This window comes from Girardinichthys multiradiatus, chromosome 5 (genome assembly GCF_021462225.1).
Source record: "Girardinichthys multiradiatus isolate DD_20200921_A chromosome 5, DD_fGirMul_XY1, whole genome shotgun sequence".
Classification (NCBI taxonomy): domain Eukaryota; kingdom Metazoa; phylum Chordata; class Actinopteri; order Cyprinodontiformes; family Goodeidae; genus Girardinichthys; species Girardinichthys multiradiatus.
Window position 1 is genome coordinate 27765489 of NC_061798.1, and position 288358 is coordinate 28053846.

The 288358-nt window shown below is 40.6% G+C and overlaps 6 protein-coding genes across 10 annotated transcripts; 2 read left to right on the forward strand and 4 right to left on the reverse strand.

Moving 5' to 3' along the window:
- Positions 1-56276: 56276 nt before the first annotated feature.
- On the reverse strand, positions 56277-81579 carry nomo (nodal modulator). The gene is made up of 31 exons (XM_047365219.1): positions 81353-81579; positions 80740-80829; positions 80607-80652; positions 80405-80505; positions 78240-78346; positions 78054-78126; positions 76272-76424; positions 75638-75775; positions 74486-74575; positions 74070-74175; positions 72831-72981; positions 72559-72736; positions 72043-72184; positions 71788-71919; positions 70554-70690; positions 70388-70475; positions 70128-70191; positions 69950-70045; positions 69652-69873; positions 68874-68956; positions 68563-68722; positions 66574-66700; positions 65886-65999; positions 65682-65809; positions 64097-64238; positions 63784-63867; positions 60881-60991; positions 59534-59635; positions 59300-59419; positions 59089-59181; positions 56277-57432 (listed from the first exon to the last, which is right to left on the reverse strand). Exons 1-31 carry the CDS (start codon positions 81506-81508, stop codon positions 57301-57303), a joined length of 3666 nt encoding a protein of 1221 aa, XP_047221175.1. The 5' UTR covers positions 81509-81579; the 3' UTR covers positions 56277-57300.
- Positions 81580-83791: 2212 nt separating this feature from the next.
- LOC124868240 (transmembrane channel-like protein 7) lies at positions 83792-99320 on the reverse strand. Its single transcript, XM_047365220.1, has 16 exons — positions 99150-99320; positions 94604-94856; positions 93966-94114; positions 93717-93872; positions 93546-93631; positions 93183-93328; positions 92962-93109; positions 90093-90275; positions 89077-89222; positions 88870-88984; positions 88347-88444; positions 85708-85891; positions 85444-85574; positions 85081-85236; positions 84911-84989; positions 83792-84446 (listed from the first exon to the last, which is right to left on the reverse strand). Exons 1-16 carry the CDS (start codon positions 99163-99165, stop codon positions 84249-84251), a joined length of 2244 nt encoding a protein of 747 aa, XP_047221176.1. The 5' UTR covers positions 99166-99320; the 3' UTR covers positions 83792-84248.
- Positions 99321-100384: 1064 nt separating this feature from the next.
- Positions 100385-117973, forward strand: tmc5 (transmembrane channel like 5). Of its 2 annotated transcripts, none has more exons than XM_047364424.1 (21): positions 100385-100510; positions 100881-101011; positions 101668-101852; positions 104307-104384; positions 105771-105890; positions 106017-106119; positions 107460-107541; positions 107629-107889; positions 108587-108729; positions 108830-108974; positions 110619-110771; positions 111028-111194; positions 112962-113037; positions 113117-113214; positions 113320-113415; positions 113498-113573; positions 114672-114805; positions 114910-115083; positions 116267-116345; positions 116488-116577; positions 116664-117973. In XM_047364424.1, the coding sequence occupies exons 2-21, from the start codon at positions 100938-100940 to the stop codon at positions 117246-117248; spliced, it is 2919 nt and encodes a 972-aa protein (XP_047220380.1). In that variant the 5' UTR covers positions 100385-100510; positions 100881-100937; the 3' UTR covers positions 117249-117973. The 2 variants fall into 2 exon arrangements, with proteins under 2 accessions (XP_047220380.1, XP_047220381.1); XM_047364425.1 differs by having other exon boundaries at positions 105774-105890.
- A 654-nt stretch (positions 117974-118627) lies between these two features.
- LOC124867805 (germ cell-specific gene 1-like protein) lies at positions 118628-130529 on the reverse strand. Its single transcript, XM_047364426.1, has 5 exons — positions 129782-130529; positions 128478-128525; positions 126436-126588; positions 126167-126278; positions 118628-119164 (listed from the first exon to the last, which is right to left on the reverse strand). Exons 1-5 carry the CDS (start codon positions 130056-130058, stop codon positions 118870-118872), a joined length of 885 nt encoding a protein of 294 aa, XP_047220382.1. The 5' UTR covers positions 130059-130529; the 3' UTR covers positions 118628-118869.
- A 13796-nt stretch (positions 130530-144325) lies between these two features.
- Positions 144326-154250, reverse strand: sec23b (SEC23 homolog B, coat complex II component). Its single transcript, XM_047364311.1, has 19 exons — positions 154090-154250; positions 151975-152202; positions 151382-151439; positions 151136-151222; positions 150672-150908; positions 150366-150448; positions 150109-150253; positions 149094-149252; positions 148875-148990; positions 148441-148564; positions 148269-148349; positions 148063-148152; positions 147788-147894; positions 147313-147466; positions 147040-147117; positions 146378-146539; positions 146182-146268; positions 145820-146041; positions 144326-144928 (listed from the first exon to the last, which is right to left on the reverse strand). Exons 2-19 carry the CDS (start codon positions 152193-152195, stop codon positions 144839-144841), a joined length of 2301 nt encoding a protein of 766 aa, XP_047220267.1. The 5' UTR covers positions 152196-152202; positions 154090-154250; the 3' UTR covers positions 144326-144838.
- A 2842-nt stretch (positions 154251-157092) lies between these two features.
- On the forward strand, positions 157093-232585 carry ccdc85al (coiled-coil domain containing 85A, like). 4 transcript variants are annotated; one of them, XM_047364252.1, is made up of 4 exons: positions 157093-157738; positions 162224-163320; positions 223981-224038; positions 231490-232585. In XM_047364252.1, the coding sequence occupies exons 1-4, from the start codon at positions 157475-157477 to the stop codon at positions 231493-231495; spliced, it is 1425 nt and encodes a 474-aa protein (XP_047220208.1). In that variant the 5' UTR covers positions 157093-157474; the 3' UTR covers positions 231496-232585. The 4 variants fall into 4 exon arrangements, with proteins under 4 accessions (XP_047220208.1, XP_047220210.1, XP_047220209.1 ...); XM_047364251.1 differs by having other exon boundaries at positions 157095-157738; positions 162224-163316; XM_047364254.1 differs by lacking the exon at positions 223981-224038.
- Positions 232586-288358: the final 55773 nt, after the last annotated feature.

Consider the following 288358-nt stretch of genomic DNA (forward strand, 5'->3'; position numbering starts at 1 on the left):
ACTACAAAAATCTTTTGAGATAAAAAAAATACTGTTTCAAAAGTCTACATAGTAAATAAACGATCTGTGAAGATTTGGTGCCTAAAGTCACCAAACTATTTTATGGGTATTTAATTTAAATTCAATAAGTAGCATATGGCAGTGAAACTGCATTTTCTCAAAGTTATGGAACTTGCATATTAGCCATTGATCAAAATTAAACCAGCAAAACTGGGGAAACTCAATTTTAATTTGAATCCCTTAACCAATTGGTCGGTTTATCAGACAGTAAGATAAATTATACAATTCTCTGAATAATGTATCCATTGCTTTGGATTTTTATATTATATATAAATAGTATTGTATGTATACCTTTGTCAGTATTTCAGGGCTTCCTTTTTTAAGTTTTTTGAAAGTGAAAACACTTCAACACAGTTAGATGTCATTTTGCAAACTGAGACAGAATGCAGATTCAATTTATTCCCTGGATGGCTTCAGTTTTCAAAACCAATTGTAAAAATATACACTGTAGATATATGTTGTCTCCTTCATGTCGCCCATTGGTTTGTATTTTTCTGTTCTAAACCATCCAATGTGATATTATGGTATTATCTACAGTTTATTTACAGTTTTTAGCATTGTTGCCCTGCTGCAAGAAGGTCCTAGCCTCAAATCCTGGCCTATAGTCCTTCTGCACTGTAAAAAGAGAAGAGTTGATCCAACTTAAATGAATTGTTTCAATTGATAACAAGTAATTGAATTACGTCTATCCAAGTTAATTAATTAAGTTTGTTCAAGTTAAAGATTTATGTTAGACTTAAGATTTCATTGTTTCTTTCAAACAAAGAATTTAAACCTCTTTGACTTAATTTTATGGAAACTCAACTCAAAATTTTAGATTGTTCCAAAATAAAAAACTGAATTGTCCAAAAGTATGTTATTACTCATGCTATATTAAAATACAGCTTGAATGTAAATCATCTTAAATGTGTGTTTTAACATGTTATTTTAATGTTTCTAATTGGCATAAAATAGTTTTAAGATAATCAGAAATTCAAGTTGGCTTAAAAAAGAAATCTCCATTGCTCAAAAATTCATTTGAAATGTTATTGTGAAAACATCAGAAATTCATGAAAAGTTTTGCACAAATGATTTTGCATACTAGATATTTCTTTTGAAACTTCCGTCTATCCATTTTCTATACACACTTCTTCTGAACAAGGTCCTGAGGGAATTGGTCTCAACGGTCTATGGGCGAGAGGCGGGGTACACCCTGGACAAGTCCACAGTCTGCCAGGCAACCATGCTACCAACTGCACCACTGTGCAGCCCTTCTGTTGAAACTTCACAAGGGATATTGCTATTCTCCATAAATGTGTTGTGAGTATTTATGAAAATGTATTGTTTTTGTCAGCGTCGTTCTAGATTGTGGATGAGTTGTTCATACTTATGTCATCAGATGAAACAGTTCAAACCTCATAATGAAACTTGAGGTGGTTTAAAAGACATATTACTATGTGACATTTTTTTTATCCACAAAGAATGCAAAACCTTGTTGAAGCCCATGTTTTTCTGCAGACTAGTTGTTACCAGTGAGGTTTTGCAATTATAAATTATGATTAATTAATGATCATTGTGGCCAAATTTGGTTTACATTATGAAAAATTGCATTTTGTCATAGCTGCCCTCTGAGTAGCCTATACATTAGGTTGGATCCCTGTCAGAAATTCAATTTCGAAGAGGGTCAGATTTTGTAAAGGTTTTGCTTGAGGCACTAGTGGCCTTTCTTTTAAAGTAGGGAAGCAGGAAATAGGGGAGCAGAGAAAGGAATGCAGCAAACATCAATGGGCCAGGATTTGATCCCACAACAGCCTGCATTGAGGACTAAGGCCTCTGTACATTGGTCACCGCTGCAGCAAAATGCCAGTTTAACGTAAACTGTCAGGATATTATGTGTTTTTATGTCATATCATATTTAAGCAGCACCTGAGAGTGTGTCTGCAGCAGCAGCAGCTCACACTGATAGGCCAATGGAGTTGCATCAGATTAAATTAGCTTTGTGCCACTCACTATAAAGATCGCCCACACAACACCGTCACCTCCGCAACGTTCAGGAAAGCTGACCTTTAAAACAGCATCGCCGTGTCTGCATTGTAGCATGTCCTTATATAAAGTCTGGTGACCACTGCAACACATGAGCCACTACCAGGCATTGATGCAGTCTAGCGCCTTCCTACCGTAACACAAAGGCAGTCCTCTGAATAAGCTAGTCGCATCAGAAATTAACTGTCACCTGCACTTGATCATAACGTCTAAATACCGACAACAAATACAACATTTGTCGCTACATACACATGCGGTCGGCGTCGGAATTGTGGGGTATGTCTCGGCCTTATGTCATGACGTCAGAGGTACGACTCTAAAGCTGCATTAAACTTAAACTGGATCACTTGGACTAAAAGTAAAAAGTTAGTTTCAGATGAAAATGTGTGACTTTTAGTTAACTGAACCCATGAAAGTAAGCTGTCATCACTAAATCAAAAGAATTAAGTGAGATTAGTGTAAATAGGTCCTGAACATGAACTAAGACTCAATGAAATTCTGGGAAGTTCTTTCAAGACTCTTTGGTAAATCATTTCAGGTGACCACCTCATGAAGCTCATGGAGAGAATATCAAGAGAGCAAAGCTGTCATCAAAGCTAAGGGTGGCTATTTTGAAGAATCTAAAAAATAAACATGTTTAGAGTTATTTCACACTTATTGTCTACTATATAATTCCATGTGTGTTCATTCACAGTTTTGTTGCCTTTGGTTAGAATCTACAATGTAAATAGTCATGAAAATAAACAGACCCATTAGTGAGAACGTGTGTCTTGCTTCATCAACAATGTCTGTTGGGGACCAAATTCCAATGACTTCAATGAAGCTAAGACAGAACTTTGCACAAAGATTACGATTTAGCACGGCGGTCTGAAACATCACAGGGTCAGGTTAGTAAGACAACAGTAAGAAGTTGGATTGTGGATAGACATAATGTCTTAACACACCAATGAACTTATTATTTGCTTGTGTTGTGAAACAATCAAAGCAACATTGCCAATAGATCACTTCTCAAATGCAACCTGTGTAATTGACAACACAGAGACAGTTTTGCAGAAAGCTAAAAACTTGGATTCAAGAAATGAATCATGCAGTCACTACTTTGCCAACAACACTGTGAAATATTTAGTGGCTGTTTCTCCCTCTGGGCTTTTAATGTTTATTTCAGATGCTTATGGTGGCAAATGGAGTGACAGGTATATAACACAGAATTCAGGGTTTCTGGACTATTTACGTGCTGAAGGTGAGGTAAATGTGACCATAGTTTCACAGTTAGGATATGCTGGAGGAGGTTTGTTAGAATGTAATCATTCCAGCATCCAAAGGATGCCAGCTGACCAGATCACTCACGCACACTGCATTCACAAGGACTGGACAATAAGGCATCTGAAGGTGTACAAGATCCTTTCTCGAACAGTGCCAATTAACTTGGTGCCTAAAATTGTCAAAATTTTAGTTTAGTGAATTCAAGAGCTGAGACGACATTTAATATTGATTGCTTTTACACATCCTTACATATTCTTAAATGAGGTACAGCTGCACTTACTATAACTTTAACACATAACTCTCCACAGCTAATGTGGTGTACAGTTTTTATAGACACAACATTTAATTTTTGAACTTCCTGTTGTCCCCGTAACACCTTCTCCTGAGTTGCTTTGTCACGTTTGGTCTTATATTTTTCTAGTCACTCCTGTATTTGTCAAGCTCTGTTTAGTTATTGATGTCCTTTATACCAATGTTTCCCTGTATTTGTTTCTGTTTAAAAAGTTTTTCCCTTCATCAGCCCTATATTCCTGCTTCTTGACAGTGCGTCAATTAACCACCAGCTCCTTGTCACTTGTGTCCGTTCTTCACGCTATACTCCTGGATTCCATTATTGTTCCTTAAGCTGTGTCTCTTTTATTCACACTTCAATCTCCCTGCCTGCCTGAATAAATTTGGCTCCTTGGGAACATTAAATTAGGACAATTTTATGTACACTAAAATTGTATATTGAAATAAAATCATGTTTCTCTCCTTTGGAGTATTTTAACGATGAAGTATATTTCCTTCAGATATAACATAAAGTAACACCTGTTGCTTCATTTGATGCTGAAACCACTAAAAGACAAGCTCAAGATATCAGTGTGAATCCTTGGTAAGTAATATCTGTCTACCAGTCCAGAGATTCTATAGTAACCAGTTATTTTACTGGGTGATCCGTGGTGATATTCCCAACAGTGCTTTGCAGGAGACCCTCCGCTTCCTCACTTGCATTAAAGAATTTCTTACAAAACTTAACAGAAAGAGTAAGGAAATTTGTGCTTCATTGATTATTTGATTAAGAATGCGTCTTGCCAATAATAATAGTTGGAAAACCTGTTTTTTTACCCCATAAATGGAGACATATTTGAGGAAAAGATACAATCATAGGTTGAGCGGCAGAATTGAGAATGCATGTTGCGCCAATAAAGCTTCTCTCTGCCAGTGCAGAACAGCTTTTGGTAGAGGCAGTGTGATGGTGTGGGACAGCATGTCCCTCACTAGAAAAACAAGGCACAAAACACATTCACTGGTTTGCTACGCATGCTGGTGGAAGAATGGGATTTCATCTCACAGCATGACCAGCATGACCAGCATGAGGAGGAGTTGCAAGGCTGTTGTGGTTGTGTATTTCTTTTTAACACACAATCAAGGTTCTTTTTTTTTTATTCATAAATTGTTAAATTGCCAATATATCTTGTTCCTTCCACTTTCAGTTATCCAACCCAATGAAAGCACAAAACAAGAGTCAACAGCAAAATAAGCAGGGAGGATTTGCCAAATTTTCCATTGGAGCAGCTCACGTGCTCAACTCTGCATCTCAAGCTACAAATTCATTTTTCTAACAAATGAGGCACTCAGAAAAAGGGAAATAAACAGGTTTTCTATAGGTAACAGATTTGTTGTCAAGAAACAATGCTACAACAGAAAAAAAAATCAACCAAACACAAATATCCTCACATTTTCTACCACGTTTTGAGTCAAAGATGTTGTTATAAAGGCAGTCAAAAATAAAAACACAGCAAACTCTAACTTGCCCCAAACATGTGCAGCCTTCCTGGAAGCATGGACTCACTTTTTGCAGGTGTGCTGGTTTGACATCATGAAAAATATTTATTGTTTTCCTGGAATTAGCAAATCACACTGGAAAATAAAACTATTTCATTGATATTCAAACTTCATTTGTCTGCTTGCCATTTAATAAATTGGGACCCAACAAGGTCTTTTTTTAGCAAACAACTGACTGACAAGTAGAAAAAAAAGATTCAATGTCATCAAAGCAAAACACAACTGCAGTAAATTGATTGGAAAAAACAGTAGGGTGTGTGTCTCTGCAGGATAAATCAGTTTGTGGCACAAAAGAGTAAAGTTAGGATCAAGCCAGATCACCAAAAAAAGACAATCCATGCCTCTTTTATTTATACTTTATTTCATTTAACTTAAAACTTGAGAATCAGCACAACAAACATGAGATATTACAGAGAAGATTTCAGTTTAGTTTCCTTAGAGCTAGTTGAGAATAAAAAATGTAACAGCTCTTGAATAGGTCAGACAGGTCAGGCTTATCTGGGGCAACTTGAGGAGTTTTTGAAAGCACTGAAGAACAGAACTTTTTCTATATTCAGTTTAAGTGCTCTTTGCAGAGAGCAGAATTTTTCTCCTTAAACCTCTGGTGCTGATGGTGTAGGGGTTAAGCACGCGACCATGTACAGAGGCTACAGTCCTTGAAGCAGCTGTCCTGGGTTCAAATCCCAGACCTGGTTACATTTACTGAATGTCTCCCCCTTTCCTGTCTATGTACTGTCAAAAATAAAGGCCACTAGTGCCAAAAAAATATATTTTAACAAAAAACCTCTGGAGAACATTTCTTGACCCACAGACCAGAGTGAGGGGGTCTTGGCAACTGGGTTATACTCTCAACTATTCAAGATGTCCTTGTCTGGAAAGGACTAATCAAAATCTGTCCATTTCTTCCATGTGGGAAGAAATTGGATTGAGATACCAGTGGCTTCACTGATCAGATCAGTTTAATTGCTTACATGGATGTCAATAGGACAAAACATTTGCACTACTGTGCACTAAAAATGGAGAAGAGATGAATCCTACTTTATCCTCTTTCACGCTAAATAAATGGCGTAGGTATGATTAAAGCTAGTTCATCCTTCCAGCAGGGTGTAGGGCAGAAGCTTGTGCCAGTTTTGTATACCTTACACAGTCCCAAACACCAACCTTCAAATTCACAATGATTTATTACCCAAGTGTTAGCCTATCTCCATATCCATGACACAGCTTCAGCCTGCAGTAAACAACATTGTGTCCCCACATTAGCAGGACAGCCGTGTTCCCCTTTGTCTAGCTTGCACACACCCAGACAAAAATACGTAGCAGCATCTGAGACCAGACCTCAACAACATAAATCCACTGACACACAGAATGCCAGCGAGGGAGGGGCAGCTAATTATTTTTATGGTGAATAGGTTAGCATGGAGGTGATACAGACACTTAGAGGTAGGAACCCAGAGATGCCATTGACACAGGCTGGAGTAGGTTCATATACAGGGGCCTCCACCCCTGAGGAGATGTCCCATTACCCTTATTGCTAAATATTAGTCAATAGTAGTTATGAAACCTAATTTTTCTGCATGCCAAAGACTCTCTGATTGTTAAAACATCGTCCACTGCTAGTTGTGGTAATTGCAGTTTAGCAAGTGAAAATCATCTTAAATTAAATGCTGCCAGTTAGAGCCAGTTCTTAATGAGTTCTGTAAAATATTTTTTTGGATTCCACAACCATAGAGTCATTAATCATCTCACCAGTTAATGTTTGATCCTCTCTATATATCATTTGGAGCTTTTGTGGAGGATCTTGGTGCATGGAGACAGTATAGGAAAATAAACCATAGTATTTATCCCAGTAACCCTGAAAACGCAAGCTAATATAACCACCCTTCTTTATTCATGCTGTTTTAACCAACAAGCAGTGCTTGTGAACACTTCACAATCCCACATAAGCTGTAGAGAGATGAGCGACAGCAGCATTGGAAAACCAGAGTTATACACACCATTTATAGCAGAATTTATTAACACCACCTGGAGATATTAAAATAGCAACTGTCTTGGTACAAGAAGTGAGTCAGAAATGGCATTTATTTAGCAGTTGTGAGCTCACCTCAAACTATATGGCGCATCTGTGACCACGGCTGATATCAGAGATGTTCAGTATGTGTGATTCTGAGGATGACTCTTTACTGGTGATGAAGTATTTTTACTTTTATTCCCGTAAAATTAGACACTTTTGACTCTCTTTCAACAAAGACCAAATCAGCTGTTTGTAGCTTTTATACTTGAGTACTCTACTGGTCCTTCTCAAAATATTAGCATATTGTGATAAAGTTCATTATTTTCCATAATGTCATGATGAAAATTTAACATTCATATATTTTAGATTCATTGCACACTAACTGAAATATTTCAGGTCTTTTATTGTCTTAATACGGATGATTTTGGCATACAGCTCATGAAAACCCAAAATTCCTATCTCACAATATTAGCATATCATTAAAAGGGTCTCTAAACGAGCTATGAACCTAATCATCTGAATCAACAAGTTAACTCTAAACACCTGCAAAAGATTCCTGGGGCCTTTAAAACTCCCAGCCTGGTTCATCACTCAAAACCCCAATCATGGGTAAGACTGCCGACCTGACTGCTGTCCAGAAGACCACTATTGACACCCTCAAGCAAGAGGGTAAGACACAGAAAGAAATTTCTGAACGAATAGGCTGTTCCCAGAGCGCTGTATCAAGGCACCTCAGTGGGAAGTCTGTGGGAATGAAAAAGTGTGGCAGAAAACGCTGCACAATGAGAAGAGGTGACCGGACCCTGAGGAAGATTGTGGAGAAGGGCCGATTCCAGACCTTGGGGGACCTGCGGAAGCAGTGGACTGAGTGTGGAGTAGAAACATCCAGAGCCACCGTGCACAGGCGTGTGCAGGAAATGGGCTACAGGTGCCGCATTCCCCAGACCTGGGCTACAGAGAAGCAACACTGGACTGTTGCTCAGTGGTCCAAAGTACTTTTTTCGGATGAAAGCAAATTCTGCATGTCATTCAGAAATCAAGGTGCCAGAGTCTGGAGGAAGACTGGGGAGAAGGAAATGCCAAAATGCCATAAGTCCAGTGTCAAGTACCCACAGTCAGTGATGGTCCGGGGTGCCGTGTCAGCTGCTGGTGTTGGTCCACTGTGTTTTATCAAGGGCAGGGTCAATGCAGCTAGCTATCAGGAGATTTTGGAGCACTTAATGCTTCCATCTGCTGAAAAGCTTTATGGAGATGAAGATTTCATTTTTCAGCACGACCTGGCACCTGCTCACAGTGCCAAAACCACTGGTAAATGGTTTACTGACCATGGTATCACTGTGCTCAATTGGCCTGCCAACTCTCCTGACCTGAACCCCATAGAGAATCTGTGGGATATTGTGAAGAGAACGTTGAGAGACTCAAGACCCAACACTCTGGATGAGCTAAAGGCCGCTATCGAAGCATCCTGGGCCTCCATAAGACCTCAGCAGTGCCACAGGCTGATTGCCTCCATGCCACGCCGCATTGAAGCAGTCATTTCTGCCAAAGGATTCCCAACCAAGTATTGAGTGCATAACTGTACATGATTATTTGAAGGTTGACGTTTTTTGTATTAAAAACACTTTTCTTTTATTGGTCGGATGAAATATGCTAATTTTGTGAGATAGGAATTTGGGGTTTTCATGAGCTGTATGCCAAAATCATCCGTATTAAGACAATAAAGGACCTGAAATATTTCAGTTAGTGTGCAATGAATCTAAAATATATGAATGTTAAATTTTCATCATGACATTATGGAAAATAATGAACTTTATCACAATATGCTAATATTTTGAGAAGGACCTGTATAATGACAACATTTACCCAATAGACCACTGAACCTCTAAAGAAATAATACATTTAAAAGTTAAACCTTATTTAGCTTGTATATATTCTATAATTTTGATCAATAAATGTTAATTAAAAGCAGTAATTTAAAGCAGGTTAATTATTAAATAAAGGCAAATGAGAAATTAGACTGTAGCACAATTCCAGATGCTCAAGTGTTGTTAATTAGCAATTTCACATAAATATGGGCTTGTAAAAACCAACAGTAGGGACCACACTAAAGGATTGGTTTTACTGGAAACCCATCACTGCTTGACCCAACCATGGTGATGCTTTCACAATTCTGCATTTTTATTGGCCCCACATTTGTAACTCAAGCCTGAAAACTGCAATATGTCAACATATCAATGCTGGACTGAATTATTTGATGTGTCTTTCAAATACAGTTTGTTCTTTGTTAACCTTTAATCTAGCTGTAAACAGAAAAATCCCAGTATTCCCAAAAAATATTCATAAAGTCTTGTCTCATTTTTGTGTGTTTAGTATCATGTATTGTCTTGTTCTCATGTGTTGCCTAACAATTGGGTTGATAATCAAATGGGACAGAGTACATTTTCCTACACATTGTTTTTCTACAGGAATATATTTTTTGTTTTCAAGCTATTTGCCTATTTGCAAACAGATTTTTTTCTAGTTTTGTTTTTTGTCACATTTACATGTTGCAGACAGTCACACTAACCTGAATAAGTACACAAAGATTGCTTGAGTAAGTACAAAAACTAATTAAGACATAACAAAGAAAATATATAATATTTCCCCTGTTGTTAAATGATGAATTAACTGTGCTTCACCACTTTTATTTGCTTCAGCTTCACTAGCCACTCCTAGACCTGATTTCTGCCCGGCCCGTAGAACCTGGCTGATGACATGGCTGAAAGACATCAAAAAACAACATATCATGCCCCGTTCTAAAAAAACATCTCCCGACATCCATCAGTCGTGAGATGTTTACAAGTAATTTCTAATGCTTATAGACATAGATAAAATTATATATAATAATTAACTGACATAGACAACTCATCCAGGAGTTTACAAAAAACTCGGAATAACATTTAAAGTACTTCTGACCTCATTTGTCCCAGTTAAAGTCAGTTCATGATTCAACAACAGAAAAGAGACAGGGCAAAAATGGCATCAATGGACGAGTTCCAAGATGAAAATCAATGCTAACCAAAATGAAAACAAAGACCTGTCTCATATTTGCCACAAAACATCTTGATGATCCTCCAGACCTTTGAGAAAATTATGCTGACTTTCTAGACAAAAGTAGAAATTTTGAGAAGGTATGCTTTCTCTTACATCTGGTGTAAAACGTGTAGCACATCAATTCAGAAAACGAACAGGCTGTTTATACTCAGATACCATCCAATCAATTCTGCAACAGTGGGCGAAAGTTCCTCCAGTAAAACACACATAGGCAGTTATAACAAGCAATAAATGGTAGTTGTGGCCCCCAAAGGTGGCACAACCAGTCATTACAGTTAGGGACCAATTAGTCATTCACAGAGTCAACCAGTGTTAGAAAGCTTTTTTCCTCTAATAAATTAAATAATAATAATAAGTACTTTTTGTATTGGCTGAGATTATCCAGCTCTGATTATAAATTTTGTTTGATCATCTGAATTATTAAAGTGTGACAATATAAGAGGAAATTTGTTAGGGGGCAAAAACTTACTTTGCACTTTACACATTACACTATTTGTAATAACTTTATTGTCACCTTTATTGTTTTGCCTTGTCATACCATACTTCAACCCTGTAGGATCATAGAGGCATTTTCTGGCTTTAGAATAGCTATGAATAGGACTCTATACCCAATCTAATCTATATTTTGCCAAACTAATTAAACGTGATTTCTGCCATAAATACAAGCAAAACAGAATTTCGGATGGGTCCAAAGCATTAAACAAACTGTGGTCTTGTCCTGTTTTGGCTGGGATCATGACTAAAGCATTAACAAAATGTGCTGCATTTTTTCCTATCACCCTCTGTGTGTAATACTTGCTCATTATTCAACGTTTCTACATCAATAATGCATCAACACGATGCACATGGGTCCTCTTGCAGATCTGCACCATGTTTTATGTTGTTTTAAACTTTTCTTTGCTATTTTTGCTAAATTCTGTTTTGTCTCCTCACAATTTGCAGAGGGAGCAGGTTTTAGTTAAAATGTCTCCTTGTTCAATCACAAGCCAGATAAATTAGCAACTAGCAATCAAAGTGAAGTGGTAAGCAGCTAAAAAAGCAATTATTTCCCCTAAGATCTACTGGAGAGCTTGGAGGAAAACATTGAAGATTTTTAAGATGATTAAAACAAAAAATATGAGTCAAAAGCAAAAGGGTCCTGCTGCCTGATGGAAATGGAAATTATATGTTTTATATAAGTTTTCTATATAAACTTTAAATTGTTCTAAATTGTTAAAGTCAGAGTTCATTTTCAGATGCACATTTTCTTTTGTTCCAATCCTCCAATTTATCTTTCCTGCCTTATGAGTATCTAAATCACTTAGCATAAAACATGCCCAATTTCAATCACCCATCCATCATCCCTGAATATAGGCAACAGTATTTTCTTTTCATGTTCCGTGCGATATTATAGACTGTTATTAAACATTTGTGCTTTATTATACAGTGGATTGGGCTAAAATACAGACTCTAATCAATGTGATGGATGGACAGCTCAAACAACTTTGAGGAAAAAAATGATATTCCTCGGTTCTACCTATCAAACACATAAAAGGGTCTTGTTACAAGTAATATTATAAAAACAAATGACCTGCTTTACATTGTTCCTGAGTTTTATGATGAAACACTAGAAAATGTCCTCAAATACTCAACAACACTGTCACAATTTAATCACATTATAAAGCTTGATCAAATCAGGTAAATTCATAAGAGGAGACCTTGCTGATGAAAAGTTCTGACTTTGTTGGTCAAATTCACAAAGCTATTTTCAGGTGCTTGATGTATGCAAATCTGAGGTTGCACACTGACACAACATCTGGGTATGCAGTCCAAACTTGTCTCTTAACAATCCTTCTACATAACATGGAATAGAAACCAAAGTATGGAAGTTTAAAGTCTTGCTTTTCATCCAGTATTTTCTCCCTCACAGACTATGAATCCGCCTCACCAATCATTCGGATATAACTGACGGAGTGAGGTGTCCAAATATCAAGTGTTTAAAATATCACTAATGGCATCTCAGGAAATCCTCCATTCCTCCCTGGGCATAAGTTGAAGCTCTGACGGACTTTTCAGGCAAGCCCCTGTGAAAAGTTTTGATTTACCCAAATAATAGTCTATCTACAGCAGCAGCAGAATTGATGAATTGAAAGGCTGGTTAGTTTCTGTTTAACTTTTTTTTAACAAACAGTGGCCTTGAATGTGATGGATGCCTGGAGTGGGAGCACCTGTGTGAAGTTAGGGATTAAGTTGTGGAGATGTTTAAAGCAGAGTTAGGTTATAAAACAATATTGCAAGCTTTGAACACAGAGCACTGTTCAATCCATCATCTGAACATGGAAAGATCATGGCACCACTCCAAAACTACCCAGACAAGGCCATCCGACTAATTTGACAGGCAGGACAAGAAGAGCATTAATTAGAGAAGCAGCTAAGACGCCCATGATAAAATTTACAAATCTGACCTTCAAGGAAGTATGGTCTAAAGAAAACCATTGTTAAATGAAGACCATGAGAAGTTTTATTTGTTGTTTTTATGTAGGAAGACACTGCGTAAAGGTGGGATAAGGTGCTCTTGTCAGATGAGACCAAGATTAATTTCTGGTTTACATTCTAAACACAATCTAACAGAAAACTTGGATGTACATCCCCCCTGAATATACTATTCCAATACACAGGGGGGGGGGGCTGAATATAAATGTAAGCAACACCTTTCAGATTGTTATTAATAAAACTTTTTTAAGACAACATTTTTTGGTGGTCATAAAATCCCCATAAAATACACCGGTGCTTGCAGTTGTAACATGAAAAAATTCAAAAATTTTCAGTTGACATAGGTGATTTTGCAAGGGACTGTATCTAACTCCAGTCTCTCAGAGAAATCCGCATCATTTTGCCTTGACACACTTTTCAGCACCCCCGTTACACATTTAGAGGAACATCTGTCAAAATGAGAGCAAAAATGCAAAACAGATCCACTTGTAGCAACGTATAAGACAGAAATCCCTAAATATAAATTTAGCAGTGAGTCAAATCTCTTCTTTTCAGTGCTGGCATCGTGTGGCTGTCTCCCACCAGGTGTAGTCACGCACCAGTGGGTCGGCTCAGTCGGGGGCCATGAGAGCTTGCAGACTCAACCCAGATGCTGATGGAGTAATACCACTGCCGCTCTAATTACGTTCACGGCGGAGGCAATGACAGACAAGTGGAGGCAACCTGCTGCGCTGCACGGTGCCAGAACGGAGAGGTGCACTGCTGTTTATGTCTGTGTGTAATGGTCTTGATGAGCAGAGTGTGAGTGGGCTGTGTGAAGTACCAGAGAGGGTGGAGGTGGCCCAGTGTCTGACTATTAGATTTGTCGCATGATATGACTTGAATATTAGTGGCAGAGAGGGAGAGATTTTGCCCAACATGCATAGCAGCAAGATTGCACCTTATATGACCAAGCAGAGTATAAAAAGAGGTGTTTCCAACATTTTTCATACTATCCACTCTTAAAGGCTTAGCTTTTGATCAACACACATTAAATAAAAACATTTTGGACCCTAGATGTAGAGTGGATCTCAAACATGTACACCACTCCTGTTAAAATGCCAGGTTTCTGTGACACAAAATGAGACCATGATAAAAAATAATTACATGTTTAAAATGACATACAGTGAGTAAAGTATCATTCAACTGAAAAACAAATAAAAGAGCTAGATGGAAAAAATATAACAAACAACCAGGTTAATTGAATGTGCAAACCCTAAAAGTAATACTTTGTTAAAGCAGCTCTTGATACTATTCAAGCATTCAGTCTCTCAGCTTGACTGTGCCATATTGTAGATTTTCAAGACTTGCAAATGTTCTCCAAATGCCTTAGATTATGAGGAAATCTGTTGTCCACAGCCCTCTTCCATTGACCTGTGAGATATTCTGTTGAATGTAGCTCTGGGCTCTGGCTAGGTCATTGAAAAACGTTAATTTTCTTCTGGTGAAATAAATTTTTTTGCTCATCTTCGCTCTTCATTTTCAGCCTTCTGACAGACATTTGAATGTTTTGGGTAAAATCTGACTGGTATTCATAAGTTCATCCACCCTGACCAAAGGTCTAATAGCATCTGAGGAGAAGTAACCCCATGGCATTATGTGGCCACCTCTATCTTTAGCTGTTGGTATGATCTTCCTCTGGTAATTCTGTGTTAAAAATGTGCCAAACATCCCGGTTTGGTCTCATTAGACCGTAGCCAATCCTACCTGTATCTTAAAAATCCTCAAATACTTTATTTTCCTGTATGTGAAAAATACAGAAGACTGTTGTCACACATAGAATACAATATGTATTATGAGGTCCACTATGACTGCTCAAGTGTAAACTTAAAATCACTGAATGCTTGAATTGATTCAAAAACTACTTCATTGAAGTATACGTTCAGGAGTGTGCATACTTATGCAACCAAGTTATTGATGCTTTTTTTATTTGTTCCTCTAACAGATTTATTTTCTTTTTAGTAACATTGTACAGGACATTTGTCACCAAAGGGAATAGCAACCTTGTATTTTAACTGTGATGTGTAGATTTTTTCTATCTGCTGCACTTTAATATATTTCCGGTATAGGTCAAGCCTTGTTATCATAGATGGTTTGGACAGCTTGATTAAAATGGCACAACAGGATCTAGAATTAATAAAGTTTTGAAAAAATTCAAACTGAAAGACTCACCTTCATCGCCTGCACCCTCCAATGACTCTTCTGTGTGTCTCCCTGCCTTCCAATCAGCATCCTGTCCGCCTGACTCTCCATCCAATCACCCTCCGACGCCTCGCTTTTAAAGGACCTTCAGCTGTGTTCATCCTCGCTTGTCAGCTGAGCTTCGACCCTCCTCCACCCCATCTCCACCATCAGGCTTCAAGCTCCTTCCAACTCCTTTATCTCCTCAGTCCTCCACTCCACCCCCAGTATCAGGATCCCGGGAGGAAGACTTATCTAATTCTAACCCTAAGATGTTTATTCAAGTTCATGTCATTCTGTCTGTCATGTCTTCCTCCCAGGTCCGAGCGCCAAAGAAATAACCATGTAATCTCACATCATTAAAACTTTTCTAATTGCCATCCTTTTTCCTTGTGAGTCTTTTCCAATTGAACCATCATTCCCTGCACTCATTTTTAAGAGTAAATACGTGTCCTCTTACCATGCAGACACTTCCCTGCCTTCTACTTCTCTACGTTGAGCAAAAGGCAGAGGTGTCTTATATAGTTGAAGGAACCAAGATTGGTGACCTGTTAAAGATATATCACGTAATTTGCTTTTTTTTTTTTACTTTTTCTTCACGTTGGCCATGGCATTTATTTGCCTAACCCTAATTTTAACTTCATCTAAGTCATTTAAAACACATTAGAGAGAGAACATTTCAACCTGGAAAGACTCACAAATGAGAGAAACACAGAGATGACAATTAAAGGAGTTTATTAGCTGATGTTTGATTTCTTTTGGCGCTCGGACCCCGGTGGAAGACATGGATGCTAAAAATGACATGAGCTTGAATAAACATCTTAGGGTTAGAATTAGCTCTTCCCCCCGGGATCCTGATACTGGTGGTGGAGTGGAGGCTTGAGGAGATAAGGGAGTCAGAAGGAGCTTGAAGCCTGATGGTGGAAATGGGGTGGAGGAGGGTCGAAGCTCACCTGAAGAGCAGTAGATTCTTTGTATGAAGGTCTTTTAAAGCAAAGCCTGGAGGGATGATTGGCTGAAGAAGAATGAGGATCAGGAGCTCACTGATTGAGAACGTGGTGGAGTAATTAAACAGAGCTGGAAGTGGAGGTGAGTCTTCCAAGTTGAATTCTGTCAACCTGGAAAGACTCACAAATAAGATAAACACAGGGATAGCAATAAGAGGAGTTTATCAGCTGATGTTTGATTTCTTTTGGCGCTAATGACATAAGCTTGAATAAACATCTGTCAGGGTTTGGACATTTTGGACTTTGTTTGTGTTTTTGTGTTTTGTTTACTTTTAGCTAGATGTTTCTTGTTTGTGGTTTTGTATTCATGTTGTTTATTGCTTTCTGTTTTCTGACAGTTCTGGTTTTCTTCTGCCTCCCAGTGTGTTCTCCTCTCACCCTTAGTTCCCTTGGTGTTGCTTTCCTATTTATTTACTTAGAATGGTTTCCTCATTATTATTATTATTATTATTATGTTATTGTTATTATTATATTATTAAAGTTCTCTGGTTTCCTAGCTTTGCTCCCGTTTAGTGTCTCATTGTGTGTTCATGTTTTAGCATTGGTTCCCTTGTATTTATTAGTTTATTTTCTGTTACTTCTCTCGTCATTAGTTTTCCTCTTCATTTACTAATTACTCGGTTTTAGTTCCCTTTACATTCATTGTCCCTCTTAGCTTAGTTCCTCTAGTTTATTTTTATTTTCCAGTCCCTCTTTTATAGGTTAGCTTTAGTTATTGTTTACTTTTATTCTAGTCTTCGTTTCCTCTGCTTCATTCTCAGTTTAATGGCGTAATGAATAAAAAGGCTCGGAGTGGGCTCAGAAAGATGATCTTTTGAGAAAGATTTATGCCTGCTAATAGGCTGCGGATGTAGGGGAGCTTGAACGACGGTCCAAAACAATGAGTAATGAAAGCTAGGACTGTTTGAATGCGAACCGGGTACGATGGTGTATTAGCAAGGCAAATTTTGCAAAGGGTTGCCAGCGAAGGAATAGGGTTGAAAGTGGAAGGAGCTCGACCTGAGATACAGCAATGTTGCGACGTGGAGAGGAGCGAGAGGAATAATCGGAGTACGGTGAAAGTAGGCTGATGAACAGAGACGGTAGAATACCTGAAAATTTTTAAAGAGACAGGGCATCTGAAGTAGAATAAAACCTGGAACATGACAGGCCGAAATGATGAATTTATGAGTTATGGCCTGCCAGGATTCGACAAAGGTAAGAGCTACATCTGTGAAATGACCTTAGTAATATTGTCTGTTAATAAATTGTTTTGTAAGTGTTTGTTATTCTGCTGTGGCAGTAATGCAGTTAATGCTTACATAAAAAAAAAAAAAAATACTTAGTCCGGGAAGGTACTGTAAAGAAAGTGTGCTCCATGATTAAGACGGGAAAAGACATAGTTAAGATGTATCGAAACAGTAAATGGTTCCTTAGCGCCTAGTTGATAAGGGAACAAGGTTGGTATGCGTAAATGAATAATGAATATAGATGTTCTACAGAGCAAGTATGTTGCTGTTAAATGTAGGTTTTTTTTTTTCAGTAGTGGGTGCTAATATTCTTTGGTAAGTTAGTCACGCTTGAGCGCAATAAGAAGGTTTACTAGTTTCAATAATATAAGCTAAGTAAAGTCACAGACAATTGAAATATTTTGCATTGCATTTATTTTGTTTAATGGCACAGAGAAAATATAGAGGTCATTGATTACATTTTTATAGATATATGTGGTAAAACAGGGAAAAGCACTCAAAGGAAAGATTGTCAACAATAAAAGGGGGTTGTACTAATTTAAGGTCAATAATCCATTTATGGTAAATAAATAAGGCGAAACGGGTTAAAAGCAACATTGTTAGAGTTACAAAAGGTATAATGTTTGGTATATTTTTTAGCTTTAATGAGATACCATCTTTTAAACCGGAACCAGATACCGTAAAAACTGAAAGGAGTCAGCCGAGAGAACAACATCGCCGTAAAAGAAAGAGATACCATTCCAGTTCATAAGGAGACTGAAGCGGGAAGCCAGCAGCTTGAGTTTGGACGGGCAGAATTGCTGGAAGAAAGGAAGAGAACAACAAAGAGAGCTTTGATGGCCGACTGACACGCAGGAATCAGAGGTGCCTTGCGTCATGATAAACTTTTCAGTGGCGAGAAGAGACCAGTCTAGGCAAACTCCTGATTGAATGAGGGTGGATGCAGCTTTGGCAGAGAAGGATTTGTGATATTGATAGAAAAATCAGGGAGCCATGTTTGAGATGTAGGTCGATGAAGAGGGAGGGATGGGATCGAGCTTATTCTATGCTGGGATTAAGAGCATGAGATGTCTCTGAAATGCTTAAAGGCGGCAAAAGGGAGATAGCAGTAAAGCCATCAGGGGAAGCGACACAGTGGTCGACCTCAGGAGATGGTAAAATGAGAGAAACCAGATTAATGAGCTGCCCCTGCAGGATTTGGAGCGTAGCCTGAGTGAGATGTTAGAATGCATGGGAGTGTATGAGCTACCTGAATGTAAAAGAGGAGTGAGAAACACAGTGTGCTTGAAGAGCATATGAATGAGAAAACAGACAAGAGAGCATGAAGTGATACATCTAACCCTTAGAGACAAGCCAGGACGAGCATTGCAAGGGTGAATGTCAGTGGGAGGGGCCAAGGTGCGGGTTGAGTGTCGGTAGAGCGGAGAAGAGGAAGTGCTGACGTGGCAGAATTGGAGACAAACTACGGGAGAAGCTGAGTAAGAGATGATTTGGAGCGCTGGAGAGAGTCCATGGACAAGATGAATGAAGCAAGGAAGATGGTCGGAGTAGAAGAAGACGTTGAAGCCTGGGGTGTGAGAGAAACATCGGAGGAGAACCACTGCCGAAGCTGGTCCGGGTGACGCAGCGGCTGGAGCTGGGATGGAAGCAGGGCAACCTTGGCAAGGGTTAGCAGGATTGGAGGAGTTAAGGTGCTTTCCACTTGCCCAGAGCTGAGACGTGGAAAAATGGGCTATCAAGGCGGAAGGCCAGGCAAACACTCCTACAAGCGGAAGAGGAGGAAGGAGGGCAGGGATCCGTCACGAGGAACCAGCCAAGACGCCAGAGACGTGGTTGGGCATGACGCGGCTGATCATCGAAACTCAGCTGAAGAGATTCTGCATATGAAGGTCTTTTAAAGCAATGTACATGGGTTTGTCTCTTCTTTCAATTATTAACAGGATTAACTGATCAGAGGCCTGGAGAACAAGGTCTGATCAAAACGAAATCAAGACAAGGCAGCAACAACAGCCCCGGCCGGGTGCATACAGACCAGGGACACCGAATGATCTTCCAGTGCCCATCTAATTTAAGAAGTATATCTATCAGAAGAAACTAATGCAGGCAATAAGATGTTTAAGAATTATGCACCACACCTTTTCTTGTATTTAAAGCACTGAATGATTTGGAAAGCCTGTTTGAGGATGCACTCATGGGACAATGAACTTAATTCTTGGAGACATGCCCTGTAGTCTGAAAAAAATGAAATCGAACAGTTGGACCATGATGACCGTTGTTACATCTGGGTGAACATCATTCCTATTGTGTGTTTTGGTACAGGAGGGACTGGTGCACTTCACAAATGGTGAATGGCCTGCACATATAGCACTTTATCAAATCCAGGGACTCCAAAGTATGGAAGCAAATCGTTACCATATTTCAAATGAAAAAGCATTTCCAGAAATGCTTTTTCATTTTAAGAATGTGGCTGCATTATTTGACCCATAAATAAAATTAGTAATCAATCATCCTATTTGCATTTGCATTTTCTTCTTCACGACTGCACATTTTATGCCATAATCAAAAAGAAAACAAAACAGACATTGCTTTTTCGTTTTCGTGGTCTGCCCGCCAAGTACTGCCCAGAACTCGAAAACGAAAAAGCATTCCAAGCGGCGGGCGCAGCAGAGTGACGTCAGCAGCCGCTCTTCCTCAGCTCCCTGCTGACCGAGCTAATCATCTTGTTCGGTAGGGGGCGCTGTGCACGTCTGCATTGCATTACATTGCAAACGTGCCGAGAAATTGATTGAATTGCAGCAGGGCCGAGCTCAATTTGTGGCAGTGGCAGGCAGAACTGGTAGTTCCAGTGGCAGACTGTGGCAGCCGTATGGCCTGGGACATCCAGCGTGTTTTTAAGCATTTATTTATATTTTTCTGTGAGTGACAATTCAGAATAGCCGCTCGTGCTCTATAATAAACCGGCTGTTTGTGCAATAAATCTTCGTCATCCTTTCAACATGTCACACATACATATAGTGCTATTTATTTTCCATGTCAAGTAAATACAATCACCTTATGTTATGGGTCTAAAGCTGTTTATTAAATAATAATCAATAATGAAATCATTATTTAAAGGTAACAGGCTATAACAATAATGACAACCCATTTGCCGATAATCAGCATCAGCTTCCACAAAAACAGCGGCAACTGCATTGGCAAGTTTTACGGCCGGTCTGGCACCTTCTGGCATCCTCGCGGAATCCCCTGCCACCCTGCGGCAGGCTGTGGCAGTTCCGGTGGCAGCTTCGGTGGCAGGCTGTGGCTGAACTGCCACAGCCTGAACTACCAGAACTACCAGTTCTGCCTGCCACTGCCACAAATTGAGCTCGGCCCTGCTGCAATTCAATCAATTTCTCGGCACGTTTGCAATGTAATGCAATGCAGACGTGCACAGCACCTCCCACCGAACAAGCTGGGTAGCTCGGTCAGCAGGGAGCTGAGGAAGAGCGGCTGCTGACGTCACTCTGCTGCGCCCGCCACTTGGAATGCTTTTTCGTTTTCGAGTTCTGGGCAATACTTGGCGGGCAGACCACAAAAACGAAAAAGCAATGTCTGTTTTGTTTTCTTTTTGATTATGGCATAAAATGTGCAGTCGTGAAGAAGAAAATGCAAATGCAAATAGAATGATTGATTACTAATTTTATTTATGGGTCAAATAATGCAGCCACATTCTTAAAATGAAAAAGCATTTCTGGAAATGCTTTTTCATTTTCAAATTTTACATTTCAAATTGAATTTTGGTATCTATTTGCTGGGGTACATTTTGAAAAATAAATCTCACATGTCTTTTTCATTTTAATTAAGTGAAAGAATGAGCAGTCTTGAAGAAGAAAATTAAAATGCAAATAGGATTATTGATAACTAATTTCATTTATGAATCAAACAATGCAGCCACATTCTTAAAATGAAAAATCATTTCTGAAAATGCTTTTTCATTTTAAATATGGTAACGATTTGCTTCCATACCAAAGCGCCTTACACTACAATCAGTCATCCACCCATTCATACATACATTTACACACTAACAGTGGTAGGCTACATTGTACACAGAAGGCTACACACAAGTTGGGCTGTCAACCAATCAGTGCCATCGGGCCCTGTGACCACCAAAGACACACCGACAGAGACGGACGAAGCAAGGGTACGAAACCGGCAACCCACCGGTTACAAGATGACCCCCTACCACCTGACCTACCGTCGCCCCGAAGAAAGAACATTATGTAGGAAATATGGCAGCTACATCTCAATAAATGAGACAAGAAGCCCTCATACCGAGAGGTCTTCTAATGGACAATGACCACCAAATTAGTTTTAAAGTGGCAAAAGGACAGGCTTAAAAAAATCTAATTATTCCACCATCTAGCAAATATACATAATTTTGCTCATTTAAAATCTAAAATATGAAAAGTTTAGCCTCGTTTAATATTCAACAATGAAATATAAAAGGTTGTATGTTTTTTTATAACATGTATTAAAATATCAGGTCGTAACTCTGCATATATTTATTCCATCTATTCATCTCTTTATGGTTGTGCTTTCCAGTTAAGGATTTATCTCATTAATCATATATGTGTCACTTATTTAAAGATGAGATACACAGATGAACCTAAAGGCAGTCATAAAGCTTTAATCCCCAAAACAACTTTCTCTCTCATTAGCTGTGGTCAATTAGTGGGAGCTGGTTTCCAATGCAATGTGGTGTGTGTTTGCCACGCCGCACAGCAGCTGGCTGCTTTCTGACAAACAAATAGGGAACTACAAGGACATAGACACATTTAAAGTCAATAAACAACCACATTTTCATTGCTGATGTCTTTTTAATTTTGCCAGTTAAATAGCTGCGGCCTTTTTTTTTTATTTGTTCTGAACATGAACCCCTAGTTGAGCTTAAAATGCAATGTGCAGGTAGATCCCTCAGGGTTTCGGGAGTCTTTATGTCCTACAGAGATTTAAAGAAGGAGACCAAAAAGGCTCAAGTGCTGCAACATAGACCTCGCGTTGAAGAAAATAAAATTAATGTTTGACTTTTTGTCACACCAGCAGTCATCTGACAAATCCATTTTAGTGACATTACACTGTTCACTGCGGGTAGACGTGCCAAGAGCTAACCTCCCACCTCCAACACCAATCGGAATGGAGAACCAGCCTCATTATTCAGGACAATTAGCCAATGGGCTCGGTGTCCTCTGCCATTACTCACGGCTCGTTTGGTTCCAGTCAGATGACGGTGCCATGTCCACTCAGGCCGCACGTCACTCAGGAGAGGTGACACAGAAAGACGAAAGAGGCAGCCAGTTCAAGATCAGCTCAGCCTGGAATGCAGCTTTTGCTTTTGTCTGACGTGTAACAGGAAATATGTTTTCTCTGATGAGGAAATATTTCACTACCTTTATCAAACATGAAGGATCTGCATGAGGCAACCTTGCAGCACAGCAGGCTCTAGAATTAAGGTGACAGCTTGGGTTGCTTCTGGCAGAAGCCTGCATAAACAGATGCACACACACACACACACACACACACACACACACACACACACACACACACACATTAAATATTGTATGTATGAGTAATTTTTCTGTTAACCCTCTCCTGTAGCAGTTTGGCATTAGTGTGTAATCCAACAACCCCTCAAATTTGGGTGCTCTCGGCTAGTTTGGCCTCTTTAAATCCATGGTGTTTTATGTCAACAACATTGTACATCATTTTTTGAAGGATATCCCACATAGACAGCTGGGAGCCAGAGAGAATCAAGTCTGACAAAACGACACTGTGTGTGTACAGAGCATTCAGGAGTAACACAGAATAACCACACCACAAAAATCTCCCATTAAACCTCAGCTTAATGAAAAGCCACAATGCAATTCACAATCAGGCATACTCTTAAAACCTGATCCGATTTCGTCAAAAACTCAATTAGGCTCATCATGGACACAATATTACTAATTACAGGATTTCTTTAAATCAGTCCCCTTCCATGGCAGAATGGTCATACAGCACAAAGCTGCAATAGTTTTTTTGTAAAAAAAAGGAATTGCATAAACATGTGTTTGAGATTCAGGTTTACATATTGAGGAGAAATTCAAATTTTGGGGAAGATTTGACCAGAATATAAATAATGACACAAAAAATTTTTTGACTCATTGTTAGTGGTTGGGTGATCCCATTTATTATCAATATTAACAAACAATGGTGTTTTCTCTAAAAGTAACCTGATTAAACATTACTTAACTAGGAAGTTTATCCTGATAATACCTTTTGCTTAATTACTGTGTGTGTGTGTGTGTGTGTGTGTGTGTGTGTGTGAAAATTCAGAGTTTCAGGGCTCCTGACCGACCCCTCCAAGTTTCCTCCAGTACTGCTCTGACCTTGCTGGATATCAAGACATGGGGGGAAGCAGAATAATTATCAAAGGAGTTGTGGGAGAAGATGGCTGAATTGTGAAATACAGGAAAAAGATATCAAAAGACATCCAATGAATAGGGAATGCCAGTGAGCAGTGTTCAAACTCTAATTAAGAAGTAGATGCAAAAATAACCTCAGTTATCTTCAACAAACATACAGGACTCTCTGTTTCAAGATGCTCAATATGGATTCCAAAGCCACAAAGCAGACTGTTTATAGTTTGCCAAACTGCACAGACACAAGCTTCAAAATGTCTCCACTAGGTTATTTGGTGATGGAAACATAGTTGACCTGCGAATGGCTAGAGCAGACAAGGGTGAAGGTTCTGGAATGGCCATCTCAGTCTCCTGACCTTTTTATCATTGAACGACTTTGGGGTGAACTCAGATGTGCAGTTTAACCAAGAAAGACGACGAATATACAGGAACTGGAGACTTTTTGCCAAGACAAGTAGGAAGCTTTACCATCTGAAAATAACGTTTTTTATCCACATTGTTAGAATTATGATTATTGATCAATTAATATTCATCAAGAATTATAACAAAAAATCATAATTTGAGAAAATCAATTTCTTAATCAAAAATCCTCATTTATGTGTTGTAATTGTGGCTCAACGCCTTTGATAATTACAACTGTTAAATAATCAGTAATAATTAATAACTATTACTAGATGTCACTGTTTAATCAATCGTTTCTGCTGAAACGTAGGGAACTTTAACCTTATTTTGACTGACAAATCACTCTTGCACAAAATAAACACAAACGACTTCTCTTTATCTACGTGAATATTTATGAAATCAACAGCCTGATCCACCTCGCTATTCCGATTTAATAATCTTCACCTAATCAAACATGCAAAGTTCTACACAGAATGGTAAAAAAATATCTAACTAAACAAAATAAAACAAAACAGCAGTGGGTGTGTATGAGATCAAACCAGCAGTTATGGCAAAGGTGATAATATGACAAAGGAATATGGTGTTGAACAGAGTTTTGGGAAGCAGCCCGCCAGAAAGTGTAGCTTAGTTACAGTGAGCCATAAAACATCCCCCACCGCTGGGGATGTTTGAGGACACAAAGGGTTGTAAAGCTTTTGGCGGCAACTAATAAAACCCGAAGTTGAAGACAAAGAAAATGGTTTATTTTCACCATAAGGTTATTATACAGTTCAGTTTTAAATGTTCCCTGAGCTTGCTCTCAGGTGTTACAACAATACAGCAAAACACACACAGCTGGGTAGCACAGCGGCTTCCAGATATCCAACACTGCACATCAAAGTTTCAATAAAAGGTTGCATGCACATACAATTCAGAACACATTAGACTATAAGTGGCGATTCTACATCGCACTAAAACCTCCTCTACCCTGCCCAAGCTATTCCTAATAAAGAAATAAAAATAAAAGGTGGATTTTACGTGTCGTTGTCTCCTAAGATTAAGTTGCCTTTGTGATTTAAAAAGAGCAAACACAATTGTTTAAATATAAAAGGCTTTACTGAACCACTAATCATGAGTGAAAGAAAGGTTTTTGTGTCATCATTTATATAAATCAGAACTTCTGAAAAGATATGCAGACCTATGAACACAAAAAGAATCACAAATTCACCAACATTTCTTTATAATTGATGCTGAAGGCTCTTCTCCAGAGGTGCTAAAGTCTAGCCTTCGAGAGCTACAGTCCTGCAACTTTTAGATGCATCCCTGCTCCAGCACACTCAAATCAAATGGCTGAATTCCCTCATCAGCATTCAGGCATTCAGCTCTGCAGAGGCCTGGTAACGAGCCATTCATTAGATTCAGGTGTGCTGAAGATAGAAGGGAATCTAAATCATTGCTCTCTTGGTCTGGACCCAGGCATCCCTGATCTAAGATGTCCAACCTTGTCAGGATCATTAGTGATCATGATTTGCAGCAGACAGTAGTTTTTCTTTAGCATCATAAATAGTATTTGTTTAGAAGCCCTCATTGGATGTGAAAGTCTAACCTTCCGTGATGATCTAAAACAAATTGAAGGTTCATATAATGTATGTTAAAGCTCTTTCTAAAAAAACATCAGATTGCAAGACCATTAGATCTTTTGACCCTTGAACTACAGCCTACCTTAAACAAGAAGATGCTAGAACACCAGTGTCCCTATCCTGAGTGAAGTGAGTTTTACATCACCATGGACTGAGAAGGTGCTGCAACACCTTTTGTTACCAACACTGTCACAAATTTGTGCACAACTATTTTGCTGGATTTATAAAAAATACTGAAAATAAATCACAAAAATAAACATATTAATTTTTGCACCAGCCATGGCGCAAACATTTTGTAGATGATCAGCTCAATGATTATCTTGATGTAAATGGCTGAACTGACTCTTGATGTGCCACACAGTTTCTATTTGGCATAACAGTTTCATATACAGAGGCATGTCATTTCATGATTTAAGTTTTTAACTTTATGTAATAGTTAAAGTAGAACTCAATGCAGTTGGTACTGAACTCTACAAAAATACACTGATTCTGAAATTTTAAAAGACATTACCTTCAGAGGAAGACTTGTATGGAGGAATCTGTGGGATTTATAAGCATGAGAAAATATTAAATTACTCCGGTTGCCATTAGCCATGTTGCACCAAATTGTTTATCGACCCATATCTCAGCGCTGACACTTTCTGATGAATGATGTTATTAGGAAAAGGAGGAGCAGTGGGGGTTGGGCATGACAAGCCATTTTATGACTGCCCCAAAACATTGACCATTAATACGCCTGTGCATCTGTGCATAAAGCTTGTATCATGTTCATTCTTCCATGTTCGTTGGTACGCAGATTGAACATTTTAATGCAGACCTGACACGTGTCGTCATGTTAACCAGTGTATTCATGCCTGCAGTTTGTCCCTTGATGTATGTTGTTGCCTCTTGTGACAATAAGAGATAGAGTTCACATTGATGTACACTATGTACTGACAAGCTTATTAAAACAGCAGCCTGATGTAGTCTGGTGGTGAAGTGCCCCGGTGTTTTTTTGTGGTCGAGGGGTAATTTCTCTGATAAACACATACTCTAGTGAATTACTGCAGAAAATACACATTTTGAAAAACCCTTGTCTCTTCTGCGCTCCTTGCCAAATGGAAGGGCTTTTAATCAGGTTGACAACGGTCCTTTCAAACTGGTTAAGTGTTCAGTCTCCATTCTCAACAGTATGTTAATAATACTAACAATGGAAACAAGGGTTTGATTTTTTTCTGCAAGAGAGCCAAGTTCCAGATTTCTGCTTTTCTGATGTATGGCACAATGATGCCAGCACCATTTACTATTGGCACAATAACCCCACGGAAGACAAATGATGCTTCAGACAAACCCATTATTTTGACTTTACACTTTCAGCAGGATAATAGGAACGTTCTGATACTAAAGTGTGAAACAACCTTTGGATTTTTTGCTGGGACTTGCAAAGACTGTATGCTCTTCTGTCCTCTTCAGCTGGCCACATGGATTTTAAAGATAACATTAGAGAAAGATAAGTTCAGTTTCACTAGCCACACCCAGACTTTATTACTACCAAATCTGTAGAATCAAGAAATCACAGAGCCTGTCTGAAGACATGAGTCAATTAAGGAATACATCATGTCATTATCAAAAAGAAAATCTAAAAGCCATTGAGAAACAAAAGGTATATACATCTAAAAGACAGAAAAGAATTGCAAAGCCATAACACTTTCAGTTTCAGTTACTCTGAAAGTGGATAGAGCACTTATCCAGGAGGTTACAAAAGAAACCAGAACAACATCTAAAGCACTGCATGCCACCTTCAATGGTTGATTCACAAATCGGCATTAAAACTTTCTTGTTATCCTGCTGAAAGTGTAAATTCAAAATAATGGTTCTGTCCGAGGCGCCATTTGTCTTCCCTGGGGTTACCCTGTCAATAGTAAATATTGTTGGCATTATTGTAGTGACTTTGGAAAGTGTTCACAATTCAACAATAAAAAAGAGACTCTGCAAAAATGGCATCTATGGGTGTTCTACGGTGAAAACCCACTGCTGACCCAAAAAGAACAACAGACCAGTTTTACATCTCCCAAGAAACATCTGGAAGTTCCCCATGTCAGGAAGGTGGAGGCAGAATGAAGCAAGACCCAAAACAAAACTCAAACATTGTCAAATCATGACACCCCAAGGCTTCTGGGGAGACAGAAGTAAATTGTTTTAAAGTTGTGTATCCTGTTACATCCTGTGTAAAACTAACACAGCATTTCAGAAAAAAATCAGCAGTGTGTTGTTTTTTTCCATTGTGTGTGCAGATAAGAATGGACATTGTCTTGAAAATTGGTAGCGTTACCCCAAATTTGTTTGCATCGACGTATATGGTGACGAACGGATGCTACAGCTACGTCCTTTCATCCGCGGGAAACAGAGGAGGTTGGTAACCCATGGATACCTCAAAGGGTGAGAGACCAGTGGCTGATGAGATTTGGGAATTGATAGCGTATTCAACCCGGGGGAGATAAATACACCAGTCCAAAGGTTCTGTAGCGGTCATGCATCTGAGTATGGACTCCATCTGTTGGTTCATGCGTTCGGTTTGACCATTAGATTGGGGGTGGTAACCAGACGTCAGAGAGGTTTTGGCTCCAAAAGCCAAACAAAACTATTTCCAAACACGAGATATGAATTGGGGACCACGATCTGACAGAATGTCCTGAGGTATGCCATGGAGGCGAAAAACATGCTGAACTAACAGCTGGGCCGTTTGGAAGGCAGGTGGAAGTTTCTTTAATGGAACAAGGTAGCAGGACTTAGAAAAACAATCTACTATCGTGAGAATGACCATATTTCCCTTTTATATGGGTAACCCAGTTACAAAATCTAAAGCAATGTGAGATCAAGGGCGTTTGGGTGTGCTGAGAGGCTGGAGTAACCCATAAGAAGGCTGGTTGCTCGATTTTTGCCTGGCACAGATTGAGCAAGCCTGCACATACTCCTTTACATCTTTGTGAAGGGATGGCCACCAAAATCACCTGGAGATGAGTGAGATGGTTCTGCTAACCCCTGGGTGACCTGAGAATTTCGCTGTATGAAACAGGGAACATAAATCCTGTTGGTAGGGCCAGCCCCTGGGTCTGGTTTGTTACGTTGGGCTTGGTTTACCAGGTCCTCCACTTCCCAAAATATGGCTCCAAAAGTCCAGTGGGATGGTACGATGGGTTCTGCCTCTTTCTCGGTGGTGTCTGGTTTGAGGTTCTTGGAGCCAGGCCTGTAAGAGATGGTGAGATCAAAATGAGAGAAAAACAGTGACCAACGTGATTGGCGTGAGTTAAGTCTTTTGGCTGATTGCAAGTAAGCCAGATTCTTATGATCGTTCCATACTAAGATGGGGTGTTTTGCACCCTCTAGCCAATGTCTCCATTCTTCGAGAGCTAACTTGATTGCAAGTAGCTCTCTATCTCCCACATCGTAATTCTGCTCAGTGTTTGTTAAGCAACAAGAAAAGAATGCACATGGGTGGAGTTTTCCATCAGAGGAAGAGTGCTGAGAAAGTACGGCTCCAACCCCTGTATCTGAGGCGTCAACCTCCAAAATAAACTGTCTGGAGGAGTCGGGGTGAACCAATTTGGGAGCCTGAGAAAACCTCAATGCGGTGAGAGGGGCAACTATTAAGCTGAATTTCTTAACGAACCTTCTATAAAAATTCACAAATCCAAGAAACCATTGTAACTGTTTGCAGGAGTCCGGGACAGGCCACTCCAGAACTGCCTTGATCTTCTCGGGGTCCGAGCGAACCTGTCCACCCTCCAGGATGTAGCCTAAAAATGTGACTGATGTATAATGAAACTCACACTTTTCAGCTTTCACAAACAGTCTGTTTTACAAAAGTCTCTGGAGGACTAAATGGACGTGACGAGTGTGTTCTTTAATGTCCTTAGAATAAATCAGGATGTCATCAAGGTAGACAAAAACATTCATAAAGTCTCTAAGGACATCATTAATTAGTGACTGAAACACTGCTGGTGCGTTACACAGTCCAAAAGGCATAACCAAGTATTCAAAATTGCCCAACGGGGTCTTGAAGGCGGTCTTCCATTCGTCCCCCTGGCGGATCCTAACTCAGTGGTAGGCAATACGGAGATCTAACTTAGAAAAAATTGTTGAGCCGTGAACTGGTTCAAAGGCCAAGGAAAGGAGTGGGAGAGGGTACTTATTTTTTACAGTAATTTGATTTAATCCCCTATAGTCAATACAAGGGCGGAGTGAGCCATCCTTCTTTCCTACAAAGAAAAAACCTGCTCCGAGTGGAGATGAGGAGGGGCGAATTAACCCAGTTACCAGTGACTCATTAACTTTTCTCTCAGGTCCTGAGATATTATAAAGCCTACTGGAAGGCAAGGGGGCTCCGGGAAGCAAATCTATGGCACAATCATATGGTCTATGCGGAGGCAATGATAAAGCCTTAGATTTGCTAAACACTAACCTCAGATCATGGTACTCAGGAGGGACATTTGAAAGATCGGAAATCTCATTTACTGCAGGAGTTGAATCGGAGGGGAGTGAGGCGACTGCAGACTGTAGGCAAGAGGAATGACAGTTAGTGGACCAGGATTCAATTCAGTTTTCTGCCCAGTTAATGTGAGGATTGTGTTTTTTGAGCCAAGGAAAACCTAAAACAACGGAATTTAAGGCAATGGGAAACACAAAAAAAGAAATCTCCTCCCTATGATTTCCAGAAAGGATTAATGTCAAGGGTTTGGTACGATGAGTGATTCGTGGTAAATTTTGTCCGTCTAATGAGGCCACTAACTGGGGTGCAGGAAGTGGCTCAGTCTCTATCTGTGCTTCATTAACTAACCTCTGATCAATAAGGTTCTGATCACTATCAGAGTCAATAAGGGCGGAAAGGTTCTGAAAAGGGCGGTGTGAAATTATTGTGGCGGGTAAACAAAGTCTAGGTGTAAGTGGACGGTCCGTCAGTCTCCCCTTACTTACTGACGGACCTGGCCTTTTGGTCCCGTGGGACGAATAGAGCAGTCAGCCAGGAGATGCTCAGATGAGCCACATAGAAACACTGATTAGTCTGGCGGCATCTCAATCTTTCCTCTGGAGAAAGTCGAGTCCGCCCAATCTGCATGGGTTCTGTTTCTGTATTATGCAAAACTGAGGTGGGGCTAAACGTTTCAGTGATTTGGCTAGGAGGACGGATCCTAACGGTACTCTGTTCAAGTCGGGATCTTTTTCTCTCTCTCATTCGGTTATCGAGTCTGACGGCTAAATTGATTAGTCCATTCAAAGTTTTGGGCTCGTCGATTAATGCTAACTCATCCTTTAACGGATCGTTTAAAGACTGGAAGAAGGCTGCTCTGAGTGCGCAGAGGCTGCTGCGAGGGTGCAAAAATCAATGGAGAACTCTGCCCCTGACTGGTTTCTCTGTTTAATTGACCATAATCTTCGTGCAGTGGCAGTTAAATCAATCTCACAGGAAAAGACCTGTCGAAACTCCTCCTCAAAGTGAGAGAATGTACAACCAAAATCTAAACAGTTAGAAAAACGCGCCTTCGCCCATTTCAGGGCTTTACCGGTGAGTAACCCCAGAACATAGGAAATTTTCACTGAGTCAAATGAAAAAGACTCTGGGGAGCGATTAAAGACAAGAGTACATTGGAGGAGGAAACCCTTACAATCACCTTTCTCCCCGGAGAATTTTTCAGGATTTGGGGAAGTGACGTCACGTGAGTGCGGAAGTTGCTGAGAGACCGGAGAGGCCGCATCGCCCTCTAAGGCCAGGGCGGTGAGGTTGCTCAGGGTGTGCTGAAACAAGGAGGTTAGTTGTTTGATCTGCTGGTTAGTTTGTTTTTGCAGTTCAAAAAGAAAATGGAGGGGAGAGTCATGAGTTGTGATTTGATGATGTTGTTCTGAGAGAGTTCTCCTGAATGCTTCTGCTGGGTTGGGTTGGCCAGAGTGTTCTGTCATAGTGTTTTGAACAGATTTGACCCACATGCAGAAAGCAATTCAGGAGACAGAGCTTAACGGTAAGGAGTTTATTTACAGTATGTTGAAATGTGCAGGAAACTGGAACCGGGATACCAACTGTAAAATAAACAGAACGGTAAGCAAGGGGTAACTCTGGACCTATATTCTTAAATGATAATTCTGTCTTACTGATTTGAAGGAGAGATCCGCCAGAGGGGGTGGAGAGACCAGGAGGTTGTTTACCCGTGGGACTGGAGACTGTGAATACTGGTGTGCCAGGATGATAGGTGGTCCAAGAGTTTCTGTAGTTGGTGCAATGGAAGAAGGAGGGTGGACAGGATTCGCAGAAGGAGATCCACGGAACGAAGGAATCAGGAGACTGCCAGCTGGTTTGATCAAATGAGGTAACAGGAGGCTTGAGTCTTGGTTCATGGAGCTGGAGAGTTTCTTTCCAGAAGACGGTAATCCAGGCAGGGTTCGATGCTGAAGGCAAAGTCAGGTTCAGGTAACCTGCAAGGCAACAAATCCAAAATTACAAAGAGCAAAGCAAGGTCAAGGCAAAGGCAAAGGTAATGTGGCTTGAGCTGTACCACAAAGGGCAACACTCTGGCAGTGAGTTACTGGCAGCCTCCTCCTTAAATACTCCTCAGCAGATCATCAAGAAGATAGAGAACACCTGTCACCTCTCCTCCGGTTCCAACGCCATCTAAAAACAGTAACAGCACCAAACAGACAGACATAGCACAGATCCTGACATTTTCTCTCTTCAATATTGAGTAAACTGATTTTTCATGTTAAATCTATTGATAAATATTTCTCAAAGGAATAATAAAACAGCTCTACTATTTAAAGTGCAACTGTTAACTCAGTGGAAAGGTAGAATTTGTGATAATTTTCAAAAGATATTTCAAAAGATACAGACAAACGAGCCTCATTGGAATGAATATTCTAATTTATTCAATATGACTGAATACGTGGCAGCTATTGATGTATGCCATATGGGCAGATGCCCAGAGCAGCATTAGTAGGGGAGATGCACAAGGACCAGATAGAAAATATAACTTATCTTTCAGTTGCACCCTATATGGGTTTTTTATTACTTTTTTTTATTGTAGTCAGCGGGCTGCACCCTCTGCTTGCTGCTAGGTAGTGGAAGACTAGATTATGTGCTTTTTTGTGGAACTACAATGCATTTTGTCCTGCTCCCTAATCACAGATGATTCTCTGTGTTTTTTATTGAGATACGCTATAGCCCAATGCGTCATTCATGCAAGAACCGCCACTGGCTACAATGCTGTTTTACATCTGAATCTCGCATAAATTTTACCTAAATTTTGAATCCGTAAGGAGTCTCAACCATGAGCCTAAAGCCCCTCCAGTCAGAGCTGCAGTAAGTCTAGGTGATATTTGAGTTGCAGCGGGTTTCAAGTCATTTGACACCTGTCTCATTTACATCTGCTTCAGGGCCCATGGGCCGCTGGTTTTTAATGTATGTGTGCTCGGACTCATATGGACCGTGCGTAAGTGAGACAGAGTGGGAGCGAGGCCTTGCCTCACTACACCTACGAAGGATCAGCCGAGGTCGGAGGAGAAAAATGAACTAATAAGCCTTTCCAGTGGCGGAATCTCACCCAATTTATTTCTGAGCTAACAGGCGTTGGTTAATGAGCTGAAGCAAAGCGCTGGCTCTCTTCCTCCTCTCTTGCCTCTCCTCCTGTCCTCCACTGTTCCGCCGGTGATTCTGCAGACCAAACCAATTACTTCTGAGCGTATCCATTCACGTGCACGCACACTGACATTTATGAGGCCAATCCCACATGTTCACGGTTTCCAGCTTGAAAAGATGAACCCCTCACACTTGCATAAAAACAAGCAGACAACTGCACACATGTCAGTGTACTCTAAGCTCTTTGTTTGTCCCGCCAATTACTAAAAGCCACTGGAAGGTGGAAATGTCATGTATTTAGGTAAGTCGTCAGACTCACATAAAGTTATTATCTGAAGACTTCACCGGACATATCTATTGGAGTCAAACTGAAATAACACCTGGCTGACATTTTGTTAAGGCCAAGCAAGCAGAACAGACTGTTGTATTTAGATACAGGACAGAAACAATTTTATTATAAACTAAACCCTGTATAAAGCCTTGTGTTTATCACACTATTGCATATATTGAAGGACAGGTGCATAGGAAGACAATTCATTGGGTTGGGGCAAGGTGCAGTGTGCAAATGTAGCATGAAAATACCATATGAAGTATTAGAACTACCTTGGCTCAGCTTTTCAATATTCACGTTTTCAAGAATGTTGGACCCAGTGGTTCTTGGGCCATCCTCTCAAGATCTCTAGCAGTGGCGATTGCTCTAAGACTGCAAGAGAAGCTCAGCTTCCCCTAAAATGTCAAAAAATAAGTGATCAAATATATACTGCTGTGTGTATATGTCATTGACTAAATATGCGCTACAACGCACTCAACCTTTGTTCAGAATCAGCTTCTTATCACTGGTAACGACGCAGCTTTCCGTTCACTCATTCTCGCAGCTTCACAGTGCTTTAAACAGTGAGTTCAATAGCGAAGCAAAAATGCTGGGCTTTGTCCAGCCCATCGGACTCTCAGCGTCCATGGGGGTCTACGGGGCAGTGGGCTGGCCTCGGCTGGCCCAGACGCTCAGCTTCTGCATGATGATTGCATGATCTGTCTGAGGCTGAATCGCTTTTTGATTGACAGCGAAATGAGTGAATCAGCGAATCAGCAATCTTGAAATTGAGCTTGAAAGACCAGCATCCGCCACTGATCTCTAGAATTTCTTATGAGCAGCTAGTGACTTCAGGGTCACCCACCAGAAACTCTTGGGAGGTCTGGAAGTCGCTTTTGGGAAAGGTTGGGGTTCTATTATGATCCATTGGATTTTCATACTATGTTATCTCTGTTAGTTCTGTATTTTGAGCGGCTTCCTGTGTTTAAACGTGTTTAGTTATTTGTTCTGTTGCACTAGTTTTTCCTATATTCATTCATTAATTTCCCTCGGTTCCTTGAGTCATGTTCACCTACAGCTGCGGTGCATGAAGTTAATCACACTCACCTATCCCTCGCTCCAGTAAAATTTTAATCAATAGGATTCTGCCTGCCTCCTGTCAGCATTTGGGTCCTCAACAAAAACAAGATTTGACATTTGACCCGTAATACCTTTCCAGTTGTGCAGTTTCAAAATGTTTTTTATATACTTTATTAATTTGCTTTTTTTTTGTGTTTTGTTTTTTGCTTGTTTTATATGTTAATGTTGGCAACTAAACCATATGGTTACATTTTGGCATGAACAACTAAATGGGTGGGCCCAGATAATAGTCAAACTTTTCTTAAAACACCTCAGTGTTTTTACAAATATCCCTTCTTTTTTACTGTCTCAACTGCCAACTTTTATGTCTTTGCAATTAAATTAAATTAAATATCCACACTTCTAAATCCCCTCTGAAATTCATTACGTCCATCAGTGTGTTAAAGATCGTTTTTAGGCAAAGACACAAATTCCTAAACTTCAACTTTGACTGATTACAGATTATGACCATAATTTGTAAGACTGTTTTGGTTCATGAGCTTAAGGCCACTAATTTTATACAGAGACTAAGTCATTTATGTGTAATTAGTAACATGTTTGAGTCATCTAAGTATGGCAGCATGTCTTTGTGGAGTTGGACAGATATTTAGAGTATAATTTGTCAAGTCACTGCTAACCCACAGCCTGTAAAAAGATTAAAATTGTTAATAATGCAAATCTGGGTTTCTTTCTAATCTCATGTATTATCATGAGACCAAGCTGGTTTAATTTTTACAAATTAGATTGTTTCATTTCTGTTCTGTTAAACATTTACAAAGAAAATATGAGACATCAGTTGTTGTGGAGCAGCCATATAAGATATGGGTGAATGAGAATACTATCAGGTTATGTTTTTCTTCTTGATTTCTTTCTGTTTTATGCAAATATTGTAACCATTCTTGGTAAGTAAATCATGTTCCAACTCTGCATCTTTAAAATACCACAACCCATAGACTACCTCTGATCAATAGCTGTGATAATGTCGGGCTCAGATCACCTGTCAGACTCCAATAGTATTGAAGGTATAGGCTGTGATTAGAAAACAAAAATCATGCTCTGTAAGTTATACAGCAGAAGTGAACAGGAAACAGCTCGGATGACCTTTTGAGAAAATGCCCGGGGAATCTTCCAGCAAAATCCCACATTCCTGGAACAACAGTCCCTGACATTATGGACGGGGATTTGCAATAAAGTGCCAGTGATGCTAAGGTTCCAGAAAAGGAGTTTAACTCCAGGACACAAACAACAACAACAACAACAAAAATCAGGAAACCTCTGTATACTGTAAAAATTATAAAGTTAGAACTTAAGTTAGAATAAACAGCAAAAGCACATGTTACTCCCCACTAAAAAGCAAAATACAAATTTCTCAATAACTGTTTCTCATCTGTTCTTGCATTTCTATAGATATGGGGTACGATGCTTTTCTTCTTAATATCTTGTATTCAGACCTGGGTTTGGTATGAGAAGCAGAACCCAAAACTTTCTTTAATTTGTGATTTGACAAGGGCAGGGCAATTAATTTTTCACTTACCAGCTTTGTTTGGATAGTTTTTTCCCCATAGTAAATCAAATAAAATCCCCTCATAAAACTGTTTTGTCTTTATTATTAAAATGTGTTTGATGAGCTGAAACAGTTTGACAAAAAGGCAAAAGGAGAATATATCTGTAAGGTTGCAAAAACATTGCAAAATCAATGTCAGTCATCACACATCTCAGACGTTTCCTCCAGGTGTTGAAGATGTTGAAGATTATTCCTGGACCACTACCGTAGTCCAGGAATAATCTTCTCACTGTACACATTTACCAATAAACTTCACAAACTATTTATTGTGTTCATGATCGTTGCCTGTACTAGAGTCTCTCTCCTAACAAACATGATTATATTAAGAAAACATTTTTGTAAATAATGTTCTGTGACCAGCTTGGTGTAAATATATAACTGCTGCTTAGCAGCCATCTGGGACATTTCAGTGACTTTAATTCTGAAATAAGGCCGATTTTGTTGCACGCTCTACCTTGATGTACTACCTAAAGATACTGTGGCTTTTTAGGAGCAATGAGGTGCTAATTTCTCTTCTTTTAATCTGGTCACGCTGGTCTGGGTGTGTCCTCACTGGGTCGCCCCAAAGCTCTAATGGCTACAACACTCTTGAGGACTAAATTACAACCTGAGTAGTGCTGCAGGATGCTCTCAGAACCCGTTAAAGCCACTTGCCTTTTAATTCTAGTAATTAGTCCCCTTCTAATTGTATAAGTCCTTTTCTGATTTTGGAAAACCAAATCTGTAAAGAAAATCTAACATTAGGACTAAGATATGGGGATACATTTTCATTTCAACTATTTCCTTACGTGTATTTCAGCCAAATACATATTCTGTCCTCCATTAAATAAATCAGGAATGATTTGGAATATAGGCTGTTTAGTATAATAGAGTAAATTCCTCTCCGACTTCATTAAGTTCCTCTAGAGATTGACACAAGAAATATTTAAATATAGCAAAATATTAGCTTATTCAGTCAGTCTTTAGGAGGTCTTTGCTCTTTCTGATTTTGCACCAAGAGGAACATCTAGTTTCTGCAGAACAAAAGAATGAAATACAAATAAGACAAGGATCACCAAGAGAATGTAGCCAGCACTCATGAAGGATCTAAAGTGTTCTTTATACACTGCTTTTGTGTTTGAGCAGAACAGGATTATCTAATATGTGCTTCGGTCAACTGGTATTTTGTTTACCTGTTATTTTCCTAATATTAAGATGAGAGAATGCTAAATGTTTTATGTTTATGTACCGTTTCAAAGCTAAAATAAGGTGTTCTTTCATTTTCAAGTCAAAGGAAAAAAGGGAACTCTAGAGGCTTCAGTTTTTGTTTGAAGTATTAAACTTTGTCTTCGTCTTTAGAAGGCTAACTAAATATGGCTGGCTTGGAACAGTTGCCAGTAGAAAAACTCTGAAAACACATGGCAGCACAATTAAAGTTTGCAAAGTTGTATCTGTAGCAGCAGAAAGCCACAGGGGTCGGGGCTGGGTAGGGTAGGGTGCCTGCATGTCGTCCCCGTCCGTTCAGATGTGGCTTGTGTTATGAACGCCACATTTTGCTGGTCCTATTTCACTCTCTTAATGTCAGTCATTATGTGGTCAACCCCAAGTTGACTCTGAGGTCAAAAAAAAGCAAAGGGGGACAGGATTGAGCATAAGATAAATGTGAAAAAAAGATTTAGCAAACTAGGTTCTAATACAGTGTGAAACATGACACAAGGGAGGAAAATAAAATAATAAAATAATTTAATTTGTACTAACTGTATAACAGCAATTCCAGCTCATCTCCTGAAATATGCAGCTGATTAAGGACAGTTTTATGAAAGGAAAAACAAGGTTGTTAGAGTAATGGCGCATTTTACAAAATTCAGTTTCAAATGTTTTATTCAGTCCTCAAAGATTACAAAATCTCTTTTTTTTTAAATAAACAAAGCATTGCTGTCTAAACATTTGGTTATTTCCTTTAGTTTTCAAGTGTTGATTGGAATGTATTGATATACGAGAAATGAGTTTTTTATTAATAGTAATACATTTCTTATCTATGTAGTTTTGGAAAATATGGTTCTTTTGGCAAAGGAATGAAGAAATTAACTATTTTATACCTATAATAAGGGCACGTTTCAGTCCAATTTTCAAAGTGACATAGTCTCAAACATTCCTACATTTCCTCTGCATCATGATTTGCTTTTACTGATGCAATTCCTTGGTTTTTCTATTTATGGCAATAAGGTTCAACCACTGTGTCACATTTAAATGTTTTAAATTTGCTGTTAAACGCTGGTCTGGGTACATAAGGGACTGAACCAGTGTAAGAAAGCATTTACATCAGCTGTTATAGGGAAAGAGGAGGGTCATTCCACTTGAAGGACAATTTAGGCAGCAACATTTTTGAAAAACTGACCATTTATTTCATAGTTTTTTATGTATTCCAAGAAAATTAGCAATAAACCATCACCTCATTTATTCATTTGGCTTCAATGGGACACTTTTATGAGGTATTTCATTTTTCATGTGCTGTGTTTGGCACAACCCTGTTATAGATACTCATGCACCTGAAAAACGTATATTTCAAACATATTTCTGAAATTGGGGAAGACACTTTTTTTGCGACACTAGAGGCCTTCATTTTCTTTTTTTTTGACAGTTGATAGACAGGAAAGAGGGCAAAGAGAGGGGGAGACATTCGGCAAAGTTCGCCAGGTCCAGGACTCGAACCCAGGACAGCCACATCGAGGACTATAGCCTCTGCACATGATCGCACGCTTAACCCCTACAACACCAGCACCGCGCCATGGTGCCAACACTTTTAACAGTCATTTAGATATATTTTTGTATCTGAAATCCCACCCATGATAAAACATTACATATACTATATTGCCAAACATATTTGTTTGTCTCCTTTTACATGTACATGAACTTTCATGACATCCTATTGTTAATCTATAAGGTCCAATTTGTTACAGGACCCACTGCACCCAGCAATACCAACTATTCTGTAAACATTTTCCGCAAGATTTATGGGTGTGTTCACAGTTAGAAGAGTAAATCAGGACCACAGCCTCCGCTATAATTCATACCAAAGGTGTTCAAGAAAGTTGAGGTCAGGACTCTGTGCGGGTCAGTGAAGTTTCTACACACCAAACTTGATACGCCTGCCCATGGAAGGGATGGGAACATCAGAATTCATTGATATGGTGGTGTGACCCAATACTTTCAGCAGTATAGTCAAGTCAAGACAAGTTTATTTATATAGCTCTTTTCAGCAACAAGGCACTCAAGGCTCTGTACAATAGAAAAAACATTACAATAATACAGAAAATCAAACAACAGAGGTAATTAAAATAAAATAAAATAAAGAGAACAGAATGATGGATAAGAAAATGAAAGGAAAATTGGACTGAAAATGTAACTAATAATGTTTAGATGGCACAGTCAAAGGCCACTCTGAAGAAATAAGTTTTTAATCTTGATTTAAAGCAACTTAGGGTTTCGGCGCTTTTACAGTTTTCTGGGAGTTTATTCCAGATTAGTGGAGCATAAGAACTAAAAACTGCTTCTCCATGGTTAGTTCTGGTTCTGGGTATGCAGAGTAGATTTGAGCCAGAAGACCTGAGAGGTCTGGGTGGTTGATACACTGACAACAAGTCTGTAATGTATTTTGGTGCTAAGCCATTCAGTGATTTATAGACTAACAGAAGTATTTTAAACTCTATTCTCTGAGCTACAGGGAGCCAGTGTAGGGACTTTAGAACCAGGGTGATGTGCTCCACTTTCTTAGTTCTAGTGAGGACACGAGCAGCAGCATTCTGGATCAACTGCAGCTGTCTGATCCACTTTTTAGGCAGACCTGTGAAGACACCGTTGCAGTAATCAATTCTACTAAAGATGAACACATGAATTAGTTTTTCAAGGTCCTGCTGAGACATTAGTCCTTTAATCCTGGAGATGTTCTTTAGGTGATAGAAGGACGACCTTGTTACTGTCTTTATGCGCCTCTGAAGGTTCAGGTCTGAGTCCATCACTACACCCAGGTTTCGAGCCTGACTGGTGGTTTCTAGCTGTATTAACTGAAGCTGTGTGCTAACTTTTAAATGCTCTTCCTTTGGTCCAAAGATTATTACTTCAGTTTTGTTTTGATTCAGCTGAAGAAAATGTTGGCCCATCAATGCATTGATTTCTTCTAAGCATTTACCCAGCGCTTGAATGGGTTCATGGTCCCCTGGTGACATCGTAAAGTATAGCTGTGTGTCGTCTGCATAGTTATGATAACTTACGTTGTTGTTTATTAAAATATGAGTTAGGGGGAGCATGTAGATATTGAATAGGAGGGGCCCTAAGATGGACCCTTGCGGAACGCCACATGTGATTTTTGTGCTCTCTGATGTAAAGTTACCTACTGACACAAAAAAGTCCCTGTCCTTCAAGTAGGATTTAAACCAGTTGAGTGCTGTACCAGAAAGGCTGACCCAGTTTTCCAGGCGCTCTAATAAAATGGAGTGATCAACAGTGTTGAATGCTGCACTAAAGTCCAATAATACCAGAACTGTGGTTCTTCCACAGTCTGCATTTATACGGATGTCATTGAACACCTTGACAAGAGCAGTCTCTATACTGTGGTGAGCAGGAAGCCTGACTGGAAGACATCGAAGCGGTTGGTCGTTGTTAGGAAGTTGTTTAACATAATAGTGTTAAACAACTTAATAGTGTATCTTTGTTTACTACAATAAAAGAAAGCCCAAAGTCACAGTACAGTGCCTTTTCCATTCTTATATTTCATATCTTAAGATGGTAAAATACTTGGTTGTGTTAAAATGGAAGAAACCACATTTGTAAGCAGTACATATCAACCCAGTTCTCATGTATAGAAAGTACAAGTATCTGGTTTCCATCGATATGTTTTTCTGACTGCCCACACAGTCTGCAAAACATTTGTTCTAATTGTTAATGGTTGTCTCCTGTGAATAAAGTAAAATACTTTAGAGGATTGTTTTAGGATTATCTAAATATCAATTTGTAATTCCCGTTTATTTATTAATTCATCTTCTATACCGCTTATTCAATAGTGGGTCACGGAGAGGCTGGTGCCTATCTCCAGCAGTCTACAGGCAAGAGGCAGGGTACACCCTGCACAGGTTGCCAATCCATCACAGGGCAACACAGACAGGACAAACAACCATGCACACACTCATTCACACCTAAGGACAATTTAGAGAGATCAATTAACCTAACAGTCATGTTTTTGGACTGTGGGAGGAAGCCAGAGTACCCGGAGAGAACCCACACATGCACAGGGAGAACATGCAAACTCCATGCAGAAAGACCCCAGGCTGGGAATTGAACCCAGGACCTTCTTGCTGCAAGGCAACAGTGCTACCAACTGCCCCACCATGCAGCCCATTTAATTAATGTTTAAATGCAGAATAAACATCTTGGTCATATTTATGAATTGAAACAAAAACAAAATACAATTAGAAAAGAAATAAGAAACACACAGACCTCTAGATGTGTAAATATGTTTTTCCACAGAGCAGAACATTAACAAGGCACTTATTTAAACTCCTTGAACGTCCCCACCCACACACACACGTACCCTCTCACAACCGTGGCATCACCTGTCACTGGGAGCCTCATTAAGCTGACAGGCCGTGGCCCATCAGGGCAGGGCGAGACGTCACAGCCCCGATCCTTCCTGTCATGGCATGATGGATCTCTCCACCACTGGCTGCCAAGCTGCCACTCAACTCCACCTTCACATGGCCTTCCATCAGTAAACACTCACAAAGCATCCCGTTGATCAGCTCATTTGGATATGTCCGCTTTCGCCTTTCCTGTTCAAGCCTGAGAGGGTGGTCAAGACTGGCTGTGTTTGCAGCTTCTCTTCTGACTCTTAATGTCAATATGGGCTGCAAAGCAAAGTGGTGTAGTAATGCTCAGCCTTGCTGGAACTTCACATTGTTCTGTGGCATGGGTCAGATCAGCAGTCTGTACATCTAGATGTGGTGTTATGAAGGTGATTAAATGAAATGGATGCAGATGCACAGGTGAAACAGACATACCTCAATGACTTACACTTAAAACTATGCAGCGAAAAACATAAATAAATGTGAAAAAGTAAAATATTCAGGTTGGGAAGATTTTACATATAAGCAATTATAGTCTTCAGGAAGACAAATATTATTGCAAAGAGTTAATTTTGTTTATTTATAAAATATTTAGAAAAATCAAATTTCAACTTCAGAGATTAATTTGAGAACAACTATAAGAATCCAAAATCAGAAATCTATCGTCAGGAAAAGTAATGGATCTCTGAAGGTAAAACTGTTTTTTATTCTTTATTATGGAGTTTATATGGTGCTTTGTGATGGTAATTACACTTTTCCACATGTTCTCACTTTATAATTGCAAAACGTAATGCATTTTATTTGGATTTTATGTGATACACCAAGTAGAGAATACTTTTGAAGTAAACAAAATCATGCATTTATTTTCGTCCCTCTGAGTCAATGGTTTGTAGGACCACCTTTTGCTGTAATTATTGCTCCATGTCTTTTGCTTTATGTTTCTACCAGCTTCACGCATGTAAAGACTGAAATTTGACAGAGTAGCGCTAGCTCAGTCATCTTTGATAGACAGCATTTGTGAACATTAATTTTCAACGTTTCCACATATTCTGAATTAGATTCAGATCTGTACTCTGACTGGGCCATTCCAAATTAATTTTATTGTAGCTCTTGGTTTATGCTTGGGTTCGTTGTCCTGCTGGAACGTGAACCACCGCCCAGGTCTGAAGTTTTTGTAGCCTGAGGTTTTTTTTGCCCTGTATTTAGCTCCATCCATCCAACCCTCAACTTTGCCGTGCTTCGCTATCCTAGCTGATACAAAGCATCCCCACATCATGATGCTGCCATCCCCATGTTTAAACGTGAGGATGGCGTGTTAGTTTTCTACAACAGTGTTCAACAAAGGCTAAAAAGTTCAATTTTGGTCTTATCTGACCAGAGCACCCTTTTCCACATCGACCATTTACTGTCATCTACAGGGCTTGTAGCAAAGTACAAAAACCTTTCTTTTAACAGTTGTTTTCTTCTTCCCACTCTTCCATTAATGTCAGGTTTGTGGATTATAAACTAATGGTTGTCCTCTTAAACATTTTCTAATTTTATCTTCATTTTATCTTCAGCATCTTCATGATGCTCATTGTTCTCTAATGTTCTCTAAGAAACCTCTGATGCCTTCACAGAGCAGCTGGATTTATACTGAGATGAAATTACACAGGTAAACTCTCTTTAATAATTAGGCAACTTCAGAATACACTTTTTGCACTGAATTTTATTTTAGGTGTAGCAAAGTAAAGCGGGTGAAATATAAATGACAGCACACTTTTCAGATTTTTGTTTGAAAAAATAAAATGAAAAAAAAAATTTAAATGTAAAAAACAGAAGAAAACCATGTAGTATTTTCTTTCCATTTCACAATGAGTCACTACTTTGTGTTGGTGTGTCACATAAAATCCCTAAAAAAGAATATTAAAGTTAGTGTACTGTGAAACAAATTTTAAAAGATAATTTTTTTAGGTCAGAAATTATCCAATCATTTTTACATTTCAGAGACACAGGACATAAAATCTCTTTTTGGAATTTTTGGTGCCTTTTTTTCACACTTCTTGTGAAGCCAGTCCAACAAAGAAAAGAAAAGAGAGACCGGCAGCTTTGGTGATAACAGTCTCAGACACCTGACACTTCCACTGCCAGATCTCTCCATCCAACATTCTGGTGAGTCTCTTCCTCTGTTCGTATCTTCTGAGAGCTCCTGGTGGCAGGCAGCGTCCTGATGGACATGTGTCCCTCTGCTGCAGTTCTTTGACAGAAGACAGCTACACACCAGATAGGCCAGGCCAGTTTGTAATTTAATGTGTGCTGCTCTCACACAGGTCCCAGATGTGACCCAATGACATTTATACTACAAAATAAGAGACTTTTAAAAGCCTGGTAGACACAGATAATTAGGTTATCAAATTGAAGGAGTCTTGCTTGCATTTGGGTCCGTTGGGATTCTGCTTTTGGGGATGAGAATTTAGGCAAAGATTTGTAATTGTCACTTCACTGCATGAGCAATTACCTGTATTTCATTATTGGCTGTTTATTATTGAAGATCGTTTGTCATTTTATTGAGAAGGTTGTTACTTCTCTAGAGTTTCCTGGCAAAACCTATTTCCAAAGTGCATGGAAAAATCAAAATTCGACATAGGTCAACATTCCAGCAACACTTGTTGTATTTGAAACTTTATTTTAATACAGCAAAATGAGGTTTTTAGAAACATTTTTACACACTACAGAACACAAAAACTTCCCCAAAGATGTTGTCTCTGGATATATTTAGTCACCTGTAACAGTGAGACGATATGTTTAAGTATTCACCTCAGCTGTCGACCAGACACACAAGCGTGAGGTCCCTGCAGGTGAGCAGAGAGAAGAAGCCTAGACCAAGGATCTTATCCTCTTTCCACATCCAAAGCCTCAGAGGCCATGTATTATTCACAGAGGAAGAGAAGGGGTGTAGCTCCACAGGAGGGTTGGTAAGAATAAAGAGACCTAAAGATGAAGGGATGGACAGCATGGGGGAGAGATGAAAGGATAACAGCACTTTTGGGAGTGACAGAAATGTGAAGAAAGAGATAAACTGTTCCGTGTGCAGATAGAAAGTTAGTCAGAAGATCAAACAATGTGATGAAGATGATATAAGGACGACTGCACGTTGTTGAGAGCCGCACATATAACACTTTGATCCCTGATTAGCACAGCATCACTAAGTAGGGGAATCTGCTGCAGTGAAAACAGGAATCCACTGACAACAGTTGACTCTGCTGATTCCAAAAAAACTCAAATTTTATGAAAAATTATACATTAAAAAACAAAAGTAATGAGTGGCAGCGTTTTCTTGGACAAAATGGCTCACCACTCAGGGTGGCACAGATTTGAGAGCAACCTGAGTATTCTAGACGAAAGGACAACGGGGGAATGGGCATCCACTTGTATCGTGCACAGTGTGAACACTAAGAAAATATGGTTGCGCACTGTGGGTGGCTAATGCAGTAAAGTTAGAATCTAATTTGAAGCTTAACTATATTGCAGGAGGGTCAAGGTGCCATTCAACCAAGAATCATCAAATAACAAAATTTGTTTATTTATCCCAAAGATTAGGTTTTATTATTTTTGTTTTTTGTAACAAAATCAGCTGGGGAAAAATACTGGATTCTGTATATTTCTTTCAGGGGTTGAACTAAAATTTGTTTGCTCATGTGCATTTTTCTAACTAAGAACTTGATTAATGTCCCATTCTTTATCTATTTGGTTTAACATAATCACGCTGGCATGTCGCAGGTCGAGCAGTAAAGGACAGTCAGGCACAGGTTAAGTGCCAAAAACAGGTGTTTTATTTAACCCGCAAAAACAAATTTGATAAATTATACAAAAATCAAGATATTTTTCCCATAAAAGAGGTCAAACTAACAAACTCTACTCAGAGGACTGTGAACAAACAACGCTGACTCTAACAAAACAGACCTCCTGGCTAAAACAGAAGGAGACCTTGAATAGTGACTCTTCATTCTACGCAGACAAAAAAAAGGGTCAAACACACAAAAACCCAATTAAAACTATCATAACCAAGTCCCATTTCTCCCCCATTGTCCTGGGTTGTGGTATAAACCAATTTGCAGGTCTCCTCATCGGCTTGCTCTACCCCTTTCCACCTCTTTGTTCATCCACAAGAAAGGAGCAGCTGCCTCTGAAGTAACTCAAAAAACAAAAAGGATTAAATCAAAAAGTACACACATGACAAGGTAAATTAACATGTGCACACCTTTTTAGAATACGGTACCATGTTGTGTGAATAAACTAATTCTGAAACAAAACCAATTCTTTATTAATCTGTAAATTAACTCCTATATTTAAAGAATGCAAAATATAAGTGTAGTGAAATGTGTAATTCTCTACTGTAGCAGTGTGATGTTGGGTAGAAATTACCTAATTTTTGTAACTGTAACTACAGTCATCACATGGACCATCATTTGAAGCTCTATAGGCTTCAACTCTTCTGTGAAGCATTTCCACAAGGTGTGTTTATGGGAATTTATGACCATTCCTCCAGAAACACATTTCTGAGGTCAGATACTGATATTGGAAGAGAATGACTGGCTCACAGCCTCTGCTTTAATACATCCAAAGTGGTTCTCTTGGGTTGAGGTCTGGATTCTACATGCCAGTCAAGTAATTCCACTACAAAATCCCTTTTCCAGGTCTTTTCCAGGTCTTTTTTTTGTGAACTGGTTTGCAGGCATGATGGAACAGAACGGGGCCATCCCCAAACTGTTCTCTCATAAGTATAAAATTTCCTAAAATGTCTTGGCGTCCTGAAGCATGAGGAATTATTTTCACCGGAAAGAAGGGGCTGCGCCCAACAAACTGACGCCATGATTGGAACACCTGTATTCAATGATCTGATCTGATCAGGTAAGTGAATACTTTTAGCAACATACTGTGGTGTACAAGAACAGCTAAACTAAAAAAAACTGAAATATTTCAACAAAGTTCATTCATTGATCTCTAAAGCTTATATAAGCATTCAGCTGTTGTAAATCTAAAATTAGACCATAGCATAAAACTAGAATTAAGTGAAACAGCTAGCCTTAAATAAAATGTTTTCTGATAAGCTTCTCCAAATACTGGAACAGATTTCTGGCTGACCGAAAATATAAAAGCAATATTTCTGAGTGAATATCCATGGCCTAATTTTAGCATACAAAGTATTCTGATCTTATCTCAGACAAAAAAAAAAACTTTAGTTTGCCAAAGTTTTGTTTGAAATTCATAATTTTTGGTATATTTACACACTGCTGATGGTTTGATTGCACCCTGGGATATCCTGCCGTATTCATGGGCCAATGTTTAATTAATGTGCTTCATATTCACAGAGGATGATTGCCAAAGTCTTTGCTGCCACCTCAATGTTTCCAACAGATCTATTCTTATTGAACTCATGTTGACAGGATTTTTTTCCTCCTATTCTATTTCACCATCTGTCTCTGTGCCTTTCCTCATACAGGAGGCAACTTCTACTTTGTCTGTGCAATCCATTTATTTTTAATGGATATTTGCACAGTTTTCCAATATTTTTCCTGAAATATTTTTCTACTGTGTTTCGACCTGTAAAATTTAAGTCTGTTTCATATACACATACACCTAATGCGGGAATGTTGTTTTTACTGTGAATGCTGCACAATTCAATGTATTTCAGTTTATTTATAGGCACTTTACTAAAAGTGTCTATTCAATCCAGTCATACAGATAAATTTCAAGTCAATTACATACAGTAGATTCCAGTTTGATCCGAGTTATCAAACAACACAGTCAAATTCAGTTTTTTTTTTTTATCTGGTTAAATGTTTTCCATCTAATGAAAACAAAAGTATCAGTAGTCACTCATAGCAGCTTAATTCAACATATGTCAAACAGTATCTACTAATTTAGGCAAACTAACAGAGCAGGTTAGTGAGGTTTTCCCTCCTGAACACAAACATTGTCTACCTTCTCTTCACTGTTCCGGTGTCTGACAGCTTCTCTGCTGAAAACCCACACAAGTTAATTGTTAATTGTACACTCCACAAACCTATCAAATTAAATTTGCACACAAAATCCTACTACGTTATTACTTGGCTCACTGTTCACCCGCCTAATTAAGTGAATTAGGCAGCAGACGTACGTCATCCTAATCAGAACGTATGTGTCTGGCAGCTTCATCTGTAACCACTGCTGCTCAGCAAAGTGTGAAGGGTAAGATGGGATAATGACATTTTAATTCTGGTTCTCTCGGCTTCTCAGTCATCTTAAAATGAAACATTTTCATCGCAGTCACATTAACGCTGCTGTAGATTTTATGACCAGATGATGATGCAGATGGATGCATGAAGTGCTGGTTTTGAGTCTAAAAATGAACTTCGTCTGCTTACTTATGTCATGAAGTCAAAAACTGCTTCACATTATATTAATGTTTATAAATCGAAGAGTCTCATGACTTGTTCAAAACAATCTAAAGAATTAATACTTTTCATTTCCATTACACTAAAAGAAAGCATGAGGAGATTTATTTATGTTCCTTAGTGTGAAGTTGCTGGAAAGCATCTCTCTCACACTGGTGAAGCACACACTTACATTAACTAACAGGAAGTTTGTTTTTGTAATGCTTTTATTTTGAAGACCACTAAACTCTCTCTCATTGAGGTCAACATACGGAAGGCAAGATTCATAGAGTGCACACACAACGACAGCCTAATTACTTCACCGGTAAGGAGTTCGCTGATCATCTACTTCACTGCGGCAAACCAGTGGGCTCAAGATGAGGGGAAAGTGGAATGAAATTTTAGATTGATTTGACTCTTGTTTGTTTTATATATCATTTAATCCTTATTAGTTGGTAGTTAAACGTATGTTGTGTGTGAAAGAACTTAGTGGCAAATGATGTAGTTTTGTGTGTAAATGTACTGTAAAACCCGCTAAAGTAGATCAGTGGTAGTGTCTGTGGCTATTTAAGCAGAATTATATTGTAATTAGGAGGATTTTTTTGATGTGGGGTTGTTGGAAAAAAAATTCTGCATTCTTGCCCGACCTGCTGATGCTGTGACCCTGGTGCCACAAACTGCAACTGGTGAGATTTAAAAGGAAAACATTCAGAGGTCTGAAAGACTGCTGAAGCCTTTTTTCATCTTATGGTCCTCTTTCATGACTGCTGGTTTTCATCCTATTTGAGGGTTCTAACAACAACCAACCTCTACACTTAGGGTCAAGAGTTCATTTTAAATCCACACAAAATTTGACCCAAAATCAGAAAAACACCAACTTCAACCTAAACATTACTGATTTAAAAAGAATTATTACTAGACACAAACACTCAACCATTATTAATATTGATAAAGAAACCCAATTCCCGCTAAGAGGATTTACCACAGCTTTGAGAAAAAAGACAATCAACTCCTATCCTAAGTTCAGGTAGAAAGCTATCTGGCAAGTGTTGTGTTGAGCTCATCGACTTGAGCTTAGTGAGGGAGATCACTTCCAGAGTGAACTCGTCAAGACTCTAGGATTTACAAATGTATCAAAAATATCCCTTTAATAACTAGACCATGAAGAATGTTTCCACATACAGTTCTCACCCTGTAATCACGAGCATGTAATCATTGTGTGGAACAAGACCCAGCTTTCACATTCAAAGTTTAAACAATAAACTGTTAATATATACAGTACATATTCAATTATGGATTATTACAAAGCTTTCTCTATTTCCAATTTAAACCAAATAGGAAGTTTAACCTTCATAGAATGCTGCTTAGTCTCATCCAGGGGAAACGTTCACATGTTGTTAGAGTAAAAAATCTGATAATTACAGACAAGTGTATGAATAAGGCACAGATGAACCAAGTAAGTTTGACTTGCAAGGGAGAGACAGTCCTCTGCAAAACAGAGACTTCCTTCTCACAAAGGAAGAAGTCCTTGCACCAGCCTTTTATTTACAACTCACTTTCTTACAAGTAAAAAGCGGGAATCGGTTAAGCCAATTCTTACAGAGATTTAAACTTAGAAAAGTGGTCAATCCCATATATGGTAGAAGCATGTCATGTCCAGAGAGTGATCCACTCCAGACCACATTCCTTAACTCTCCACTACCTTTTACACACTAAAAACCAATCACAGGAATCATCTTCACTAGAGTAAAACTTAAAACATAACCCTTGTTTAGACTAAACAATGATAATTTTTTATACATTTTTCCAACACGTGCAATCAGGCAATCAGATAAACCAATGGATATTAACAACCCCGAAGAAGAACAACCTTACAAAGCCATTTGAAGTAACCTGCAAAAAGGCCCTGCCAGATTAGAATTTAGATCCAATGCTTGTGCACTTCACTACACTTCACATGAGTGGTTGTGTTAAAGATATTTAAGGAATAATGGTTTCATATTCACCTGATAATCAGCACCCAAACTGGATTTGATACAGTCAACTTTCTTTACACAACAGCTTTACTTGTGGAGGGCCACAGAGTTTAGTGCTTGGGCCAGTTCTCTTCACTGTTTTGAATGCTTCCAGTCCACTGCTGAAGAAAACATATGTTGAATTGGTTTTAAAGTTTGATTTTAAAGTTGAATAACTTGTTACTTAATAAGCTTGTACCAACAACAATACACTTTCCTTGACAGTTACTACTAACACTTGCCATCCTCCTTGCTGTCCATCTCCCTTCATCCTACAGAAGCAATGCCTCAGTGCAGATCAAATGAATGTTCAAGCACACTCACCATTCAGCATGGACTTGCCCAGCTGCTGCCCCATTCACTTTCAGAGATATTTGTTGTCTACAATGGTGATAAAAGCACAGACATCATGGTAATAAAACAGGAACACTGGCTCTGAGAACGACTGACTGCCTATTTCTCCTCCCTTTGTCTGATGATGGCTCCTGGCTCTAAAAGACGGCTGCTGTTGTCTATACTGGTATGTTTCTTCTCTTTGGAGCTTGATGAAAAGGGATGAAACAGAGGGGATAGAACAAGAGATAATGTGAAAGATGTCACACTGAAGGACAAAAAAAAAAACACACACACAGAGGAAGCTCTGACCAAAATATTTCCAAATTAAGATTTGATTTAGTACATCAGAAACATGATCACTGAATGTTAAAGGCACTACCATCAGCTTGCAGCTTTAGGAGTATTGATTATTGTCTAAGTAAGCCTATTTTCACCTACTTGTACATGCATGTACAAGTAGATTGTGTTACACATCATCCACAGTATTTTAGTCATGTATAACATCAAATGTTTGATCCAGTTTGGGTGAAACCTGAGTGAAAACCCTTCAAAAAGGTCATTGTTGTGTAAATGCTCACACAATTGATTAGTAACTATGTTTTTCAAGACGTTTAGCTAAGAAAGGACGATTAGATTTACCTCTATAGCTTACTAATTTGTCTTGATGGAGAGCATGCTTAATTAAAGGTTTAATTACAGCAACCTTAAAGGCCTGTGGTATGTATCTTTTTATTAAGGATATATTATTCATATTTAAAATTGTGGGCAGTATTCAAAGAGAAAGCTTACATAAATAATTTGGTTTGGTTGAGCTTAGCATTTAAAATAACTCAAAAAGCTCAACTGGATAAAATCAGACCAAACACACATCAGGTTCTACAGTTATTTCTTATGCTATCTCATATACTGAAGATCTAGTTACCATGTTCGAAAGGCTCATTTACATCCTAATATTTGTATTAATGGTATTTTAAGCACATGTGTAACTAAAAGGGTTGGTAAATAACTCCTCAAGAGAAACCTCGGTTCTTAAACATAAATAGCCACATTGAACTGTCATGTCATTGCATCAATTTTATTGGTTCCCTTGTTCCTTTAATTGTACATAGTCTATTAGTTCTTAATTCCTTCATTTTGCTTGGTAGTTTTAATGAATTGTTCGAGGCTAGTAAAGAGTTTGTTAACTGAAAAATGTTTTACTTCAAGTAAAATTATTTTTGTTAATAAATTCGTTCTGAATTTATTCCATATGTGTGCAGAGTTTGCTGTACAATAATATCATTGCTTTCGTCACTCTTTTATCTATTGTTCTAATATCACCTCCATATTGGGCTGGTATTTACAAGACAATACCTAACAGGCTGAAAGTTATTTAATTAAACATTAAACAACTTGAGTATATTATTGCACAACAAAACTAATTAACTAAAAAACATGGATTGCCTCGAGGCTTTAGCAGTATTTGTCAATCTGGTTATATTGGAGATAAGGCTGTCTCCTCCACTGCATCTGCCGAGCAGTAAATAAGCATTATATTTCAGAAAAGGGGGACGTGACACCTCTTGTATAAAACTGGCACGTCAGAGTCGTTTCACACATACTGACCTCAGCTGCCGCAGAAAGCATCGAGTAGATACTATTACACATCACCCTCACCACTGTCTATATTGTAATCATCTCTTTTGAATATTTAATCTCTCCTCCCTCCTTCCTTTCGTTTCATCATGCATCTGAGATTAATGCGGGTTCCACCCCTTGCTGCCTCCTCTCTCCTCTGAGATGTTTTGTGGGTTTTTGCCTATGCATTATGAGGAATAGACTTGAATGGAATTATGTAGTGATATCAAACATCAGAAAAGGCCAGATGGGGGGATTTGTGTGAAATAGACATTTTCTTTGATGTAAAACTCATCTATAATTTTACATGTTTTTTTCTGTTAAGATCAGCATGAGAACATTTCATAGACATTTTGAGATAATAACGATTGATGTAATGAACTTGCACATAAAATCTGACTAGAAAACAGCCTGTTTAAATAGATTCCTGCTGACACAGATGCCTAAAATACAATTTTGCCCCAAAATATAAATCAAATAAGAAATATTTTTGGTCAAAAAGAAAATATTAAATTATTCTTCATATCTAGAAGATGCTGTCATGTTCTATGAATCCAGAGAGCAACAAGCTTATCTGATCATACTGCTGACGCCCGTGTGTGTTGATGTTGTTTGCAGCTTTCATTTCCAGACAGACACTGAGCTGCGTGGCTCACACTAATTGGCTGCATCTCAATCGCATCAAGTCAAAATGCCAGCAGAGGAGCTCGGTGTGGCGTCTCGGCGGCTGTCAAACAGGCTGCGTAGAGTATAAACAGAGTACAAGCAGGTAGAGCTTACTGTGCAGGATTCACAGAGGCACGGTGTCAAATGCGTCGGTGTAACAGGAGAAGGCAGACTAACAGCTCTTACAGGAGACGATAAAGAGGGACAAAAGTTTGTAACTTTGAACTTCAACTGTCTGAACCACTTAAATACTATAAATGGCTTAAAGTCAAAAATGGTTGTGGACACTTAATGAAGAACATTGTTTTCTTTCTTTTTAGAGGGTGTGTGAAGTATTATTCATATTGAGATTTAAATTTCAAATGTCAGTCAGTCCTTTTCTACCGCTTATTCCATAGTGGGCCGCGGGGAAGCTGGTGCCTATCTCCAGCAGTCTATGGGCGAGAGGCAGGGTACACCCTGGACAGGTCACCAGTCCATCGCAGGGCAACACACAAACAACCATGCACACACTCATTCATACACCTAAGAACAATTTAGAGTGACCAATTAACCTAACAGGCATGTCTTTGGACTGTGGGAGGAAGCCGGAGTACCCAGTGAGAACCCATGCATGCACGGGGAGAACATGCAAACTCCATGCAGAAAGATCCCTGGCTGGGAATTAAACCCAGGACCTTCTTGCTGCAAGGCAACAGTGCTACCAACTGCGCCACCGTGCAGCCCAATTTCAAATGTGTTCAAGTTAATTTAAGAAATGTATTTTTGAACTGTACACCACATTTTTGCATCCTTCTGATGGTATTTTCAAGATTTATCTTAATGATAAATGATGAGCTCCAAGTTGTTGAATTAGAAGGCCGACTTGCCATTACCCTAATCTTTAGCTCCCTCCACAGATTCGCAATTAGATTTACGGTGTATTCACACCAGGACAGTCCTTTGGTCCACTTGTTTGGTTCGTACCAAAAACGGCCTTAATTTGTTTCTTTTGTTAGTTTGACGCTGTTTCCACACACATGACAATTGTTGCTCCCATTGGACAGAAACCATGGTGGGACAAAGCACAGACTCATAAATGGAGAAACACTATCACTGAAGTAATACTTGCTGCATTTCTGTTCTGCATGTTTATACAGTTATTACAGTTGCAAAATCATTGAGTATCAAAAGCAGCTCATTCAACGCAGGTTTCACGACGTTCTGTTTCTGAATTTGGAATGACGTTGGCGAATGCGTGCTGCAAGCGAAAGGAGAACATGTGCTCTGTATGCCCTGACCCACACCATGCTGGCAGAAGCGTTGCTAAGGAAACAACGGCGGATCAGGTATGACTTCAATGCATTCACTGTTCTCAACATTTAGTACTGTGGCTTGTTAAGTCCAAAAAGGCGTGTTTCCTGTAGCTGGGCCAGATCGAGGCCGGTTGGTTCATATTCACACCAGAAGCGAACCGCATCGGAGTCCATTTCAAAGAGTATGTTTAGTCCGGATCAGGGTTTACATGAGTGTATTCAAACCTGCACAAAATGTCGGGACCAAGGCGGAAAACAAACTCTGGTCCATTTCAAACACCAAATGTGGCAGGTGTAAATACTCCCAGTGAGTCATAAGCAACTGGTTTTAATGTTGATGTGTAACCATCACCTAGACTTCAGAGCTGTTATTTTAGTTGGTTATACGACTCTTTTTCTAAGTTAGAAATGTACTCCATAGGTGTTAAATTACCAATCTGGCTACTGGCTACATGCAACACTAAAACTGAGGCAACTCAAATATCAAATCTTTTTTCAGTATTTGGAGGAAACTAGGTGTGATGTCTGCAGTTCCAGTCACATGTTAGGTAATTTCTATCCAACATCACACTGCTACAGTAGAGAATTAAACATTTCACTACATTTACTTTCTTTAAATATAGGACTTAATTTACAGATTAATAAAGAATTGGTTTATTTACACAACATGGCACCGTATTCTAAAAGGTGTGCACATGCTAGTTTACCCTGTTATGTGTATACTTTTTGATTTAATCCTTTTTGTTTTTGAGTAACTCTGCTGCTCCTTTCCTGTGGCTGAATAGACGTGGAAAGGGGCGGAGAAAGCCACTGTGGTGACCTGCAAATTGGTTCATACCTCAACTCAGGACCATGGGAGAGAAATGGGACTTGCTTATGATAGTTTTAGTTAAGTTTTTCTGTGTTTGACCATTTTATTGTCTGTGTAGACTGATGAGCCACTATTTACTCCTTCTGTTTTAGTCAGGAGGTCTATTTTGTTAGAGTTGGTGTTTTCCAGTTTTTTGAGTAGTTTGACCTCTTTTATGGGTCCAATATCTTGATTTTTGTATAATTTATCCAAATTAGTTTTTCTGACTTAAATAAAAAACCCTTTTATTTGCACTTTAAATCTGTGCCAGACTGTCCTTTACTGCTCGACCCGCCACACTAGGGCTAAAATAATTAATCGGATTGATCAGACTATTGAAATAAGCGGCAATTAATTTAGTAATCAAATAATCGTTAACTGGAGTATACAGACTCTAAAACATGCCATTTGCTGAAAAAACAACCCTCTCAGTAGCAGTTAGACCAAAACTGTAGAAAAGAATATGTAAATTTTGCATTTAAGATGAAAAACTTTGTAAATATGCTCCATCCAGAACTCAAGTAGCATAGCTTTAGCTTCTCCTTGAACAAATTTTGTAAAAATTCTCCTATTAAGCACCTTTGGCTATCCGATTATTGAGTAATTGTTAGTTGCAATCAGAGGAAATGGTTCAGACATTTAAAGGAAATCGAGACTATTCACACCTTAAAAAAAAAAAAAACTAGATAGGGTATCGCTGCATCACTTTTGTTCAGACTGTATCTGCAACAAAGTACTTTGAAGAAATTTTGCAGAAAATTACATAAAAATTAAACACTTAACTGAATTGATTTGAAAATTTTGTGGTATCTTAAGATGATGGGAAAAAAGACATCCCGAACCTCTTTTACTGCATAGTCAACTGCTTTGGTCCACTGGTCAAATCTCTGATTGATAGTTTATGCTGCTGGTTGTGCAAGTTAAAACATATGCTAGAAAGATGTTGACTGTCAGGTATTTCAGATCATCCCATTTGGTAGTGATGGGGACTAAACCACGTCACCTCTGCAGGATGGTGATACAGTATTTTAATCTCTCAGCAAACCACCACCCTGCCCAGAATTTACTTGGAAGAATTTCATATCGGGTAAAGAGAATGAGTAATAAGGAGGAAGGTTATAATAAAGTACACATTTTGTACTTCAGATACTTCAATGATGAGAAGAAGCTGTATTCTATGAGCTTTCAGTGCATTTTGGGTTAGAATAACACTGCCCTAAACAGGTAAAGCAGTAAAACTGTCCAGTTAATCTCCTTTCAGTCAAACTTTATTCATTTTGTCAAAACAAAAATAAATCCTGAACAGATGAAAGATGTAATCATTTCCCTCCTCTTCCTCTCCTCAATCAGCTCTCTAAGTATGGCTTACCAGGACTCATCCGGGAGTGAAAGTGAGAGAGCAAATAAATGCAAAACGGAAAAGTCAGTGAGCTTTGAAGCTCTTCACAGCTGAGGTGAGAACTGTGTCTTCAACCGTTTCCAGGTTTAACCCGTTGTTGTGACAGGCCATTAGCAGAGATTCATATTAATTTGCATTTTCTATAGATTACTCTTCCTCCAGTTCTTATTCAAAACTAGATTATCACACAAAAAGCCGCACTGAAGAAAACTAGTCATCATTCAGATCCGATTAAATTTGTTAATAAATTAATCAGCTATTAGACCCCCGCTACCCTGCTGTCTCAACCTGTTATTAAAAAAAAAACATCAACAAAAAAAAAAAACACATACAGAAAATTTCCAGCATTCTGTTTTTCACCACCTTCCTGAGCTGTGAAGCGAAGGTCGCCTCATCTTTACAGTGAACACCAAAGGTGGAGTGTGTTACAATGTACTGTCTGAAGTGACCTCAGCGCTGACAGACATGCGACATCCGAGAGTCCGAAACAGTGTAAGGACCAATAAAAGAGGCAGGTTAGAACTTTCAAAACACACACGTTGACCTTGACTAAATACAAACGTATAAAAATGGTTCTGTTGCAAATATGAACAGATATACTGGACAATTACTCTTGTAGGGAAAAGAAAAGCAACATTAAACCTCAGCTTTCAGTCCAGTGAATCTGATTGGCTGATGAGATGGTGGTAATGCATATTGATTATTTTTTTTTTTCTTATTTTATTTCTTTTAAATCACACCTTGGCAAGCTAAACAGTTCACTAGCACACCAACACATGGGCGTGAAGGCCGATGAAGTGAGTCCTGTTTGCTCTCCGAGGTCACCATCGATTGTCTTCAGTTTAGTGGATGAAGATATAAGGGCAGGGCCTGCCTCACGTGCGTCTGGCTTTTTGTCTCTTGGCTTGACGTTTAGCTTCCTCTAAAGCAGCGGAGTCGGTGCTGGTCTGAGCCATGCTCCTCACTCCCTGGACGCGACTCACAAGCTGCAGCAGGAGGGGAATCACCTGCAGAAAACAGTGTTTCATTGGATCTATGCAACGAATTTTAGGCTCAATAAGAAAATAAAGACTTATTAACAGCAATCTGACATCCAGACTGGAGTTCAATCTTGTTGATGAAGACTATTCCAACAAAAAAAACTTGTTGCATTACTGTCAAATTAATATTTTCTCTTTGGCTGAAAACGTTATATTAACAGCAAATCGTTGGATTAATGAGTTTATTATATTTAAAAAAAACATTATTTGTTACAACAACCCGCACCTGCATCGTAATTTAAAGCTCATTACTAAATCTTATTAACAGTAGAGAAGCACATCATCAATGTTTTTAAAATAGTTGCAAAAAAGGTCCCAAAGTATTCGATAACTTCCTCCACTCTAAAAGTTTAACTGATTTATTTTCCTTGTAAATATAAAGGCCTTATGGGTAAGATCCGCTTAGAGTAACTTGTCAAGGGGAATAAAATAATTTTTATTGAAAGCCTCTAAAAAGTAGACACAAAGCTGTACTCAAATGTAGTTTAGATCACCAGATGTTTAGAGTACAAGTCCCCTTAGAAACAATCAAGAGTTAATGTTATTCCAATGATATTAAGTCAACTTCCCAATTTCAAAATCATCTGTAGTTATTTTTTGTCAATATTCTATGTAGTGCTGTTCTTTTTCGAGGATTGCCATATATTTTTCAAGTAAATATTTTAAATTTAAAATCTCACAGTTCACTATAAATTCATGGCACATGTTTTTTTTTATAGTGGGCAGGCTTTAAATATGAAACCTGGATAATCCAAGGACAGGAAGAAAAGCAAGACATGAAGGAGGGAAAGCAGGACCCGAGGAAGGACAGAAACGTGGGAAGGAATGGAAAAAGGATGGAGGGAAGGAAGGGACAAAAGAAAGGGAGGAAGTAAAGGACGAAAGGAAGAACACAAGAAACGAAGGGATGTCAGACACAAGTGAGGAAAGAAGGAAAGACAGACAGACGAGGAGGGAATGAAAGGAAGACATGAGGAAGGATGGAGGGATACAATGGAAGAACAAGAAAGGAAAGAGGGAAAGAAAGAAAGTAGGACTTGAAAAAGGAAGAAAAAAAGGACACAAGGGAAAAGAAATAGTTAGGAGATGAGGAGGGAAGAAGGGTAAGGAACTAAGAAAGGAGGAAAGAAGACATTGTAAAAAGAAAGGAAGTAAAGTAGAAATGGTAAGGAGGGAGAACGGAAGAAACAAATTATCTGATGAAGGACAATGTTTAGACAATGGGAATAAAGTCTGTAAATACGACTATTTTTCCATCGTCTTAGTTTCTTTGTCTATAATAATTCAAACCTGGAAAACACTAAAATCATATTCCAGACTTTTCAAGACTTCACAGAAACCATGTTTTTCCACATAATTACTATTTCAGCTTAATTCTTTATTTATAGTTCATGTTATTTGTTGATTCCCCTTCTAACTTATTCTTTTTATGCTGGTACTGTGTTTTATAAATCAGAGACTCCTGGATTTCCTGTGTTTGTATCCTCTGTGATGAAGTACTAGTGCTGCTCTCTTCTGTGCCATCACCAAATAAACTGATTCCAATACAACATTAAGACATCTAAAGGTGGAGAAAATCCACTTGTATATATGATGCCTGGATGAGGTTAAGTTTGACGGTACCTTCTCATGGTTGTACGCCGCCAACAGCAGGAGTAACGTGAGAGGCAGAGCGATGTAGGAGCCTTGTGCAACATCCTGGTCGGGAACTTTACGCTGCAGAAAATAAGACGAGCGATAAGAGAAACCAAAGAGCAACGGGCAAATCAAAACTGTTTCCCTGTCAAACATTAAAAAGACTGGAAATTTAAAGTTTTGTTTTTCCGTTTCTTACAGCGGGGTTAAAGGTGAGGGAGACGTGCTTGTGGTATCCAGTGGAGGTGAAGGAGACCTGAGGCAGAGTGAAATCGTACTGGGAGCGGGACAGGGTGGAGTAGAGCATGAGCACATAGCTCTACAGAAAACAAAAAGACAGACAGGTTATCCAGATAATAAACAGCATGACGCATACATGTGAGCACTAGCTAAATCCAATGTGTTGCATTGATGCTTAGGGTTTAGTTGATACCTCGCCATCCCTATCCAGAGGGGGGAAGTGGAAAAAGAGGGACTGTCCAAGAGAGACGCTGTTGATCGGATTGTCCAGATTGTCGCTCTTGTATAGTTTTACCTAGAAATAAAGGAAATAATTATTTGTGGGCTTTTAATGATGCATTTGAACTGTTCTGTATTAAATGGTAAAACAGAAAATCTGAATTTGGTGCAAATGTTCTCCGTCTTCTCTGCAGAATTGGATGAGTTTTCTTAAACTGGTTGTTTTCCTGGCACTGACCCCATCTTTAAATTTAAAACACAGTTTCAATAAGGTCAGGTTAGTTGAAGCCAACCAATACCAGCTTTGATTTGTGTATTGGCATCAATGTCCAGTTGGAACAACCATCCGTGTCCATGTTACAGACCTGAACTGTTACCCTCAGATGAAAGGTCACTGGTCACTGGTGTTTTACCTCAACCAAGCCTGCCATGGACTGCAGCTGCTGGAACACCAGTTCACAGTGAAGCAATTTTTAACAACATAAACTGAGATGTTGCTGACTAAGAAAACAGTGTCGCTCAAAATTCAACACCTTCAAGCTTGACTGAAATTTGCAGCTACCCACAGACAAGAAAAACTAAAACCGTTAGTTGTCGCAATGACAGGTATAGGTTCGGGAGAGTCAGCGTGAGGCTTTCCAGCGTGTAGCTGTACTGCTGCCAGTGGTACTGGTGCAAAGTTGGTGGAACAATGAAGGACTATCACATTTAATAACATCACCTGAAACCAGTATTCCAACAGGACAATGATCCCAAACAGACTTCATGACAGGTTTTGTGATGAATAAACCAGGCTTACATTAAGCTTCTGGAAAGACACTTCCTAAAGCACCAACCTCAGCCCTATTGAACGTTTATGCAGTAGACTTAAAAGTCGAGTGAATTCCAGGAAATAAACAAAAGACAAATAAACCCTACTGATTCTGATGAGGAGGGTGGTCAAACATCCAGTCAGTATTATGTCAGAGGAATGTTAGCTGCAACAAAAGAATATGACATATCTCCAACTTCCTAAGAGACAGCTGACCAAATATTAGTGGGGTGGGGGTATGTATAAATTTGACTCTGCTTGTAGATTACTGTAGATTATCAGTCATCCAGAGGAGAGAAAAAGCCTAGCTGCCGTCTGTTAAGCTCTGACACGGTGTGAATTTGTGAAAATACAAAACAAATTCAACCTCATCGATTTTGTTTTAAATTGCTGAATATTATGTTTTCACTCAATCCATCCCAAAAAAGTTAAAAAAGGCAACATTAAAAATCCAAAATATTACATTCATGTCCATGATGAGACCAAAACATCAGGGATTACAGGTCATACCGAGAGTGTTGGGAGATGTTCAGGAGACGTGATGATGTTTCCGCTGAGGTCGAACTGATTGATCTGCCTGAAGGCGATGATGTTGACCCCTTCAATGTCACTGCTGCCGACCTGATAGGAAACTCACAGCTTAATGTAATAATACAACCTCTGCCTGCCTTAACAAAAAGAAACAAAAAGTGAACTGAGGAGAACCTTTTGTTAAAGTCACATGGTGCCTTAATAACAGAATTAAAGAGGAATTAAAGCATTTCCTGCCTCGCGAGAGAGATTAGTCCGGCTGCTGCATCTCAGACGAGATGAAATTATCAAATGAGAGGTTAGAATTTGGTTGGGGAGCGGATTAGCCCTGCTTTTGTTCGCCGTATAGAAAAGGGCCCATGTGATGAGGCTCATATCAGTCACAATCACAAGGTTCTCACAGTTATTCCAACAATTCAATTACCAAAGTTTTACATACCATTCTCTAACTTTCTTTGTACAACTGTGATTTAACAAAGAAATTAATAAGTAAAAAATATTACATAATAAGCTCAACTCAACTCTGGAAACTTTTAGAACCTAAGGGTGGAAGCAGAGTGCAATAAAAACTCAGCGCTACCTTCTAAAATGCAGTCTGGGATGAAAACATTTGAAAATAAAAGAAACTTAAAGACCCTGGAACAGCCAAGTTATCCTGGCTGCTGCTAAAGTCTCAAACAGCTGAATTCAACTTTTTATGAGCCTAAAGCGTCCACTAGGATTAGGTGCTACAGAACTTTCTACATTGTACCTTGTAAAAACAGATAAACTCTACCTAAATTAGGAGTAAGATACTAGAACTTAGCAGTATTTACCTTATGTTACAACTAACTGCTTATATTGGACAATTATCAGGTCCACTATACCAAAGTGGGTGTATTTCTCAAGCAGAAATCTGCAAAGTAAGTTGCACCCACTGCGCTGTCAAGAATGACAACTTAAAACCATCGTCTTAATTAATGCTAATAAAAATCCTCTATTTCACTAGTCCTAACGAAGCAGAAGTTTTCGGCAAAAACCAAACAGGTACTTTTTAAACAGAGTATGTGGCAGCTGAAGGTATGGAGCATTTGTACTGAGGGTTGGCGTGAACTTCAGCCAATCAGGTGAAGCCAATCTTGTTACATGCACAACAGGACCCACTTTAATTTACTAAAATCACATAAAAAATATCAATGTTCATTCTGTTTTGGGACATTGAGACAAAGCTTGTTTTTGGTTGACAGAGATCACGTCACGGCACCAATAAGAATATGAACTGTCACCTTTATAAGAGCACAAAATAGAATGTAAACAATCTGAAGTTTATATTGAGAATTATATATATAGTTTATATTAAGTGCCACCTAAAGCATGAAAAAATAAATAAAGCCTTCATTATTTAGATATTTACATGAACAGATCCTGACTATTTAGAAATCAGATCTGATTAGAAACAGGAAACAAGCAAAAATAGGTTCAATTATGACTGAATCTCCAAAAGAAAAACTTTCAATTTCACACATTTTATTTAACTGTAATTAGTGGAGACTAGGATTTCCATGTACCACATAAATGGCATATTTCTTAATGTCGATACGTACTACTGATGAGTTTATCTGCTTTAAAATATATTCATGTCAATATTAACGTTATCTACACAAACATAAGAGCTCGCAGCACTTCGATACATGCGGGCGCAGCGTGAAGCAATCAAATGTGGGTCTAAATGGCTCCATTTAAACCTATTCACTGGAAGATGTGCTTTGAGCCGCCTAAAAAAGATTTCGGTGGGCTTTGTTTACACTTTGCTCATGAACCCTTGGGTGTTGTCTCTTCAGCTGCTCATCATGCATGCCGCTATGTGGTTTACAACTAAACCTTACATCGTTCGTTTATTGTTGCCTGACTTAAAACACCGCCACACTTTAGACCTAGGGTGTCCAACACAAAGGACCAACAATCACTATTAGTTTTAATAAATAAGCTTTTGGTTTTCTGTTTAATTTCACAGTGAATAAGACCGTATCGATCCAGCGACTTTTAAACAAAAGAAGACTCTGCTGCACCCAAATCTGCTTTTAATTAATTTGTTAAACTTAGCTACATAAAGCTAAATAAAGAGTGACCCCAGTTCCCTTTTAATTGCTGAGAAAAGGCTAAATTGATTTCTGTTTTTTTTTTTTTTTTTTAAAGAGCCCAAAACTAGCAAAAAAAAAAAAAAAACCTGCAAACTGGATGCCTTTTAAAGCTTTGGATATCAAATGATTTACACACCTATTCTAAAAAATATGGCAACTTTATTTGTTTGATTAAAATATTGCATGCTTAGTGTTGATCAGGTAAAAAACTAAATAAGATAGATCAAAAAAATGATCTTTTGACTAAATATTAGTTGATGGAGTATAGTCGACATCATCAACTACCTCAACCTGTTGCAGCAGACCTGTTATGTATGAATTACCAAATAACTTTTCCAGAAGTCATTAAACCATAGAAATACAAACAATTAAAGTGAAAATCGTTCTTGATAAGTGTTAGTCTGTTATCGGGCAGCACCTGGTGGTGATATCGCACCAAGATTTTGCCAACCACTTTGTTTGGCCCAATGCAGAATAAGGGTTGCATGACATCAAGAAATAATGTTTGCAATACTTTTTAAAGCTGAAATGACAATACTAGCTGTCAATGCTAATGCATATTTTGCACAAGTAACAGGTTTTGTTTTTTACTGTCCCCATAGCAACACATCTGAATACAGCTCCATGTGCTAGTAGGGCTGCAAACATCCTTGGGTTGGGGTTAGTGTACAGTTTCATGGTTGCTTCTTTACGATGCATATATCCACCAATCATTCTCCGTTGTTAAAAAGCTGATGATTTGTTCTGGATGTTGGGACCTACCTCTATAGCTCTGTGTTGAGGCAATGCCCTCTCTATGTGGTCGTTGCCCTCAGCTCGAAGCTGTATCAGATATTTGCATCCCGGCTGAAAAAAAAAACAACACAAACATTTAGTCATGCTAGGTGTTAAACAAAAACAGCCTAAAAGCTAAGGCGCAGATAAAACACAGCAAGAGAGTGTTTCAAGCCAGTCCTTTACGCCTGGCTCAAATACCACCTACACATTATATTTAGCAAGGTCAATTCTCAGCGTGTTTGCACCTGGAGGATGTGATAATTCAATTTCCCCCCTTAGGTCTAAAACCTTCTCTCACCAGCAGACCCCTGAGTCTGAATCGACCCTCCTCATCGGTTACGGTATCCTCACTGTACAGGCTGCAGTCTCCCTGACCCACTGCCTCCACAGCCACATCTCTCTCCGCGTCGCCGCTCAGGGACTGCACCGCTCCGTAGCAGCTGTGGACAACAGCACAACAACACACATGAAGAACAGGTAGTTTGACAACTTTCTGAAGAGGCAGTGAAGTACCGTGACGTGTAAAGGTATTCACACCCCTTGAACCTGTGCATTTGGACATGTCACAGCCACAAGATTTGATCTGATAAACCAGCACAACCAGGAGAGCATATTGGAAATTGGAAGGAAAACAACACATGGGTTTAAAATATTTTTACAAATAAAAATCTGAAAAGTGTGGAGAGCATTTGGAGTTAATACTTTTAGGACCACCTTCCATTGCAATCACAGCTTCAGGTCTATTCTGGTATGTTTTCACTAGCTTTTAATATGTACAATTTTTTTTCCAAACAGCTCAGTCTCAATCAGATTGAATGGAGAGCATGTTTTAACATCAATTTATACATGAAGTTTTGACAAAGACTCTAAATTGGATTTCAATCTGGACTTCGATTGGGCCAGTCTAGGTGATGAATATGCTTGGATCTAAACTATTTATTTCTAGCTCCGTCTGTGTCTTTAGGTTCGCTGTCCCGCTGGAAGGTGAACCTCCAAACCAACCTCTTAATGGTTTTCTTCCAGGATTGCCCTGTATTTAGCTCAATCAGTCTTCCTATCCACTGCTGCCAACGTCCTTACCCCTGCTGAATAAAAGCATCCCCACAGCATGATGCTGCTACCACCGTGTTTCACTGTGGGACTGGTATATTCAGGGTGTTGTGCAGTGTTAGTTTTCCACCACAGATAGGGGTTTGAATTTAGGTCTTGTCTGACCAGAGCACCTCTTTCATGGGCTTGCTGTGTCCTCTAAATGTTTGTTGGAGACACAGCAAGGTGGCGTCTGGTGGTTTTCTTTCAACAGTGACCTGCTTCTTGTCAATCTTTTACAAACAGCAGATGCATGATTGAGATTCTCTCAACTAAGCTGTGCATCTCTGCAGCTCCTCCAGATTTACCATGGGCCTTTTGACTGCTTCTCTAATTGATGTTCTACTCCCTCAGCCTGTCAGCTCAGTAGGTTTTGCAGTTGGGCCATAGTCTTTCCAATGTCAGATGATTGATTGAACATTGCTCGGTTAGATCCTAAAAGCCAGGGGGTTGTGTTTCATAACCTAACTCTGCTTTAAACTTCTCCACAACTTCATCCCTGACCTGCTGGCTGTGTTTATTGGTCTTCATGATGCTGTTTGTTCACTAACAAACCTCTGAGGCCGTCTCAGAACAGCTGCATTTATACTGAAGTTGAATTAAACACAGGAAGACTCCATTTACTTATTAGGTGACTTGTGAAGAGTTATGTTGACTGTACTTTAGAAGGGATCGCATCACACTTCACACTGAACTGCATTCTGTTGGTCACATAAGATCCTAATAAAATACTGAATTAACATGACAAAAACATGAATGTTTCAGCAACGCTCTGTATAATTAGGCGTGTGTACCTGTAAGCAGTCTTGGTGCCAGTTATATTGATGCTCAGGTTTTGACCCTCCTCCACTGTGATCATCTGAGACGTCGGCTCAAAGCGGAACTCCTTCATCATCGGCTTGAAGTAGTATTGGCCTGGACTCTGGAGAGAAAAGCAAGGTTATTGCAAACTGAGAAAAAAAAGAGACTTGACGTTACTTTCCGAGCTGCTTTCTCACCAAGTTATTAAAGGTGAGAAGACCTGTGTCCTGGGTCAGAAGGTTGGAACGGAAATGTCCTCCACTCAGAGACAGAAGCACGCCAGACAGCGGCTGTCCATCCTCTGATAATATCTGCAGGAAAGAATATTTTTTTAAAATACTCAAATTCTTCAATCTTTTACAGAGAAAAAATGTTCCCTGAAGCATAAAGAAATTGTGGACAGTGTGTGTGTAATCAGGCTGGCGATTGAATTTTGTGTCACAGATGTTGTATATAAGAGAGGATGTTCAAGTGAAGGATAAACAAGGGCACAGAACTATGTGAAAATGGTGTGGAACTGACGTAAAAGCAATTTATCATTTAATCAGAAAGGGAGACTAATGCTAATTTGTGCAAGATTCTAACGGACACAGCAGATAATTATGGATCCTTTTTAACAAAGGCAGGATAAAGGCCGAGAGCCCAGAGTGAAAAACAAAACGGTCCGAACAGTCTGTGAGTGATCTTTTCTCTCAATTACTCTTTCAGAAGCAACAACGCAGGAGTTTCTCATTCTGACATTTTCATTTTCACCTAAAACTAGCAGCATCAGTCCAGGGTTGTTTAGATGAAAACACAGGCTGAGTGGTGGGAGCGTGAAAGGGGCTTGTGATCCCTTAGATGCAACACTGTTTCAACACGTGTGCAGACGATTGTCACAGGTACCTTAAAGGTGACACCAGCCAGCGCAAACGCCTTGAAGTCTCCCGGGGTTCCCTCGACCGGACTCAGGACGAACCCTTCCTTACTGGCGCTGATGTCGTACAGCCGGTCGCTGTGGAGAGGGCCCACGCTGGCAGAAACAGGAAGAGAAATAAGTGGATAGAGAAGCAAGACTGAATCTCTACATTTAACACCTAGACTCATGAGCCTAGAATGCACAAGAGGTAAAGGTTCCTTTACCTCTAGAGATAAACACAGAAAATGGCAGCAAGTTTTACTGAAGAAACTCCCAGAAACAGCTGCTTTGTCATTTTCCCATAAGATGAGGTTAGGTACACACAACACAACTTCTACATCCGAGCTGCACTTTCAAGTGGATCATTTTCAATATTTGACTGTTGTTGTCGGCAGTAATGGTGGAAACAAAATAGTGAATGAGCTGAACATTTGTTTTTAGCCTGAAAGCTTTTAAATATCTGGCTTTTAGCAAGTTTTAGTGAGTTAAGTTTAAGGCTTCTAGTATAAAGGCCTTGAATAGACAATTATGTTATGATTAACCATTATTAATTTCATTGCTTAATAACTTAAGTTATTTAGTGCTTAAGGACATTTAACTTAAATAATAAATTAAGTAATTAAGCACTTAGGAACTTAATTTTAACTAAAGCCATAACTTTAGTGCCAACTAACTTATTTTATTAGTCAGTTACTAACTTAATTTTTTCATGTTATTTTATAATTAAAGTGCTTAATAGTGTCCAATAGCAGCTTGCTAAGTTTAACAATAAGTTAATGCTTAATAACATTAACGTTACTAATGCCTAGTAAGTTAATAGGTGCTCAATATTCTTAACTTCCTAACTTAAGTGCTTACAAACCTAGCAACTTACCAAGAGCCCAACTTATATTTAACTTACTTAATAACTTACGTGCTTTGTAACCTACATTAAATCTTACTTGATAACTTAAGCTCTTACTAACTAAAGTTAAGCAGTTAAGTTATAAAGAGCTCAAAAACAATAATTAAGCGCTTAACTGAGATGTAACCTTATTGAGCGTTACTAAGGGTATATTAAAAGTTATTAAATGCGCAATAAGTTTAACTTAAGCATTAGTATAGTTAAAAATTATAACTTGTATAGCCAGTTATTTTTTGCCTAGTAACATGTATTGAAGTTATTAATGTGTTAATAAGTGCTTGCTAACTTAAATGCAACTTTCTTATCTTGAGCTTTTAGTAAGTTAATAACTCCACTTCTATTAGGCTCTTAATAATAAGTAATTAAGCACTTCATAAGTGTATTTATTTTTAAGTGCTTATTAATACCTAATAAAAAGTAATTAAATACCTAATAATTTAATCAACTTGCTTAACAGCTTAAGCTCTTAGTCAAATAACTAATCTGGGGGGTTTCGCAACCTTATGAAAAATCTGGACATACTCAAGAAATGTCTGTAAATTAAATCCATGTTCTTTGTTTTGTTTTGTTAATACTTGGATTGCTTTTAGAATATTAGAAAGTCACTTTATCACTTTTAAAATTTTGAGTCCAAAATTTTACTTCAAACAGCTTTAGCTCAGACTTTCCAAACTCGCATTCCCACATCTTTTCCCGTTTATCATGTTTCTCTACTCTTAAAAACACCCAATTTGAATAAATAAGCCAGCATTTCAGTTCAATGGTTACATTAAACTCCTCAAACGTTACCATGGAATTTATATCCATAACTACATTATTTGATCTTTCACTATTAGCTGGATGTCTGGATTTGGGAGCATAATGTCTTGCTTTATGCGTGGTTGCAACATTGCACATATCCTCTGATGACAATAAACATCCAGAGGGCCCCATCAGAGCCGAACACAAGGCGTTACCATCAATGTGAGTCCATCAGTTTCCAAGCGAAACCCAAAGGCAGCATTGGAACAAAGTCCTGAACATCCTCACTGAAATTTTAATGCAGACCATTTATCTGTCTGGATTTTAATACCTGTAGGCTCCCATCTCATTAGTGGCCACAGTAATGAGCGCCACTGAAGCTCCTCTCTCTGTGATGGATATTTCCACACCTTGGAGCCCCGGAGACACTCTGCCCTCTAAGAAGAGGCCTGCACGCCCAACGATGTCCACCAGCCGACCGGGGCATGATTCTGTCGAGAGGGATGGAAATCAAGAGAGAGATTTTTCCTCATCCAGTCAAAGGTTTTGACAAAGCTACATGTTCATAATTAATGTGCCTCCTAATTTTAGACCTGTTCAGTAAATGTAGGAATTCATTTCAGTGTGTAAGAAATCTCCTACCTCCTGTTATAGTTGCCTCCACTTCAGGGGGGTAGAACAGCAGCTCCTTGGAGGAGGGTGTGACTGTGACCTTTTCACCAGCCCTGCACAGCCACATACAAAATATTAGCTCAGTGCATCACAGACTGGCTTATTTGTTTTCCACAAGAAGTCTGATCTAGAGGTTATTTTGAATGGATGTTAGGAATTTCAATTTTGTAAAATTATAGGCCGCCCACGATGCATGTGTGCAACGTGGAGACAATAAAACATTGAGAACAACAGCGTTAAATTATGTGTGCTCGTGTTGGTGATTGTGCATATTGTGGCCGAGACAGTTTCTTCATCACATGCCTCCATACATGCATCGCTGCACACTAAGGGAAGCTGAAAGTGAATTTGTCTTGACATCGTTGATGTCATTAAAAACCAAATCTACACAGAAACATGTCAGGAACCTGGCAGCAAGAACTAAAATCTCTACATTTCATCAGGGTTTGTTGTCAGATTTGTTAGGGTTTAGTCTTCAGTCTTGTCACGTTTGGATTTCAGATTAATATGAAGCTTCCACCTGCTGAGTCTGATTTTTCTCACAGAAGATATAGTTAACAAGTGTTTAGATAATTCTGTCAGAACTAGAAATTTGTCTCCAGTCACATATTAACAAAAAACACTAAACTTTGAGATTTCTCTTTCTGAGGTAACAGAAAAAAAAAAAAGAACAAAAGATACATTAAAAGTGAACCCAATCACTGAGAGAGCAGTTACGATCATCCCTAAATGTATTGTGTAAACAGACCTGGCCCAGTAGGAGAACTCATAGTGAAACGGGCCTGTCAGTTCATCTGCCTTTTCCTGGATGGGAGGTCTGTCGTCTCTGGCACCCCCCTGCTCCTCGGCTGCTCGTCGCTCTCGTTCCTGCCGGCGCAGCTGAATCTCCTGCAGCTGCTGCTCCTGCCTCTGCTCCTCCAGGCTGCGCAGGGGACCCAGCACCAGAGCCGGCTCGCTCTCAATGGAGGATCTGAGTGGGGACGGGACCATTATTGGATGATTAGACAGCTAGGAACGTGCAAAGCGAAAACAGAAGATGGATTTACTTGATGGTGACAGTGACGTCCAGCATCTTGTCCGTGGTGATGAGGCCCGTCATGTGATGACGCACTGCAGTGAGGGTCAGGATGCTGGGGGCTGAGCTGTTGGAACCATAATAAGAAACATCAGGGGACGTTTGCATACAAGCTATCAAATAAATAGGAACAGCATGTCGTTACTTACGTATCGTAGGTGTAGAAGTCCTGCTCAAACTGATGGCAGGAGCGGGGGGTGACTTTGTAAACACCTGGACAAGCCATTTTTATGTGATTAATCACTTTGTTCCAGTTTTATATTTAGCCAAGTCTGACACAAACCTTTTGGGTCAAAACTCTGCTCTGCAACTATGCACGAGGGAAAGCTTTGCGAGGCTGTGAAATTTTCCTCAATGTGCTAATTAACAATATGTTTATGTAAAGAGAGGTCCGGAGACTGAAACTCACCAGGTTTGGAGAGGCAGAAACGATTGACTCCTTTGGAGAGATTGTAGATGCCGACGTTCTCGGGTTTGCTGCCATCTTGGAAGAATTCCTGCACAGAGCACACGGTCGGTCAGAAAGCCGCCATCATAAAAACACCGGGAGAGGGCTCAGATTGCTGTATACCGACCAAAGTGATGGCGTGGGAGAGGGAGCAGCGCAGGATGTAGCCGATCTGTCTGAACTCGACGCCTAAGATATCAGAGTCCAGAACCTCCACTTCCAGGGATTTATGCTTCCAGCACCACTCTTCATGAGAAATACCCACTGGGAGCAGAAACAGTTGGAGAAAATAACTTAAATAACTATTAAAATAGGGGTTAAAAAAAGTCCTAAGAAGTATCTTGTCTGTGCTCCCTGAAGGGATCTTTAAGAAAAGCTTAAGAACATTAAGTACCACAGCAGTCAGGGCTGCCAACTCTAAACAGGGAACAGATACCTCAGAGATGCTGTGTGTGCAGACAGCTTGCAGGCAAATAACAGAATGTACACTGTATGCTGAACGGGATTATAGATGTATAGAGCAGCAGAAGGCACAGAGGCGCCGTCTGTGCGATAACATGTCTGGTATTTTAAGACAGTTATGATCTAGAGGTGTTAATTACAAATTGATTTCACAATAATTAGCCATAGAGTTATTTTTAAATAGTGCTATGCATGGGACTACGTTACAAACAATGCCAGGGTGACACTGAGTAAAAAAAAAGATCTATTTTTCTCTAAAGCAGTGTAAATACATGAGGGAAATCATTCCTTGATCCACAGCTTATTTTTGAAGTTTGTTTACATACAAGAAATGAACAGCCTATAATTTTATGTTAATTTTATTTTATTTTATGAAGAATATCACAATAAAACCTATATGTAAAAGTGATCTTTCAGTGACATAAGCACAGTGCTGTGGGGGAAAAAATAAAATCGCCTCCTACAGATTCCTTCCGTCTTTGCTTTTACTGTCAATCACACTCAGTATTTCAGATCAAATTCATTTTAATAGCCGACACTTAACTGGCCCAATGTGAAAAAGTAATTGCTCTTCCTGCCAAGGAAACAAAGGAGTGTCTAAAAAGAATAAGTTTTGGAGTTGAAAGTAACTCTTCAGACCTTAGGTTAAAGCTTTGTGTTGCTTAGCAGCAGCCAATAAACTTAAAGGATTTAAAGTTTCTCTACAGCAGAGTGAGCTAGCATCCCTCCTGAGATGTCAGCAAACCAGACAACTACAAGACACATCCTGGTAACGCCTTGTTCCCTACTAAAACTTTCTTTATAATGTACTCTTTAAGAGAGAGAGAAACCTACAAATTCAGCAGAAGATTGAATACTTTTCTCCTCAGTGTAAATAATGATTAATAATTGTATATAACCTTTGTATTTTCCAGGCAAAACGTCGTCAAAGTTGAAGCTAAGGATGTCAGTGCTGCCAGACAAAGCCACCGTCCTCCTCTCGCCCTGCCGACTCACAGGTTGCAGGGTCACGGACAGATCGTCGCAGGAAGCTGAAAGGAACCAATCAACAACAAAGGTAACTCAGATAGAAACATAAATAAACAGGGATAAACGTTTATCAGTGTAAGGCTGACAAAGAATCTGTATTGAGAGTTAACTAAGTGAGAGGTTACCTAGACAGTAAACTTTGCCTGAGACAGAAGCCATGAACTGGGTGAAAAGGAGGTCTGTGAGGGGGCGGTCTATGAGCGAGACCTCCAGGGCCTGAGGCTGAAGAGCGAGGCCTGCTTTGACCTCAGCTTCAGGGAGAGATACCTAAACACACACAGAAATAAATCATGGCAAGTTAACCAATTGTAAGCTAACTTTTACAACTGGGAAATATCTGAGTGTAATTTCCACAACAGAATGACACTAATGGTACAAGATAGTTTATTTCTCCCTATGATTTTCTACAAACACAAAAATAACTCAAGCGGCTCTGTTCTTCACTTGTAAAAGTTTATCTCTGTTTTAAAACCTAAAAATACAAGTTGGTAAAGTTTCTACATGTTTGTGCCAGACATCTACTCAGTTCTCTTCCCAGATTTTCGTTAATTGATTAATTACTATTTAAATGATTAAGCGCCAAAGCAGGGATGGTTTGGGATATTTCTGAGAAATCTAAAAGAAATCTACATGAGACTCACATGGACGCTGTAGTTCCCAGGTTTGGCCTGAAAGCAGAAGGTCCCCAGAGGGTCCGAATCGGTGGTCCAGCTGAGAGCCTTGTCTTGGCCCCGGTGGGTCAGACTGACCTTGTAGCGACTCTGATGCTTCATGCCCTCAGGCAGGCGGCTGATGGAGATCTGGCCACAAACACTGAACCTGTGTTCAAACGACATCAGCAATTTAAAAGGCTTCTCTGGGACATGAAGCACATCCAGCTTACCTCATTTAATTTAGAAAACTGTGCACGCACCCTGCTGTGATGATATCAGGAAGTTGAGGAGTGTTGGGGGCAATCTTCACTGTGATTGTCTCAAAGAACATGAGCTCCTTGTTGACACGGATGGTGTAGACACCGGCCGTCATGTTCTCCAAGCGGAAGGAGCCGTCCTCTTTACTGACAACTGCGGGAACAACCGGAAGAAGGATGATGCAGTGTAAGAATGTGTTTACAATATATTGTCTGGTACAACCATGGTCCCAGACACTACCATCGAGGTCTTTTTCTTTTTATGCTGATTCTTTAAGCTGTTTCAATGGATTCAAGCAGTCTTTAAAAGTGCAAATTAAGACTGTCCAAAGATATTTTTTGTGTGTCACCTGGGATGGTTTCTCATATGAGAAATAGGGTCACAACCTAGGTGACATGCCCTCGGGGGCGCCACAAAAGAAGAGTCATCTGTCAGATGTGCCTTGAATAAGGCTTCCTCTGCTTAATTTGCATGTCCAGTCAATGGAGAGTAAAATATTTTGCACAGTGTAGGTTTGAAAGAAATTATGGTCATACACTGCAGGTGGGAAATGATACTGAAGTTTGTGTACAATTCACAGGCTTCTAATTTGGCACTAAATTAAAAGGAATATGTCTGATTTCCGTGTGCATAACAGAAAACCAAAGCAAAGCACTGCCAAGCACTGCAACGTATGGACTGAGACCAGGTCCTGTAGAGCAGTCCCACAGCATAATCTTCTGTGTACCAAAGGTGACGAAACAAAGTCAGACAAGTACTGTTCTCCTGGAAACTGTTAAACTCAGAACAATCTACTGGAGAGGCAGGATTCGTCACCAGAGAAGATGTCTCCACTGCTACAGAGTCCATTAGTCCCATGTTTTACACCACAGCATCTGTCGCTTCACATTGCACTTGGTGGTTTAATGTTGGGATGCAGCTGCTCCGCCATGGAAACCCATTCCATGAAGCCCACTAAGCACTCTTCCTGAGCTAATCTTAAGGCCAAATGAAGTTTGGAGGTCTGTAGCTACTGACACTGCAGAGAGTTGGTGACCTCTGCGTATTATGTGACCCCAGTCAGTGATTTTACGTGGTCTCCCACTTCTTCGGAGAGTTCCTGTCATTCCCAGTTGCTTCCACTTTGTTATGATGCCACTAACAGTGACAAAACGTTTGGCAGTATAGTGTTTTTTATCACAAGGAAAAATGATAAAAAATGCAAATATTGTGACCTTTTCGACACCGATACTAATGCTTACCCTTGATCTGATTGTTGAGCGAGACGGTAGCATCAGGCACACCCTCCCCGTCTGCGCTGTTGAGGACTCGGCCCGTCACAGAAAAGCCCATCACACGGAAGATGGGCTGAACACAGAGCAGAAAAAACAGCATTACAGTGCTTGCTTTAGCACAATATTGACATTCGTAAATGTCAGTGCTGAATAAGCTCTGGTGAATTGCCTCTACTAAATACCAAAGAGGGATTGGAGATTGTTTTCAGCATTCAACGGTCACAAGTCAAGTCGTAGATTAATGACTCATGTTATTAATCTACAACTTGATGCTAAAGCACAAATTAACCAACATGGATGTTTCCTTTCGCTGCCTAACTCTTTCCTAATCAATTCACAAAGCAAAACAAAACCAAAAAGAAGAGTTTGCGGTTGTCTTTTACCTGGAGTTTTAAGCTGTTGTGTTCCACCTTGAAATTCATTCTAGAGGGAGCAACATCGAAAGTGATCCTTTCCCCTCTGTAGAAAGGCACCTGCCGAGGAAGGAGGAGGAAAGATGGAGGGAAACAAATCCAGTCATTTTAGAATTTTTTTGTTCTTTAGTAAAATCTTTTTTATTATTATCGTTTGTATTATTTGTTCATGCTGTGTTTTATTATAAAATCTTGCTGCAGAAACGAGCAGCTAGCTGAGTGTGAGAAGGGCTGGGTGGTTATACAACATAACAGAGTCTTAAGTCAGCCTCATTCTTTATTATAAAAATTGAGCATGTGGGATGTGGTGCCATCTAGTGTCTTCAATTGCAAACATCTGAAAATACATGGCCTTCCTTCCGGAAAATGACGCTGAAAAGAAAAGATCACACTACATGATACTTCAATGTGAGTGATTAAACATTACATTCTGTTCTCGTAGTGTGAACTTGATGAGAAACAGTCCAGATTTTAACCGTGAAGGTATACATAAACCTCATCTAGACACAAGTCAAGTCCATACGAAGACCTGATTAAAACCTTTTTATTACCTGTCAATTTAGACCAAACAAAACTGCCTGGTCCGAAGGTGCCGAAAGTTTAGACTTAGAGCTAAAATTGTATAAGATCCACAATAAAAGTTTCATTCAGGAAAAAATGTTAAAAGCATAAACTCAACCTTCAAGACAGCTTTATTTAATTCACTATGCCTACATTTCATCTTCCATAAAAAAGCTCACTGGAAAGTAACTTTTAAATGCATAGTTTTGCATTCAGCTGATAAAAAGCAAGGGTCTTTAGTAGAGAAAAAGAGGGGGGAAAGTGCATTAGTTGTTGCTAACTGTCTTTTCAGCAAAAATAAGCCTAAAAAAATGATTTCTTTGTTGAGGCCCCTGCACTCGTTTGGGCTCCTATCTTTATATCTGCCAGATGTGTGCCCCAAACGCCACCTAGAGGTACTGCTTTAAGCAAACTACACAATTAAAATCGACTTCTTTACAATGCTGAACAGACCGTTTCGTTTTAATCCTCCTTCATTGATGAGTTTATCAGCTTTGACTCGCCTCAGTAATAAGGCTCTGTGCCTGCTGTTTGCAAAGAGAAAAAAACTGAAGAACTTACAACAGTGTACTCGCCGCTGGCCAGCGAAGGAAAAGTAAAGGTGCCATCGTTCCTCGACTGGGTGCTGCACAGGTAGACGAGGGAGCTGTCCTCATGATCCGCTCCGTCTACCGGGGACGTGTTACAGCCACTGATGTCCTGGAAATTTCATTAAATTAGCAGTTTCATCCACTAAGTGCCACTTTATAATCACCGTAATCTTAAAGGTTACGATTATAAAACCAAACGTTCACGATGAATTTATGGCAGATGTTTCTACAGAGTTTAGGCTTTAAATATGGAGCCAGGAATACCACAGACAGGAGATGGATAAATCAATGGAAGGTGGAACAGATGGACAAAGGGAAGGACCGATGGACGGAAGGATGGAAAAATAAATTGCTAAATCAACAACTGTTAGAAGGATGAAAGGACAAACAAATGGACAGACATACCGATCCACTGTTGGATGGATGCGTTAACTGACAGACAAACAAGTGGATTGGTGGACAAATGGATGAATGGATGAAAAGGAATTTTTATAACATTAAAGGAAAGAAGCTACACATTTTAGATTAGTTTTGTAAGACAAGAACTTTATGATCCAGTATCGCTCCTCTGTTTGTTGGAAACATGCAAAATAGTTTTGGTTTACCTCTCTCGTGACCGTGGCCGAGTACAGCAGGAAGGTGACCTCCTTCATGGGCTCTCCATCACTGCGAACCTCCCCAGAGACATCGTAGCCTCCAACCACCAGATGCTCGGTGGCCAGAGCGTTGGCATTGGAGACGTGCACAGCGGTCTTACTCTACATGTGAACAGGAAAGGTTGCTGCGTTAGGCTGCATGAAGGAGTAGAACAACTGCCCTAAAAGGGACAGCGTGATTAGTCCTGGAGATCATTAGTAAAAACCATGCTGACCTGAGAAGGAACCTTATCAGCTCAGCAAGTACGTGAATAAGGAAGCATTTTCCCCCCAAGTGATGCAGAATTAAAAAGAACCTTTAGACACTGAAGGAGCATTAACTAAGCAGGGATATATATTCTAATGTGATATGCATAATGCTAATGTATATAGCTGATCTAATGTTGGATCACAGTGTTTTTCAGTTCAAAATTACACCGATTTACTCAAAATTTCAAGATATTTCCAGCACTTTTTAAAACATCTGGACAATTTAGGAAGAAAGCATTTACCTAGTTGACTTAATCCTGTGATCCAGTTGTACTTGGAAGTCCTCTGAATGGGAAATTTCAACTGGAACGCCGACAAAAGTCGGACTTACAAGTCGGAAAGTCAGAGAAACACAACCATACCGGACTTCCGATTTCAAGATGGCTGCCTCTCGCATCAAAAGTGAGTAAAACCTTTCTTACTTTGACTGTTTTTAGCAGTTCTTTATTATTTATGTAAGATTTAGTCAGTTCAGTACACATACTACTTATTAGTGTTTATAAGATGAGATGTTTCAAGGCTGTTTATTTGAAAGAAATGCTTTATAGTGACCATATAGAGCAATGAAGAATATGAGCGTCCATGTTTGTTCCGACTTTCAGACAAGCAGGTAACTGGAATACTATCGTCTCGGAGATGACGTTACTCTGACTTTCCAGCTGTTCTGGGCTAAATGGAACTCAGCATAATATCTGAATGTTTCACCAATCAAGAAACACAATGACGAAACAGGCTTCTGGTCTGGCTAATTACCTGCTGTTTTGGTAGTATGCACCGATTTAGATCAGCTCCACTAATTGTTTCTTTAACGAACAAATTACCGCTCCACCTGGATTTAAACAAAATGTATAAAAATATTATATTCTTATTCAGAAATGATAAAATTTAATTTTCTGAAGATAACATTTAGAGTGTAAACTGTACACAATGTGTTGTTGCACATTTTCGAGTAATTACTGCTCTGGAAAGAATTAACAAAAAGCTCAGTTTTTGGCCCACTTTTTAGCTTAAACCACATCGTGTTCTGGTCCAGATTTCCACAGGTTTGCTTAATTATGCAGTTGGTACACCACATCATCTTCAATTCAGTTGTCCAGATATCTGGTGTCTAAAGCTACGTAGTTTTTAATGTCAGGGCTCATGTTCAATGGAAAGAAAAAAAAAAATGGACAATTGTCTTTTCTACAGTGGCCGGATCTTTGATTTACTGTGACGATTTGAATCTAAGGTGGCAAACTTTGCAAAGTCAAAATGTCTTGGTGCTTATTCTTAATATTGACACAACAAAAATACCATCAGAGCCTACGCACAGTGCAAATCTAACACTGATTTTCTAACACATTTGCATCCAAAAAGCTGTCCTCACGAGATGCAGCCATTAATAAAAACCATAACTTTCTGCTTGATTAAATGACAGAACCAACAAACAGAAGGTCATACGTTTCCAATGAAGATGTGAGTCCCTGCATCAAATATACCAACCTTCTCCAGAGACCAAGAGGGATGGGAGGCTGTGATATCATAACTTCCAGGCAGCACTTTGAAGAAGGTGTACCTGCATTAACAAGAAAGAAAAAGATGAAGTCTTTCAGTTCATTTAGCCTGCAGGATTTCTGCAGAGGTATTTGTGTAACACCTTATTAAACAGAGCGAGTTGGGGGCACTTACTTTCCTCCAGGCTGTGTGAAAACACTCTGGAGTTTCTCTTCTGATCCCGCTTGGCTCAGTTTGACTTCAACTCCAGCGGGGCCCAGTAGGTGGCCCTTACTCAGAACCTAGGCAGTCGTATTACACGGGGGGGAACAAAATATTAAAACGTGAGCTAAACTAGCAGCAGTACTGAAGCCGCACCAAACAATCATGCCTGTGGAGCATTAGCTTCACAAAGACCAAAAACAGCCAGTAAATACAGATGTATTACCTAGGTGTGTGTCCTGCTGCTTGTCTTATTTCCTAAACCTTCGGAAATCACACTTTCTGAACACATTCTACTCCCTCACCAAGTCTCCAGAAGAAGGCCTCCATCATGGCTTTGAACTAAAATAGTTTTATTCCACAAACGGTGATTTGAAGTTGTTAAAACCATCCAGTGTTTATGACCTCAAAGCTGCTATAACTAAAAAGAATATTTGGATGCATGTCAATCATTGTTTAATGGTGCACTTGAATGGGAGTGATCTTATTCTGATAGTAAATTTTTATTGAATTACTTGTTGAGTTTTTCTGCTTAAAGCTTCATGTCTTAAAAACATCTGCTTGCAGATGGAAAGATATTATCTATTGTTACAAAACTATTCCTCTGAAAACTTAAAAAATGGACCTTAAAAAATACCCACTTCCATTTTGGACCCGATTGTCTAACAGGCCACAAACATACATTTTGGTGATCTGGGTCTGATGACATCACAATGGGTCCAGATTCTTGGAGCTGCCCTACACTGACTGACAAGAGACATGACAGACTGAGAAACTCTCAGAACTACGAAGAAGCCCAACGAAATTCATCAAGCCTGATCGAAACGTTTCCGTTTCAGAACTGTTGCTTTCACCAAACTTTTTATTGTTTGATACATTTTAGTTTTGTATAAATCAAGGAGGTTAGGAACTAGGGACCTATGCTTTGATGCATAAACGGACATGATGTTGCAACCCTGTTCAGTTGTTGTCACCTCTACCTGCAGCACATTGTTCTATTGGGAAAGTTTGGGTTTGAGGGTTAGAAGGGAGTAAGGGAAAACTATAGAAGTAGCCAGCATAGGAACTGGAAGGTCAGAGCCTAAGGAAAAACTGCAAATCTATATTAGACCAGAAAAAAACCTTATGAATATACCTAACACTGCTTCTGCTATTATAACAAAATGTGAAAGTTACAGGTTTAAACTCTTTATTTGCAGTTCTGGCAGATTGTATCTTAGTAAACCAGTTGCATTCACAGTGCTGCACAACGTGTATTTGTGAACATGCTCCTTTAGTGCTTGAACACAGAACATACAGAGAAAGACACCAGCTGGTACTGCTACTAATGATTAACACCACAGAAATTACCAGATCTCGCTGGTTTTCCATCTTACAACTACAACACGATTAAGTCGGGTGTGTTCTGACTTCCGCGGCAAATACAATGCAGCACAAGAAAGAAAATCTCAACGAGCTGAAATGGTGACATCCCAGGTATGTGAAAGGACCAATAATGAGATTAAGGTGGAGAATACCAAACCATTAACAGTTGCCATAAGAAAGAAAGGGTTGAGGATTTAGAACAGGGACTATAGCAGGCAGGAACCAGCCACCAGAATCAAGATCTCTTACAATCCAAAGTCTTTTTAGAGTGGTTTGTCTGTTTTGGCCCTAAGTACACCTCAGAGGTCACCTCTTATTAAAATTGTAATCATCAATATGTCTGCAGTGGTAAACACAATCATTACTTTTGTGTTTTAAATGAAATTAGATCATTTTGTACTTCTCTACTTACAACATGTGTTTTAATATCATGAAAGTACCATGTTGACACAAAGTTATAATGTCAGGATCTCATACTGGCACATGCAGAGAATACATTATCATTATTGTTACTATTATCACCATCGATTTCAAGATTCTGGCTGCAGAAGTGTTTCAGAGACCATCTGACTTTCAGTCTGTACATGCAGAGAAAATGAAGGTAGATCAGGAATTTAGCTTCTGTTGACAGATATTTACCTGTTCAGTGAAATAATGGTAATCTTATGGGATTTAATGGTTTATTCATACAGTTACATTCAAATTTTCTCTTTCAGTTATCATGACGTATCATTCCTTTTAATACACTGTTTTTAAAATACAAAAAGTCTTACCGTCCCTGAGACCGAGAATCCTGTAAAAACAAAATTGATGTCTTCTTCTTTGGTGCAGACGTCACTGACTCCATCCACATGCAGGTCCACACTGGTTGGCTCTGTTGACAGTAAACACCAAGAACCAACAGCAAGACTAACTGTCATATACATGCATAGAGCCTGCAGACCATCTGTAGTTATAAATCAGTGCACCTCTTACCAAAGCTCCAGCCGAGAGGAGGCTCAATCTTCAAAACAAAGTCTCCCTACGTTTCAGAAAGACAAGTGTCAGCTTTACAATGTCTGTTACAGAAATGTTCAATCAGAAACTGTGTCCTGAGGAGGTCTGTTACCTTGTCATAGAGGGGGATCATGAAGTACCCATTGATTGGAGCGCAGTCAGTCTGATACTTTAAGGAGCCTTGTTTGGTGTACAGTTTAATCTGGGAACCAAACAGGACACAGAAACAGAATTTAATATGTGTTAGACTTTATTTTGGGGTTGTAATGGCATTGAGATTTTTTTTAAACTTAGTTGGGTGTTTATAAACTCAAGGTTGATTTTTCAGGTTTGAATGACCGTGTGTTTAAATCCTCTGGAGGCTTGAATGAGGCAGGATTAGGAGTAGCGTTTAAAGTCTTCCTCATCTACTCTGACAGATATTAGGATTAGAAGTGGCTGCCACGTGGAGAACGTGGACAAGAATGTACTATTTATTTTACATAAAACATTTAAAACAAAACTCAAGGACAGAAAACAAAGCGAAACAGATCCCGTATGTAGCTAAATCATCATCAAACTACATTTATTATATAATAATATATTTCTGAAAAATAAACAGGCACTCTTCTCATGGAGAGAGTGTTGTTAATGTGTTTTTATTCACTCATTCAAGCAGAAAGTTCCTCCTAACATTTGGTTTACTACGATAAACCAGCTAACAGCTAGCGGGTAGCTTATCTCACCTCGATCAGGGAGTAGTTGATTTCAACGTCGGATTTCACAAAACCACCACAAGCCACCACGATGTCGTCTGATGAGCCGGCCAGGACCTGAGTATAGATGACGCAGAAGAAGAACCAAAAAGATCCTACATCTGCTCGGATCGTAATTCTCAACATTTTGACAGACCGATCAGAGCCTCCCAGCACGCTGCCTCCGGTTCCGCACCAGCTGAGCTAACGCTGTCAGTCAGAGGACAGACATTTCCTCAGCAGCGCCCCCTGGCGCGTCGGAGCAAACGTAATAAATCACGCCATTTGGAAAAAAAAGTAAAAATAGGTATTTTTCAAAAGAATGATTTCATGTAAAAACAACACATTTTTATGAATGCAAAATAATTTAGCAAAACCATTTTTTTAAACAAATGTATTCATACCTCTTAAACTTTTTTTACATTTTGACACACAGCAGCCGTAGACTTCCATGTGTCTCATTGAGATGGCATGTAATAGGAACACAAACTAAACAAATGTGGATAATTGTAAAATGAAAGGGAAATGATACGTTTTTAAAGTTTCTTACCAATAAAAATCATTTGTATTTAGCTCTGTTAACCCAAACCCCCTGAATAAAATCCGGCGAAACCAATTTCTTTTAGAAGTCTCCTAATTAATTAGCAAATTCCATCTGCGTGTAATTTGACATGAATATAAATACATCCATTCTGTGTAGCTTCAGAGGTTTTCTCAGAGAAAATTAATGGAAAAAACTGCATCATGTCATGGGAAAATATGTTTTTACCAAGTCAGAGACCGATGATTGTCACTCAGAACCAGCTTTATTATAATCTTGCAAGAGAGAAGGATTTTTTACAGCATTGGAGATGCGCTCAGTAGTGCTGCCAAATCGTTCTGACTAGACAAAGCAAAGGTTCTCCTTATAAGCTACAACAGTTTTCAAGGTAACTCTCATGAGACCCAGAGGGATGAGGTGAAACCTGTTGTCCTAGACATAATCTTAACAGTGTGGCATACATATAATCTCACACAGCTGCAAGCAGAAGGCTGAGAAACCATTACTCTAAGACTATATAAGAGAAGAATGAAACAACACTGAGGGGTTCTAATACTTTTAGTCAGTTCCTGTAGAGTATGAAGGAGCAAAGAAAGCAAGGCACTAAAATTTTCCATAACAATCATTAAGACCAAGGAAGAGCAGAAAGGTGAGGGGAAGAGTTGTAAAGGAGCAGGGTTGTGTTAAAAACAATATCGGAAGCTTTGAATATCTCATGGAATACTGTTGAATCTATAAATTAAAATGGAATGAGTTTGGTAAACATACCAAGACATGGCCAGCCACCAGCGAAGGAGAGCATTACTTAAAAGAAGCAAACAAGAGGTAGTGGAGGTGGTATCTCAGGGAGGGGCTGCAGGAGAGCAACAGCTGAGGTGATCTGATGAGAGGACAACTATTATTCACGCACTCCACAAATCTACCCTTTAGGGAAGAGTTCTACTGTTAAAGCAAAGTCACAAGTTTGTTTTTTTTGCAGGTTGCTACAAGCCATGTAGGGGAGACAGCAAATGTGTTGAAAAAAAGGTTGCCTGGTCAGATGAGACCAACATTAAACTTTTTGGCATGCAAAATGCATTGTAAAAACACTATCTCTATGATGTCCATGATGAAACACTGCAATGGCATCATCATGCTATAAAAATGCTTTTCTTCAACAGGAAAGGGGAAGCTGGTCAGTTGATTGGAAGATGGATGAAGCTAAATACAGATCAGTCCTGGAAGAAAACCTGCGTGGAACTAAAAAAACAAGACTGGGGTGGAGGTTCACCTTCCAATAGGACAATAACCCCAGAACCCATAAAGCCAGAAATCCAATGGAATGCTTTAGATAAAAGCATATATGTGTTAGAATGGCCTACTCAAAGCCAGACCTCAATCCAATTGACAGTATGTTGCAAATTTCAGAAAACTGACATTATCAGATAAGAAGAGCTTAAGTTATTTAGAAAAAAAAATGCAAAGAATTTCAATCTCTGAGTGAGCGAAGCCGATAAGAATATTCCTAAAAAAAAAGTGGTGGTTCCATAGAGTATTGACTCAGGAGGGCTGAAAACAAATGCATGTCGCACACTTCAGTTTTTGATTTGAAACAAAGCTTGTCAACTGTGTCGTATTTCTCATTCACTTAACAATTTTGCAACACTTTATAATAATAAAACATACTAAGATTTATGGTTTTAACAGGACAAAATGTGGAAACATTTAAGGGGTGTGGATACCTTTGCACTGCAATGCATTGTAAAAATCTTTTTCATGTACATATTTTCTTTAATATCTAAAGTTTTAAGCATGTGTTGGCTTTACTCTCACATGCACCAATTGGGATAGGTTTTTGAATGACAATAAAGTAGTCATTCTGTTCAAACTCTAAAATAACCCAGAAGTAATTTTATAGTTGCAGACAAAGTAACTTTATTAGTTTAATGCAGTTGTTACTATATAATGTTGGATATAAAAACATGCAACAGAAATTTGCACAGATGTAAACAGAGATTGTACTGGAGAAAAGACAACGAAAAAACTCTTAAAAGTGCATAAAATCTAAAGATGCTGTCTTTTAAACAAGTCCAGTATATTAAAGTGAAATGAAGTCCTTCTCAGAAGGAAAAGACAAAAGCAAACACAACAGCTGACCTAAAATAATTTTTTGGACTACGTGTAAAAATGTTTCATTTAAAAACACAAAAGTGACAGGATATGTTAGCAGATCCACAGAAACACACAAGCTTTGGTGTTTTTACAGTAAACTGAAAAAAAAGAAGAAACGTTAAAACAATGTATACATTCTATTTTTTGGTTCAGCTCCCATATGTCTGTCCAGCTGTAGAATATCTTCCCCATGCCTCACACATGTGTGAAGGAGTTTGGTGGAGAATGTGCCAGGAACACCGCCTCACTGAAGTTGCTGGAGAAGCTGGTGTGGTAACTCGGGCCACGTCCACTGGGACTGCGGGGCTGGGATTTGGACATCGGGGATTTGACTGCTCGGAACTTCTGAGCCTGGCACAGCTTCTGGATCAGGAAGCGCTTGTCCCGGCCCTCCTGTAAAACAAAAAGGCCCAAAGATGACAGATTGCAGTACAAACGATATTCAGTCAGTCAGTCAGTCAGTCATTTTCTACCGCTTATTCCATCGTGGGTCGCGGGGGAGCTGGTGCCTATCTCCAGCAGTCTATGGGCAAGAGGCATGGTACACCCTGGACAAGTCGCCAGTCCATCACAGGGCAACACACAAACAACCATGCACACACTCATTCATACACCTAAGGGCAATTTAGAGTGACCAATTAACCTAACAGGCATGTCTTTGGACTGTGGGAGGAAGCCAGAGTACCCAGTGAGAACCCACGCATGCACGGGGAGAACATGGAAACTCCATGCAGAAAGACCCCCGGTCGGGAATTGAACCCAGGACCTTCTTGCTGCAAGGCAACAGTGCTACCAACTGCACCACCGTGCAGCCCTACAAACTATATTAACTGGCAATAATTATCCAGAATACTTACTATGACTAGCTGCTCTCTTAGTTGATTGATGACTCTCTTGTGAGCTCCAGCAAGTGCAATCACATAAAACATGGCCATACTGTTAAAAAAAATAAATAAAAAACTGTAACTTCAGCCAGAAATAAACTTTAATGTCTATTAAAGTGTAAAATAGCAGGCTGACAACTCACCAAGTAACAACAAAGAAAGAGACAGCAAAGGCCTCTGATGAGAGAGCGAAGAGGAGTTTTTGGGCTCCTTCTGGCATTTGTGATATGGTAGCTGGAAGCACCTGCCAGGAGGTGTTGTAGTTAACAAATGGTCCGCATGCCTGCGAGCAGTTTATTCTGTATACAGTAAGAGTGAGGTAAAAACAAATATCAATACAGAACCAGAATCATGGTCAGAAATGTTCAATTGTAATGTACATTTAAAAAAATGTGAATGCACATATGCTGTGATTCCATCAACTTAGCATTTGATCCAAGTAAAGCTAAAATTCCATAATAAATCTGCAAAACTTCTGCAAATGGTTAGGGTTAGCTAACACTCACTGAGCTAGGCTAACAGCGATGGGCATGCAGGCGAGAGCAAGGCCAATCAGCAATACACCAAGGAAGAAGAAGTTGGAGCTGGACGGTCGAAATGGCCGGGTGGCTGGCCGGCAGTTTTTGATTAACGACACCTATGAGAGATTAACCCAAAAAAAGAAAAAGACAAAGAAGAGCACAGAAAGATTTTAAAACTATTCAAAGCCTTTTGCGGTTTCCAGACTTGCAAGTTTAATAAAAAAAATATATATAAAAAAAAGCCCCAACCTTTTTGATGTAGAAGATAAAGAAGTATTTTATGATGCAGATGGCAGGAAGCATGGGACAGTGGAAAGTGCCGATCCAGCAGATTGTCTGACCGTAGACAATTTCCAGCACATTTTGAGGAATAGAAAACTCCTGCCGGCCCCACCACTTAGCAAGGCCACACTGACAGTGCTCTACAATCAGCCTGAGCAGGAAGAGAAACGTCGCTGTTAAAAAGCCCACAGAAACACTTAACTGGAGCAAATCAAAAAATAAATAAAACACAACTTTGTTGAACTACCTAAAAATCCAGAAATATTCAGGTGGTTTTGGTTAAAACAATAAACATGAAAATTAATATCAAAACATGAGTTCTGTTGGTAAATATACACTCTCGCTCTAAGGATAAAACAGTCAAGAAAGGACCACAAACAAAGCACAAACACAAAAGGCTGGTTTTATTTCTCAGACCTACAGAAGATTTAGGCAGCCAGGTTATAAAGAGGCATGGGTTGGTCACTGGTTTCAAGGTCGTGGTTTTATAAAGTTACCGACACTGCAGTTAAAGTCCATTGAATGAGACGACACAAACTGCTTGAGTGAGTTTTCTATGGTTGAACAGGCAACAGTAGAGCAGTATAGCTCTCTCACATCATGTATGCCCTACCTATGCACGACCACTTTAGGATCAACGCAACTGCAACTCAAATATCGCAGCCATGGCTAAATAATCTCATTACTCTCCATTAATCTGAAGCTACGCTATCCAGACACCTCCCTCACCTTGGCATCCTGGATGCCATGAAGTAAAACATATGGCAAAATTGTTTCTGATTAATTTGGCTAATACATATCTGACCAGTTGGGGGAGCTCAAGAGCACTGAAATTTCTATCCATGGTGCTGCCTTGATCCTGTGATGCAGGGGTGTCCTGGATTCCATTGATGGCTGATTAACAGGCTTTGCTGAACTGGAATCTGTCCTGACCCGGTTGAACGCTGAACTCAGAACAATTGATTGTAATACACACACAGACACATATTTGCTGCACATACTGTGTGAATCAGAACAAGCGCATATTAAAAGGGACACACATACTTTATAGAAGGGGCAGCACTTAATGTTTCACAAAATCTCCTTCATTTCCTCATGTTTAGACCCACAACAGGTGGTTTATAATAAACCAGCCCACCTGGTAGGATAGTGTGACAGCAGCTTTAGCAGGAGAAGGTGCTGGCTTAACTGTTCAATGCAGGACAGCTTTAACTCCAGCGCTGTTACCAAGCTTGCTGTATTCTGTGAAATTCGGGGAGTTGGTGGCCTCCCCATCCGCTGACCATGCAACTCCTCCTCAAAGCTGATCTAATCTCTCCTACAAAACATCACAATCCGATAGCGAAGGCTGCGAACTGCAGCTATTCTCTAATTTAGCATCATTAGTATGACGCAAAACACAACATACGGATTTGGTGTAACATTATAATAATTTATGTAATGCATCTCTTTATGCCACCTAAGCAGCTCTGAATAGTCAAGTCTATTAGACTGGGTTCAGAAAGGGGTTCAGATCCAAAATGAACACCATGATGTCCTTGTTGTTGGGTTCCCTGAACCATTCATAGACATGTTTTACCGGGTATGCTTACATTCAGCTGAGAGGGCAGGGTGCACTTCTATAGGGAAGTACTGTTGATAGGTGGGAGGTGACCTAAAAACACACTTGGATGAGTGGCAAGTGTAACACACACACTTGTAACATACAGTATAGACCAAAAGTTTGGACAAACTTTCTCATTCAAAGAGTTGTCTTTATTTTCATGACTATGAATATTGTAGCTTCACACTGAAGGCATCAAAACTATTAATTAACACATGTGGAATTACATACTGAACAAAAAAGTGTGAAACAACTGAAAATATGTCTTATATTCTAGGTTCTTCAAAGTAGCCACCTTTTGCTTTGATTACTGCTCCACACACTCTTGGCATTCTGTTGATGAGCTTCAAGAGGTAGTCACCTGAAATGGTTTTCACTTCACAGGTGTGCCCTGTCAGGTTTAATAAGTGGGATTTCAAATCTTATAAATGAGGTTGGGACCATCAGTTGTGTTGTGCAGGAGGTGGATACAGTACACAGCTGATAATTCCTACTGAATAGACTGGCCATCATTACTTTAAGAAATGAAGGTCAGTCAGCCTGAACAATTGGGAGAACTTTGAAAGTGTCCCCAAGTGCAGTCGCAAAAACCATCAAGCGCTACAAAGAAACTGGCTCACATGAGGACCGCCCCAGGAAAGGAAGACCAAGAGTCACCTCTGCTGCTTAATTCATAGTTTTGATGCCTTCAATGTGAAGCTACAATATTCATAGTCATGATAATAAAGAAAACTCTTTGAATGAGAAGGTGTGTCCAAACCTTTGGTCTGTACTGTACATGTATAACATACACGGTAGGGGGCAAGTTGCCTCATAAGAAAATAACCTTTTTTCACATTACCTATCAGTGGTCAAAATATGACTAATAGTTAAAGTTAACATGATCAAACCTCCTTAAAAACCTTATAGTCAAAGTATTTTGTACTCTCATTCAGCCCAAACTAAATTACAAGCTGGATAAAGAAGTTTTTATTATTATTTTGGAAAAGGGAGATATTCTTACTTTCGGGGAAACTCCACAAAGATGGTGACTGAAACTATAATGATGAAGTCAAATATGGAGAGTTTATACATCTCCTGGCCCACACGGGTCTCCCAGCACTGCAGGCAAAAACAAACCCACAGAGATGGTTAAACAGAGAATAACAGAAAAAACACACCTTAACAAATCACACCAGTACTATTACCGATCCAGTGTAATAAAGTGTAATAAGGATCCAGTGTATTAAACAAAAAGCAATGCAGAGTTTGTGGGTGCAGAGACACCAGACGATCCTCCAGTGCTGTGGTTGCATGTTTATTGTGAAACAATGATCTGAAAAGTCTTTTTTCAGCTTCTAAAACATTTTAATAATTAAATATCCTGAATTTACCTCCATATTTATGGAGACCTGCTTGCACCTGGTATTATTTAATCGTATCAGCAAAGGGGTTAAGTTTAAATTTAAACCACAATTATTTTTTGAGATTAGTGGTAAAAAAAACAACTATTTTACTAATTATGAAAGCAGAAGAAAACAACATACAGAGTAAAGTTTGTGGTGGTAGCCACAGACACAGGGGTCCTCTTCACATTTCACGATCTGAGACCAGAGAGAGAAGAGCAAAACACCAATACTGGTCAGCCGCATGAAGACGCACCTGTGGAGAGAAGGTTAGAGAATGGTAGCAACTTGTTTTCAAACTAATGTTGGATGACTACAGGAGATTAATACATGAAGGTCCAACTGCACCTCATGAGAGTGAAGCGGATTTCAAAGGCAGGTGAGTAATCTTCATAGTTGATGATAACAGAGAAGAGGAGTGGAGTGATGAAGTTGGCCAAGGTGATGACAACAGAGGGCAGATACTCATAGATGAGATCCACAATGAAATGCACCTGGAGGGAGGAAATAGTTGATTGTTCTAACAGGAAACACAGGTTCTTTCCACGGGTTTCGATTAAAATTTGATGACACGGATTTATAGATTTTCTGTTCAACTTCCAGCTACTCTTTATGCATACATACAAAAGATAAATATAAATTAGCAAATTCACAGGTTTGAAATCAGTAAACTGCAAACTTCATGAAAAACCAGAGACAGTAAGTGGCAGAGATGCACCAATCAGGCTTTTCCTGGTCTATACTGATTTCTGCATCAGAGTACTTAATGTTGGCTGATGTGTATAGAACAAAAACGTGGGCGTAGAATAACAATTCAGATTTCTCAGTTTAACATTTTCATTATTTTCAGGGCTGAATGTAGGAAAATTAGCAGAAGAGAGCATGGAGAGACAATTCTCTGCTGGTTTCTAACAATTTGATGGTTTAAAAGTTGCAGGGACCATCTTTGTCATTTCCAGTTAAATGTATGTACATAAGATTTCCAAAATTGTTATGTCTAGAAAACTGACTTTGTGTGCTCGATAAAGAGACATCATTATGGTAACAATGTCCAAGGTGGAGACAAACTTCTGAGGCAATTGGCATAAAAAGATCTTGCTGAACTCATTTTTTTTTTGGAAATTCTGATTATTCTTAAAAGAGAGATAAGTATGGAAATGTATTTATTTGACTATACTCTATTTTCTGATCCCAGAACTACCAAGACCAGGAAAATCCTGAAAGGAAACTTAGACCGTGTCAGGAACCCGATATAATAAACAGTGAGGATGCTGAAGAGGAATGGGATGTCACATTAAGAAAAACAAAATTAAAAGTTAGATGGTATGCTTGATACAAAAATCATGTCAGTACTATGTTATTACCTTTATACTTTTCATTTGTGCTTCCTGGGAGAAGATGGTGGCAACGTAAATGCTGTAGAAGCAAGCGGCCAACACACCAACGACAAAAACATTGAGGATGATGCGGAGGAGATAAATCCGACACTTCTCCTTAGTGGTGCGACCCGCTATTTTCTGTTTGATCCTCTCCTCCTCCAGATCAGTCTGAGGATACATTAAACAGGACCTGATGTCAGAGCAGTATAAAGAAACCAGCAAAAACACGAACAGGACCTGAAGGATCAGATGACATGATTTTTCTGTGATTTTTGTTATTTTCAAAAGCAAGAGCTGGCACCACAGGTTTTCATTTATGGTGGATTTGTTTTACTCTAAACAGAGTCAAAATTGTGCAAAAAGGGACAAATAAATAGATACACCCACATAATGTTTGGTTGAAAGCCCCTTTTGCAAGTTGCACACACCACATATTTTTGTAGCCATTTACAAGCATCTGGGGTAATTCTGGACACAGACTCATAAATAGGATTAATATCAGGGCCATTCTAGGAGTGTTGGCTCGTTCTGTTTGTTTCAAACCCAGTTGTGATGCGTTCTGTTGGAACACACGCCGTTCAGGTTTCAACTGTTTGTTTGCTTGTGATAAAGTTGAAGGCCTCAACATGATGCTTCCACCTCCATAGTTGTCGGCACGCGGTCTGGAATTTGAAAGCCTTGTTTTCTACTCTCTAATCCTAGACTCGTATCGACCATAAAAACTTTCCTCACGTAGCCATGGGAGCAACTGCAAAGTTGGTTTTGGTTCTCAACCAAACAACCAGTTTAAATTAACTTCAGCATTTCTGCCAAAAGGAGCAATGTTATCAAGCGAGAAATATGCCAATACCTTGTTGAAGGCTTAAAAAACTGCTTGGTTTCTCCACAACTTACTCAGGGTGATAAATCCAAATATTAATAAGGCTCTATTTATGTATTTGAGCCTTTGCACGCATGTACAGGTCCTTCTCAAAATATTAGCATATTGTGATAAAGTTCATTATTTTCCATAATGTCATGATGAAAATTTAACATTCATATATTTTAGATTCATTGCACACTAACTGAAATATTTCAGGTCTTTTATTGTCTTAATACGGATGATTTTGGCATACAGCTCATGAAAACTCAAAATTCCTATCTCACAAAATTAGCATATCATTAAAAGGGTCTCTAAACGAGCTATGAACCTAATCATCTGAATCAACGAGTTAACTCTAAACACCCGCAAAAGATTCCTGAAGCCTTTAAAACTCCCAGCCTGGTTCATCACTCAAAATCCCAATCATGGGTAAGACTGCCGACCTGACTGCTGTCCAGAAGGCCACTATTGACACCCTCAAACAAGAGGGTAAGACACAGAAAGAAATTTCTGAATGAATAGGCTGTTCCCAGAGTGCTGTATCAAGGCACCTCAGTGGGAAGTCTGTGGGAAGGAAAAAGTGTGGCAGAAAACGCTGCACAACGAGAAGAGGTGACCGGACCCTGAGGAAGATTGTGGAGAAGGGCCGATTCCAGACCTTGGGGGACCTGCGGAAGCAGTGGACTGAGTCTGGAGTAGAAACATCCAGAGCCACCGTGCACAGGCGTGTGCAGGAAATGGGCTACAGGTGCCGCATTCCCCAGGTCAAGCCACTTTTGAACCAGAAACAGCGGCAGAAGCGCCTGACCTGGGCTACAGAGAAGCAGCACTGGACTGTTGCTCAGTGGTCCAAAGTACTTTTTTTCGGATGAAAGCAAATTCTGCATGTCATTCAGAAATCAAGGTGCCAGAGTCTGGAGGAAGACTGGGGAGAAGGAAATGCCAAAATGCCAGAAGTCCAGTGTCAAGTACCCACAGTCAGTGATGGTCTGGGGTGCCGTGTCAGCTGCTGGTGTTGGTCCACTGTGTTTTATCAAGGGCAGGGTCAATGCAGCTAGCTATCAGGAGATTTTGGAGCACTTCATGCTTCCATCTGCTGAAAAGCTTTATGGAGATGAAGATTTCATTGTTCAGCACGACCTGGCACCTGCTCACAGTGCCAAAACCACTGGTAAATGGTTTACTGACCATGGTATCACTGTGCTCAATTGGCCTGCCAACTCTCCTGACCTGAACCCCATAGAGAATCTGTGGGATATTGTGAAGAGAACGTTGAGAGATTCAAGACCCAACACTCTGGATGAGCTAAAGGCCGCTATCGAAGCATCCTGGGCCTCCATAAGACCTCAGCAGCGCCACAGGCTGATTGCCTCCATGCCACGCCGCATTGAAGCAGTCATTTCTGCCAAAGGATTCCCGACCAAGTATTGAGTGCATAACTGTACATGATTATTTGAAGGTTGACGTTATTTGTATTAAAAACACTTTTCTTTTATTGGTCGGATGAAATATGCTAATTTTGTGAGATAGGAATTTTGGGTTTTCATGAGCTGTATGCCAAAATCATCCGTATTAAGACAATAAAAGACCTGAAATATTTCAGTTAGTGTGCAACGAATCTAAAATATATGAATGTTAAATTTTCATCATTACATTATGGAAAATAATGAACTTTATCACAATATGCTAATATTTTTAGAAGGACCTGTATAATTCTGAGCCTGTGTGAAAGAGAAAGTCTACATTAAATTCAGACGTGTACACCAGATTCTTGTTTATGAAATTCATTCAAATTGTGTGCACTTCAATTTCACCACGGAAAAACAATGACTCAAATGCATCATTAAAAGCCAAAGATGAATATGAAAATCTTGCTAATGATGGGTGTACTGCATCCCTATCTGGAAAATAAACTTTAAATGATGCAAATGTTCCAGCTCTCAGCTCTGTTTAAACCTTACTGAAAAGCTTAAAACAGAATCCTGAGCTGACCTTGAGCTCGTAGAGCAAACTGCTTCTCTTCAGCATTGCTGCGTTCTCATTGGTGATGCAGAAATCCCAGCCTGTAAAGATCTTGTTGCAAAAGCTTTGAAAGCGATCCTCATCCTGGACCAAGTTGCGCTTGAATCCTGTCGCAGACCTAAAGAAAACACACATCTTAACCCCACTGTGCTGCACATGAACCTACTTTCTGAGGAGTTGGTCTACGATACCTTTTAACAATCCAGATCAGACTTAGGAAGAGGTATCCTATAGTTGCCAGGAGATATGCCAGAGCCAAATTGTATGTGCCTTTTGGAAAGTGGATTTTATCCACTTTGTAGAAGCCGTAGAAAAGGTAAGTCTGTTCCAGAAAGCCCTGGAGATAAAGCACAATGATGAAGTCCTGACCCTGAACTTGGCTTTAAACACTCGTCTTTTTTAAAGCTGACATTTAAATGTGTTAACAGACGGGTTCCATCCAGTGGTAGTTAAATCAAGCCAAAATCATTCAATCAAAACAGGATCATATTAGGGAAAGCTGTAAACAGAGACTGTAATTCAGCAAGCATTAGATGCAGTGTACAGAAACCTACTCCACCAGAAAGCAGATCTGTAATATGTTCGTGAAAGATGACGAGACCCCTTCGAGCGGTGTTTGGATAGATGCTGCAAACACTTCCTGCAGTAACACACAGCGGGACACAGGTTTTTCAGCACTTCATTCTTAGTTCAAGCTTTATGGTTGAAACAAAAACGTTCCGCACCGTCATACTGGTTGTAGGTGATATTTCCTGAAGTGTAGGGAACAATGATGATGGGCAACATGACAAAGCCAAACATCAGCAGGAAAATTATCATGTTGAGCGCCACCAGGAAGCGCAGAAAGGAGAAGTAGGACAGGATGCCTGTTCCGAACATCCCTATAAACAAATGAAAGAGAAACATAAGTAAAAGGGTATGACCAAAAACACAACAAACGTCTTGTTGTAAAGGACAAAGCTTGTTTGTCTCACCCTCTATTTGGTGGATGTCCCCCCTCCAGAGCTTCATGGAGCTTAGAAATGCTTGAGCATCGTCCCTCAGCCTCTTCAGATACCTGCGAGTGCTTTGCCTCCACTGTGTCCAGCTGCTTAAATCTTGATTCTTCTCCAAGCGCTGATCTCTGGTACAGTCATACATATAACATGATATTATAAGGCATGAGCAGGTCACTGGTATCAAGGTATGCAGGAGTTTTAAAAAACAATGATTTGAAAACACCTCAAAATTTCCATCATAGAGTTCATGCTGTTTAATTTCCTTTTATTGATCACCAGCGTGATTAGAGTTCTCTCCCCCTGCATGGAGCACAGAGCAACGCAAGGTCGCCCCTCCCCCGCCTGATGCTGCCCACTGCTGGTCCCCTGGCAGAGACGGTGCTTCTACATTGCCTTTGCTTTGATTTAAAAGTAAATAAATCATTCTTCCAATTTTGTTTCAAATTGTTGTGTTAATACCATAGTACTGCAGTAGTTTTCTTTGGAGTATCATACAATGAGAGTCCTATTGTGGTCCATGCCTAATTCTGCACCCAGCAAGGAAAATAAGAAGCAACAGAGACATTTTCTGATTACATTTGAAGATATCTGAAGGATATTGAAGAGTTTCCTACTTGCTTCTGCGTTTCTCAGCCATGGGTAAGGCAAATTCTCTGATGGGCCGCTGCTCCATCTGACTCTTCTGCCTCTCCTCCAGTCGGTTGACGGTGTTCACGCTGTATTTCAAGCTGCCAGAAGAACTCAGCCTCCCTTTTCGTTTGGTGCTAGTGAGTGATGATTTTCTGCGGTACAGCAGGGATTGGTAGCTGGGCAGCTGGTCCAGCAGTGGGTTACTGGTGATCCGTCCGCTACGGTCCGTGAAGAACACTTCAAATAAAGGAAAATATTGTTTTGTTTATAACAGCAAGACAAATGAATAGAATTTTAAGGAGGGAATGAAAACAACATAAATACAGCTAATCCCATTGTACGTAATAAAATAAACCAAACTAGGATATCCATGATACTAGCAAATTAAAAGGAGAGAAAGAGAAAAAAATGAATGACATAAAAACATTCAATTAATAAAAATATATGGGTCCCTGTAATGATGGATATGGCTTCCAGACTTTTAGTGGAAACAACTCCAATATGAAATAACTTCGCATCTTAACAGAAGAGCTATTGTCATTGACCGTAACAGTTTGCTTTACCTCGCAGCAAAACTGCAAATATATGATGTTTCTTTTGCTCACTGCAGTACAAATGGAAAATATAAAGTATAGTGCCTCGCAAAAGATGTATACCCCTTTTTTTTATTAATTAAAAAAACTGAAAAGTGTGCCGTGCATTGGTGTTCGACCTACATGAGTCAACGCTTTGTAGAGCTACCTTTCTCAGTCCGATCGGACGGAGAGTTTTAAGGAAGATAACCTTTCTGGACTTGCCACAGATTCTCAGTTAGGTCTAGGCCCTTTTTATCACATCAATATGATTTGATCTAACCCATTCGATTGTAGGTCTGGTTGTATGATTAAGGTTGTTGTCCTGCTGCAAGGTAAACTCCACCCCAGCATGATGCTGCCACCACCATGTTTAATGGTGGAGATGGAGTATTGAGGCCAACCCTTCTACAAAGGCCAGATTTATGGAGTGCACAACTAATAGCTGTCAGGTCAACAGATTCCCCCATCTGAGCTGTGGATCTCTGCAGCTCCTCCAAAGGTACCATAGGCCTCTTTAATGAGATGTCCTAAGCTTTGAATATTATTTTATAACATAACTCTGCTTTAAACTTCTCCACATCCATATCCCTGACCTGTCCGCTGTGCTCCTTGGTCTTCATGATGCCGTTTGCTTTAATGTACTCTAACAAACCTCAGGGGCCTTCATAGAGCACCTGGATTTACAGGTCCTTCTCAAAATATTAGCATATTGTGATAAAGTTCATTATTTTCCATAATGTCATGATGAAAATTTAACATTCATATATTTTAGATTCATTGCACACTAACTGAAATATTTCGGGTCTTTTATTGTCTTAATACGAATGATTTTGGCATACAGCTCATGAAAACCCAAAATTCCTATCTCACAAAATTAGCATATCATTAAAAGGGTCTCTAAACGAGCTATGAACCTAATCATCCGAATCAACGAGTTAACTCTAAACACCTGCAAAAGATTCCTGAGGCCTTTAAAACTCCCAGCCTGGTTCATCACTCAAAATCCCAATCATGGGTAAGACTGCAGACCTGACTGCTGTCCAGAAGGCCACTATTGACACCCTCAAGTAAGAGAGTAAGACACAGAAAGAAATTTCTGAATGAATAGGCTGTTCCCAGAGTGCTGTATCAAGGTACCTCAGTGGGAAGTCTGTGGGAATGAAAAAGTGCGGCAGAAAACGCTGCACAACGAGAAGAGGTGACCGGACCCTGAGGAAGATTGTGGAGAAGGGCCGATTCCAGACCTTGGGGGACCTGCGGAAGCAGTGGACTGAGTCTGGAGTAGAAACATCCAGAGCCACCGTGCACAGGCGTGTGCAGGAAATGGGCTACAGGTGCCACATTCCCCAGGTCAAGCCACTTTTGAACCAGAAACAGCGGCAGAAGCGCCTGACCTGGGCTACAGAGAAGCAGCACTGGACTGTTGCTCAGTGGTCCAAAGTACTTTTTTCGGATGAAAGCAAATTCTGCATGTCATTCGGAAACCAAGGTGCCAGAGTCTGGAGGAGGACTGGGGAGAAGGAAATGCCAAAATGCCAGAAGTCCAGTGTCAAGTACCCACAGTCAGTGATGGTCTGGGGTGCCGTGCCAGCTGCTGGTGTTGGTCCACTGTGTTTTATCAAGGGCAGGGTCAATGCAGCTAGCTATCAGGAGATTTTGGAGCACTTCATGCTTCCATCTGCTGAAAAGCTTTATGGAGATGAAGATTTCATTTTTCAGCACGACCTGGTACCTGCTCACAGTGCCAAAACCACTGGTAAATGGTTTACTGACCATGGTATCACTGTGCTCAATTGGCCTGCCAACTCTCCTGACCTGAACCCCATAGAGAATCTGTGGGATATTGTGAAGAAAACGTTGAGAGACTCAAGACCCAACACTCTGGATGAGCTAAAGGCCGCTATCGAAGCATCCTGGGCCTCCATAAGACCTCAGCAGTGCCACAGGCTGATTGCCTCCATGCCACGCCGCATTGAAGCAGTCATTTCTGCCAAGGGATTCCCGACCAAGTATTGAGTGCATAACTGTACATGATTATTTGAAGGTTGACGTTGTTTGTATTAAAAACACTTTTCTTTTATTGGTCAGATGAAATATGCTAATTTTGTGAGATAGGAATTTTGGGTTTTCATGAGCTGTATGCCAAAATCATCTGTATTAAGACAATAAAAGACCTGAAATATTTCAGTTAGTGTGCAATGAATCTAAAATATATGAATGTTAAATTTTCATCATGACATTATGGAAAATAATGAACTTTATCATAATATGCTAATATTTTGAGAAGGACCTGTATACGGACATTAAAATACACACAGGTGCACCCTATTTACTACATACACTTCTAAAGGCAATTGTACACCAGACCTTTCAGATTTTATTTGTAATAAAATAAATAAAACTATTTATTATTTTTCCTCTATGCTCTATGACAGAAATTCTCAAAAAGTGGTTTGATGTTTGTAGTTTTACATGATAAAATATGAAATAATTTAAAGGGGTACTTATATTTTTGCAAGGCACTAAAAGATGTTCATTCTGCACAAAAACTGGAAAACTGCCCAAACCAACACAACGCTTCATGATGTTTTTTTGTTTATATTTTGCCCTCAGACACGTCTAAATTTCATTCAATCATCACATTCATTCATTCAAGCCGTTTAATTTTGGCCTACCTTCATCACATTGAGCAATATAGTGGTTTAGGGAAAAGAAATATACTGATTATTTTCCTTTGTCATAAAACAAAATAAATTTTCAGAAACCTTTAATGTTTCTATTTATTTCACTTGGTTTAATCAAACTGAGGCAAAATAGCAAGTCAGTGCACAGAGAGATCTAACAATATTCTTACAACTACACAAGATTTTAAGATTATAATAAAATAATAAGAATCCAGTGTCCATATTCATGCACTGCACACAACTATTGGGACTGCAACAACTGAAAGCCAGTCAGTCATTTTCTACCGCTTATTCCATAGTGAGTCGCAGGGGAGCTGGTGCCTATCTCCAGCAGTCTATGGGCAAGATGCGGGGTACACCCTGGACAAGTCGCCAGTCCATCGCAGGGCAACACACAAACAACCATGCACACACTCATTCATACACCTAAGGACAATTTAGAGAGACCAATTAACCTAACAGGCATGTCTTTGGACTGTGGGAGGAAGCCGGAGTACCCGGTGAGAACCCACGCATGCACGGGGAGAACATGCAAACTCCATGCAGAAAGACCCCCGTCGGGAATTGAACCCAGGACCTTCTTGCTGCAAGGCAACAGTGCTACCAACTGCACCACCATGCAACTGAAAGCATTGTTGTCAAACTTCTTCACTTATAATCAATTTTATCATGGACTTTTAGACAAAAAAAACTTAAAGTGAACACAATGCCTGGAAACTGAATCACAAAAGCCATATTCCAGCACGTTTTACATGGAAATATTCCCCAATTGTCCAGACACAAATGTCCTATTTTTTCAGTCTTTTCAACTTATATTAAAAGAGTAAATACAGAAGTGTTTCTACAGTGGAAAGAAAGTAATTAAAAACTAAACAGAAAAAACAGGTTAGAAAAAGATGACTGGATGGATGATCCACTGTGGACAAACAGATAGGAATAAATATGTAGTTGGAAGGACAGACTAAGGGATCTAGAGGTACTGGAAAAATAGATGTAATACAAATATTTTTCCATACTTTTTTTTATTCTTTCATACTTAATAAAGTCATAAATCCCATACTTTTTCCCACTAGGTAATAATCCTGTTTTTCGGTGTGTCCTTTCAAAAATCTCATTTTAATGAAATCGTTAACAATCAAGTTAGATGTTAGCAATTATTTGATCTTAGTTCGGAGTTAGCAGTGTTAGCTGACAAGCTAAAACCGAGTAATGTTGATCTGTTGGACAAGTTCGTAAAGCTAGCTGAAGTTCGCAATAAAGTGCAGAATTACCTGAGTCTTCCTCCATGATTCCCTTGTCCAAAAGAAAACCTGTAGTTTTCAACAGATTTAAGAAGCTGCTAGCTAAATACTGAGGTTAAAAGGCTTCGTCAAGAAGACAGTGAACATGGGAGGTGACAACTCCAGCTGTAGTTAGGAAGACAGCTTTTCCCCACTTCCTGAATTCGGTCTAGGCTCCAAGGCAAAGCTATGGAGGTTCGTTAAAGACACAATGACTGGAGAAAAAAAAGGAAGTCCGTTAAAGACACTATATGACTGAAAAAAGTGTTTCGTTTTGCTGCTTTGGTTTATGTTTTAAAGCGGTGTAAAGGCATTTAGGTTTGCTATCTCAACATTTTTTACCTGTTTTATGAAGTCACAAACATTGAGAAACCACAACAGTCGGTTTGTTAGTATTTGTTTTGTGTTTCATCTATATATGATTACGATAACAGCATTTTGAAAATTCTTAAGTAACTTATGTTCCTCCATTTACATTAAAATGTATTAATCTAAAGAAATAATACCAGTACTTTAAAACATTAACTAACAGGTCAATTTAAAAAATATACTCATCTTCAGATAAATCAAACAGGGTTTTGCTGGATCAAATGTTTGACGCAAATCCAGCAACTGGAACAAAAATAGCCACTGATTGGCCATAATTATTCATACCCCTTGCATATTAAAGTTTAAAGTAATCTTTTAGTTTTACCAATCTGTTTCTTGTGATTGGAAGTGTTCCACCTATCCTGACTTGAATCTCATAAATAGTCTGCGGAGGGAGATAGAATCAGGGTGATGGCATGTTGGCTTTCCAACTTCCAAGACTTGGAGCTGGTAATTTTGGGCTTAATTATGATTACGGTATATTGACTTATTAGTGAACCCGGTAGGCATGGTTTGCATCCCAATGTATTTTAATGCTCTTCATTTATCAAGACTGTAAGCTAATTTGGTATCAGTTCTCTGTAGGGCTGTAGTATTTTTTCCTTTTAGTCAAAAAACTGTCTAATGTTTATGTTTCGTATAGTTAACAAATAAGAAGAAAAAAGAGAACTGCTAGGCACTGTAAAAGTCTGAGAAGCCCATCTTAAGTCTCAATAAGGAAACTGATTAAATGTTAGCCAACATGGTTTAATTATCTTTCGCATGAGGAAGTGTCCTGGTCACTTGTCTTTAGAAACAGTGGACTTTTAACTTTACGAGGCCAGTTCAAACTTCCGGGTAGACAGAGTGTATAATCTCTCTAACATAGTTTGTCCCACAGTTTGTCCCAGGGTGGCTCACAGGTTTGTTCTACATGGACTGCAGCTGTCCCAACATCTTGCCAACTATATCTTTATATAGAGTCACAACTGGATCTCTAAAAGGTAAGAAGAGTTTTATGGAAAATAGATTATTTTCACTTTTTACTCTTAAACTGAACTGAATTTCCATTACAACCACAGTTGTTTTTGCCCCTATGTGTGGCAGAAACCAATCCTCCTCATTGAATTAATGATGAACAGATGCGGATCAGAGCAGAAGATTAAATTACACGTTCTTCCCTCCAACAATATAGCTGTCACTCTACTTAAACCCACCTGGGTTAAAGATGTGACAATGTTTGTTCTGGTTATATTAAAGCTGAACGAGTGCAACTTAATTAGCGGGACTAAATAGTTCAAAGGAAAATATTAGGCATATAATGTTTTGTTCAGTTCATTTTAATGTGTTTTCTTTTTCGCTGGACATTATCAGGTCTTGACTGAAATACCCACGTTTTAAAGATTGAAAGGGTCTTCTTTTAAGGATCTCATGACGAGTTACAGTAACGGTGGAGTTTTTAACCCAGCCTACCATGACAGTGAGACATTGGAAATTGACAAGAGGTTTGTATGACCAACTATTCTGTTTAAGTAATGTTTTTCTCTTTGTTTTTGTTTTGGCATACTGTTTGATTCTGTAAAACGTTTGATCATCTAAAAATCCTATAATATTATATATTTCTATATATATAATATTATATTTCTGAAACCAGGGAGATTAATGGAATGTCCTAAAAAGCTGGCATTGATGACAATATGTTTTTTGATCCAACACTTTATAATTTAATGCTAATTTCTATTATATGAACTTGAGGTCATATTTACATGAAGGCTTGCCAAGGAGCTGTTTCCTAAAAATCTCAATTGGAATAAACAGTGGCACAACTCTTTTTACAAAGCAAAACTTCTACAAGGCAACCAAATTTTACAAATATGTTGCACTGTAAAACCCATGCCCGATATAAGTATTTGAAAAAAAAATATGATGAATACATCTTTTTCTTCGTTTTATGAAATCAGGTGTTTAAACATGCCCAGAATCTTGAATTAAAAATACATACCGGTACATACATTTTCTTTGCATCATCTGGAAAGTTTTAAGTTGCATATCACCTTTAAAACACTTTATCATTGCTCATGCATATCATAAACATAAACATAGTAGGCTGAATAGGAGCAAGTAATTATTTTTTAACACATAATGTCCTTGTGGTTTTTAGGTCCAGGAAACACCAGCACGCCAATCCTTATGCAAGAGAAAATCCACACTGGTGGGGGGAGAATGCTGAGCCCAGAGATGATACTGAATGGGGAGCACCCACGGATGAATGGACTGGGACAGAAAACTTCCCCATGGGGCTCATTTCGCCACGCCAGGGAAGTTCTCACTGGCAGCATAACCTCAGTAAGCGAATCCCGACTGAACAGCGACAATAAATTTAGATCTTGTTTTTTGCCACCTTCACAAACTTAATTTCACCAATAAAAAGTTAAAAGAACTGAAGACACTCCTTGTAATAAAGAACAAATGAATTACTTTAAAAGAGTGAAACTTAAAAATATGTCCAAGTCCAATACATATCTTGTTTGTAAGCATGTGGGCTTACAAACAAGATGTTTATGGACTGATTTTTAAGCATAAGCCCTCATCCAGACACACTAATTAAAAATGCGGAATTTGTATAGAATAAATTTCTTTCCCGGGAGCACCGGGAGCAGGTCCATCTTAGTGCCGGCAATGCGGACCAAACTCCAGCTGCGCTTATTCAGACACAATACTCCTGGAGCACCCCCCACAGGGCAGCACGAGGGACACAGTCGAATGCCTTCTCCAGGTAACACGTGGACTGGTTGGGCAAACTCCCATGAACCCTCAAGTACTCTGTAGAGGGTATAGAGCTGGTCCAGTGTTCCACGGCCGGGATTAAAACCACACTGCTCCTCCTAAAGCCGAGGTTCGACTATCGGCCGGACTCTCCTCTCCAATACCCTGGCGTAGGCCTAACCAGGGAGGCTGAGGAGTGTGATCCCCCTGTAGTTGGAACACACCCTCCGGTCACCCTTCTTTTGAAGGGGGACCAACACCCCCGTCTACCAGTCCAGAGGCACTGTCCCAGACCGCCACGCAATGTTGAAGAGGCGTGTCAACCATGACAGCCCCACAACATCCAGAGACTTGAGGTACTCAGGGCGGATCTCATCCACACCCGAAGCCCTGCCCCGGACCTGCTCCCGGTGCATGTTGGACCCCGGCAGGGCTGCCCTTTGTCACCGGTCCTGTTCATAACTTTTATGGACAGGATTTCTAGGCACAGCCAAGGCCCGGAGGGGGTCTAGTTCGGGGGCCAGTGGATTTCGTCTCTTCTTTTTGCAGATGACATGGTCCTGCTGGCCCCCTCTAGCCAAGACCTACAACATGCACTGGGCCGCAGTAATGGGGGCGCTGTGCTGGTCCGTTGTGGTGAAGCGAGAGCTGAGCCAAAAAGCGAAGCTCTCGATTTATCGGTCAGTCTACGTTCCTACCCTCACCTATGGCCATGAACTTTGGGTCATGAAATGAGCTTCCTCCGTAGGGTGGCCGGGCACTCCCTTAGAGATAAGATGAGGAGCTCGGCCATTCGGGAGGGGCTCGGAGTAGAGCCGCTGCTCCGCCACATAGAGAGGAGCCAGTTGAGGTGGCTTGGGCATCTATACCAGATGCCTCCAGGACGCCTTCCTCGGGAGGTGTTCCAGGCACGTCCCACCGGGAGTACGAGTACAAGTACAAGTTTGAGTAAAATTATTTCTACATACAACAACTTTTGTTTATTATAAGTTGTCAATGAAACTAAAGAATATGTTTCAAATTTGATTTTAAAATGTATTTTTGGTAATGTAAGCTAATGGTAGCATTCAGCTAACCCAGCATTATCAATGGAAATGGAAAAAAGAGATAAGCTACTGTACAAACAATTAAACTTTACTCAGTCATATCTATTTGCTTTAGGGGCCTCTGTTATTATTGAATGTTGAGCAACATAACAGGGTCTTTGGTATTGTCTTTTCTTTGGCTAACTAAGGCTAGGCTAACCGGCACCTAGCTTTAAAGCCAATAAAGTCCATGCTCTCAATATTTTTAGGTGTATTTGTATGAATATTTATAAGAAATTGATCCTCATATCTAGTGTGGATATTTATTTATAGTAACATCAATGCTGGATAGAGATGTGCCACTATTACCTAGCTAGCATGCGACTTGATATTGATGGTGGCTAGCTGGCAGCAAGCAGTATTTATTTATTTTATTTTGATGCTGCACTTTACAGAGAAAATTCTGATAAAAGAAATATTCAAATATAAAAATCCTCATCTACAATTGATGAAAAAAATATAGGCTTAAAGTAATTTTTAAACAGAAAATAAATAATCTCAAGCATAAAGATTTGAAGGGAAAGCTTAGTCTTTTTACATACAGTAATAATAATATAATAAAAATATGACAACAATAATAATAATAACTCGGGGCTATGAGCAGAAACTCAAGCAGAAACAGCCTATGTTTGCATGAAGCTCATCACATAATTTATAAGTTAGCCATTCAAAAAAAAACATTTTGTGTCTTGTTTTTACTTAAATAAAATCTGCAGGCGAAGGTTTAACATATTGACAATGTTTATGTGCAAAATATTTTTTCCCTTCTGCATTCTTGTTTGTACATAACACACATTGTTATTTTAATCCACCCTTTTAGGTGGATCTTTAAATCCTTTTAAACTTATTGTTGTGTTTAGTTAGTGGCCGTTTGCCTTCTTGCCTCTGTGTTGCTTTGTGACCTTTTTATATAAATTCTCCATCTTCTCTGCACTTTTTAAACATTCAGATCACAGCACATTTCACATTGACCCAGAGTCTCAGTATGATCGACCATCACCTGTTGGACCTTATTCTTCAAGTTCAGGTAATGCGTTTAACCAATTTTACCCCTACAATTTCTTTATCTTTGGTAGCAATATTAAAATCTATTGGTTTTGTTTTTTTGTAACATTATTGCTAAATACACATTAAGTTCTGTGTACAAGAAACTTGTCTTAGATTATCAACCTACTGGAAAAACCCCACTGGATAATTATTAATGGAGAATCCAGACAAAAACTATCAATCAAGGACATTAAAGATAAGGAAGCTGGGAGAATAAAGCAGAGGGAACTTTATTTTGACTTAAGCATTAAAAGCCACCCTGACACTGTTTCTTATCTTGCCATGCATTTTGTATATCTAAAAACATGTTTTATGTAAGTTTGCATGAAGAGAAATAAAGGACAGTTTTTAAAACACAAAGTCCTACAATTTTCTGTATTCAGCTTTTTCCAGTCATTGAGAATTTTTGCAAGTGACAGGACTTTGAGTTGTACTGGAAGTCTGAAATGTACAGAGTTAGGAGTATGTGACAGTTACAGTATGCTGTCTGCCGTAACAAGGATTCACTCACCCCGGTATACTGGATAATTGAAACTAAAAGCAGATCAAATTAGGTATACCACACGAGGCCGAGAAAGCTAATTCTTGAGTATTATTTACTTAAAGAAGCATTTTTCTGTTCGATTCTTACAGTTTTTCATATTTTCTATATTGAATGTTGTTATTAAAATATTTTTTTAAAACACAGATGAAAGCTTTAGATAGACGCAACCAGACCCAGCCCATAGGGCAGACAGAGAGAGAGAGACAAATTGTTTATTGATTCATTATTTGGCACTAACAAAGTAACAAATATGAATAAAGCGAATATTTTCTCTGGCTAATTGTATTAAAGAAAATTGAAACGCAATGATATGACGCAGAATATGTGGAATTTAGAAAACTATATATATCTGAAATAACTAGAAAAAGTAGTAAAAGTATTTAAAAATATACTGTAGTGGCTGACCCACTTAGGGACATTATTTCCGTAGTGACACATTTGGTACAGTTATGTTTGTATGTAGAGGGGTGCTAACAGCTTTACTATCATAGGTTGTATTGAGAAACAAAGATAATGCGACATAAAAGCTGCCATATAAGTCCGTAAGCAAATGTGCTTATTGTGAATTCATGCACAGCTATTGGTAGCAGTAATCATCTTGATCAGTGCCCTTTCACCAACATGCAAATCTCAAAATTGTGCATAGGTTATTTAGAAAATCCCAAAAAAAGACAAGCATTCTATACTAGTACAGCAGGAATTCATGAATTTATGAAGTGGTGTAGGTTTTAGCACTGTCAAGACTCGGGTTTTTTACATAGGTGCATTTTAAGTAAAGGAAAACTAGCCATGAAAGCATAATTTTTTTTCCTCACGTTGAAGTAGGCAACATGACAATGAGATGGAGAGGAATAGCAATGCGACGAATGAGTATGTTTCCTGATGCTGATCCTGCCCATGCAGCTTTCACAGAAGATGCCATCAAGAGTGAGATGGAAAATGGTAAGGGCCCATCACTGGTGTCTGGTTACAACATCAGTGGAAAGTGTGACACCTGATCTGCATATTGAGTGGTGGTGCTTTGTAAGGTCATGGATTGTGCTTGTCTTGCCATTTCTTGTCTGACAGAGGAGCAAAACCTTGTCAAGGAGCTTGTTGCTCTGTCAACAACAGATCAAATCAGGAAGATTCGGGAGCTACCGATGAGCTTTGAAGAGAAGAAACATGTCAGGTGGGTTTAGAGCCATGAGTAAGGTGATAAGCAATCTTGCTGGAGTTATTCCAGTGCATTTTGTTAATCATTAAATCTCTTGAGGGAACCATAAAACTAAGCAAAATGGAAATACATCACGTGTTTCGTTAGAATTATTTCCATTGTGACCTAGTACTTAGAGCTCTAGAAAATAAGTCAAGGCAGGTATAGAATAGTTAGTCATGACATTAAAAGAGCCCACAAGGCATTTTCTAGATCTCCTGCTGAAACACCCCTGACCTATGTGTGCACTGAACCTCTGCAGCTGCCATAGACTGTTTGGTCATCTATTTGTCGGCCTCCATTCTTCCCACTTGTTCCTGCAGATCTACAGATGCTTGATTAGATTGAGATCAAGAACATCTGAAAGTCAAGTCAACACCTTGATTCTGTTGTTGTGCTCATTAATGCCTTGTCTTGTTTGGAGAGGACTCCATCCATCCATCCATCCATCCATCCATCCATCCATCCATCCATCCATCCACCAATGTTGATCAGGCCGACCTCTTTCTAGGTTGAGCAAGATTTCTTACATAGTTCTCTTGTTCTGTCTTTTAAACCTACTTCAATTCAACCCTCCTTCAGGAAACTCAAGCTTGCTTGAAAATAGTTGTCAAGAGGGGATGATAAACCAATCAGAGGTTGAGTTGGGGTGATGTAAGCGCTATATCACATTGAACAGCCAAAAAAATACTGATTCTATTAAATCAATTCATTCTTAAGGATTTAGACAGACCCATATTGTTAATAAAGTTTCCCTTTTGACATAATATTATCTCATCACTGGGGCGACTTTCACATCCCAAAGTAGATAAAACATGCTTCTACTCCGTTAACACAGACGAACGTTTAAGGTGTAACATAATTATTTCAAAGGTTCTTGAATTATGATATATGAGAAACTTTGACATAGATTGAAAAAGTAATGTGCTTCTCATATTTAGGAGATCTTGTGATGCCACCTCTGTGGAATAAGTGGTTGTATTGGCAAGACCTAATAGTCTGGCAAGAAACATTTAAAGTCACCAAGAAAAAAGAAGTTAAAGTAGGTTAATGGTCAAACCTGAGATGTTTGTGTGCATTGCACAAGGTAACATGCATGGGACCGTATCTTCTGAGTAGAACATTACAGTCTTATGTGACCAGTTAATCCCTTCACATTTGACTAATTTGTGTCTAAGATATCTTATACAAAAAGGATAACATAAGAGCCAAATATTTTCATACAGTTTAAAACGTTATGTCACTGTTATGTATTTTATCTGAAATGTGGAATTTAAAACGAATTGTGCGGTTATCATAACAATGTATCTTCACAGGACTCAAGTAATGGCATTCAAATCTTCAAAACCGTCTCACCAGTTTACACGTTTATCGGATTGCTCCAGAAATATATCACTGGTGAGTATTCCTTCGTACTTAAACTTTATGCAGCAATTAATGAAGACGTATATCTACATGTGTTTGTATTGCTTGCCTCTCTTTTAGTCTATACGAAGGTGTGGTTACAGTATAAAATCAGCAAGGCAGACCCTGGAGCTTTGGCATGGCATCATGAAAGAGATCGGAGGCAAATTTGGCTCCAGTGTTCTCAACTATTTTGTGCTTCTGAAATGGCTTCTCATGTTCAACATTTTCTCCTGCCTGGTCAACTTTGGCTTCATTACCATCCCACTTCTTGTTTCTGACGACACACCCAACATTCCCTCAAAAGTGGGCTTTAGAGGACTGGAGTTACTGACTGGAGCTGTAAGTAAATTATAGCCCTGGACTTATTCAGATACCTTATGGAAGAAATCTAATCTGCCCTAGACATACTGTATATCTGAAAATTAATTTGCCTTTAAGCAAGCAGAAACTAAAAACTAACACCTACAATAGATGTTATTCTAAGTAACCAAATGTATTATCTGGTACAGACGGAAGTTATTAACACAGGCAACCAACTTCAGTATCCCATTAGAGCTTAGTTTTGATGGCTTACCATTTTGTATTGCTTACTGAAGCAAATGCTCAGAGGGGTCCAATCAGGTCAGTTCCCTGGTTGGAAAAAAGTCACCTATAAGCGAATAACTGAATAATTTTCTATGCATGCTACTTATTCTGGTGACCTAAATGCTTTAACTCAGCATTTAGATTTAAAATTTTTTATTGTAACATTTTGAAATGGCAGAAAAATCTAATAAGAACTAATTGTGATTTTAATTGAAAAAACAATAGATCTTTATTTGGAATGATTCAAAGATAAAGATTGTTCATTTGTAGATCTTTTTTTCATATACGAATGAACAAAATAGTTTTTTTACTAGCACAAGTATTATACTATACTACTATACTATGTTAAAATAGTTGTAGGAGCTGTGTTTAGATACAGCTTTAGTTGATCAAGTAAGCATTTACACACTAAACCTTCTAACTAATTGGTGTTCATAAATTTTGACTTCAGGGATATTTCAACTATACTATCATGTATTACGGGAGCTACAGCAATGAAACACTTAATGGGCGGGTGGATTACAACATGCAGCTGGCCTATTTCTTCACAATCGCTGTCTATATGGTGCTGTGTGGAATCGTGCTCATTTTCAGGTATGTTGTTTTGGCTTCAATCAATTTTTCACCTGACTTTTTCAGCATTTCTTTATGTTGAGTAAATTTTTTTTTACAATCTGGCTTCATTCCAATGCAGCATGGCAAGCTCATTTAAGAAAAACTTTGCCTTGGCAAACCCAGCTTCAAATAATGCGTGGCAGCTTTTATGCAGCTGGGATTTCAGTATAACCAATGAGAGAGCAGTAAACCAGCGCAAGAACAACCTTCGAGTCCAGCTAAAGGTGAGTCCTACTCTTCTTAATATATTTGACTATCCAGATAAGATTTAATCTTTGAAATAAGTGGTCTTTATATACACGGGTTGGACAATGAAACTGAAACACCTGTCATTTTAGTGTAGGAGGTTTCATGGCTAAATTGTACCAGCCTGGTAGCCAGTCTTCATTGATTGCACATTGCACCAGTAAGAGCAGAGTGTGAAGGTTCAATTAGCAGGGTAAGAGCACAGCTTTGCTCAAAATATTGAAATGCACACAAAATTATGGGTGACATACCAGAATTCAAAAGAGGACAAATTGTTGGTGCACGTCTTGCTGGCGCATCTGTGACCAAGACAGCAAGTCTTTGTGATGTATCAAGAGCCACGGTATCCAGGGTAATGTCAGCATACCACCAAGAAGGACGAACCACATCCAACAGGATTAACTGTGGACGCAAGAGGAAGCTGTCTGAAAGTGATGTTCGGGTGCTAACCCGGATTGTATCCAAAAAACATAAAACCACGGCTGCCCAAATCACGGCAGAATTAACTGTGCTCCTCAACTCTCCTGTTTCCACCAGAACTGTCCGTCGGGAGCTCCACAGGGTCAATATACACGGCCGGGCTGCTATAGCCAAACCTTTGGTCAATCATGCCAATGCCAAACATCGGTTTCAATGGTGCAGGGAGTGCAAATCTTGGGCTGTGCACAATGTGAAACATGTATTGTTCTCTGATGAGTCCACCTTTACTGTTTTCCCCACATCCGGGAGAGTTACAGTGTGGAGAAGCCCCAAAGAAGCGTACCACCCAGACTGTTGCATGCCCAGAGTGAAGCATGGGGGTGGATCAGTGATGGTTTAGGCTGCCATATCATGGCATTTCTTGGCCCAATACTTGTGCTAGATGGGCCAAGGACTACCGAACCATTCTTGAGGACCATGTGCATCCAATAGTTCAAACATTGTATCCTGAAGGCGGTGCCGTGTATCAGTGACCTGGCCACTATCCTGCAGGAAGAATGGCTTAAAATCGCTCTGACCACTGTGCAGGATTTGTATATGTCATTCCCAAGACGAATTGACGCTGTATTGGCTGCAGAAGGAGGCCCTACACCATACTAATAAATTATTGTGGTCTATAACCAGGTGTTTCAGTTTCATTGTCCAACCCCTGTATATATGAAATGACTCTGTAATGCCAAAAATAGTCACTCACTCATTCAAATCATTAAATTCAGATATCACAGTAACTTCTATGACCACAAGTGTATAAAAGTCAGCACAGAGGGATGCGGACTCCTTTTACGTGTGAAAGAATGGGAGGCTGCCAGGAATTCAGTAAATTTCAACATGGTACAATGATTGTACGCCACATGTGCAATAAATCCAGTTGTAAATATTTCTCAAACATGACAACCAATTGGTATTGGTTTTATAACAAAGTGGAAGTGCCCGGTGACAGCAACAGCTAAACCCCAGAGTGTGGCCTTCAGATTAGCTCAAGAACATGCAGAAAAAGCTTTGTGTCACTCAAGTTCATGCGTGTGTGAAGGCAGAAAAGCTAATATTTTGGCTCTATAGTATATATAGTCTAATGTATAACTTGTTGCTTAAGTACAAATTGTGTAATCAGTGTAATATTTGTTGGCTTTCTCCTTCTCCAGGAGTCTTTATCAGAAAAGGCACACAGAGAGCGACAAACAGTTTCTCAAAAACTGAAGCACTATGGGATTTATATTAGTTCCTGGCTACTCTCCACCAGTTTAGCTGTTGGCTGTGGAGTGAGCATCTTTTATCTCTGCCAATATGAAGATAAGGTACACAAGAGTGCAACAATGTTGAAAGACAATGTTTGGTGTTTTCATAAATGGTAATTACATTACCAAAAAGCTATGTCTGCAAATGCTAATAGTTTAAAGCATGTTGTAGCATCTGATCTTGATCAGTCTGTTTCACAAACCTTACCAGAAGTAATATTTCATGTCTTTTATCAGGAGAGATATCAGGGTGGACTTAATTTTATAGACAGTGTTTGTCAATGAGGACAACCTTGTTTCTCTGTTATCTCTACAGCAGGCTGTAGACACTGAAACTTGGTCCCTACTTCAGGAAGCCGAGACACTCCTAGTTCCTTTCGTAGTGTCTTTGATGAATATGGTCATTCCCCTATTCTTCTCCCTCTTCAACAAGTTTGAACACTTCTCCAACCAGCGCAAACAGATTTATGCCATGTTGTTCAGGTGAGGTATTAATGGTGCACATGTAAAAAGTTTATGAACCATATGCATATGTACTGAATGTTTTAATGTCTATTTCTTTTCTAGAATACATTTGAATTTTAGTTTGAGAAATACCTTTGTTTATTATTATGCCGCCAAGAACACTCTCACATCTGACTGTAGCAAGCAGCTCTGTTACGTATCTTAGTAGTGAATTCACAAAGCACTCAATGGCTCTCTGAACAATCTCAGTTGGTTGAAGCAAATATGCTGTTTTAAAACAATCCCCAACTCAGGAATTCCATGGTTAGTCATGTAAATAGTGGTTATTCCTTTACAAAGACGCCTATTTGCATTGACGTCTTTGGATCCCTTACCAAAAATATTCCATGTGAAGCAGGTATTCCTCTTCTTTGGTACCAAACTAGTGACCGGATCAGGAGGTCTTTATTGAAACAAATATCTGCTTTAGGTGCCTGTGAAAATCAGACATTATCTACAATGCTTTCCCGCACTTGGCTGTCCATGGCATTAGCCTTTGCTCAGTTGTAGTCAAAACATCTAGCCTTGTAGTCATCGAATTTGCAGGTCCCTGGGACTACAAGACTTTGTGTGGCAGTCTATCAGTGTTCATTCTGCAGATGTGGCCAAACAACTTCGCTCTATATTCTTCTTAACCTTGACTTTGTTCAAGTCTTGATTGAGAATGGTCCAGATCTGGGATCTACGGAGAACAATATGTGATATCAAAGTGCAGAAGATGTGCATCTTTGCCCTTCGGGAGATATTAGGCCTCTTCCAGATGTGGCATTGGGGGAGGGGGGTGCAAATACTTAAACTCTGAGCTAGATTCATCATTGGATACCTACTTTTGAACTTTTCATCTTCTCCACACCGATCTTGATGTCATAAAGCTGGGTGATTTGGAGGATATCACACAACAAAGGTATTGCTTTAGCATCATCATCAGTGAATATAGCTTGTCCTCTGTGCCTGCAAACATTGAATCAGTCAGAAATGATTTGTGTCAAATGTTAAACCCTTTGCATTTGAATACATTGGAAATGGTGTCAATAACAACATTGAAAAGAAGTATGGAGACCACATCTCCTTAACAAACACCTGTCTTTATAGATAATTCTCCATACCGAACCTGTTGGATCCAGAGCAGACTACTTTTTTCTGTTCTATGCCGATTGCAGAGGCACAATGATCTTTCATGACACTTTTTCAGTTTCTGGCATTGTCCATAGGGTGGTGCAGTCAACACAATGACAACAGAGAGAAAGACAATGCCGCATAAGTTCTTATGAATGTTACAGGTAGTAGACCAACATGATCTTTAATGTAAAGAACCATGTAAAGAAAGACTTAAAATGTCAAAAATTCACTTTGGAACTGGTTCTGCTCTGGTCAGAACAAATGTACATTTTGTCAAACTGAAGGTATTCAGAGAGCTACCTTAGGTAAAATATACAACACAAATGACTTATCTACAGATGCTCAGGTCAAAACTTGAAACTGATCTGTGCATAAATATTGTAATATGTGTTCAAAAAGAAACAGCTACCTTGACACTAACATGAGGGCAGCATCACGGAGAAATGCAGTCTAGTTTATGGGTTTGCACTCAAATAAAAATGGCAACAAAAAAGTTAGGGGCAGTGCTGTCATGGTTACAGTTTTCTGAAGAGAGATGAAGATCATTAGTTCAAATGTTATATTGTTTATATAACTACCTCTATCAAATAGTCCATGAAATCTTTTTATTTTGTTTTCCTTTCATAGAAATGTCATACTCAGGATGTCCATTTTGAGTGTTTTGTGCTACTACTGGATATATATGGTGCCTCAGAAATTCACCGTACGTATTTGTTGACATCCCTTAATTCATCTTTAAAATGTGAACTATTGTACGTTTATTCAAACTTGTTTTCTCTCAGTGCTGGGAGCCCATGGTTGGGCAGGCTGTGTACCGTTTGGTCATTGTTGATTTCATTTTTCTGATGTTGGGATCCTTCTTTGGAGAGTTTCTTAGCAAGTCAGTACCAGATTTTTCTACTTACATTGCAGTCACTAAAGCATGGAGAATTATACCTGGATCAAAACTGCTCTCTCTCTCTCTGCTCGCATTTTTTTGTAACAGTGTGATTGGGACCACGTTACAACCACGTCTAGGTGTACCAGAGTTCGACGTAGCCAGAAATGTCCTGGAAATCATCTACGCCCAGACTCTAGTCTGGTAAAAATAACACACTAAACTGTTTATTTTGGATGATCATAGGAGGTGGTTCAGTAAAAGTTTACACCATTTCTCTTGTTAGGATTGGAATCTACTTCTCTCCTCTGCTACCTGTCATCCAGATTTTCAAATTCTTCATCTTGTTTTACTTAAAAAAGGTAAATGTTGGTTTAGGGGGTTTGGAGGCCTGCTATCCTAATGACACACCTCCATGGAACAGGCAGACACAATACCACTGCTAACAGAGCTGCTCTATTCACCCTTTAGAGACTCATGTTACTCTTTGTTCATTTATGTCAATAATTAATTTCAATCCTTTCATTACCCATATCAAAAGATTCAATTGTTGTTTTTATGCAATTGGGAGCTCTGGTTTCTCAATTATGAGGGTAATCTGTCACATTGGATAGTCTTTGTTTGATTTGTAAAATGATTCAGGGTGGATCTATTGTTAACTGCTTGATGAACAAACTCAATGACCTCTAATGTCACGCTATTTAAACTTAGGACCTTTCTATTCTGTAAAATATATGCAATGTATTGGCTGAATTTGCAGATTTAATTACTGTGGATATGACTCGCCCCTCAGGGTGGCATGACTAAGGGATTGCCGTATCCACTCCAAGCAAGTTTTCTATTACTAAATTGCATGTCCAGATAAATAGTGCAACAGACTGCTGGTGGATTATGATGCTAAAGTTGGAATCCTACTCACAAATTCAGATTTGGAAACTAAGTGAAAGGTATATTAGTTACTAGTTTATAAGGAATCTGGACTGCATGTTCTCATACAGAATAATATATAGAAAATATGTATTGCTTGACCTAATTTTTATTCTTTTAGTGCAACAAACTGGATCAAATCATATATTTCATTCAGGACACATTGTGTTATGGTGCAGAAAATGAAATTAGTGATGATTACTGTTTATTTATGAAATACCTACCAGATTATTGTCTATCAAATATAACTTGTCAGATGTACACAGCAGAGGCAGTCTTGTATACTCATGCAAAGGATAAGAAACAAGCTGCACAATTTAAATACCTAGGAATCATTACAGGCTCACAAACTCCCACTCCTCACCACTTTTAGAAAACATCTTAAAATATGGCTTCTCAAAAGCTAAAATTGTCAACATTACTGTATTTACATTAGCTGAATGTTAGAAGTTTAATAATATTTAAGTAGTATTACATCTGCTTGTTGTTTTTCTTGCTATTGTTGATATGTTTTTTTTCCACTTCCCCTTCAGGTGAGTTTGACTCGGAACTGCCAGCCTCCACAACGATCAGGCAGGGCAGCTCAAATGAAAACCATCTTCATCTTTCTCCTCTTCTTCCCTTTCTTTGTCGGAGCACTATCAATAGTTGCATACACTGCCTGGAGGTAAATGAGCATAACTTCACAGCTCGAAGGCAGCTAAATTATTTCATAACATGATTCTGTGTCATATATTATATTATGCTATTTCTCAACACACCATTCCTCAGTCTGACCCCCTCTGAGCAGTGTGGCCCTTTCCGGGGACTCAACAGCACCTTCAGTGTGATTGGAGAATGGATAGATGAGGTGGACAAAATTCCTGGTTCTGAGTGGGTTGTGTGGATCTATCAAAACGTCATCAGGAGTGAAATCTTCTACTTTCTTGTCACACTCATCATCCTGTAAGCATCCATCACAGATTTTATGCTGTTTGTGTGCTGCAAGTTGAATAACGTTACCTTTTTGCCAGATTTTTGTTTTTATTTTGCCAGATTTTGTGTAACAGACCAACACAAAAACATGCATGATAATTATAAATAGTTTAAGTGGAATAAAAAGGTTTTTCTTTTACAAATAATCTGAAAGTGTTACGTGTACTTTACAGCATCCGTACAGCATGATGCTGCAACCACCAGGTTTCATGGTGTGTTCAGGTGATGTACAGTGTAAGAAGTCGGATGTGTAGTGTTTGCTATTATCGCAAGATTAACAGTTCTGGCCTCATGTGACCAGAGCACCTTATTCCATGTTTGCTGTTTCACTACATTGCTTATGACAAGAGACTTCTTAAGGTTTTCGTATAACTGCCTGTTTTCTCGTCACTCTTCCATAGATTTCAAATTTGTGAACAAATACTTGTCCTCTCAACTAATTTTTTTGCATGAGCTGTGGATCTCTGCAGCTCCTCTGCTGTTAATAAGGGCCTTTTGGCTGCTGTGATTAATAAATCTAAAAGTTTATTAAGTTTATTGATGCATTAATGTTCTCTATCCAACCTATGAGGCCCACATGGAACAGCTTTAATTATTCTGAGTTTAGATTAAACAAACGTGGAATCTGCATAAAACTACACGCTCCAATTTCCTGACTGAAGTATGTTTAGAAAATCATGTCTGCTTGTGGGCTACATGGTGGAGCAGTTGGTAGCACTGTTGCCCAGTAGTAAGAAGGTCCTGGGTTCAGATGTATGCTTGCATGCTCTCCTTTGGCATGCATGGGTTCTATCCAGGTTCTCCAACAGTCCAAAAACGTGACTGTTAGGTTATTTGGTCTAAAGAGAGTCTAAATTGCCCTTAGGGATGAGTGTGCATGTTTGCCTGTCCAACCCCCCCTCAGACAAGGAATGGATGTATCAATGTCGTTCTACATCACAATCATGCACTCCTTTGAATTGGTCTGTAACATAAAATCTGAACATAATGTATAGAAGTTTGATGCTCAAATGTGATGAAATTTGGAAACGTTTAAGTATGAATATTGTTGCAAGTCAATCTAAATGTGGAGTGTGTTGTACATTGATTTTGGATCTTTCTATGATCTTTGTATCGTTGTCATAGTGTGAACAATCATGTTTCTGCTCCACAGTGTCATCATATACATCTTCTGGCAGCTCACTCAGGGCCGCAAGGAGCTCATCATTCTTCTGAGACAGCAGATTGTTAATGTAGGTTTAAACTGTCCACCAGAATGTGTGTGTGGCTCATGCTGATTTCATTTAGTTAATTTTTTTTTTTCAGATTCACTTATGTACATTTTCTACAGATTTTTCAATGATTTCTGATTTTTTTCATGTTTTCTCTCATCAGGGGAGTGAAGACAAGTCCTTTCTGTTAGACAGGCTGCAGAACCTCCAGAAATCTGATCCTAAACATAATAAACAGAAAAAACAGACAACAGTATGTTTTGCAGATGTTGCTATTCTAAATTTAGTTGTTTACACAATTTTTTTCCATACTTTACTTGATATCTTGTTTTTCATCAGCACACAAAACAACATTCAGCTGAGCATTCCAGTGGAAGGCAGTCCCATTCAAACGCAGTGGTTCAGGTTCTACTCGCTCGCCAACAGCTGGAAGAAGAGGAGAGACGCAGTGCCAGTGGGGTGGCAGTTCCGTCGGACATTTCCACCTCTGACGCCATGATGCAGGCCATGCTGGCCCGTCAGAAAGCTGAGAGACAGGATGAAAATTTTTACAAGATCCCCAATGAATACCCTCCATCCCTTGATGCGGTCGCACTGAGCATGGCAGCCAGACAGAGGGCCGAAGAGGAGGATGAATACTGGAGCATGACTGACTTTAATCAAAGTAACCCAGTTAACAGATTTGGCATGCAAGCCAGAGAAAGAGCTGAAGGCAACAGAGAAGATGATCCAAACGATGCCTTGTCCCCAGTATCAAGTGTAATGATTCAAGTCATGCAAGCCAGGCAGAGAGCAGAGGAAGAGGAAAGGAGTCAGTCGACCCGTGCTCCTGGGCAAAACCCAGCTCCTTCTGGCTCCAGTGCTCTCATCCAGGCCATGTTAGCACGGCAGCAGGCACAAAATGAATATGATGATGGTTACTGATCAAAAGCCTCAGACTTTATCTTTCCACATAAACAATGTTTGAATACATTTGTAGGGTAACAATCACATATTGTGTTATGATTAATTTACATTAAGTCAGATATTTCTCTAGACTGAAACTCATTCAAAACACAAGAGTTACTGCAACAAGTCAATAAGAGCTGCAGGTTTATAGAAGTATATATTGTATTTGTGAGTTGTAATGTATTTCCCATGTTTGTAGAAATGAACATATAGAAATGAACAGTGGGGTTTATCATGTGCCATTTTAAGTGCAATTTATTAAAACTCTTAATATATTATAACAGCCTACACTATTGTTGGCTATCAATAACTGTTACCTCACAGAAAATTAAACAGTCGTGTGTCTTGCATGAACAGATTAAGACTATTTGATTTTATTTAACTTGATTATCAACTTTGAACAGTAGAGCAAAATTTCAAATATTTAATTGCAAGAACTCTTATTTTTTTCATTTGTTATATATTTTAAAAAAATAAACTGAGGGAAAAAAAATACATACAAAGATTCTGGAGATAAAGCAGCTTATCCTGTTTTAGTTTTCAAAAGTTTAGAAAGGTCTGAAAAAGAAGTGAAAGTAATTGAAATGCAGCATACAAGAATGCTTATGTAAAGAAAAGAAAAATGTAATTATTCTGTAAAAAGTAAACAATATGAAATGTAAAGTTAAGTGGTTTGGTACATAAACTACGTTTTGCAGAGATGTGATTGAGTTTTCAGGTTTGTTATACCTTTGCTTTTGATATTGTAGATAAGCTCTCGTGAATTTCTTAGATTTTAAGCTTTTCTTTAACTAAATATTTAAAATTTATGCACCTATTTTTTTTTACCTGCTTAACTGTTGCAGAGTTGCCTCCAGTGGTCAATGGGTGAGAGGTCACCAGTCCAACACTGACACAAACAGGACAGACATCCTCACACACACACACACACACACACAAACACACACGTGCGCGCACTTAAACAGGAAGGCAATTCAGAGATTAACAGGAATGGTTTAGGACTGTGGGAGGAGAGCAGGGTGCCCAGAGAGAGCATGCATGGAGAGAAGAGAGAACATTCAGATACAACATAAATGCTCCTAATAATCCGAAAAGCCATAGAAACAGCATGATGCAAAACTATTTTGAAACTCTGTGTTTTTAAAACCTTGGTACCACGATAGTGGTAGACAGGACAGCCTATTAGTAACTAACAACACGCTTTGAAACTCCAGGTGATAAATGGTGAATAGGCAGTTTTTAGTAAATGTATGGCTTTATTCACCACTCGGAAATCCAGTAAAGCCTAATATTTGTGCTGGTCCTTTAAATGGACCAGGTATAAGGCTATGAGAAACTGTGAGGCACTCTGTTTATAAGGGTGAACTCAACATTTCCTTTAATTTTACATTGTACTCAGTTACAGGAAAAAAGAGATACAAATTCATCCATGGATCTCATGGGCAGTCATCCCCCCCCCCCAGGTCATTTTTGGCCTCCCCAACCTGATTTATTTGTGACTTGAAGCTCCCTGACCTACTTCAGTTAAGGCAGTGTTAAAGAGCATAAGATGGAGGAAATCTAGTAACCTCACAGGTGAACACAGAAAAAAAAAATCTCAACACTGTTCTTCCCCAAGAGACGCTGCAAAGTCAACATAGTCCAAGGAGGCAGCAGGTATGGGAGTCCTCCTGCCGCTGTTTAGGGACTGATTGGAATAAATGTCCACAGATTTAGAGATTGAGTGCAAGGAGTTATCCCGGAAGTAGCCGTACGCCTCCCGTGCATTCTCCTCCCGGATGGTCTGCTCAAAGGTCTTGCGCTTGTGCCTGAACTCGATAACGGTCTTGGTGTAGGAGTTGAGGGTGGTGACTGATGCGCCCATACAGCAGGTGAAAGACGCCCATGCCAAGCTGATTAAAGAAAGAGAGTTTGTTTTGTAAAACATGAGATGTTATTATTCTGCAGTGAAAGAGGTGAAGACAACATAAAATAAAGAAAACCAGAATATATACCATACTCGGTGTATCTATTGGAACAACCAATAGGTGCAGAGAAAGGCTAATCTCACGTTGAAACGTTTAGAAAATGACATCATTAGTTTGAGCATATTTAGTTGATAGGGGGGAAAAATCCCACCTTTAGGAAGAATGTTTTAAAACAAATCACTGGTGGCCATCTATCTCAAATTCAAAAAGTTATAAAGTTTCTTAAACCTTAGTATATGTGTGTATTTTAATCAGATGAAAACTCCGCTTTTCAACAACAAAAAACAAGGATGAGGACACATTAAAGCACCTCATGTCCACCAGCAAGTAAGGTAGAAGATCTCAGAGAGACTCTGCTTTTCTGCTTATTTAGTTGATTGGCTGATTTACAAAAATTAAACCCATTCTTAAACTATAACAGAAAAGCATTAACTTTATAAAACATTTGGCGCATAGCAAAAAAATTTTCTTGACATGCCAACAGTTTGGAATGCCAGGAAGGTTAACCACTTTAGTTTTTTAAACTAAAATTCTGTAAATGTGATGCCGAATTCTGTAATATTGCTTTTATTCTCTGAAATGTTGACATGCGTTGAGACACCTTCAGTGCAGACAGTTTTAGAGTTAGACAGGAAAACACACTATATTGCCTGTAGACATAAACTGAAGTGACATCCCATTCTTAATCCATAGTTTCATAGGATGTCAGCCCACAGCCTTCCCAATTTAAGTTAATTCAGAAATACTAAATGAATCCCAAAATGAAATTAAATGTTAGTTCAACTTAAAATATCCAAGTTTCTTCAGAGTCACTGTAGATGGCTGTGGTCAGAAAGGATCTCCTCCAGTGGTCTGCATTACAGTGGATCTGAAGAAACAACTCTGTTGTTGCATTACAGTCTTGTGAGAGAACACTCAGGGTCATTCATTATGTTCTTTATTTTATAAAGCATCCTTCTTTTTACAAGCATCTCTAGAACAGATCCAGCCTTCTTTATCAGCTTCTTGAACTTCTTTAAAATCACTGGCTCGGACACTGCTACCCCAGCGGATGATGGCAGAGGAGACTGCATTCTCCTCAACAGACTTAAAGAAGATCTGAAGCATCTTACTGCCAATACTGAAGGAGCTAAGCTTCTTACAGAAGTACAGTCTTCTCCATCCCTTTTTGTAGGTAGCTTCACTGTTGTATCTCCAGTCTATTCTGTTGTCTAGGTGAACACCAAGAGGTGTATACCCTTACACCACCTTCATTTCTTCTCCCATGATGGAAAAGGTGTTTGAGATACATTAATTTTCTTTGTTTTGTTCATATTGAAGAGGATTGGTTCAAACACCATGCCTCAGAGCTTCTTGTCCATCTCTCATACACCTGATGACTGCAGAGTCATCCAAATATTACTCCAGATGACAGAACTTGTTTTGGATGTCTGAGGTATGATCCAAGATGGCGCCGCAGATGGTCGCCTCAGCGTGTTGGTGCGCATTGTTTTGTTTTGTTTTTTTGCTTTAAAACGGTCTTCTGTGATGGTACCCGGAGCTCTCTCACCAGAGAAGAACTCATGAACATCAGGGCTACTACACCAGAGGAGTTATTTCCAACATTTCTACCTACTGCTCTGGAAGTTTTGGACATTCTGGTCAAAGGTTCCGCTCACCTTTGTTCACGCGGTGAAACGCCGGAAGAGAGGGAAACGGGCTGGGGTGCTGGTACGTCTTCACCAGCGTGGACTACGAACACCGTTACCTGGAATATTTCTCTCTAACGTGCGCTCACTTCCCAACAAAATGGAGGAACTACAACTGTTGTTGGGGAAAAACAGGGACTTTTATTCATCGGCAGTTTTGTGCTTCACGGAGACGTGGCTGTGTGGATTAATACCGGACTCCGCGCTGCAGCTGGCAGGATTCCAGCTCTACAGAGCGGACAGAGACACGGAACTCTCCGGCAAAGCGAAAGGTGGAGGAATCTGTTTTTACCTCAACAGTGGTTGGTGCAACGACGTGACAGTGATTCAGCAGCACTGTTCTCCAGACCTGGAAGCCTTCATCATAAACTGTAAGCCTTTCTATTCCCCCCGTGAGTTCGCTTCGTTCATCCTGGTCGGTGTTTACATCCCGCCGCAAGCTAACGTGCAGGTCGCACAGCGCATGCTCGCCGACCAGATACTGAGTGTGGAGCGGACCAACCCGGACTCCTTATCGTAATCGTCGTTGGCGACTTTAACAAAGGTAATCTCACCCACGAACTCCCCAAATATAGACAGTTTATTAAATGTCCGACCAGTGAGGACAACATTCTGGATCACTGTTACACCACCATCAGAGACGCTTATCACGCCGTCCCACGTGCTGCACTGGGCCAATCCGACCACATCATGGTCCACCTGATTCCTGCATACAGGCAGAAACTAAAGCTCTGCAAACCTGTTGTGAGGACGACAAGGAAGTGGAGCAGTGAGGCTGTGGAGAATCTCCAGGCGTGTTTAGGCTGTACAGACTGAGATGTGTTCAGGACTACTACCAACAGTCTGGACGAGTACACAGAGGCTGTGACTTCCTACATCAGCTTCTGTGAGGACAGCTGTGTACCATCATGCACCAGGGTGAGTTACAACAACGACAAACCCTGGTTCACAGCTAAACTCAGAAGGTTAAGACTGGATAAGGAAGAGGCCTTCAGGAGTGGGGACAAAGACATATACAGAGAGGCAAAGTACAAGTTTGGCAAGGCAGTGAAAGAGGCCAAACGACTGTACTCTGAGAAGCTCCAAATCCAGTTCTCAGCCAACGACTCTGCGTCTGTCTGGAAAGGGCTCAAGCAAATCACCAACTACAAGCCGAAAGCCCCCCACTCCATCAACGACCGACGCCTCGCCAACGACCTGAACGAGTTCTACTGCCGCTTTGAAAGACAAAGGGACAGTCCTGCAACCATCTCCCACGACGCCCCCCAACAGCTGCAGCCACAATCCACCACCCCCACCTCCCCAACCTCAAGAGGGGCCTTGGCACCTCCAACCCCCACCCTGAAGTTCCCCCCCACCAGCCCCCTACCCACGCCGAGGACGGCTCTTTCCATCCAGGAGAGGGACGTCAACAAACTCTTCAGGAGACAGAACCCCCGGAAAGCTGCTGGTCCGGATTCTGTCTCACCAGCCAGCCTGAAGCACTGCGCTGATCAGCTGTCTCCAGTCTTCACAGACATTTTTAACACCTCACTGGAGACATGTCATGTGCCAGCCTGCTTCAAGTCCTCCACCATCGTCCCTGTTCCCAAGAAGCCAAGGACCACAGGGCTTAATGACTTCAGACCCGTCGCCCTGACCTCTGTGGTGATGAAGTCCTTTGAGCGCCTTGTGCTCTCACACCTAAAAGACATCACCGACCCCCTCCTGGACCCCCTGCAGTTTGCCTACAGAGCCAACAGGTCTGTAGATGATGCAGTCAACCTAGCCCTTCACTTCATCCTCCGGCACCTGGACTCCACAGGAACCTATGCCAGGATCCTGTTTGTGGATCTGCCTTCAACACCATCATTCCAGCTCTGCTCCAGGAGAAGCTCTCCCAGCTGAGTGTGCCCGACTCCACCTGCAGGTGGATCACTGACTTCCTGTCTGACAGGAAGCAGCGCGTGAGGCTGGGGAAGCATGTCTCTGACTCCGTGACCATCAGCACCGGTTCCCCCCAAGGCTGTGTTCTCTCTCCTCTGCTCTTCTCCCTGTACACCAACAGCTGCACCTCCAGTCACCAGTCTGTCAAGCTTCTGAAGTTTGCGGACGACACCACCCTGATCGGACTCATCTCTGATGGTGACGAGTCTGCGTACAGATGGGAGGTGGACCATCTGTTGGACTGGTGCAGCCAGAACAACCTTGAGCTCAACGCTCTAAAGACAGTAGAGATGGTTGTGAACTTCAGGCAGAACCCAGCCCCACCTGCCCCCATCACCCTCTGTGACTCCACAATTGACACTGTGGAATCTTTCCGCTTCCTGGGAACCATCATCTCCCAGGATCTCAAGTGGGAGCCAAACATCAGCTCCCTCATCAAGAAAGCCCAGCAGAGGATGTTCTTCCTGCGGCAGCTGAAGAAATTCAACCTGCCGAAGACTATGATGGTGCACTTCTACACAGCCATCATTGAGTCCATCCTCACCTCCTCCATCACCATCTGGTATGCCACTGCTACAGCCAAGGATAAGGGCAGGCTGCAGCGTGTCATTCGGTCTGCTGAGAAGGTGATTGGCTGCAGTCTACTGTCGCTCCAGGAACTGTACACCTCCAGGACCCTGAAGCGGGCAGGGACGATTCTGGCTGATCCCTCCCACCCCGGTCACAGACTCTTTGAGACTCTCCCCTCTGGCAGGAGGCTGCGGTCCATCCGGACCAAAACCTCACGCCACAAGAACAGTTTTTTCCCATCTGCCACCAGCCTGGTTAACAAAGCCCGGAAACCACCCTGACATTCTCCCTTTCCCCCACACCCCCCCTTTTTTGCTGACAGGACACCCGTAACTCTATGTAACTCTATGTGTTACATTAACGCTCAGCTTGGACTCCTGCTTTACTTGTACTGCCATACTTGCACAATGATCACCTGCACTGTTGTATTGCTCTTGCATCTTATACTGCTCTATATTTACTCTCACTCACTGAAAACTGTGCACGTATATTTATATTATATTGTAGATATGTTTATACTGTTTAATTTGTATTGTATTGCACCGACTACGCCAAAACAAATTCCTTGTATGTCCAAAAACGTACTTGGCAATAAAGCTTTTCTGATTCTGATACAGACTGAAAAGGAATAGTGAGAGAACAATCCCCTGTGCACCTCCTGTGCTGCTGATGACTTGGTCATGCCTACAACCTTGGTCTCATTGGTCATAACTGATCAAGTATTAATTTTTCCAGGTGATTGTTGAGGCATCCATCTGTGTCTTCTGGAATGTCTGACCTAGTAAATCAGGCTGAATTGTGTTAAATGCTCTGGAGAAATCCAAAAATATTATCGATCTTTACAGTGTTGCCTGCTTTGTCCAGAAGAGAGCGAGTTTGTTGAAGCAACACCAATAAACTCAACACCAATAATATCTGAATAGTGCTTTAGCTTCCCCAGCTTCATGCAAATGCTTCAGCTCTTCTGGGAAAGCTGAGGTTGAAAGAGCCTGCTCTCTCCATGTTCCAGTCTTGTCACATGGTACAAGAGAAATCACCACAGTTTTCAGTGTGAGGTTATGTAATTGACACGAGAGACATCCCAGGGGTCCCATTAAGAGGTGGAGCAGGGAGTATAACCAGTTGAAAGTACACAACTGAAGCCAGATATTTATACACTGTAAGACATAACCTTGTTAACCCCCCTTTTTTCTTAAATAAGTCTAGACTAAACTTTTCGGATTTCTGGTCTGTTAGGATTACCAAAATATTTATTTTTTTGTTCCTAAATGCCACAGTTATGAAAGATATTTCTTAAAATGTTTTAATACTATTTTCTAATTCAGAAGTTTAAATATACTAAGATTACAATAACATCCTGGCTTTGTAAGCTTCTGATAGGTTAAATTACAACATGTCCGATGAATGAACTCTTTGGAGTTTAAAACGTGTGTATTAAACCTCCAAACTAAAGCAAAATACCTTGTGAAGATAACGGTTGAAGCTATAATAACAGTGTCATTGTATGAACATTGGCTGAAAGGTCACTCAGATTCAAAAGCTAAAACTCAGGTATTTGGCCATAATGACCATTGTTACAACCCTGATTCGGTTAGAACAGTTCTGTCAGGAGGAATAACTCAAAAATTCCTTCAAATTACAGTGAAAAGCTTGAGAAAGGATAAACAATACATGAAAAAGTCAATCTTACTAAAAACTGAGGAAATTTATGTGAACTTCTGAATTTAAAGTAACAATAAATCTTCACTCTCATTATTGATGCATTTAAATAAAAATATTTTTTGGTAATCCTGTCATGTTTGTAGAGGACCCAGAAGCAGGCCAACAGGAAGCAGAATGATCCAAAAAACAAAAGAACTTGAATAACCTAATAAATGAACTTAATAAAGAGGAACAAGGAAAACAAGACATGGAGCTATCATGAGAGTAAAATAAGAAACCAGCAGTAAACAAAGAAAATCAGGGAGCTTAAATACCATGGATGTGTGATTAGTGAAATGGAAACCCTGTCCGACTAATCACAGGAATGCAGAACAGATGGGGGAGAATCTAAGCAGAAACCTGGGGGAAGGTGAAAAGTAAACACAGAAATAATCACAGAGGGACCTAACCAGGACACAAATAGGACCTTACCAACCACAGGTTAAAGACTAATACTAACATAAGAGTCTAAAACACACTACACAGAGAACAGAGTACAAGACAGAACTCGAAACTCAACACAAAAAAAAACAAACTATTATGGAAACACCTTAATAACAATAATAATAAAAACAAAATAATCCAAATATAAACGAGTGATTCCCAAAAACACGACCCACGGATCATGAAAAATTCTAAATGATGCAAAACAGGAAAGGTTTAGTTTGTTCTGAAGTCAGACATTAAGAACAAAAAATGTTGTGTCTTTTCATATAGTATATTTATATGTCTGTTTTCTACTGTATTACACACACGTCAAATGAATTTAAATGACACTTTAAGATGAATTTTAAGATACTGTTTATAATGTATAGCACAAGATATATTATCCCGTTATGTAATTACACGTCTGCAGTGCGGAAAGCTTAATCCCACCATAACACGAGACATCTTGGCCTCCTTTAATGTGGACAATAAAGCTAGAGAAAGGTAAAGCCCAAGCTAAAGGTTGCAGAATTAATATTTTTACTTATGTTGATTTCTTTTTTCAAAACCTTGTAATAAAACACTTGGTCTTTGACATGGAGCTGTAAAGTCCTACCAGAAAGACCACCCATAATCCCAGTTGTAGGGCCTCCAGTCAGGTGGACCATGGCTGACGGTGACCTGGAAGACCTGCGTGTACATCACATGAGCCACCATGCCAAGAAGACCTGAGATCAAATATACAGCAGAGTCAGTGTTGCACCTTCCGGTTTGTGTCAGTGAAAAAACGTACAGAACTCCTCGGAGATAGGATGGTTTGTTTCCAGAAAGCAGAAAACACACTCAAATGCTTAAATACAGTGTTTAACAACAAGCTGAAACTACCTGAGAGCACTGTGAAGACAGCAGCGAAGGCATTGAGCTTGAGCCCATCGATTACGTTGCTGGAGTGGATCAACTCCATACACATGAGGCTGAAGCCCACCATCAGCAGCAAAATATACAACATCTCAGAAACCAGAGACAGCCATAGCATTCCTGCAAAAAATAAAAAAATTGCAAAAGTAAAATTCAGTAAAATGCTTATTATTGATCAGAAATCAGAAAATCAAACATTAAGATACTTCATCAGTTTGTACACTGCTTGCCCTTCAAGCCCAACAAGCCCCAAACCACCAGTAGCCTCCCATAAATGCATGGTTTTTAACACAGATCATAGATCTGTGTGAAATGAAAAATTAAAAGATTGTGTTAAAACATCAGGATTTCAGCAATGATACATTTAAACAATTTGAATTGTTATAATGTTTTATCTAAGATATAAAGGGATGAGCAAATGTATATTGTAAAAGTGCAAAAAATAATCTTCACCGTTTGACTGTTGTGTTAATATAGTTACATTCTGATGCTGTGAGTTTAATCTTTTCTTTATGTTTGAGCTCGGTTTATTCACAAATCTCAGCAAATAATAACCCATTATTCATGATTGCTTTTAGCCAATTAACCTGGCTCTCTCCCCCAGATTCCACCAAATCTATTAAAGCGCTGCTAGTGGTGGTGATGTTTTTAACAGGAAGAGGGGCCCAGGTTAAAATTAAACACTCTTTATGACTTCGTACAACCTTGGGCCAGCAAGGCAAAGATACACCAGTTTGGAAGAAGAAGATTAAACGTATGTAGTAAACAAGATCCAATGGATTTGGGAAATGTTGCTTAATTTACCGAACAACTAGCAACAAATATTTTGTTCTTTGTTTCACTTTTTTTTATTTCTGTAAGGTAGAACTGCACAATATCAAGTAAACACGTGTTAAATATTGCGATGATGGTATTGATTACTATTAACCCACGTGTTTTCACCAAACAATATGGTCACCTGAATAAAAACGTGAGTAAGGAAAACAATGATATCAGGAAAATGAACATTTTAGGCAGAGACCAACCTTCTAATTTGAGCTCGTACCATCAGACAGGATCCAAGCATGTTTTAGTAAAGGGTTTAGAAATCACAAATAACCTTCAGACTCAAATGTCGCCGACATGAACCTTTTAAACTTTTCAGCACCTTCTTGCATCTATATAAAATGCTCAAGATTATGCCTGATTTGGAGGATTTTGAGTTTTTGATTGTCTTTTTGTGTGTTTATTGGAACAGTCCTTGACCGTTTTTGCTCTTGGTCATGCTCCATGCCTTATATTCCTCATGCCTACCAGTGAGTTCTTGCCTTTTATTTATGAATTTTTATTTACTCAAAATGCTGCTCCTGCCTGTCAGCAATTTGGGTCCAACTCCAGTTGCACTTTATGACAGGTTAACTTTAATATCACATTTTTCAAGAATGTAACATTTCTTTATCACACAACTTACTAATAGTAGTTGGGCAGTACTCTCAGTGTGGTGATGTGCAAAAAAGCTCCATTCCAGATTAGATTTTTCAAGTCATAAAAAAAATATTACTATAATATAATTCTACCCTTACCTCAGGCAAGTGAGGTCTCCAGAGCTTTAAATGTTATTCTGGTTTATTTTGTGAACTTGGATGAGTCAATGTGCTCTTGGAGTAATTTTGGTAAGATGACCACTACTGCAAAAGTTCACCATTGTTCAATGTTTTCTCCATTTGTTGATATTGGGTCTCACTCTTCCTGGAGTCCTAACCCTAGAATTAGCTTTACAAAAATTTCCAGACTGATAGATGTCAATGACATCTACTCTTGATTTTTTTTTTTATTCAGGCAAAATGTGTTGCTTCTTTTAGCCTACTACATGTTGTTGGACAGGCTCTATTTATGATATTTTTTCCCATTCTGCACACAGTTGCATTTTGATGATCTGAATCATTTAGATGTGACCAAAAAAAAGCTAAAACAGAAAATAATCTGCAAGGGTAAAAATGCGTTTTCATAGCATGGGATGATATAGTCACCTTTCTCTGATGCAGGAGCTAAATCGATGAAACTTCGGCATCTTTCACCTTCAGGGCAAAAAACAAAACATGTTATGTGAGCATATTCAGCATGTAGACATTATTGATCTTTTTGAAATGGCAAAATTAAAAGAAAACCACCCTAGGATCACCAAACAAAGCATCACAGTTTGGACAAGTCTTTAATCATTTTAACTTCTAGTTTCAGGTTGGTCCAACATAATCAACTGAGAGTGTGAGCTGGTAAATCCTTAAGGAGCAAACAAAATCAAAGTTCACAAGTTCAAGAACGACTAAACTCCATGTTGAGGATGAAACATATGCCAGACATGGCCCTTTTCTGATTTTCCATTCAGTTTCACCAGATGGTGTTCTGACATAGCTGCTCAATCTGGTTAGGAAAAAATGCAGGCAGAATAAAACTAATCGCAGATGTCAGAAACTGTGACATCCCTGTGTCGGTTCAACAAACAGGATAGAAAAATGACCTTTGACACTGTGGATTTCTGCACTTATATATAAGCACATTTCTTCTGTCATCAATCAGGCCTCACATGTCGCTGGATTTGTTTTAAGTGGAACTGTTTAATCAGGTAGGCGGATGGCGGCAACAGCTGTTTTGAGGAAAAACTCATCAAGGCCCCGAGTTACATAATCCTCATTAACTTGAGCTGTTCATGACTGTAAAGAGACAAAACAGCTCCACTCTGGCCATAAATTAAAAAGCCTCGATCTTTCAGAATTATTTTTTAGTTATCAAGTATATTTACTTACATTTCTATAAAAACACAAATAACTAACAAAATAACAAAATAATTCAAATGTACACATATGGGAAATTATGAAAGCTAAATTATAAATTAAAATACAATAGAAACATAATTCGTTTTTAAAAATATCCACATAAATGAATGGCATTAACAATAGAGAATACATTTAAAAAAGGGATTTTTTAAAACCAAAAAAGAGCTCCAAATATGGAAATGTAATTTCTCTCAGGATTTTCAGACAGGGTTTTCAATTGTACTTGTAACTGAACTTGATTTATCAATATACCTATATATTTTTTTAAAGGCTTGAATAAATAAACAAATAAATAAATATGTAGAATTATGACATGGCTGAAGATGCAAACCTCCACTAAAGTACTTTTTCGTTGCCAGAAGCTCAATGCAAAGAGCTTTTTACACATGCCTCCATTCCCCTACCCCTTTCCAGATTGCAAATTGTAAAGTTTTCCTATAATGCGGGTGTGATTTATACAACGTCCACATGCACACACCCGCACACAGACCTGCTCTTACTTTCATCGTGGATGTTTTCCTCGCATGAGAACCAGATTCCGGTGTGAAACTGTCTGAACAGGAACCTGTCATCCCCGGTCTCCCAACTGTACACCACCTTGTTGGGGTCCGTTTCGTTCACTCCGTAGTCTATGCACTGGTGGGTCCGCAGCTTGCTGCATTTGGGCTTGGGCACACGCTGCGTCCCCACGCACCAGTAAGTGGTGATGAAGGCAGTGATGGCGAAGAACAGGGCAAAGAAGTTCAGGCTGACCGACAGCAGGCTCCTCGTCTTCATTGTCCGCGTGAAGGATGCACGAGCCTCAGCAGCATCAGCGGCGCGCGCAGGACCCAGAAGTTCATGGGTGTGAGGTGGAAGAGACGCACGACCGCACCTGGTCAGGATAAGGTCCCATTGAACACCCAAAAATGTTGCCAACAGCGGTCCACAGATAGACTACATCTTCAACCCGGAGCTCAGACGGAAGGCAAAGTGACTCATTTCCATCCAATTCACACGCGCTTCACCACGAGCCTGCTCGGACGTCACGTTGTCAGAGGATTTGATGCTCGTTTGCATCAGTGTGGGATTTTCTCCCCGTGCTCTCGTTTTCTGTCTGACTCTGTCATTAGGACCTTCCTCTCCCTCCATCCATCGCAAATTGCTTGCCAAAGGCAGGCGATTATCACAGCGCGAACAGATACAGCCGATCCACCATGTAGCTCACTTTACAAGACAGAATCAAGATTTTTGTCATGAAAGTTGTTCCTGTAAAGAGTAATAAAAAGGACATAATGCACCAACCTATTGCTTTTACAATTTAATCTAACTCATTTAGTTCCAGTGGGAATTGTCTATACCTGTGTCCCTATAACTAGAGAATGATTTTATCCCCATATTCCTTTGTCATACTGGATGGAGAGCTCCATTCAGCAGCAATTTGAAAGCCTCAGGTTTAATTTGGAGGTTACAATGCATTTACAGTGCCTTGCGAAAGTACTTGGCCCCCTTGAACTGGTCAACCTCTTGCCACATTTCAGGCTTCAAACATAAAGATATAAAATAAAACTTTTTTGTGAAGAATCAACAACAAGTGGGACACAATCGTGAAGTGGAATGAAATTTATTGAATGTGTCAAACTTTTTTAACAAATAAAAAACTGAACAGTGGGGCGTGCAATATTGTTTGGCCCCTTTACTTTCAGAATCCACCTGTGTGTAATCAAGTCTCTGTATAAATGCACCTGCTCTGTGATAGTCTCAGGGTTCTGTTCAAAGCGCAGAGAGCATCATGAAGACCAAGGAACACACCAGGCAGGTCCGAGATACTGTTGTGGAGAAGTTTAAAGCTGGATTTGGATACAAAAAGATTTCCCAAGCTTTAAACATCCCAAGGAGCACTGTGCAAGCAATCATATTGAAATGGAAGGAGTATCAGACCACTGCAAATCTACCAAGACCCGGCCGTTCCTCTAAACTTTCATCTCGAACAAGGAGAAGACTGATCAGAGATGCAGCCAAGAGGCCCATGATCACTCTGGATGAACTGCAGAGATCTACAGCTGAGGTGGGAGAGTCTGTCCATAGGACAACAATCAGTCGTACACTGCACAAATCTGGCCTTTATGGAAGAGTGGCAAGAAGAAAGCCATTTCTCAAAGATATCCATAAAAAGTCTTGTTTAAAGTTTGCCACAAGCCACCTGGGAGACACACCAAACATGTGGAAGAAGGTTCTCTGGTGAGATGAAACCAAAATCGAACTGTTTGACCACAATGCAAAATGATATGTTTGGTGTAAAAGCAACACAGCTCATCACCCTGAACACACCATCCCCACTGTCAAACATGGTGGTGGCAGCATCATGGTTTGGGCCTGCTTTTCGTCAGCAGGGACAGAGAAGATGGTCAAAATTGATGGGAAGATGGATGGGGCCAAATACAGGACCATTCTGGAAGAAAACCTGTTGGAGTCTGCAAGAAACCTGAGACTGGGACGGAGATTTATCTTCCAACAAGACAATGATCCACAACATAAAGCCAAATCTACAATGGAATGGTTCACAAATAAATGTATCCAGGTGTTGGAATGGCCAAGTCAAAGTTCAGACCTGAATCCAATCGAGAATCTGTGGAAAGAGCTGAAGACTGCTGTTCACGAACGCTCTCCATCCAACCTCACTGAGCTCAAGCTGTTTTGCAAGGAAGAATGGGCAAGAATTTCAGTCTCTCGATGTGCAAAACTGATAGAGACATACCCCAAGACTTGCAGCTGTAATTGCAGCAAAGGGTGGCGCTACAAAGTATTAACGCAAGGGGGCCGAATAATATTGCACGCCCCACTTTTCAGTTTTTTATTTGTTAAAAAAGTTTGACACATTCAATAAATTTCATTCCACTTCACGATTGTGTCCCACTTGTTGATTCTTCACAAAAAATTTTAATTTTATATCTTTATGTTTGAAGCCTGAAATGTGGCAACAGGTTGAAAAGCTCAAGGGGGCCGAGGGGGCATTTCCACACTGTATTAGGTACACGTGCTATTGATCTTTTATTGTTGAAATGTTCTTCCTGTACATGTGGATTATGTATTGTGTTGCTTTTTGCAGTCTTTTGCAGCCTACTTTATGTTGTCAGAGAGGTTCTATTTAAGTGATTTGTTTTTTTATTCTACAGGTTTAGCAGTGGGTAATGAAATTGAACCAAAAAACATGATTAATCGCCGTTAATTTGTGATGTGGTAAAGGCCTTGAAAATGTTGGCATTTTTGTATTTACTCGTATTAATCTCATTAATCTTTGTATTATATAAACATTTGTTTGATGATCTGAAACATCATCAAACAAATGTTGGTGGCTTGTCCTCTTCAGGTTGGAGGGGAGTTCCTGCCTCAAGTGGAGGAGTTCAAGTATCTCGGGGTCTTGTTCACGAGTGAGGGAAGAATGAAGCGGCAGATCGACAGACGGATCGGTGCGGCTGCCGCAGTAATGGGGGTGCTGTGCCGGTCCGTTGTGGTGAAGAGAGAGCTGAGCCGAAAAGCGAAGCTCTCTATTTACCGGTCGGTCTACGTTCCTACCCTCACCTATGGCCATGAACTTTGGGTCATGACCGAAAGAACGAGATCCCGGATACAAGCGGCTGAAATGAGCTTCCTCCGTAGGGTGGCCGAGCACTCCCTTAGAGATAGGGTGAGGAACTCGGCCATCCGGGAGGGGCTCGGAGTAGAGCCGCTGCTCCTCCACATCGAGAGGAGCCAGTTGAGGTGGCTCTGGCATCTATACCGGATGCCTCCTGGACGCCTTCCTCGGGAGGTGTTCCAGGCACGTCCCACCGGGAGGAGGCCCAGGGGACCGCCCAGGACACGCTGGAGGGACTATGTCTCTCGGCTGGCCTGGGAACGCCTTGGGCTCCCCCCGGAAGAGCTGGAGGAGGTGTCTGGGGAGAGGGACGTCTGGGCGTCTCTGCTGAGTCTGCTGCCCCCGCAACCTGGTCCCGGATAAAACGGAAGACGACGAGTACGAGTACGAGATCTGAAACATAAAGAAAAGCAAAAACAGAAACAAATCTGTAATGGGAAAAATACCACAGCCTGTGCCATTTTTATCTTGCCATTTTTTAATGAAAAGAGTCAAAGCTTGCAACGTCTTACTGTTAGAGATGTCCATCCAGTCTTCTTGAACTGAATGTAATCATGGGTACAATAGTGTTTCGTAATTAATCCCAAGGCAGATGTGTTTGCCTATAGATAACATCGTCATAATCCCACACTGAGAACAACGAAGGAAAATTAGATTTAGACCAGAGAAGACGCAGGACAGAGACGAGATAAGGAGGAGGATGACGGAGGAGAAAGGCTTACAAGAAATGAATCTGAAGCAGGTATTCACTGTGAATTAAAATATAACACTCAGCAGGGCCAAATTAAAATGCAACACTTTGACTCTTCAGTGATTCCTGGTTATGCAATGTCCAACAGTGTGCATAACCAGCCCACATTCATGTCTCAGTAACATTAACTAAACCTATTAAAATCCTTGCACACTAATTACTTTTAAATCCCTTGCAGGAAGCATTTAAGCTTTTCCTGTTAGCCCTCGGCTTCATTTCTGAGCATTTTTAGAGAAGCTGACTTGTGCTCTGTTGTTCAGAGGGAGGCTCTATGCAGAGTCTGTTTCCTCTTGTTGAAACTCAAGGACAAATGCTGATTTTCAGTCTGAACTCTGCTGCACCACATGGTGAAGCTACAAATCATTTGAGCTTATATTTACAACCCCAGTATAAACCTCAGTCAGACAGGTCTAACATGTCAATCACCTCAACGGCGTGCCAACATCTTAAACCCCAGAGGCTAGATCTCGCTTTAACATCACTATAAAACCTGATAAATCAGGTCAAGGCTCTCAGGTAGGGTGCTGCAGACACTGAAGAACAAGCAGCTGGTGATACTGACAGTATTTAAGAATTTTACTAATGCATTTCCTAAAATTATTCATACTCTGGGCAGATTTTGTTTTTATTTAAGCATGAAGTTTGTTTCTGATTGGAAATTACAGATATCTCCCAAAGGATAGTAAGGCAACATGCAAAGATGTTATATTATAAAAAAAATAATTTGCATTACATTAGCCTTTGGATAGTTGCACACCAGCTTTTTACATGTTTCTTCTGGTATTTTGATTATTTATCTTTGGTGATAAGGCCCCCTTGCCATCACCCTAATCTTTATTTAACAACAAAAAAAAAAAAAAACACATGAAGCTTTCTTCCATCCAAAAAAAAAAACAACTGTCAAAAGTCGATCCCTACTCCAAATTTGCAAATTGGTAGATTTACAGTACATGAAAAACAATTAAAAACTGACGTTAAATTCAAGTGGTAACATATTCCAAAAACGCTTTTTTTAAGAGAGTCAGCAGCACAAAGAACAGAAAACAGACACAAATTGCCTTGATTTTTTTTAAAAGATTTCATTTAAAATTGGTTACATTTTGCAACAAACACTTCCAGGTGGGTCTGGTGTAAAACAAAGCATGAATACCGTATGTTGAAAATAGCCTTAGGCTCACTGTTAGGCACGGTAAAGGATCAGTGATGCCGTGGGTCTCTCTCAATAGGGCTACTGAAGAAAAGCAAGCATGAGAGAAAACACAAGACTACTTAAGAAGATTAGACAAAGATCCGGCTCTCTGTATGCCTCAGAGTTGTGAAATGTCACAGGGGAAGACTAAGCCCTCCAAATACGGACATCTATGGACATCTTTTTACTGGTTATTTAAGGTTTGACTGTTAAACGAAATTTCACCTGTAGAGAAGGCTCTCCCATTGACAAAAACTGGATGTGTAAATAAAGCTATTTGTTTCTCCACTGAATAAGCATCCTCAAATTAAAGGCTGGACTTTTAGTAAATTTCTAATTATGCTGCAACATTTAAAATTAATTTATTTTTTGGTATTTAAACCATCTTTACCAGGGGAGTCATTAAGTGTGGAAGTCGCTCTATGAACCAGTATACCACAGACCTACTGAAGCAGGGTAGATTTGGACTCAAGAAGTGCTTTGTCTCTTCAAATGACCCAGTACACACTGCCACCAGCTGACAAGCGCCTTATGGCATATCAGCAGTACACTGGAAGACCAGAGACTTGGCTGCTGTCTCATAAACACCGCTTATGAAATCAATGTGGATGGTCAAAGGTTGTCTCCTGAGTTTCTGGCAATAACAGGAAGTTAATCCCAGCTCTCCAGTTGACACAGTTGAAGTCGTTTCCCGCAGTGTGGTGTAATAAATGTTGATGCATCCACTGATCCTGGTAAAGAAACCAGATGAAGTAACGTGACACACACGTCACCCACACAGCAGAGGAATGCATTCAGTAATGATTTCAAAACATAAAAAAAGGGTAGCAGGGGGGGGATTATACATCAAGTGTTTTGTTAGCTAAAGCAACAAAAATACAGATTAAAACTAAACCAAATATATTTCATGCAGGATTAATCTTTTAAATTCTTAAAGTTGAATTTCACAAAGGCCATTAAAGTATGAGTTTAAACAGGTTTTCTTTAACATTTTGTGCAATTTGTCCTCAGATTGTCTAGTCTTGAAGCCGTGTGGCGTAGGCTTTTTTTTTAAAGCTTCTCTACATATTTTTAAATTACAAGTTTATCTAACAAAACCTTTCTTTTGCCTGATTTAACCAGATATCTCCCATCCATCACCAAGATTATTTTTCTGCTGTAGAGGCCATTACAATTTAGTTCATGGTGTATTTTTACCTGAAAATTACTGGTACTGAATTAACATGAATGTATGTTTACTCTATCAGCTAAAAATATCAATTCAATTCAGTTTTACTCAAATCCACTCAATTTATTCATACAGTACGTCATGTTAATTCATGATTACAGTACCTCAAAGCTCACCAATAAAATGATTAATTAAAAAGAGAGACAAGTATAAAAGTTCTTATGGATTATATTAATATTTCCAGTTATTTTCATTTATAGTTGAATGTGAACACAAATTCATATTGTTGTAAAGTTACTTGAATTTCAACTATTTTACCTCTAAAACAGCAACAGGACCATACTATTAATAGCATCAACTGATCATTTATATAATCAGAGTGACATATTTCACACTGCAATCTTATATAACTTACAGGAGCCGGAACCCAGAATCGATTTCTGTGGCTGCTGGATTTCAACTGATCCCTTGGATTATTATTTTTTTATTAGTAGATAAAGTTGTGACACATTTCCTTGCAGCTTCGCCTAAGTCTGGAACTGAGAGGGAGGAAAAAAAGACAGAGATGTTAATGTTTCGTTAATCTAAATCTCAAAGCACGCAAAGCTGCAGCTTTCACATGCATGAAGAAGACCAAGCATGTCAATGCAGAGATTATTTAAAGATGCAATTATTTCCTCTTTATGAGATCACATCATATACATTCACAGTGGGGCCTCAAATCCCTTGCGACAGCTTGACTGTAAATTGAAAAGTGCATAAATTTATCCCGGGTTTGCTGCATTGTGCACCAGTATCAATGTCAGAAGAGATTAATAGCTGTTGCAGTGCATCTTTTGATTTGCCATTTGATACCTCAAAAGGGTATGCAGCTTCAGAGTGCTGTACATTGAAGTCTAGACTTGTGAAAGACACAGACGTTATTTGTATTTCAGTGGCAACTTCTGTTCAAAGCTGAGTGGAATTTGCCTCTTAACACGTTGCCCCTAAGGATTAGTCTTTATAATCTGCCATTCACTGATCCTCGAAATCATAATGTCTGCTCTAAAATCAGCTTACAGTGACATTAGATGTTGATTGAGTGGTTTTATGATTGTGGTTGTGTGTTTTTACATCTGCGGTGATGAATTACTGGGGGGGGGGACGATTGTTTTGGGATAGCTGTTGCCTTCAATCTGCACAGAGGACACGTCACCTACTGTTGTGACAATATGCTGCGCGTACCTTTGTTTAGCTCACGCAATCCCTTACATTTCCAATAATACCAGACAGTGTAAAGCTGTTTCTCACACACACCCTGACAGATGCCTGGCATTTAAATTTTTACCACAGGAAAAAGTCAGCAGAGCTCCACTATAACTTGTGTTTTTACTTTTTCGGTTGTATACATGTTTGAATTATGGCTAAAATCAGATATTTACATTCACTGTATAAAAAAAACATTCTTCTTTTCCTCACTGAGGAAAAAAAGTCCAATTAAAACTAAATCTTTCCTGTTTTAGGTTAGTTTGGAGTACTAAAATTAATTCGTTTGCCAAATTTCAGAATAATAATGAAAATATGTTTGGCTAATTTTATTCTATTACTGCCTTTACAGTCAGAGATTAACATGCACTAAATGGGTTATGTCTTGTAACATTTTGTGAAAGCTCAGGCAATCCCTCAAACACACTGCTTTCTTCTGTAACATCATGTCAAAAGTTAAATTTTCAATTCAATTCAATTCAGTTTTATTTATATAGCGCCAATTCACAACACATGTTGTCTCAAGGCACTTCACAACAGTCAGGTACATACATTCCTCTTAATCCTTACTACTGAACAGTGCAGTCAGTTATTTATTTATTCAAATTGGATAAAAAGTTTTTCTATCTAAGGAAACCCAGCAGATTGCATCCAGTCAGTGACTTGCAGCATTCCCTCCTCCTGGATGAGCATGTAGAGACAGTGGACAGTCACTGGCGTTGACTTTGCAGCAATCCCTCATACTGAGCATGCATGTAGTGACAGTGGAGAGGAAAAACTCCCTTTTAACAGGAAGAAACCTTCTGCAGAACCAGGCTCAGTGTGAGCAGCCATCTGCTACGACTGACTGGGGGTTTGAGAGAACAGAGCAGAGACACAAAGAGAACAAAGAAGCACTGATCCAGGAGTCCTTTCTATGGGAAGGAAAAGTAAATGTTAATGGATGTAGCTCCTTTAGTTGTTTCACCTAGAAAGAAAGAACAGATAAACTCTGAGCCAGTTTTCAAGGTTAGAGTCTGAAAAAGAGCACATAGTTAGTCACAGTAAAGGTCAGTCAATCGCCATGTCTAGGAGAGAGAAAGGGTTAAACACTAAAAGGCAGGGCTATGTGGATCATCGGTAGAGGGTGAGCATTAAGTTGTTGCCAGCAGAAACTCGGACGATTCCCCTCTCCAGAAAGGTGTCACAGGTAGACACAGAGTCAGGCCAGGTGTAGCTCCTAGGAAGAGAAAAGAGAGAACATAAAGTTAAAAAGTGAAATAACAGCAAATAATGCAACATTGGAGAGTAGTGTGAGAATGTAGCGAAGAGGCTGAAAGCGCTCATTATGTCCTCCAGCAGCCTAGGCCTATAGCAGCATAACTACACAGATAGTTTCAGTTCAAATTATTTGGTTAAACGGCGCTTATTTACAACAATGTCATCTCAAGGCACCTCACAAAGGGTCCCACTGATGGTCATTGTTATACTAAAAACCACAACGATAGGGATACCTCCCTCTGTCAGACTGATTATAACCATTGGAAAAGAGATGGGGTCATACAGGTAGCAGAAATGGAGGGTGTGTTTGCACCTCAACCATAACTGAGCCGGTTTAGGCTAAACCTGACTCCCCCTTACTCCATCCAACAGGGAGGGAAGAAGACGGAGGTAAAAAAATAAGGAAGATAGCTCAGGATAACCTAAGCCACTCTAACTATAAGCTTTATCAAAAAGGAAAGTTTTAAGCCTAGCCTTAAAAGTAGACAGGGTGTCTGCCTCACAGATTAAAACTGGGAGCTGGTTCCACAGGAGAGGAGCCTGATAACTAAAGGATCTGCCTCCCATTCTACTTCTAGAGACTCTAGGAACCACCAGTAAACCTGCAGTCTGAGAACGAAGTGCTCTGTTAGGAACATATGGAACAATCAGATCTCTGATGTATGATGGAGCTAGATCATTAAGGGCTTTATATGTGAGGAGGAGAATTTTAAATTCTATTCTGGATTTAACAGGGAGCCAATGAAGGGAAGCTAAAATAGGAGGAATATGATCTCTCTTTTTAATTTTTATTAGAACTCTTGCTGCAGCATTTTGAATCACCTGAAGGCTTTTAACTGCATTTTGTGGACATCCTGATAGTAACGAATTACAATAGTCCAGCCTTGAAGTAACAAATGCATGGATTAGTTTTTCAGCGTCACTCCTGGATAGGATATTTCTAATTTTGACAATGTTCCGGAAAAGAAAGAAGGAAATCCTAGAAACTTGTTTAATATGGGATTTAAATGACATGTCCTGGTCAAAAATAACACCAAGGTTTTTTACTTTGTTACCGGAGGTCAATTTAATGCCATCCAGGTTAAGTGATTAACTAAGCAGTTTCTTTTTTAAAGACTCCGGTCCAAAGACGACAACTTCTGTCTTGTCTGAATTTAGAAGCAAAAAATGTAAAGTCATCCAAGTTTTTATATCTTCAAGACATGCTTGTAGTCTATCTAACTGATTGGGTTCATCAGGATTCATGGATAAGTAAAGCTGAGTATCATCAGCGTAACAGTGAAAATGTATCCTATGCTGCCTGATAATTTGACCTATTGGAAGCATATATATAGTAAAAAGAATTGGCCCAAGTACTGAACCCTGTGGTACTCCACAATTAACCCTGGAGTTGAAAGATGATTCATCATTTACATGAACAAACTGGAATCTGTCAGACAGATAAGATTTAAACCAGCCTAGCGCTGTTCCCCTGATCCCTACAGCATATTGCTGTGTAAATGCTCACACATTTGATTAGCAACTATTTTCTCAAGAATTTTAGATGAGAATGGAAGATTGGAAATAGGTCTGTAATGTTTCAGGTCATCTCGATCAAGCAAAGGTTTCTTAAGTAAATGTTTAATTACAGCTAACTTAAAAGCCTGTGGTACATATCCATTTACTAAAGATAGATTAATCATATCTAAAATGGGGCTGGTAATCAGAGGGAACACTTCCTTAAATAATTTGGTTGGGATTGGGTCTAACATACAAGTTGAAGGTTTAGATGAAGCTAACATTTCTGATAACTCAGGAAGCTCCACAGATTTAAAACAGTCCAAACACAAATCAGGTTCTGCAGTTATTTCCAATGTTGTCTCACTTGCTGAGGATGAAGTAATCATCTTCAGGATTATTCCTGTTCTCTTCTATTAATGATGAGAAATAAGCTGTTCCGGCTTGGTGAAGTGTCTTTTTACACAACAATAGGGTATTTTTCCAGATTAAGTAGGAATCCTCTAGTTGTGCAGAGCGCCATTTTCTCTCCAATTTTCTAATATTGTGCTTTAAAGTACGTAGATCTAAATTAAACCAAGGAGCCTGCCTCCTATTAATGATTACCTTCTTTTGCAAGGGGGCTGCATTGTCTAATGCACCACGCAATGATGAAGAAACACTATGAACAAAAGAATCAATTTGTGAAGGGAAGAAACATAATTATTGCCCTCCACTGTGCTTTTCAGTGATAATGAGGAAATTAAAAGTGGAACAGATTCTTTAAAGGTTGTTACAGCATCGTCTGATAATGATCTACTATAATGAAATTTTCTTTCAGGTGTGGAGTACTAGGTTAAATTAAACTCAAAGGTTATTAAGAAATGGTCAGAAGAAATCAGCCAAGACATCAGGAAAAAAGTTGTTGACCTCCCCAAGTCTGGGTTATCCTTTGGTGCAATTTCCAGATGCCTGAAGATGGCACATTTATTTATCACATTTCATACTGTTTAGGAAGGAGATGGGTTTTGTGTCCCAGAGATGAATATGTTTGCATACCAACTGCAGAACAAAAGCAAAAGACCTTGTGAAGGTGCTGGCTGAAACTGGTGAGGGAGTGTCTCTATCCACAATAAAACAGGTCTCTCAGGGAGGAAGAAGCCATTACTCCAACAGCAACAAAAAAGGCAATTTACAGTTTTCAAATGCAGTCAGAGGATAAAACCTTCTTTTGAAACTTTTAGTGGTCTGATGAAACTAAAACTTACTTGACACAATCAACATTGTTACATTTCAAGGAAATAGGACGAAGCTTGCAAGAGGGAAGTACGGGTGTGGCAGCATCATGTTGTGTGGGTGTTTTGCCACAGGAGGGACTTGTGCACTTTACAAAATAGATGCCGTCGTGAAGAAAGAACATTACGTAGAAATATTATAAAACAACATCTCAAGACACAAGCCAGGCAGTTTAAATTCAGCCACCAATAGGTCTTGTAGAAAGACATTGACCCCAGTCATAGCACCAAATTAGTTATTAAGTACCTTAAGGACAACATTGTCAATGTTTTGGGGCAGTAATCACAAAGCCCTGGTTTCAGTCCCATAGAAAATGTGTGGGCAGAGCTGAAAAGTGAGCCTGGTGACCTGCAAATCTGACTGACTTGCAGCAGTTCTGTCAGGAGGAAGCTTGTAGAAAGGATGCCCAAATCACTAGAATTTATTTCCCTCTTGTTTGTTTTGACATTTAGCAAACAAAATAATGTTGCTAATCCTAACGGACCTAAAGCAGGACAAGCTTTGTCTGATTTAATGTCAGACATAGAGAAAAAAAATACTCAGTGTATGTCAATAGGTGGAGTCAACTGTAAATGTGTACTATGTTACATTTATAGGTTTCTCTACATTTTCTACATAAGCATGGATGTTATGTAAATGTGGGGATTTTAATGATACATTTGATTTGTTCTTTTTCAGGATGGAGGTATTATGTGTCAACTTCAGTGATGTTTTATATCAAGAACTGGCTGCACAGGTTAAATGTTATCATGGGTTTCCCTTATCCACACAGGTGCACCTTGACCGAACACTTCAGAACAAGGTCCTGGCATACTTCTGGTTATATATTAGAGCACTCATGTTAAGACTGCTTTTGTTTTCCTGGCACAGACCAGGATTTAAACCATATTCCATTAATTTTCAGGTTGGGGGTAATTCAGATGAATAATGTCTGATTTATTCATTCCAAAACCAGATCTGTGTTCAGGGACCATTCTTCAGTTTGAAGACCCAACTGTCTAAGTTTCAACTATCTAGCTCAGTGATTCCCAACATGGGGTACTCGTACCCCTACTGGTACGTGAGCACATTGCACATTATCCAAGGGGGGCACCCCGCCTTGCCAACAAGGTAGTAATAGTAAGTTTTCACACTTGGTGTCATTCATTTTATTAGATCGTGTCATGAGAGATTTCTTTCCCTGCGTCGTCGCTACTCTACTTTCTATGGCCAAACTTGACAAAAGCTGGAAGAAAAAATCCTGTGTGTCATTGATGCTGACACAGTGAGTCGCACGCAGGTGAACACAGTCCGACAGCGGACAAAGAGCGCCCAGAAAAACATGCTGCTAAAACCGATAGATAGATAGATAGATAGATAGATAGATAGATAGATAGATAGATAGATAGATAGATAGATAGATAGATAGATAGATAGATAGATAGATAGATAAAGATTGTAAGAGACAGAAACATAAAATATGACATAAAGGGAGACAGAAAGATGGATAAATAAGAAAGATGGAGAGACAGCTTCTTACTTCATGGAATCCACCTGTAAGTGGCATAAAAGACCAGAATGATGCTGCCACCACCGTTCGACAGTTAGTAGAGTCCTGTCAGGTTTAAAAACCTCACCTTGCCTCCTCCGAAAATACATTGTGATCACATATCTCAATCTTTGTTTCCTCTGGCGCTTAGTTTCTCCGGTGTTGATGTATGTTTGGGATCATAGCATCTAAGTTTCAATCATCGGGCACAAACTGTGACCTCAGATGAAAGGAAACTTGTCAGGATGCTTGGGAACAAACCAGGAATCATTTTGTTTATACAATTGGAAATCATGAACACTAGTTTCACTGTCCACAGTACACAGTTCATCAGCAACATGGACTGAGAGGCAGAGAAGCCGCAGCTACAAACCCAGCGTATTTTAAGCAAGACATTTGTAGCTGGCCACATGGGTCAAGAAAAATGCCTTCTAGAGATGAGCTTCATCCCCAAAAGACACAAACATTAGGCCGTTTGAGCTCAGTGGCAGGAAGAATGTTTGAAAGAATCAAGGTAAAGGCTTTCAAACCTATGAACCCTGCAGTAACTGTCAAACATGGTGGTGGCAGCATAATGGTACATGGTTAATGCGGTAATAATGTAGGCCTTCATCCAAGTTCTTCAGTTTCACCAACAAGATAGTTAAACTTGGACATTATGTGCTCCAACACGACAGTGATTGCAAACCGAGGTCAGAAAGGGGTTTTGAAATGGACACAGCAAACATTAAGCTTCGCAGTTGACCTCGTCCTTGACCCTATTGAAACCTTAAGAATTATGTATAAAAGCTGATTCCATAGCAGGAATTCAACCAGTTTAAATTAACCCAAACACCTCTGATGGGAAAAGTGGTCAAATATTCAACCATAATGAAACTACGGTTTGTTGGCAACTTAATAACAGAAAGTTTACCAATTATTAGCTTCCGTGTTTCTATACATTCGATCCTGTATAATTTTGACCCTGCTCGGACATGAGAAAATCCCCAGTAAATCAAAACTTTTATAATAACTTTGTTTTTTTTTCCAAGTTATTTGAGTTGTTGAAATTATATTCAAGCTTGAAAAAAAATGATGGTTCAAATCCATCATTAAAGGCTCAAAATGTATTATTGCCCATGCTTAGTGCATGTGAACATCTAATCAGTGCTCTGAAGAATCCTGATAGAGTAGGCTGATTTAAATCCTGAGTCTTCACAGTTTGATTACAATGATGCTTGGGCAGTCATCGGGTGCAAAGTACCAGATGGTCAACGAGACGGGATGAAACTACATAAACGTCATATAGTCAGAGTTTAAAATAAATGAACATTCCTTGTTGGAAACGGTCAGCTGAGCTCCTGGGATTGGCTTCCATTCCACGAAAAAGGGGTCCTCGTTATGCAGAGATGGAAATTCCTTAGAAACAGTCTGAGGTATAATCCCTGAAGAGCCTCCCAAGTCTGGCAGACAGATTTCTACACAAACCTTGACTGTTAACTCTGATTAGCCAAACAAGCAGGTCTCAGGCAAGCATTGGATATTCTGCTATAATTTATTTTTCTGAAAAATTCCACATATTTAATCTTAAACTATGGACAACGCAGACACACGCATACATACAGACATTGTTTTAACAGCAGCTTTAACCCAGTCTGATGCACTACATACTTACATACACAAAGAACAAATTAGTCTAATCACTCTGCATGTGAAAAGTAAGAACAGATATGATACAGATATGGAACTAAAAAATGTTTGATAGAGTCTCATTTCCTTAAAGAGAAGAACCATTTCTCATAAATAATCTGAAAATGACTCGATACGTTTTATTTTCAGGAACGTACTGTCGGCGACCCCTTCTATTGCTTCTCCTTTCATCATTAAAGGTAAGTCAAGACAGAGACATAAACAGCAGACGTTGATGGTTGGCTCCTTGGAAGGAGAAAAAAAAAAAAATATATATATATATATAGGAAATGTTTATGGATCCTGGAAGCTGAAGGTCACATTCCTCTGTTTTTTTTTGTTTTGTGCCTAGACAGACGTCTACGATGAGCTGGAAACAGCCAGTTTCTTCAAGTGGTCCATGAAGACCTGCAGGCTGACGTCATCAGTCAGGATTGGTGCTCCTGTCTCCTACAGTTACAGAAAATAAAAAAGCAAAATGGTTAACATTCACCTTCTGTTTACAAACAGACCTTTATAGCACAACTGATCCAATGATCAGTTTATAGCATGAAACAGTGAAACCTCAATCTGGTGTTAATCCCACAGATACTGTGTGTTTCTGCAGCTTAAACAACAGGTTAAGGGTTCATCCCTTCCTTGATGAAGGGTATAAAGAGTTTAATGCCGATTTTAGCATTTCAATCTTCCCCGTTCAAAATAGAAGGTTAACTAATCCAAGACCTGTGGTTTATCAACAGTTGGAAACTTCTGAAGTAGTAGTTCGGATTTTTAGACCGGAAATCTGGGGGATTTTTTAAAATGCTTTGTTTAAATGAAAAAAGGAAATGCAGTCTTGCAGAACATTTTATCTGTGGCTACAGAGGCCCTGGGAGAACGTTGGAATAATCTCAATCCAGACTACAGAGGCCCTGGGAGAACGTTGGAATAATCTCAATCCAGACTACAGCACTGTGCTAAAGTATTCATAATTTATTTGCATTTCATTGGGATTTTATGTAACAAACATACACATGAATGCATGGTTTTCAAAGTTTCATAGAAACAAAAATCTGACAAGTGCGGAGTACATTATCATTTGCCCCCTTTTAATCTGATAACCTAAAATTAAATCCAGTGCAGGCCAGAAGGGCATTACAGCCAATAGTCCCATGGTAACCCCAGAGGAGCCGAGGAGACCCATAGATTAGGTGGAGAAACTGTCAACAGGACAACTATTAGTTGGGGCCACCAGAAATCTGGCCTCTATGGGACAGTGGCAGGAAGGAAGCCATAAATCTGCAGTTTGAAACAAGCCATGTGGGCAATACTGCATACATGGAAGAAGGAAGAAGCATATACCTGTCCCCATGCATAGAGGTTGTTGTGGGTTTGTGATGGGTTGACTTTAGACAGCAGGAATCGAGCCTGTGAGCCTCCATGTTCAGTGTCAATGTAGCGAGGCATGGGGAAGCGTGTCTGCAAGATCTCCTGAGCGTCATCCAGAGGAGCCTGAAGCAACTGCTTAAAGTTCTCATACTCTGGCATTTCCTGGTAGCCTGCCTTTCTCCACTGAGCAATAGTCTGAAAACAAACAAACACAAAATGAATTCTATATATTCTTTATTTTTTATTCATCCAGATAAAACTAAATATTCAGAATGAAACCTCTTAATGCAGAAAGAAAATGTCCTTTTAAGCATTTTTGTGGTATCCTGTCTCACCTCTCCGTGGTAGATAACCAGCTGGAAGAAGGTGTCCATCAGCAAGATTCGATCTGGCAGGATGCTGCTGCTGTCCAGGAGCACAGGCTGAGCCAAAAATAAAGAAAGTGTTACAACACTGTGTCATGAAGACACTTTGATGGCAGCTGGAGAGACAACATATAATGGATGACAGTTTGAAGGGACTGAGGCTGACCTCTGGTGGACCGTGGAAGGAGTATGAGTAGAGGATGGGCTGGATCATGATCAGGGACTGGGTCAGGTCCTGCCTAACAAAGTGGTGCCTGTAGTAGGACGACTCATCTGGACTGTTGTTGAACACCTGGAGGAACGGTGACCGCCGGAGGTGGAACATAAACTAGAAGCGTAAAAAGGGAAAATGTGAATAAAATATTATTGTAAACAAAAACTTTTAATAAAGAAAAAAAGACTTTAATTAATTCCTAAATATTAATTGAAGGTTGTTTTTTTTTATTTTTTTTATTAAAGGGATAGTTAACTGACTTAGTGAGGTTTTGTTCATAGGTCCAAGTCTGAGATGGGCAGAGACCAAAGCAAACTACTGTACCCATTTATGGAAATGCTTTTAATAGTGCTTGTATAAACCTCCATGACGCTTTGGGGAGTTTAGTTGTTTAAAGACTCTCAGACTAGCTGTTAGCTTGCACATCTGAGACCAACTAACCTGAATTTGCACTAAATACAGACACCAATAGTATATAAGTTATTATCTGGATAATAGGATAATAACAACATATAATAACAACATAGGACCTTTTCTGAAATTTGGCTTTAAAAACTACCCCAGTAAGTCCAACTGCAGTTTTCTGTTACATTTCCACTTGGTGGCAGGTTTACCTGTGGGTAGAGGGACAGGGACTCTGACAGTCTGAAGGACGTAGGATCCTCTTTATTGAACTGGCCAAACTTCTGACACTGAAAACACGAAAGGAAAAAGTGTTTCATCAATTATGAATCATACCACAAAACTAAGCCCTATTTAACAGCCAACTTTTTATTAAAAAAAACTATATGGGGAGCAAAATGATAATCCAAAAACAACCCTTAAAAAAAGAAACAAATAAGTTTAATAATAGATTGTTTAGGACCCTAGATTTGTTTCCAACTCACCAGGCGGATAAGCTGCCTGTCGAGCCACCGCAGCACGTCTGGACCCTCCTCTGACTCTGCCCTGAAGACGCCCAGGCGTGCCATGAGCACGGCGGCCGCTTCTTGGTCGAACGAGGTCTCAATGTGCTGAATCTGAGACTGGGCGTCTGCCCAACTTGAATAGTTCAAAAAGAAAGAAAAAGAGGAGGTTTGGGTGTGAGTGAAGAACGTAGAGCAGAGGAAAGAAAGAAAAGGTAGAGGTGAGCATGGGTGCGGTGTGATGACGCACAGTTTTCATGTTTTCTTAAAAGCATCAAAACAAATAGCAGGTATGCAAACGTGTCCGGTGAGTACAACCTCCAATCTAGTTCACATTCTTTCAATACTTCCTCCTTAAAATACTTTCCAGCAAGAAAAGCTGGTTTGTCAGGAACATACCAAACTCAAAATAAAGACCCCTTTTAGCAGAGAATATTACCAAGAAAATAAGTCTTACTTCCTGGCGACGGTGGTGACCCGTATCCTCTTCTGAGCGTTGGAGTGCTGGTACATGGTTACAAACTGGATCGCCCCTCGGCCACCCTGTGGGACTGGCGCATTGTGCTACACAAACACAGCAAACAATTAGTCCTTGCAAGAAAAAAGAAGCCATTGTCTGCAAGCTTAAAGAAAAACCCAATTATTGTGGTTCACAAATACTTCTTTGAAGCGATTGATCTGCTCCAATCCCTGAGAGCTTGAAAGCTAATAACAAAAAAAATATATTTTTACCTGATTCACGACTTCAAAGTAAATGCCCAAAGTAGTGGAATGGTCTAGGCTGCACAGTTTCCACTGGTTTGTGCCCCCAATGCCCATCTCCTGCAGAAAAGAAATCACGTTGTGGTGAATTCCAGCAGATGACGACTCTCAGATTACCTAAACTGAGGACAAGGAACCTGAGTCCCCCAGTCCCCCAATCTGGGGCGGTGACTCACATTCTCCGAGACAGAGGAACCCTTTGAATGCAGGGAAACACATGGTCCAATGGCCCCGCACACCTTCACCTCTCTTGATGTCTATAAAGACCAAAACAGGACAAAATGAAATTATACAAATAACACTTTTTGTATCTCAAGTGAACTAATTAGATGTAAGTGTTTACTTTACCTTGACCTCCATGACTCCTCCAAACGCCATCCGGAAGTCTCCATTGCAGTCTTTGCTAAAGACTCTTTGGAAGGTTTGCTTGAACAGGGAGGTGTTAAAGGAGTCCCCCATCACAATGTGTCCCCTGAAATACAACAAAATCTGTTACAAACAAAATACAAAAATCACCTATTTATTACATCTATTTAATTATTAATGGAAAACTTTTTGTTTATTGACATATTTTGTTGTTTTTGTGAGGCCAGGAGCATGCCTCTTTTTTCTCTTACTATATCTATGTGAAAATTGTCCAATCTTTGTTTCTAATGTCAGGTTGCACAAATGTGTGATATTCTAACTGCAAAACAAAGTTGCTTAAATGCATTAATAAAGTAAACCTGAAGGACTGACAGATAATCCTGTACTCTGAAATGAAACAGTCAGTTCTGACATACCCTGTGAGATTAGATAAGCACTTCATCTCCAGCAGACCCGTCTGGTCCAGAGCGCAGGCGTAGATGTCGATACTGTGTCCGTTCACAGCTGACCGGTTGGCCAAAGCTTCATAGTACTGCGGAAACAGACATTTAGAAATCTAATATACAAAAAAAATAATAATCCATTTTTTTTAACTCAATTGTAACATATCAGCAGATCCTTCATAAATTTATCACCTTGGTCGCTTTCTTCAGATGCCGTGCGTTGTCCTTCTGGATGTCGTGCCAGGAGCGGATGGGGATTTTTAGTTCATCTCCCACCACCATGCCTGGTCCCTGGGTGGGCGGCCCGCCAATAAATAGCATCACACGAGCTCCTGTGTTTGGAAAAGCCCCCTGAGAAGGAGAAAGAAGCAAATGGATTTCACTTGGGTTGCATTTCATACACAACATAAAACATGAGGAAACATTTTTTCCACGTTGATTCATGGTTAGAACATAGAATGAACATCTGCAGCAAAATTTAACTAGGAGGCATTTCTGACTTTAACTCATTATTCATACTTAGTAAAAATACAGCAAATACTCCATATAAAAAGTGTGAATTTAACATTATTAAAGAGTGTAAACGAGGTGAATCTCTATTAGCAAAGACCAAACTTGACAGCCAACACTGCCAGCCAATAAATCTAAAGTCCAAAGTCTAGGAACGCCCACAGCATGATGAAACATTTGGAAATGAGCCATCTAACCACAAAAACCGCAACAATAAGAACCTCTGATAAAATGTTCTAACCAAACAAAGATTGATTTAGAAAAAGATGTTTAGTCTTTATTCACACAGAACAATACACAGCATTCTGGAGCTCTGCTTTGTATGGACGGCTTTTTTCTCCAGTCTGATTAGTGAATCTAAAGTGACTTAAAGCACCACAGCTCTCCCACTGGTTGTGGAAATGTCTGGTGGAGGGAGTGATATATTGTACTAGCAGTTATATGACGGCACAGATTATCAGAGGGACAAGAGAGAGGATAAAAACGATGGAGGAAAAAGAGAAAAAGCAACGAGCGAGCGACCGATGAGCTGCACTGCAAACATGCTGTTGCTGCAGGAAATAATTGTCGGGCAGCCAGTAGCTGAACAGGAAGATGTGACCAGGCTTTCTCAGAGAGGTTCAAGTCACATTAGAAATAACCACGTCTAATAGACAGATGTGGAACCGGTTATTGTATCAATGTGTTTGTTTTTTACCTCAAGAAGGCCGACAGCAACAGACAGCGCGACGCCGGTGGAGCGCAGCGGCCGTTTGCCCTGAGAGACAGGCCAGGGGTCTCTCTGAAGCTCTCCAAGCAAGTCGGTCAGGTTCATGTCGACTCGATGCACTGGCTGAAGGAACCTGGAGGTGAAAAAGCAAGGCTTTTAGAACAAAAATCAAAACAGGAGACAGTCAACTGCTGCATGTGCTACTACTGCCTAATAACATGAGAACTGGTCCTCCTCCTTCATACCTGCATGAGGCAGCAGCTTCCTGAGGAGCCACAGGATGACCTTGCTGTCCTGGTGCTGCAGGCTTTGTCAACCCAAGCATCTCCTGAATTGAAATACACACATTACCAAATTGATCTGAGAGTTCATGACAGTTATTTTACTTCACAAAGAAAAAAAACATTCCCAAGCAATTAAATTCATCAATATGGATCTAGTCAAACCAGTTATGCTATGTATCACAGTAACTGCAGCATTTATGGGATTTAAAGATGTTCTCCTCAGGTTCCCACATGCTTTCTTAGTCATTTAAAGTAATCTGAACCTACCTGGATCTGTTTGGCGGAGAGGTCTTTAGTTCCTCTGAAGACGTAGCTTTTCGCAATCCCCTCGCATGTCAGCTCATGGACCTGAACCATGCGTCCAAAAGTGATGAGGCCCACCAGAGCATTTGGTGGCAGCAGACTCAGGGACATCTGAAGGGACTCCTTCAGGGCCTGGAGGTCCTCTTCTTCCAAACACGTGTCTACAACGTACAGAAAGATGAGCGGGGCTGAGGGTCCGCGCTGCGAAGAGAAAAGAAAAAGGAAGATTAAACACCAGTGATGTGCAGCTTTAGCTACGTTTCCTGAGCCCACGTTAAAAAAAATGCAACAGAACATTAATGTTCCAGAGTAAAAGAGTTAACCCAATGCACTTTATTGCATCACAAACTGAAACCATTTGTGCTCTTGTCTGCAGTACACGTCGTAAATGGGCGGGGTCAGAATGCATACACGCATTAAGAATTTACCTGCACTATGTACTCGATGGTGGAGAACTGTGGCATGAGCTCAGCTGGCTGGTTCACCTCTGATATACCAGCATAGGAGGGAGGGAACTGCACAAACACAAAGACATACAAATGGTCAACCTTACCAGCCTAATAAAGGAATGTGGACAAGCAATATTAAGTTATAAAACGCATGCATGCCTTGACAGACGTCAGGATATCAATAATAGCATCTGGACTGAGACATGTTGCATTGTTGGTACTTACAGGGTTCCTCTGGAAACAGAAGTTGCATGCCCATATTTTGGCTCTGAAGTCAACTTGACTACAAAAGAAAAAAAAAAGTTGGTTAACAAATTACGTTTTGTAGTCTTGAGTTAAAAAAGTGGCTGACACTGAAACAAACATGGTGTGTGTTGAGGTTTTCATGCATCCCAACCGTCATTTATATAAGCTGAGGATTTGCTAACTAAATTCTTACAATTTTTTCCGTTAAATTTACAAAACAAACTCAGAAAAGGATAAAGGTCAGATGTGCCGCTGGACTTAAATGATGGCAAACCAATCTGCGAAATTAGAGGGCAATGTTTTGAAACACATTTATTTATTCCATTTTTTATTGCAGTAATTCATTAACTTTTGTTCCAGATATCTGAATCTGGAACATAAAAAAATGTTTGGCTTTATTCTATTGATTTACATATCTACTCATTTATCATTTGTGATTCTGAACGGAGTTTTAGAAACATCTTCCCATCATCAACAGGACTGGGTTTCCTCAGTCCATATAAGGTCATCTCTACACATTTTTACCAACCTGCACACATGTAGACATGGAAACTGATTCGTGTGAAACTTACCATAGTGGGTTGAGGACTGCTTTGCAGTTGGCCCGGCTGCACAGAACTGGCTCGTACTGGACAGGTGGCAGGCTGGGCCTCTCCTTCAGAGGCGTGAAGAGGCAGGAGACAGGGACCACCAGCCTGGTGGCCTCCAGACGACTGGAGGGCCAGAGATTCCAGCTGAATCTCACCCCATCTCTATCCTCATTCTGTTGAATGAACTCCTGGTAGGTCGACATCACCGAGCTACAGCAGAAAAAGACGTTAAATACACCAAACTGATGTGATCAGTCCAGCAAAACAGCTAAATAGGCCCAAACGATCTCTGGTAGTCCAAAAATCTGTTGCTCCACACTTGGTTCTGTCTCATCAGATGAGTTCCTCTGTCTGACTTAACTGCAGTGAACATCTGCTTTAAATACAGGTGAGCCTTTCCTGTCGGGACTAAAATAAGACAACTTCGAAAGCATGACGCACAATATGCGTTAGGAAAGCCTGCTCGACAAGTTTTGATGACGGGGAGAGAAGAGTGTGGAGGAATCCTAACGTGAATAAACGGGTGTGTCCAAATGTTTGATTAGTATAATTTCTATGTGCTTTGCTTCTGCTGGTGTATGGCAGAGAAACATGAGTGACGCCCTTAAAGCATCACTAAACACCTCTTCGTCATTAGAGGGCAAATTCTTCCTTTGGAGAGAAATATTAGAAACAGAACCAGAAAGGAATAACAACAGATAAGGGCAAAAAATATTTTCCTTGATAAACTAAAAATAAAGCAATGAACTTTTAACCTATTGAATCAGATAATAATTTGGCATGCTGCTGGGTTTTATTTATTTAATGCACATTTTCCATTGTGACTTTTCGACTGATGTGCAAAAGTAATACAACCGTATTATTTTATCTTTGCATTTATTCATCTACATATTTTCTCTTATTTACATTCAGAATGTGAATTAATCAAACTATACCTTAGAACGCTTCTTGTTTTACATAAGTATTTTTCCTTCTTAGTGTTTCCCCCATGTACTAAAAACAGTGTTTCTTCCTCACCAACTCATCCTCTGATTTTGTTTTTATGTGTATGTTTATATTTCTGTAGGATATTGGTTTTTCTTTTTGTTTTTTTAACTGCCTGACCGATACAAAACAAGCACTTTATTAGAGGCTAAACGAGAGATACATCGTTTTGAAAGATGCAAAGTATAATTAGACCATTTAATATTGCTTTGATTAATTCATTTATAATGAATATTTTAAAGCAATCTATACAATAAAACTATTAATAGTACTCCAAAGACTTTCTTCTTTTTTCCTCCATAAATAGCTACGTGATTATGGTGCCATGATAATGTCAGGAACTTTGTTCTGTGAAATCCTAGATTACATGTCAGCAGGTTCAAAGCCCTGGATGGCATCTTTATTCCATTTGTGAAATCTGATCAATAGTTCACAGTCCAATTATTATCATTACAGTACAAAACAAAACAGAAAAGCTAATTCTTTAAACTGACACTAAGACACTTTTAAAAATGTCTGACATAATTATTTAATAAACTACAAAAGCACAGGTTGTTTTTTTTTTCTTCCATGAACTAAGCAATTATTCCTGATTTGGCAGCATTGTCAGCAAACATATGAATTTATCTCAAAGTAACAATCAAAGGCGAAAGCAACAATAAGGTCTTCGATTGGAAAGTTGTTTGTATCGTTATTTTTGCCAAAGGCAAAACAGAGATGTCACTGATGGAGCTACTCGTGTATGGTGCAAAGATTGTGAGCAAACATCAATAATACAAACTAACAGCCACGTATCATCATTAATGAAGACAATAGTTATAGAATCCATACTGATCAGATCTACTGAAACCAGCAGATATCTACTAACACGGAAGACATTGAATAAATCTACATACATTGTAGATGCTCTGTCCACTAACACAAACAGAGTTTCTTAAATCACCGTTTACATTCAAACCCTGTCCTCGCTGCTCTACAAGTCAAACATCTTAGAGAGCAGGTCGGACATGCTAACGGAATGTAGCATTTCCCCACTTCCTGTCACTTCTTAAATGGAAGCTAAAAAAAAAAATGGACGACCTACTAACGACCAAAATTAAGCAGAGCTCTTACCTTTTATATCAAGTTAACTTCAGGACAAGACAGCGACGATACAGATTGTTGTGTTGGAGATAAATTAGAGCATCAGGAGGTGGAAACAAACGGATGAAGAGGACAGAAAGATGTCGGCGGTGGGATCACTCCCTGTCAGCCCGGCTTCTACACTTTACTAGAATGACGTGTTACTCAGAATTCGCCTTTCTTCTATTGGCTCTTTTTTCTGTGACGTCGCTGCGAGTGGCCATAGTCGTGTAGTGAGCACGGAGCGCCACGAGCGTACCAAGCAGGCGGAAGTGGGGAACTTTGGGAAATGAAGTCTGTTGTATTTTTGACCATTAACCAGGTAGCAAAGACAAATTCTGCTCTATAAAAATCAATAAAAAAAATAGATTTTTAGTACTGAAAATTCGACCTATTGAAAAGCATGTCCACGTACTTCACAGAACTACATGCACTCAATACTTGGCTGGGGTTCTTTTGTATGAATTATTGCATCAGTGCTGTGTTATATAGTGACTGTTAATCTGTGGTACTGCTGGGTATTGCCGAGGTTGCTTTAAGGTGGTGTTCAGTTTATTAAAATTTTTGGGTTTAAGCCAAGGGTCTGCAACTTGCGGCTCCGGAACCTTAAATGAGTTTTTGGACCTTTCACAATGGCTCTTAATAACTTTGCCTAAAAAACCTAAAGAACCAATGTTTAATAGTGTTTTTAAATATAGATAAAACAACAAATACAGTTTTAGCAGTTTTTTGGGTTTTATTTGAATAATTGCATTGCATTTTCACAACAGAATGACACTAAAAGTACCAATATTATTTCTTAAATCTATTTTTCTTGTCAGTGGGTTGGAAACCATGTACGTTTGATCATTTTCGACAAATATCAACATAAAAAATTTATCCATGTTTTTTTAGCAAACGTTTTTTTTTCTTCATTTTTAAAACCTAAAAAAAAAAAAAATGAATTGGTGTTTCTTTACAAATGACAACAAATTTACTATAACAGATATTTATAAAACATTATAAGTTGTCTTTTTTCAAAAGGTCGTGTAACATTTGGGGTTCTAGGTTTATTCAACTGACTAAGGGCAAAAATGGCTCCTAAGATTGTAAAGGCTGCTGACCCCTGGTCTAACCTATGTCACGGAGTGACATTTCTGGACTCTGTTTGTGGCTTTGTGTTTGTTTACCTTTTGCTTAGATTTTTCTATTTTGGTTTTTGTATCATGTTTTTCTTTTCTCCCTCTTCTGCCTCCTAGTGTTTACTACTTAAGTTCTTTTATGGTTGTTTTCTTATTACTTGGTATGGTTTATTATTATTATTATTGTAATTATTATAGTTCTTGGTCTTCCCTGGATTCTCTAGTTTTATTTCTCTTTAGTATCTTTGTGTTTAATTGTGTTTTATTTGTTCCTTTGCACTCTTCTTGTTTACTAGTTTATTTTCTGGTTCCTTTCCAGTTAATTCAGTCAGTGTGGTTAGGTTTGTTTACTTTTGTATTCAGGTTTTCTTTATGGGTTCTTTGTTTGTTCTCAGGTTGTTATTGTTGTTCCTATGTTCCCTCTAGTTTCTCTGTTCACTTTAGTCATGATTATTCTAGTTTTCTTATTCCCCATTTGATTATTTATCTTTGTCTATAGGTTTGCTTGGTCTGTGTTTCTGTTTATTGTTTATTAGTTACTTTGCCCTTCCTCAGCCTTTGTATTTGTTTCACCTGTTCCTTCTGCTTCCCTGCCTCCTTGTCACACCTGTTCCCTGTTCCGTTGATTATCTGCCTTTGTTATCTCACAGTATATTAGTTGGTTTTGTGTCTTTGTCCGTTGCTGGTTCCTTGTGTTCGTCACACCTCGTTCTAGTCCATGATTATGCTTTGTTTTTTTGCCACGCCTTGCCTTGGGAAACTTGCAGTGATTTTGCTTTGTTTTTGACCTTGTAAATAAATCTTTGAATTACAAAGATGATCCTGCCGAGCTCTTGTCTGCACTTTGGGCCGATCCAAAACCACATCGTGACAACCTAACGATAATGAGTCTGAGCTAATAGTTTTTAGCTATTAGCAAAACAAGCTAATAAAGTATTTGTTCTTTTGTGGCATAATTTTCATCGAAGGAGGTTACAGAGTACTGTGTGTTTATGTGTGTGTGTGTGTGTGTGTACGTGTACATTTGCTTGTGTGTAAGCAGTTTTAAACTAACACTATTACAAACGTTTATGTGTGAGGCATCCATATTGGATTTAAACTTGAGGATCAGTGAAAACCTCAGACTTGCCCACTTGGAACACAGATTTCTAGGGACTTTTCTGGATTTTACTGTCTTGTAACCCTATCCACATGGATGGCCTTAACCTCCAAGTTACATCTGCAACGAGGGAAGGCAACGCTGAAGCAGATGCATGAAATTTCCAAATATTATTGATTTTGTTCAACATGTTATATTAATCTGCTGTATCCTATAAATGTCATGACTGGGGAGAAGGATTGAAGGACAGAAGCTTGCACAGTGGTACAGTAGGCACTGTTGTCTGGCAGAAAGAAGGTGCTGGGTGTAAATCCCAGCCGTGGGTCTCTCTGCTTGGAGTTTGAATGTTTTCACCTGTGCATGGGTTTTCTCTGGGTTTACTCCCACAGTCCAGAAACATGACTGTTGGGTTAATTGGTTACTCTAGATACCCCTTACGTATGACACTGTGAGTACAAGGTTCTTTGCCCAGCATTTCTCTGTGTTCTTTTTCAACCTGCCAGACTTCCCAAAATGACCCAGGATAGACATGAATGACCTTTATTATATTTGTATGTTTTGTAAAGTAGCTACTGAAATAAAGTAATTAATTTGTTCATGCTTCTGAAGAAAAACTGATGTTTTTTTGTTCTTATATTTTTAACATCTATGTTATGTTGTGCAAAACTGAATAGGACTGTCTCATCAAGCCTTTTGTTATAAAACCAACCATTAGGTGGCGCTGTAAGAGCTCACTATTTTCATTGAGGCTCAAACCGCTGAAGGGAGAGTGCTTCAGAGGAGAAAAGCAGAGAAGGGGAGAGCTGTTCCCTCTCTCTGTTTCTGTTTGGCACAGAGACTCCCTCCTCTCTGTCTCTCACTGGTTTAACATCCAGGTAAAGCTTCTCCCACTTTCATCTCCTTCCGGACCGGATCCCGCCGTGGATCAGCTATAAGGACCACAGCATCCTCTGTGCTGCACTCCGCCCGGCATCGTCAGCTGTTGCTCAATGAGAGAGTGGGATAGTGAAGGGGAACACAGAGGCCGGACTATGCAGCTGATTACCAAACGGTAACGTGCTTCATCACCCCTGCAGGTCGATTGGATGCGAGCGGAGCTGCTTGACGAATCCCCGAGTGTTTTCTGCCTTTTGTCGGTGCCGGAGGAGCTGTGCCAATGGAGAAGGCAACTCCGCCACCTCACACCCAGCCACAGCCCCAGCCCCAGCTCCAGCTGTCCATAGCGAAGAGTGAAAGTCCGGCCGAGGACATCTCAGGTCTGACGGACGAGGATCTGCTCAGGTGGACCAAAGAGGAGCTGGTGCGCCGGCTGAGGCGGTCTGAGGCCGATAAGATGAGCGTGATTCTAGACCACGGGAATCTCATCCGAGAGGTCAACCGCAGCCTCCAGCTGCACCTAAACGAGATCAGGGGGCTGAAGGTGAGGAGGAGGAGGAAGAGGAGGGTGGAGGAGCGCGCATTTGTAAAGGATGAGGTCATAGGTTTGAGGCGCTCCTGAGAACGCGCATAACGTGAAGAATTATCAGCTTTTTTATGCAATTAGCAACCATGATGTTTGGTAAGATAATACTGGAGTTCGCAGGATCGTTCTGTGGATGTGCCCTTGCTAAACTTGCAGGCTTAGGAAATCCAGTCAGACTTGGTTTAATAGCCGATAGGTTGAGTAGCAGTGCTTTTAAGTATAATCAATGACAGCATGGGCCTGGTACCCAGATCTGCCTCTGTTTGCACAGGCCTCAGATTCAGCATTCCTCCGCATACAGTGCCTTGCAAAAGTACTTACAGGAACTGGACGTTTCCATATTTTCTAACGGTCTGAATGGTAAACTTTAAAACTTTAATGTATTTATTTGAATTTCATATGACATACCAACCACAAAGCATGTCTTATTTTAAGGTTACAAATGACATGGTACAATCCTTCAAGATATGAAAAGTGTGGTGTGCATTTAAATTCAGCTCCCTGAGTAACACTTTGTAGAAGCAAAGCTGTCTGTCTTTTGACATATTTATATGGGCAAATCTTTTGACAAGATTTGCCCATAGAAACACTAATATGTTTTTCAATGTGTTTTTGCAAACTATCCAAAACTCAGTCAGATTAGATGAAAAGTGTCTTGCCACAGATTCAGATATGGATTTGGCTCTGGACTTTCACTGAGACGTTCTAACACTTGAATATGCTCTGATCTGAACTACTCCATCATTGCTTTGGGTGTATATTTAGGGTGGTTGCCCTGTTGGAAATTTGCCCCACACTCGAAACGATGGCAGCCTCAAACAGGTATTCCGCCAGGAATGCACTCTATTTAGCTCCCTCCATCATCCCATCAACTCTGACAAGCTGACTTGCGGGGAATGGTGAACTCAGGGGGATATAAAATGTTAGTTTTCCGACATATATAGCATTTTGCTTATAGGCAGAAATTTCAACCATAAAGTCCCAACAAATCTATTGTAATTTGTGGTTGTTACCTGATTGAATTCTAAAAACATTTGGAGGTATGAATACCTTTGCAAGATACTGTAAGTTTACTCAAGATGCAATAAAGCTCAAGACACAAAAGGCCTTTCTTACTATGACTAGTCTTAGTCACTACCCCCTATCATAAAGGTAATGTGGTACTATGTCCACATTGTTTACAATTAAAGTTGAGACTTGCCTGAGGTAGACTCAGCAGCACACAGGGACCATTTGCCTCTCCCAGGGACCTTGTCACCTCTGCCCATCCAAGCAGCCTAATTACACTGGAGAGAGCTGGAGGCTCTGACAGGGAGCAGGATAGGGAGGATCGAGTTGAGAGTTAAATTGTCACAGACGGAGGAGTTTTAAATTTTTTTTTTATTGCAAAATGTTGTACGCGTGATTTGTTTACTCCTGAATCTGGCCTTTTTTCTGTGTGATTTCTCCATAATCGACAGGGGATTTTAAGCTAAATTATGTATCTCACATTAAATGCAGTGACTGTTCTTTCAGAGTCAGAGAGGATTAATGTTTCATTTCATTATGATTGCATACAGCGACTTAGTGATATCTAAGAGAGAAGGGAAAACAAATCAAATTATGCAATAGATGCAGCTTTTTAGTGTGATAAAAAGAGATCCAAACCATAGAAACTGGACAGTTTTTCTCTTGATCGTTTCTGATTGCTGATCGGCAGGGCACACAGTAAAAACAATCAGAAACAAAAATTTCTGATTCTTTCTGATTGATATCTAAACTAAGAACCTTCACAGTTTTGTTTCTCTGAAGTCATCCTCCGACAGCATGTACTTTCATTCACTGCTTAAGGGCAGTGAATGAAAGTACGGGCATGAGTATGGGCATAATCTGACTCCTTCATTTTCTGCTGGATTCAAAACCACTACACCAATCAAAAAACCTGCTGCACATTCTTTTCTATTTTATGTTTTATGGCCCTTAGAATAAAAAATTGGAATCAGTCGAAATGTATAATGGCCAGGAAAGGCCTGATTGGTATATTTCTATTACAAAGCGATTTTTAGTTCAACAAGTTTGGTAAATACTAAGTTAAATAAAATTAAGTATCTCACAAAAGTGAGTATACCCCTCAATATTTTGCTAATTTTTTTTATTATATCTTTTTATGGGACAAAAATTAAGATATAACACTTTGATACAATGTAAAGTAGTCGGTGTACAGTGTGTATATTTGCTGTCCCCTTAGAATAACTCAGCACACAGCCATTAATGTCTAAACCGCTGGTAACAAAAGTGAGTACACTTCTAAGTTAAAATGTTCAAATTGTTCCCAAAGTGTCAATATTTTGTGTGGCTACCAATATTTTCTAGCACTGCCTTAACTCTCTTGGGCATGGAGTTCACTAGAGCATCACAGGTTGCCACTGGGATCCTCTTCCACTCCTCCATGACAACATCATGGAGTTGGTGGATGTTAGAGACCTTCCACTCTTCAACCTTCTGTTTGAGGATGCCCCACAGGTGGAGGGTTTAGGTCTGGAGACACATTTGTCCAGTCCAGCACCTTTACCCTCAGTTTCTTCAGCAAGGCAGTGGTCATCCTGGAGATGCATTTTGGGTCATTATCATGTTGGAATACTGCCCTGCAACCCAGTTTCCAAAGGGAAGAAATCATGCTCTGCTTCAGTATGTCACCGTACATGTTGGCATTCATGGTTCCCTCAGTGAACATTAGCTCCCTACAGCCGGCAGCACTCATGCAGCCAGCTCCTCAGAGTGTTTTTTGCCATGAAATGCCAGGTTGAACTTCCAGTAACCAGTAACAGAGAGTGTGAGAGCGATAACACCAAATTTACCACACCTGCTCCCCATTCACACCTGAGACCTTGTAGGTTTTACAAGTAACTTCATGAACAGAGTTATTCAGAAGCATACCATTTATTGAGATGCTTTTCTTACTGATGATTTGCAAATTGTCTGTAAGAAACGTCAGAAATATTAATGATTTTACTTACTGAGCTGCGTGCAGGACATGCAATGCATATTAACTACTGATCACTAACAGAGATGCTTGAATCAATCAAGAATTTTCTCTTGATCTGCACTGATCAGTGATCAGCAGATCAATAAATTACAATTTTGATTTATTTCACTCTTTTCATGAAATGCATCAAGACACCCACCATTTTTTTTTCCTGTAAATGCATCAACAAACACCCTGCTGTCTTTTGCCTGGGGAAATCCTGTTGTGGAATAAAAACAAGAAAAAAGTTAAGGACGTATTTCTATTGGATTCAAAACTACCGCCTCTATAAAATAATATACAGCACTTTTATTCTATACATTATCGTCCATAGAATTACTTAAAAACAACATTGGCAAGTGAGACATCAAAGAAAACCAGAAATTGTTCAGGACAAGCTTAACGATGCAATTTTCATAATTAAAGTTTTGTTTGACCTATTAGGTAAGTTATCTTGTTTATGTTATAATTCATGCAGGTCTAAACTTTAAATAATGCTTGGTCATAAAATGTTTAAAAAGTCTTAACTGAAACTTGCTGAAACCCTGTGACTTATTCAGAGGAAAAGGATTCATTGATATGCTTTCTATGCTTTTCTGCTATGTCTTCTCCAAAGTCTGAAAGGTTTCACTGACTGAACTGCATGCCGGAAACTTAAATAACTTTCAATTCTGATCAGTAAAGATGTTCCAATTAATCAGCTAGAGATCGGAATCTGACGATTTTCTTTAAATCAGATTAGTTCAATTCAGTTTATTTATATTGCGCCAAATTCACAATACATGTCGTTTCAAGCCACTTTACAAAGTCAATTCAATCGAATCATACAGATTTCAAGTTAAGTACATACATGCCAATTGATCATAATTATCAAACAGTGCAGCTAAATTCAGTTTATTATTCAAATTGGAAACCATCAGATTGCATAGAGTCAGTAACTTGCAATATTCACTCCTGGGCACTCCTGAGCATTTGGTGACAGTTGACAGTCGGTTGCTTTGACTTTGCAGCAAAGCCTCATACTGAGCATGCATGTAGCGAAGTGGAAAGGAAAACTCATCTAATCAGTAATCAGCAGATTAAAAACTGAAAAACTGGAATTTCCATTTAAATTAAATTCTTAAAAAATAAGAGCCCACACTATTGTTGTCCTATAACCACATCAACAAACAGTACTTTGATTGTTTTGTGTTTAATAAAAATCTGATAAAGGTTAGAGATACATGCTTTGCAGTTCATTATCTTTTGGATTCAAAACTATACCCCTATCAAAGGACCTGCAACACACATATTTTATTATATTTCATAAAATCAAAGGCAACCAGAAATTGATATAAACTAGGAAAAACCTAATTGGTGCATCACTATTGACAAAATAATGGGACCTATTTATAACCATTGTTTTCCCTTCCTCTATGTTTTTCCTCTCTTTTTCCCAGGACATCAACCAGAAGCTGCAAGAGGACAATCGTGAGCTGCGGGACTTATGCTGTTTCTTAGATGATGACCGTCAGAAAGGAAAGCGTGTGTCAAGGGAGTGGCAGCGTCTGGGACGGTACAGCGCCAGCATCATGCGCAAGGAGGTGACTCTTTATCTGCAGAAGCTCAAGGAGTTGGAGTTCAGACAAGAGGAGGTGATCCGGGAGAATCTGGAACTCAAGGAGCTCTGCCTGTTGCTGGATGACGAGAAGGGGGTTTTGGGTGGAGGAGGGGGTGTTATAGGGGGAGGTGGAAATGGAGGAGGTGTGGGGATGGGAGGATGCCGCAACTCAATAGACAGCCAGAACAGCTTGCTGCTGGTACCAGGGCAGGGGCTTCTCATGAGAGACGTGGGGGATGGGAGCAGCACCTCGAGTGCAGGGAGCGCTGACAGCTCGGACCATCCTCACCAAAAACAGGCTCCCCTCTCTGCAGGAGTGGGCTGTGTTGGAAGCAGTGGGGAAAAAGGCAGCCCTGAACTTTTGCACAAACCCAGGTGTAGCAGCATCAGTGGAACAGGCGGAGCAGAAAGAGATGTGTCCAGTCCTGAGCTCCCGGCTGGGCGCCACCGGAGCACGAGCCTTGAGTATCCTTACACGCTGCCCCAGTTCTGCCGACCCCGCTGTGGCTCCATATCCGTCCCGGATCACAGTCGGGTCATGCGGGGCCTGAGCCCGGAAAAATACGGGCGGAACATAGGCCATCGCAGCCCGGAGCAGCATCCCAAGCACCACACTTCGGATCTAATTCTGGGCCAAAGGCAGCACTTCCTGGGTCAAGGAGGCAGCGGGGAGCTTTATCAGAAGTACAAGAGGAGCAGTATTAGCACCACGGGCTGTGGGAGTCCCGAGCCCCGGCATGCACATTTGGGGGTCAGCGAGCATCACGAAAAGGGCTGCATGGTCCACAGTGGCAGCCCTGAAACTCACAGGCACCAGTACAGTGTGAGCCCGGACCACTCAAAGTTTGGCAGCCCTGTGAGGGAGGGGCAGAGGAGGCCAGCAGGTGATGAGCTGTCACCACACCATCGGAGCATCTACAATGGCATGAACGGTAGGTGTGTGTCTTCATTCACAGCTCCAGTTCTCTGTTGGTGTTTTAAGCTGCAACATATATACAGGTGCATCTCTGTAAATTTCAACATCATAGAAAAGTTAAAATATTTGAGTAATTCTATTGAAAAGATCAAGATCATATGCACACAGAGTTATGTTTCAGACATTTGTTTGTGTTCATTTTGATTATTTTGGCTTACAGCTAATGAAAACCAAAGATTTTGTTCTCAGTTTCTCAAACAATCTGATCAATAAAAAAAATTGTATGTCCAGATGGTGTACAGTATCTGCACTTCTTTTACAGTACTTACTGCATCAGTGCAGTGTGGCTAGGAGGTGATCAGCCTGTGGTTCTGCTGAGGTGTTAAGGAAGCTCAGGTTAAGAGGGGCCTTCAGCTCATCTATATTGGTGCCTCTAAATATCTTGACAATACTCTTAATGGTATTAGGTCTGGCCAATTTGTAGTTCCATCAAGCACAGTAAAGCTATTGTTATTAAACTGGTATTGATACATTTGGCAGTGTGGGCAGGGGTCTAGTTCTGCTAGAAAATTAACCTCCTGGTTGAAAACAAAATCACATGTTTCCGTAAAGCATATCTGGTTTGGTTGAAAATCCTCTCCGTGCTCCAATTAACCCTGTTTGCCTGTGCATCTTTTTCTGCCATATTTTTTCCTTCCACTAAATGTTCCACTAAAATGTTTTGATATAAAACTCTGGGGAAAAAAGCCAGTGTCTTTAGTAATGATATTTTATGACCTACCCTGCTTGTGGAGGGTAACACTGAGTGTCTGCTGCAGAACTATTAAGTAAGCAATCCTTCCCATAACATAACATTTCTATATTTAAATGTTTCTTTTATTATTTTTCTTTATGTAATATTTTATTTTTTGAGAACCGGAATTTTGGGTTTTCATTATGTCATATTGTGTTTAAAGGATTAGACCCAAATGCAGAAAGCAATTCAGGAGATGGTATTGTTCGGTAAAGTGTTTATTTACAACTGGGTGAATAATGCAGGGAACTGGAACCAGGATGCAAACTGTAGAAATAAACAAGAAGGTAAGCAGGGATAACTCTGGGGCTGAACTCATGAAAATAAATCTGTCTTACAAAGAATGGTGGAGGGATCCGCCAGAAGGGGAGTGGAGAAACCAAGCGGTTGTTGGCCGGTGAGACTGAAGTTGGTGGATATGGTAAGCCAGGAGAGTTAGTAATCCACAAGGTGCGATGGAGGGAGGAGGGTGGACAGGGTTCGCAGATGGAGGTCCGAGGTACGCAGGAATCAGGAGGCTGCCAGCCGGCGTGATCCAACGAAGTCATGAGAGACTTGAGTCTTTGTTCATGGAACTGGATTGCTTCCTTCCAGAAGACGGTTTATCCAGGCAGGATTCAATGCAGGATACCTGCAGGATACAAAGACAAAGTTACTCGGTGTACAAGGCAAGGTCAAAGGCAAAGGTAACGTGGCTGAGTAGTACCACTAAGGGCAACACTCTGGCAGTGAGTTGCTGGCAGCCTCCTCCTTAAATAGTCCTGTGCAGAATAATCAGGGGAATAGCGAACACCTGTCACCTCTCCTCCAGATTCCACGTGCTGAGCACAGTAAAAGCACCAACAGACACACAAAGCACAGATCCTGACATCACCCCCCCCCCCCTCAATGACCACCGCCTGGGGGTCCAGAAGATGTGGAAGGACGAGAAGAATTAAAGTCCAAGATCAATGAAGGATCACAGATAAACGACCGGGGCACCCAAGAACGATCCTCTGAACCATACCCCTCCCAGTCGACGAGATACTGCCACCCGCGACCTCGTCGACGGGAGTCGATGATCCTTCGGATCGTCCAAACAGGGTGCCCCAACCAGGGAGGGTGGTGAGGGTTCGGCCGGAGGGCAGGGTGTGCTGGAGACAAAAGGTTTGACTTGAGAGTCATGAAATACAGGGTGGATGCGTAGACTGGAAGGGAGGCGTAGGCGAAGAGCCGATGGACCGATGACAGAATCAATGGTGTAGGGGCCAATGAAATGAGGAGACAGTTTTTTTAGACATAGCCTTCAAGGGTATGTCTCGAGAGGACAGCCAAACCTTTTGGCCAGACTGGTACATAGGAGCTGGCCGCTGTTTGCGGTCAGCGTACTTCTTGTTCTGGTCAGCTGTTCGAAGGAGAGCTCTGGAAGCATTTGCCCAAATCCGTTTACAACGGCGTATGTGGTGCCGCACGGATGCTACGTCTATGTCCTTCTCGTCAGCTGAAAACAAAGGAGGTTGAAAACCGAGTGAAATCTCAAATGGTGAGAGGCCAGTAGCAGATGAGGTTTGTGAATTGATAGCATACTCAACCCAGGGGAGATAAACACTCCAGTCGATAGGTTCGATTGCGGTCATGCATCTGAGGATGGGCTCCATCTGTTGGTTCATACGTTTAGTTTGTCCATTAGATTGGGGATGGTAGCCAGAAGTCAAGGAGGCTTTGGCTCCAAGAGCCAAACAAAACTGTTTTCAAACACGAGAGATAAATTGGGGACCGCAATCTGACAAGATGTCCTGGGGAATGCCATGAAGGCGAAACACGTGTTGAACCAACAGCTGGGCAGTCTGAAAAGCAGAAGGGAGTCTTTTTAGTGGCAAAAGATGACAGGACTTAGAAAAATGGTCTATTATAGTGAGGATGACTGTATTCCCTTTGGATATAGATAAACCTGTTACAAAGTCCAGAGCGATATGAAACCAAGGGCGTTTAGGCGCACTGAGCGGCTGAAGTAACCCATAGGGAGGCTGATTGCTCAACTTTTGTCTGGCACAAACAGAACAAGCCTGAACATACTTAGTGACGTCCTTGTGGAGGGACGGCCACCAAAATCTTCTACAGATGAGTGAGATGGTTCTACTGACCCCTCCGTGACCTGATAATTTAGCTGTGTGAAACCAGCGGATGAGCCTGAACCTCACGGAAGTGGGAACATACTTCTTTTTGGGGGGACCCGTACCTGGGTCCGGTTCGTTTCGTAGGTCATTATTTACAAGGTTCTCCACCTCCTAAACTAGGGCCCTAAAAGTCCAATGGGACGGCACAATGGGTTCTGCCTCCTTCTCAGTGGAGTCCGACGAGTAAAGTCGGGAAAAGCGTCCGGCTTGCCGTTCTTGGAGCTTGGCCTGTAAGAAATAGAAAGATCAAAACGAGAGAAAAACAGTGACCAACGTGATTGGCATGGGTTCAGTCTCTTGGCTGATCGTAAGTAGGCCAGATTCCTATGATCGGTCCATACTAAAATAGGATGCTTAGCACCCTCCAGCCAATGTCTCCACTCTTCGAGAGCTAACGTTATAGCTAAGAGCTCTCTGTCCCCCACATCGTAGTTCTGTTGCGTGCTTGTGAGACGACGAGAGAAAAAGGCACATGGGTGGAGTTTTCCATCGGTGGTAGACTGCTGAGAAAGCACCCCTTCAACTCCTGTATCCGAGGCGTCGACCTCCAAAATGAACTGTCTGAAGGAATCAAGATGAACCAATATGGGTGTCTGAGAAAACTTCTCCTTTAATGTCTGGAAGGCTTTGTTGGCTTCAGGTGTCCAGGAAAACACAATGTTTGTGGAGGTCAGGGCTGTGAGTGGTGCAGCTATTAGGCTAAAGTTTTTGATGAATCGACAATAGAAATTTGCAAATCTAAGGATCCGTTGTAGCTGCTTGCGGGAGTCTGGGACAGGCCACTCCAGAACCGCCTTGATCTTCTCCGCGTCCGAGCGAACCTGTCCACCCTCTAGGATGTATCCTAAGAATGTGACAGATTTCTTGTGAAATTCACATTTTTCAGCTTTAACAAACAGTCTGTTCTCCAAAAGTCTTTGTAGCACCAGGCGGACGTGACGGGTGTGTTTTTCAATGTCCTTTGAATAAATCAAGATGTCATCAAGGTAAACAAAAACAAAAACATTCAAAAAGTCCCTTTGTACGTCATTGATGAGTGACTGGAATACTGCTGGTGCGTTACTTAGTCCAAAAGGCATGACTAGGTACTCAAAGTTACCTAATGGGGTCTTGAAGGCGGTCTTCCACTCGTCTCCCTGGCGGATCCTAACTAAATGATATGCATTACGGAAATCTAGCTTGGAGAATATAGTGGAACCGTGGACTGGTTCAAAGGCTGAGGAAAGGAGTGGAAGAGGGTACTTGTTTTTAACAGTAATTTGGTTTAATCCCCTATAATCAATACAAGGGCGGAGTGAACCATCCTTCTTACCCACAAAGAAAAACCCTGCTCCGAGTGGAGATGAAGAGGGACGAATTAGCCCGGCTACTAATGACTCATTTATGTAATCTTCCATAACCTTTCTTTCAGGTCCAGAAATGTTGTAGAGTCTACTGGTTGGCAGGGGGGCACCAGAAAGCAAATCTATGGCACAATAATAGGGCCTATGTGGGGGCAATGATAGGGCTTTAGATTTACTGAAAACCAAACTGAGATCATGGTATTCTGGAGGAACGTTAGTGAGGTCAGAAATCTCATCTCCAGTAGGAGCTAACTTGGAAGGTTGTGAAGCAATGGCTGACTGCAAACAGGAAGAAAGACAGTTGGTGGACCAAGATTCAACTCGGCTTTCAGTCCAGTTCACGTGGGGGTTGTGCTTCTTGAGCCAGGGAAAACCTAAAACGATTGAGTTCAAAACGATAGGAAACACAAAAAATGAGATCTCCTCCCTATGACTACCTGACAGGATTAAAGTCAAAGGTTTGGTTTTATGAGTGATTCGAGGTAATTTTTTGCCATCTAATGAAGAAACAGCTTGAGGCATGGGAAGTGGCTTAGTCTCAATCTGAGCTTCTTTAACTAACCTCGGATCAATGAGGTTCTCGTCGCTACCCGAGTCAATAAGAGCAGAGAGGTTTTGAAAAGGACGGTGTGAAATTAATGTGGCCGGTAAACTAAGTCTGGGGGTAAGGAAACGGTCCGTCAGTCTCCCCTCACTTACTGGCGGACCTGTCCTTTTGGCCCCGAAGGATGAATAGGGCAGTTAGCAAGATGGTGTTCCGTTGAGCCACAGTAAAAACACTGATTAGCTTGGCGGCGTCTTAATCTTTCCTCAGGGGAAAGCTGGGTACACTCGATCTGCATGGGTTCAATACCTGAATTGTGTGAAGCAGGCGTGGGGCAACCAGTTTTGGGAGTAGGGCTAGAGAGATGGGCCCTAACTGCACTCTGTTCTAATCTGGATCTTTTTCTCTCCCTCATTCGGTTATCTAACGGCTAACTTGATTAACCCATTCAAAGTCTTAGGCTCGTCGACTAAAGGTAATTCATCCTTTAAAGGATTATTTAATAACTGGAAGAAAGCGGCTCTAAGAGCGCAGTCATTCCATCCAGAAGCAGCAGCGAGGGTGCGAAAATCTATGGAAAATTCAGCAACTGACAGATTTCTCTGTTTAATAGACCATAAACTACGAGCATTGGCGGTTAAATCTTTCTCACAGGAGAAAACCTGACGAAACTCCTCCTCAAACTTAGAAAATGTGCAACCAAAACCTAAACAGTTCAAAAAACGGGCCTCTGCCCACCTCAGGGCTTTTCCTGTTAGCAGCCCAAGTACAAAATAAATCTTTCCTGCATCATGAGGAAAAGATTGTGGGGAGCAATTAAATACTAAAGTGCATTGGAGAAGGAAACCCTTACAATCTCCCTTCTCACCGGTTAATTTTTTTGGATTCGGGGAAGTGTCCTCATGTGAGTGCGGACGTTGATGAGAAACTGGAGAGGCAGCAGCGCCCTCTATTGCCAGGGCGGTGAAATTGCTCAAGGTGTGCTGAAACAAGGAAGCGAGTTGTTCGTTCTGCTGATTGGTATGTTTCTGTTGTTCAAAAAGAGAACGGAGAGAAGAATCATGAGTAGCGATCTGGTGGTGTTGTTCAGATAAAGTTCTCCTGAATGCTTCTGCTGGGTCAGGTTGGCCAGAGTGTTCTGTCATATTGTGTTTGAAGGATTTGACCCACATGCAGAAAGCAATTCAGGAGACGGTATTGTTTGGTAAAGAGTTTATTTACAACTGGGTGAATAATGCAGGGAACTGGAACCAGGATGCAAACTGTAGAAATAAACAAGAAGGTAAACAGGGATAACTCTGGGGCTGAACTCATGAAAATAATAAATCTGTCTTACAAAGAATGGTGGAGGGATCCGCCAGAGGGGGAGTGGAGAAACCAAGTGGTTGTTGGCCGGTGAGACTGAAATTGGTGGATATGGTAACCCAGGAGAGTTTGTAATCCACGAGGTGCGATGGAGGGAGGAGGGTGGACAGGGTTCGCAGATGGAGGTCCGAGGTACGCAGGAATCAGGAGGCTGCCAGCCGGCGTGATCCAACGAAGTCATGAGAGACTTGAGTCTTTGTTCATGGAACTGGATTGCTTCCTTCCAGAAGACTGTTTATCCAGGCAGGATTCAATGCAAGGCAAAAATCAGGTTCAGTAAACTTGCAGGATATAAAGACAAAGTTACTCGGTGTACAAGGCAAGGTCAAAGGCAAAGGTAACGTGGCTGAGTAGTACCACTAAGGGCAACACTCTGGCAGTGAGTTGCTGGCAGCCTCCTCCTTAAATAGTCCTGTGCAGAATAATCAGGGGAATAGCGAACACCTGTCACCTCTCCTCCAGATTCCACGCCATCTAGAGGCTGAGCACAGTAAAAGCACCAACAGACACACAAAGCACAGATCCTGACACATTAGCTGTAAGCCATACTCAAAATGAACAGAAATAAAGGCTTAAAATATATCACGTTGTGTGTAACAAATCTATATGATCTCAATTTCAATTCTTAGATTCAATTACTAAAATAAGTGAAACTTTTCCTACAATTTCCAATTTAATTAATTTAATTTAATTAACCTGTACACACTTAAGTAATCCAACTATTTTTATACATACATTCCCAGGGAAAATTGCTTTATGAAAAACATGAACATGAAAGTACACAAAACATTTTTTCTTCTCTAAACACAACTTTCTGAAGAGGTTTTTCTGTCCCTAATGTTCCTGGGGATCATTTATTTCATTGACAAAGTGAATACTGCTCCCCTTTTCTGACTGCTGCAAAATTTACAGCCTTATTGATTTTTCTAGTGTCTTAATAGTAAAGTAGGCAGTTTCAAAAATAACAGTAAAATGATCAAGTTATACAACATTTATAGGTTGAAACATTATATTAAAATGATCAGTGTTCAACACTGCAGCCTATTCAATGCAAGAGTGTCCGCCCTTATCAGATGACGATTTACCACAAAGCTTCACCTTAGTGTTGTCTGCCTTAGATTGGCGGGAGTTATGGATGTCAGAGTGGGCCTGGAAGAATTAAAGAACCAACTTGTCGGCTGCCTAAATACCCAACAGTGGCTGATAATGATTTTAGGAGTCCGGGAGATAAAAAAGTGCTGAGTGGCATAGAGCTCTCAGAATCTAAAGGACTAAATAATCTCCACAGAGCAGTCAAACAGAGGGATTTTATGTGTAGTTATTAGGGAATGACAGGTCGTTTTACTATATAGATACATTATTAATAGAAAAGTGTTGTTGGCTACCTGTATAGTCTCAGCTGCAGGTATTCTGGGGTATGTCTCTGCCGGGTTTGCAGATCTTAAGGCTGAATATCTCAATCTAAGACAGATGAGGAGGACAGCAATTCCATTTCTAAGTCTTGCCGCTAAGTCTGAGTTAAATTTAGGCCTTTGACTGGACTGGTTTAACGGGCTGGGCTGTTCTATGTATGCGCTTAAATCTAAACAATTTAAGTTTAGCTCTGGCTTTGTGTTTAGGATATTTTTCCCACCCTGTTCGGTAGTCTTTTGCAGGCTTTAACAGGATTTTTTTGCTCTGTATTCAGGTCAATTCATCTTCACATCACTATAACCAGCATCCCCAAAGCATAATGCTGCCACCCCTATGATTGTTACAGGGTGATGTAAAGTATTAGTTTTTTGCTGCACATAGAATTTTGCATGTAGGACAAAAGTTCAGTTTTGGTCTCATCTGACTAGAGAATCTTCTTTTACATGCTTGCTGTGGACCCTACATGGCTCATAGCAAATGTTAAACAGCACTTCTTCTAGTTTTCTTTTAACAATGTCTTATTTATTGCCACTCTTGTAGAAAGGCCAGATTGTTGGTGTGCCTGACCAATAATTGTCCTGTCAACAGATTCTCTCATCTTAGCTGTGAATTCCTGCGGTTCCTCCAGGGATTTTTATTCGTATAAACGTTTGAAAATGATGAATAATTTTTTGCTACTACAAAAGTTTGTGGTTGTGAAACAAAAGGTGAAAAAAAAGATGACGAAGTTAACATATTTTTGCCAGGTGCTGAAATCTAAGCTCTCTGGAGCTGTAACCAATGTGTGACTTTTGTGATGTAATCATAGGATATCAGATTGGATTTAGAGACAGAAAGTAAAAACAAATTCACTACCTCAGTAGCTGTTCTTTTAAATGAACAATGGGTATCACGTATAGAAAAGGGTGCAGATTCTAAAACAGCTGGTGAGGATTCATACCTTATTAAAATGAATGACATATTTAAAAAAATCCTGCAACTGTACAAACGTTTTAAACTCAAATAATTTCAAAGCAATAACAGACTCCGAGACGTGGAGGAAAAAAGACCAGTCGTCTAGTTGTTATTCCTGTTAATTTTGTGACTCGGGCCTTTGCCACAGTGCTCCTGCAAACAGTCACGACTGTAAGAAAAAAATCCCCCTGAATCTGTTGAATGGTTGAGGCAATATTTTAAGAACCAAAGTGCATCGCAGCCTAGTGGTAAACATGCTTTCTTTAGCATTCCATAATCTTGCTGGATTGCGGCAGATTATAAAGACAACTACAACTTTGATTTAGCTCGTCAGACTATCTCTATTTTAGCTCTCAGGGAGCTCAATTTTTATGCAAACTGAAACCCATGTAAAGTCTGCAAAAGCCACAACACATTAATGCCTCACAAATCCTTATGCAGGAGGATGTTGTGAGAGCATAGGCCAATCACTGGCCCCTGGGCTTGTTGTTTGCCAACTGTATGCATAACTGTTTTGAACTTAGCTCAGAGTGAAATGCAAGCACCAAATAGCCTCGAACCAGACCCATAAAAACTTCATTAGGCCTGTGTGTGTGTTGCCACAGTCATACTGTGATATTCCAGCTCGTTATTTGTCAGAATGGCTACATTCCCTGATCATGAGCATGTCCCCTCAGGGGTCTTGAGGGCTACACTAACCTTACAAGCGATCTAACATAATATGATTCACAACTAAATCCAAAGAACCATAGCTGTTGGAGAATTTTCTTAGTTTGTGCAGAAACAAATTTTTAACCTATTAAATATAATTTAAACTAATATGTTGTTTTTTTTAAAATTATAACAAGAACATAAAGGATAATGAATTTAGAGAGGGCAGCACCTGAAATGCAGGTTTCTAGCCCGTTTTCACCGTCCATCTGGCCAAACCTTGCAGCCTTGTTCTTTTTTGAAAGAAGAGAGAATTAAATGCCTGTCAGGATGTAGTACACTGCTGTTGCTTGGATTATCCTCTAAGCCCTTTGGACATTATTATTTCATTTTTTATGTACTTGCGTGTGTGGATATGAGTAGGAACTGGGCATGGAGTGTTGAAGTGTCCCACTGCAGAAAAGAGGCTTTCTTTTTTTTTTTTTACAAATTAAGGTTTCATGTTGGGCTGACATTCAACAGCTCTCATGCCATTTAAATTTGTGACAAAAATGCAGAAAGAAAGTAAAACAGCACTTTGACCTTTTTCCGCCTTTAAATAGAATCTGCTGCTTTATCTGCCAAGCTTATCACACATTTTAACATTTTTTAAGTGGAGAAAGGAATGGCTCTAAAAACACAGAAACCATTTAGGTTTTTTTTAATGTAAAAATACAAGACATCAATTGTAAGGTAATAATGGAGTTCTATTGAAAAAATCCAAAATACCAAAAAAACTGAACCATTAATTATGAAAAAAATCCTGAAATCAGGAAATTTCCTAGGATTCTCTGTTGAATTTTCTCAGAAATCTTGGTGTAATTTTTTTTATAGTTTCATTTTTTTCATATGAGAAATATTGCTAAGCTCAGATCTGTAGTGTCTAGGTCAGTCGGTCAGTCATTTTCTACCGCTTATTCCATAGTGGGTCGCGGGGAAGCTGGTGCCTATCTCCAACAGTCTATGGGCGCGAGGTGGGGTACACCCTGGACAGGTCGCCAGTCCATCGCAAGGCAACACACAAACAACCATGCACACACTCATTCACACCTAAGGGCAATTTAGAGAAAGCAATTAATAGGGCTGAAGAACTGAATCGATTCTCATATTAATTCCTAAAGATCAATTCATATAACCAAAGATCGATTTTTTAAAAGTGCATTTTCTACTGTGAGCTTTAATGTGTGAGCCTGCACTTCCTGCTCCACTCCAGTAGGTGGCGGTAATGCATCAAAACGCTGTTTGCCAACCGCCACAATACCGGAGAAAGAAGAAAAATAAGGCGAACAACAACAACACCATACGCGGTTTGCATAAAGACAGAGTTTTAACATGGCTTCGGGCCATTCGGGTAATGTTAGCCAAGCCCTGGCGTTGAAAGCGCCCGACACGCTCAAAGCCCCTATTTGGCAATATTTCGGATTTAAAGACGTTGTGGACAAAGGTGAGCTTGACAAAACGAAAGTTACGAATGTAACTGCGGTTCTATGAATCCCGGATGACCGCCAGAGGCGGTGCTTCAAGCACTGAATGATCATTCTTGCGCATGCGTAGGTCAAGAAATTAATAACAACATGGTCACATGTGACCAGTGGCTCACGTGAGTCTATATAGTCACATGACACCGGGAGCCCAGTCCCGACAATCTTCTCGCGAGCACGCGGAGACCGAGGGACCGAGCGCTCTGGCGGTTATCCGGGATTCATAGAACCGTAGTTACATTCATAACTTTCGTCCTATTTCATCCCTACTGACCGCCAGAGGCGGTGCTACAAGCACTGAATGATCATTCTTGCGCATGCGTAGGTCAAGAAATTAATAACAACATGGTCACATGTGACCAGTGGCTCACGTGAGTCTATATAGTCACATGACACCGGGAGCCCAGTCCCGACAATCTTCTCTCGAGCACGCGGAGACCGAGGGACCGAGCGCTCTGGCGGTTATCCGGGATTCATAGAACCGTAGTTACATTCATAACTTTCGTCCTATTTCATCCCTACTGACCGCCAGAGGCGGTGCTTCAAGCACTGGATGACACATACCAACAGGGTCCCGAGGGATCCTACAGAGGCCCCAAGGAACACAGCAACACCACTAACCTCAGCGGGATGCAGAAGGCGGTTGCTCCAGTATTCCCTGCAGGGGATGCGGCGTGGCGACGTTCACCCTGTAAAACATGGCAAAGGTGCTTGGCGCCGTCCAGGAAGCAGCTTCACAAATGGCCTCCAGAGGCACCCCGGTCATGGCAGCCCACAAGGTGGAGAGGCTCTTAGTGGAGTGACAGTGCACGCCGCCCGGCGGGGGCTGATCCTGCAAGGAGGGACTGAAGAGCCGCAAGCACTAGCGACAAATCCAACTTAGGGGCCACAGGGTGCCTGGGCAGACACAAGCGCCTGGCACACTTAAGGAACAGCGCGACATCCCCATGCCGGCCAACAGAGCAACCACCAAACCCAACTTGCCAACGGGAAATGGCTGCTACATACACCTTCAAGGTGGAAGGGGATCGCCCTAGATCCAGCAACTTCTGGAGGAAGGACAGCAAATGGGAAACAGGACAGCGAATAGGGTCCAGTCCTTTACCACGGCACCAGCCAACAAAGACCGCCCACTTAGCACCATATGCAGCCCGCGTGGATGGTGCCCATGCGCCAGTCATGGTCTGTCCAACCCTGCCCCCATAATGGGAGAAGGTAGAGCCTGCACATGGAGAGGCCAAAGCCAGAGTTTCAGGCGGCCCGGATCGGGGTGGAGAATCCGGCCTCCCATCTGGGAGAGGAGGTCTCTCCTGGAGGGGAGGCGCATCGGCAAGCAGAGCAGAGCCTGGAGCAGAGCCTGCGCAGCAGAGGAAACCAGGTCCTCCCTGGCCAAAAGGGGGCCACCAGCAGAAGCTTGTGCCTGTCCTGAAGAACCCTCAGAAGCGTCTGGGGGATCAGGGGAAACGGGGTAAAGACGTAGAGAAGGGTCCGGGGCCACTGGTGCGCCAGTGCGTCGTAGCCCAGAGGACTGGCATTGTCCATCAGGGAAAACCAGAGGGGACAGTGAACTGCATCTCTGGAGGCAAACAGGTCCACCTCCGCCCTACTGAAGGTAGCGATCCACCACCTTCGGGTGAAGCCGCCACTCCTCCGGAAGTGGCACCTGCGAGACAGAACGTCCGCGGAGACATTCTGCGGACCCGGAATATAGGCTGCCCTGAGGCTGGCAAGGCGTGGCGCCGCCCAGACCAGGAGCCGCCGGGCCAGGGACAGTAGTCTCAGAGACCTGGACCCCCCTCGGTGATTTATATGGAAGACAACCGTGCTGTTGTCCGACCGGACCAACACATGTTGTCCTAGCAGCCCTGGAAGGAAAGCACGGAGCGCCAGGAACACAGCCATCAGCTCCAGAACATTGATATGGACCCCGCACTGCCGCGGGACCACACCCCCTGAGCCGCACGGTCTTGCTAGGTCGCTCCCCAACCCTTGGAGGAAGCATCTGTATGGACGACTTCCCTCCGACACGGAAGGGGGCCAAGCGGGACACTCGTCATGATGTAGGACCCGCTCTGCCACTGGGACAGAGACTGTAGGCACCGAGGCACAACCCGTAGCCGTCGGAGCCGGTGAGTACGCCGGGTGGGGTCCAGGCCGACCCCGTTCAGCCACATCTGCAGGGGCCGCAACAAAAGAAGCCCCAGAGGCACCACGCTGGATGCAGCAGTGAGCATGCCCATAAGACGCAGCCACTCCACAAACCGTGGAGCCCTGCCAAGACGGAAGCTCGGGATCATGGCCAGGATATCGCCGACGCGCCGAGGAGAAGGACAGGCGGTCATGGAACTAGAATCTAGAACCATGCCTAAGAAAATAGTCACCTGGGAGGGGATCAGGCTGCTCTTCTCCAGGTTCACCTTCAAACCCAGCTGACGTATGTGGGCGAGCACCGTCCGGGTGTCTCGGATCGCCTGATTGCGGGTTGCAGCACAAATGAGCCAGTCATCCAAATAGGGCAGGATCCGCAGTCCCCGTGCCTACAGGGGGGAATGGGACAACACCCACGAGTCCGGGGCATGAACAGCCCAATAACTGAGCTGGCCCGGGGAGAAAGACCCCACCGCCGGCTCCAGAACATCACCGGCGGGCCCCCTGGGCCCCACCATGGTCCCCTTGGGCCCTAGTCGGTCTCAGTCTAGGAGACCGGAACGAGTCCCTAGCTGCCCCAGCAGTAACTGGCCGGCGGGGAGGTCTATGGAGACCCGCCAGCTGCTCCCATGTTCTTGAGGCCTGGGCTGTACGCTCCAAGGCCTCCAGCGCGGTGGAACCGAAGAGTTCCCCCGGAACCACAGGAAGAGCCCTCAGCGTTCTCCTGCAAGGCTCGGTCAGGGGCGATTGCGCCAGCCACACCTGGCGCCGAGTATGGACCAATGTAGAGAGCGTGCGTCCAAGCTCACGCGTCATCAGGGCGAAGGCCTGCAGAGAGGCGTCCAACAAGCCATGAGTTGACTGGTCCAAGGGAACCGACTCCAACGAAGAGGAGAGGCCCAACATCAGATGGGAGAGTGAGTTCCCTATGCGGCCCATCCGGGCACCTGAGTCGTAGGCCCTACACAGCAAATCGTCCGTGACACCGCATTGCGGGCATTAGTCCTCAACGCCTCATCGGGAGGAACGATGAGGGAGGCAATGGCAGACTCGGCAGGGGGCATGTTGCCCAACCCGAACTTGGGTGCCTCGTGCATGGCAGCCAGGGCCCTGCCATCCGCTGTCGGGCGGGAAAAGGCCCTTGTGTCCGTCCAGCAAGCATGCAGCTCCTGGACGTATTCTGCTGAGGGAGGAACAACAAAGGCAGCCTCGGCATCAGGGCGCCTAAAGAAGGCGCTAGATGGAGCAGGCTGGGCCAGGGGAACGTCCAGCTGCAAACGGCCCAGAGCCGTTTTAATAGCTGCAGACATTGATTCCCCCGCACCTCCCTGGGAGGGAGGGCCTTCATCTGGGCCAGCTCCGTAGAAAGTTGGTCAACTCTAGAGGACAGTCCCGGGGGTCCTCGCCGCTTGGCTCTCCTCCCAGATGCCAAGGGCACATCCTCAGCAGACCGTTTCGTGGAGGCCGCACCCTGTCCAAGCGGCAACGGATCCTGCTGGACAGAGACCGTCCAGTCAACAGGCTGCTCCACCGAGGACAGCCGGGCCAACCACACCGCTCGGGGCAGAACGCTGCAATTAGAGCAGGCATGATCTGAAAGCGCCTCCCTGAGATGGTCAACACCAAGGCAGGGAGGACACATGTCATGACCGTCCTCCGGCTGTAGGGGAGCCGAACAGGACGCACAACAAAAATTGTCCATGACCCAGTGGACAGATGGGGTCGAAGGGGCAGAAAAAACGCCGTTAAGACCCAGTTACAGCAACAATCCGTAGGACTCAGCACGAGCAGAAACGCCACCGGCTGGTCGGACAAACAGGAATAAACAAAAGCGAGCAGTAAACTACTGCCGAAACTAAACGGACTCAGCACGAGCAGAAAACGCCACTAGCGAGCCAAATCAAAGCGAGCAGCAAATCACTGCCGAAGAAAGTAAATAATCTCAGCACGAGCAGAAAACGCTACCGGCGAGTCAGACAATCAGAAATAGCAACGTATAAATGAATGAACGGACTCAGCACGAGCAGAAAATGCCACTGGCAAGTCAGACAATCAGAAATAGCAACGTATAAATGAATGAACGGACTCAGCACAAGCAGAAAACGCCACTGGCGAGCCAAATCAAAGCGAGCAGCAAATCACTGCCGAAGAAAGTAATTAGACTCAGCACGAGCAGAAAACGCTACCGGCGAGCCGAACAAATTTACCAGAAACCCTGGAAGAAAAGGCAGCTTGCGCAGCCTCTGGAGGGCAGAATCATCCGCAGCTCCGACCACAAACGATCACGAGGCTCCCAGCAGCAAGCAATAAGAGGAACGAGGAACAAACAAACACAAGTCAACACCTGCATTCATCAACCTGCACGCGAGAAGAAAGAAGGGACTGGGCTCCCGGTGTCATGTGACTATATAGACTCACGTGAGCCACCGGTAGGTCACATGTGATCATGTTGTTATTAATTTCTCGACCTGCGCATGCGCAAGAATGATCATTCAGTGCTTGAAGCACCGCCTCTGGCGGTCAGCAGGGATGAAATAGAACCAAAGCGATTTGCAAGACATGCTGAGTAGAAGTGAAATATTGTGGGAATACGTTTCTTTATACAATTCAAGTTTACATGTCAAAGTTTACATTTTTGCACTTTAAAGGCAACTGAATATCTAATAATTAAGTACTCGAAGATTTACACAAATGGCAAACTGTTCTGCATCTTTTTGTTATTTAGGCTACGTACAATACTTTTTTGTTTGTTATTTATATACAATGTAATAATTTTTTATTTTGAAACCAGCACTTTGTTTACCTTAACCCTGGCTGAGAATGTCAGGTTTTGTTTATATTGACAATTAAAAGTGCATTTGTATTTAACAGAAACATCTTTAAGGTGAATTTTTACTGTCATATTTTACCAGGTTAGTGTCCAAATAGCAGGTGTAGATATCTCTGGTGTGCTCTGTTTTCTACCCTGGATCTGTTTGGGTATTCTGTCCTACAGCATGTTTGTGATAGCAACTGTTACGACATTCAGTAAGATAGTTTAATCCTTACAGCCACTATTAACTACCATTACTTAATTACCATTTATTAATTCATTGTTGAATGTTAATATAATCCTAGTGTCAATATGTTTAATAACTACATTGTCATATAATTCAGGTAACAGCTTAAAAAAATTTAACACCAACAATCCAATATCGAAATGGACTGCATCGAATTGACAAGAATCTATTCTAAATCCTGAGAATCGGAATCGATTCTTTAACTTTGAATTGAGACCCAGCCCTCCCAATTAACCTAACAGGCATGTCTTCAGACTGTGGGAGGAAGCCAGAGTACCCAGAGAACCTACGCATGCACATGGAGAACATACAAACTCCACGCAGAAAGACCCCCAGCCAGGAGTCGTACCCAGGACCTTCTTGCTGCAAGGCAACAGGGCTAACAACTGTGCCACTGTGCAGCCCTGGTGTCTAGGTGTGAACTGGAAATGATTGTACATGGATCGTAATGGACTCGTTTTCACAAATCTGCTATGCATCAAATTCAGGCTGTGCAGAATGAGGTGGCAAGACTCTTAACAGGGATAAACAGGAGAACACATATCACTCCTGTCTTAGCTGCGCTTCACTGGCTACCAGTTCATTTTAAAACACTTGTTCTAACTTTTAGGGCCTTGCATGGTCAGGCCCCCCAATATATCTCTGACATGTTTCAGGCCCAAGTCTTCTGCCAGAGCTCTGAGGGATGTGCATCAGAGTCTATTGTTAGCCCCTCGTACATGGTTTAAAACCCGGATCGGTCTTTTTAGGTTGTTGCAACCCAATGATGGAATTCTCTCCCATTGTTTTTACGTTGTGTCAATTGCGTTGATTATTTTAAAATGCAGCTAAAAACATATTTGTGCAGATTGGCTTTTAATTAATAGGATATTTCTGTTTGATATGTTTTTCTTTTGTGTTTTTTGGAGCACTTTGTGATTTTATCTGTGAAAGGTGCTATACACATACAAATTTAATTACTTACAGTCAAACACAGTGTAATTAATCAAATCATACATTTTGCTCTCTAACAGAAAATGCTAAATGGAAGTGATGTCACCAGAGTAGAAAACAGCAAATAAGAATGGAACACAAGAAATAAGTGAGAAACTAAAGGAATATACCTGTATGGCAACACCTTTCTAACATTAACGAACTTAGAGAACTGAACTGAATATGGCTAGACATTTCAAAACAAAAATAAAGAACTTAAAGGCGATCAAAACATAAATGAAAACCAAAACACAAACACCCAAAGATTATAACAGTAATGTCTTTGTATTGTAAATTGAAAAGATTTTAAGGCCTGTTGCCAGTTTGTGTTTGACCTTTTAGTACTGTAATTATTAATAATAAATATATATCTGTCTTTCTGTGTAATGAATATCCTCCCAAAGAAAATAATGAACCGTCTTCAATGTGCGTCTCCTGACCCAGACGTTAAGGGTGAATCTTCGCTAAGCCTATAAGATCTATTCACGGCAGAAGATCCGTTTTCAAGAAAGAGCAGAGCCTTAATCGCGTTTTTTGGTTTAACAATCATAAGTTCGGCATATTAGCTTAAGCAGCTCAGCTGATCAAAGAGGAGAAAATAGGCCGCATGGGAAAAGACAGACATAACAGTGTGTGTGGGGAACTTTTGCCCTTCTGGTGCCAGTAAAAAAGCCAAACACACACAAACAGTCAGTTTATATTCTAAGCTGAAAATTCAGTTTACAGAAATGAAGGGAGCAGAAATACATGCCGGTAATTTGGCAGATTTTGGAAGAATATTGTGTTTCTAGCTTTTATTAATGTTTTTACCTGATTTCTATGTTAGGACATCAGAAATACTCTACTGTTGCCTATGTCCATCTCTGTTGTTGCTTTATTTTAGTTGAGTTTTAGGAATAAACTTGTCTAAATGGTTGAATTTAATGGAAACAAGAGAGATACAGATGGGAAATATAGGAGAAAGTGGAACATACTTTTAGAAATTAGATCCAATGTACATAATGAAAAGAAGCTTAATTGCTAAAGTGAACTTCTGAACCTGAAGCGGTACCCCTAGATCCTTCGACATCACAGCATGCAGTTTGGACTCAAAGGATGCTCTGTGTATTAATGTTAAAGCTCACAAACAGTTTGCCATCAACTGTTTCTGTGCTCTGCTAATTAACAAAACTAGTTCAAATACCAAATCTAATCTTCTGCAGAATCTAAAATGCTTTTAACCAATAAATAAACCAATTATAACACCTTCTGTTAGCTATGTGTTCCTATAATACTGTCATGGTCTGCAATGCTTTTTTTTTTGGTGAAAGGGATATGCTGTAGTCTCAAAACATGTATGTTTTTGTTTTATTTTACTGGACAGATTGTGTTATTTTCTTATATTGAGCATAAATATGCCTAGATAAAAACATGACTGCAAGGATAAATGCGCAAAGTATCTCATTCCAAAACAGTTATTGGGATCCTTACTGAAGGGTTTCTACAATTTACATACAAAGTTCAGACTTTACTATGAAAGAACAAACCTTTCAGAGGCAAAAAAATAAATACAATGTGGATGATTGACACACTGTGGGTTGGTTATATCACTGAGAAAAATAAAAAAGGAGGATTCAGAAAAACATTTTTAATAATTCCTTTTATCTTAAATGTTTAATTTCAGACATTAGCTTAAACAACCTCACAGTCAACAATATTGAATACTGTATGCCATAAATAGATTATATTATGTAAGAACAATTAGTACAACAAATGGTATTAAGAAAAAACAGCAGAAACCAAAATATTAACAGTTGGCCATTTCATGTACTTGTACATGTTTAGAAAATCCAAATTTAAATGCTACTTCAATCACAAGTAGTCAGATACGTTTAAAGTTAGAGTCAGCTAAAGCATTAAGTCATATAAAAAAAATAATGTTTTTAACAGATGTACGCAGAAGTGTTTGAATGAAGCCAATCTTGGAATATACACTCGCTGAGTGTACTAGAAGTTTATTTCACTTTAACTTCATTTTATTTATATAGCGCCAATTCACAACACTTGTTGTCTCAAGACACTTTACAAAGTCAATTTAGTTGAATCATACGGATTTCAAGCCAGGTACATACATTCCATCTAATCCTAACTATCAAATAGTGCAGTCAGATTCAGTTTATTATTCAAATAAAAATGTTTTTCTATCTAAGGAAACCCAACAGATTGCATCGAGTCAGTGACTTGCAGCAGTCACTCCTCCTGGATGAGCATGTAGCAACAGTGGAAAGGAAAATCTCCCTTTGACAAGAAGAAACCTCCAGCAGAACCAGGCTCAGTGTGAGCCGCCATCTGCCACGACCAACTGGGGGTTTTGTGAGAACAGACCAGAGACAAAAAAGGCACTCAGAGCACTGATCCAGGAGTACTTTCTATGGGAGAGAAACGTAAAACATTGATGGTAATAGCTCCTTTAGTGGCTTCATCTAGGAGAAAAAGACAAAGCAGATGAACTCAACTCAAGTTTATAACAGTAATGGTTCATTTCCACCTTAGAACGTTCTAAGGAGCTGTTTTTCTGTCTTTCACACCAGGACGTTCTCTGGCATTAAAGTGTGGGAGAGAAAACCAACAATAAGCCTGTGCCAGACTTTATTCCCTATCCTGTGGCCTAAGATTTTGCTGTTCATCCATCGGTTTGTCCGTCTGTCTGTGAGGAAAAAGTCTTGAATTTTCACTTGTAAAAATAAATAGAAACCCTGTTAAAAATTTAGAAATCTAGAACAAAGGGAGGGTACTTATTTCTTTTTCAATGCCATCAGAAAGGTTTGTTTTAAGTTTAATTTAGTGGTTTTAAAACAGAAAAACTCTGACTTTATCATCATCAGTAATGCTTTAGGGGTGAACTCTAAAGGGTTTGCTCTTTCAAATTCTAAGGCAATCTCTCATTAGGCAGAGTTAGAAAGACAGTCAATTTATACATTTATACAGTTTTCTGTACACAAATAGATTGCACACACAGGTTTTATTCAGACTTAATCTTTCCCCTTTGACTAAAAATAGACCAAGAAACTACATGAGCATCATTGCTTGAACACAGATGATCGGATTGAATTAGCGAAGACCGTCCCACTCTCTTACTGCATCTGTTGACTCTTATAATAGCAGCATCATTTCAGGCTCTGCACCGTCTCTGGCTGTTGTTTAGAAGTGTTGCGGCTTGTCAGCGCAACAGGAAATCATCAGCGAAGCTTCGGCCTCAGCAGTGTCACTGAAAAAGCCAGGCTATCACTTTCTCCTCCTCCTCTCCTCTGTGCCTTCCTCTCTCCGTTCTCTCTAATTGGCTGCCACTCTGTGCAACCAGCTGTCAGACAGGGAGAGGAATCTGATTACAGAGCCCTCTTTCTGGAGGATGTGCTGTTTGCCAGGATGAGCTGAGGAAAAGGAGGCTGAGGAAGTATTGGAGTGGATTACTGGTTGTTTTCTTCCCCTTCTTCTTATGCCTCTTCTGTCTTCCTCTCAGTAACACATCTTCTCTTCCTATGACTTTCTCTGCATCTTCTTCTTTCATACATGTCTGCCAAGGCGATGGATAGAGAACATCCCTTGACAAACCGTGGAGCCGCACAGCCTAAGCATCATAGGGGAAACTCAAATGTGTATCACATCTGCTTGGTGTTAAAGGGTTTAGTTAGGCATTAGGCTGCTGCTGGGTGTTATTACCAGCTTTTATTCTTTATACATCACATAACTGTTTTAAAACTTGGTTTTCAGTCTTTTTTTCCCTTTTATTACGTCGAATGTCCACCAATAAAATAATATTTAAAAAGAGGAGAGAGAGTTCTTTAAACGGATACTTGGAGCTAAAACCAAACAAAGGTGTTTGAATATCAAAGTAGATGTTTTTATTGTAACTTTGCATTGGGAAATCGTAAATCAATATTTGAATTCCAAATCAAAGCTGGGAAAAAACATCATTAGCTGTAGACAGCCTGAGGAGTCATTAAGTAAGGAGTGCATGATTAGGCGTTTTGTTTATCTACCCCTGGAGCATATCATTGTCATTTTTAATCAAGGCTTCTTCTATTGAAGTTGGCTTCTCCTTGACGGAGCAATCAGTCTGACAGGGCCTATGTTTGGTGCCTCACTCAAGCAGTGCTGTAAATGTTTTGATCATATTATGTGTTACAGCATTTATTGCATCAAGAAATGGATTGTGAATGATGGGAGGACTGTATAAATCTTGACCATGCAAAATGAAAAAAAGATATGAAGTGCCAGTGCAATGTTTGCAAAAACTCATCATGAGGTTTCATATTAAGTTAGTTTCATATTAATTTTGGGCTTTTAAGAACGCACCTTAACCATTCTTCGTTTATGCTGGAGTCATTATAATGTATATAAATATATACATACAATCCCTCTAATATTTGCTTAAATGTCTGTTAGAGAAGTAGTAGTCTTCAAAGGCAGGGTCAAGACCCTGTGGGTTTGCAATCGACAATGTTGGTTATTGTGGTCCTTTGAAAATGAAACTAAATAAGAAAAATGACAATGGTTAAGCATTGTCATTTATCTTTTCAATATTTTGAAAAGATAAACCCCTTACAATTAGATAAAAGGCAATGAATTGTGCAGATGCTGTTTGTGTCTTATTGTAACCCTGTTTCAATGGGTTCTTGTCCAGTAGTCAGGGTCAAGAGTCTCTTCCACTGTTATTTTGTGGATCCAAAACTAAAAATGTTTGGGAAGCACTGCCTTAGAAAGTGGCAGATAAACTACACACGTTTTGTTGCCATTAACAAGCTTCTGGCACAATTCTGACTAAATGTTTGACCACTCTTAATATTTGAAATAGTTTAGACCTTATTTATACTGATTGACTGTTTACAATTAATGTTAGACTCCTTTATCAATTCCAAAGAGTTTTGATATGTCTTTAGAATTTCTGCCCTGGTGGAACAATAATTTATATTACTTTTTAACCATCTGACCCAAGTTGTAACCCTTTATAGGGCGGAATGTAGTCAGAATGCTCAGGAACAACCCAGGGAACGTATTTCATAAACTGAGAGTGCGTGAACGCTATGGTCTGTTCCCGCAGTAAACCTAGTTTGACATTAACAAGGACTAAAAGGAAGTTGACCAAGAAAAAAGCCTTTCTGAAGAAACCTTTTATGGTCAAATCAGAGAGTTTCTGGGTTTTTGGCCACAATAACAAGAAGTATGCGTACTTCTTGTCATAGCCAACCCATTTAAAAAAAACCTACTATTTCTGATAAAAAAAGTGGTCAAATATCCATGTTCAGTTGTCTCATGAGCACATTGACAGTTTTGAAGAGTGTATTTTTTTACATTGTGTAGGAAAATCCACAACAAATTTAAAACTGTGTATCTAATTTCCGTTTAAACGAATCATTGAAGTTGAATGTTACATAATCATTAACAAGCCATTCATACCATGATGAATGTACATTTCTATAGCACATATTCTAATGATATTGAGCAAAAGGAAAAAGGGTTTACCATTTATTTTATTGTAATACCATCAAGAAAGGTGATTTCATCAGTTTTGTGATTTCCTAAACATTCTTAATATAAGTCTCTCTGTGAGCTGGGGAGGTTGTTCCTGTTGTGTACTAGGTTTGCTCCTTTTAAAACCTCAGAAGCATGTGACAGATCTTCTACAGTAACCTCAATCATCCCATAGGTGTGCCAACCAAGTGGATTAGAGAACCGACTTTGTCCCTCTATGCAGTAGCAATAGAGAACAGCCCACTGAGCCGAAAGGAAATGAGTTTGCCATGCAGGTAATTAACTGGGAGCTGAATGGCTGCCACGTATGAGGGCAGGACCGGGCCTGAGGGAATCTCCGTCAGTCCCACCATCACCAGCAGGAACCACATACATCTATGTCAAATTTCCTTCAGCTGTAAAAGGTGCCGTGCTGTCTGGTGGCAGTTTGAAAGTTTCAGTTGATTAGCTGTGAGTGAGGGAGGAGTACTGACCAATGATCCTGTGAGCATTGTTTAAAGTGAGTATACCTGACATTTGACTATTGTGGGGTTGACTTATATAGCTAGGTAAAAATGATGTTCATGCACTTTATCATTCAAAAAAATGTGTATGTCATATATATAGTTGGGGGAGAGGACCCAAAACCAGGGAGGAGGCAGGCAGGTCAATGGAAAGTGAAATAAGACTCTTTAATGAACTGAAAATCCAAATTTCATCAGCGATAGAAATGAGGAAACACTGCTGACAAAACAGGTTGCCCAAAATGAGAATGATAACAGGTGTAGAAAAAGAAGGATCTGACAATGGATGAATGAAACTGGGTGGAATGTATACTGGAGAAAGTGATTACTGGGATAGAAACCTGGTTAGGCTAACTGAGTGGAATCAGAGTAGTCTCTGGCCTTATTATTACCTCTCAGTCCACTCTGCTGTCCGCTCAACCTTCAAGCTTGTGTGACGTACATTTTGTCATTTATATCCAATCAATATATCCAACCACTAGGCACTGGCTCCAGTACTCTCTGTTGATGTCTGGGTACAGCTTAGATTTTTGTGACCATGCGGACTGTATTTGCCAACAATGGCAAAAATACTCTCAGTCAGAGGGTGGCGCTAAATACAGGTCCTTCTCAAAATATTAGCATATTGTGATAAAGTTAATTATTTTCCATAATGTCAAGATGAAAATTTAACATTCATATATTTTAGATTCATTGCACACTAACTGAAATATTTCAGGTCTTTTATTGTCTTAATACAGATGATTTTGGCATACAGCTCATGAAAACCCAAAATTCCTATCTCACAAAATTAGCATATCATTAAAAGGGTCTCTAAACGAGCTATGAACCTAATCATCTGAATCAACGAGTTAAATCTAAACACCTGCAAAAGATTCCTGAGGCCTTTAAAACTCCCAGCCTGGTTCATCACTCAAAACCCCAATCATGGGTAAGACTGTCGACCTGACTGCTGTCCAGAAGGCCACTATTGACACCCTCAAGCAAGAGGGTAAGACACAGAAAGAAATTTCTGAACGAATAGGCTGTTCCCAGAGTGCTGTATCAAGGCACCTCAGTGGGAAGTCTGTGGGAAGGAAAAAGTGTGACAGAAAATGCTGCACAACGAGAAGAGGTGACCGGACCCTGAGGAAGATTGTGGAGAAGGGCCGATTCCAGACCTTGGGGGACCTGCGGAAGCAGTGGACTGAGTCTGGAGTAGAAACATCCAGAGCCACCGTGCACAGGCGTGTGCAGGAAATGGGCTACAGGTGCCGCATTCCCCAGGTCAAGCCACTTTTGAACCAGAAACAGCGGCAGAAGCGCCTGACCTGGGCTACAGAGAAGCAGCACTGGACGGTTGCTCAGTGGTCCAAAGTACTTTTTTTCGGATGAAAGCAAATTCTGCATGTCATTCGGAAATCAAGGTGCCAGAGTCTGGAGGAAGACTGGGGAGAAGGAAATGCCAAAATGCCAGAAGTCCAGTGTTAAGTACCCACAGTCAGTGATGGTCTGGGGTGCCGTGTCAGCTGCTGGTGTTGGTCCACTGTGTTTTATCAAGGGCAGGGTCAATGCAGCTAGCTATCAGGAGATTTTGGAGCACTTCATGCTTCCATCTGCTGAAAAGCTTTATGGAGATGAAGATTTCATTTTTCAGCACGACCTGGCACCTGCTCACAGTGCCAAAACCACTGGTAAATGGTTTACTGACCATGGTATCACTGTGCTCAATTGGCCTGCCAACTCTCCTGACCTGAACCCCATAGAGAATCTGTGGGATATTGTGAAGAGAACGTTGAGAGACTCAAGACCCAACACTCTGGATGAGCTAAAGGCCGCTATCGAAGCATCCTGGGCCTCCATAAGACCTCAGCAGTGCCACAGGCTGATTGCCTCCATGCCACGCCGCATTGAAGCAGTCATTTCTGCCAAAGGATTCCCGACCAAGTATTGAGTGCATAACTGTACATGATTATTTGAAGGTTGACGTTTTTTGTATTAAAAACACTTTTCTTTTATTGGTCGGATGAAATATGCTAATTTTGTGAGATAGGAATTTTGGGTTTTCATGAGCTGTATGCCAAAATCATCCGTATTAAGACAATAAAAGACCTGAAATATTTCAGTTAGTGTTCAATGAATCTAAAATATATGAATGTTAAATTTTCATCATGACATTATGGAAAATAATTAACTTTATCACAATATGCTAATATTTTGAGAAGGACCTGTACAATCCAGGTAAAGAAAAGTATGAGTCAGATGACAAGCAGATAAAAATAATGCTTGTTTTAAAGAAATAAAGTCATAGTGGCACTTTTCTTCATATGGATAATTCATCTCTCAGCAACAACAACGAAACAAAAAAGGGGATTTACATGTGTATCCTGTTTAGAAATCACTTTTTAAAATGTTTTTATTTATTTTTTGTCGACAGTGTTCAAACAACACATTATTGCTTCTATTAGGCTGCAGTAAAATCTGCCTTAATGAAACCCTGTAACTTAACTGAGCTAAAAGCATTATAAATACTGGCACGCTCCTGATTGGTCAGAAAGATTTGCATTCCAAGGATTCAGAGACATATGTCAAAGCTTTAAGGTAACTGAATCAAATAGAAGGAAGGGAATGAATGTACAACCAAAACTAAGGGAACACATAAACCTCTAGTCCAACTTAGCAACTACTTAAACATTAAGATGATTAAAAGTTAAGAAATCTAACACTAAAAACTACCTACAGAAACAAATGTGATAAAACTGCTTCACATCATGACAATTATGCATCTCCAGCCAGATTGATCAATTTATACACATATTCTTCTCCTTTATTATTAAGCACTTATTGTAACGATGAAGCAACTCAACCAGAACCCAAAACGCAGCCAGACAAGAGAATGGTTAACCAAAAGTTTTAATATAAAAAAAAAATAATAATTGGGTAGAAGAGGTTCCACTGAAGCGGTCAGACAGGAAGGACAGGAATGGAGGTTTATCAGGGAACTGAAATCCAGCCGGGGAGGAAGTGGAAGTGGACAACAGGAGGTCTTGGGGGTTCCAGGAACAAACAGGGGACAGAGAATATTTCCACCAACCAGATGCAGAAGCGGGAGACAATCCAAGGTAAAGCACTGGAGGGTTTCAGGCAGGGGTAGTCCAGTAATCCAGAGACAGAGTCAGAGACAGGCAGGTTTCAGCAACGTGAGGTCAGGATTTTTCCGAACAGCAGAAAGACTAGGCAGAAATCTGTGGTCAAAAAACAGGCAGGATCAGATAACCAGAAAAAAAACTCTCTTGAAACATGAATCAAGGCTTGAAAGCTGTGACAGAGACAACAGACGATCTCGCCCTGAGCTGGTGATGAGCAGCTGATTAAATAGGAGCAGCCCAGTGCAGGTGAAGGCAATGAGTAATCAGCACAGTCAAGGTGGAGCTGAAGGGCTGGAATCATGACATCACCCCCTCCTCAAGGGGCTGCCCTTGACGCCCCTCTGGGCTGGTCCGGATGTCGGCGATGAAAATCGCGGATAAGGCCCTTATCCAGGATCAGGCGAGAAGGTATCCAAGACCTCTTCTCAGGACCATAGCCCTTCCAGTCCACCAGGTATTGGATGCCACGGCCCCAACGTCGGGAACGTAGCAAGCAAGTGAAGACAGGGGCTCCATCTATGAGTCGGGGGGGTGGAGGGGGTCTGGAAGGAGGGCAAAACCTGGATGACCTTACAGGTTTGACCTTGGAGACATGGAAAGTGGGGGGCACACGTAATGAAGAAGGTAGACTGAGACGCACAGCTAGTGGGTTAATGACCTTGGCAATAGGAAAAGGACCCACAAAACGGGGTGCCAACTTGCGATTCTCTACCTTGATGGGTAGATCCTTAATGGATAACCAGACCTTCTGACCCACCAGGTATCTTGGAGCTTGGGATCTGTGACGGTTGGTATTACGGGCATAGACAGCTGAGGTCTTGCAGAGAGATGTTCTGGCCTTTCTCCAGACTCTGAGACAACGAAGTGCTGTTAAATGGGCAGCAGGAACCTGAGTAACCCCTTCCTGAACAGAGAGAATAGGCGGTTGATAGCACATAAACAACATGAAATGGTGACAGACCTGTGGCACTTGATGGTAATCCATTGATGGCGTACTCCACCCATGGTAAATTCTGTGACCAGCGACTGGGAGCATCCATGCATAGGATGCGTAATTTGGTCTCAACTTCCTGATTCATCCTTTCTGTCTGGCCGTCCATCTGAGGGTGGAAACCTGAAGAAAGGCTGACGTCAATGCCAAGAAGGGTGCAAAACTCACCGCAGAAACGGGAAATGAACTGAGGTCCTCTATCTGAAACGATGTTACGGGGAATGCCATGAAGTCTAAACACCTCTCGGGTTATTACATCAGCGAGTACAGGAGCTGAGGGTAACTTGCGGAGAGGAATGAGGTGGGTCATCTTGGAAAATCTGTCAACCACAGTGAGGAGTACAGTACCATGAGAAGGAGGTAGGCCGGTGACAAAATCCATAGAGATGTGGGACCATGGTCGGTGTGGAATAGGAAGAGGCCTTAGTAGACCGGCTGGAGGGCGTCTTGAGGGCTTAACTCTGGAGCAGGTGGTACATGCTGACACAAACTCTCGTGTGTCTGAGTGTGGGCCACCAGAATCCTGACTGGACCACTGCCAGGGTCCTAGTAATACCTGGGTGACAGAAAGGTTTAGAGCCATGACAGAACTGAAGGACTTTAGACACCATTTCCTCAGGAACATACAGGAGTCCCTTAGGACACTGAACAGGAGGTGGTTGTCTCTGATGCTCCTCTTGAGCAGGCTTTCGATACTGGTAAGAGCTAGCCTGGTCTTGGGGGAAAGGATGTAGTCGTGATCAACAGCATCAGAAGGACATACAGAAAACTGATGAAGTCTAGAAAGTGCATCAGGCTTGATGTTCTTGCTGCCAGGTCAATAGGCTAGGGTGAAGTTAAATCTACTAAAAAATAGTGACCATCTAGCCTGGCGTGGGTTAAGTCTCTTGGCTGATTTGAGATATTCCAGGTTCTTATGGTCTGTCCACACAGTAAAAGGATGTGTGGACCCCTCAAGCCAATGCCTCCATTCCTCTATCGCTAGTTTGATAGCCAATAGTTCTTTGTTCCCAACATCATAGTTTCTCTCGGAGGTCGAAAGCCAGCGAGAAAAGAAAGCACAAGGATGTAACCTAGCATCTTCTGAAAACCTTTGCGACAGGACTGCGCCGACCCCAGTCTCCGAGGCATCAACCTCCACAACAAAAGGGTTCGATGAATCTGGAAAACGCAGAATAGGAGCTGAGGTAAAGAGACGTTTTAGTTTGTCAAAGGCCTGTTTGGCTTTTGAGGACCATTTGAACTGAGTCTTTATAGAAGTGAGTTGATAAAGAGGGGCGGCCACAGAACTATAACCCTTGATAAAACGGCGGTAAAAATTGGCAAACCCAAGAAAACGTTGAAGTTCCTTCAAACTGGATGGGTCAGGCCACTCCAGGACTGCAGCCACCTTTGAGGGGTCCATGTGAATTCTGCCAGGAGCTATGACAAAGCCCAGAAAGGATACAGATGATTGATGGAATGAACATTTCTCAGCCTTAACAAATAGTTTATTTTGGAGAAGCCTGAGAAGAACCTCACGAACATGTTTGATATGGGTAGAAAGATCCTTTGAAAAAATTAAGATGTCATCAAGGAATACAAAAACAAATCTGTTTAGCATGTCCCTTAAAACACCATTAATCAATGCCTGGAAGACGGCTGGGGCATTGGTGAGCCCGAAAGGCATGACCAAGTATTCATAATGACCTGAAGGGGTGTTAAAAGCTGTCTTCCATTCGTCTCCTTCTCTTATGCGGAGCAGATGGTAGGCATTGCGCAGATCCAGTTTGGTGAAGACAGTACTACCTTGAAGGAGCTCAAAAGCAGAAGTCATGAGAGGTAGAGGGTATCTGTTCTTAACTGTAATTTTGTTTAGACCTCGATAATCGATGCATGGTCTAAGTGAACCATCCTTCTTGCCAACAAAGAAGAATCCTGCACCTGCAGGAGAAGAACACTTTCTAATAAGTCCTGCCTTGAGGGCGTCAGAAATGTATTCCTCCATTGCCTCTCTCTCTGGACCTGTAATGGAATACATTCTGCCTCGAGGAGGGGTAGTACCAGGGAGAAGGTCAATGGCACAGTCGTACTCTCTGTGGGGTGGTAGAGAAGTGGCCTTAGATTTGTTAAATACCTCACACAAATCATGATAAATCTTAGGGACCTTAGACAAGTCTGGATAAACAAGGTTGATCTCATGGGGAGATGTCATGATAGGGGCTTCCCTCAAATAATTAGTGGAGCATGATGGCCCCCAAGACTGAACCTCACCAGTGAGCCAGTTGATGACGGGACTGTGTTTGATGAGCCAGGGGCGTCCCAGAATCACAGGAATCTCTGGAGACCTGGTTAGCAGAAACTTGATCCTGTTGTTGTGGTTTCCTGAAATGAGTATAGCAACAGGCTTAGTGCAGCGAGTTACTTGATCAATGAGATGCCCATCAATAGCAAAAATCTCACGTGGTCTCTCTAGAAGTTCCAACTCCAGTGCAAGCTTATGAGCTAGGCTGACATCAATAAAGTTAGCATCAGCCCCAGAGTCAATGAAAACAGGTACCTCCTTATTTTCAAGAGAGTCGGGAAATCTGATGGTGCACCGATTATGAGGAGGGTTCTGAGACCTGAGGATAGGGCTCAGCAAATACCTCCCAAACTTTACTGAGCCTGCCCTTTTAACGGACAGTTAAAGGCCCGATGATTCCTCTCTCCACAATAAAAACATAGTTGATTCCTGAATCTCCTATCCCTCTCTTCAGCGGAGAGTCTGGTCCTGCCCAGTTGCATGGGCTCCTCAGTGTTAACAGGAGGAGGAATGAGGACTTGGGGCATAGTGCTTGAACTGACCTGGACGGTTGAGACTCGTCTTTGATAGTTAGATGATGACCTCTCCCTCTTACGTTCACGAAGACGTTGGTCAATCCATGTGGCCAGTCTTTCTAAGGCCTCGAGGGTCTTGGGAGGGTCACGAGTAGCAATTTCATCCTTGATATCATCTGACAGACCCTGGTAAAAAACGTCAAACAGGGCTTCATTATTCCAAAAACAACTAGACTTCAAGGCATGGAAATTGATAATGTAGTCAGTAACAGGTCGACAGCCCTGTCTGAGAGAGAACAGTCTCCTGGCAGCCTCTCTCAGGTCGAATAGGATCAAAAACCCTCTTCATCTCATCAGAAAACTCTATAAATGAGTCACAGCAGTCAGCATCATTCTCCCATTCAGATGTTCCCCAAAGATTAGCTTTACCAGACAGTAGAGAGATTGTATAGGCCACCTTGGCCCGTTCCGAAGGAAAGGCAGTGGGCTGGAGTTCAAATAGCAGGGAACACTGGGTCAAAAAAGGTCTGCATTGTTCAGGATCCCCATTAAAACGCTCAGGGGGGGGAAGCTTAGGCTCGTTGTTTGCGTTAGCCATCGGAGTAACAGTAGAGGGGAGTGGTTGAGCAACTGAGGAACTAGCTTGGACCTGGGTGATTTTAAGAGAAGAAGTCCCCGTAAAAGCTCCTGGACATTTCTTTCTAGGCCAGTAATAGCCCCCTCTACTTTAGAACACCAATCGGGATTCGGCTGTGGGTTCATACTGGCAAGATTGTACTGTAACGATGAAGCAACTCAACCAGAACCCAAAACGCAGCCAGACAAGAGAATGGTTAACCAAAAGTTTTAATATAAAATAATAATAATAATAATTGGGTAGAAGAGGTTCCACTGAAGCAGTCAGACAGGAAGGACAGGAATGGAGGTTTATCAGGGAACTGAAATCCAGCCGGGGAGGAAGTGGAAGTGGACAACAGGAGGTCTTGGGGGTTCCAGGAACAAACAGGGGACAGAGAATATTTCCACCAACCAGATGCAGAAGCGGGAGACAATCCAAGGTAAAGCACTGGAGGGTTTCAGGCAGGGGTAGTCCAGTAATCCAGAGACAGAGTCAGAGACAGGCAGGTTTCAGCAACGTGAGGTCAGGATTTTTCCGAACAGCAGAAAGACTAGGCAGAAATCTGTGGTCAAAAAACAGGCAGGATCAGATAACCAGAAAAAAAACTCTCTTGAAACATGAATCAAGGCTTGAAAGCTGTGACAGAGACAACAGACGATCTCGCCCTGAGCTGGTGACGAGCAGCTGATTAAATAGGAGCAGCCCAGTGCAGGTGAAGGCAATGAGTAATCAGCACAGTCAAGGTGGAGCTGAAGGGCTGGAATCATGACACTTATTATATTGTGTTTCTAACACATTCAAATCAATCAAGGGGCTGCATGATACGTTTTCTGTTCAAGGAAACGCTAGCATAATTCCTTAATTTCTGGCTGGATTCACAACTACTACCTCTTTTAAAGAACCTACTGCAAATTGTTTTCTCTTTTAAAGGGATGTTGTTATCGCATTCCTAGGGTGCTGGTTTATCTCATGTCCTTATTTTGCGTTATGTGCATTTGATGTAATGGTTGTTCTGATGAGAATGACAGCATGTGCAACAGCCCCATTACTGAAGATGGATTGTCTGATTCGGCCGACACGAGATGATTGGTATTATATTTATGTCATTATCTCTTGCCCAATCTTTTTCAGATTTTGTGCTGAAAGATTTCCTCTCAGAGATATTGGAATCTATTTCATTACCCTCTACTGCTCCAGACTGGCTGGCTCATTTCCTTTCCTGTTTAAAAAAAAGTCAATTTTTATTACCATTGTCCTGTAGCACAAGGTAAGCTCTAGCTGCAGGTAAAACACAATGGAGAATACTGGAATGGCCTTGAAAAACAGATTGTTGTCATTTTTTAAGCTCCAAGTGTTTTTCTTTACGTCTTTGTGATAATAATTTTAGTAATAATAATAGGTTGTGTACAGACCACCACAAAGTGCATAACTGAGAAGGAGAAGTCAAATGGTACATTATAAAAAGTGTGGTGTGCATTTGCATTCACATTACCATATGCTATACTTTGTAAAATAATGTCAATAATTTGCAAATTTTGCTGCAATTACAGCTGCAGGTTTTCTCTGCAGAAATCATAATCAGACTGGAAAGAGAGTGTCTGTGGACAGCAATTTTCAAGAATCCCCACAACATGATGCTCCCACCTTTAAGTTTCATCTTTGCTGCTTCCTCTACTTGGCTTGTGGCAAACTGTAAGCGTGATTTTGTGTGGATTTCTTTCAACTCTGGCTGTCTTTTTGGCACTCTTCTATAAAGGACATATTTGTGGAGTGAACCAATGGTTGGCCTGTTGCACGTTTATCTCACCTGATTGGTGGATACCTGCAGCTCCTTCAGAGTTACAATAGACTGGTTCCCTGATAATGCTTAAGTTTAAGTGGACAGTTGATTTTGTGGGTTTGCAGTTGTGCCATCCCCGTTCCATTGTCAAATGATTGATTTAACAATGGTCTTTGAAATGTTTATTCTCTGAGATATTTTTTAACTTAGCTCTGCTTTAAAAGTCTCCACGACTTTCTCCCTGAACCGTCTCCTGTGTTACTTGGTCTTCATGATGCTGTTCATTCTCTAATGCTGTCTAACAAACCTCTGTGTCCTTCACAGCTGAGCTTATACTGAGATTGAGTTACACTGAGTTGGACTCAATTAATTTATTGTCTTGAATGAAGTAATTGGTTTCACTGTATTATTAACATTCCATTTCACAATTATAAACTACTTCGTTTTGGTCTATTGCATAAAATGCCGATAAGTAGGCTAGATTTAAGGTTGTGACTATAAGTTGAGAAAATGTGGAAAATCTCAAGAAGTATCTGAAAAACCCTGTTTTGCTTTATTTTATGTACGAGAATCAAGAGAGATATTTTACCACAGGGATAGATTCTTATTCACAAGTTTTTATTTGGTTAGAACATGTCTGCTCACTTGGCAGTGTATAATAGCTTATCTCACTGCTGCATTGTCTTGCAATGTTGTGTTGGCTGCAAACACATTTTTCATATCTGATGCAATATGTTGCAGTGTTTCTATATCGAAGAAGGCCTTTTAGCGCGGCATAGCTGAACGATTTTGCTATGAAGGAAGGGAGAAGCAAGACCATCTACAGACATGTAAAAAAAACTTTCAGCTCCTGAACTGTGGACATTCAAGTCTAACGACCTCTCAGAGAAGATATTATCTTGGAAGCTTGTGTCAGACAGAGCAGCAACAGGTTTGGGATCCTTAAACTTAAAGCATCTACCAATGCATCTATCAATGAATTCTTTCCTTTCATCTTCCTCGATTATCTGAGATCTGATCGCGTACATGCTTCAATGTTTTCTGCTCAGTCTGTTATATTATTCATTAGCCTTGAGGATGGATGCGTAGTGACATGTTAAAATAGGACAACAGCAGTTTATCTTGCAAGTGTTTAACTAAATATTTAATTTTCCCTCTGAGAAGCATAGCAGAAAACAACCTGCTGTTATGTGGAGCTGCAACACACAAGACATAAGCAGCAAAAGAAGAGTTTAGGGACATAGTTATCACATGTGTCTGTAATTAGTTCAGACATTTTTTTCTTACTCTATAGTTTATGTATAAATATGAATTTCTCTGAGGATTTCTCAACAAATAATTGAGTTGTCTGTGTGTGTTTTGATGTGGCTGCCTGAGAAAAATCTTTGATGACTCTGCAATCACAAGGGCAAAAACAAACACACAATCCTCACAGGCTCAATCAAGCTGCAGGATATCAATTATTCCTCTTTGTTTCATTGAGTTTAGTGCTCTCCTCCGTCTACCGCCTGCTGCAGTTGTATTGTGAGACACACTGCAGACACAGAAACTTAATGAAGCAACATTTAATGTTCAAACAAAGATAATCTGAGTACATGTAAAAAATCAGATTTCAAACACATAATACTACAGTAAATGCAAAAAGCAGTTTTTAAATGATGTCATTCATTAAAGGAAAAAAGCTATCCCAACCAACCCAGCCCTATACGAAAAAGTATTTGCCCCTTAAACGTAACAACTGATTGACCCATCCTTGGTGCCAGTTATTTGTGATAACTGGGAGTAAGTCTTTTACAGCACTGTAGTCTTGTACACCAACAACTGCACCTCCAGTCACCAGTCAGTCAAGCTTCTGAAGTTTGCAGACGACGCCACCTGATCGGACTCATCTCTGATGGTGACGAGTCTGCGTACAGATGGGAGGTGGACCATCCGTTGGACTGGTGCAGCCAGAACAACCTTGAGCTCAACGCTCTAAAGACAGTGGAGATGGTTGTGGACTTCAGGCAGAACCCAGCCCCACCTGCCCCCATCACCCTCTGTGACTCCACAATTGACACTGTGGAATCTTTCCGCTTCCTGGGAACCATCATCTCCCAGGATCTCAAGTGGGAGCCAAACATCAGCTCCCTCATCAAGAAAGCCCAGCAGAGGATGTTCTTCCTGCGGCAGCTGAAGAAATTCAACCTGCCAAAGACTATGATGGTGCACTCCATCCTCACCTCCTCCATCACCATCTGGTACGCCGCTGCTACAGCCAAGGATAAGGGCAGGCTGCAGCGTGTCATTTGATCTGCTGAGAAGGTGATTGGCTGCAGTCTACTGTCGCTACAGGAACTGTACACCTCCAGGACCCTGAAGCGGGCAGGGAAGATTCTGGCTGATCCCTCCCACCCCGGTCACAGACTCCTTGAGACTCTCCCCTCTGGCAGGAGGCTGCGGTCCATCCGGACTAAAACCTCACGCCACAAGAACAGTTTTTTCCCATCTGCCACCAGCCTGGTTAACAAAGCCCGGAAACCACCTTGACATTCTTCCTTTTTCCCCACACCCCCCCTTTTTTGCTGACAGGACACCTGTAACCTGCAACTCTATGCGTTACATTAACGCTCAGCTTGGACTCCTGCTTTACTTGCACTGCCATTCTTGCACAATGATCACCTGCACTGTTGTACTGCTCTCGCACCCAATACTGCTCTATATTTACTCTCACTCACTTAAAACTGTCCACATATATTTATATTATACTGTAGATATGTTTATACGGTTTAATTTGTATTGTATGTATTGCACCGACTACGCCAAAACAAATTCCTTGTATGTCCAAAAACGTACTTGGCAATAAAGCTTTTCTGATTCTGATAGATGAATTGCTGCCCGCTCTTCTTTGCAGAATTGTTGTAATTTATCCATATTCGAGGAAAGGAAGGTCATTCATGTGTGAAGAATAATGTGAAGGATCAGTGTCCTGCTGCGTAAACCAAGTGCTTACAAACTGATTACATATTCCCTTTCGGCAATTGCAGAATTCATGGTTCTGTCAATTAAAGGAAGTCATACAGGTCCTGAAGCAACAAAGCAGCACAAGCACACTACCATCATCCATGTCTTAATTTGGGTATAATAGGCCTTTTCTGAAATGCTGTCTTAGTTTTAACCCAGATGTAACTGAACACACACCTTCCAAAATTGCAAATTTTTGATTCTCCAGTTCAGACAATTTTTTCCAAAAGTGTTGAGGATTATGACAATGTTTTTGTGGAAACAAGGTTCGGGCCTTTGTGTTCATTTTGATCGGCAGTGGTTTACACCTTGAAACTCTCCAATTGATGCCTTTTTTTGCCCAGTCTGTTGCTTACTGTTGAATCTTTGACATTACCTGAGACAAGTGGGGCCAGCATCTTTTCTGGCCCCCCTGAATAAGACGTCAATGCACCCTTGGAGTAATTTGGGTCCACACCTAGAAACGCTCAACATTGTTTAATCGTCGTCGTCGTCGTCTTCCGCTTTATCCGGGACCCTCCCGGATGGCCGAGCTCCTCAACCTATCTCTAAGGGAGTGCCCGGCTACCCTACGGAGGAAGCTCATTTCAGCCGCTTGTATCCGGGATCTCGTTCTTTCGGTCATGACCCAAAGTTCATGGCCATAGGTGAGGGTAGGAACGTAGATCGACCGGTAAATCGAGAGCTTCGCTATTCGGCTCAGCTCTTTCTTCACCACAACGGACCGGCACAGCGCCCCCATTAATGTGGCAGCCGCACCGATCCGTCTGTCGATCTCCCGCTCCATTCTTCCCTCACTCGTGAACAAGACCCTGAGATACTTAAACTCCTCCACTTGAGGCAGGAACTCCTCTCCAACCTGAAGAGGACAAGCCACCCTTTTCTGGTCGAGAACCATGGCCTCGGACTTGGAGGAGCTGATCTTCATCCCAGCCGCTTCACACTCGGCTGCGAACCGCCCCAGTGCATGCTGTAGGTCTTGGCTAGATGGGGCCAGCAGGACCATGTCATCTGCAAAAAGAAGAGACGAAATCCTCTGGTCCCCAAACCAGAACCCCTCCGGCCCTTGGCTGCGCCTAGAAATCCTGTCCATAAAAGTTATGAACAGGACCAGTGACAAAGAGCAGCCCTGCCGGAGTCCAAACTCCTGCTCCGCTTGTACAGAGACCGGATGGCCCCTAGTAAGGGTGCCACCGATTCCATACTCCTGGAGCACCCCCCACAGGGCATCACGAGGGACACAGTCGAATGCTTTCTCCAGGTCCACAAAACACATATAGACCGGTTGGGCAAACTCCCATGAACCCTCGAGTACCCTGTAGAGGGTATAGAGCTGGTCCAGTGTCCCACGGCCGGGACGAAAACCACACTGCTCCTCCTGAAGCCGGGATTCGACTATCGGCCGGACTCTCCTCTCTAATATCCTGGCGAAGGCCTTACCAGGGAGGCTGAGGAGTGTGATCCCCCTGTAATTGGAACACACCCTCCGGTCACCCTTCTTATGAAGGTGGACCACCACCCCAGTCTGCCAATCCAAAGGCACTGTCCCCATCCGCCACACAATGTTGAAGAGGCGTGTCAACCATGACAGCCCCACAACATCCAAAGACTTGAGGTACTCAGGGCGGATCTCATCCAACAACGAAGCCTTGCCACCGCGGAGCTTTTTAACAACCTCGGTGACTTCAGCCTGGGGGATGAAAGAGTCCAACCCCGAGTCCCCAGCCTCTGTTTCCACCAGGGAATGCGTGATGGCAGGATTGAGGAGATCCTCGAAGTACTCCTTCCACCGGCCGATAATGTCCCCAGTCAAGGTCAGCAGCTCCCCACCCCCAATGTAAACAGTGTTGGCGAAGCACTGCTTCCACCTCCTGAGGCGCCGGATGGTTTGCCAGAATCACTTTGGGGCCAACCGGTAGTCCTTCTCCATGGCCTCACGGAACTCCTCCCAGGTCCGAGTTTTTGCCTCTGCCACCGCCCGGGCCGCGGCACACTTGGCCCCATGGTACCCGTCAGCCGCCTCAGGAGTCCCACAAGCCAACCACAGCCGATAGGACTCCTTCTTCAGCTTGACAGCGTCCCTTACTGCCGGTGTCCACCACCGGGTTCGGGGATTGCCGCCGGGACAGGCACTGCAGACCTTACGGCCGCAGCTACGGGCAGCAGCATCGACAATAGATGTGGCGAACATGGTCCATTCGGACTCTATGTCTCCAACATCCCTCGGAATCTGGTCAAAGCTCTCCCGGAGGTGAGAGTTGAATACATCCCTGGCCGAGGGCTCTGCCAGACGTTCCCAGCAGACCCTCACTATGCGCTTGGGCCTGCCAAGTCTGTCCGGCTTTCTCCTCCTCCAGCGGATCCAACTCACCACCAGGTGGTGATCAGTGGACAGCTCAGCCCCTCTCTTCACCCGAGTGTCCAAAACATGCGGCCGAAGGTCTGATGATACGACAACAAAGTCGATCATCGACCTCCTGCCTAGGGTATCCTGGTGCCAAGTGCTCTGATGGACACCCTTATGTTTGAACATGGTGTTTATTATGGACAATCCGTGACCAGCACAGAAGTCCAATAACAAAACACCGCTTGGATTCAGATCGGGGAGGCTATTCCTCCCAATCACGCCTCTCCAGGTGTCACTGTCGTTTCCCTCATGGGCGTTGAAGTCCCCCAGCAGAATAATGGAGTCCCCAGGAGGGGCACTATCCAGCAACCCTGACAGACCCGGACGCCAAGAAGGCCGGGTACTCCGCACTACCACTCGGCCCGTAGGCCGAAATGATAGTCAGAGACCTCTCCCCAACCCGAAGGCACAGAGATGCGACCCTCTCATCCACTGGGGTAAACCCCAACACGAGACAGCTGAGCTGGGGGGCAACAAGCAAACCCACACCAGCCCGCCGCCTCTCTCCGCGGGCCACTCCAGAGTAGAAGAGAGTCCAGCCCCTCTCAAGGAGATGGGTTCCAGAGCCCACGCTGTGCGTGGAGGCGAGCCCAACTATTTCTAGTCGATATCTCTTGACCTCCCGCACCAGCTCAGGCTCCTTCCCCCCCAGCGAGGTGACATTCCACATCCCTAGAGCCAGCCTAAGCATCCGGGGATTGGGCCGGCGAGGTCTCCACCTTCGTCCGCCACCCAATCCTCTTTGCACCGGTCCCTCACGGTTCCCCCTGCAGGTGGTGGGCCCACTGGGGGATGGTCTCGCGTCTCTTGTTCGAGGAGCAACCCGGCCACCAGGCGCTCTACGACGAGTCCTGACCCCAGGCCTGGCTCCAGGGTGGGACCCCGGCTCCGTCGTACCGGGCGACGTCACGTGCCTCGATTCTGTAGTCATCATGAGGGATTGTTTAATGTTTTCTCCAATTCTGGATAATTTCTCTTCTGAGGCTCGCTGGAGTCCCAACAGCTTAGAAATAGCCTCATAACCATTTTCAGACTAATAATAATCAAAAACTGTGTTTACTATTTACTCAGGTAATCTTTGTCTTTTATTATAACTTGTTTGATTTGAATTTAATTGTGACCAAAGACAACAACAGAAACCTAATGTATGAAATCGGATATATTGGCAAGAAAAAGTAAACGTTTTACCTGAAAAATATGGTAATGGTCAGGTCCTTTTTCATGTGATAAATTAAAGCAGCTTATCCTAAATGGTATATTAGCTCAGAGATTAATTTTTATGTTTTTACTAAGCTTTTTTCCCTAAATGCCAAACTGCAACAGCTTCAACAACCCCAACGTATCCCTCTAAATCACCTCTAAGCTGAAGCCTTGAGAGTGGAACTGATCTTCTTACCTACTATTTGTAGGACCTCCTCACACTGGACTAAGGCTTTCTCATTGTCTCCAGGATGTCCAAGACTGTTGGTATTAGGCTTGATTGCAGTAAATTTCCAAAACTACATTTCAGTATGAAGTTCAAGCACAACTCTACTGTGCTTTTGGTACTCCGCTGCTTTCTATCTCGAGTCTACTGCTACTGGAATCAGGTCTGCAATAGGGTGTTAATATTTTAAGGTTTTTGCAACTCCACCATCAGTTTTAAACTTACTGTGGAGGGCAGAACAATATTGATATTTTCATCAGCATGTCAGGAGCATGGATGAAGGTTTGATGTTTTTTTGTAAAGATTGCTGCAAACCACAGAGCACTCTGGGTGCTAATATCAGACACTCCCTCAGTATCCTAACAACCAATCAGCAACCAGCCCATACATGCATTTTGGAGGTGTGTACACCTCTTCACAGCTTAATCCACCACAAGCACTTCACATAACTAATTATGTATGGTTTGCATGGGGGCTAAGAGTGGTAAGGATTTTTTTTTTTAAGATTTTTGTTTTCATTAACTGGAAGCACTGATTGATTGGTTCAGCATATAGATTATGGCCATACATCATGGATACACTGTCACTGGTGGTCCTCCATGGCGCATCTAGGACCCAGATATGCTATTAGCACAATAATGAACTACTATGATCTCACCACAGACAGTTTGTGTGCACTGTATCAAAACAGCTGGGGATCTCTAAGACCAAGCAAAGACCATCCACATTCTGGCACATTTTCAATTATGTGGTGTGGTCTAGTCTAGTGTGAGGGGAACCTGAGTTCTGTTTAGATGAAATGGGAAAGGTTATAACCACCAGCATGTAATAACTACAATATTTGTTTTCTTCACCAAGGAGATTATGTGATTGCTGGTTTGGGTCTTGTTTAGTAGTTATAGTTTCTCTTTCTGTCTTTTTTATGGATTACTGCACAAACAACCAAACCTATAATAATTGCAAAGGTGAAACATGGACAAAGAAGGAATGGTCATCTTTTAGTTTGGATCTGGATCACGTTTGTTTGACTTGGTAGTCGATGTGCCTTTCACTGGTATAATTTGTTTGTCTGTTTATCTTGAGGGTTCCTTAAAAATTAATGGGGAAATATGCATTAACATTTTAACAGCAGAGTGGCATGGTCCTGTAGAAGTAATTAACTTTTGATGTTTCGGATCTGGATCCAGCAAGTTTTTATTTTGCCTTGTCAGAGGTTTTGGCTGCTAGACTGCACCTGTACATACTATGTGTTATTGTGTTGTTTTTAGGTCAAAAAGTTTTAAGGCATATCTCTGATATGCAATTATTCTTAATCTTAGATCTCCTTGCTTGTTTGCTTGCATTGCGTGTTGGTCATATCTCTGATTTTGCGACTTGAATAACATTAAACAAAGTAGCTACACTGACATTCAGCGTCTCCCTGACAAACTGACTTTCTGATTGTCTGACTGAAAGCCAGCTTAATGGTCACTGAACTACCGTGTACCTCCACAGGCGTGCCTGCACAGGCACCCTGAATAATTTATATAGCCGATTTCTAGACGATCATAGTGCATGGCCATGTGAAATTACCTTGTATTGATTCTGTAAATTGAGAGAAGAGAAAGGCAGGGAGAAAGTGGCACGTCAAAGAGTACTGGGAGATGAGGAGCACTGTGGGTGAGCTGGTTTGTGTTCAGACTTGATTTAGACATTTATTTCAACCTAATCACTGGTTCTGACGAATGCATCTGTCTTTTAAAATCCTTTTTTAACTCTTGCTCAAGAAATTGCCATCATCAAGGGGATTTTGTCAACAAAACGTATAAAGATAACATCCAGTTGGATTTTGAGGTATAGATTTCAAGTGTATCACAAGAATAAAACTGATCACCTGGTATTGGTAAACATTACGGTGGACCAGCGACTTTCATCAGGTTTCTATGTAGCTTTTGAAGCATTTAGGTTGTTTTTGAGTTTCAAAGGGTTCTGCATTAATGGTTTGAGCCAGAGTTAGTCATGCAAGGACTCCCAAGCCATGATGGATACTGTTGTAGATAGCGAAGCTTAAGCAATGTTTAACTGTTTTTTGTGCATATAGAATAGAATAGAATAGAACAGAATAGAATATAAATGTCAACCTGGAAAGACTCACAAAGAGAAGACAGGGATGCAATCAGAAAAGTTTATTAGTGAATGTTTATTTCTTTGTCACTCGGAGCCCAGTGGAAGAAGTGAATGCTGAAAATGACATGCGCTTGAATGAATATCTTAGGGTTAGATTTAGAGATGTCTTCCCCCCACAATCCGCTCCTGGTGGTGGAGTGGATTCCTCAGGAGATTTGGAAGGAGTTTGGAAGCCAAATGGTGGAGATGGGGTGGAGGAGGGTCAAAGTTCAGCTGAAGAGGGGTTCCATGGATGAAGATCTTTTAAAGCGGAACTTTGAAGGATGATTGGCTGGGGAGAAATGTGGACTTGACACTGATTTGTGGAGCAGAGCTGCATGGAGGAGTAATTAGACAAAACTGGAGGTGATGGCGAGTCTTCCATGTTGAATTTTTGTTTAAACTCCATTTCCCATATTGTTCCACAGTGGGGAGATTTAGTGTACTAGCAGCAAAGTGAAAGGCAAATGAAAGCAGTAGGGTACAATTTACAAAAGAAATACTGTACAGTTAATAAAAATAGCATACTAAGATTAAAAGAAATGTGCAACTTGGTAGGGTGATTAAAAAATGTACAAAACATGCATGTATGTTTTTGCATAAAATAACAACAGACAAGAAATGGAAAAACTGTGCAAATAGCAGTATGGATATAAACACTTATTGAGTCTGTTGGAAGAAGTGATGGTTCTAAAGTCTTAAAGCTGTGGGAGGAAGGATCTATGATGACGCTTCTCTGTGCACCTAGGATGCAGCAATCTGTTACTGAAGGAGCTCTCCAGTTCTGCAACAGGTTTATACATGGGGTGGGAGACACTATCCTACAGTCACATTATTTTTGCTAGAGTTATAGACTTGTTGTATGCCTTATGTGATGTCACTAAAGGAATGCATTTGTAAAAGCTTGGTTAGGGACGACAAATTTCTATCTTGGTTAAATATCTTTTCATGATAAAATAGGAAAACAAGGAGAAAACCTTGCATGACATGTTTTTAAGGCGAAAAACTGTTACTAAAGTATATTTGATTAATTTTGCAAAACAGTCTGGCTTGTAGCTTTAAAATTCTCTTGAAGTTGCTTTATAAACTTTGAGTCTATAAATTGCAAAGACATAATAACTGGTGTTGCACTAAAAACAGAAAAAGAGATTCCTATCAGTGATTTATTCAGTGTGGGAGCAGCCTGTCCCAAGCCAATCTATCAGATCTCTTTGTGGGAAAATGTAGAGCCTTTCACCAGAGCTCTGGTGTACAGACGTTGAATATGAGGAGCTTAGCACCCACATTATTCTGGAATAATCACATTATCTGTAGATTTCTCACTCTTCTCTGCACCAAACCCCTGTTTTCCTCTACACATCTCTCATATCCTGATAAATCCAATTTTGGTTTTAACACTGCCCATAACCTAATCACGAAACGCCATCCGCCGGTGCTCCATGTTTATCTAGTTTATGACTCTCCTTCAAGAGGTCACAGATGTTGGATAGAACCCAGAGAAACAAAGTTTCGCACTGAATAATTGTCAAGGAATAACTACAATGCAGAGCCTACCATTACCCTAATCTTTAGCTCCCTCCACAGGTTTTCTATCAGATTCAAGTTGGAACTCAGGCTGGACCCTTCCAAATCGTTAATGTTGCTTCCAGTGAGAAGAAACATGTTGGTCAAGTTAAAAGATTCATTTAATGCCAAATCCCACTGGGTGTATGAATATTTTTAGGGTCAACTGTATGGTTGTGAATTGATAAAGCATAGTATGTGGGAATGTGAAGGGAATTAAATGTTGATGTCCTATATGCGCCCCCTACTGGTTAGGTAATAATTAGCCACATTAATCAGAAAGTAGGTCAAGCTGTCAGTTGCAGTTTTAGCTTCAAACATCTGCCTTGTCGGGGTGATTGGATCTTCATCAGTGCAGAAAGCATCACATTCTAGGAGATTAAATAATGTTTTTATTGGGTCATTGCTGTGCTATTTAAGGCACAGGTATCAGATAACTGTGACACTTGAGCGTTAAAATTTTTTGTAGCATAATTGTGTCTGTGATTGTGTTTTTTAATGTTTTTTACCTGGCTGCAAGGCAAATTTCCCTATGGGGCTCATAATAAAGTGATATTGCTACTAATACTGCTAAGCTAGAAATCTAATTTTGTATGCTGCAGTGTCAAATAGGTAGAAAGGTAATGCTGGAGCATTAGTTTTACATGGCACTATGTCTTACTACCATGTTAAAATTAAAGGCAGATACTCAATAATGTGATGGGGGTATAGACCTCAAAATATGAACCATTTTTAATTCCGCAGCTAAATGCTTCATTTAATGGCTTTACTGTCTTACTGTTCACTTTTGCTTTAGTATACTGCAGATGTATACTGTTAAATGTCAAATCAGAGAATTCAACTCTGCTGGCTCACACACTGAGGCAGTGAGACAAAAATACATAGAATGTCTAAAACTGGTTTGGACATTTGTACAATAAGGTGAAGACAGGCCCTGCTGACATGCCTCCAAAGAATGTCTGGAACGAATCATACCATGTTGTGGGCACTGGCCTATTTTTTGCTCCAACATGACCACGGGGTCACCCTATGCGTAAAAATACAGCATGCATCAGAAGCGAGTGCACTGCTGTGCAATATCACTTAAATGTCAAATGATTCAATACTGAATAACCTTAAACCTGCTGCAATACGTCCATTCTTAACAGTCAGATATTGGAAACACCTTATAGATCTACTATGCTGACATTTCTGCCGTTCATAAATGTTTCAATGTTTTCAATATTTTGTGTTTTTTAATTAATTAAGTGAAATCCCTTTTAGCTTGAGGATATAACCTATGCACATATGTCTGGTGAGATGCTTTGCCACTCTACAAACACTTGTTGTTTCCTGGTTTTGTGTTGCTTAATCTTCGATTCTAAATGAAGTTGAACTCAATTCTGATTACATAAAAAGCAAGTTGCTGTCTATCATGGAGACTGGATATCATGTAAAGGCTTTGTGCTTTGGTATATCCACAGGGGTTCCATGATGACATTTAGAAATTTGACTTACCAGACACCTTTTTGTGCTAATGGATGTCTACGTCATCACATTTCCTCTCCATTGCTTTAGTTTCATGACTTTGCATTTACTGTTAGAGCCTTGGCCAAGTTTACGTCAAACATGGAAGCCACCTGAAGTGCATGAATTTATTGTTCTGCCTGTCCTGCCTAAAATGTCCTTTTAGTGGTTTGGAGATAAATGTAAAGCTTAATCCAGCAGTTTTGAACTGATTAGTTAGTTAGTCTCAAAGTACAGTTAATGTCCATGAGGTCATTTGGTGGGCCTTGGGAGTGAGGTCCGCAGCTAAAACCTCACCTAAATACGACAAAACCCTCTGTCCTCTGATTGAAAAGATCAAATTGTGATTGAGATTTTATCACCTTTTATTTAATCAATAAAGCTTCGTTGGGGATTAAACATTTCTTTTCTAAGAAGGACCTGGCAAGATGGCAGCATCCATCCATCCATCCATCCTTCCATCCATTGTCTACTACTTATCCAGGGTCGGGTTGCGAAGGCAGCAGCCTAAGCAGAGAGACTCAGACTTCCCGCTCCCCAGCCAGCTCTTCCGGGGGAATTCCAAGGCCAGCCAGGAAACAGTCCCTCCGGCGTGTTCTGGGTCTTCCTCTGGGCCTCCTCCCAGTGGGACGTGCCCGGAACACCTCACCAGGAGACGTCCAGGAGGCATCCTAACCAGATCCCCGAGCCACCTGAACAGGCTCCTCTCAACGTGGAGAAGGAGCGGCTCTACTCTGAGTCACTCCCGCATGACCGAGCTTCTCACCCTATCTCTAAGGGAGAGCCCAGACCCCCTGCGGAGAAAACTCGTTTCGGCCGCTTGTGTCCATGTTCTCGTTCTTTCGGTCATGACCCAAAGCTCATGACCATAGATGAGGGTAGGAACGTAGATCAACCGGTAAATCAAGAACCTCGCTTTTTGACTCAGCTCTCTCTTCACCACGACAGACCGGTACAGCGCCTGCATCACTGCTGACGCAGCACCAATCCATCTATCGATCTTCCGATCCATTTTTCCCTCATTTGTGAACAAGACCCCAAGATACATGAACTCCTCTACTTGAGACAGGGCCTCCCCCCCGACCAGGATAAGGTACTCTACCCTTTTCTGGCTCAAGACCATGGCCTCGGACTTGGAGGCACTGATTCTCATCCCGGCTGCTTCACACTCGGCTGCAAACTGCTCCAGTGAGAGCTGTAGATCATGAGGTGATGAAGCCAATAGGACCACATCATCCACAAAAAGCAGAGACGCAATCCTGTGGCCACCAAAACAGATCCCGTCGACACCTTGGCTGTGCCTAGAAATTCTGTCCATAAAAGGTATGAACAGAATCGGTGACAAAGGGCAACCTTGGCGGAGTCCAACCCTCACGAAACAAGTCCGACTTACTGCCGGCAATGAGGGCCAAGCTCTGACACCAGTTGTACAGGGACCTAACAGCCCGTATCAAAGGACCTGGTACCCCATACTCCCGGAGTACCCCCCACAGGATACCCCGAGAGACACGGTCAAACACCTTCTCCAAGTCCACAAAGCACATGTAGACTGGTTGGGCGAACTCCCATGCACCCTCCAGGACCCTGCTGAGGGTGCAGAGCTGGTCCAGTGTTCCACGGCCAGGGCAAAAACCACATTGCTCTTCCTGAATCCGAGGTTCGACTATTCAATGGACCCTCTTCTCCAGAACCCCCGAATAGACTTTACCAGGGAGGCTTAAGACTGTGACTCCCCTATAGTTGGAACACACTCTACGGTCCCCGTTTTTGAACAGGGGAACTACCACCTCGGTCTGCCAATCCAGTGGAACTGCCCCCGATGTTCACGTGATGCTGCAGAGTCGCGTTAACCAACACAACCATACAACATTCAGAGCCTTAAGGAACTCTGGGCGCATCTCCTACACCCCTGGGGCCTTACCACGAGGAGCTTTTTAATGACCTCGGTGACCTCAGCACCAGAGATTGGAGAGCCCGCCCCAAGGTCCCCAGGCTCCGCTTCCTCAGGGGAATACGTACCGGTGGGATTGAGGCGGTCTTCGAAGTACTCTGCCCACCGACCAACAACGTCCCAAGTTGAGGTCAGCAGCACAACCTCCCCACTGTAAACAGTGTTGGTGGTGTACCTCTTACCCCTCCCCCGAGACGCTGGATGGTGGACCAGAAAGGCCTTGAAGCCGTACTGAAGTTGTTTTCCATGGCCTCTCCCAACTCCTCCCATGCCCAAGTTTTTGCCTCAGCAACCACCTGCTTACGGAGTCCCACAGGCCAAAAAGACCCGATAAAACTCCTTCAGCCTGACAGCATCCCTCACCGCCAGTGTCCACCGGCGGGTTTGAGGATTGCCGCCACGACAGGCACCAACAACCTTGCGACCACAGCTTCGGGAAGCCACCTCGGCAATGGAGGTGCAGAACATGGCCCACTCGGACTCAATGTCCCACACCTCCTCCGGAACGTGTTTGAAGCTCTCCTGAAGGTAGAAGCTGAAGCTCCACCTCACAGGAGACTCCGCTAGGCGGTTCCCAGCAGACCCTCAAGATTTGTTTGGATCTGCCAGGTCTGACCGGCATCCTCCCCCACCATCGAAGCCAGATCACCACCAGGTAGTGGTCAGTGAAAATCTCTGTTCCTCTCTTCACCCAAGTGTCCAAGACATGCGGTCGCAGATCAGTTGGCACGAGAACAAAGTCAATCATTGAACTGCAGCCTAGGGTGTCCTGGTGCCAAGAGCACATATGGATACTCTTATGCTTGAACATGGTGTTAGTTATGGATAATCCATGACGAGCACAGAAGTCCATTAACAAAACACCACTCGGGTTCAGAACGGAAGGGCCATTCCTCCCAACCACACCCCCTCCAGGTCTCACTGTCATTGCCAACATGAGTGTTGAAGTCCCCCAGCAGAACAAAGGAGTCCCCCGGAAGGGCGCTCTCCAACACACCCTCCAAGGACTCCACAAAGGGTGGGTTGTCTGAACTGCCGCTTGGTGCATAAGCACAAACAACATTCAGAACCTGTCCCCCCACCCGTAAGCTGAGGGAGGCTACCCTCTCGTTCACCGTGGTGAACCCCAACGTACAGGCGCCAAGATGGGGAGCAATAAGTATGCCCACCCCAGCTCGGTGCTCTTACCAAGTGCAACTCCAGAGTGGAAGTGTTCAACCCCTCTCAAGGAGACTGGTTCCAGAGCCAGAGCTGTGCGTTGAGGTGAGCCTGACTATTTCCAGCTGGAACCTCTCTACCTCACACACCAACTCAGGCTCCTTCCCCACCAGAGAGGTAACATTCCACGTTCCAAGAGCCAGCTTCTGCAGCCAAGGATCCTAACCGCCAAGGTCTCCGCCTTCGGCCGCCACCCATACCCCATTGCACCTGACCCCTTTGGCCTTTCCCACGGGTGGTGAGCCCATCGGAAAGGGGACCCACGTTTCATCTTCCGGCTGTGCCTGGCTGGGACGATTTACTTCCATAGAACAACATGAGTTTGGACCTCTCAGGATTCAGCACCAATTTAAGTTGTGCCAGACATGACTGGACTCTGAAGGAATTTGATAGTTTGCACCACAGAATTAGAGGTGAGGTAGATGACAACATCATATGCATAAAAGTGATTTGTGGCATGTGACAATTCTTAACAAAGGTTATTAACATGACAAACTGACCAGCAGTGGTCCTAGGGTTTAAACTTGATCCAGACCCTTTGTTATGGGGACGACTGAAGAGCGAGTCCCTTCTGATTGAGTATACTGTGTTCTACCAGACAAATACTTTCTAAATCAATCAACAGCCTAGCTAAACAAGCCAATTTCCAAAAGATTATTTAACAGGACATAATGAACTACAGTAACAAAGTCTGTTGACAGATCCATAAACAGAGCAGAGCAGTGTTTCATTTAATGACTCAATAATATCATCAGTGTTGTCATTATCTGATCAATTTGAGGCTGAAAAGATTTGAAATAATCTGCAATAGTAACTTCAGAGTCTCACACATGAGTCTTTTTTTGAGTGTAAGGCTTTAGATGCTGTTTCTGTTGTGCACTTGTGATAAGATGTTGATAAAAGTAAATACATCGATGCTCTGTCATAACAATCTTTATTAACACATGCACAAACTTGAATTTTTGACATAGCTGATGGTGTTACCGTCTTCTTTGATATTTCTTGACTGTTGTTGCATCACATTTTATCTGTGTTTCTCTGTGAACTCGGGATGCATGCTAACAGGTGGACTCACAATGAGAAAGCTAATGCAGTTAGGGTTAAAAATGATCAAAGCCTTTTCCACATGTTGCTATGAAAGCAGAGGGGCAATATACCTAATAATAAAATATAACTACCTATACAGTATCCACAAAGCTCAGTAGAAGTGGGCTTTTAATAAATAAAGCTGCTTGCCTCTTGTTTTTGCTCAAAACCCATAGTGTGGTTGCTCCTGATATTCTGTAGAATCCGGATCATGTTGTCATATAACCCAGTTTGTTTTTACTTGACAAAGTTTATTCAAACCAGATCATTGGATCTTAGCTTAGCTGAGCAGAACTTAAAATAGCAACAGTGCCATTTATGCAGCATGTAACCTTGCTGAAATCAATATATTTATTTTTTAAACAAGCTCACAAGAACAATTGTGGAAACTATGCAGCAAATATAAATGAATGCTATTGACTACAACAGCTCAACCACATTTAAACATTGCAGCTATCAAGGCTATAAAGTTTGAATTAGGGTACATTTACACCAGTGCTATCGCTATTATGGTCCCTATGGTGACATGAAGGCTATTGCCACTTGTGCTACCACATGAATGAAAATAATGATAACTGTGATTTGTAGTGAGCTTGAGCTGAGAATGTATGTTAATACTCAGTTGGTGGCTCACCTGGTAGAGCAGGTGCACCATGTGCAGAGGCTATAGCCCTAGGCACAGTTGTCCTGGGTTCAATTACTGGTCTTGGGAAAGTTGCTGCAAGTCTTCCCCTTCTCTCTCCACCCTCTTTCCTGTCAAACTAATATTCGTTAAAGGCCTCTAGTGCCAAAAAGGGCACAGTCATCGGTTTGAACAGACTCACATGTTGGGGGTTATGATTATTGATTGATTAATTTTGATCAATAATTATAATTACAAATCATAATTTGACAAAATCAATTTCTTAACCAAAATCCTCATTTATGAATCGAGACCAGAGATGTTTCTGGTGTTGTAATTGCGGCTCAACGCCTTTGACAATTACAACCGTTAAATACTCCGTAATAATTAATAACTATTGCCGGAGATGTCACTGTTTAATCGACCGTTTCTCCGGAAACGTGTGGAACTTTAACCTTATCTTGACTGACAAATAACTTTTTGTACACAATGAACACAAAACGCTCTCTCTTTATCTATGTGAATATTTATTAATCTTCATCTACTCAACATGCAAAATTCTACATAACAAGGGTAACACATCTAACTAAGCAAAAATAAAGAAAACAGCAGTGGGTGTTGAATCAACCAGCATTTATGGCAAAATTGAGAATATGACGAAGAGGTGTGGGGGTGAGTGGAGAATGGGGGGCGCAACTCCAACTGTACTCAGTGATGTCCTGATCATAAAACTTCCCCCAACTCCTGAGCAGACAAAGGGTTATAACTTTTGGCGGCAAGCTAGCAAGCAGTGATTTTAACAGTTCAGTCTTACCACACACCTGCGTTGACTTTCATGTGGTAAAACACGCACAGAGCTAGCACAGCGGCTTCATACATCAACACAACACATCAAAGTTCCAATAAGCAAGGTTACATGCACATATCGTTCAGAACACATGAGATCCTAACTAGCGATTCTGATCGCTCTACAACCTCTGACCCTGCCCAGGCCTTCTAATAAAGAAATAGAAATAAAGGATGGGTTTTACTTGGTGAAGCTTCTTCTGGGTCAGCGAGTGAGAGGGAAAGGGGGGGGTTGAAGCGTTGTGCGCGTCCGCAGCTCAACTCCAGGAAAGCGGTCAGTCCCTGTCCTTTGGCCTTCTTGACGAAAAGGAAAAATATGATCTGACCATCAAAGTCGACTTGTGATGAAAATACGGTGGCGGTTCGTTTCCTCGAACTCCGTGTTTTTAGTTACGTGTTAAACTCACGTCTTCGATCAGCAAAGTGAAATTTCTAGCCTTCCTAGTCCAGAAACCTCAGTTATGAATTGTTCGTTGTCCAACGAGAGAGAATGAATGAACTCTGCAAAGAGCTCTTCTCTTGAAGTGGCGCACTTCAGTCGCTAGTCCGGTTCCTAGCAGAAGGCGGGGTTTTCAAACGGAGCCCTTCATATATAGCGTCTTGTGACGTCAGACTTGGGATGCTCGTCATATCAGTCGCAGTGCTCGACGGGATATGTAGTAGCGGGCTGTCCTGGATACAAAATGGCCGATGCCATTGGAGAGGCACAGTGACGTCCAACAATGTGCAGATAGTCCAATACTCAGCAACAAGTGGTCCAACACACATCAGCAGAGGTAAAAAGAGAAACAATCCCAAGCACAATGAGGTTAAGAAAAACTCACACTGGGTCAAAGACCAGGGAATAGAAGTACGTTTTTAAAAAGGCATTAAAACAGTGAGATGGGGAACCTGCCTAACATGTAAAAGTAAACCATTCCACAGTTTTGGACTTGCAACAGAGAAAGCTCTGTCACTTCTGAGTTTATAACGGTTTTGTGGAATCAATAAAAGCATCTGATCTGCCAACCTAAGAGAGCACTGTGGGACATATGGTTCCAGCAGATCAGAGAAATAAGAAGGCACAAAACTCTTTAGACATTTAAAAACATATACAATAATTTAAAATGTGTTCGTCAGTGAACCAGAAGCCAGAAGGGATGCCAAAACTGGAGAATTTGCTCTCTTTTTCCTGTACCAGTTAGAAATCTTGCTGCGGCATTTTAAACCAGTTGCAAACCTACCCTCACATGTCCTTTAGCTTGTATTGCTCCATGGCTTCCCTCTCTCTCCTGTACTTATCCAGAGTGTTTTGTCTCCCTGCCTGCTGTCCTCCATTGTTGTTGTGTTTGTGTCACTACAAATCACATCACGTCTCTTTTTCAGACTGTGGGGCTGCCTTCCTATTTTCGACTCTCCCCACATTTAGATGGTACTCAATAGTAATGGAAAGTGAACCAAACTGTGTAGAGTAGAAATGACCCGAGACAAACCATGCTGAGTAAGTAATAATGGAAAAGGGGCATACAGTAGATAAATGTTGGACCATGTAAGACCATTTCTGAGCTAACCAAAGGGTCTTATTATCATTATTATTATCATAATTGTTATTAATATTATCATTATTATTATCATAATTTTTATTAATATTATCATTATTATTATTATTAGGTATTAGTATATTAGTATTATTTATCACCATGTTTCTTCTGACTGGAAGCAATTTTAACATTTTGGATGGGTCCAACCAGAGTCCAGATTTGAATCTGATTCTGGAGTGAAAGCTCAAGATTAGGGTGATGGCAAGAAGGCCTTCCAACTTCAAAACCTTGGAGCTCATCACCAAAGATAAATCATCAAAGTACATGAAGAAACATGCAAAAAGCGAATCAGCAATTATAATAAAGGTTTGATTGCTGCAATGCCAGTAAAGGTTTTTCCGTTGATTATTGAGAAGGGTGTAAATAATTTTTTACATACAATTTTTAATACAATGTAAAAAATTAAATAAATTGCTTTTTTTAAATGAATACTCCTCTTACATTTTTTATTATATTTTAAGTAATATTTGTCTTATTTTTCATCAGAAACAAACTTGATAAATTAAAATAATTGTAAATGTAAATCTGCCAGGAGTAATTTCTTGGCATTTTGATTTCAGAAATATGGTCTGTGTAGCTGATTTACATTTTAGCTTTGCTGCGAAACTGAATTTGTTGGGATGCCAGTGTTGCATAGTATTTTGATTAATCCACCAAAACAAAACACAGATTAACAATTTCTTTCAGATGTTCAGTCAGTATAAAAAGTATACACACCCCTGTTTGCTAGGTTACAGTGAAGTAAAGAAAATGACACCATAATAAATAGGGTTGTAACTTTTTCCAGCTTGTACACACCCTTCAACTAATATTAGTAACATTATTAAAATAGGATTAGGAATAGGAATAGGAGGATTCAATTATAGCATTCAGTCTTCTTTATTAAGAGCCTATTAGTGTGCCACATCGTGCCTTTTTAAAATCTGCTCACCCTAATCTATTAGATTGTGAGGACATATCTTATTTTGTTTAATTAATGTATACTTGAATTCATGGCAATGCTGAATTTAGTTCTATCTAAAAAAAAAAAGGAACCCCACAGCATGATACTTTCACCACCATGTTTCAGAATGGGTATGATGTTCCTTTGGTGACGGACAGGGTTGTCTTTTGTGCCAAATGTATTTTGAGGATCGTGTGGCCCAAAGGTTCCAGTCAGTTTCCTTCAGACCATTTCTGTGGAACAAAAGGATTCTCCACTCCTTATTACACACATATGGTGAATACATGAGACTGGCAGCCTCCCTGACCAGTTTCACTCTCACTCATACATTCTGGAGAAAGGTGCAGCTTTTGGAACACCACTGTTGTGTCATATTTTCTCCAATTACTAACAGCTATCTTCACAGTGCCATAGTGTGTCTGTAATGGCATGACACTGTTTATTCACTTTTCATGACTGATACATTTGTACAATGAGGTGATTTTGATTATTTTCAACCTTTAAATTGTAGATTTAGCTTTAGTGAAAACAAATTTCATGCCAAATTATTCAGTTTTAGCTCAACTGATGGCAAATGTAAACTCAAGAAAACTAAATGTTGAGACTGAATCAGTTATTAGTTTAAGGGTGTGCAACCAGGTGATTCCTGCTTTTTAATGTTGTTTTTTACCTTTTTCCCACCAACAGAAAATTCAGTAAAATCGCTCAATAAATGCCAGGTTAAAGGTGTAAAACAATCTCAATTTATTACATGACAAAAACCAGCCCTTTAAAGGAAGCATGCACCATTTGAGAACCATCCAAATATCATCCAAATAGCAACGAACCAAACTTCCTGTATATTTTATAAAAATGAAAAAGAATAGCATGAGCTAAACACTTCAAGTTTTGAGTTCAAAGAATGAAATTAGCCTCATTCCAAACACTCTTACCTCCATATAAACAAATACCCTACAGCTGACTGTAAGTAAGCGTTTTCTTTTCAATATTTTTACCATCTTTCCTCACTCCTTTTTTTATTCCGTGGAAATAAATAATGTGAAGCAAAAAGAGGCAGGGAAAACATTGGACATGGTTTTTGGATCTTTGGAACAATGTGGCTGTCACAAGAGTGTTATAAATCTTTAATGTGAGATGTTGCCCCGGCCAAAGGGAGGAAATGTGCTGAAAACATGATTATGGACTCCTGGGGAGGAAGAGATTGTTGGCTGAAAGAGAAAAAGATATCAAGCAAGGCGGTGAGGATAAAATAATTTTGAAGGTCAAAGGAGGCAAATATGGGCAACATTTTTTAAAGTTAAACAGCTAGAGGCAAAGGCATTTGTTCTACAGATTAGGTGGACTACCACACAACTATGCATACAAAGCTATAAAATTATGGAAATACAAAGGATGCAGCATTCTGTGCTGTAAAAGTCAGAACTTGGTTTGACAACACAATTTTTCTGAGGGACAGATATAAAGCAGGGCAGCAGTCTTGGGTGAAACATGTCAGACAAAGTCAAGGCCCCTTCTTCTGTTTAGAGAAGCTAAAGTTGAAGGAGTAGCATTACATCTATCACTGCATGACAGCATGACTTAACTTTTACTGCACAAAGCTGCAGAGCGTCGCTCATCCTGCAACGTGATTGCTTTATCTCACTGTCACCCCCCTTGTCAGCCAGAATTAAGGTTTATATAAATCAATCTGTGTGGGTGTGTGCCTGAAGAGATTCCCATTTAGCCAAGGTGCACCATTTACGCATGCACCATTGTTACACAGAGACTGAAATTAGCAGAATTAAAGCCACTGGAATGTGGAAGTGGGGAAGAATGGTTTGCTATCTTCAAAATTAACCTAAAATATAAACCAAAAAAATCCTAAAAAACATCATAATTTTGTTTTTTAACCAAAAATGTTGCACTCATCATTCCCTATTGTCTTCAGTGATACATTTTGTGTGGTGGGCTAGTGGTTAGAGATCAGTGCATTTGCCTCCTGGTGAGGCCACAAGTAGCCTGGTTCAAATCCCACAGCCTGCCACTGACCCTTAGCCCCTGAATGTTCTTCGGATGCTGCAGAATGGCAGCCCACTGCTCCCTAAGGGATGGGTTAAATGCAGAGGATAATTTCTCCGTCAGTCATTTTCTACCGCTTCTTCCATAGTGGGTCACGGGGAAGCTGGTGCCTATCTCCAGCAGTCTATGGGGGGGAGGTAGGGTACACCCTGTATAGGTCTGCTACCAACTGTGCCACCGTGCAGCCATTGTGAGATCAATAAAGTCTAAATTATTATTATTAGGATATCCTTAAACTGGTCTCTTACAGTTGACACGAGTCTGTCCTAGTTGACAACAAACACCCCATTCTAAGTTTGTATTGTTTACTAACTTTTATGTTTTTATTAGGCCTAAAGAATTAAGGCCAGAGTAAAAATTTCAAAAATATTTTTTAACATGACATAAATCGCGACTAATTGAAATGAAAAACTAACAAATCTGTTAGGAGTAAAAAAAATTAAACAAATCTTCCACAATGTAACACATGCAGATTAAATTTTAGCATTTAGTCTGTTTTGGCAGGAATCTATAAGCATAAGGTATAATAAAAAGGTATAATTCTTGACTTTGGCTAGGTCACACCAAAACTTTCCTTTTTTAACACTTTAAGGTTTTGGGCCAAAACTGAATGGTATTTGGGATTGTTCATAACTTTATCCACCATGACACAAACCCAAGTTCTATCTAAAAACAAACCCCAGATTATAATGCTTTCTTCACTAGGCTTCAGTGCAGATGTGGTGTTCTTTTGGTTATGCATAGTGTTGGTTTTGGACCAAACGTTGCTTCGAAGTTGTTGTTTAGTTCCTTTAAACTGTAACAAATTTTCCCATAGGGTTTTATGAGAAGCACTAGGGATCCAAGGCTTTTTCTGTGATACATGAAACGTAGGGTGTATGCGGAGGCTTGCAGCTAGACGGAGACGAACCGCTGAGGGACTGATCACTGTCTCAATTTCATAAGGTCCGATTAAACGAGGCGAAAGTTTTCGGGACATAGACTTCAATGGTACGTCACGTGCTGATAACCAAACCTTTTGGCCGGGCTGATATTCCGGGGCAGGTCAGCGTCGTCAATCAGCGAACCGTTTGTTCTGCGGTTTGTTGGAGGGTTTGGATGGTGGAGTTCTATATGGTTCCGCAGCGACGGATGTGTTGGTGGACCGAAGGAACCGTGATGTCTGTCTCATCGGCAGAAAAAGGTGGCTGGTAATCTAGGGATGCTTCGAAAGGGGAATGTCCTGTAGCAGAGGAAACATGAGAGTTCAGAGCATATTCAACCCATGGCAGGTATGAGCACCAGTCTGTTGGATTAGTAGAAGTGAGACAGCGTAGAGTGGATTCAAGTTGTTGATTGAGTCTCTCTGTTTGTCCGTTGGATTGAGGGTGATAGCCTGAGGTTAGTGAAACTCTAGCTCCAAAAGTTAAACAAAACTGCTTCCAGACCTGAGAGATGAATTGCGGACCTTGGTCAGACAGGATGTCATGTGGTATGCCATGTAAACGAAAAACATGTTTGGTGAGAAGTTTGCCAGTTTGCAGAGCTGACGGAATTTCCTGAGTGGAATGAGATGGCATGTTTTAAAGAATCGGTCAACAATTGTGAGGATAGTGGTCATACCTGAAGATGAGGGTAAACCAGTAACAAAGTCCAAAGCAATATGCGACCAGGGACGACCAGGGATACTGAGTGGTTGGAGGGGACCTGCGGTGGGTTGATTGCTGGTTTTGTTTCTGGCACATGTGGAACAAGCCTGAACAAAGTCTTTAACCTCCTTGTGGACTGAAGGCCACCAAAACCTTCTCTGTATGAGAGCTATTGTCCTGCTCACTCCGGGATCAGCAGAGAACTTAGCTGTGTGCAACCAATCAATGAGTCTATGACGAACCTGAAGTGGGACGTAGGTACGATTGGGTGGTCCTGTGCCAGGGTCGGGTTCTTGTTGTGCTCTGAGGATTACGTCTTCCATCTCCCACCTGAGCTCCCCGACCGTCCAATTGGGCGGTAGAATGGGAGCTGGCTCCTTTATAGAATCATCTACTGCAAACTGTCTGGAGAGTGCATCAGGTTTAGTGTTCTTAGTTCCAGGTTTGAAAGAAATACAAAGATCAAAACGTGAAAAGAACAAAGACCACTGGAACTGACGTGGGTTCAATCTTATAACAGACTGTATGTAAGCAAGTTCTTATGGTCCGTCCAGACTTGAACTGGATGTTCCGCACCCTCAAGCCTGTGGCGCCATTCCTCAAGAGCTAACTTAATAGCTAGTAGTTCTCTATCCCCGACATCATAGTTTCTCTCTGCATTGTTCAATCTGCGTGAAAAGAAAGCACAAGGATGTAGTCTCCCATCCTCAGAGTTCTGCGATAAAACTGCTCCAACCCCAATATCAGAGGCATCAACCTCTAAAATAAACTGTTTCGAAGAGTCAGGGTGAATTAAGATGGGAGCTTGAGAGAACTTCCTCTTTAGTGCCTGGAATGCTTCTTCAGCCTCGAGTGGCCATGAAAATGAAACCTTTGAAGAGGTTAAGGCAGTAAGTGGTGCAGCTGTCTGACTGTAATTTCTTATGAAGCGTCTGTAAAAGTTTGCAAATCCGAGGAATCTCTGTAATGCTTTGCGGGTGTCTGGTACAGGCCACTCCAGGACTGCCTTAATCTTCTCGGGGTCAGATCGTATCTGTCCACCCTCGAGAATGTATCCTAAAAAGGTGACTGAGGTTTGGTGAAACTCACACTTTTCACTCTTTACAAAGAGACGGTTTTCCAGAAGACGTTGAAGTACTTGGCGAACATCACGACTATGCTCCTCAATGTTCTTAGAATGGATCAGAATGTCGTATAGATACACAAAAACGTAAAAAAAATCTCTAAGCTTGTCATTAACAAGGACCTGAATGACAGCAGGAGCATTGCATAGACCAAAAGGCATGACCAGGTATTCAAAGTGACCGAGTGGAGTCTTGAAGGCCGTCTTCCACTCATCCCCCTGGCAAATCCTAATAAGATGGTAAGCATTTCTCAGATCTAGTTTAGTAAATACTGTGGCACCATGAACCAGTTCAAAAGCTGAGGAAAGTAGTGGAAGAGGATACTTGTTTTTGACAGTGATTTGATTAAGACCCCTATAGTCAATACAGAGTCTCAGTGACCCATCCTTCTTCCCTACAAAACAAAATCCAGCCCCAAGAGGTGAAGAAGATGATCAGATTATACCTGCAGATAAGGATTCACTAATATAATTCTCCATAGATTTCTGTTCGGGATGAGAGATATTGTATAGTCTGCTAAATGGTATGGGGGCACCAGGGAGAATGTTGATAGCGCAGTCATAAGGCCTATGGGGTGGTAAGGACAAAGCCTTGTTCTTATTAAAAACTCCCTTGAGGTCATGATATTCTGGGGGTACATGTGATAGATCAATGTCCTCATTCCCCTCACTACTCTGTTCAGAAAGGCTCGGAGAATGCTGACTGAAGGCAAGATGAGTGGCACTAATGGACCAAGATTCAACACGACCTTTCGACCAATCAAGATGAGGATTATGTTTTTGTAACCATGGGTAATCTAAGACCAAAGAGCCCTGTGATACTGCAAATACAAAGAAAGATATCTTCTCTCTATGATTTCCTGATAGTAAAAGGTCAATGGGTTTGTTCTGTGTAATTCGCTGTAAGGCCTGTCCATCAAGGGTTAACACAGATCGAGGGGAAGCAAGAGGTTCAACCTCAATTCTGGCTTGGCTTACTAATCCTGAATCAATCAAATTCTGTTCACTTTCGGAATCGATTAAGCGAACATAGTCAACGTCTGTTGATTAACTGTGATAGTGGCTGGCAAGCTGAGTCTAGGGGCTTCACTATTTAATGAATGGTCCGCCAACCCCCCTTCCTGGTTAGCGGACCCTGTCTTTTGGCTGCCCGGGACAAACAGGACAGTCAGCTACAAAATGGTCAGGAGAACCACAGTAAAAGCACTGCTTGGCTTGTCTGCGTCTCTGTCTCTCTTCTGGAGTTAACCGGGTGCGTCCTATCAACATAGGTTCTGACCCAGTAGCTAAGGGCTGAGTGGGTTTAGCAATGGGTGAAAAGTTAATCTGTGATCTAATACTATATCTTTCTGTTCTGGTTCTCCTTCTCTCCCTTATTCTGTTATCCACTCTTGTGGCCAAAGAAATTACTCCATTCAATGTGGTAGGTTCATCAACCAGAGCCAACTCGTCTTTTAGATCCTCGTCTAAGGCATGAAAAAATGCAGGAAATTGTAACATCATCATGCAGGAAGGAACTTGGAGAGCGGTTGAAAACTAGGGCACATTGGAGTGAAAACCCTCTACAATTACCCACCTTTCCAGAAAATTTATCAGGGTTAGGGGAAATGATGTCACAAGAGTGAGGCGGCTGTGGACTGGGTACTAAGGATCTGCTGTAGCATGGAGGGGATCTGCACTAACTGCTGGTTAGTTTGACGCTGCTGCTCTATAAGAAAATAGAGAGATGAATCATGAGAATGAAGCTGATTTGCGTGTTCTGAAAGAGTTCTTCGGAGTGTTTCTGCAGGGTCTTGTTGGCCACAATGTTCTGTCATTTTCGGTAAAAATCTGACCCACATACAGATAACACTCAGAAGAGAAGATTTTACGGATTTTATTGTCAGCAAAGTAATCTGGGATGAGGAGTGGAAACACCAACTGTACGGGAAGGAAGAAGAATGAACCGGTGATCAAACGAATGATATGAAGTAAATGATTGCTTAGATCTGAGAAATGGCTTACTAAATTGTTGTAGCTTGAACCACCAGGGGTAGAGAGATTCAGAGTCTTAACTTGCGAAGGAAGATTGTTCAGTTGTCTTCTTTGTTGTGATCTTGGTGCCAGCCAAATGGAGCTCAGGTGCCGATGTTTGAGATGGAGGAAGGGACAGGGTATGCTGATGCCTGGGTCCTGGAGTTGGAGGAAACGGGAAGCCGCCAGCTTGGTCCGTGTCCGAAAGGAACAGACGGTAGTGAGAGAAATCCACAGGAAGATAGATCCTTAACTCAGTAGTTGATAATCCAGATGCTTAGAGAAACTCTGGAACGAAGTCAGAACTCAGCAAGGTAAACAAAGCCTCAGGTAGAAACCTGCAAAGGAACAAAATACAAAGTTACTTGAAGTTCAAAAACGAAGCAAAAGATCCGTAGAGGCTGAGTTTGTTACCACTAAGGCAAACACTCTGGCATTGAAGTGCTGGCAGCCTCCCTCTTAAGTACTCCTCCAAGCAATCAACAGATAGGAGACACCTGTCATCCAGTGCACCTGAGAGCTCTAGCACCAACTATGAAACACTGAATGGTTATGTAGACAAGTACACCAAACACACACACACACACACACACATACACACTTACAGACTCTGACAGAAACCAGAGCATCACTACACAAACCGTCAATCTGTCATCAAAAGGGATTGGGCAGTTTCCTAAATATTCCACTTTGTTGTTCAGGTTCTTTATCTTTATGTTTGGTTTGCTGTGTGTGTGTGTTTGTGTGTTCCTATTTTGGCATCACAGTGAGAACCAATTTTTTGATATCACCATCAAATTGAGGACCATTTGTACCAAAGTGAGGACATTTTGCTGGTCCTCATGACCTATTTTGCTAACGGTTAGGTTTAGGATTAAGGTGTGAATTGAGTTTAGGTTCAGGTTATGGTTATGCATGCACTGGTAATGGTTAGGTTTAGGGTTATTGTCAGGGTTAGGGCATAGAAAGGGTTGAAAATGACTGAAAATCAATGGAAGTCAATGGGAGTCAACACATGGTCCTCACTACATATAGCAAAACAAGAGAGTGTGTGTGTGTGTGTTTGTGTAGTGAGTGGCACAGATTTAATAAAAGAAAACTACAGTATTCCCAGTTCTATTTTTGACATACATTTCAAATGTCAGTAGGACCGACTAGTCAATCAAAGTGTTTTATTTATGACTCATTTTTCCATGCTTTTGCTGTCTAAACAGACATCAGCATTAAATTAATGACCCCCTCTTTGCTTGTCAGAAGAACACATTTAAGATGTGTCTCCTCCTCTGTGTCTTCTTTCTTTTTTTCTGCTACAGCTTTGATATCAGCAGGCTGCTGCACCAACAACTGCAGAAATGTCAAGCTATGGGACAGGTAAACCTCTCTGCACCTTGTTATGCTTTTTCTCTATAAACCTCCTTTGTGTTAATTAAAGACGTTGAAAGAATAGAAACAGCAAGTGAAGGGCATTGTCAGTTTTTACCACAAGGGTCCATAATCTTGTAATTAGCTCCCATTATTCGGCTTCAGCATTCAGTGTGCCCCTCTAACCTGCTGTCTTGAAACCTATTCATATTTTTGTTAGGTTGGAGGGATTTACATTAGCAGGCTTTACATGAAGTAATAAAAAAAAACTCTTGGTGAGAGAGGCATGAAATATGCCAGTATTTGCACATAATTCTCATAAGAATAATTGAGAAATAAACAAACTTAGTCTGGTCCCGATTAAATGCAGTGTCATCCTAAGTGTTTCTCCACTGCATGTGTTCCTGTGCTGGCTCAGATGGAATCAGTGGGTTTAGATTAAGACTAAAGAGTGAGAGGTGACTCTATCCTGGCTCCATGTGCCATTCTACATCTTCAATCAGGCCTCAGTAGGAGGCCGATATGGCTCTGTTAATTTTTAATGACTGCGAGACATGGCGTGCCTGCCAATAGTGAGCATTGGGCATTCCTTGCTACTCCTGTTGCAAAATGCATAAACAGAACAACATACCATCACTGTGTAAGAATAACCTTTCCTTTCTTCCTGCATCCTGCAAAAATATCAGATGAAGAAAAGAAGAAAAGGTACATTGTGTCTGCAGATGCAGGCTCAGAAAAAAGTAAGAAGAATGTGTTAACACTGCAGACTAAAGTCTGGCCTTGGTCCACCCTGGCTCTCTGCTGCACTAGAGAACAGATGCAAGAAGCCAAAAAATGATTTGTCAGGATCACAAAAAGGCTGTAAAGCTGAGAATCTTAGTTTTTATATTAATACTAGCACTACTTCTGATACAATTTCATTAATTTAGAACATCTGTACTTGTAGTGCTGCAACCAGATGTATTGTAAGGGTCCTGAAACACTGGGGCCTTAACCCAATTAGTTAATATATTAATTAACATAAATATAAATATCACAGGCCTCAGCTACCTTGTCCTTAATTTCTTCAGTTATATTACAGTATGTATAAGGTGTGAAGTAATCAAATCTAAGTGAATTTTCTTTGCTCTTGGTAAAATTGATTCTAAAAACAAATTAATTTATTTTATTTATGTTTAGCCTCTAAATATGTTTTATCAATGAAGATTGCTGCCCTATCAGCTAAACGTCTGCTTCTACAAGTTGTGTAGTTCTGATTACACTTCTTTGGAGAAGTTGGAAACCAACCCTAACCCCTATCATTCATCCACTTACTTTTTTCTTCCTCTTACTTGTTCATACACCTAGGAAATGCAAAATTTACATACAATTGAATTTGATGCTAGCAAATTCAATTTACATACAATTGAATTTGATGCTGGGCTGCACGGTGGCGCAGTTGGTAGCACTGTTGCCTTGCAGCAAGAAGGTCCTGGGTTCGATTCCCAGCCTGGGGTCTTTCTGCATGGAGTTTGCATGTTCTCCCCGTGCATGCGTGGGTTCTCACCGGGTACTCTGGCTTCCTCCCACAGTCCAAAGACATGCCTGTTAGGTTAATTGGTCACTCTAAATTGACCTTAGGTGTGTGCATGGTTGTTTGTGTGTTGCCCTGTGATGGACTGGCGATCTGTCCAGGGTGTACCCTGCCTCTCGCCCATAGACTGCTGGAGATAGGCACCAGCTCCCCCGTGACCCACTATGGAATAAGTGGTAGAAAATGACTGACTGAATTTGATGCTTGCAACAGATTCTAAAAAAGCCAGGATAGGTTGTTTACCACTGAGTTACATCACCTTTCCTTTTAACAAAACTCAATAAGCATTTGAGAACTGAGGACACTAACTGTTGAAGCTTTCTAGGTTGAATTTGTTCCTATTCTTGCTTAATGTACAACTTCAGTTGCTCAACAGTCCAGGGTCTCCATTGTCAAATGTTGCGCTTCATAATGCACCACACATACAGGGATTGGACAATGAAACTGAAACACCTGTCATTTTAGTGTGGGAGGTTTCATGGCTAAATTGGACCATCCTGGTAGCCAGTCTTCATTGATTGCACATTGCACCAATAAGAGCAGAGTGTGAAGGTTCAATTAGCAGGGTAAGAGAACAGTTTTGCTCAAAATATTGAAATGCACACAACATTATGGGTGACATACCAGAATTCAAAAGAGGACAAATTGTTGGTGCACGTCTTGCTGGCGCATCTGTGACCAAGACAGCAAGTCTATGTGATGCATCAAGAGCCATGGTATCCAGGGTAATGTCAGCATACCACCAAGAAGGACGAACCACATCCAACAGGATTAACTGTGGACGCAAGAGGAAGCTGTCTGAAAGGGATGTTCAGGTGCTAACCCGGATTGTATCCAAAAAATATAAAACCACGGCTGCCCAAATCACGTCAGAATTAAATGTGCACCTCAACCCTCCTGTTTCCACCAGAACTGTCCGTCGGGAGCTCCACAGGGTCAATATACATGGCCGAGCTGCTATAGCCAAACCTTTGGTCACTCATGCCAATGCCAAATGTCGGTTTCAATGGTGTAAGGAGCACAAATCTTGGGCTGCGGACAATGTGAAACATGTATTGTTCTCTGATGAGTCCACCTTTACTGTTTTCCCCACATCCGGGAGAGTTACGGTGTGGAGAAGCCCCAAAGAAGCGTGCCACCCAGACTGTTGCATGCCCAGAGTGAAGCATGGGGGTGGATCAGTGATGGTTTGGGCTGCCATATCATGGCATTCCCTTGGCCCCATACTTGTGCTAGATGGGCGCGTCACTGCCAAGGACTACCAAACCATTCTTGAGGACCATGTGCATTCAATGGTTCAAACATTGTATCCTGAAGGCGGTGCCATGTATCAGGATGACAATGCACCAATACACACAGCAAGAGTGGTGAAAGATTGGTTTGATGAACATGAAAGTGAAGTTGAACATCTCCCATGGCCTGCACAGTCACCAGATCTAAATATTATTGAGCCACTTTGGGGTGTTTTGGAGGAGTGAGTCAGGAAACGTTTTCCTCCACCAGGATCACGTAGTGACCTGGCCACTATCCTGCAAGAAGAATGGCTTAAAATCCCTCTGACCATTGTGCAGGACTTGTATATGTCATTTCCAAGACGGATTGACGCTGTACTGGCCGCAAAAGGAGGCCCTACACCATACTAATTAATTATTGTGGTCTAAAACCAGGTGTTTCAGTTTCATTTTCCAACCCCTGTAATATAACTGAAGAAATTAAGGACAAGGTAGTTGAGGCCTTAATCCTGTTAACTGTGGACGCAAGAGGAAGCTGTCTGAAAGGGATGTTTGGGTGCTAACCCGGATTGTATCCAAAAAACATAAAACCACGGAGGCCCTACACCACAGTAATAAATTATTGTGGTCTAAAACCAGGTGTTTCAGTTTCATTGTCCAACCCCTGTAGGTAGACATGTCTGGACTGCAGCCAGGCCAGTCTAGTACTCGCACTCTTTTACAATGAAGCCACGCTGTTGTAACATATGCAAAATGTGGCTTGGCATTGTCTTGCTGAAATAAGCAGGGATGTCCCTGAAGAAGATATTGCTTTAATGGCAGCATATGTTGCTCCGAAACGTTTCTGGGTGGTGTTGATAGATGGTTTTCACTTTGCATGGTAGAGTTTTAACTTGCACTTGTAGATGTAGCGACAAACTGTGTTAACTGTCAGTGGTTTTCTGAAGTGTTCTTGAGCCCAAGTGGTAATACCTGTTACAGAATCATGTCAGTTTTTAATGCAGTGCCTCCTGTGACATCGAAGGTCACGGCCATTTAATGTTGGCTTTTGGCATTGCCACTTACGTGCAGAGATTTCTCCAGATTCTCTGAATGTTTTTTGATAATATGGACTGTAAATGATGAAATCTATACATTCCTTGCAGTTTTACATTGAGATATGTTGTTCTTTAACTGTTGGACTATTTGTTCATGCAATTGTTCACAAAATGGTGTCTCTTGCCCTATCTATAACAACCAGAGAACCCAAATTCAGCCAAACACAAAGTGATAAGTTAAAAGGTTTATTCAGAAACTCAAGATCAGAGAGCAGGAGAACAGCAGTCAGCTTCCAGGAACCACTGAGAACAGAGAGACTAGTTAGTGGCTGAATAAAACTCAGGATTTCCAAGGAGTTAGATAAAGTCACTAACCTTCTCAGTCTGGGGATGAGGCACAGAATCCCGAGGAGGAAGTGATCCAGACAGTTAATGAGGAAGCGTCCAACAGACTGAAGTCAGATTGCTGACTGATCCAAATCCTCCGAGGAATCAGCTGAAGCTGTGACAGGAACACGGAGAGCTGTGATTGTCCTCTTGACAATAATTCCAGGCGGACTAGAGAGCCAGGCTCGCTCAGGCTGAATAAACCAGTGGTTAGGCTGAGGTGTAAATCCAGGGACAGAAACAGGGTCGAATTCCAGGGCTAGCGGTGTCAGACACGGGGCAGGCAGAGGCAGAAAACCAGAGGCAGAAAACAGAGTCAAAATCCAATCCGTCAGACAAGGGGCAGGCAAGAAGGCAAAATCCGTGAGGCAAGGCAAGGTCAGAGAACAAGATCAGTCAGGAAGGAACGCTGGATAACCACTCACAGATGTTTTCAAAAATCTGGCACCGTCTGCCTGTCAGATGGCTGTATATAAGTGCAGCTCCACAGGTGTGTGGCATGATGGTGATTGCGCAGCAACGCAGCAGCAGACAGGTGAAGCAGATGAGTAGATTGCATGAGTGAGAGCAGAGCAGGCAGACGGGCCAGAATCATAACACTATCCTTGTTTGTGAGCGACAGAACCTTTCGGGGATTTCCTTTTATAGTCAATCATGACACTCACCTGTTTCCAATTAACCTATTCACCTGTGAAATGTTCCAAAAAAGTGTTGTTTTTTTTTTAGCATTCCTCAACTTTCCGAGTCTTTTGTTGCCCCTTTCCCAGCTTTTTTAAAATGTATTGCAAGCATCAAATTCAAAATGAGTAAATATAAAAAAATAATAATAAGGTTTATCAGTTTGAACATTAAATGTCTTGTCTTTGTAGTTTTTTAACTGCATAAAGGTTGAACCGGATTTGCAAATCATTCTGTTTGTACTTACATTTACACAACGTCCTAACTTCATTTGAAGTGGGGTTGTATGTAGAAACATGTTTCCCTATTGAACATTAAGAAAACAAAAATTATTTATTTCCAATCCCTCACCAAAACATGCTCAACAATCAAAATAGTTATTTTCAAAATAGTACATTGCCAGAAGTATTTTTTGGTGAAATAATGATGAAATAATAAATATTAAAGACATTTAGCATGGTTTCTCTGGGAGAGCCATTTGTTTGACATGGAGATGATTAAAAGTTGTTTTTTCATGTATAGCTTCAGTTTAAATTTTTGGAAGGACAATGAATTTCAATTGTGTCTTAAGAAAAAACATCATGGTGTGTTCTCCATCCTTGAAGAATCCACACTGGGTCTAAAACCCAACTCAATGAGAAATTTTAGCATCACATACTGATCACTTCACTATATCTGGGCTTGCAGTTAAAAAGACTCCAGTTCAATGACACTAACTTCTATCTGCGCTTCGAAATGGTAGGAAAAGTCCCCTAACATTGGAACTGTACAGTTATCTTGTGTGAGATAGCTTTGTTTGGGTGATGTCACGCACATAGGCATTGCACTTTATTGAACTTTCAAGAGGTGGGCACAATGCACCTGAACAGAACCCAAAAGGTCCCATCAGGACCTCCCAAAAGGACCTTTTGGAGGTGAGCAAGTAGAGGGCTGATCCCTGTGCTGACCTTTCAAGGTGATCTGCTGATTTCTAACAAGAGCACTGGCCTGTATACTGCATGTGCACAATTTTACAAATCTGGTGTTCAGGTAGTTTTAGCTTTATGTGTAAGTACACTTTCAGTAAAACTCTAGTGCACAACTCTATTGAATAAGCTCCAGATGGGGTGAGTTGGTATAAATACTAAAGGAGAAGATTGTGATGAATTATTAGGTTAATTAGAGGACTCCGAGCCAACTGAGTCGGGTTTTGATGATGAGCGTTTGAAGCAAACATTTATGGTAAAACTACCCAGGAAGAACGTTTCCTAGTAAGGCTGTCCTTTTGTCCTTTTTTTGTCTGTGGCAGCATTAATGATGTCTTAATTACAAATGACTAGCTCAGTTTTATGCTGTGATAGCTTTTTATACCATAACAAGTCAAATGTCGCTGGTGATTATGGTCTGTTAGTGAATTAGGGTAGAATAACATATGATTAACACTTCATTTTAATGCACCCATTGAGCATTAGTGAGCAAATACACAAGCAGCCCATAACTAATGACTTGCAAGCATCAGTCAAATTACTAATTGCATTCTTCAGCAGTTCCATTTATGACCAATAGAGAATCCTCTATCACCCAAAAACTTCCCCAGCCTTGTTAGTAAAATACATAATACAGATGTTGTATTCAGGGCATCATAAATGTTATTTCTCTGATTACTTTGCAGCTGAGTGTGAAGAGTGAAACATAAGCGGAACTAAATTGAGATTTTCTGTGATGGCAAAAAATAGCTCAAGCTGTGTCAGACTGGATGAAGACCTTTTTCTGTAAAGATCAGACTTGCATGCATATGATTTGATTCAAACCATTCTATTGTTGCTCTGGCTAAATGTTTAAGGTTGTTCTCCTCCTGGCAGGTGAATCTCAGTCTCAAGTCTTTTCCAGTTTCAAGCAAGTTTTTAAAATAATTGTCCTTTATTTACCATCCATCTTCCCGTTAACTCTGACCAACCTCTCTGTCTCTACTGAAGACATGGGTTCTCTCAGCATGACGATGCCATCACCATGTTTCATTGTTTGAATGAAACACGATGATATGGGGAGTGACAAGTGTGATGTGCAGTGTTAGTTTTTCCACCTTGACATGTATTGCATTTTAGTCCAAAATTCGGCCTCATCTAATCTTTATCACTGATCTGTCTGGTGTGTTTCTTGGTCTTTGTGTTGCTGGTTGCTTTCAGACAAACCTCTAAAGCCTTCACTGGATTAAAAATAAGATTAAATTACACACAGGTAGATTTTAATGCGAAGGGAATTGGCACCACTGGGTTTTATTACGAGCTAACAGAGTTAAGGGGGCTGAACACAAAAAGGCATAACAAACTTTTAGATTTTCTCTTATTTTCACAACGATTTGCTTTGTTGTATTGGTCTGTCACATAAAATGCCAATAAAATGAATTAAAGTTTGTTGTTTTAACATACAAACATGCAAAAGGTTCAAGGGGTATGAATACTTTTGCGAAACACAGTGCCTCTGTCAGTTGTTATTGCTTGCTATTGAGTTTCTTAGATCAATTCAGAAACAGTCTTAGTGAAAAACTCTTTCTTCTTCTCTTTTCTTGTACAGCTTTGATGCCTCCTCTTGACAACTCGGGCACCCATGCCTCTGCAAAGAAAGAGGGGTGGTAGTGGGGCAGCCCTCCCGTGACTCTGGGCTTGACAGACTTCAGGGCCTCTGGAAGCCACCCTCCATGGCTCCGGACTGTTTGTAGTCCCAGACCTCTTCCATGTGCACAGCCCTTAAAACAGCCTGCCTCCATGTTTTCATTTCTACATATCAAGAGTTTGAGTGGATGTGGAATGGGAGGGTTTCTTCTGTTTTTGATGAGAATGCTAATGATTATTTGGAAGACCCATGAGGACTGCCATGGTTAAATGGATCAGAGTCGACATCTCTCAATGCCAGCTGCATTATCGCTAACTCCTGGAGAGAACACAGGGAGGGTGGATGGGGATCGGGGACTTTGCACTGTTTGTGCTGCTACCCTCTGTTTACAAATGTAGATTATGATTGGAGAAGCACACGAAACTTTCAATACATTGTTAAGTCACTTCTTTTCCCACACTGTTTGCTCTCTCCCTTACCCCCGCTCTCTCTGTCCTCCACCTAATCTTTAGCAATTTATTACCTTCAACATGTTTAACGAGACTGCTGTAATCTAATGTTCTAAATCTCAGTCTCCAAATCCAGACGATTACTAGGCCGTCATCAATACTCGTCAAAACATCACCACTCTGGCCATTTGAACTCAATGTAAAAACACATTTTTTTCTCAAAGATAATATGGCAAAGAAAAAAAAAAACAACTCTTCCTGTGTCTTAAACCAAGTTGGTCAACATTACTAGCTGCTGACAGATGTTCTAGTTCTACAAAATGCAATGATCAGGTGTAATTTTTCTTTTTTGTATTATCTTATGCTCCCTTAAAGCGCCTATATTGAAGCTGGGTAGAAGGTGATATGTTGTCTATATTGCTTTTTTTGTTTGTTTGTTTTTTACAAGGAAGTGACGTCCAAGTAAAAAGTAGATTATTGGATTAGTTTTCTATATATCTCTACATACAAATATAATATGATTATTATTTTTGACTTACTGGTATTAGAACTATTATATGAAAATGCATATGGTATATCAAATAATAAACAGAAGTGTTTATCTAAAAGTGCATTGTGTGTTTGTGTTTTATTTCTGTGTGCTAAAATGTTTCTAGTATTTTAATATCGTAGTAAGGCTGTTTTTTAAGTGATAGATTGGACTAATATTGGCTCACTATGGCAACATTAAACACTGTTGTCTTTTAAAGTGGACAGTAATCTGACACAATTTTAGGACAAACCTTGACACTCTTAGTGAAAAAAAGATGCCAACTCCCCCCTCTGGGGTAGGATCCAGGTGTCTCCTGCATGTTTGGGCCTCAAGGTCAGACTGTTACATATGTATGTTGTACACTAGAGATTCACCAAGAAAAAAGCTGGTGACTGAAATCGACTCTGACCGATAAATCGTCGGTCGGGAACTCAAAAATCTGATCGTTTTCTGATCTATGACTTAACCATACGTAAATGCTAACAACACTTGTGTGTTGTGTGTAAGTTGCTTGATTTCTATTTAAAGAAGCAACAAATAAGACAAATATGACCACATTTTCTAACTGATTCACAGCCGTTACCTTCTCAGGGTCAAATGACCACATCAAAACCACTGGACACCTCCTCACACACATACTTTATTTTCTGGCAAATGACAGAGAAATTAAGAAACAGAAAATTGTCATGTTGAGGTTTGTTAAGGTCCCAAGTGGACTGAATGCGGGAAAGCTGATTTCTCTAATGATGAACAACAAAGAGTTACAGAGAGAACAATGTGCTGGATGACAGCCAGTCTAACAGAAGATTCCAGCAATAAACAATGAAAAACCATGGGGTTAAATACTGAGGCAAGAGTGCAAAATGACAAAGGAACTGGAAGAGCTAATCAGAGGAAATGTGGAACAGCTGAGGCACAATGAAGGCAGGGAAGAGTTAGGGAGTCTAATTAACACCAAGGAAGCTGAAATAAGAGCCCAAAGCGACCCGCATGTGCAGATGAAGAATACAGACGTCACACAGCATCACTGTTTGTGAAAGTAATAGTGGATGTTGCCGTCTATGTTATTATGTTGGTAAGCAATGGGAGCCAACAGTATTATGACCAGATGATAACAAGACAAGAAAGATAATAAAAACAAGCTGACGCCGACACTTTGAAAACTATTGGATACATATACGATTTAGTACCACAAATGGAAGTGGCACAATTCGGACATTTTTGAAGGTCAAAATAGTGGAATTGGGCTGTTCTGACTGCCATGAAAACGTTGAATAAGGGCTGCATATAGGCAGAGAAGTCGGATTTGGGCCACATTTGCCTGCAGTGTGAATGTAGCAAAAGAAACTACTCAACCAATGGGAAAACACTAAGAGATCCAAGAGAAAACTAATTTCAAATGTACAAAAAACAGAACACAAGAATAAATTTAGAAACTAAACACAAAGGAATGAACCTATTTGGCAAAATCCTAATGGCAAAAATAGCAGCCAAATAAGGCAAGACCTTAAGAGCACAACAAACAAGGTAGTGAAAAAACACAAACAACCGTGGATCATGACAAAAACTGTAAGACAAGAATATATGATTCTGTCAAACACAGTAATTACACTTCAAAGAATTTACAGATAGAAAGGCTTCAACAGGTTCTTCCTTCCTCTACATCCATAACATATTATATCCTTCACCATTTGCAGCATTAGTAAGGATTTACAAATCAAATGTGCATATTTTTGTGTTTACGGATTTGTCACAGTTGATTTTTTAATGATAAAAAAATAGCTGGTTTTTGGCATGCAATAAAGCAATCTTAGACAAGCTCATGCTTTATTGTTTTCCAGATCTAACCCATGTGTGTTTTTGCAGGATTCAGACCTTTTTCGCTTTGTCATGTTGTGTACAGTCACCATGACAATGGTTTTTGATGTGTGATATAGAAATAACACTATAAGACTATACATTAGTTCATCTTGTGAAAAATTAGTTTATCATGGAAAATGGATAGACTAGGTTACTTTCTTCCACATTGCTAAGCGGTCCATTTCTGATGCTTAAGTTTAGCATCCTGACTGGTCAGTAGGTATGCAGCCTCATAACTGGAGTCTGCCTTTTTGCAGAAGCAGCATTAAAGTACAGCAGTTTGATTGGACCACATAGCCTGGCCCTCACTCCCCATGTTCATCAATTATGTTTAAAAACAGTTTAATAAGGAGCAGAACTATGCTGGTGCTTAAGTTACCCATATCAGCTCTACAGTTGCATGTTGGGCCCCTGTGGAGGCCCTGCTGTGCCAGTTGGGTGGCCTGTAGTGGCTGATGGCATAGAGTTATCTCGTACTCATACTCGTCGTCTTCCACTTTATCCGGGACCGGGTCGCGGGGGCAGCAGACTCAGCAGAGATGCCCAGACGTCCCTCTCCCCAGACACCTCCTCCAGCTCTTCCGGGGGGAGCCCAAGGCGTTCCCAGGCCATAGTCCCTGCAGCGTGTCCTGGGCCGTCCCCTGGGCCTCCTCCCGGTGGGACGTGCCTGGAACACCCCCTGAAGAAGGCGCCCAGGAGGCATCCGATATAAATCCCCGAGCCACCTCAACTGGCTTGAATCTCCTCCACTTGAGGCAGGAACTCCCCTCCAACCTGAAGAGGACAAGCCACCCTTTTCCGGTCGAGAACCATGGCCTCGGACTCGGAGGAGCTGATCCTCATCCCAGCCACCTCACACTCGGCTGTGAACCGCCCCAGCGCATTCTGTAGGTGTTGGCTAGAGGGGGCCAGCAGGACCACGTCATCCGCAAAAAGAAGAGACGAAATCCAATGGTCCCCAAACCAGACCCCTCCGGCCCTTGGCTGTGCATAGAAATCCTGTCCATAAAGGTTATGAACAGGACTGGTGACAAAGGGCAGCCCTGCTGGAGTCCAACATGCACCGGGAACAGGTCTGACTTAGTGCTGGCAATGCGAACCAAACTCTTGCTCCGCTTGTACAGAGACCGGATGGCCCCTAATAAAGGCCCCCCGATTCCATACTTCTGGAGCACCCCCCACAGTGCACCACAAAAGGTTATCTCCTTATGTGTAAAACAATAATACTAAAAACCGAGTCTGTTCATAACTTTGTAGATGCAGCCTGAGTGATATATAGATAATCTGTAACACACATCTAGTATGAGGGTATGTATTTTTATCTGTTCTGTGGGCTAAATTGTGTGGTATTACTTTTCTGTGATCATTTGTGCCTGAATAAAGGAAGATGGATGGAAATGCTTGGAAATAAGTCGAAACAACATGCGCAGTCATTAAGGTGGTGTGTGCATTTCACCCAGTGATACAGCAGCAGGAGATGCAGGACACGCCTTTGCCTGTTTGTCCAGGAAGACAGAGTGTGAGTGGTTATATTGATTTGTGTACATCTGAGCATGCTGTGCTGCTTCATGATATGATGCTGCATCCTTATGTGTTTGTTTATGTGTGTGTGGGTGAAAGCATGCAGCACCCTGAGCTGCTCTGCTGCAATGCAGCACATTTTGCCCATCCCGAGGTCGCTGCCGTCCTCCGCTGGGGCACACTTCCAAGGTCGCAGTGGGTCAATCCTCCCCATCTGCATACCCAGAAGCTGCATGGCTAAATCTGCAAATACCAAATCTGTCATCTGGTAAGGCAAAGAGACACCAGCAAGGGCCACAGTGGAGCATAACCATTCTGCAGCTGCATGATAACAATAATCCACCAGCAAGCAGACATGACATTTAGCTGATCAACTGGGAAAACCAGTTAATCAACATAATCAACAACAGCAATTTCAGCATAGAAATGTCACAATCCTTTTTGAGTAGAAGTCTCATATTTTATTTTGTTAGCTCTGTATGTTAGTGGATTCACATTTTAGTTTTTCGCTCTCTGTGTATTCTGTTGTTGTCTTAGTTTTCCCTTGATCCCAAGATTTCCTGTCAGCTTATTATTCATCTCCAGCCAGCTTCCCTCAGTTGTTCCAGTTTGTTCTATTACAGCAGCATCTCATAACTTAATCACTAACCTGTTCTTTGTCCCAGTAATCCCTTTCTCCAGTACTGATATGCCTGCTTTTCTCCTTTGTTAGAGTTGGAATCTGCTGCAATCACCTGTTTCCATGGTGGATTGTCTCTTGTTGTTATTGTTCTGTTCATTATTTGAATAATATTCCTCACATATGCCTTCTTCCTAGAACTGAAGTCTTGGATGGTGACATTTTTACTGATTAACTATTGAGCTTTACACTATAAGCCTTATAAGGGAGCTGTTTGGAGTCATTTTGAACAGAACAAAAGCATCATGACAATGCAATGCGAGTGGAAGCAAAAATGATAACAATAATTAGCTGACTGTAAAAGCGAGAATGAGTGACATTTCCAAACAGCCAACATATCAAAACAAATGGACACCCATGGATAAGTTATGCCTTCCATTTCTGGCCTTGAGCATGGCTTCTGGCAGCAAAAAGCATGATGGCGGAGTAAGGGGTAAGAACGCCGTCAAAAACAATTTGTATGTAAAGACGGAAATGTGTGCATATTAGTCAATAGTTGTGCATAAGTAAAATCCAAAAGAGGTATTGTATATTTTCTCTATATTTTCTCCCCATAGCGGAGCTCGTTCTGTTGCTGCCACTCACCAAAAAGGAAGAGCTGCTGGATGTCATGATATGTGTGGCTCAGCAGCTACTTCCTAGAGGCTTGACCTCAGCCAATAGGAGCGACGCTGAGGTGGTGACACTGTTCTAAAGACCGCCCCCTCTGTCTGAGTCCCACCCTTTTGTATTTACATTCCAAGAGCATGTTTTGGAGGAAAAGTATGAGGGGTCAAAGTAACAAAAATTAACTTGAAATGAAATGAAGGTGTGAAATACTGAACACTACATGTTCATGACTCATGTAGTCACTACGTTCTTGCAGAACGAACAAAAGCAAAAAAATAAAAGAAATGTCTGTGAAAACAGCATCAGATACGCTTGTTGTCTCCACACAAGTGGGTCTAACTTCCTGTTGGGTGGAAGTCAACAACATAAGTACTATAGTGAAATCGATGCATACATCTTACACTCATTTGCTGGCGACTTGTCTCCAAAGCAATTGGAGTTAATTATACCCTATGATGAGTTCCCACTAAAGCTACTGGCCAAAAGAGATAACAGATCTGTCTTTACCACTGTACACATTTCTTAGCTGGAATAGAGGATATATTAAAGTGCAGCCATTTTATAGTGAGGACACTTGGCACAGATAAACCAGAGGATGACTAATTCATATGAATCTGACTTGGAGTGTTTAAAGCGTCTGAAATAGTCAATACCTAGCGAGGCAATGGGAGTTTTTTAATACAAGAAGCGCAGCAATGCATTTAAGGGTAAAACTATTGGCCCAATACCTTAAGGACTTGATTCAGAAATACTGTTTATCATCTTTTCTACTAAATTTACATATAGCAAATGCCTTAAGATTGGAACAAACAGGAATACCTGCAAGAAACACAAGCAATGAATTTAAGAGTATTGGATGCAGTAACATGAAATCACCTGCTTATGCCACCAAGCTGAAAGACTACTTTAGTGCTTTAGAGTATGCAGTAGTGTTAGTATTTATAATTTGTTATTCATTCTACACAAAAATCAGAATGGAGCAACTAGGTACCTCTGGAGTATATTTACCAGTTAGAAGACAATGTTAGCCATCGATGCATAGAAAAATGTTTGGTTTTTGATAAAAAATACTCTAAAATCTTTAATCAATATTCCTCAGAGAGTGAAAAAAGTGCCATAGGGCCTCATGTACAAAAGAGTGAACAGCCTTCATATTAAATGTTTACATAGAGAGAAATTCTGAAACTTGCAGTGCACAAAAAATCCAGATGTATGAAACAGTGCATAGAAGTGTCACTGCACACGTAGCCTTCATACATCCTAATTTGGGTTGAATTTGGTGCAACTGCACGTAGCATTGGAACCGACCGGTACCTGCTCCTAAATATATATGCAAAATAGTATAAATTACCGAACGTCACTGACCACCTGTCCAGATAAGCATGGCAACGGTGCTGTGTCTGTCCGAACTGGTACCATTAGGTGGAAAAACGCTATGATAGACTGTGTCTACATACCATGGGTGCTATTTGTAGTGAATTTCAGCAAACCAACAGCTACTTGAATGACATCAGTGACTCACACCTGGGTGAAAATAAAATGTTTGTCGGCTTGTACCCATTTAGTTCTACAATGTGTGTATCTAAACAAAACAGCGCCGTCTAGCTGCTGCATTGAGCTCATATATAGCTCAATGCCGATCATCACAATGACGTGAATGTGCCTCTCATATTTCTGTTAGGAAGACTGTCAACACACACACTATGTGAACAACTTTAAACCTCATAAAAAGTTGAAAATTACCTGGAAAATTACCTAAAAGCCACTATCTCGCACACGGTTTGTTTCCACCACAACTATTCACTCATTCATTCATTCATCTTCTATACCGCTTATTCCATAGTGGGTCATGGGGAAGCTGGGGCCTATCTCCAGCAGTTACGGGCGAGAGGCAGGGTACACCCTGGACAGGTCGCCAATCCATCACAGGGCATTTTTATTAGTTGTTATTAATAAATTAATTATAATTATTTTTATAGTATAAAGAAATCATGAGTTCAGGAGGGCAATCTGCCACTGCATTGGGGACACAATGGCACAGCACAAATAGGTTGCACATATACTGAATGAAAATGCCTTCTATTCACAAAATCATATTCACCTACAGATGGGGCTCTTATAGGAATATCAGTGCAGTCTGTAGCTCTGATTACATTTAGAAATTAGCTCCTCGCTGCAAATGAGAGCCAAAATTTAGGGGATTTTTCTATATCTGAGCAACATCCCCCTGAAAAGCTTCTGGTTGAAAGGACCGCAACGTAGTGAGAACTGGAACTGGTACCAGTCATGCATGGTTCCTCCTGGTTCCTCCTGGTTTCCTTCTGTACCACTGAGGCCAGCTCCGTGCAGAGCTCCGGAATAATTGCCCTGGGCAATCTAAACCAGCTGATAAACCATGCATCATCATGTGCTAGCAGGTCAGTTCAATCTCTGAAAAAAACGCTCCCTCGAACTTCTTCCATTGGTGATGTCCTCCAGATGTGCCAAAGCTGCCATCGTTCCACAATTATGCACAACTTTATGCAGCTATTTATGGACATGTGTGATTGTCTACAGCTAATTCAGTTTTGCAATCTTTAAACCTGACTTGTTGAAATTAATCTACTGATCCAACACAGTTTTCTTTTTCATTGAAAATGAAAGTGCCCCTTCCTCGAGATTGCTAATTGAAGATGGAGATTCCTTTAATTATGCGGCTACCTGGCTCTTGTCTGCGTTTTGGTCTGATCCGAACTCAGAACTTGACAATTTCGCTGGTAAATAAAAATGACCTTTTAATACTAAATCTGTTATCATTGCTACAAGTGACAAAAAAGCTCTTTGGTGAAAGCAGAATTGGTGAAACTATTAGGTACACTCACTGTGATAGCCACACCTGCAACCACACAGTCGGTAACCCCACACACAAACACTTTTTCATTTTTTGTTTTCATATACACATTCACTGCAGCATAAATCATGGGTTTCTGTTTATGTTTTCATTTGACAATATTGAAATACATTAGTTCTAATTGTAGCGCACACATTTGGTTAACTTTTGTATATTTAATTTTGTGAAATATTTAACATTTTTTGTGTTTTCTTTGCTGGTGCTGTGGGGGAGTACCTTGAACAGAAGCAATGGACTCTGGCTGGCACACTCCAATTCCAGATTGACTGATGGGTGATACCATCTGGAGTTCCACCATGGGGGAAGACCATGAAGTCTTTATTCTAATTTCTTTTTGTTTTTGTGATTTGCTTATTTTGTTTAGTTATTAGTCATTCAAGTAAATTTTTAAGCTAACTGTGTTTAGTTATTTTTGTTAGTAAAATTTCTGTATATGTTTTCCTTCCCTCTTCCTCAGTGTGTTAGTCTGGTCTGATCAGCCAGTATTTAGGTCCCCTTTGTTTGTTGTGTAGGAGGTCAGTTTGTTTGTTTGAGCAGTTAGTTTGAGGTTTTGTTATGTTTAACCCTGATTTTTTTTGTCTTGAGTTTAGCTTCTTTATTGGACCTCTTTTAAGGGCACTGTAATAGTTATTTGAATTTTGTTATTTTGGGGAAATAAAACCCATGTTCTTTGAAAATTATTACTGTGTCCTCATGCTTAACCGGCCCGGTCTCTGACACTCACCATCTCTCTGGGTGAACCCTCCTCTTAAGCACCTTGCTGAGCTTGTGCAATGATTTCTGGGAGTCATGGTAGCCAATAGCTCAAGCTGTAACCTCAGGGCTACAGGCCATGCACCTTCTTCAGCTTTAGGGGTTGTGATTGGTGACACCTCCCCTTCTACATCAGGGGATCCAATTGGCAGTTCAATTCAATTCAATTCAATTCAATTCAATTCAATTCAATTCATAGATACTTTATTGATCCCCGAGGGGAAATTAGAATTCCAGTACAACCCATCCAAACATACATCATGACACAAGACAAGGGGGGACGGGTCTCCGAGGCTTTGCTGCCCACTCACAGGCGCTGCCCTTGCTAGATGAGAAAAGAGGCCACATTAGGTAAGTAGAGGGAAAAAAATAATATTTCACACTTTATCCTTAGCAGGATACAGTTTGAGATTGCAAAAAACCTCAGCACAAAGAAGCAACAAGTTGACAAAACAACATCATGCCGGGAACGGTGAAGGTGGTGTGAGGGGGTGCATATGTTTATCTTGAGCATGCGTGTGTGTGTGCAAGTAAGTCCATGAAGCACTGTCACAGAGGCCATTGTTCTTGATGGTTCGTTGGAATGTACATCAACCGGCCACAAGGTTCTGAGCAGGTCCACAGATGTCCTCGGGGAAGGGAGGGGGCAGAGGGAGCAGAGCGTCATGTTTACATAACTTCCAGGAGAAGTTGAAGATAGCCAGCCATCAAGGCCGTGCAGGGGAGCCAGATTCAGAAAAACAACAATTATTTGGGTTAGGCTGACTCTTAATTTTCCGTCAGCCTTGACAGTCTGGCTGGTGCTTCTCAAAGGCGAATCCAAACAGCCAAATTCCTGGTCTTTCTGACAGATCCGAGCGAACAACTTTCTCCAAGATTTATCCCATTTCACCCCTGAGTCCAGGAACCGCAACCTGCCTGCGATCCTGTGTAAGGATCACATCCAGTCTGCGATTTAGCTCACGTAACATCTCAGTCTGAGTGTTGATCGCTCTGAAGATCCCATCACACATGCCAGGCAGCCTTACAACGGCCAGAACAGCTGCTGACACTCTCCAAATTTCTCGATATGCCAGGTAACCGCTGACTCCAAAAAGCAGAAATCCTTCAGTCCTGCCATGTATGGTCCGATTGATAATGCCTCACATGTCCATGGGAATCAGATTGGTGATGCTTCACCTCAGCCTCCTTTAAAGCTGCCTCAGCCTTCCCCATGTCAGTCAAAACTACTACCATGTCAGTCTCTGGTGCGAAAATCACCTCTTTTTTGGCCAAATTTGCTGGTTCAAGTTCCTGTCTCCTATGAGAGGCTCCACCTTTGTTTCAGGTATCGGCCTCCAACAAGATTCCACCTCAAACAATAATTCTTGTTCATGTCTTTACTCAAGAGGTCAAGGATGACCTGCTTTAAGTTAAGGTTACTGACTTCAACAGGGACTCTGCTCTTTGTCTTGTCTGGTTGTTCTGTGATTATGTTCTGGATCCTGCAACTTCCCAGCCTACCACCAACTCTTCATCACTAGCCTCTGTTACCTCCTGAAATGTGTCTTCTAAGGATTCAATTCATTCAAATTCAAAATACTTTATTAATCCCAATGGGAAATTAAATGTTAGCTCATATTATGCAGGTTCCTTCAAAGAACTGCTGTATATGCTGATGGCTGTGGGCAGAAAGGACCTCCTGTAGCAGTCCGTCTTACAGCAGATCTGTAGAAGCCTCTGACTGAAGACACTGTATAACAGTCTAATGAAGAGGATACTCAGGGTTTATGAAGAATCCTTCTTTGCACAATGATCTCCAGAGGTTCCAGAGGAGTCCCCAGAACAGAGCCAGCCTTCTTTATTAGCTTGTTGAGCTTTTTCCAAGTCCCTGGCTATGATGCTGCTTCCCCAGCAGATGATGGCAGAAGAGATCACACTCTCCACAACAGACTTATAGAAGATATGCAGCATCTTGCTACAAGCTCTAAAGAACCAAAGCTTCCTCAAGAAGTACAGTCTGCTCTGTCCCTTCTTGTAGATGGCTTCACAGTTGCATCTCCACTCCAGTCTGTTGTCCAGGTGAACACCGAGGTATTTATACTCCTCCACCACCTCCACTTCTTCTCCCATGATGGAAATAGTGTTTGACCTGGTCTTGTTTCTCTTATAATCTACAATCATCACCCGGACATTTGGTTTGAAAAGACAAAACAGACTGGGAAAGGAACTTGGGATATTATGTTGGGTCACATATAATTTTATACCAGGCAAGATTGATCAAGGACTTAAAACCTGTGGAGACAGACGAATAACAGCTACCTGTACTATAGTTATGGAGGATGCGATGATGAGCTTTGAAGAATTACAGGAAAAATATCAACTGGGGAAGACTGACTTTTTCGTTATCTGTAACAGAGATTATTTCCTGAGAGAAATACATGGCCCACAATCATTAAATGGTTTACTTAGATGTGCGATTAAAACTTACAAAGGGATAAAATTCAAGGAAATAACATCACTATATAAATATTTAGACAAAATTCACTAGAATCAACCATATATATATAAAAAATAACTGGGAAAGAGAAACCAAATTGGAAATACTATCCCAAGAGTGGCAGGATATATGTACAAATCAGAACACGACAACAAACTTCAGACTCTGGGGAGAGTTTGGGTGGAAGAATCTTACGAGATTTTTCATTACACCCAAGATGAGGAGTAAACCCACCAGATCTCATCTCCCGTGTTGGAGAATGTGTGGAACTATAGAAGCAAACCATACACATGTATTCTGGGAGTGTCAAAAATTAGACTCGTTTTGGAGAAATGTGAATGATACAATTGAAAGAATTTGTAGATACTCAATACCAAAAGATTTTAAAACAATGTATCTTGGAAGTATGGGAAAATATGTTTTGAAGGAAGATGTGTATTTAATTAAGATTTTATCAATTGCTTGCAAAAAGGCCATATCAAGGAACTGGTACCAGATATCTGTTCCATTGATACAATGGCTGAATATTGTTAAGGAAATGTATGTGACGGAGGGAATTACCTTCATTCTCAGACTACAATAAGACATCTTTATGAATAAATGGGGAAAATGGACACTATAAGACACCAAAGAAGAGATTTGAGGAACTCTAACACCACTGTTAAAGGACCCTTATAGATTCTAGACACTTGCAGCCAAGATATTCATTTCCTGTTTTAGTGTATATTATGTTCTCTTTATGGACACCGTGGGAGTGGCCTTTGTAAAGCATACTACTCTGTAAAATGTCAGATTTATTTTTACATGACCACTGAAAATTAAATAAAAATTAAAGTGGAAAAAAATAAATCTACAGTTATCTCCTTTGTTTTATTCACATTCAAGATGAGACGATTGTTTCCACACCATGCCGCAAAGCGGTCCACCACCTTCCTGTACTCAGCTTCACGTCCATCTCTGATCCACCCTACAACTGCAGAATCATCCGAGTATATCTGCAGATGACAGGAGTCTGTCTTGTACTGGAGGTCTGAGGTGTACAGAGTGAAGAGGAATGGTGAGAGTACCGTCCCCTGTGGTGCTCCTGTGCTGCTGACTACCTGGTTAGACTCACAACCCTTCAGTCTCACAAACTGTGGTCTGTGATCCAGGAGATCGTTGAGGCCTCCACCTGAGTCTTCTGGAGTTTCTGACAAAGCAAATCATGTTGAACTGTGTTAAATGCACTGGAGAAATCAAAGAACATGATCCCCACAGTGCTGCTCTGCACAGGCCTTCAGGACTCTAGGGCTGACATGATCTGGACCTGCAGCCTTATTCCGGTTCAGTCTTTACAGTCCTCTCATCACCTGACTTCTTGAGACACACATCTGGAAGGGGGAGGCAAGAGGACCATCAGCATCGTCTGATGTGGTTGAAGGCAAACATACAGAAGCAGAAGGGTCCATGGCTGAGGTGGAAGATAAAACATTTGAGCTGTGACAGGAAAGCTGTAGGTCAAAGGAGGGTGGAATGTCTGTTTGGCTGTGAGCAGGAGAGGAGGATGCTGAACTTGTTTCTGAACTGAACCGAACTTATGGCCCCATCTGCAGGCTGCCTGAACTCGAAGTCTAGCTTAAGTTGATTTGTTCTGGTCCCTTTTTGCGAGACCCTCTCCTCCCATCCAGATCTGGGTTGTTTTGTTTTTGGGGGGAATCTCTCATGGTGTGAAGGACTTTGTGTTGATCTGGTATATTTGTGTTCTGTACTTTCAATATTTTATGTACTCAAGGTTCTGATCTTTCATTACTGTGTCCCTTTTGTAGATCATAGTTCCTGTTCTAGTTTGGTGGTTTGTGTACAATGTTGTATTTTACTTCTTTACTGACCAAAGCCACCACTATAATTACAGTGTGCTGCTATCAAATTCCAGATACATGGTGATAAAGTGCCATACAAAAAGGTACAAATGTTTTGTCCTTGTTAGTTTCAGCCTCATTAATAAGTCGACCAGATAGGCCCATATAGACACAGTAGGAGCCAAGGTTTGTAACCTGTTTGTATCACGAATCTTGTGGTTATTTTTGTGTTTCTGCCAATTGTACATGTACCTTTCCCTGCATTGTTTTGCTAGCTGCAAGACAAATAACCCCTTGGGGACAAAAAAGTTTATCTTGATCTTAATTACTTTAGTGTTCTTGTTTCTGTTTCTTTCCACATATTCATTTAGTCCTGTTAGATTTACACTGTTGTGTTTCAACTGGTCCCTATACTGGTCACCAGCTTCCCTCAGTATGTATTCTTCCCTGATTCATGTAGAGCTACTTCCTCCTGTTATCCTCCTGTTTGATACTGTTTCTCAGTGGTTTTGTCTCCTGTTTAATTTAAGTCCTGTGTTAAGTCCTTGGACTTATGGAACCTGGATTTTAGATTTATTTTAGAAAGCTTTAGCGTTTATCATTGCACATTTTTATTTTGCATAAACTCATCTTTCTGCATTTAGGAGCTCAGAGATCTTATATGACAGAGGGTTTATGGTCATCGAACATTCGTCTTGGACTATTTGTTCTAGGTTTTTAAGAAAGATTCTTAGCTTTTCATGTTGTCACATATCCCAAACTGACATGCATTACTATTGTCAATAAAGGTGAATTATACTTTAACATATTTTTACAACTTAAGACCCATGAATTATAATCCATCATAGCACTGAGAGTGTTTACTGTGGATTAAACATTTATATAAGACTTGTGTTTTCATCATCATATCAAAAGTCCCCACATTAGTTTTATTTACCAGAACTTTCAAACATACATATTTGTTGCTGTCAGACAGCCTGCCTGTAGCCTTCTTTTTGCAAACGGGTTGGCTATTTTGGAATAAAGAAAAATGTGAGTCTTCAAAAAAGCGGGGGGGAAAAAGTCATCATAAATGTCCGCAAGGAGTCATCTCATCCTTTATTTCAAGCCCCATAGCTAAACTAATATAGTGAAACGGCCTAAGGTGGCCTTTTATGTTCACTTTATCTTTTAGGTGTATGTTTGTCTGTGGGTCCAGACCCATAAGAATACTTTTGTGCTTGATTGTTACAGAAAAGAGAATCTTTTTCACACCAAACTACTAATGTGTTACTTTAACATTACTGATATAGGCATCATTATAAGTCTCTGCTGTCTTATTTTGCTATTTTTAAAAATAAGAAGGAGCTGGAAATTAAGTGGAATTTAAAAGCTGGTAAACAGCAGAATACAACAAGCTTCAGCTGACAGGTTATTGTTCTTGTTGTTTTGGGTCAAATGATAATTACTTTGTGTGTGTGTCAATAGGAAAGCTTTATTTCTGGTGTCATTACTGCAGTTGAGACTTTGTTGTATTAATTTGATCTCTGACAGGGATAGAGTTTGAACAACATAATGGTGTTCATTAAAAACAAATCCCATTTGCATTGCTCATATGTTTTCAGCACATTATCTGATGGATAAAAAGCATCAAGCCATCAACCAAAGCCATGCAAGCTTCCTTCATCAGAAAATTTGTCACTGCATCAGGTGCTGTTTATGGATTGCATGCATGGTATGCCCTCCAGCCAGGCAGCAATTTCACATCCTCTTCCTTCAGTAGCTAAGTCCAGCTGAGGCTCGCTCCTCCAGCTCGACTCTAGTTAACTTCTTGAAAAGATTTTATTCCAGCGAGCATGATTGTGTGTTTTCTGCTCTACCTCAGTAGTTTTCATAGACACAGATGACAGGTGGATTGGACATCAAATAGTTACAAGTGCAGTGAATGTTTCTGTATTGGCCCACAAAGAAGCACACGAGACTGTATCCTGCATTCAGTGGAATCTGCTGATGCACAGGAAAGTCCTATTATTTCTCCAGCTGGTTTCAACAGACGGGTAACTGTACTACTAAACTACGTAAAATAGCACACAAACACTTAACAATTTTTTCCTGAAATAGATTGTTCTCTAATTCCCATTTTGTTCCATGTATTACTTCCAGAAAACTTCAATGTTGAACTCCCTATAGAACAAAGTAATATACATTATACCTCTAGAATTATACTAAGCAGTTGCCTGTTGAGATGTTAAAGTGGCATGACAAAATGAACTGTAATAGGGATATGTGATCTAAAGCTGGAAGTAGAGAGTTTAATGTTCCCTTTAGATTCATTTAATTAACTTCAACACATATCAGGTTATTTGAATAGCGTCATTACTCGACAAAAGTCTGCTTAGTCTAAATTTGTCTGATTCATATCAAATGAATTGAAAGTAAATATTATTTGCTTACATGCTGTGCCAGCAGTCTATCTACACTATATTGCCGAAGGTATTTGCTTGTCTGCCTTCACACACAAACTTGAGTCACATCCCATTCCTAATTCATAGAATTTAATATTCTTCCTCTCCAACCTTGGTCCTCTGTCTTTATGGACCTTACACTGGTGCAAAATGCTATACATAAGTATTTAGCATTTTAATCAGCAAAACAGCTAACTTACAAAGGTTTACAGCGCACTGCAAAACTCTTCATACCCCTGAACCTTTTCACATTTGGTTCTGTTGCAACTACAAACCTTAATATATTTTATTGGGATTTTGTGTCACAGACCAACACAGAGTAGTACATAATGGAAAAGGAAATGGAAATTAATACATGGTTTTCCATGTTTTTTACTAATTAAATTCTGAAAAGTGTGGCTTGTATCTCAGTCAATATTTTATGGAACCACCTTTTGCAGTTACTTACAGTTACATCTGCAAGTCATTTTGAGTATGCCCCTTCCAGCTTTGCACATCTAGAGACTCATGTTTTGCCCATTCTTCTTAGCAAAATAGGTCAAGTTCAGCCAAACTAGAAGGAGAGGACCTTTGACAATTTTCAAGCTCTTTTCACAGATTCTCAATCGGATTTAGGTCTTGATTGGGCCATTTTAACAAAATAATATGCTTTAATGTAAATGTGGCACACAGCCCATGTCAACAGTTTATGCATATATACAGTATCTTACAACAGTGAGTACAGCCTTCAAGTCTGTGTAAATATTGCATTACATCTTTCCAAGGGACAACAATGAAGCTATGACACTTTGATACAATGTAGTCAGTGTACATCTTGTAAAACAGTATACATTTGCTGCCCCCATGTTGTGCATCAATATGTTTGGCTAAGAATAACTATTAATAAGTGCCAAAGGCTATTATTAACAAAATTAGTAATTTAGATCAGAATGGTCAAGTTGGGACACCACCTGATTATCAGGAATTAATAGCCAAACAGCTCTCAGTCTCCGTCAGTTTTTTTTTTTTTTTGAATACCTGCCTGGTGAGGTGTGATATTATAGAACAATAGATGAAGGTGTGAATTTTGCACGCTGGCGTTCTCAAACAGCGTTCCCTGCACACATATAAATAATAAACAGAGACAGCTTCTCTCCAAAATATAAGAATTACTGTAATTAAGAAAATACTTCAGCTTTCGCTTAAAAGTTTGTAATTGTCTCATATATTTTAATTTTTTAGATCGTAACTCCATCACCATAACAATAGTTGTCAGTCACTGTCAAGGGCTCTCTCAAAGAGCACTTTTTTTATTTTTGTAGATATTAGTATAGCAAAACTGTCTATCGGGGGATTTTTCTCATGTGACTAAGGGTTGATCACATGACTATATAACTAAATAAAATGAAAAAAACAACCCATTATATAAAACGAAAAGCTTGAACTGGGTAACGGCCTATTATGAAAATGTTTGCAGTTTTGTCTTGTATTCTCACTTTTGTCTCAACGAGTCACTGATGGGTTTCTCTGTGACTTCAGATCCTTCTACTTCTGCCAGCTTCAACCACTGTCACTGTGGATCAGCTCTAAGTTAATGCAACTACCTCACTCCACAGCCAAGGAATAAAAGATGAACAATGCAGAAACAATGTCAGCAATTCAAAACTGCAGCACAACACTGTATCTCATAAGATACACGAATCAATGTTCCAAAGCATTACACACTTTTACTGCTTTAACATATAAAAAAAACCTCATCAATCTCTGAAAGTCAAGTACAGAAGATTATACAGGTACAGGCTGAGAGATAAAATGTAATTAACTTCTTTTGTGCACAGCCAGTACTAGTTATTGAGATTACATCACAAAAAGTCATTGAAGACTTAAAAGATGGCCGTTTTCACAAAATCCTGAGGCTGAACCGTACGTTTTTAATCTTTCCTTCCCTTGCACTTAGATTACAAGCAGGGAAGGCCACTGATTGCATAATTACCTACTTCCTTTAGTAAATCACATGCTAATTACCCACAGATTGCAACTGTAAATAAACCGAATCCTTGCTGGAACAAGTCCTCGGACATCCATCAGTCAGCACACTTCCTCAGTCTGCCTGACCAAGATGCTACATATTGTATGTTTTATAATTCTCTGTTGGATTCTTTAGTTGAACATTTTGTTAAGCAAAGAACAAAATCTTTTTAGTTTTTACTGTTTTTCCCAACAATGTCACTGAAATCCTATTTGTCATTCAATTAAGAGGATGACAGCACTATTTAAAAAAATATACAAAATGTAACAAAGCCAAAGATTTAGCAGGCACAGGAGCGGGTTATAACTGAGACTGTGATCACAAGACCATTTGCCAAATCAGTTAGCATCCCTCAGTTCGATTTTATTTTCCAAATGGTGTTATCAGTGGGTGCAGCCTAAGATGCTTAACCAATCAGAGCAATGAAGTCCCTAATGTGGTTCAACATGACCACTGTACTCTTAGTGGCTCTGATGTGAAAAATTGCTGGTTGTGATTGATTTGCTCTGACATAATTGAGTAAAACCTATTTAAATAGAAAAAGAGATAGTGCATATGCAAAAGAAATCAAGATAAAAAAGACTCTGGCAGTCTAGTCATAAAGTATTTTAAAATTTCAACATTTTAAGGGTTGGTAGCATTAGTTGTAAGTGGAATTTACTGAACACAAATGTCAGTGAACTGGAGACAATCCTGAAATAAACATGAGAGACAACTTCAGCTGTTTGTCAGACTTCACATAGCTCACACTTCTTTTTATAAAGAATTATAATTATGTTATATAATAAATACCATATAAGAAGGGATTTATATTTAGCTATTATAGTGGAAAAGGATAGAGTACAAAATTCTTCTGCAATATATTTAGACAACCCTGCTCCAGCATCCCCATCACCTTAACATTGTAGCATACATATCATCATTATCTAAGCCAGATTAGCGCAAAGGTTTTGAACATGGCATTTCCTGACAAGAAAGTATGGAAACTGTGACATGAAAATGGACTCCAGCCTTGGATAGTTTAATCAAAATGAGTCTGAAGCAAGTTCCAAAACTGCACTTTGGAGCGTCGGCGGCTGGTGTGGGTGGTTTGTTAGAAAATAACAGAGGCGTGTGTGTTAAAACATGTCTGTCGCTGCTGATGTGCATTGCCACCAAGACGCCATATCTACTTCACATATAAGTCACTGCTAAGGATTCAACACGAATCCTATGGAAATGTCACAGCACTGAGTCAGGTTTAACTTTTCTCAGTCTTGTGGCTTAAACTGAGACATAAGTGATTCAGCTATTAACTATTTGGCCACTTAGGAGTGCTCCCACACTGTGTTCAGGGGTTTGACGTTTCTTCTGCAGATCATTCAAGGTGAAGTCAACAGCAGATGTAACATTCTCTAACAGTGTGAATTTAACACCCTTTATCCCAATAGACACGCTCTATACAAAACATGGATGCATCCAAAGCTACACATGACAGAATTAACGTTTCACAAATTGTGATTTATTTGTTTACATTTAGAACCACACAAGATCCTTTATAAATGACAACATACATGACAAGATAAGGAACAGTGTGACTGTAGCTTTTGACTCTTCTGCACAACTTTAACATATTTACAATTTGTTCTTTCATGCATATTAGGCCTAAGTGGTTAACAACTGTTTTGCATTGAGATTTCCTGCAAGACTGAGTTTTAAAATGCCACAACTAAATGCTAGGATTGCCTCCAGACCGCTGTGTACCCGCTAACCATAACACGTGTATTAAAATTACTTATTTAATTCATGCATGCAGTTTGTTAATTTCATTAGACTCTAATTCCTCTGAATGCTAAGCTTTTACACACTTCGGGTACTTACGAAAGCACAGAAAATAAAATTAATGAAATTTGATGATGTTGAAAAAATAAGTGCACAAAATGCTCTGACATGGAAAAACTGCCAAGTCACTGAAGTGGAAGCAAAATACTTTTTTTGCATTCCACATTGTGTTATTAAAGTTTTTTTTATCTGGTTGATGCTGGGAGGAAACTCTGTCTGGTCTAAAGCAGTGTGAATGGTGTAAAACAGCAGATGACGTGTAAGGAGCTTTGGGACAAGCATCAGAGAGCCAGAGACAAGCTGGAGCAGCCGTCCTGCTGCCCAGCAGGCTTCGGCCTCATTAGATTCAGCAGCAGTTTGTGTTTTTTTAGTTTTGTGTATGTGTGTGTGAGAGTGTTTCACTGCACTAGCAAGGAGGCCCAGTGGGCAGGAGCAGATGCTCCATCCTCATGCTGAACACCCCACACCCCTCCTCTCCCTCCGGCAGTGTGTGTTATCGCTCTCTGAGTCAGGCTTTTACCCGTCTCCTCTTTTGCTCTATCTATACCAATTGCCCCTTCAGATTTTTCATTCTGATAAATACATAAGCTGTGTGAGTGTGCAATCATAATGTCAGCCTATTAAGAATGTGCACAAGAAAAATTACCTCCTCTCATACCATTTGGATATATTTGTTCTTTCTCTACAGCTCTGAGAAGCTATTATTCTTCCATACTAAATGTCTGATTGAAATACAGATCAACATTAAACTGAGATCAACACTGACCTCTTTATGTTAAGCTGAATAGAGATGCTCTTTATTTAAATTGCACTTTATTTGGTAAAATAATTGCTTGTAGGTCCAGTAATTCTGTTTTTCACATACAAATGCCACAGTAAGTCATAGCATTTACATGGAATATGAATCCTCACAGCAGAAGGTTATCCAGTGACCCACATTAAAACCTCCATGCTCCCAAACCGAGCCAAACTGTGATCATCCTTTGCCAGCATGAGCGTCGCTGACGTCAAAGTGACCCCATTGGCTCAACATCAGCATGTGGGGTCATACTGCTGACACAGAGAGAGGCTGCTATTTTTAAAAGTTCAGCTGTCAGTCTTTAGATGATGTATATCAGTAAATTTGTTTAGGCAGTCCAACCGTGTTGGCTGGTTTTGGCCTTTCTTCATTCATGTGTAGTTGATTTGCATACATGGTTAAAAAGAAAGCACGCCCTCTGTCACTTCTGTGGCTTTACAGTATGATGATCTGTTTTTTTTTTTTTTTACCATATTCTGAAATTATTTAATCTCAAGATTTTATTTCAAAATTGAAATAATCTTGAGGGAAGAAGAAAGAAAACAGATGCATATTCAATATTTAAATACAGTTGTTTTGTAAAGGCCTCTGCATTGTGAAGACTAGGGAACACAGCAGACTAGTTAGGGACAGAGTTGTGTAATGATTTAAAGCATGGTGAGGTTGGAAAACAATATACCAAACTTACACTGTTCAATTCATCATCTGAAAATGGAAAGAGGAATGACTGCCCAACTAAACTGACAGATTGGGCAGGAAAAGTTTAATAAGATAAGCCCACAACAGCAATATAAACAATGGGATAAATTAACCTAACAGGGAATACTCAATAAAATTGTGGTAAAGCTGAAGTGGCTAATTTAGAGTCAAAATAAACATAAATATAATTATCTCCTCTAATCTTAGATGGCCTTATCCTTTAGAACACAATAATTTTATTAAGGATGCTTTTGTTTATCAAACAAAACTCAGTCTGACCTTGATCACAATGATTCATCCTCTAAAAAAAAGAAGTTTCATGTTTGACGGCATGTTTGAGCCTCTGAATAGGTGGAAACGACTCCTCTCAGGCTTCCATGGAAGACAGATGGCACAAACGTAAATGGATCCAGAAACAAACTGTGTGAGCCTCACCCTAAACACCCCATAATGTTTTCTATTTCACTCTTGTATTTGCTGTCCTCCTGCCTTACCTTATATCCAACAAGAAGCTTTATGATTTGGTCTGAGCAGCAATGTCAACAACGTGGGGTAAATTGCCTCTACTGGAAATTACCAAGCTCTCCATTAATAAAACTCCCCCACCATGTTGGGATATTGCAGCAGCAGCAGAAAGAGAAGTATATGTCAACAAGGAAGCTAAGTGATGGAGGGAATTGCCTGGGAAGACACAAGTAAACATGTTGATGAGGTAAACAGATACAACAAGAAGAGAAGCTCAGAGAGAATCTCAGTGCCAGTGTGTACAGTGAATTGGAAAAGTATTTATCACATTTGAGCTTTTCTACATTTTGTACAAACTTGTGCAGGGATAGGAAAATTATACATAGTTTACTAAATGTTTACAAATAAAAAACAGTAAAATGTGGTGTTCCTTTGCATTAGACTCCCAGCCTTTCATTGCAGTAACAGCTTCATGTCTTTGTGGTGGATCTCTACCAGCCTTGCACAATTAGAGACTGAAGATTCTGCTAATTTGTCTTTGCAAACTAGCTTAAGCTCAAGTGAGATCTGATGGAGGGCGTCATGTCCCAGATTCTCAGTTGAATTTAGATCTGAACTTTGACTGGACCTTTTAAACACATGAATATGTTTTAATCTGAACAATGTAGCTGTAACTTTGACTGTATGTTTAGCCACCACAGTCTAATGTCTTTAGTAGCTTTTAGCTGGTCTTCTTCCAGGATCTTCTTGTATGTAGCTCATCAATCTTCCCATTAACTCCACAAAGCATGATGCTTCAACTGTCATGTTTCATTGTGGAAAAGACATGTTCAGACTGATGAGCAGTGTTGGTTTCGCATCACTCATAGCACTTTGGATGTGGGCCTAAAAGTTAAATTTTTGGTTCATCTGACCAGAACACATTCTTCCATATATTAGCTGTCTGCTACATGTTTTTTTCAACAACAGCTTCCTTCTTGTCACTGACAAAGTAGTTGAAATATTACCTTACCCTGCTTTATACTTTTCCACAACTTACCCCTTGACTTGTCTTCTGTGTTCCTTGGTCTTCATGATGCTGTTTGTTCACCTGTGTTCTCTAACAAATGCCTTCACATAACAGTTACATTTACACTGAGACTAAACCTAATATTTTTTAATTACGTGTCTTCTGCACAATTCCCTTTTTAGATTTTCATTTGTTAAAAAAACTGTAACCCACTTATAACATTTTGCTTCCGTTTCACCCGTGTGAGTTACTTTGAGTTGGTTTGTCATTTAAAATCCCAGTACTCTACTGTTGCTGTAGAGAGACAAAATGTGGAAAAGTTTAAGGAGTATAAATAGTTTTTCAAGGCACTGCACTGGCTGGGCAATGTTTACTTGTCTGTTAGAAGGCAAATACAACTGTATATTTTGCACACTACAGAGGAAAAAAAATACTTTATGTGTTTAAGTTCATGGCACAGGATACACTGATTCAGTGTATGCTAAACACTGATTAAATGAAAAACCTTGTCCATGACAACACCTTCTCCTCAGGTCACAGGTAACATGTAATATTAACCCTAATCCTACCCTAACCCTAATCCAAATGCAAGATTAATTGAAGGTTCTTTTAAAGTATAAATGTCCTCCCCGGTGCTGAATGTTTTTTTGTACTATCTACAGTCTCTAACAGCTGAAATGTGAAATTTAACAGACCATTAAGTGTTTAAGGTTAGTAGAAAATATCAGCGTTTGAAAAAAGTGACAAGCGATCTCAGTAATGAGCTCCAGAGGTTGTGGTAGACCAATTTTTCAACCGATTGAACAGTTCCTCCAGTTCCCATTCTTTATTCTATTTATAGGAAAAGCTTCGAATTAATATTTAGCAAAGAATCCAAGCTAAACCCCTCCTTATGTTACATTATTACCGTGCAAATATAAGGTGCAGATATGAGACTGGCATTAATGTTGGAAACAAATCTGACTGCTGCTCTTTAAATTGCAGCCTTGTACACAGTGTTTCTCCAAACTCATGAGAGGAACAAATAACTCCTCACTCCTAAACTGCTAACCATCTTCTATGATACAGGTATGTGTGTGTAAATATATAAAAAGTTAATTTTTTCCTCATTTGCCTTACATTTGTTTTACTCCAAAGAAGGTGGATTTTGCAGGTGAAACTGAAGCCTGCCCTCCATCATGCAAATCAATTGTTCTACTGGCAACAGTCTCATTTTCTGGCATAGTGAAACTCTATAGTTAGACCCAATTGTGTTTTTTCTATATCTATGTGGGGGAAAAATGCAGAGAAAAGTGTCAGTTATTGAGGTACTGGATTCAGAAAACGTAACACATCTGACATTGCACTGCCAAAGTGACTTCCTCACACAATAGGATCTGCTTGTCTTGTCTTAAAGAACCGAGATGTGTTCTGTAAAACCAGGCCAAGCTGCTCTTAAAATGTCTACTGGGGTTGGAGATTTATCATGCCACCTGCACACCAGTAAAAAAGATAATTTGCTGTCCCTTCCTTCATGCTTAAACCAGTATGTCATTCCAGGGGGCATAACAATCATTGTGGCAAATTTCTGTCACTTCTCCATGTATTTAACACCAAGTCATTGGTGTTATGTAGGTACAAGTTTATCACTCTGTTTATCCATCAGTATAGAAAAGACACTAACCACTGTGATGAAGAGTCATGCATTGCCAGTTGAAGATAGTTTTAAATTTCCAAAAATGAAAGGGCCTTATTTTGAATGATTATTCGAATTGACGTAAAACGTGGTTTGCTTAGAAGAATTTGCAGCAAACAGGCCATCCTAAAGGGAAAAAAAACATGCCACTAAAATAGAGCTGGTTCAGGCAAAACATTGCATCCATCCTTTCTGAGGTCAATGAGAGGAGGTGGAATTTTGTAAATAAAACACTTGCTGCCATTTTTTGTGATTTTGTTGAAATTCAGCAAAGTCAGAGCTTAAAAGGGGGAAACTTGAATTTAACTTGTGATTCAGCAGTTTCATATTAGGAATTTTGTTTTTTACCCGATACTGATCTGATTCATCTGAAAATAGGCATTTGCTGGTACCAAGTCCCAGTCCAATACCATGCAAAAGTAAAAAAAATCAATATCATTCAAGGTCGATGGACAAAAATATAAAGAAATTAACAACAACTTCACAGGGTGACTTTTGGTATATAAACACATAATTTGGTTTATAAACACAGTTACATATGTGTATATACAACACCCTATAGATGAAATATTTTCCCACGCTGCTGGTACCATATACAGTAGTTTTAAAGGGCAGTGAACTACACACCACATAGCATCAGAATTACATGTTCTTAGTATTGTTGTGGTGTAACATTTAACACAGTCACCTGTGACTGTGTTAAAAGGGTGCTAAGAATCTGGTTGTCTTAAGAACAACAAATACTTTATTTCAACTGGAGTTTCTGTAGGTCAGCCTAAATATGTTGCTTTAGCCAAGTAAAAAAAGCATCTATGATTTGACACCTAAAAATCCTTTGTCATGTGATTCTGAAGATATATTGAACTCGACACATTCAGCTACTGTCTTGAGGAAGTTTACATCTTACTGCTGCCAACAGCGTTTTCAGGACCCAGCTGAATTGTTAAGCTAATGCTCGGATCTTTCTCTGCATGTTGCTATGACCTGTTGATTAGCTCATAACATATTTTAGTGTGCAGAAAAACAGTACAGAAAAAAAACAACCAAACTAATGCGACATCTTAAACTACTGTCTTTGAGAGCGTTCAGTAAGATGTGTTGCCAGGAGTATTATAGTTTCCAAGTTCTATATTGAAATGCTACAGCTCTTCCTCCAAACATTTGGCATCTGCTTCTTTTACGCTTGACACTGATTATGACCCCAATCCGATATGTAGGACTGACTTTGAAAATTCATCCTTGAGGTATTTTAGAAGATTTTGCCAGATGATCTATGTCAGAGCATTGAATACAACATAGGAGTTCACCAGATCAACCTACATTACAAAAATGCTGTTGACTTAGAGCTAAGTGTAAGGCTACACACATCCCCAAAGTGTCTATTCACACCCTTGAATTGTTAACCTTATTTGATTTACTGGTCTGATCCAGGGCATTTATGAAGACTCATAACAGATAGAGGAGGTGGATTGGCTGGTTAACTGGTGCTGCCAGAACCACCTGGAGCTCAAGACAATGGAGATGATGGTGGACATTCAGAGAACAAAAATCATGCAGGAGGAGTGTTGTAAAATTACATTATGTTTTTCTCTTTCTGTAAAGCAATGAAGCATTTTAACAAATAGCATCTAAAGTTTGCAAACCCATTGAAAAAATGGCTTCTTTATTGCATAAATATGAGCTGAAACATGACCAGATTTAATAAAAAAACAAATGGATCACATATTTAAAAAAATCTTTAAAAGAAATACATATCTGTATTAAACAAATCAACGTTGTATATATATCCAAATGTTTTGGGGAGTATACTCAAGGGATCTACTGGACACTGAAAGCACATTTTTTAATGGGCAAGTTTCCAGTTCATCTCAAGACCAGAACAGCGGCACATGAGAAAAATTATGCAAGCCTGCCTTTTCTTCAAAGGTTCATGTAGAATCGCTGACATGGATGCTTTTGTATTTTGGGAGGAAACTGGAGTACATAAAAAATGCACGAATTTACCATAGAAATACCTTTATGTATAAAGAGAGCATGCAAACTCTAATCACTACACCACGCCCATAATACTTTATAATTTTCTTAAACAAATCAATAACCCAAATTAGTACTTTTTTCCAGCCATTTTAAAATTATATATATTTTTTAATTCAATCTAATGACCGATAGACTAAGCAAAATTTAAAACAGCCTTATTACAAAGGAAAACTAATATAATACCTACAAAAATCCCCCAAAATATCAAAGACTATTTAACATTTTACTCGTACTTGTCGTCTTCCGCTTTATCCGGGAAAGGGTCGCGGGGGCAGCAGACTCAGCAGAGACGCCGAGATGTTCCTCTCCCCAGACACCTCCTCCAGCTCCTCCGGCGGGAGCCGAAGACATTCCCAGGCCAGCAGAGAGACATAGTCCCTCCAGCATGCCCTGGGCTGTCCCCTGGGCCTCCTCCTGGTGGGACGTGCCTGGAAGACCTCCCGAGGAAGGCGTCCAGGGGACATCCGATATAAATGCCCGAGCCACCTCAACTGGCTGATGTGGAGGAGCAGCGGCTCTACTCCGAGCCCCTCCCGGATGGCCGAGCTCCTCACCCTATCTCTAAGGGAGTGCCCGGCCACCCTACGGAGGAAGCTCATTTCAGCCGCTTGTATCCGGGATCTCGTTCTTTCGGTCATGACCCAAAGTTCATGGCCATAGGTGAGGGTAGGAACGTAGACCGACCGGTAAATCTAGAACTTCGCTTTTTGGCTCAGCTCTCTCTTCACCACAACGGACCGGCACAGCACCCCCATTACTGCAGCAGCCGCACCAATCCGTTTGTAAATCTCACGCTTCATTCTTCCCTCACTCGTGAACAAGACCCTGAGATACTTGAACTCCTCCACTTGAGGCAGGAACTCCTCTCCAACCTGAAGAGGACAAGCCACCCTTTTGCAGTCGGGAACCATGGCCTCGGACTTGGAGGAGCTGATCTTCATCCCAGCCGCTTCACACTCCGCTGCGAACCGCCCCAGCGCGTGCGGTAGGTCTTGGCTAGAGGGGGCCAGTAGGACCACATCATCTGCAAAAAGGAGAGACGAAATCCATTGGTCCCCAAACAAGACCCCCTCCGGCCCTTGACTGCACCTAGAAAGGGCCCCCGATTCCCCACAGGGCACCATGAAGGACACAGTCGAATGCTTTCTCCAGGTCCACAAAACACATGTGAACCGGTTGGGCAAACTCCCATGAACCCTCGAGTACTCTGTAGAGGGTACAGAGCTGGTCCAGGTCCAGTGTTCCATGGCTGGGACAAAACTCACACTGCTCCTCCAATACCCTGGCGTAGGCCTTACCAGGGAGGCTGAGGAGTGTGATCTTCCTGTAGTTGGAACACACTCTCTGGTCACCCTTCTTATAAACGGGGACCGGATGGGTTTGCTTGTTGCCCCCCAGCTCAGCTGTCTCTCATCCACCCCAGTGGAGGAGAGGGTCTCATCCCTGCACCTTCGGGTTGGGGACAGGTCTCTGACTGTTGTTTTGGCCTACGGGTCAGGCGGTAGTGTGGAGTACCTGGCCTTCTTGGCATCCCTGTTGGGGGTGCTGGATAATGCCCCTGCCGGGGACTCCATTATTCTGCTGGGGGACTTCAACGCCCATGTGGGAAACGACAGTGACACCTGGAGAGGCGTGATCGGGAGGAATCGCCTCCCCGATCTGAATCTGAGTGGTGTTTTGTTATTGGACTTCTGTGCTAGTCATGGATTGTCCATAATGAACACCATGTTCAAGCATAAGAGTGTCCATCAGTGCACTTGGCACCAGGACACCCTAGGCAGGAGGTCAATGATCGACTTTGTCATCGTATTGTCAGACCTTCGGCCGCATGTTTTGGACACTTGGGTAAAGAGAGGGGCTGAGCTGTCCACTGATCACCACCTGGTGGTGAGTTGGATCCACTGGAAGAGGAACAGGCCGGACAGACATGGCAGGCCCAAGCGCATAGTGAGGGTCTTCTGGGAACATCTGGCGGAGCCCTCGGCCAGGGACGTGTTCAACTCCCACCTCCGGGAAAACTTTGACCAGATTCTGGGGGATGTTGGAGACATCCTTATTTATGGATAATGAATGCTTAATCACATTGTATTTCAGTTTATTGATGACATGTTAACTATTTTGAGATGCATATTTGTTATGTTTTTTCCGAGACAACGTTTTGATCCACAATCTTTAACTGTCACACATGTGTGAGGTACAGACGTCACAGTGACCTTGGACCTGATCAGTCCTCCCCTATTGTACTGTACTGATTATGTGTCATGCATACCCAATCGCTGGTACTGTTATTAATGTGCCACTCAAGCTGTGCAAATTCAAAAATTGTGAATGACCTGTACATGCCAGTGTGTGTAAGCTTCGTATTTTACAATCTTGACTGTAACCTGTGTCACATTGAATAGTGTAAAACCTATTATATGTCAGACTGTATGATTTCTTGCCTCTCCAGAGTTGCGTCTTAAACATTCGACAAAGGGAAGAATCCAAGAGTTTGTATTAAACCTGTAATAATTAGAACTAGACTCAGAAGGATGAAAAAGAGAACGGTAGGCTAGTATAAAAAGAAAATGGAAAACCATGTTTCATTTTAAACTTTGTGTTGTTCTAAAACAGTATTATTCAACCCTGGTTCTGAAGGCACACAGCCCTGTATGTTTTAGACGTTTCCCTACTTCAGCACACCTGATTTCAATTGATGGCTGATAAACAGGATTTTGTTGAACTGCAATCATCTGTGTTGAAGCAGAGAAAAAACCAAAACATGCAGAACAGTGTGCCTTGAGGACCAGGGTTGAAAAAACACTGGTCTAACACATGAAATCCCAGTAAAATACCTTTGTGTTTATAAAGTGTGAGATGGTTCAATTAATACTTTTCTAAGGCACTGTCCACAAATATTTATAAAGCTAGGCTCAAATTTAATGATTTAGATTTAGGTTTAAAGTTATTTTTATTTAACAAAGAAGTTTGTTTCTCATTGGAAATGAGACAGGCCACCTCAAAACATAAAAAGACAATCTGGAAAGTGTCAAATTTGTTATGTTTGTATTTAGGCTACATTTTATGAAAACCAATCTCATGTCAAAAATTATTTAAACCATTATTAATAATTGATCCAAATATCTGTATTGACAATACAGCAATGAAACCCTTCTTATAGTTGCTGAGCAGCTTTTTGCATGTTTCCACTATTGTGATGGTACAGTGCCTTGCGAAAGAATTCGGCCCCCTTGAACTTTTCAACCTTTTGCCACATTTCAGGCTTCAAACATAAAGAAATAAAATTCAAATTTTTTGTGAAGAATCAACAACAAGTGGGACACAATCGTGAAGTGGATTAAAATCTATTGGATGTGTCAAACTTGTTTAGCAAATAAAAAATATTATTCAGCCCCTTTACTTTCAGTGCAGCAAACTCACTCCAGAAGTTCAGTGAGGATCTCTGAATGATCCAATGTTGTCCCAAATGACTGATGATGATAAATAGAATCCACCTGTGTGTAATCAAGTCTCTGTATAAATGCACCTGCTCTGTGATAGTCTCAGGGTTCTGTTCAAAGCGCAGAGAGCATCACGAAGACCAAGGAACACACCAGGCAGGTCCAAGATACTGTTGTGGAGAAGTTTAAAACTGGATTTGGATACAAAAATATTTCCCAAGCTTTAAACATCCCAAGGAGCACTGTGTAAGCAATCATATTGAAATGGAAGGAGTATCAGACCACTGCAAATCTACCAAGACCCGGCCGTCCCTCTAAACTTTCATCTCGAACAAGGAGAAGACTGATCAGAGATGCAACCAAGAGGCCCATGATCACTCTGGATGAACTGCAGAGATCTACAGCTGAGGTGGGAGAGTCTGTCCATAGGACAACAATCAGTCGTACACTGCACAAATCTGGCCTTTATGGAAGAGTGGCAAGAAGAAAGCCATTTCTCAAAGATATCCATAAAAAGTCTCGTTTAAAGTTTGCCACAAGCCACCTGGGAGACACACCAAACATGTGGAAGAAGGTGCTCTGGTCAGATGAAACCAAAATCCAATTGTTTGTCCACAATGCAAAACGATATGTTTGGCGTAAAAGCAACACAGCTCATCACCCTGAACACACCATCCCCACTGTCAAACATGGTGGTGGCAGCATCATGGTTTGGGCCTGCTTTTCATCAGCAGGGACAGATTAGATGGTCAAAATTGATGGGAAGATGGATGGGGCCAAATACAGGACCATTTTGGAAGAAAACCTGTTGGAGTCTGCAAGAGACCTGAGACTGGGACGGAGATTTATCTTCCAACAAGACAATGATCCAAAACATGAAGCCAAATCTACAATGGAATGATTCACAAATAAACGTATCCAGGTGTTGGAATGGCCAAGTCAAAGTCCAGACTTGAATCCAATCGAGAATCTGTGGAAAGAGCTGAAGACTGCTGTTCACGAACGCTCTCCATCCAACCTCACAGAGCTCGAGCTGTTTTGCAAGGAAGAATGGGCAAGAATTTCAGTCTCTCGATGTGCAAAACTGATAGAGACAAACCCCAAGCGACTTGCAGCTGTAATTGCAGCAAAGGGTGGCGCTACAAAGTATTAACGCAAGGGGGCCCAATAATATTGCACGCCCCACTTTTCAGTTTTTATTTGTTAAACAAGTTTGACACATCCAATAAATTTTATTCCACTTCACGATTGTGTCCCACTTGTTGTTGATTCCTCACAAAAAATTGGAATTTTATATCTTTATGTTTGAAGCCTGAAATGTGGCAAGAGGTTGAAAAGTTCAAGGGGGCCAAATACTTTCGCAAATTTGTCCAATCTGTCTATAGGAGATTTCAGTAAGTATCAAGGATCTGCTTAATATCGACATTCTAAATAATGTTGCATACTGCTCCCAAGTTTTACACAGAAGCCACAAAGATATCCTTTAGGATATTGTTAATTACATTTCAAACATCCTAATACTGTATCTTTTTAGGTCATTTTGGTTGTGTATCCTAACAGCTTTACTGCCACCACTGAGGAAAAGAACTATGAGCAAATGAGAAAACAAGATAGGGACTGTTTGCTGCTTCTTCTCCTCTCTTTTTCTCTCTATGACTTTGCACTTTTCTCCTTATTAGAGCAGGCAGACCTGCTAGTGTCCTGTTGAGGACAGCGGTAGCAGTAGCAGTAGCAACAGCACCAGCACCAGCAGCGCAGGCCTAGAAGTGTGGCCAGAATCCTTAATGAGAGGTCAGGAAGATAATTGATGGCAGTTTTGAATTTGCTGGACGTCGTACAAGCCTTCAACTCTGCAGTTTAATGAAAATTAAAGATTCAAAAGCAGTGCATTTTAGATCAATCAGGCAGGCAACCAGGGGGAGCAGAGTGGCAGGATGGTGGCATTCTGAAACTCAGCAGCGAGGGAGGAAAACAAGATTAGTCCTAGCTGATGAGAACTATGGATCTAATTTTCTTGTTTTAGACCATTCTTTGTTTAATTATCTCTTAATGTGTTATACTTGTTATCTCCGATTATAACTGAAAACCAATTAGTCCTGAAAACACATTTGTTTCTAAAACACAAAGCATTAATTCTCTTTAACGTTGGTTTAGTTTTAGTTAATGCAAAGATTGGTTTTCACCTGATTTCTTCAGATTACACAGCATTGGCTAACATTATGTTCTGCTGTTAAAGGAAACAGCACTGCAGCTGTACGTGTAGGTGGTCTCCCTTTCATCAGCACTTCTTTCGACAGAAACTGTGGGGACATAATGTGCTGCTGTTGACAGCCTTCAGGCACACTGGGAATGGAAGCTCAAACCGTCACTATATGGAATCAAACATGAAGGAGGGATGGCATGGAGGAGGCAAAGGTGGGGGGAGAGGAGGAGAAGGAAGATGACACAGGGAGAAAACAACAGTTCCTCAGTGGGGGTATGGAGGTGACATCAGAGGAACAGCAGGAACTGATTCTCATCTCCTGCAGCGATGTGATGAAGATGAGGACAGTGTAGCTCTCTTGTGCAGAAGATACACTAAATTATAAATCTAATATCTCCTAATGAGACGTTATACAGTCATTGATGCATCACATTAAGCATCTTAAAAACTGCTTTTTAAATTTTTAACATTCAATGTGATCTTTAGAGTGGAAAATCATGCAAAATTGTTTTTTAGTAATTCCTACAATATATATTCTTGTTTAGGATAACAGATTTAATACTGATCTGGGCTTTTTTCTATGCTCTTCATGGTATTGTAAGATGTTCGGGAAAAACCCATGTGAGCACAGTGACGGCATGTAAACTTCACATAGTAAGTATCCAGAACCAAACAACTTTTTGTTGTTAGACAACAGTGGTAAAAAACCTCAGTCAGTCAGTCAGTCAGTCATTTTCTACCGCTTATTCCATAGTGGGTCACGGGGGAGCTGGTGCCTATCTCCAGCAGTCTATGGGCGAGAGGCAGGGTACACCCTGGACAGGTCACCAGTCCATCGCAGGGCAACACACAAACAACCATGCATACACTCATTCATACACCTAAGGGCAATTTTAGAGTGACCAATTAACCTAACAGGCATGTCTTTGGACTGTGGGAGGAAGCCAGAGTACCCGGTGAGAACCCACGCATGTTCTCCCCGTGCATGCTAAAAAACCTGTTAACAAGAAAAAATAATATAGAATCCTATAGTGGACTATCTGACCTCTTTTCTGAAGGATAAAAATAATGTTTAGTTGCACATATTTTATTCAAGATAAGGGGATCCCACAAAACTTCACAAAGAAATCTAGAACTTAATTTCTTATCTATAAACTTAGAATCGTGTAAACATTGGGACACCTGATTAAATATCCAGTTCTTTCAAAAAATGTTATATTATATTGATTTCTATTCTTTTTTTCTCTGCAAGAGACAGAAAACATAGAAGAAGTTAGTTGTCCACAGCTCTCGCTAGAAAATTAGCTCGAAGCTAGAAGTACTCTAGTTGAGGGATTTTAGGACACCATACATGATAACAGTTGATCTTGCCACCTTTGACTGAAATAACAGTCTTCTTTTAGTCATCAATAGTCACAAACTGTAGTCTGAGGAAAGTTAACCCCTTTTACTTCCAGCTATGAGATGTTTAATCGGTTTCTTGTGCAGCCCGTTTAAAAACACAGCATCTCAAGGGATTCTAGATTTGGGCTGTGACTTGACTCACTGCCTTCCAATTTTTAATTGACAGCTGGTCCTTGGTGGTTTTACTGGTATTTTCTAGGTCGTTGTCATGTTCAGTTCTGCTTCAACTTAAATATTTTTACACAGACAGCCTAATTTTCTCAATCTCTCTCTGAACACGTAGACTTCATGGTGGATTATGTGATGGTCAGTGGGTCAGGTCCTGCAACAACAAAGCATCCCCAAACCATGAAATTTCCACTTTTACACTTCACAGGGATGAGTTTTGTTTCTGGAATGCTTTATCTGGTTATTAAAAATATCCTCGGTTCCAGGGTTTTAACAATTCAGTTTAAACTGATTGTGTTTTTCTTCAGAAAAAAATGCTTGATTTCTTGACAAACTTTGGAATCTATTCATGTGCACCACAACTTGTTGGCATTTGGATTGTTTACATTGACTCCTTAGAAAGCCTTTGAGCTTCACACTCTGTTTTAATACAATAGTGTGGCTCAGAAAACAATGGTAGAGCACATCGTGTTGCAATTGGTTTATACAAACAGTTATAAAAATAATAGTATTTGCACCTAACAACAAAATATGAGTGGCTAGACAGCAAACTATTTGACCTTGTTTTGCTTTATTGTTGGATTATTGATCCATGCTGTATTGCAAGGTTAGTTTCAGAATAGCTTTTGTTACTATTTAGAATGAATCAGCATATGTGTTGTCAGGATTGATCGCTTACCAGGTCCATTTAGACAGATGTGTTACCCATTTAGGCAACAGAACCAGTAGAATCTCCTATATATAATGTTTCTTAAATGTTTGACTGTAGGTAAACCAAACCTCTGATCTGCATTTATATAGTGTTAAACTGTATAGTCGATGAATAACCTTGTTGAACTTGTGTGTCCTTTGAAACATCTTTAATAAAGGGTGGATTTCTCTGGGTGGATTTCATATGTAAAGTATATCTAAAACTGAATATACATTGGTTGCTGTGATGTTCAGTCCAGTCTTTGTTTGAGCGTATAATCTGGGCTCTGATGTTCTCATGAAAAGCCTTTCAAGTCACCCTGCACCGCAACAAAAAACCCACCAAATTACTCTTGTGACCTGCCTGAGTCCACTTTGATAGATAATTTGCTTTACGTAATCGTCTTAACATGATTAATAGAGTGTGAGAGCAGTCAAAAAGGTGACTTTTGTTAACCTTTTATGGGTATTTTCCCCTAGAGGAGCCATAAGTACCCACACAATTGTCTGCTTCCCCATCTGATTTACTTCTGTGATGTATTGCCTATTTCAGTGGGAGGGAGAAAAGTGCACAAACCCAAACATGTTTCCCAAAAAGGACAAGAGAAAGGCAAAGATGGTTTTGTTGCACTCAAGAAGACTTTTTTGCTTCTTATACATAAAGCATACATACATCTGTTGGAGAGTAAATCAAAGACAGGTTAACTCTTCTACAGAAATGACATAGAAAAATGGAGCCACGATACCTGCCAACAAACTTGATACAGGTGCAGACATTACTCAGTGTGCACATAAGAGACTGCAGCAGGTATCTTGTGACAGTGGATGCTGGAATAGCAGCTACTGCAAAGGCCATTTGATACTCTCCCTATGGAGATTTAGACACAGTGCACTGCAAAGACATTAATACCCTTTTTAAGACAAGTGTAGTTCCATTAGAACCTCAGCAATAGAGCTAAAACCAGTTTAAGTTATATTCATTTGCTTTCATTGTTTTACTTTTAGAAAGGTGTGTGTTGAGAAATGATTTGAATGTACAGGGTTTGGACAATGAAGCTAAAACACCTGGTTTTAGACCACAATAATTTATTAGTATGGTGTAGGGCCTCTGTGGTTTTATGTTTTTTGGATACAATCCGGGTTAGCACCCGAACATCCCTTTCAGACAGCTTCCTCTTGCGTCCACAGTTAATCCTGTTGGATGTGGTTCGTCCTTCTTGGTGGTATGCTGACATTACCCTGGATACCGTGGCTCTTGATACATCACAAAAATGAAAAATAAAGGCCTCTAGTGCAGCATATATATATATATATATATATATATATATATATATATATATATATATATATATATATATATATATATATATATATATATATATATATATATGATGGCTCCAAGATTGTGGATATTGAAGGAATGATTTACCATGGACGCATTGAGAGGGACACTTAAACTGTAAGCCGATTAAGTAAGACATTCTTAAGTTCAACCATTAAGATGTCAGATTTATTGTAGTTTGGCTGGTGACAATTAGGTTACATCCATACATTTATTTCTGTTGGAGAATGGAGTGGGTTGTGGAAGTTATGAATTCAGTGGAGATGAAGATGTGAATGTCATCAGCATAGCAGTAGTAATTGGGTAGCAGCAAATTATGTGACCAACAGAGAGAATATAGAGATAATATGGAGAATGAAAAGGAGAGGATCATGTACAACACCTTGGGGAGCACCATTAGACAGATAAACCAGAGAGGAGACATGAGTTTCTGAGTAGAATGAAAACTTGTCTGCTTGTCTGAAAACTTGACTTTTTTTTGCTTCCGCCTCTCTGCCTGCTCAGACGCTTTTCTCCTAAGCTCCCTGCTTGCTTGCATTCTTTTACTCCTAACTTTTTAACTCTGAGCCAAAATTACGGAAATATTGGACTAAAACTACTTCTTACCAGCGACTCCCAAGGATTATTATTATTATTTATTTTTTTATTTTTTTAAAGGACTTTGATGTTTTTATAATCGAACTCGAAAGCAGGACAAGTTGACGCCAGCTAATCAGCACAAAATGCCTCCCTTCACCACAGAGGACTTCGACAAACTTTTACAGAAATTGGCTGTTTTGGAGATGAAAATCCACCGACTAGAAGTGAATGTGGAGGTGAATATGGGATACAACGATGATTCAACTCTGCCTGTGATCCCAAACAGTGACAGCCAGCTCAACAACTCAGTCGGCAATCAGAACATTGAGAATAAACCTACCAGCAGACCCCCCTGGCATGTTTTAGGGGCATGCCCAAAAAATCAAGGTGGACGACGCACTGGAAGATCTCAGCAATTAAATAAACTAGAATGTCCAGAATTACAGAAAAATTCCCCCGTTTCCCCTGGGAAATGGAGACTTTGACAGCGAGCTGCTATCACAACAACTGATAGGAGTGAGACAGCTGGAAATAATGGAATTCCCCTCCAAAACAGATTTGCTCTACTACAGAATGAAAACCAGGAAAATGATCCATCTTCTGAGAACAATAAAAGGTTTGAGAACAACCTTCATTCTAAACAGTCTTCTCCTAAATTGCCAGAGAAAAAGCGCCCCACCAGACCAAGAACCCTAATAGTGGGCAACACAGCTGTGGATGGGATTAAAAACTTCTGCAACAAGAAAAACACAGAAGTTATGATTGGTACCAGTAACGTGGTCTCTGATAGAGAATATTCTTGCAATGACAGAAAAGCGCCCGTCTCTAGAAAACCTTATTATACACTGTGGAGCCATGGATGACGTGGCTAAGAAAAAATCAGAAAGACTGAAGGAGGATTTCACTCGTCTTCTGAATATTGTTGGAGGTCTCAATATCAAGGTGTTTCTCAGAGAACCCTTTGCACCGATTTTCTGTGGAGATGAGATTTTTTCCAGACTTCAGATGATTAATAAGTGGTTGAAAAAAACATGTGCCACCACATCTGTGAACTTCATCGACAACTTTTATATTTTTTGGGAAAAAAGACAACTCTTCAGGCAAGATGGTTTCTGTTTGAACAAGCCAGGAGCCAGATGTCTCACATCTCTTCTATTCAGTAAATGATTCACCAGCAGCTTCGACCTTCAGCAGAGAACATGGAGTATCAACAACAATGATAACGCTGCCTCCAACAGCTCCAGCAGAAACAATCAGCCAGTTGGCTGAGAAAGAGAGGTCATCACAAAAGGTCTCCCCGTCGAAATCCACAGGAGAAGTGGACCCCCCCATTATACCCCCATCCCCCCCAACCCAGACCCAGACCGACCCCCCCGTTAAACCCCCCTCACCCCAGACCCCGACCCAGACCGCAAACAACTCTCCCATCTCCCCACTGAGCCTGCTTTTTGCTTTACTGGATTCTGATAACATGAAAGGAGCTCTTAAAATTGGGACCCAAATGGCTCTGACATTTTTTCCATTCAACACCCCTCGTGGCCGAGGCCCTGCTACTGAACCAACATCTTCCAAATGCCGCAGACCTCCACCACCTCCTAATCTATCTCCTCCTAATCAGGACCTTCAAATCACTTCTCTGTGATACAGTCTGGGCCCCAGTGGTAACTCTATCAGAAATGAGCATGTCCAGGAAAAACTCGGGCCCCTAATAGGAGATAGTTGTAAAATCTCTGTGCTTATACATGACAGAAAGAACAAAGCCAAAAGAATAAGAGACAGTAATAAACAATCAACGAAAGCCATAAACTGTCAGGGACAACCACACACAGAGTTAATATCAGCAACTAAGTCATATAAACTGGCTTTATTGAACATTAGATCTCTGTCAGGAAAATCATTTTTAATCAATGACTTCATTACTGACCACGGTCTTGATGTTATGTTTTTAACAGAAATATGGTTACATGAATTTATGAAGCTCCCATTCTGATAGAGGCAATGCCTCCGAACTACAATTTTCTTTGTGAGAGCAGACAGCAAAGAAAAGGTGGAGGGGTGGCTACTTTGTTTAAAGATTTATTAGAGTGTAAAAAATTATTTCTGTGCAAATTTGACTCTTTTGAATATTTGGCTCTCCAGGTAAAGAGCCTGGTTCGAACAATGTTCTTGAATATTTACAGGCCTCCTAAGTCCAAAACAAACTTTATCAGTGATTTTAATGAGCTTTTATCTGTGATTTGTGTTTATTATGACTGTTTAATTATTGTGGGAGACTTCAACATTCACATGGACAATCCTGAAGACAGAAGTGCAATAGATCTATGTGACACTCTTAGAAATTTTGGGTTGACTCAACATGTTAAACAGAAAACGCACAAACAGGGACATATTTTTGGACTTGATCATCACTAAGGGTCTAAACATTTCCAAGGTGTCTGTAACTGATGTTGCCCTATCTGACCACTTTTCTGTTATTTTTGAAAGCATCATCTGCAATGACTCAGTTTGCCAAAGACACATGATTAGAAAACGCATCTTTAAGGATGGTGCTGCTGAAACCTTTAACCAGATTTACTCTTCTACCTCCACTTTGCCCTATAACACTGTAGATGAGCTGGTAGACAACTTTCATTCTAAATTCTCAGACATCATTGATTCAATTGCTCCAATTAAATGAAAATCGTTTCTGGGAAGAAAATGTCACCATGGAGAAGTGCTCTACCAGTCAGAAGTGAAAAAAAGGAGCGTTTAAAAGCTGAACACAGGTGGCAAAAGACTGGACTCCAGGTTCACTATATTATCTATAAAAAGAGACTATACAGATATAACCTACAACTGAAAAATGCCAAGGAATCTTTATTTTCTGAGATCATCAGCAAAAACATGAACAATGCTCATGCATTATTTGCCACGGTCGACAGGTTAACAAACCCTCCTGTAACTGTAGCATCTGAACTCCACTCTACCAGGGCCTGCAATGAATTTGCTCAATTCTTTACTGAAAAAACCCAAAAGATCATAGAGACAGTCAGCACATCCACATCAACCCCAGTACCAATGTTGTCTCCAACTAGAACTGATTTTGACAAAATTTCCCAATTTCACCAAACAAACTGCAAAATCTTAGAAGAAATCATACAGCAACTAAGCTCTTCTTCCTGCTGTCTCGATGTTTTACCCACAGCTTTCCTTAAGAAAGCTTTGCCTGTAATAACATCTGATTTAACACAAATAATAAACACATCCCTTTTGTCAGGTGTTTTCCCCCAGGCCCTAAAAACAGCAATTATCAAACCTCTATTGAAAAAGAGCAACTTGGACAAGCTGCTACTACAGAACTACAGGCCTATATCAAACCTCCCCTTCATCAGTAAGATTATTGAAATAGCTGTGTTTCAGCAGTTAAACAACTTCCTAACAACGACCAACCGCTTCGATGTCTTCCAGTCAGGCTTCCGTGGTTACCACAGTACAGAGACTGCTCTTGTCAAGGTGTTCAATGACATCCGTATAAATGCAGACTGTGGAAGAACCACAGTGCTGGTATTATTGGACTTTAGTGCAGCATTCGACACTGTTGATCACTCCATTTTATTAGAGCGCCTGGAAAACTGGGTCAGCCTTTCTGGTACAGCACTCAATTGGTTTAAATCCTACTTGAAGGACAGGAACTTTTTTGTGTCAGTAGGTAACTTTACATCAGAGAGCACAAAAATCACATGTGGTGTTCCCCAAAGGTCCATCTTAGGGCCCCTCCTATTCAATATCTACACGCTCCCCCTAACTCAGATTTTAATAAACAACAACGTAAGTTATCATAACTATGCAGACGACACACAGCTATACGTTACGATGTCACCAGGTGACCATGAACCCATTCAATCGCTGGGTAAATGCTTAGAAGAAATCAATGCATGGATGGGCCTAAATTTTCTTCAGCTGAATCAAAACAAAACTGAAGTAATAATCTTTGGACCAAAGGAAGAGCGTTTAAAAGTTAGCACACAGCTTCAGTTAATACAGCTAGAAACCACCAGTCAGACTCGAAACCTGGGTGTAGTGATGGACTCAGACCTGAACCTTCAGAGGTACATAAAGGTAGTAACTAGGTCGGCCTTCTATCACCTAAAGAACATCTCCAGGATTAAAGGACTAATGTCTCAGCAGGACCTTGAAAAACTAATTCATGCGTTCATCTTTAGTAGAATTGATTACTGCAACGGTGTCTTCACAGGTCTGCCTAAAAAAGTCGATCAGACAGCTGCAGTTGATCCAGAACGCTGCTGCCCGCGTCCTCACTAGAACTAAGAAAGTGGAGCACATCACCCTGGTTCTAAAGTCCCTACACTTGCTCCCTGTAGCTCAGAGAATAGAGTTTAAAATACTTCTGTTAGTCTATAAATCACTAAATGGCTTAGCACCAAAATACATTACAGACTTGTTGTCAGAGTATCAACCACCCAGACCTCTCAGGTCATCTCGCTCAAATCTACTCTGTGTACCCAAAACCAGAACCAAACATGGAGAAGCAGCTTTTAGTTCTTATGCTCCACTAACCTGGAATAAACTGCCAGAAAACTGTAAAAGCCGAAACTCTAAGTTGCTTTAAATCAAGATTAAAAACTTATTTGTTTAGAGTGGCCTTTGACTGTGCCATCTAGGCATGGTTAGTTGCGTTTTCAGTCCAATTTTCCTTCATGTTCTTGTCCATCATTCTATTCTATTCTCTTTATTTTATTTTACTTTTTTAAATTACCTCTGTTGTTTGATTTTATCATTTGATTTGTTTTTCTGTGTCTGTATCTGTGTTTATTTGCTTTGTGATTGTACTGTAATTGTATGTACAGCGCTTTGAGTGTCTCGTTGCTGAAAAGCGCTATATAAATAAACTTACCTTACCTTACCTTACCTTACCTTACCTTACCTTACCTTACCTTACCTTACCTTACCTAACCTAACCTAACCTAACCTAACCTAACCTAAAGAGATAAGATCTGAACCAAGAGAAAGCAGACCATATGATGTTGAGGAAGGATTCCACTCATTACAGAAGAATGATGTGGCTGTTGTTGTCAAAGGCTGCAAGGAAGGCAAGTGGAAGCTGAAGGAGAACAATATTTTTAAAGTGTAGGGAATGCAGTTCTAATGATGGTGTTGTTGTTGTTCTCAAATATGAGGAAGTTGTCAAAGATGACTCCAAGGTTTCATTAAGTGAGGAGGGGTTAGCATGGACTGAGTTACGAGCAAATTTAGATTTTGGTTCAATTATAAACATGTCATATTTGTTGTAGGTAATCTGGAGAAAACTTGTATCCATGACTTTCTTTCTGTGAGGCAGTTGCTAATAATGAAGTGAGTTGTAGGGGAATTAGATCTGATGGAAATGTACAGTATTGTTCAAAAGTTTTAGGCGGGTGTAAAAAATGCTGTAAACAAAGAATGCTTTCAAAAATGGAAGTGTTAATCTTGTATTTTCATCAATCAAAAAAACGCAGTGAATGAACAAAAGAGAAATCTAAATCAAATCAATATTTGGTGTGACCCCCCTTTGTCTTCAAAACAAGTACACTTTTTGAAGGAACTCGGCTGATAGGTTGTTTCAAACATCTTGGAGAACTAACCACAGATCTTCTGTGGATGTAGGCTTTCTCACATCCTTCTGTCTCTTCATGTAATCCCAGACACACTCCATGATGTTGAGATCAGGGCTTTGTGGGGGCCATACCATCACTTCCAGTAATTCTTGTTCTTCTTTATGCTGAAGATAGTTCTTGACGACTTTGGCTGTATGTTTGGGATTGTTCACTTAGCATTTTGTAAATTGATAAAAATGAACAATCCTCATTTATATTTCTGAAAGCATTCTGTTTACAAATTCTTTTTCACACCTGCCTAAAACTTTTGCACAGTACTGTAGATCTGGATGTGATCAGCATAGCAGTGAAAATGTAGTCCATGGTGGTAAATTTATATAACAGTCCAAATGGTTTCTTACAATACCCGACACAGGTGTAAACACAGCCTAAAAGATACAAAATAGTGTCCATCGGCTTTAACCGCCTGTGCTGGCAGCCTATGTTCTTGAATTGTGGTCGGGGCAGAACAAAGTCAGTCAGAGGGCTAGAAATGGCCCGCGGGCCACATTTGGCCTCCCCCTGACAAAAAGCAGCCCTAACCAGTTGTGCAAACTGGTTAGGGCAATTTTTAAGAAATTCATTGCCATTTTGAAGACCTGAAGAATGCTGTGTCTTAATCTGTTTTTATCAAATAATTTGTTATAATTTCAAAACAGATCAACAACACTCAGGTAAAGTTCACCATAGATATGGTATGGCATTAGTTACATTAGTAACAGGATAGAAATGTTGTGTCATCATCAACTTCATAATTAATGTTACCATTCTTATTGGTAGCAGTTGTCATAATCCACACCTGTTTTGTGTTTCTGTTAATTGCACCCTCCCGTTTTTTGTGTAGTTCTGTTTTGCTCTGTTGCATTTCAGTCCATGTTTTCTGTTCATTCATTGTCTAGTTGTATGTTCTAACATTATTGCAGTCCCTGTTGTCATTCATGGTTTCTGTGTTCCCTTCGTGTCCTGTAAGTTCATCTTTGTTAATTAAATATATCCATCTACCATGAGCCTGTGGATGTCCTGCTGCCGCTTCGGTCCTTCATCACCGCAAACCCTGACAGCAGAAGCATATGTAATATCTTTCATCATTTTGTCACACTCCCAACAACACATTCAGATTCTCTTCTGTATTAAACTATATCTGTCAGAAGCAAATTGCAACCTATAACACTACAAACTACACTGACAGGATACACTAAATAGTTTTAATTAGCTTTCTGCAATTTAAAGTTCAGAATGCTGTGTGACTGAAAACAGGCTTATGTTGTGAAAAATTGGAGTACTGATGCCATAAATTTCAGCAAAGACCATCTTGTTGTTTTGGGTGCTCTGACTAGTGTTTACAGACCCTCACATACGATGCTGGTAGTAGGTAGGTAATAAATCTGACAAGTTGGTAACCAGTTAAACAGACAAAAACAGACCATTCTGAATAGTGTAAGCATCCAACTAAATGTTTATTTATTCACTATTAGCCACTAGGCTAAAACCACTAAATGTTTTTATTTGCAATTTTATTTTCAACTAATTTTATTACTAGTGCACTTCTACCATGGTAATCTTTAAAACCATAACCATTTTATTCCAGCTAAGTGTTTTATTTTATTTTATCTTGAAAAAAAGAGAGGAAAACAAAACATTTGCTGAGCAACAGCATAAAACTATTTAAGATCATCCTTTCACCCACAACTCCAAACAGAGCATTGTCAATGAGAGGCTTTGGGTTGTTTTGGGTAAGAGGAGGTTTACAAAAGATGGGATTAACCTAATTCTTAGCTAGGTTTCTAGTGTTCTGTGTTCAAACAAGTAGAGTAGATGCTGCACTATCCTGGGCTTAACATGGTACTTACAAGCCTTTAATTAGTTTGTTTAGTCTATATAATCATACCTTCAACCCTTTGCACTACTGTTTGCTTGCCTACAATGAGTTGATTACTTAAATGACTGTATGTACATATTTGTTCCTGTACAAATTTCAGGAAGAGGTCAAAAATAGCGGTGAAGCTGACCAAACATCACCATTTTATTATTCAGTGGCTTTCTTTCTCCCTTTCAATCACATACACATGACTTTTCTTTTTATTAAATAAACCCTAAAAAACCTTTACTTAACATCTGGTGTGAAATTTCCTTTACTACAGTAGCAGCTGTAGATAATTTAGAATTTAACATCTTGGCAGAATATTCATAACAATAACAATAGCAATACCAATTCAATTGCATTTTCTGACATTGCATGAGCACATTTTCACAATGGTGTTCCCCGTGGGGATCAAATACACTATGTACCTTTCTCTTTCAGAAAGAGTTCATCAAAAGGCCACCAGCAGCTGTTTTGTTTTGGGGGCCAGCGGTGCATGAATATATCAGTGAATTAAATCCCTAACATAGATTAAGGGCATGTTTTGTTTTTATTAGTTATATCTTTTGCATGATGTAATTGCAGTCTAACATAAACAGACTGTATTGGGGAACAGCTCCCATATAATTATTAAAGCAAACTTAAACAAACTTGGATTAGTTCTGACAGTCTTTTTTATTATTTTGTATCATTTTATTATTTTGTTTATAGTTTCACTTGGCCAAAATGTATGGGTTTATTATAGATCAGGGTCCAGATTAAATAGCTGAAAGATCCTCCTCCCTTTGTAGTTTAATAAAGAACCACATGACGATGCCCCCACTGAAGCTCCTTCTTCAAAAGCCCTTTTCGTGATGTAACTTATCAGAAACATTACCTATAAAAAACATTGAGCTGACAATTAATGATAAAATGATCTAAAACGCCACCTGTTATTTTCTTAATATGCCCACAATATTACAGCGAATATGTGTGCCCAGTCCTATTGACAAGAGATGCAAACAGGCTTTAGATCAAAAACTGCCTCGGCCTGCAAAATAGATTAGATGGACAGGAAACAATTATGACCAGTTATAGTAAATAGAGTGTTCATTTGCCACATTCAAAGTAGCCTCGAGTAGTTCTTTTGAAGCTGATGCTGCTCTTCTAAAAGCAGAAAATTAATAAAGTGGCTGTAGAAAGGTCCCCTTTCTCTGATTGAGTCGGGTCAGGATACACTAGATTTTTTAAGTACCACTAACAGGTGTGTGTCTTTGAAAGTGTTCATTGTCTGCAGCTGTGCCTTTCCTTAGCCATCTCCAACATTTGTAGCTTGTTCTTGGTCCCAATGCAAAAAATGTCTGCATTTGTTTTTGTAAAATACTATCGGCATAGCGAAGACACAAAGATCTATCTGTTAGACGTGATGCCATGAAGCCCTACATGTGCGTGACTGATAGAGCTAAGCTTTTCCACAGTGTGTCTGGGAACAGGGTGAAATGTTTTTCTCCTGCACAACAAAAGACAGTCCACACATACTACACACAGAGAGTAGTGTCAACCACATGTCGGCACCCACATGCACGACAGAGTGTTAAAATGTGATGTGGCCCTGCTAATCCATCTGGTCATCTCTGGGGTCAGTGCTGACACACATCTCCCTTCTGACGGTTTCTGTCGCGTGTTGTTGTGCAGCTGCCACCTCAGTGTACACCCCACGCTTACATACACACACGCAAACAGCCGACAGACAACTCAACGGGTCACCAGACAGACATCGTTGTGTCCACTTTGAACATCTTTGTGTCTGCTTGGCTTCCTTATGAGTTTGCTGTTTAACTTTAGTTTGTACTTGGACAAAAAAGGGTTTAACAAACCAAAAAGTATTTTCGGTTGTTGGTCTTTGGACAACAGTACTAAATTATTTTCAGAAAATGTAACCTCCAAAAGCTTATACATGATTTGACAACTTGATAAAACAATCAAATATTTTTCTCCAACATGCCTTCTTTACAATCAGTGTTTTATAAATAAATAGATGTCAGTAGGTGATGCAAAACATCCCGGTTTTCACCTCAAAACCTCCCTTTCCAGATCATTTCAAATGGCTAGTCTTTAAGTTTTGATTGTCTTCTTAATAGTCTAACATCGTTTAATTTAGAAATCCAGAAGGCTTTAAAATACTTTCTTATTAACAGTACATTTTGTTACTGATTGTTGTTTTCACCTTCTGCATGGAAACATATCTTTAAATGGTTATGATGGCTGAAGTATAGATCAATAGCATTTTTAAGATCTCTCACAACTCAAATGAGGTGTTTTAGAAAAAAAGTGGTGAAATTCATTATTTTTCGGCTGTTTAATGTGACGTAGCTTTCATGCTACCCCAAGTTTATTTTGATTGGTTCTTCAGTTCCTTGTGGCTACTCCTCCAGAAGGACATTCTTCGTAGGACAGTGTTCAGAGACTATACGGAACAATACATTTCCATCAAATAGGTTTTCACAACAAAGTCAGAAATATGACCTATATTCCTTCTTATATTTGGTTGCATCAAATTTTTGTTTGCATCATGTGTTTTATTATCCTTGCCTTTTTCAGTGTAAAGTTGTGCGGGGTTCCAGTTTTTCCTACACAACTTGTACATGTGGTAAGCCTGGGTAAATCATCAGTGTTTTCTTCTTCATATGTGCAACTGGTTCATAATGATCCAAAGTGCAGAACCTCCAGACATCCAACAGATGGCATGCCTGGCAGCCTTAGGGCCACCTTTGGCTGACCACATACCTGTTGGCACAGAAACCTAACTATCTTTCCTTTTAGTTTTATGTGTTTGAAGATCATATCTTTATTAGCAGCATCATCAAGCAAAGATTTCTTGTATCTGTTTTTCATTTCACACATTTTCCAATAAAGGTTTTCTGCCAAGGTTTAAATCTAAAAAACTGAAAAAAGTGAAACACTTATAACTTATAAGTGTAAGTTATAAGAATAATTTGAATCTGCCCTTAACAAGCTATTCCTCGGAGTACCTCTCTGATAATCATCATATCAACAAAACTGGTACGCTTTTAATTGTAGTCCAAATACTTTCAAAGGTAGAAAAACTTTCAAGTTTAACACTATATGCTTTGCTATTGAAAAAAAAAAATGCTGAGTGAAGATAAAATGATAAGAGCAGATATGTAACACAATACCTGCCTGCCAGCTGCTTTATTGTCTATGAATATGTTGATGTCGGCATTTGCCACAAAGGTGAGTTTTATAAAGCTGGGAGGATGCCCAGCCTATGAATTTCCTAGAGCAAAATCAAAATAATCATCCATGTGACCTGCACAGAGTAATGCAACTGATACTTAGAACCCCCAAAATATATTTTGAGTAGCTGAACAAACCCAGAAGTTAATTTTGTATAAAACTGAATTTCTCTTGATGGTCCATGAGACCCTTAGTTATGTAATCTTGATATTTTTGCTGATCAATGCATATATTGTGCCATGTATTTATGTTCAGAGCTTCCTTACCAAAACAATACAAGAGCACACCATGGGCAGTTTGCTATTAATGCACTCTAGAAACCACTGGGTTTAAAGCAACCCAAATTGGGTTGTTTTGGAAACCCAGAATAATATGGACAAATTCAGGTCTGATTTTATGGTCTTGACCACCAGTAAACAAAGGTTAACATGATTAAAGTCCAATGTTAAAGAGACAGATCAGGATTTTAAGTGAGAATCTGTTACCATCTTCTAGGTAGATAATATCTTACCTGCAGTAGCTAACTCTCTCAGCATCTTTGTATAAATCTAGTTTTGTTGTTCCCAGAGGCTGACACAGACAGCTAGTCTAAGAGACGACAAGACCAAAACATACCTTTAGAATCTGATAGCAACTCCAATCACTGGTACTTGATTTTGTTATGAGATGGGGAAGCACTGTTGGATAAGAAACTTCCCTCCGCAAGCCCACCTCACATCACAAAAAAGAATATTGTAATAAGATTGCTATGACAAAAAATTAGCACTGCATTATCAATGTGTGTGTGTGTGTGTGTGTGTGTGTGTGTGTGTGTATACATCCATCTGTTGTCCATATGTTTTTCCTTGCAGGGTCGCGGGGGGCCTATCTACACCGATCATTAGCACGTAGTGTCGAAACAAAACTGAACAAGGAAGGCTTTATAACCTGCATCTTATATTAATCAACAGACAGAGATGGAGATTTCCAAATATCTTTTGAAGCTCTTAGTCAAGAGGCATGTAAAAGACTGGTGACCTTTCCATGGCATCTTACCCAATGACTGATGGAGATTCCCCCCATGACCTTGCAAGGATAAACGGTATAAATATGAGGAATAGAGGCCAATTAAGACCAGCGACATCGTGGTCCTTAAACCAGGTTCTGGTAGCTTTGGCACTGTGTGCAGGTGCAAAGTCCTGTTGAAAAATGAAATCTGCATCTCCATAAAGTTGATCAGTGGCAGGAAGCATTAAGTGCTCTAAAACTTCTTGGTAGACAGCTGCGGTAACCTTGGACCTCAGAAAACACAACCAACACCAGCAGATGACAAACCATCACTGACTATGGAAACTTTACACTGGACCTCAAGCAACGTGGATTCTGTGCCTCTTCTCTCTTCCTCCAGACTCTGGGACCTTAATTTCCAAAGGAAATGCAAAGTTTACTTTCATCAGAGAACATAACTTTGGACCACTCAGCAGCAGCCCAGCCCTTTTTGTCTTTAGACCAGCGAAGACGCTTCTGACACTGTCTCTTGTTCAAGAGTCCGTGGTGGTTCTTGAAGCACTGACTCCAGCTGCTGTCCACTCTTTGTGAATCTCCCCCACATTTTTAAATGGGTTTTGTTTCACAATCTTCTCCAGGTTGTAATTATCCCTACTGCATGTACACTTTTTTCTACCACATCTTTTCCTTCATTCATTTCTGTCTATGAGCTTTCGCCCTCTTTACATTGTTGTAATTATGAATCTGAGAATATTATTTAATATTTAATATTAATATTTTATCAAATAATATTTCGGTCTGTTAAGGGTTGTCCTGTGAATACCAGCCAGTAAGGCGATGGTATTAGGACAAAATAGGAAGGTGTGAGATGAGCTCTGACATTATTGAACAGCATAAACTCTGCACATATATGGAATGAATTCACACAATTTCTTAAAATACAATAATTTATTAACAAAAATAAGTCAACTCAAAGTCAAACATATTTCAATCAACAAACTCTTTACTATGCTAAAACAATCCAACTAAACTACCAAGCAGAATTAAAGAATAACGAAGACTAATGGGTTATGTACAATATAAACAAGTTGATTAAAGATGATTGGAAATCATGACCAAAAAGAGTGATGCAACATTACCATGCAATGTTTATGTTTGAGAACCAAGGATTATCTTGAAGAATCTGGAAATGAAGTTAAGAGCAATGTTCTGTTTAAAACCACCCTTTAAATAACGTTTATCTTAACTTTAAAACATACAAAGAACACAAAACCGGCACTTGCCGTAGCTAGCCTACTAGCACTAAGATAGCCAGGTTCCACAAAAACAAAACTTCATAGAATGAAAACGTTCAGATTATTTCATCCTAACTGTTAATCTGCCCAAACCTAACCTCTGACCATGGTGAGGAAATGTTGTCCAAGGGCAATGAAGTTCGAAGAAACGTCCACAGTCAACAAGCTAACCTCTGCGTTCGCTCTGTGAACAATAGGGTTAGCTCCGGTAACGAACAACCAGCTGTTCGTTACCGTAAACACGGTTGTGCAGGCCGTGGTCCTTCCTTCAGACTCGGCTTGTAGAAACAGCTTCTCTGCCGGGGATTTCTCTGCAACACAGTTTTGCTTCTGCGGGGGCTTCGGAGAGAAAAGGTAAGCAATTCTTACACCCACCTTAATTTCCCCGTTCATGAATGAAAATACCGGATACACAGACAGTATTTCATTCTACTTAAGTTTGCATATGATCGATGATTGTATGGCTTTGGATCCAGTTGAATTTATGTCTTTTTGCCAGCAAAAGACATCAGCGCGCTTTGTTTCCCTCCTATCCCGATGGTCATCGGTGTGGAAGAGAAAGACTTGTGGAAAGGTGGGGGTCTTATGCGGGCAGTGGCATCATGGGAAGTCCTCTGCTATCCCCCCCCTTCCCCCTTCAGAGTTGTGCTGGAAGTCAGTTAAATGCCATTTATTTTGAAAGTTCCAGAAATGTTCGTACTGGAGTTTAATGTTGAAATCCTTGGCTGTAGGTCACAACAACATTAACTATGCAAAGATATAGTTACATCTTAAGATGTAAGAAAGAACCTTGGTAAGGTTCTTTCTTACTGTTTCCTGTAACCTCTTGAATGTTTTGGTTTTCATTTGTTTCTCTGTGGATTGCACGGTGGCGCAGTTGGTTGCACTCTTGCCTTGCAGCAAGAGGGCCTGGGTTCAATTCCCGGCCAGGGTCTTTCTGCATGGTGTTTGCATGTTCTCCTTGTGCATGTGTGGTTTCTCACCGGGTACTCTGGCTTCCTCCCACAGTCCAAAGACATGCCTGTTAGGTTAATTGGTCACTCTAAATTGCCCTTAGGTGTATGAATGAGTGTGTGCATGGTTGTTTGTGTATTGCCATGCGATGGACTGGCAACCTGTCCAGGGTGTACCCTGCCTCTTGCCCTTAGACTGCTGGAGATAGGCACCAGCTCCCCTGTGACCAACTATGGAATAAGCAGTAGAGAATGACTGACTGGTTTCTCTGCATCTCTTTCAAGTCTGAACTTAAGAAACAGATGCTCAATCAGGTCTGTAAATTGTAAGCTGCTCAATTCAAACTGCAACAGTTTATTGCAGATTTTACAGCCTCCGTCAGCATTATCAGCCCTCAGGGTAGTTAGTCACCATCCAAGATGAGAAATCAATGACAGAGAGCAGTTTCGTTTCTCTTGGCTGAGAAAGGAATATTTAAGTTTGCTATGAGAAATGCTGTTGTTCTCTGCTGTAGCTCAGGTGCTGATTCAGCTTGTTAGTGTTTTCCAGCTTTAAATATGAGGTTGTCTTGCGTTTTTGACTTTTCAAACCAAGTCTTGACAGAAGGATGAAAGTTCACAGCTGCTTTTTATAGCCTGACACTTCTTTACTTTCTGTCTGTTTTGTTTGGTTAAATCACCACACATTTTTTAAAACTTACTGCCTTTAAATAGCAAAACATTGGAGGCCAGGAGACAGTGAAACTTAAAAAACCCACACATGCACGAATATGCACATCCTTCTTCTCCAAAAGTTCAAAAGTGAACATATTTTTTTCTCCACACTGAAAATGATGTATACTTTGATAAAAGTGAAATGAAAACCTCTCATGCGGTTGATAAGCCAATGTTGTCAAGACTGAAGGGGGAACTGTGTTTAATAATTAAGTGAAACGGAAAAAGCAAGTTTCCTTTGTTGTGTGATAGCACCTACCGGTGGACTGGTGGCCTAGAGCTTCAACACTAGTGCAGAGACAGAAAGGTAAAAAGTCTGGGGTCACAATGTTTCATTGAAACCAAGGAGCTAACATCACTCCCACATGAATCTGTGTAAGAAAGTATTTTTTTTTAAATTAAACTAAAAGTTCATGATTTCCTTTAAAATCCTCAATTTAACGTTGTCTGACCCGCTGTGGCCCTCTGGATCCAAGCCAGGACACAGAATATAACAAGTGACACTGAGGTTGCATCAAAAGTCTCACTCATCGTGACTCATCACTAACTGCTTCTGAAGTTAGCACAGCTGTCACTTAGACTGTTTTCAAATCAATGCCACCTCAGCAGGCATACCTGACTATCGTTTTAATGAGAAAGCCCTGATTGATTTCCCTTCATTTATCACTAGCCTGCCCAGGGGGCTCCTGGGAGCTGGTTTCATTTTCTCTGCATCCCTTCACCTCTAAAGCTGGGTTGTAACATGCAGCCATTTGGAAAGTCATTGTCGGAGTCAGTGCCTGGCACTAGTTGAAAACATATTGTGATGCTGACGATGTCGGTTACAATCAAACACATACACGTTAATATGTAATAAAATTTAACAACCTTAACCACTCATTAAATAGGACCTACTGTATATAAATGAAAGGATTTACTGGAAACAAAAGGTTTGACTTGGGACACATGAAACACAGGATGGATGCGAAGGCTGGAAGGCAGGCATAAACGAAGAGCGGAGGGACTGATGACTGAATCGATAGTGTAGGGACCAATGAAGCGAGGAGACAGTTTCTTGGACATAGCTTTCAATGGGATGTCCCGAGAGGACATCCAAACCTTTTGGCCAGGTCTGTACACCGGAGCAGGCCGCCGTCTGCGGTCGGCGTACTTCTTATTTTGGTCTGCAGTACGAAGGAGGGCTCTGGTAGCATAACTCCAAATTCGTTTACATCTTCGTATGTGGTGACGAACAGATGTTACGGCTATGTCCCTCTCATCCGCGGGAAACCGAGGAGGTTGGTAACCCATGGATACCTTAAAGGGTGAGAGACCAGTGGCTGATGAGACTTGAGAATTGATAGCGTATTCAACCCAGGGGAGATAAATACACCAGTCCAGAGGTTCTGCAGCGGTCATGCATCTGAGTATGGACTCTATCTGCTGGTTCATACGTTCGGTCTGACCATTAGATCGGGGGTGGTAACCAATCTTTCCTCTGGAGAAAGTCGAGTCAGCCTTATCTGCATGGGTTCTGTTTCGGTAATATGTGAAGGGCCGGTGGGGCGAGATGTTTCAGTGATTAGGCTAGGAGGACGGATCCTAACGGTGCTCTGTTCAAGTCGGGATCTTTTTCTCTCTCTCATTCGGTTATTGAGTCTGACAGCTAAATTGATTAGTCCATTCAAAGTTTTGGGCTCGTCGATTAATGCTAACTCATTCTTTAACGGATCGTTTAAATACGTTCCAGCCAGAAGCTGCTGCGAGGGTGCAAAAGTCAATGGAGAACTGTGCCACAGACTGCTTTCTCTGTTTAATTGACCATAATTTACGTGCAGTGGCAGTTAAGTCTATCTCACAGGAAAACCCCTGTCGAAACTCCTCCCCAAAGTCAGAGAATGTACAACCAAAATCTAAACAGTTAGAAAAACACGCCTCCGCCCATCTCAGGGCTTTACCAGTGAGTAACCCCAGAACATAAGAAATATTTACTGAGTCAAACGGAAAAGACTGTGGGGAGCGATTAAACACAAGAGTACATTGGAGGAGGAAACCCTTACAATCACTTTTCTCCCCGGAGAATTTTTCAGGTTTTGGGGAAGTGACATCACGTGAGTGCGGAAGTTGCTGGGAGACCGGAGAGGCTGCAGCGCCCTCTAAAGCTGGGGCGGTGAGATTGCTCAGGGTGTGCTGAAACAGGGAGGTTAGTTGTTCAATCTGCTGGTTAGTCTGTTTCTGCTGTTCAAAAAGAGAACGGAGGGAAGAGTCGTGAGTTGTGATTTGAGAGTTCTCCTGAATGCTTCTGCTGGGTCGGGTTGGCCAGAGTGTTCTGTTATAATGTTTCGAACAGATTTGACCCACATGCAGAAAGCAATTCAGGAGACAGAATTTAACGGTAAGGAGTTTATTTACAGGAAGTTGAAATGTGCAGGAAACTGGAACTGGGATACCAATTGTAAAATAAACAGAACGGTGAGCAAGTGGAAACTCTGGACCTATATTCTTAAATGATAATTCTGTCTTACTGATTTGAAGGAGAGATCCACCAGAGGGGGGTGGAGAGACCAGGAGGTTGTTTACCCGTGGGACTGGAGACTGTGAGTACTGGTGTGCCAGGATGATAGATGGTCCAAGAGTTTCTGTAGTTGGTGCAATGGAAGAAGGAGGGTGGACAGGGTTCACAGCAGGAGATCCACGGAACGAAGGAATCAGGAGACTGCCAGCTGGTTTGATCTAATGAGGTAACAGGAAGCCTGAGTCTTGGTTCATGTAGCTGGATAGTTTCTTTCCAGCAGACGGTAACCCAGGCAGGGTTCGATGCTGAAGGCAAAGTCAGGTTCAAGTAACCTGCAAGGCAACAAATCCAAAATTACAAGAGAGCAAAGCAAGGTCAAGACAAACGTAATGTGGCTTGAACTGTACCACAAAGGGCAACACTCTGGCAGTGAGTTGCTGGCAGCCTCCTCATTAAATACTCCTCAGCAAATCATCAAGGAGATAGAGAACACCTGTCACCACTCCTCCGGTTCAAAACGCCATCTAGAGGCTAAGAACAGAAATAGCACCAAAACAGACAGACATGGCACAGATCCTGACACCTGAAGGAAATAAAATGTAAAAGAATGGCGATGTGTGAACAGCATCTATTCTTTTCCTTTTCTCTCCTTACAGTTGTTACATCGGACTTTAAGATCCTTGTGATAGACATCCCTGCAGAATGGTTGCTTACTAATTTCCCCATTGGGGATCAATAAAGAATCTTTGAATTGAATTGAATTGAATTATGTCTCTTAAACAGAAACTGATTACTCTGTTTGTTCATGTTAGGAGCTAAATATTAAAATATAAAATTTAGTAAAAAGCTCACCTTGAAAGTGAATTAATATAAACACTGGTGTTTTGTTTCTAATGTATTTGGACAAATAAGCATCTGTAGTTTAAAATATTTAAAAATGTCACAAAGAAGAAGTAATATATAAATTAGTTGTTAGGTTTGGTGTAGCGGAGGACCCCGGAATGCAGACGCGCAGGATGCACAGATGGTGAGTGAATGATTTAATAAATAAAACTTACTTCAGAAGGTGGTGGCAAAACACAGACATGGACAGGCTGGCAAGACAGGCTTGGCATGAGCAAAAGACATGACAAGAATAGAAATGACATAATCCAAAATGTTTTCGCAAGGAATGAACAGAATGAAGGTGTATGAATGGAGCATGGTACAGGTGAAAAAACAAAACTAATTAACATGGTACAGGTGGACCGAATGAAGTTAACCGCAAACAGACATGAGAGAACAAAGTGTGGCTGAAGCAAAACAGAAATTCGAGGATACAGACCAATTGGGAAAACATAACGTACAGAACAAGAACCAGAACACAACAAGAAACCAAAGCACAGCCAGAAAAACAATAAATAAAAACAAGATCCGAAACGCAAACTGGAAACAAGAATATCTTAAACCCAAACAAAGACCCAAACACCCTCAAATCATGACATTAGCAATATAAATAACTATTAAAAATCTGAAGAAAACCATTACCTAATTTCTCTAATGAGCTGTAGGCAGTGGCCAAAAGGTTGAAATCATAAATACAGGCAGCTGAAATTACTTCTTAGGTAGGTTGGTTGATTGGTTGGATGGATGGATGGATGGATGGATGGATGGATGGAGTGGAATGTGAAATGAGTAAATTTCTTGCCCAGCTCAGCTCCCAGATAATATACCTACCTATTCTCAAATCTCTTTCCTAAACTGTGAGAAATGGCCCACAGATCATCTTCTTTAATCACCCGGAAGGCTCCGCCTAGTCCAAGCCATTCTTCAAACTGACTCTATTACTTGAGATGTGGGTTAGTTACATGCTCAATATGGTGATCATGTAAAATATAACCCTTTTCTGTGCATAAATATGCTCTGCGCTGTGGATTAGTGTTTGCATGTCTGCATGTTGGCACTCAGTTTATTTGGTTTGAGAATATTATTTCTTTCTGCAGTGTCACTATGCCTACGATGCTGACAGTTAGTGATTTAGATAGAACTCGGAGTGCTCTAGGCTTACTTCTCTGCATCCATCTGAGTAGTGATAGACGATCGTGAATTTGTCTCCTTTTTTAGATTTATTAAGATGATATATCCCCACTGTCTGCACTTGGTGCACATTTAACACTGTATTGAAAATATAAGAGCCCTTTGCTGCCTAAAAGCTGCAAAGAAATTATTAGGGAAGTGTTGTGAGAGGTGTTTAAACATAGTGGAAAATAAAGTGTGTGACATGCAAGCAACCCTTTCCTTAGAAAATGAACAAAAGCTTGATAATTACACTCCTGATCCATGGATTTTTCTACTGCTTTAAAAATACACGAGAGAGACACTAGACCTCATAATGGAGCCTTTTACATCTAAACTGAAACTTAGCAGGTCCACTTATCATAGTTGGAGAGTCGGGAGCTCCACAGGGTCAACATACATGGCCGGGCTGCTATAGCCCAATACTTGTGCTAGATGGGCGCATCACTGCCAAGGACTACCGAACCATTCTTGAGAACCATGGGCATCCAGTGGTTCAAACATTGTATCCTGAAGGTGGTGCTGTGTATCAGGATGACAATGCACCAATACACACAGCAAGACTGGTGAAAGATTGGTTTGATGAACATGAAAGTGAAGTTGAACATCTCCCATGGCCTGCACAGTCACCAGATCTAAATATTATTGAGCCACTTTGGGGTGTTTTGGAGGAGCGAGTCAGGAAACATTTTCCTCCACCAGTATCACGTAGTGACCTGGCCACTATCCTGCAAGAAGAATGGCTTAAAATCCCTCTGACCACTGTGCAGGACTTGTATATGACCCTATACCATGCTAATACATTATTGTGGTCTAAAACCAGGTGTTTCAGTTTCATTGTCCAACCCCTGTATGTCTTGGTGGGCCTGCTGTTGCGCCTTTCCATTTGTTCAGATAACAGAGTGAATAGTAATGACATTTTCTTGTGAATCTATTGTTAATGGAAAAACGCCTTGAATACCTAAAAACTTAAACATCAATGAATGTTGGTTGTTTCTAATTTAAATAGTACATCTCTTCACATTCTGTAACTCGTAGCTCATTTCATCCAGAAAAAAATCTTTGACATTTGTTGATTTCCTCTTGTATGAGATCAAACTTCTGGCTATCTGCTGACACTTCCCATTTTACAGAGAGACAGTAATGTGCACAGTCACCAGATCTAAATATTATTGAGCCACTTTGGGGTGTTTTGGAGGAGCGAGTCA

Coding starts and splice junctions, on each gene's coding strand:
- nomo (XM_047365219.1), bottom strand. CDS start 81,508: ATGTTGAGAATTACGATCCGAGCAGATGTAGGATCTTTTTGGTTCTTC. Junction 69,874..69,949: donor GACGTCACTGTCACCATCAA/GTAAATCCATCT, acceptor GTCCCCACTCAG/ATCCTCCATTGAGAGCGAGC. Junction 63,868..64,096: donor TCAGACTCAGGGGTCTGCTG/GTGAGAGAAGGT, acceptor TTTTTTTTTCAG/CCGGGATGCAAATATCTGAT.
- LOC124868240 (XM_047365220.1), bottom strand. Junction 90,276..92,961: donor GTTTGCTCTACGAGCTCAAG/GTCAGCTCAGGA, acceptor ATGTATCCTCAG/ACTGATCTGGAGGAGGAGAG. Junction 85,237..85,443: donor ATCGCTGTTAGCCTAGCTCA/GTGAGTGTTAGC, acceptor TACTGTATACAG/AATAAACTGCTCGCAGGCAT.
- tmc5 (XM_047364424.1), top strand. CDS start 100,938: ATGACGAGTTACAGTAACGGTGGAGTTTTTAACCCAGCCTACCATGAC. Junction 105,891..106,016: donor CAAGAGTGAGATGGAAAATG/GTAAGGGCCCAT, acceptor CTTGTCTGACAG/AGGAGCAAAACCTTGTCAAG. Junction 113,038..113,116: donor TGGTGCCTCAGAAATTCACC/GTACGTATTTGT, acceptor GTTTTCTCTCAG/TGCTGGGAGCCCATGGTTGG.
- LOC124867805 (XM_047364426.1), bottom strand. CDS start 130,058: ATGAAGACGAGGAGCCTGCTGTCGGTCAGCCTGAACTTCTTTGCCCTG. Junction 126,589..128,477: donor AGCTCCTGCATCAGAGAAAG/GTGACTATATCA, acceptor TATTTTTTGCAG/GAATGCTATGGCTGTCTCTG. Junction 126,279..126,435: donor TGTCTTCACAGTGCTCTCAG/GTAGTTTCAGCT, acceptor ATTTGATCTCAG/GTCTTCTTGGCATGGTGGCT.
- sec23b (XM_047364311.1), bottom strand. CDS start 152,195: ATGTCGACCTACCAGGAGTTCATTCAACAGAATGAGGATAGAGATGGG. Junction 147,467..147,787: donor GTCACCACCGTCGCCAGGAA/GTAAGACTTATT, acceptor GAACTATTCAAG/TTGGGCAGACGCCCAGTCTC. Junction 146,042..146,181: donor TGGTTATCTACCACGGAGAG/GTGAGACAGGAT, acceptor GTTTGTTTTCAG/ACTATTGCTCAGTGGAGAAA.
- ccdc85al (XM_047364251.1), top strand. CDS start 157,475: ATGGAGAAGGCAACTCCGCCACCTCACACCCAGCCACAGCCCCAGCCC. Junction 157,739..162,223: donor ACGAGATCAGGGGGCTGAAG/GTGAGGAGGAGG, acceptor TCTTTTTCCCAG/GACATCAACCAGAAGCTGCA. Junction 163,317..223,980: donor CATCTACAATGGCATGAACG/GTAGGTGTGTGT, acceptor TTTCTGCTACAG/CTTTGATATCAGCAGGCTGC.